This window comes from Lepidochelys kempii, chromosome 6 (genome assembly GCF_965140265.1).
Source record: "Lepidochelys kempii isolate rLepKem1 chromosome 6, rLepKem1.hap2, whole genome shotgun sequence".
In the NCBI taxonomy this organism is placed as follows: domain Eukaryota; kingdom Metazoa; phylum Chordata; order Testudines; family Cheloniidae; genus Lepidochelys; species Lepidochelys kempii.
This window is the reverse complement of record NC_133261.1, coordinates 124,206,993-124,495,350: the sequence shown is the minus strand read 5'-3', so window position 1 is coordinate 124,495,350 and position 288,358 is coordinate 124,206,993. Positions and strand designations below refer to the sequence as shown.

Here is a 288,358-nt window from a genome sequence, read left to right as displayed (position 1 = left end):
GCTCATGCTGTGGAGACTCATGCACTAAGCTCCAGAGGTCCCTGGTTCGATCCTGCCCGACAACGACCGGGGTCTGTTGGCCTTACATCTACATGTAAGGACAGATGATCAGTCTCAAAGCAACCAAAATCAAACCCAAACTTTACTGGAATTTGAAACTATTTTGGATATTTTTATCCCTCCCTGTGTGTACATCCCAAGTACTTCTTGCTTTTGAAAGAGATCCCCAAAACTGCAGGAAAGCTTGTTCTCACTATTTCTGTGCAAACCCAGCAAACCCTGGAAATCCCATGAATAAGCCAGCTGGATCTCAGGAGAGTTAGCTTATGTACTTACATGGCCCTCATTACCATAACATTTGAGCACCTCACAATTAGAACTGGCTGGAAATTCTCCACTGGAACATTTTTCAGGCAGAGAATGCCAATTTGCAACATTTTGCTGAGCTGGTTTGACTTTTGGCAAGGCTGTGATGGACTGTAGGAAGGGCTCAAATGGAACCCTGTCTGCCAGGCAGGTTTCCTGCTGGCTTGCATGTCCAGCCCCTCCTCAGCAGCCCATCATGTGGGCTCATAGGGAGCCAAGTGCCTGCGGGAATCTTGGATCTGAAGCTCTTGGATCTTGCTCTTCTGCAAGGCTCCTAAAGCTTCCGGGTGTAACATCCCAGGTCTTAAATCTAAGCCTGGGAGTTCCCAGGCAGCTGCTGCATCCTGGCCTCCACCCAACAGCTGCGGAAACTTGGTGGGGCGAGAAGCTAGTAGACTACAGCCTCAGACAAGGCACCACCCACAGGAGCCCTGATTGGAGGATTTCCCAGCTCCACCGATTGGTCCAGCCACTCTCTTTAAGACAGAAGGAGGCACAGGAAGTTCCCTGTGCAACTTGGTGATTTCCTGTTATGGCGGCACTGGGCCCTGCTTGTGCCTGCCTCCTGCACCCAACTTTGTTCCTGGTTCCTGTTCCACTCCTGCCTCACCCCTGTCTTTGCTCTTGTTTCCACCGTGCCCCTGCTATGTGCCTGATCCTTTGTCTCTCCTCCGGTCCCTGCCCTTACGCCTCCCCCAGCCATCAGTTACCAGTCCTGGCTCTGCCTCTGGCCTCTAACACTGTCTTGATCCTGGGCTCTGGCATTTGGTATCTGACTCTCAGCTTTGATTCCTGGCTCTGATGCTGACTTAATCTCTGGCTTTGGAAACTGGCAGTTAGCGCTGGTACTGACCCGCAGCGTCATTCCCCAACCTGGATGCCTGCTCTACCTGCTAGACCTGACTCCTGCTCTGACCACTGGGCCAGATGGCCTACATCCTGGTCCATAACACCAGGCTCCCAGCTACCCAGCAGCCCACCAGGCAGAGTGATGAGGGGCCTAGATGCTTTGAGAGCCCAGGCTTTTGGTTCCTTGGCAGTCTGGGACCCTAGAGATGCCAGGCCCCACAGCTGTGGGGCAGCCAAATGGAGTCTGGGCTCCACTGTCTCGCAGATAGCTATGAAATTTTTGGTTTTCATTTCAAATTAAAACCAAACCAAATTTTGAAATCTCTAAATCCCCCACAAAATGGGATTATCTCTCTCAGTACCGCTCTACTCAAATCCTTAACATATTTATGCTTGCAACACCCCCGTTAGGCAGGGAAACATTCGACCTATTTTAGAAATGGAGACTTGAGGCCCAGAGAGGCTGAATGACTTGCCCAGGGGTCACACGGAGGCAGGGGGCTCCTGTGATGGAGTAGGGAATTGAACTCTGGCCTCCAAAGTCCTAGGCTAGTGCTATTGGACCAGCCTTCCTGCTCCAATCCATTTGTCAGCAAGGTGGTTTTAGTTAATTAGGATGAGCAGCGGCACTCTGGGAGTGGGTCAGAATTCCTGATGACCCTGTTGAGGTTTCTCCATCACTAATGAACAGCACCAGCGAGAACCGCGTTTCTGACTTTTTAACAGGGCTAGAGCACAGTTTTGGATGCAGCCCTGAGCCCAGGTTGGTCTTTAAGCTGCCCCAAACCAGCAGTAGCCCTGGGACACGCTGTACCTTACACACCCTGGTGGTGGTGCATGTGGCATGCCTGTGTCGGCAGCTGTTCACAGCCTCCCCAGTGCCAGCCTAGCTGTGCTGGCTGGTGTGTTGTGGGTGTGGAGCTAAGGCTCAGCCCAGTTACTGTTCACCTGGTTCTGTGAGGGGGTGAGCAGGAGCCCATGTACTCCTGCATGCCAGGGGCAAAGGCCCAGGTAGACAGGGGTCTGTGTGTGGCAGGGGATGGGTTTACTCCCCTGCATAGGCAGATAGTTCTAGCCACAAGCTTTTGGGCAGAGACCGTGGCTTGTGGCATGTGTGTACAGTACCCATAGGCGCCGACTGCGTGGATGCTTCAGGGCTGGAGCACCCGTGGGGAAAAATTAGTGGGTGCTCTGCACCCACCGGCAGCCAAGCTCCCCCAGTCTCTTCTCCGCCTACTCCCTTGAGCGCACCACGTTCCTGCTCCTCCCCCTTCCTCCCAGCACTTCTGCCTGCTGCCAAACAGCTGTTTGGTGGTACTCTGGGAGGGAGGGGGAGGAACGGGGACACAGAGTGCTCAAAGGAGGAGGCAGGGAAGAGGCGGGGTGGGGCGGGGACTTGGGGAAGGGGTGGAATGGGGGCGGTGTGGAGGCAGAGCAGGGGTCAGAAGAGGGGAGGTGGGGACTTGGGGGGAAGGGGTGGAGTGGGGGTGGGACGGGGGCAGAGAGAGGTTGAGCACCCACCGGCGGGAGCAGAAGTCGGCGCCTGTGACAGTACCTGGCACAACAGGGCTCTAATCCCTGACTGCTACCTATTGCCGCAACACGGATCACTAGTAGTAACAGCTCACAGCCAATGTCTAACCAATGCTGACGTTCACTAGTTTTCCTTAAAAGGATGGTGTGAGTTTCAGGATACAATGTCCTTTCCTTGTTCTTCCACGGTGTCTTGTGCTCCTGTCTGTAATTTTTGTTTTCATCCTGTACAATATAAATAGCAAAAGTTCATCAATATTGTCCAGCAGCCAGGTGCATTGCTGTTGGATCCGAGGCCACGTCCACCTAGCTAGGACATCCTGTAGTAATTTACAGTCTTTACAGCTTAATGAAACAGATTTCCAAGGGCCTCAGTCTCTGGTCATGTCATCTCTGGAATGTAATGTCGTAACATTTTAAAAGGCTCTAAACTCCTCAGTATTTATTCAGCAGAGCACAAGAGAACTGAATCTAGGTGGGTACATTTTATACCACAACTCAAACCTCATATGGGGAAACAATCTTCTTATTTTGGCTACTGAGGACTGCATGAATTCCTTAAGAAATGTGGAGAATATAGAAGAGTTTAAATAAGCCGCTGTTTTGTTTGTATTAGCTGAAGAATGGGTATGACCTGGTTGGCCCATGCCTGGGCTAGATGGAGATTTGAAATGCACAAAATTACTAGTCTCGCTATCTCTAATGTGAAATTACTCCAGGGTCACAACCAAAAGTTGCGTCTTCTACACGTAGGCCATGTGCACGTTCAAATTCACTTCAAATTAAGGAGAAGAGATTTGGTCTAGGCCCGTAGTCAGCAAAAACATTTAGGACCTTCTTAGTCTCACTGGAATTTCAGCACGTGCTTGAAGTCAAGCATGTGCTTTGCTAAATCAGAGCCTTAATGCACTGTGCTGTCGCTATGTGACTCTCCCCTGGCGCTAAAAGGGAGGTTAGACATTAAAAGCCCAGTGCATCAGTGTGAGGACATGTTCCCCTTGCACATATGACTCTGAGGAAGGGCTGTAAAGCAGCACCCTGCTGAGCTCTGGGGACTACAGTTTACTTGGGTCTTTTCTTTGGTGCCCTCTGCGGAAAAAACAAAGTGGAGACTTTATTCCAGCTCCCCCTGCATCTCTCTGGTCTTTGCTAGTAACAGGCCAAATTCCAAAGGCTTATCAAAAGGATCAAAACCTCTGGAGAACTTACTGTGTGCCATACAACTCCTTGTTCCTCAGTAGCCCTCTTGACCCTCCCGCCCAGCCCACAGACTGGGACTTAGGCCTTGCGTCCTTCCACCCAAGATATTATTAGAGATGAGGGAAATTCCAGTGACCTACTACCCAACTCCAGTGTCTTCAAAAATGAGTTAGAGGCAGTCCTTGTCCCGAAGAGCTTAAAATCCAAATAGATAAGAGAAGACAAAGGGTGGGAGAGAGAAAATACACATAGGATGGATGAGAAACTGAGGCACACAGAGAGCTTGGGGCTCTGCAGAGAATTGAACTGAGGTCTTCTGAGTTCCAGTGTAGGGCATTAACTACCAGATCCTCCTCATTCTCAAATCTGGGTCTGCTTCCCCACAACCCAGGCTGTGGGTAGCTGGAACTTCTCTGAAAACAGCATTTCTTGTGATATTTTTGGCATATCCAGATCTGGTCTTGGCTAAAAAACAGGGGGGCAAGGGGGAAGGGGAAAAAAAATCAGATCTGCCAAAATGCTGAATGTGAGTCCAGTTCTATGAATGGGGGAAGGCTCGAGAGTGCTTGTATTTTACCCAAACCCTGTCACATATCCTTGCTCTCCTGAGTTGCTCTGGCTGAATCACACTAGGCAAAATTTCCACTGTCATGGCCAGAGAAGCTGTTTTAAAAGGAAACATTGTACTTTCAGCTCGGAGCTGTTTTAGCTAAGCACAGCTCCCTTAACCACAAACTAGGGCTGTATTTTTGTCCTGCAGACCATTTGAGGAATATCTTGGGTTGGTTTGACCTTTTTTTGCTGGAAGTGAGGGAACATGGTAAAAATAGAGAAAAGTTTCAGGTTCTTGCCTTTTCAACTTTAGAGTGAACATTAATGTAAGGCTTAGGAAGTACAGAAAATGTCTTGTTCACGCAGGAGTCTAGCCTATATGTCTTTTCTGAGCTATATACAAGGCCATGGGTGAGTGGGTATAATTTACTGTAGTGGATTTCTGTTTGCTGGTTGCTCTTTGGATCTTTACATATTTAGCTACGTAGATCCAGATGTTCTTGAATGATGTTGTTTAACTGTATTCCTTTTTTCAACATATACATCAGCCTTGCAAAATTGTCAAAAGCATTTGGTTTAGCAGCCCAGGCAAACGCACTGTCAACCTGCGTGTGTGTTTCCCTCTTTCTCTCATATGTGAGATTTTCCCTCTTTCGCTCATATGTCAGGGCACAATACCTCCTCCCCTGCTTTGCAATCACACACACACATACTTTCTTCCCTCTGTCCCTCACCCCATGTGGAATCTCACACAGTTAAAAAATAACTTAATTCCAAACTTAAATAGCAATCACAAACTAACACAGTCACTTACTCAAACATCCAAAGAGCGATGTCTAGGTTGGAGGCAGGGTAGATGACTTGAACCCCTTGTCAGATGAAAAGATTATTTTGCTTCTTATTGGACCCTCTATTGGCAGCTGCAAGAATTTAAACATCATGAGTCCAGCCTCAAAAACTCATGAGATTGGCTTAAAAATTCTGAGAAAAACACTAGATATCATGAGACTTGTGAAGATGTCGCTAAATAAAAGAATTTCACTCAAACCGGAGGCTTGCGATGGACATCTGTCAGTTACCAACACCTCTGAACCCAAAGGGGTCTTCTGATCACACGGTCACTTCTTAATCTTGAAACTGCTTCTTCTGCAGTGGTTTGTTGGGCTGTGAAGGCAGATCCACTTGGCGCCTGTGCGTGCTATTCCTGGTTTCCTTTGCTCTCAGGGTATGTCCAAGAAACCTTCAACAGGACCTGAAGTTAGGAATGGTAAGTGAGTGACGAGCTGTACCTGTGGGTTAATGTTAACAAGAGACATCACAGCCATGTGAAGGAGGACGCTGCCTCTCTGGAGGACATCTGACGCACACCATTCAGCCGCTGCAGGTATGTCTGTGCCACAGTCATGGAGTGTGGTGCCGTGGAGCGGCAGTAACACAAGCTAAGCTGCCTGATTAATGACCCATGATCCGATTCCTAGGCCAGCTTGGATAGCCCACATGGCAGAGGTGTTGTTGCTCCAGTACTTGACCTAGCCAGATTAACGCTAGCTCAGGTACGTCCACACAAGCTGCAATCAGGCCCCGTGATTGTGGCCTTGACATCCCACAGGGGCTGAACATGGGTGTGTCAGCTATCTCCCAGACGTCCTCCAGAGAGCCAGTGGCCTGCTTCCCGTGGCTTAGATGTCTCCTGTTAACAAGAACCCACATTTGCTGCTCTTCACTCACTTTCCATTCCTAACTTACAATGCAGATCCTGTTGAAGGTTCCTTGCTGCTTGGCTTGTATCTCCAGCAGGTTTAACCAGCTTACATTTGCTGTCTCAGTCTGAGTTATTAATTTAAATTAGACGCCGCAGAGCTCCAATTATCTACTCCTCTGGGGCCTACCTTCATGTTTTCACCCGGTTTGACAGAATGCCTATTGCAAAAGCTTTGCGCTCTCCTTTTTAACTCTTTCCTTGCCTGTCACCAATTTGCCACCGATAATAATAAACCCAAGCATGTGGAGATTTAATGGGTTTAAAAAAACCAAACAAATTGTCACAGATGAGAATAGCAGATCTGCACTCATCCCCCACAGCAGAGGGGTCTGATTTTCCCTGGCCTATAGCTGGGCTACTTTCTAAACTGTGGTGTGCAGCGGTGCTGTGCAGATTGGGGGTGAGACGGATGCTCTATTTCTGCTTCTATTTGTAGCCTTATTTGGGCTTGTTACCTTGTGGGTCCAGTTTTTCTCTCCTTAATGAATGGGTCCTTGCTCGAAGGTAATGGGAGTTTTGCCTGAATAAGGACTGCAGGATTCAGGCCTGTAGCCCCGCTCCTGCAAAGATTTACACATGAGCAGTGTCCATGTAGGTATAGTCTAGCATGTGTCTGAGGACGGCGGTCTAAATGTCCTGAGTTAGGTACCCAGAAGCCTAGACTCAAAATGTATTGGGCCAACTTATGGCTTCTCCAGCATGGGTGGGCAAGGGGCAGAGATCTCCTTTCCCCTCCCCAAAGTCCTGAGTCGGGGGTTACCATCATGCAGCTGGCTACATTCTCTGCATAGTCTTAGCACTGCTGGAAGCCTGCCCTGCTCCAGAAGGGTGGCTCTGAGAGGCGTGGGGCCATGGCCTTGCACAGGGCTTGGTTTATGGGGAACACGTGCTGCGGGACAACTGCTGCTGGTTGGTGTGCTGCACGCAGCACCCTGGGACGCATCCTGCTTGGTGCAGGGCTCTGACCATCATAATTCCTCTCCGCGCCACATGGCACCTCCTCCCATCTCCGCTGCAGCTCAGTCTAGAGACAATTCGAGCCATCATTGTTATGGGCTGCCTGCTGTTACTTACAGCAAATTTCCTCCCAGAACTTGCAGTTCAGCCTGCTTGCCATTATTCTGCATGTCCTTTTAGCAGACCTGTTCACACCTCTTCATACCAGTCCTTAAAAATCTCTCAGGATTGCTATCATGTATCTAAGCATAGCCTATTTCAAGGTTTATTTTGTGAGAATAGTAAATTTGCTGTACCCAAAAAAAGAAAAAGAAAAAGGTATTTGCAGGCCCTTTGCCCAGTAGCAAATGCATCAGCCTGTATTAGAGGGCGGCGAGTGTTTTCAAAAGTGATGGATGAGAAATGGGCCTCAAACTTAGAACTTTTTAGATGACCTTCCCCCTCTCAAACCCTATTGGTTTTGAGAAAATGGATCTCTACCTGCAGCATCCCTGGCTGTAGCTTTAGCTTTATGCAACTCAGCTGAAGTTGTGCAAAACCAGAATGCCACCTCCTTAGCCAGTCTGTAGTTAAGATGCAGCTGTGTATCATAAAGTAAGGTGTGGCATTGTGCCATCTTGTGGAGACCACAGGTATCTAACAGGAAGTGCAGAGGCCAGAGGAAGTAGGCTAGAGAAGGACAGTGAGGCACAATTACTGGGAGATGTCTGATTAAGATACCTAGGCCAGGCCTGCCTTACAGACCTATAGCGGTATAACTCTGTTGCTCGGGGGTATGAAAAATGCACACCCTGAGCAATGCAGTTATACCGACCTTAACCCCCCTGTGTAGACAGCGCTCTGTTGATGGGAGAGCTTCTCCCACCAACATAGCTAGTACCTCTCGTGGAGACTGATGAGCTGTACTGCCGAGGGAAGCTCTCCCGTCAGCGTAGGAGTGTCTTCACAGTGGTGTTACAGCGAGGCAGCTGACCTGCCCCACACTGGTTCCACCCGTGTTGCTGATTTGAAGCATTTCCCTGAAAGCTGAGACTTCCCATTTCCTTGAGAATGCTGCATCAGGCGTATTACACACACAGGCCACCTCCTTGCCAATCTGCCCCCACTAGCTCAAAACCAGCTTTGTACTTCTTTAAACAAGGACCACCATTGTATGAAATCAATAGGGATCCAGAATCATTGAGTTACTTCATTTTCCAACTCGCAGGCTGACCACCTCTGAGCCAGCTGGGGTTGAAGTGTGACATTCTGAGAAGGGGTGGGGAGCAGCCACACAAAGATCTGGAAGTTGTAGACAGGGGCGCACATTTGGTATTGTTTAGAGACGAACAATGCAAACCACACATGCAAAATAATCAGTGAGAAGGAAAGGGGGATACTAGAGTCTTTGCTTGGGAAGTTACTTAGAGCTAATAGAGCTCTAAGTAACTAATAAGAACGAATAGAGAGCGTGTGTGGGAATTTCTCTCTCTTCCCTTCTAACCATGGAGCACCTCCCAGAAGTATGCTCTTCCTGAGCTGTTTGGGTGTCCAGGGGTACATTATCTGTGAACCGGTCTTCACCCATTAAACTCTTGTGGGTGCTTTTTATTTTTCACTAGAGTGCATGGGCATGAATAGCTTTCTTGAGTTTGCAGAGCCTTCCTTTGTCATTCATTAGCAGCCACCATTCCTGGATGGGCCCCTGTTTCAGGAAACCAAAATTCATTGTGCACCTCAGCATTGATTTTCCTCCTTCTTCTTTCTCTGCATTGCTGAGATGCCCTAGCCAACAAGCAGCACTGCAGTTAGCAATTTAAGTCCCCTCACAGACCCCTAGCACTACCCTGCTAATGCCCTCAGCTCTGTTTGGGAGGGACCTCATCTCCTGGCTGAGTGAGATCTTATCTACTGCAGACCAGGTCTACACTCAAAAGTTACATCGACCCAGCTACGTCCACACCCCAAGTGATGTAGTTAAGCTGCCCTAAACCCCGCTGTAGACAGTGCCAGGTTGGTGGAAGAATTCTTCTATTGACTTGGCTACCACCTCTTGGGGAGATGAATTAACTACAGTGAGGGAAGAACCCTCCTGTAGCACCAGTCAGTGTCTATATTGAAGCACTACAGGGGTGCCGCTATAGCGTTCAAGTGTAGACAAGCCCTTAGTCTCCTATTAGGTCTGACACGTTCCTCAACCCTTTAAACTGCACCAAGCCACCCCAGTTTTTAAATGGAGACTAACAACAAAACTGTCTTGTAGAGCGGGACAGGCGAAATTGTGGGCGATGTAAGTCTATGTGCTAGAAAGCACTTCTCTTCAAGTGTTAGTTGAAGGCATGTTTCACTTGCACAGAAATAAAATCGGGTGTCCGGTGTTTGCGCATAGCTCCTGCTGCCTGTAAAGTGTCATGACTGAGGAGATAGTCACTGGACACTCCTAGGAAAAAGGGTAGGATAATCTCTGGGCCAGATGCGTAGCTGGTGTAGATCAGAGTGTCTCCATGAAAGTCAATGGAGTTAACACAGGCATAGGCCAGGGAATCCAGCCTTCTGCGTATTAGGTTCTGTCTATACAATAGTAAATTAAACATTGTGATGTATATGGGGGGGGGTACAGCTAGTTATTACTGTGTGTACTAGAAGCGTTGGAACAAGGATGGCTTGTTGGTTGTCACACAAGACTGGGGCTCAAGAGATCATGGTCATATTCCTGGATCTGAAGGGTACTTCCTGTGTTATCTTGAGCAAATTGCTTAATCTCATTGTGCTTGAGTTTCCTGGCTTGCAAGAGGGGGATAATACTCAACTAGGGGATAATACTCAACTAGGGGCCTCGTGAGGCTTAATTAACTATTGTTTGTGAATCACCTTGAAGGTATCAGATGTAAGGGACTATGCAGTATCAACAGTGCAAAATATTCCTGTGATACACTATATTCTCCTACACATTATAGGCAGAGTGCATAGTAATGCATATAATTAAGGTGGCAAAAGTGTTTCCATTCTAAGGAGCCACGTGTAACTTTGTCAAATTTTTAAATGGAATCCCTTGCACTGAATACCTATCACACATGGAGAATAACAAAACTACACACTCATGCTGTACAAATTGCTGGGAATACAGTGTGGGGTACTGGATAGGGCACTAGACCGGGGGGCCTGGGTTCTACTCACAGCTCTGATACTGACCTGCTGAGTGATCCTTGGGCATGTGACTCCACATCTCTGTGCTGCTGGTCTCCCTCCTACCCTTTGTGCGTCTTGCCTGTTTAGGGTTGCCAGCTCTCCAGGGCGGGGACTGTCTCTCACCATGTGTCCGCACAGTGCCTAGCACAATGGGGTCCTGATTGCAACTGGGGCCTCTAGATACTATCACAAAACAAAAAAATAGTAACTCCGATCATAATTTCTTTAGGCTGAGGCCAGGGCTACACTATGTACTTCTGCTGGCCTAGCTCTGTCGGTCAGGGGTGTGAAGAGGCAGGAGCCATCACGGACGCAGCGGTGCTGGTGTTATAATGGCACAGCTACACTTGCACTGGTATGGCTTGTTCTGCTGGGGGTAGTTTTACTATAGGGGTACAAAGCCCAGCTTTGGCTGGTATGCTGCCTCCACACTAGGAGCACTTTGCCGGCATAATATACGGTATTCCAACACCCGGAAAGGACTCCTAGTGCAGACATAACCCCAGTCTACACTAGAAGAGATTTTTCTGGCATAGCTATACCAGTATAACTGGACTGGCAAAGCCTCCTAGTGTGGACTCAGCTTAGGCTGGCAAAAGAGGGCTTTTGCCAGACTCGCTTATGTCAGTTCCCCAAACAAAATAAACTATTCTGGGAAGGATGCATTACAGCACCTACTCCTGGACTTTTGCCAATGCAAAAATCACGACCCCCCCGCCACCCTAACCCTCAGGACTGGTGAAAGTTGCTAATGCAGAACTGGCCTGGGGGGCTGATCCAATGCCCGTAGGGAGGTTTCAGGCTCTGCTGTTTGGCCCTTTGCTGTCCTCACACATTCCCTTCATTTCGATTTCGTGGGTGAGGAGAGCAGTCCGACCCTTCCAGCTGAACACCTAATGCACGGGAGCACCAGGAGCTAATGCTCTCCCCAGTGAGCATCAACGTGGCTCTCTCCCATACACAGATCCAGTGATGAGCTGCCAAAATCTTAACAACTGGTTCCCTATAAAAAGTTCTGATTTAAGGGATGTGCCTCAGTATGTATTTTTTGTACCTTTCTCCATAAGAAGCGGCAAGGCATTGAGTCATTGGGAGTCACACTTAACAAGAAAAAAAATAAAAAAAATTCTACGTTTATTACAATAGAAGCAAAGTATTGCTTTATTAAATGCATATCAACATAACAAACAAGGCAAGTGCAACCCCTGTTAATAAAATAATAAACTAGACCAGGGGTGTGGGCAAACTTTTTGGCCTGAGGGCCACATGCAAAATTGTATCGGGGACCGGGTAGGGAAGGCTGTGCCTCCCAAAACAGCCTGTCCCCACCCGCTATTTGACCCCCACCCATTTCCTGCCCCCGACTGCCCCCCTCAGAACCCACAACCCATCAACCCCCCCCGCTCCTTGTCCCCTGACCACCCTCTCCCGAGACCCCCCACCCTAACTGCCCCCCAGGACCCCACCCCCTACCCAACTTGTCCTGCTCCCTGTCCCCTGACTGCCCCAACCCCATCCATCACCTCCCCGACAGACCCCCAGAACTCCCACACCTACCCAACCCCCACCCCCCATTCCCCATCCCCTCACCGCCCCCCCCAGAACCTCCGCCCCCTCCAACCGCTCCCTGCCCCTTATCCAACCCCTCCTCCCAGCCCCCTTACCATGCGGCTCAGGGCAGCGTGGCTGGATGCCGCGCAGCCCGCTGGAGCTCGCAGCCCCACGCCCTTATCATGAAAGCGGCAGGAGCTGCCGAGCTGCCCAGGAGCGGTCCAGAGGCGGCGCGGCACGCTGAGGCTCTGGGAGAGGGGGGAAGATGGGCGAGGGGCCAGGGGAGCCTCCCCAGCCGGGAGCTCAGGGAGCCGTAACCATTTTTAACAACCGGTTCTAAAACGGCTTTAAAATTTAACAACCGGTTTGCGCGAACCGGCTCCAGCTCACCACTGCACCGATCCATGCTTAAAGAACCATACGCAGGGTCTTTGAGAGGGACGCTTTCAGTTTTGGGAGAGGCTTGCTAATAGAAGATTAGTGGGACAGCTTTTCTGTATCCCACTTCAGGGGCTGCTGGCTCTCCTACCCCAAACATGTATGTACTAAGGAGCCCCACCTTCCGCCTTGTCACAGCCCAGGTCTTTGACTCAGCCTAAGTCTGCTTCACTGTCATTAATGCCTCTTTGCTGTTAGGTTCAGGTTTTGTGCATCCTTAAAATCAGGTTTCAGAGTAACAGCCGTGTTAGTCTGTGTTCGCAAAAAGAAAAGGAGGACTTGTGGCACCTTAGAGACTAACCGATTTATTTGAGCATAAACTTTCGGGAGCTACAGCTCACTTCATCGGATGCATACTATGGAAAGTGTAGAAGATCTTTTTATACACACAAAGCATGAAAAAATACCTCCCCTCACCCCACTCTTCTGCTGGTAATAGCTGCTGTTACTCTGAAACCTATCTAAAGTGATCACTCTCCTTACAATGTGTATGATAATCAAGTTGGGCCATTTCTAGCACAAATCCAGGGTCCATCATTTAAAAACCTGTTAGCTAGTTACAAGCTAGAAATGATGCATGTGATCCCAATGGTAATCTAAAATGCTCCCCTCTGTTCAGTCCACGTACATCATTTCCGGGCTCCAGGACGATTTGCACAGCGTTCTAGGTATCCAGGAAATCGAGCCCATAATTGCACCACAGTAGCACAATGGCCTAAGAAGGGGGCGGAAATCAAGCTGCTGTATGGGACTTGCCCCTTGGGCATAATTATATTTGTACATTTCAGCCACTGCACATAAAGCGGAGAGAGAAAAACCCACCAGCATTTGGCTATAAAATACGCATGTACAGAAGTGAGACTCGCATATGGCCGTGGAATAATAAACCCAGGAAGAGGAATTGGAAGATGCCCGTATTCTGAATCTCAGCACTATGCTTTTCCCCCAGATAATGATCTCCGGTTGCCCTCGTCACGGCAAATATGTAAGAAATGCAGATGATTCAGTCTGGGTTTGCTCACGCAAGCCTTTCCTCAGCTGGACAGGAAAAAGAAGGGAGGGAAATGAGGATGCCTTTTGGAAATGCATTAATGACCTGGGACGTGCTACTCGGCTTTTATGGCCTTTCCTTTAAATTAAGAAATCACAGCGTTGACGATTGCAGCCAGGCCAGAGACGTTTCCGATCAAAGATCCCTTTTACCTTCCAAGAGCATAATGGGGATCTCTACTGAGTACGCCATATACACACAATAGCACCACTCAAGAGAAAGACTTGGGTATTGGGTTAGCAAAAATCGTTATAGTAAGATGGATGTGTGTGTGTGTGTGAGAGAGAGAGAGAGATGGTTATAGAACTGGGCTGGGACCCAGGAGAGGGGTCCAATTCCTGGCTTTGCCACAAGCACCCTGTGGGACCTGGGACAGGTTGCTTAATTGTTCTGTGCCTCAGTTTCCCACCTGTCAACTGGAGCTAATAATACTACCTTTGTCTGTCGCGTCTACTGTAAGGGCAGGTGCTGTCTCTTGCAATGTGCCTGAACAGCACCTAGCACAATGGGGCCCTGACCTCGGCTGGGGGCCTCTCTGGTGCTCCTGTTATTCAAATAACAACAATACATAGATTGTGCATTATTACAGCTGCTGGTAGGGCAGGTTTTTGTACTCCATGTAGGAAAAGCTGTGTCCTTAATGATCCTGCCGCTGAGGGTTATTTGTAGGGTGTAGGGGGGAAAGGAGCAGTACGTGTGTGTGTGTGTGTGATCGAGAGAGAGAGAGAGATCTCATGGTCAGAACAAAGACTGGGTCAGTAGGATCCACTCCTGGATCCTGGTCTCTCTAAGCCGTCACGCACTGTGTGACCTGGGACATCTTTGTGCCTGGCTCAACCCAGCTACAGAAGCATGGGGACTGGGAAGCTGAGACCGACTGCTGCACCCGCGCTGCAATAGATCATCAGCCGGCTCTGGATCTGGCCACTCTGCTCTCCCCCTGGCAAGGTGTTTTGGAGGGAGCTACGGGGGTCAGGCATCGGAAAACCTGCCTCTCTGTGCCTAAAGGCTGCTTTTTCCTACAGCCACCCATTGTCTGCTTGACCAAAGAGGCCACTGGTTCCTGTGTGCAAATCCATTAGTCAATTATGGGTAGGGAAGGAGGTGAGAGGCCTGGCAGTGAGTAGAAAACAGGCCCATTGGTGACTGCGACTGCATTTTTGGGCTCTGTCTCTGAATTGTTTCTTTCCAAACAGATTTTACCTCCTTCCTGCTCTTCCACCCCTTTCCCCACCCAGTCTGTCATGCATGGTCCTTCCTCCAGCCGGTCTTGCTCCAGAATTCTTCTAGCCGCCTCTCCGCAGCTGACTGTGTGGGGGCAACATCCTGATCGACTCTCCTCTGGCTTTTCTTTCATCAAAGGCTCACAGAGGCAGAGGCCCCGCCTGCACTTGCAGTCCGACACCACCAGAGCCCCTGCACTGACTCAGCGCTGTTAAATGTGCACTTGAGTGGACTCGGAGTCATTTTTCCCTCAGAGGATTTTTTTGCCATCAGGACTTCAATGCAGGGTCCTGCCGTATGCTGCTGTTACCAGCCGACTCGCTCTGTCTCTTCTAGGATATTCAGGCAGTGCCTCTCTCTCCTTGCTTTGCGCCCCCGGAAGCTTAGCGCTCCACAAAGAATACTGCACCTTAAACCGTGATAATGGGACAGGAGTTGGAAGGAAAATGAATCAGATTAAAATTTCAGGATATTACCTTGTATTACACCAGGTCTCGGGCAGCTTTCAGAACCTCCCCTTGCTTGACCCAGGCAGTACCAGCAATTCCCATCTGAGTTTTGGGGAAAGATCTACTCTTAATTCCTTGAAGCCAAATTGGGCCTGACAGAGCTCATGTTGTTCAATTCTTAGCTCCTGAAGGGCTGTCTCAGTACTCGTTTAGAGCCTCGGGTCTGCCCCTCTCTGGAATCTCCTGATCCCTGTATCCTGAACATGGGCCCTGAACACCGGACGCTTTATACGCTGTATGCAAAAAAAGGGTTAATCAGCTGCTGAGTCACTGGCTGCTGATCTTACTCAGATCATGTTCTTTTTTTTTTCACCATCAAACTGCAGAGAGAATATTCCCTACTCCAGCAGTGCTTAACTTACACAATGCTTTGAAAGAGGTAAAGACCTAAAACCCAACCATTTTAGGTGACTGTGACCGTGGATTGTGCTTGTATAGTAAATATTAGAAGCTAAACCCATTACAAGAGGTCACCTTTCCCTGATACCAGACAAAATTACATTCCAGCGGAGAGGTGCTTGTTATAGCCATAATCCCAGATCTTTCACAGCAGCGCTGTTGTCCTGCATGATTTCGCCCTGGTTAATCTTTGTGACTTCCAGTTCGTTTGCTGACTTTCTCAATGTCATCCTTGCATAGTTCCTTCCTGTTCTGGTTGCTCACTCTTATCCACTTCTGCAGAAACTCTAGCTGGCAGACCTGCTTCCTTCATCCCCAGATTGTTTTTTTCAAACAGCAACCTAAATGGGGTGTTTGCAGAGCCAGAGAAGTGACTATGTAAAAGTGGCACCTTCTCTGAGTCACATCCCTTTACTTCACTTACAAAACTAAGGCCTAGTCAACACGTAAAAGTTAGGTCAACATAGCTAAGGTGGCCAACCTAATCCCCAGTGGAGACACACATAGCCATTGACATAGCTACTGCTGTTCGGGGATGAATGCCTTTCATCACTATAGGAAGCATTTACATGACAGTGCTATAGAATCATAGAATATCAGGGTTGGAGGGGACCTCAGGAGGTCATCTAGTCCAACCCCCTGCTGAAAGCAGGACCAATCCCCAATTTTTGCCCCAAATGGCCCCCTCAAGGATTGAACTCACAACCCTGGGTTTAGCAGGCCAATGCTCAAACCACTCTGTGCTGCAGTAGCACATGAAGTGTAGACATGGGTGACGTGTTTACGAACTGCAGCTGCTATCCCGGAAGGCCCCCTGATGCCATGGTGATGGGCGATCTTGTAGAAACCTAGATGGGGGATTTCCAAGGGCTTTGCCAACTTTGCTTCACAATACTCCCATGAAGCAGGTGAGGGACACAATGTTTAAAGTTCAGCGAACCCACTACTGTAATGCAGCTAGCTCTGGGTGGGAGGTGGTAGCTGATTGACAGTACACAGCAATGCTACACACCGATTTAGGACATATGAAACGGTAGGGAGGCAGGCAGAATGTCACCCGACCTGAAATTTGGCCAGGACACGCAAATTAGGACCTCAGCTCTTACAGCAGGGGTGGGCAAACTTTTTGGCCCGAGGGCCACATCTGGGTATAGAAATTTTATGACGGGCCATGAATGCTCACGCAATTGAGGTTGGGGTGCGGAAGGGGGGTGAAGGCTCTGGCTCCTGGTGCAGGCTCTGGGGTGGGGCTGGCGATGAGGGGGTTTGGGGCATAGGAGGGTGCTCTGGGCTGGAACCAAGGGGGTCAGAGGGAGGGAGGGGGATTAGGGCTGGGGCAGGTGGTTGGGGCACGGGGGGTGGTAGTTCAGGAGCGCAGGCTCCGGGCGGCGCTTACCTCAAGCAGCTCCCGGGAGCAGCGGCATGTTCCACCCCCGGCTCCTACGCGGAGATGTAGCCAGGCAGCTCTGCGGTGCACTGCCCCGTCCGCAGGCGCCGCCCCTGCTGCTCCCATTGGCTGCGGTTCCCAGCCAATGGGAGCTGCGGTGGCGGTGCTTGCGGCAGGGGCAGCGTGTGGAGCAAAGCGCACTGGCTGCCCCTACGCGTAGGAGCCGGAGGGGTCACGTGTCGCTGCTTCCGGGAGCCACACAGAGCGGCCCCCCCCGACCCTGCTCCCTGGCTGGAGCAGGGCAAGCTCCAAACCCCGCTCCCCAGCGGGAGCTCAAGGGCCGGATTAAAACGGCTGGCGGGCCGGATGAGGCTCACGGGCTGTAGTTTGCCCACCCCTGTCTTACAGTCTTGACGACCACAAGTAGGTCAGGACTTTCAGTTTATATCAGATCCAAGGGACAGCGTCCTGCCCGCTAGCCCTAGGGCAAAGGGCTGGACTCAAGGTAGAGAGCCATATACGCAGTTGTGAATGCCACTTCTTCCTGTCGCTACGCATGGTAAAGGTCACCCACATGAGCGGCAGGTAGCATAGGCAGGGGAAGGCTGCCTCAAACAGCCTGGCATGGCCCAGCCCACGCTCCACCCCCCAGGAGCTGTTCCCTTCTGTGGCCGAGAGGCTGGGGCAGTCCGGGCCGCGGTGCGCACAAGACCCTGGGGCCGGGGCCACGCCACGCTGCCCGTCTGCCCAGCTCTGGGACCGCGCTGCCTGCCCAGTGCTCTGGGGCTGGGGGTGCTCTGGCTGCGCTGCCTGCCCACCCGGTGCTCTGGGGCTGGGGCTGGAGGTGCACAGGGGGCGGGGCGGCGGCCACAGTGTGTGTGTGTGTGTGTGTGTACTAGGCTCCAGTGGGGGAGGAGGGGCCTCAGGCAGAGGGGGAGGACCGGGGGCTAGTCTCCCCCAAGGGCACGTTCACCCGCAGCCCATGGTCACCCACCTAGCTTGGTCTGTGGGATCTGAGAGGGTGACCAGACAAGGTGACTACGACGGTGATGTTTGTGAAAGCAGAATGAATGTGGCCTTTGCAGACACAAGGTCATGTTTGCAAGGCTGGCAGTTAGGGATCTAATCTTTTCAGCTGAGGAGAAACTGAGGATCTGGTCTGAAATCACTGGAGGAGACTAACTCTGGAACCAGCTGATGTCAGCCTTTCTTGTTTCACCATGGCCCTTTTCAGGTGTCCTGTTAATGTGCTTCTTGTTTCTGAAAGATATTCGCCAATGTAAGTAGTGTAAACTTGTGATTAAAAGCTTGGGGTAGCAGCTGTATTCAGAGCCATTTGCATGGGGTAGTTTTTAAAACATGACGCTGGCACTTAGGAGGCCTGGGTTTTATCTACAGCTCTGCCATAGACTCTGAATGTGACCGTTTTAACCTTTCCGTGCCTCGGTTTCCCCACCTATAAAAGGGAGGAGAATATCTTTAATGGCCTTTGGAAGCACGTCCATCTCTTTGGTTGAAAAATGCTGGGGACTGCACGTACCAAACATGGCTAGTCTGTTTTTCTTTAATTCCTGCAGCCTTTAAAGTGACACACGATTACTTCTTGTAACTTCCTCCTTTTTCGGAGCATGACAGAGATGGGAGGCCAAAAGCGTAACTAGGCAACCAAAACAAACATTACCTGGGACTCATGTGGAAACATTAAGTTGCAGGGCTGTTTAAATGGGTGGGTGGATGAATCAGAACTTGGTCAATACAGAGGCGGTTGTTTCTGTTCAGATCCCCGAGGAGCTGGTACTGGGGAAGCTATAATTACAGCACAGCTATCCTGGAACGCACCTCCAAAAACTGCAGAGCTGATATACATTGATCGAGCTGCTGTCAGTGCTGAGCAGGCTGGACTTAGAGGTGAAATTTGTTCTCTTCTTGTGCAGTATTATGAAGATCTTACTCAGCCTTTGTGTGGGGTGAGCACTTAACCCCCCCCCCCCCACTCAGCGCAATGTTGCAATAGGGGCTGAGATCAACAACCCTTGGGGCTGAGAGCGACATGTTGTTCTGGGGGAATGGCAAAGATGGATGGAGACTCTCATGACAACCATGACTTGTACTCCAAATTGGCCATAACCCCAGAGAGCAGCCTTCATCCACATCCCAGCCAAGAGCAAGTGGCAGGCAAGAATGTTCCCATCCTGTTCAAAAGCCCGGGACTGCCCCTTGCTGAGAAAAGACCAGTGCCCAAACCCCAGCAGGGTCTCTCCTGTCCACAGTTGTCTGTATCAGCTAAATGTGCTTTTGCCAGGAGGTTCCTTGCACAAGCTGACAAGCCTCTGTGTCCAGTAGAATCTGCAAAAGGTATCTTTGGGAGAAGCTGGTGGCATTTCTCCTGGATTGGCTGCATAATAAAGAGAAGCTTTGCCCTAATTTGCTTGGTAAAGGACATAAAAGTGCAGATTCTCCTCTCATCTGTAGTGGTGAATGGAGAAATGGCTCAACTGATTCCACTCACTCTGCTTAGTCAATGGACCAGACATAATGTCCTACTCTTCTGGATGTTCTAAAAGGTCTTAGAACTCTGTCCACATATCTATTCAAGGGACACCATCATAGGACCCAACCACATCAGCCACACCATCCAGGGCTCGTTCACCTGCACGTCTACCAATGTGATATATGCCATCATGCCCCTCTGCCATGTACATTGGCCAAACCAGACAGTCTCTACACAAAAGAATAAATGGACAGAAATCTGACATCAGGAATTATAACATTAAAAAACCAGTAGGAGAACAGTTCAGTCTTACTGGACACTCAGTAACAGACTTAAAAGTGGCCATTCTTCAACAAAAAAACCTCAAAAACAGACTCCAACGAGAAACTGCAGAACTGGAATTAATTTGCAAACTGGACACCATCAAATTAGGCCTGAATAAAGACTGGGAGTGGATGGGTCACTACAAAAACTAATTTTCCCCTGCTGATACTCACACCTTCTTGTCAACTGTTTGAAATGGGCCACCTTGTTTACACTGGCCTCATTAGCACTACAAAAGTGATTTCCACCCCTTCTTGTTGACTGTTGAGAGTAGCCCACTTCCACCTTAATTGAATTGGCTTGTTAGCACTGACCCCCCCAACTTGGTAAGGCAACTCCCATCTTTTCATATGTTGTGTATTTATACCTCTCTACTGTATGTTCCACTCCACGCATCTGATGAAGTGGGTTTTAGCCCATGAAAGGTTATGCCCAAATAAATGTGTTAGTCTCTAAGGTGCCACAAGGACTCCTTGTTGGTTTTTTTTAGAATGTACAGGCTCTCTTTAGAATCGCATGCTGAGCTCGCTGGCCCTGTTAGCCTTGAAGTCCGTCTTGTGGGCATTCTGGAGGCGTCCAGGGATTTCAAGTCTGCTCTATCTCCGGTTTTTGCATTATGTCCCTACAAAAGTTTAAATTACATGCAGCCAACTCTAACTACAGTCTAATTCAAGGATTTACTGTACTTGGTAACACTTAAGCACAGTTATTCTGAGCCGCAACAACCTGATAATCAAGCAAAAAGATACTAAAAAAACCAGGGGCAAACAGTGGGTTGTTTTTCACTCTGAAATAAAGCTGATCATTCCTGATCTCCTCCTTGTGTGCAGAGAAAGAGCTAAGGTACGGTCCCCCCCTCCCATTTGCTGCAAAGTTTGGCCTTCATGAAATAACATGTTCACACACGAATGTTTTCTGTGGTAGGAAAAACTAGCTGGCTCCAGCCAGCAGCTGTTCCCAAGGAGAGGCATACAGTGTGCTAATCACAGTGATGCATTTGTAGCTATGAACACAGTGGGAGCTTAACAGCAGTGCACGAGGTGTTTGATTTTTCAAAGATGTTGTAGGACTGGATACACCAAGCAGCCATTCTGTTTTGCTTTGGCAGGCTTGATAAAGCAGAAAAAGTGAGTCCCGTAGTCTCCAAGTTACTCATTAGTCTTCCAAAGTGTGACATTTCAGACAGCTCTCAAAGGCTTTGTCCCAGTTAGATCTATTTCAAGCTGGGGAGGTGATATGTTTTTTCCAGACACAGAGAGCAAAACATATACTTTCAGTCTGGGGCAACTTATTTTAGGGGAAGGAAAAGGACAAAGAAAGAAAGAACAAATATAACTCTCCAGGAGACAGCCAAGTATGTCTGAGTCTGAAAGATCGTCCGTCTTGAAAATGTATCAGGAGTCAACCCTCCAGCAGACAGACAAGAAATGTGGCAAGGGAGCAGTGGACAGAGTTATACCATGGCTTTCTAGACTGGAGAGCAGGTATAACTATGGAGGTAGCAGGATGCAGGGGATAGGGCACTGGGCTGGAAGTCAGGAGACCTGGTTCCTTCTCTGCCACGGAACTGCTGCGTGACCTTGAGCAGGTCACTTCACCTCCATGTACTCCACTGCCCCAGGTTTTCTATCTTGGGCTGCGACTGTCTTACTATGGGTTTGTACAGCATCTTAGAGGTTTTTAAGGTCAGGCTTGACAAAGCCCTGGCTGGGATGATTTAGTTGGGGATTGGTCCTGCTTTGAGCAGGGGGGTGGGACTAGATGACCTCCGGAGGTCCCTTCCAAACCTGATATTCTATGATTCTATGATTCATCTAGTGCAATGGGGCTTTGATCTTGTCCCATAAAAGAAACAAGCCTAATAAGGGTTTCCAGGGGCATAATTCAATAGGAGCAGAAGTGTTACTACAATTACCAGAAAACCTGTGGCCCTGGAGGAACTTAGTGAAACCATCAACATAACTGCACTGTAGAGGTACCCAGAACGTGGCTATTGCTGTCAAATACGTTTGGTGGTATTTTGAACCAAGACATCCTGACTTTGCATCGCAGCCTGGCAATCCAGTGCCATGAGTCAGTGACTCAGTGGAAAATGTTTTCAAAGTGGCAACCCTAAGAGACTATTAGTTTAGAGGTATCAGCCTCCTTTCTTGCAGGGGTGGCCTCTGAAATCCCCAGCCCCTCTCTGCCAGCAGAAGCCATTTTTCCTCCTGTTAGGAAAGTTCCTAGGGTTCCTCTCTGCTCTACGTGCTGGAATGGGAAGGTGCCTTGCCTGTTCACAAGAAGAAATTTCCTGGGAAAGCCAGTACTTGTGTAACCCACACACCTGGGTGTGGTGTTCTGTCCCATCTAGTGGCACCAAGACCACTTAGAGAGAAAGATAAAATGCTCTACAGCCTTAGCTAATAGCCAGCTGTCTTTTAGCTCATGCGGTAGAGGCTCATGCACTAAGCTCCAGAGGTCCTTGGTTCGATCCCGCCCTCCGGGGGTCTGTCGGCTTTACACTTGGACTCATGGTTACTGTGTCTAATGAGCTGTAGCATTATCCTATTACAAGGAATAACTGAGAGTTTCCCTTTATGCATTTTCATCAAAATACTACTACTTAGGATCTTACTAATGCATGGCTTTGGAAAAGACTTTTAAAAAAGCAAGAAGATGAATATCGGGCAATTAAATGAAAGCTGAGAGGGGGCTGAACCATGGACCCCTCAAACTATAGGGGAGTTAGGTTCCACATCCAAATATGAATTTACTTATGTATGGGTCCAAGCTAGAATTCTGGAACTAAATCCCCTCCAGTCTGGGAAAAGATTAGCTCTGTTTTTACCAGGGTGTTGTGTCCCAGAGCCATTATATGCTGTGTCTGAATGAGAATGCTGGCTCCCAACACCACCTAACTTGAAGACAGTTTGGATCCAAACTTTGCCAAAGGAAAGGGAATGAGCGGGAAAGGAAGGACGCTCCAATGATTAGGGCACTAGCCTAGGATATGAAGCCCTGGGCTCCGGAGCCTGCTCTCTTAAGAGGGGCCACATAAGGAGCTTAGATCGATAGAAATGTTCTCAGCCCTCCTAACACCCCCTGAGATTGGGAAAGAAAGGAGCTTCCAGTGTCATGGGGAGTGACTCTGTGTCATCAGTTACCCTAGTGCAAACTGGGTGCAAAAGGCTACCAAATCTGTTTGTACTGGTGTAAATGACTGTGTGCAAGGTGCAGGGCAATGGAAAATCAGGCCCACAGACTCATCCACGTTTCCCTCCAGAGATGCGCTAATGCGTAAAAGGAGCAGCTGAGCCGGGCTGGCTGGGTACATGCTGCTGTTTGGGACTGAATTGCTTTCTGCTGCTCTGTGCTGTGAATGGAGCATTCACAGAAGCGATTTCAGTGCCAGCCAGTAGAACAGCAGAGTCGCTCAGGAGCGCACTGTATATTGGGACTAAAGGGATCTGTTCTTTCCTTGATGAGAGTCTGTAAGGGCTCCCCTAATGGAAGCTGCATGCATGTGCCGAGGGGAGACTACAACCCTAAATTATGACTCCAGCTGTTCGTACCCAGGTTACGAGGCAGCAACATCAGAACCGTAACACCCAGAGATCTTAGCCCTTCCAGCTTGTGTCCGAGCCCTGATCATCTCATACCTTGGCTACTGTAAAGTCCTCCTCTCTGGCCTGAGGGCTCCACCGTCAAGGGCATTCCTGCTGTCATTCTGATCACCTCATCCCCCTCCACTGGTTCCCCTTCAACCACTGCATCAAGCACAAGACTTGCGACTTCATAGTCTGGGAGCATGTATGGTTCTCTGGGCAAGTTAATGATAGGAGGGTAAGGGAGGTGCCATTTGATTCTTAAAAATCAACAGAATCATAATTTTGATGGTTTCGCCCTCTGTGCTGTGGCGGGGTGATGCGCTGCCCACCCCTCCCAGCTCCAGGTGCTCCAATTGATGGGACTTTTGATAATACAATGTCGTCGTAAATAGGTCAAGTTGGGTATCCTTCAAAAGCCTTTCTCGCACAAACACAACGGTACCAAACATGACAAGCCTAGAACATCTATGTTTTTTTAATTGTTTGCTAACACAAGCCTGCCGAACATGCAGCCCTCGCAGAGTTAAATGGTGACCCTTGACCTCCAGGACTGTGTTATCAGTTAATGTTCAGAACATGAAACTGGCTTAACTTTTTTAATGCTACAGGTTATTATAAACAGAAGGAGCTCTTCAAGTTGATTTGCCATTGTGATGCTGGCAGACCACGTGCCAGCTCATACAAAGGCCCCAGGCCTCACTGTACACTGACAAAAGCATAGCTGGAAACCGGTCTCACGCACCTGTGGGTTAGTATAGTTAAAATAGATGTTAGCATTATAGGCATGGGTTTAGTGTTTATCCCGTGCTATAAGGTTATACTTAAGTGTTTGCTCTATAACTGTAAAATGTTTGTTCGAAACTGTAACTCACCAAACAGGAAAAAAAAAATCTTCACCTAATGCAAAATGCTGGATTCCTAGAGAAGGTGTGATCTCCTGCCAGTAAGGAAGGACTATTGCATCCAAATGGGCCACTGGGAACAAAGCCTGTCTATTGCTCCTCACACTCACCCATGAGGAGGTGATGTACAGAAGCGCTCATTCTATGTGCTTGGACTCAAGGAAAAGGGGGGATAAAAATCCCTGACCAGAGGGAATTAGGGTCTCTTTATCCTGTCTGGACTCTGAGGGGCAAAGATTCCTAAGCATAAGCAAAAGATCCCCATGCTGCTTGGCATAGGACAGCCCTAAATGTCATATAGAGCTGCTTATTACAGAAGCTTATATTACCATCTTAAATCGAAGACTGTAACTCATCTGTGTGTGTATGTTTCCTGTTTTAACCTTGTAAATAACACCCTTGTTTCTTTTCTTAGTTAATAAAGCTTTAGTTAGTTTATTACAGGATTGGCTACAGGCTTTGTCTTTGGTTTGAGATCTGAGGTACAACTGACCTGGGGTAAGTGACTGGTCCTTTGTGACTGGGAGTAACCTGAATACTGGTGTGAGTTTTGGTGTACAATGACCAATTCTATCACATAGTCCAGCTTGCCTGGGTGGCAAAATAGACAGGAATGCCCCAGGGGACTGTCTGTGACTCCATGGTGAGACTGGTATAATGCTTTAGGAGTTCGCACTTGTTACTGGGTTGGTGAAATCTAATGATAGAACATACCGCCAGTCTGGGGCTTCTGCTCTGCTTTTTGACAGTCTGCCTAAAGGGTGGCACTCTGGTTGTGAGCCACTCCAGACAGCGTGACAGCCATCACTGGCCAAAAAGAAACAGTTCAGTGGTATTGATTATCAGCTTTGTTTATTATGCCAAAAGAGTTGTAATTAGGCATCGGTTAACGCATCAGCATCCAGACAGAAATTACTGGAATCCATCCATAGGCACATAGTTGCACAACATACATTACCTAACATAATTAATCATAATCCCACAGTAATTTATTACCAAAGCCTTGTTTTTACTTTGGTCTCTATCACTTTTAGGCATCAATGTGGAGACAAAGAGTACTGACTAGTAGCTGAACCTTTGGAGAACACCACCTTGGAGAACCTGGTTCAACAGGACATTCGGTGGCACCTTACAGGCTATAAGTGCACGCCCATAAACTGAATTTGGCAAAGTTGGAGAGGAAGCACATCAAGCACCAGGAAGAAGTTGAAGGGACAAGTGCCAGCTTTGGTGAGACTCTCCTTATATGAGGTTCCATGGTACGTGTTTTGAGAGGAACACCTGCTTCTTCTGCCTGAAGCCCAAAGGCACTCATCAAGCATAGATTCAACCCAAGCCAGGTGAGAAACTCTAGGAAACAGTCACTCTTAGCAAGACAGTTGCATGGAAAGTAAAGTTAAGTGGGCGCGTGGACCCAAAAGACACCCACACATATGATATGGTATATCGCATTGGGTGCTACACCAAGGACATATGTAATGTGTTGAATTAAACGGTAAAAGCCACAGAAACAAAGACCGATTTTACTACTGCAAACTGAAATTCAGCTGGAATTCATAAATTGCCTTGCAGACAGAGATGACCTATACCTACTGAGAGTGGGCAGGGGGGACGGGACAATTGAAAGGTTTGGCCACCCCTGGAACAGTTCCAGTCACGATGTCCCCTCTTTACCCTCAGTCTCCCCTTCCTGCAACTCCTGGCTGCTGCTCCTGCCTCTCCCTGAGGTGTGCAGCTTGTTGGCTCTGGCAGCTGCCATGCAGGGAGGGGGCCTGGCCGCACCATTTGACCGATTGAGGTTGGGAAACCCTGGCAGAAATCTGTGGGGGGAGGGGACATCACCCCAGGTGCCCCCCCCCACACTGCTTATGCTTGCAGAGGCTCTAACGTATGGGAAAATAGTGGTGATAGCCAATGCAGAGGCTAAGTACAGAGAAATTGAACACGATTGAAGAGAAACAAATGTCTAGCCGAAAGGCTCTTAACGCACTTATTGAAGACGAGCTGTGGGATATGGATGTCGTTTTTAGCAAGCCTATCCACAGAAATGAATCACAGCCCATATCCTTAAAAGCGGCAAAAGCGATGGTGCTCTCAAAAGTGGAAGAAAGTGCCGATTTCAACAGTAATGTGGAGACCTCGGCAGCTGCTGTATTTTAACAGCAAAACATTTTGTCCTGCAGTACGGGGGAGTGTTGGGGATCCATTTCTGGTGCTAGGCCTGAACAAACAGTACTGTGTGACCTGCATTTCTTCTTTAAGTGGTGTATCAGTGGTCGCAGTGACTTCAGCACCCAGTATGTCAGACAGCAAGCAAGTGGAGCACAAGGCTGTCATTTTATCACAAAGCCTCAGGTACGAGTTGCTTAAGCAAAAGGCAGGTTTCCAACACATACACGACACCTGTGTGGCATGAGCATAATCTACTGCTACAAGTGGCTGTTGGTTTAACAATTCATTCTAAAACCCCTTAGGAAATTCCTCTTGCAGCTTACGCACAACACTGACTTCTCCAATCACTCCGACAAAGTACTCTTCCTGGAGACTGCAATTGGAAACGAAGTTCTTTGCTGCACGGAACTGAAAGAAGGGTCGTACATTCCCCCCAGACCTCAAGAGTAGATTTATGTTTTGTGCTGCTGATAATGTAGACTTCCTTCATGACAGATCAGATGGCAAAGGCACCCTTCAAACTACTTGTTATGGTCTTCTAGCCAGAGCGTATTTATGGGGACAAGTCCCAGCCTCAAGTGCTGTCTGAACAAGCAAAGAACCATTTCTTGAAGGAGCCTCCTGACTTCCTGACTCACTTACTTTCCTGCCACAGTCCAAAAATTTTTAAGCCACAAAGTCCAATTTTCAGTGAAGTGGAAGTTAAATCAACTATGCTAGAGCTTTCTTCATTCACTACTCTTGACTTCACTTGGTTATTGTGCAAAAGTGGGATGAACTTCAGAGGTGAAAAAATCATTGAGTACAGCTTTAGCTGAAGAGATTGAAGATGTACCCTCAAATGATCTGGACATCCAGGATATACTGTACCGCACCAGGGGCATTCTAACATGGTCAGTCTTTAACTTGGCAGTACATGTGGTGGCAGAGTGAATGACCCGTGAATTCATCCTTCCAATCAGACCTGCTAGCCCTACTCAGACCACTAAAACCCTGCCAGGTTTCCACACCCTTTCAAGATGTGACAGTAGTGGAAAGTTGGGTGGAAAGATCAAATTATGATTCATTTGATTCATCCTCCGGAGAGTCTCTCCTTACTCTGAAGATGCTTGGAACAGCTCAGCCGGTCCTCGATGAAGTCATAAATGCCCTGGAGATGTTTATATGACAAGGTTACCATTTGAAAAACAACATTACGACACTTGTGGGGCTCTGTTGGTGGATGTTTTCCAAGAAGCAGGCAAGTGGAGGAAAAATTGCCAGAGACAAGGGGTGCATTTATCCCTGTTATCAAGAGGGCAAACGATCAACCAATGGAATGGCTCCGGGATGACCGAGCGCATCTAAAACAACCTTTTTCTTTCAGGCATGGATGGGTCTTGGAGGATAGAGACCAGTTATGTGTCAAATACCATGCGCTCCCGAATCAATCCTTCCTCTAATCAAACGCTTGGGTGCAAAGACCAGACGCTCATCACCTTGCAAATGTTTGGCCAGCAGCCTCCCTTGTATGGAGATGTCTGAGCAGGGCGCAGACAAGGATCGATGTGACAACGAGCCTAGCAGTGGGGCCTTAGCCAGAGATGACGCTGATGATGGCTTTGATGAACAAATGTTTTCAAACTTACATGTCCAGCAAAACTTTCCTAGGATTATCAAAGATCAGTGTCTTTACCAGTCGGAGAACACTTCAATCTCTCTGGTCACTCGATTTCTGACCTAAACGTGGCTATTCTTCAACAAAAAAACTTCAAAAACAGACTCCAACGTGAGACTGCTGAATTGGAATTAATTTGCAAACTGGATACAATTAACTTAGGCTTGAATAGAGACTGGGAGTGGTTGAGTCATTACTCAAAGTAAAACTATTTCCCCTGGTTTATTCCCCCGCCAACTGTTCCTCAGACGTTCTTGTTAACTGCTGGAAATGGCCCACCTTGATTATCACTACAAAAGGTTTTCTTCCCCCCCCCCACCCACTCTCCTACTGGTAATAGCTCATCTTAAGTGATCACTCTCCTTACAGTGTGCATGATAAACACCCATTTTTTCATATTCTGTGTGTATATAAATCTCCTCACTGTATTTTCCACTGAATGCATCCGATGAAGTGAGCTGTAGCTCATGAAAGCTTATGCTCAAATAAGTTGATTAGTTTCTAAGGTGCCACAAGTACTCCTTTTCTTTTTGCGAATACAGACTAACACGGCTGTTACTCTGAAACCTGTCATTATGCAAGGCACTGCATTTAGCCGTATGGAGTGGAAATCTATCAACTTCTTGAAAAAACTCGTACAGATACAGACAGACATCATCTTCCTTTCCAAATGCAAACAGATGGACATCATACCAAAAGGACTGAAGGTAAAAAATCCATTACAATCTACATACCACACAGACTATGCTGACAGCTTGTGCCACACGCTCTCAAAGAAACTGCGGAATCACCTGATCAACATCCTCTACAGCAAACAGGGAAAGATTAAGAATGAGCTCTCAAAACTGGATCCTCTCATAAAAAACCAGCCTTCCACACAAACCTCCTTGTGGCTGGACTTTACTAAAACTAGACAAGCCATTTACAACACACACTTTGCTTCTTTACAAAAGAAAAAGGACACTAAACTATCTAAACTACTACATGCCACAAGGGGCCACAGCAATGGTTCCCTTAACCCACCAGCAATATTGTTAATCTATCCAACTATACTCTTAGCCCAGCAGAAGAATCTATCCTATCTTGGGGCCTCTCCTTCTGCCCCTCTACCCCCACGAACTCGATACAGTTCTGTGGTGACCTAGAATCCTATTTTCGATGTCTCCGACGCAAGGAATATTTCCCACACACCTCTGAACAACATACTAATCCACAGAGACCTTCCTACCAACACTACAAAAAGAAGGATTCTGGGTGGACTCCTCCTGAAGGTTTAAACAACAGACTGGACTTCTACATAGAGTGCTTCCGCCGACGTGCACGGGCTGAAATTGTGGAAAAGCAGCATCACTTTCCCCATAACCCCAGCCGTGTAGAAACAATGCCATCCACAGCCTCAGAAACAACTCTGACATCATAATCAAAAAGGCTGACAAAGGAGGTGCCGTTGTGTCACGGAGTGTGGGGGAGTCCAGGTCCTGCACCCCTCTTCCTGGGATTCACTGAGACTCTCAGCCAGCCAGTAAAACAGAAGGTTTATTGGACAACAGGAACACAGTCCAAAACAGAGCTTGTGGGCACACCCAGGACCCCTCAGTCAAGTTCTTCTGGGGGAGCAGGGAGCTTAGACCCCAGCCCTGGGGTTCCCTGTGTTCCTCCACCCAGCCCCAAACTGAAAACTAAACCCCCGCAGCAGCCTCTCTCCTGCAGCCTGTCTTCACATTCCTGGGCAGAGGTGTTACCTCCCCTCCCCCTCCTGGCTCAAGTGACAGGCTCTCTGGTCTCCCATCCCCAGGGCACATTCCCAGGTCAACACTCCCCCCTCCCTGCTGCGTCACATCATCACACGTTGTCATCATGAATAGGTCGGAATATGAACAAGAGGCTGCTCGGCAGCTCTCCAACACCACTTTCTACAAGCCATTACCCTCTGATCCCACTGAGGGTTACCAAAAGAAACTACAGCATTTGCTCAAGAAACTCCCTGAAAAAGCACAAGAACAAATCCGCACAGACACACCCCTGGAACCCTGACCTGGGGTATTCTATCTGCTACCCATGATCCATAAACCTGGAAATCCTGGACACCCCATCATCTCAGGCATTGGCACCCTGACAGCAGGATTGTCTGGCTATGTAGGCTCCCTCCTCAGGTCCTACGCTACCAGCACTCCCAGCTGCCTTCGAGACACCACTGACTTCCTGAGGAAACTACAATCCATCAGTGATCTTCCTGAAAACACCATCCTGACCACTATGGATGTAGAAGCCCTCTACACCAACATTCCACACAAAGATGGACTACAAGCCGTCAAGAACACTATCCCCGATAATGTCACGGCTAACCTGGTGGCTGAACTTTGTGACTTTGTCCTTATCCATAACTATTTTACATTTGGGGACAATGTATACCTTCAGATCAGCAGCACTCCTATGGGTACCCGCATGGCCCCACAGTATGCCAACATTTTTATGGCTGACTTAGAACAACACTTCCTCAGCTCTCGTCCCCTAATGCCCCTACTCTACTTGCGCTACATTGATGACATCTTCATCATCTGGACCCATGGAAAAGAAGCCCTTGAGAATTCCACCATGATTTCAACAATTTCCATCCCACCATCAACCTCAGCCTGTACCAGTCCACACAAGAGATCCACTTCCTGGACACTACGGTGCTAATAAACGATGGTCACATAAACACCACCCTATATCGGAAACCTACTGACCGCTATTCCTACCTACATGCCTCCAGCTTTCATCCAGACCACACCACACGATCCATTGTCTACAGCCAAGCTCTACGATACAACCGCATTTGCTCCAACCCCTCAGACAGAGACAAACACCTACAAGATCTCTATCAAGCATTCTTACAACTACAATACCCACCTGCTGAAGTGAAGAAACAGATTAATAGAGCCAGAAGAGTACCCAGAAGTCACCTACTACAGGACAGGCCCAATGAAGAAAATAACAGAACGCCACTAGCCGTCACCTTCAGCCCCCAACTAAACCCTCTCCAACGCATCATCAAGGATCTACAACCTATCCTGAAGGACGACCCATCGCTCCCACAAATCTTGGGAGACAGGCCAGTCCTTGCCTACAGACAGCCCCCCAACCTGAAGCAAATACTCACTAGCAACCACACACCACACAACAGAACCACTAACCCAGGAACCTATCCTTGCAACAAAGCCCGTTGCCAACTATGTCCACATATCTATTCAGGCGACACCATCATAGGGCCTAATCACATCAGCCACACTATCAGAGGCTCGTTCACCTGCACATCTACCAATGTGATATATGCCATCATGTGCCAGCAATGCCCCTCTGCCATGTACATTGGTCAAACTGGACAGTCTCTACGTAAAAGAATAAATGGACACAAATCAGATGTCAAGAATTTTAACATTCATAAACCAGTCGGAGAACACTTCAGTCTCTCTGGTCACTCGATTTCTGACCTAAAACTGGCAATTCTTCATCAAAAAAACTTCAAAAACAGACTCCAATAAGAGACTGCTGAATTGGAATTAATTTGCAAATTGGACACAATTAACTTAGGCTTGAATAGAGACTGGGAGTAGTTGAGTCATTACACAAAGTAAAACTATTTCCCCTGGTTTATTCCCCCCCAAAAAAAACTGTTCCTCAGACGTTCTTGTTAACTGCTGGAAATGGCCCACCTTGATTATCACTACAAAAGGTTTTCTTCCCCCCCCACCCCCACTCTCCTACTGGTAATAGCTCATCTTAAGTGATCACTCTCCTTACAGTGTGCATGATAAACACCCATTTTTTCATATTCTGTGTGTATATAAATCTCCTCACTGTATTTTCCACTGAATGCATCCGATGAAGTGAGCTATAGCTCATGAAAGCTTATGCTCAAATAAATTGATTAGTCTCTGAGGTGCCACAAGTACTCCTTTTCTTTTTGCGAATACAGACTAACACGGCTGCTACTCTGAAACCTTTCTTTTTTATGTAAGCAATGCATCCCCATGTGAAAGTATCGTTTAAAATAACTGATTTTTAAACATTTTCTTGATGCTATAGCTACATAATTGTTCTAGGTTTGGTACCATTGTGCCCAACTCGACCCATTTCCACCAGCCGGAGGACTTGGAGCTGGGAGACAGGGGCAGGGGAGAATGAGTCCTCCCTGCCACCCTGTAGAGGGTGACCCCACTGAAATGATGATTCTGTAGATTTTTATGAGTGAAATGACGCCACCCTTACCTTTCAATCTTTAGCTTGCCTGAGGATCTGCACATGCTCCCAGACTCTAAAGCATGTTTCCTAACCCTTTAATCATTCTCACAGCTCTTCTTTGACAGTGAATGGCCTGGGGCAGGGGTTGTCTTGGGTTTACTTGTTTGGACAGTTCCCGGCACGATGGGCAAGATTTTCAGAGACGCTCAGAGCCAGATTTTCAAGGGCTCAGCAGCTCCCATTGTGACACTTGCAGGCAGGATTTTCCCAAGACCTCAGAACTCAAAATTCTGAGCTCTTTTGAAAATAGAGCCGTTTATTTAGGTATATTGGAGCTCAGCTGGGGGATTGTTATCATTTGTTTATAGTAGGGCCTACGAGGTGTGAGGCACTTCCCAGACATTCTAGAACTCACCTACACACCCTGTCCCTTTAGTCGACGCTGCCAGTGAAAAGCGGCACTTATGAAATCCTTCCAAAGTGTCGTATCCCTTCAGAAATGGTGGCCTGGCTAGCGTGGGAGCTATCTGCATCACAGGAGGGGCAGCCGGCTCTGGAGAGCCGCTACATCTTCCCTGCCCACACCACTCGTGTAGGCATGCGGGAGGGCTGGAGGACTGGTGGCAGAGCTTTGTCTCCGCTCTTCCGTCCAACACGCTGCTCAGAGTAGCCAGACTCAAGCTGCCTTACTTACTCTTGTGCAATTGCATCTTCAAACAGCGCTGTCTATTAACCCTGGGCTACTCTACTGAAGGTTAGTGGGCGTGGGTAGGTGTTAAGGGGAGTATATGTTGGCTGGCAGAATTTTTATTGCTGGCATAATGCTGTGATTAGGGAGGAACCTCGCTTGACTCCCAGCTTGAGTTTCCATGGGTGGCAACAAGAGAAAAGCCATGATTTGTAAACTGAGCACATTGTATCTGGAATTAGCCATTATGACAACGAGGCACAATTAAACATAGAGCCCCACAGAGCCATTTCCACAGGGTCATTTTCACGAGACAATCTTCACTTAAAAGTCACTGGACTTCAAAGACTCTGTGCTGCCCCTCTAAGGAGATGTGATAAATTAGAACGGCCTGAGGGCTGCTCTAGCTTATGGCAGCTTCTCCATGCCTGCCTGTGGAGCAGATCAATACAGGTTTAGTTAACAACAACAAACAGAGTGTAATGCTCTGGCCACTCCTCTCCCACCGCCTCCTGCACCCAGCAGCCTCTAGGCTGCCACACCTTGCAGCCCCTGGCATAGGACCATGGCAGGGGCATGTTGGAGGCAGAAGAGGCTGTGGCTAGAGCACTGTACTCTGTCTGTTATTGCAATAACCCTGCATTACACCTCTCCAGCTCACCTTCCCACTGGCTTAGCACACTGCAGCTCAAGGAAGACTCAGGTTAATTGCTGACCCAGTTAGCTCCTACTAAAACTTGCATATTTATAGCCAAAACTTAAGGGGCTATCCCACAGGGGGTGCTGTAGCCCAGCGGGTCATTGGATGAGTTATTTGGGACACATAGAATCAGGTAGAATCTTTCCCAATTTTTATTTATGACTGAGGGTGAAAACTATAACATGTGTGAAAACTATAACAGATGCAGCCTTCCCTTACATAGACTCATAGACTTTAAGGCCAGAAGGGACCATCATGATCATCTAATCTGACCTCCTGCACCTTGCAGGCCACAGAACCTCACCCACCTACTCATAGAACAGATCCCTAACCTCTAGCTGAATTACTGAAGTCCTCAAATCATGGTTTAAAGACTTCAAGTTGCAGAGAATCCACTGTTTACACTAGTTTAAACCTTCAAGTGCCCTGTGCCCCAGGGTGCAGAGGAAAGCAACCCCTCCCCATCCCAGGGTCTCTGCCAATCTGACCCAGGGGCAAATTCCTTTCTGACCCCAAATATGGTGATCAGCTAGACCCTGAGCATGTGGGCAGTATCCAGTGGGAATTTTGCCTGGGTGAGGGCTTCAGGGTTATAGCCACGTGCCATACTTTCGGGCCTATCTGGTGCATGCTGACATAACGCCATTTGGAAGTTAAGCCACCACTGATATCCTTGCTTATTCTAACTCCCTAGTGATGTGCTCAACTTCTGGCATCAACTTGTTTGTGTTTCTGCAGAGGGTGATACCCAGGCCCCCCTCATTTTCCTCTTTCCTCAGCCTCTTGCACTGGGCCAGCCCATCTTGCTGGTTGACCACTGGAAGCTGTGCCCCCACGGAACCAGCCCACCCTGCTCCTGGGTCATGACTTGCATGGAGGATCATGTTCAGTGCTCCCTCAGCCCAGCACTAAGTGGCCTGCCTGTACAACCCACTGGTGAGTATATGTTACAGGTCCCCTTCTGTGCCGATCCACAGGGGGTATAGCCTCCAGTGACTGAGCTTTAGCTCAAGCTGCAGCCGCTTGGCCTTTTCCCGCCAGAGGTCCCCGATGCAGTCCCTGGGGTGTCATCCAAGATGGCAGCCATCACCGCCTGCACTGGGCTAACAGACTCTAGCAGCCTGAATAGAAAGGGCCTGGAATTCTGATCAAAGCATGACGGTGCATCCCACTCGCACACCCGGTGCTAATGAACTGTGTGTCAGGGACCCGCCCGGCTGGCCTGCTCCCTGCCTAGCTGCGCTGCTAGGCAACCAACGAGCCCAGCTGCTCTGCCTTGGAATTGACTGTGTGGCCACAGCCCCTGGTGGGCTGCTGGTTCAGCACTTGGCTTCTGTCCCTCCAGTACTGACCCTCGGCTCGTTTCCTGGACTCTGCCCACCCTGGACCCAGCTCTGACTGGTAAGTCGAACTCTCACTTCCACCATGGCCCGGTCAGCTACACTGTAGCAATATGTGTCAACCTCGCTTGTTTTCCCAAATATTTTACAAGGCCCCCAACACACCCATTTTAGCCTGTAATTATTGTTTATATGACAGTAGCACCTAAAAGCCCCCAACCCAGCCCCATTGTGCTAGGCACTTACAAAGGCATAGTAAGAGACAGTCCCCGCCCGAGAGAGTTTATAAGCTAAATAGACACAACAAAGGATGGTAGGAGGCACTAACCTCATTTGACAGATGGGAGAGCTGAAGCATGGCGGAAATAAATACCTGTCCCAAGGATGTAGGGGGACTCTGTGGCAGAGCTGGGAGCCAAACCTGGGTGAGAGTGGGGTGAAAAACTGAATTTTCAAAAAACTGAAAATTGTAGAGTCTTTTCACAGAAAATGTTTTTGGCAAAAATTCAAAATATTTCAGCCTAAACCAAAATATTTGGATTATGAAATCCCACCACAGTGCCTCATGGGGGTTGTAGTTCAAATGCCTCATGCTCCCATTCTCCTCTAGAGACCAGGAGAGGCTCCATCTCCCATGATGCAGTGCTGCATCTCCTCTTGGGTAGGGGAGGTGGTGCATCATGGCTGTCACATGACTACAGTGCATCATGGGAGATGAAGTCTGGCTGGGGAGCCTGGCCCATAGAGGGAAATGGGAGCATGAGGCAGCTAAAATACAACTCCCATAGGGCACTGCAGTGGCATTTCCAAACTTAAATATTTTTGGTTTTGGCCACAAGCAGTAATTTTTTTCTGGCTTTTAGGTATTCATCTTTTCAACAGAAAATCAACATTTTCCCACAGAAAACAAACACTTTTTTGCAGAAAAGTCTAGTTAGTCAAAACTCCAATTTTCCATTGCAAAAGCTATTTTAACCGAAACATTTTGAGGAGCATTACCGCAGACCTCCTGAATCCCAGTCCAGTGTCTTAGTCACGAGACCACTCCTCCTGTTAACACAGTCACAACCCTGCCAGGTAGCATCCTTATGGTTCTGGAACAACGCCTTCCGTGCAACTGTCTCAGAAAAGATATGGCCAATTAACGCGGATGGAGAAAAAACACACACACAACCTTGCTTTCCAATCATTTTAAAGATTTAGTGTCTCTGAATGTATAAAATTTAGGCAGAGGTATAAAAATCAATAAAACTTGGACTTGGCTAAGAGGAGAAGGCAGGTTCTACTTATTACATTTGCAATAACAGGGTCCATTAGATTCCACTTTGCTGTGTGAAAACACTGGCAGCTGAACTATGTTCAGCTGGCCTGGATAATAAACCCACCTTGCACTAAGTAGTGGGTGACACAGACAGTGGCCATCACATAGCAAGAGGGAAATGTGGCTTTTCAGAAGACTTGACGGTGGATGCTCTCGTTCGAGGAGAGACAGATGAAGAAGTGTCAGCTGACCTCCCTTTTCCAATAGGTTCCTCTTCTAAGCCTAAGAAATTTTTTCAACACTGCAACCAATTTCCCTGCTGATCTTTATAGCTGCTGGTTTGAAATGTTTGGCAGCTTGCTCTGGCAAGGATTTGATCTCAGAAAAGAACTGGCTGAACTTTTAACCCCTGCTTGCCCGTCAGCATTAGGAACTCCCTGTGACTGGTCTCCTGATCTCCGTTTCAGTGTGACTCAAGAAGCCCACCGCATGTGTCTGTGATGCACTCCATGCTGCAGTATCTACATACGATCTGCTCCGTGCGTTAACATTCTCCCTGCGTCCTAACATTCATGGCAGGGCAGAATTGTCAATTGCACCATGAGGTGCAGCAGTTTGAGGAATATTCTTCCCAGATGCACTCTACGAAGGGAAGGAGCTGCTGGAGAGCGTCACAAATTAGATAAAATTACTCCCAAAGGGCCTTCACCAGTAGAATGGAGATGAGGCATAGAAGCAGCAGGGGGTTACATATCAGGGTTTGGCACGTGGACGGATCAGTTTCGCAGGGAGCTAAATTCTGGATGAAAATGCCTCTCTGAATTTGTGGCTTGGTAGCACCCACCTGGCAAAAATCTCAGTGGGCCTTATCCTCCACTGGTGTAAATTGGCTCCACTGAAATCAGTGTGAGGGGTGAGATCTAGTGGTTTGGGCCAGTGTGAGTGGAGGGTGCATAACAGAAGCCCATCACTGGAGTTCCTGGCTTGGGGAAGCGGGATTTTTTTTTTTTTTTTAACTTTCAATCTGGTTCATACACTAGGCTTCTGTAACTTAAGACTTCATTCTTAAGGATTTCATTCTTGGTCTCTGGGAGGAAATGTTTTCCCTGAAGTTCCCGCGGGGGGTGGGGGGGGGTTATACAGGATATTTGGCCCCTTTGTCAGCAACAGGGACTGGATCTTGCACTGTTCCCTTTGGTGTTCCCTGGTTTTCTCCCCCAGACTTCAGCACTGTTTCTCCTCAACCTTCTACTTACCTTCCTCTTGGGGCAAAGGTCTCTGGTGACTTTCAGTGTCAACTTTGTGTACATACCTATTCTTGTGCATGTTCTTAGCACTTTCTCTTCTTGTCAACATGCTTGTGAACAAACCTTCGCTCTAATAAATTTGAAGGTGGTTGAAAATACTGTCAAGTAAATTTGGGGCATTTATTCAAACAAATGTTTTTGATAAAACTTACTTTGCAATACTCCCTGAGCTCTGGTGCTGTTTGCTCGCTGTCTACTTCACTGTCAAAATCTGCTTGGTGACGCTGCAGATACTGTAAATAATTTGTACAGCACTTTGGGAGGAAGAGCCAATCTGAAATGTCTGACAATTGTATAGGAAATACTGGTAATACTATTATGTGGGCACTGTGCAACTCAGTGTGGTTTAAAAACATTAATTAACCTTCATAATGCCCTGGTGAGAGAGGGTAGGTATTATTATCATCCCCATTTGAACTATGAATAAACTGAGGACCACAAAATTTGCGCAAGGTAACACAGTGAATTAATATCAGAGCAGGAAGTGGGAGCCAAGAGTCCTGACTCCCAGTCTCCAGATGTAACCATTAGGCTACGTGCCTTCCATTCCAGATTATAACTAGTGCTTACCTATAGTAGATCGCCAAGCATTTTACAAAGGAGGGGAGTAGCCCTGCCATTTTGCAGATGGGAAAACTGAGGCACAGAACAGGGATGTCACCCAGCAGGCCAGGGCTCCTGAGTCCCAGTCCAGTGCTCTACCCACTATTCCTGAATGGGTGCCCAGTTCACCTCCAGCTGAAGTCAGTGGGAATCTTTCCACTGAGAACAATGGACTTTGGATTGGGTCCTAGATCTCCAAATAACCTGATGGCTGGAGTGCTGCAGGGAGGAATGCTGGGCACTGTTCTGTCAGCTGGCCCGAGAAGCACTCAATCCCAGGAGTCTGTGTTCTACACAGGCGTGTGGGGTTTGTACGGGGGTGATTCAGCTTCAGGTTTCTCACCAGTCAAGTGCTGGGAACTCATGATGCAGAATGCGACTAACACTTTGCTGCAAATTAGCACCTGCAGTTAATTTATGCTGGACTCGCTCAGAAAACAGACGTTTTTTGTTTTCCTAACCGTTCCTTTGTCAGGGCTCTCTCTTGAAGGAATCACCCTCACTGGCAGCTCTCTCTGTGTCGTCTGAGGGTGTAATGCTTCTAGGCAGCAGAGTAACGAGCAACATGACTGTTAGTCATTAAAGACACCTAAAAGGTGCCGCATTTTCTTTCTCCAGGTTTGAAATTGACATAAGGGAGAAAGTAAACTTCAAAAAGGGCCACCTATAGGAAGGCACAAAATCAGCTCTCTCTGCAGGTGCGTTTCATAAAGAGGTCGTTTCTGTGGGAGACAGCATGGCCTCATGGATAATGCGCTGGCCTGGGAGTCAGGAGAGCTGGCTTCTAATCCTGTCTCTGCCTGCTGTGTGCCCCGGGCAGTGGCGGATTGTCCAGGGGTCACCAGTCTGGTGGCTGCGGGCCTGGCAAAAATGGGCTCCCCCCTGCCCCGAGCCCCTCTCCCTCCTCGACAACTGTGAGTGCTGGAGGGCAGAGCAGGCGAGGTGGGCTGAGGAGAAGAGAAGGGGAGAGGAAGGGGGAGGGGACAGGGAAGAGAAGGGGATACAGGAATGGGTGGAGGGAAGCAGGAGCTCGGCATGTGGCATCCCCTGGGCAGCAGCAGCCCCGGCAGTCCCAGTACCACTGTAGGCAGGGAGAGAGAGCCAGTGAACCCAGGGGACTGGCTTCAGTGTCCACGTATAGCACACTGAACTACGCCTATGGCCCTGGGACTGAGGAGCTCTAGCTCCCTGCTGCGGCCTGGGGCCATGGCCGGGGAAGTGTGGACAGAGCTTCTCTGGTCTTGGAGCCACCGTGGGAGGCAGAATGGGGCTGACCATGTGTGGAACAGGGGAGGGTGGCAGGGGGAAGGGGCAGAATCGGGTGGGGCTGTGGGCTGGGTCACAGGTCGAAGGGGTGGGGAGGGGCGCCCCACTTGCTCTGGCCCAGGGCCCCATGAAACCTTAATCCACCTCTGGTCGTGGGCTGAGTCACTTTCCCTCTCTGTGTCTCAGTTTCCCCATCAGAAAAGGCCTGATAACATGTTTGTACAGCCCCTGGCACAATGTGGTCCCGGTCTATGACAAGGGCTCCTAGGCGCTATGGTGATGCAAAGAATAATGTAAGATGCATTGCAGGTGTCGTGAGGGACACATCATGGGGATACATAGCCAGCAGAAATCTGTAGGAAATAGAAATATACAAACCTAGATTCTTGGGAGGGCAGTGTCAGACAATCACTCCTTTGTGCAGCACCTCCCCTCTAAGGATCTCAGAGGGCTTTCACAATATTAACCCATTAAGCCTTGCAATGCCCCTGGGAGGTAGATGCCGATTGAATGTCCTTTCATTTCCATCCTCTCCATTCTCTCTATTCTGAGCAACAGATGCAAGCAGCACAGGGACAGGCATCTATAAACAGGCACGCTGGTATTTTAAGTGCTGTGTGAGGCAGACTGCGGCAAATAATAATCATGCTGGGCTGAGTTTTCTGTTGGTCCTGTTGCATCCTGTATCTGTTCTGAGATAAAAAGCCCACTATATAGCAACTCATTAGGTCTTGTGCAGCATCACTGGTTAATAGTGTAATTAGTTACAGTGGCAAAGGGAGATTTTGCAGACCCAGGAGAAGGGATGTTAATCTCTTGGTATTTCAGGGGACAACAAAGGTAGAACACTGCTTGTTAGAAAGAACAGCAGAAATATTGCAGTCTATTAAGTGCCTAAAAACTAAACACTGACCAGAGGGCGGTTGTGGCTATTGCTAGAAATATAGGAAAGCACAGATTTTAATTTCAGAAAATGCCTTGTAGCCTCAAGATAGTAAAACACCCATTGGAACAAAGAAAATACCCTCCTGTTTGTGGGCAGTTCAGGAGACTGGGGGATTACCTGCAAAATGTTGACTCCAAGCTTACAGTGCCTGACTCTGATCCATGGTGTCAGAGAAAGAGACTTTTTAGTGAGGAGGGGCAAGGTGAACTATTTCTGATCAATACAAATATGGCTGTTGTTTACTGGATGTGTGGACAGCACCTATCAGAATGGGGGCCTGATCTGGCTGAGACCTCGAGGTGCTACCACAATATCCATGTTAGAGAATATCATTTGCATTTGTCTTCTTCAAAGTATTTTACAAACATTAATCCTTGCAACAGCCCAGAGATCATTATACCCTTTTTACAAATGGCAAAACTGAGATACCAAGATTAGGGGACTGATCCAAAGCCCATCAAGGACAATGGAATCCTTTCCATTGGCTTCTGTGGATTTGGATCAGGTCCTGAGAGACTTGGCAAAGGGCAACAGGGAATCAGTACTAGAGCTGTGATTAGGACTCAAGACGTCTTGGCTCCTGTGCTCAGCCTGTGAGAGTCCACCTAGAACAAGTCCAAAGCATCCTCTGAAAGTTGGACACAACTCAAAGGCCTTCCTGGTTTGGGGCAGTAGTTAAAGCTGAAGGAACCAAAGCACCAGAAGAAAAGCTCTCTCTCCTTGCAATAGACCTTGCTGGATTCATGAGGAGCCAGGAATCTCATGAGAACATCTGTGTCTCTCACATTGCCAGCCTAATTTCCAGACCAAAGAGGTTCAAGGAAAGTTTAGCTATGCTTTGGGAAAACATTTGAACTTCAGAATGTTTGTGTGAACCGATTCTCTGAGGCTCACACTTTAGTGTTTCACAGCCAATAAGAGACCCAGTCCAGTACAGATATTGTGGTGACATGGCCGAATTGTATTGGCTTCACAAGAAAATGAAGCAATGCTGTGCATTACTGTGGTGACCCAGCAGGAGACCAGTGACAGGAAAGGAATTACCTTGCATTGACGTGGTGCATCCTAGACTGCTAGCCACTCTCCTGCATGTTAAGAAAGTCTATTCTATTACGTCTAGGCATATACACCCTGCTTATCACCGCCCCCAGTATCTGAGCACCTCATATTCCTTCTTAAATGTTTTAGATCTCGATACACAACCATGTATATGATTGTCTTAAAAAAATTTAGAAGAGTGGCAGATGGGCTTTAAAGGGAACGGTGAATTATATCATTGTTATAGCATTATAAAAATAACAGAAAGTATGCTGATCTTCTGGCTAGAGGGGCAGAAATTGGAACAAGGATGATCTTATGGTGCAAACAATGGGTTGGGACTCAATAGATCTGGGTTCAATTCTCAGCTCTGAAATGGGCTCCCTATGGGACCTTGGCCAAGCCACTTTGTGCCTCAGTTCCCCATCTTCTGCTTGTGTGTTCTCTTTCCCCTCACCCTTTGTATGGCTGCTGTACTCAGATGGTGAGCTCTTCAAGATAGGCACTGTTTTTCATTGAGTACATGTACAGCACCTGGCATAATAGCAACTGGGGCTTCCAAGTGCGACCCTAATACAGATTAATAATAATGAACTTCTTACAATATGTTTCAGAGTAGCAGCCGTGTTAGTCTGTATTCGCAAAAAGAACAGGAGGACTTGTGGCACCTTAGAGACTAACCAATTTATTTGCGCATAAGCTTTCGTGAGCTACAGCTCACTTCATCGGATGCATTACAATATGATACTCTCCTGCAATGTTACTGAGGGCATTTACAACATTCCACAGGAGATCATCATCTGAGCGGGTGTGAAAATATAGTGGTGGAGTGATCTCACTGCATGAATTCCTGTTTCTGCCTGAGTTCTTCTCTTGTTTGGGATCTCAGAGGTGAATGACGCTAGCTGCTACCCACACAAGATCTCTACAGCAGCAGTTTAACATGAGCATAAAGCAGCACTATCTTGCTGTGGATCAACCCTTAGAGAGCTGGTAAGGTGCTCAGGAGCTTTTGCTTAGCTCTGGACCAGGTTTTACCCGCAGCGCTGTGTGTAGGGGGTGGGTGGCTTAGAGAAGATCATGGAGATGAGAGCTGGACTGGCCAGCATGATGGTGAATCAACCAGACTTCGATAAATTTAATTGAACTAGGCCTGTCAGAATGTTTAAATACTTGCTGTGTTCAGAAGGTTCAGATGGTGTGAGCTATTAGTCCATCAGAACATCAGGTAGTCAGAGGACACGTAAGAAAGGTATGCACTCTCTTCTTGTATCTCCAATCATCCAGAACCATCACTACAAATCTATGGGAGCAGGACTGGGTACTTAAAGTCAGCCTCTGGGTGGGGTTTTCAAGAGCTCTCTGCATTGGCCTACCTCTGCTCCCAGGGAAGCCAAGGGCAGATTCATCATTAACTTCTGAGGGAGCCAAGGCAGGCCAGCATGGAGTGCTTTTGAACACCCCCACCCCCAGAGTTTTCCCATTGAACGAATCACCAATGAGCTGCAAGCAAAGGGCACAACATAAGTTGGCTCTCAAAAATGAACAGGGAAGCTGAGCACAAATATTTAGTTATTTACTTGCCTAGCCGTGGTGCTATTCTTCTTCCAGGCGGCAAGGAGAAACACCCCCATATTCCACAGCAGTTAACATCCTTCTTTTATGATTTGTGGGGCCACAACCAAGACCAGCTCCCCAAGTGGCTGAAGGGACCGTGACAAGAGAGAGAGCCATTGGACAGTGAGTTGCCTCCTTTGCCTTTTCTGCTGCGAGGAGGCTTGAGGGTGAGTTCCCAAGACAGCACTAGATTGTGAGGCCCAAAAAGTGCAGAGCTGCAAGCACTCAGTGGCATTGCTTGTGTCTGAAGCCAGCCTGTGTGGTGGATATTGGGATTATTAGCCATTAAAACACAAAATAGAGTGAAAGCCAGGCTGGATCCAGCCTTGTGATCTGAATGCACAGTGTTGGTATGTGTTACAATAGCACAACCATAACACGTGCATGCCCAACCAGGAAACGGGCAGCTCACTAGAGGAGAAGGGAGAGAAACACTTAATGCTAGACATAAATAGATAAATAGCCTCTCTGTCTGGTTGCATTTCCTCCATTTCCACCTAAAAATGGTGTGTTGTGTCTCAGCAGCATTTCCTGACACCAACCAGCTTCTGGTAGCTATCGAAACTTGAAACAAAGCTACTGTAACAAATATATTCTTGTCACGTGTTTACTTCTCCAGTGGTGTGCGGCTTCCCTCCTGCACGCACCCATGCCAGCCCAAGCAACCAAGGATAAGACCGGCAGAACCCCCCAACCAGACCTTCTCCATGGTTCTAATTTGTAGATAATTTTCAGCAAGTAACTTTATGTCTGAACCACAAACTGGGAAAAACAGTAGCAGAACAGTCTATACCAGCAGGGTGATCTCAATCCTGCCCATTGCTCAGGAGTGTGGGAGACGATTTTGTTCTGAATGTTGCTATCCTTGTAAATTCCTAATTGGAACAATATCTGTGGTTAGATACTGTGGCAATGGGTTTTTCACTAGCACCCAAGATAAATAGATGAATACTCAGCAGCAGGGAAGCTATTGCTGAGCCCAGGGAGAGGTAGAGCCAGAGGAAGACAGAGAATGCCAATAGTAGATTTGTCAGTGGAATCCTGTGGCTTAGCCCTCAATGCAAGGGAATAGACAAACCTATTATCAGGTGGTAACTAGTTGGCAACTGGTACTCAGTGATTATCAGTGGTTCACAATCAAGCTGGAAGAGCATACTGAGTGGGGTTCTGCAAGGATCTGCCCTGGGTCTGGTTCTGTTCAATATCTTCATAAATGATTTAGATAATGGCATGGAGAGTACACTTATACATTTTGCGGACTATACCAAGCTGGGAGGGGCCGCAAATGCTTTTAATTCAAATGATCTGGACAAACTGGAGAAATGGTCTGAAGTAAATAGGATGAAATTCAATAAGGAGAAATGCAAAGTACTCCACTTAGGAAGGAACAATCAGTTGCACACATACAAAATGGGAAATGACTGCCTAGGAAGGAGTACTGCGGAAAGGGATCTGGGGGTCATAGTGGATCACAAGCTAAATATGAGTCAATATGTAACACTGTTGCAAAAAAGCTAACATCATTCTGGGGTGTATTAGTGGGAGTGTTGTAAGCAAGACACGAGAAGTAATTTTTCTACTTTACTCAGCACTGAGAAGGCCTCAGCTGGAGTAATGTGTCCAGTTCTGGGCACCAGACTTTGGGAAAGAGTTGGACAAATTAGAGAAATTCCAGAGAAGAGTGACAAAAATGATTAAAGGTTTAGAAAACATGACCTATGAGGGAAGATTGAAAAAACTGGGTTTGTTTAGTCTGGAGAAGAGAAGACTGAGAGGGGACATGATAACAGTTTTCAAGTATGTAAAGGTTGTTACAAGGAGGTTGAAGAAAAATTGTTCTCCTTAACCTCTGAGGACAGGACAAGAAGCAATGGGCTTAATTTGCAGCAAGGGTGGTTTAGGTTGGACTTTAGGAAAAACTTCCTAACTGTCAGGGTGGTTAAGCACTGGAACAAATTGCCGAGGGAGGTTGTGGAATCTCCATAATTGGGGATTTTTAAGAGCAGGTTGGACAAACACCTGTCAGGGATGGTCTAGAAATACTTAGTCCTGCCTTGAGTGCAGGGGACTGGACTAGATGGCCTATCAAAGTCCCTTCCAGTCCTACATTCCTCTGCTTCTGTGTGGTCCAGGACGCAAGGGATCCACTCTCTGAATCATCATGGCTGAAGCCCTGTCTCCCTTACCATGCAGGTTTTACAACGGTCAGTTAGCATCAACACATTGCTCCAGCAAATAACCTCAACCCTGATGTGGAAGGATCATCTCTGGTGATGAGTGGGTGATTGCCGCTTCAAGTTCACTGTATCCTTCGTTTCTTTGCTGAGACTATCAACAAGGATACCGACTGTGGCAGTGGTTTTTGTGATGTGCAATCAAACAGACCATCAGCTCGCTTATTGTAGCCACTGAACTTGTAATATTTGGTTAGCAACGTACCTGTCAACCCTCTGGGACCCAGCGGCAGGACAAAGATGCAAACAGAGGGTACACAAGAGAATTATCAGCATGTGTCATGTATACTATTGTGGAAGGAACATTCTTGTGTGTGCTCAAAGATATATTTGGTTCTAAAATAAGGGGCAGCTGATAAATTTGTTCACTCCAGAATTTGAGCTGGTTGAGGTAGAGATGAAAGGCAAAACATCCAATAACCAATCCCATGAGCTATCCATGTTTCCTCTTTCAAACACTCATCCTGGATCTTAACATCCTGTTTTGCTCTGCGCATTCTGTGAGAATTAGCATGTTAGTGAGATAATCCGTCCCTTATTGCTCAGTGAGGAGACATGACAAATCAGTTCTGGCTTATGCTCCTTATGAATCTGTCTTTGAGGCTGCATTGGAGGATTTAGATATTGCTTTCTTTGAGTAAGATACAGCCGTATCAGTTTGAACCACAAAAGGTTACAGCTCCCTCCAGAACCCAGTTAGACTCTTGGCAAGCATTAGAGGGATGTGAGGATGACAGACGGCTAAAAGATGCCAATTAATTGTAAGTAAACAATATGTTTTGTTTGATTTCAAGGGGGAGGGGAAAGGCAATAGAAGAAGACAAAACACCAAGCATACAGATTAGTCTTCTCTTGATCTCCTCTGTAGATACATGATAAATTGTAGTGTCACTTTCACAGCGCTCTAGTTAAGAGTCACTTTTGGCTGCATTGTTTCACTCTGTCATTTTGAAGCAGCTTCAGGCAGAAATTTGGCGTGCCTGGGTTTAGTGCAACAATATATTTTTAAAGGGGAGGAAAAGCGGATGCTCGATGGCTCAGTAAAGAATAACATGCCACTACCATTATTAAGTTCATGAAGTCCACAAAGGACCTTGCTATGACAACCATTTAACCTGGAAAATGCTCAGATATACACTGATAGACCCCAGAACAAAACCCTAAGATATTAGATACTGGGCCAGATCCTCAGCTGCTATAAACAGGCATAGATCTACTGAGGCCAATGGAGTTATACCAGTTGACACCATCTGAGGATCCAGATCGCTAAACCTAATACCTATGTGCCACTTCAGACCTAAATTATGCAGCCAGGCTCTCCAGTTTCTGAAGCACAACTGCACTAATGTCTGCAGTGCACAGAGAATTATGTGGCAATATTAATTTTATTATAAAAAGGTACCACACAGTGAAAATACACGGTCTGTTTGTCCTGTAACAAAGCAGACCACTCCTGCATTGCTTCTGCTGAGCTGCTCCTGGGGGTCATGGAGTTAGGAACTGTGCACTGCGGGGGAAGAATCCCTAAATCACATCAGAGTGGAGTTCTGGATTATTGCTGGGTGACATTTTTCATACACAACTTTTTTCAGTGAAAAATGCTGATTCCATTTCACTGAAACATTCTGTGAATTTGTGTCCATTTCACCAAATTGTTTCGGTCAGAAAAAAAAAATCCTGAAAAAATCGAAACATTTCATTTTGACATTTTTGAAACAAAATTTTTGATTTTTTGGTTCAAAAAATTCTGTGTGAATCATATTTTTCTTTAATTTCATGTAAAAAAATCAGAAATGTTAAAAAATGCTGACAATTTAAATGAAACATTTCAATTGACCCCAAAATGTGAGTTTTTTGGTGTGTGTGTGTGTGGGTACTTTTTGATTCACCAAAAAATTTGAAAATTGTTGGTTAAACTTGAAACAATTTTTTCCCTGTTTTTTTTTTCTTCCCAGAATTGCCAGTGAACTGAGGAACCCACTAGTCACCCAGCTGCACTCTGGATGTTCATAGAATCATAGAACTGGAAAGGACCTCGAGAGGTCATCTAGTCTAGTCCCCTGCACTCAAAGTAGGACTAAGTATTATCTGTTAGCTTCGTCCTCCTACAAGCGTCTCCTATTCTCCACAACTCAGGGCAAGGCTGAGTGGAAAGTTGGCCCAGTGGCTAGGGTGCTAACCTACAATTTATTAGACCCAGGTTCTATTCCCTAGTCTGTCACATGCTCCCTATGTGATCTTGGGCAAGTCACTGAAGGCAGTGTTTCTCCATGCCCAGACAGGTGCCAGTCCCTGTGATCTCCTGGACCTAGCTGAGGAAGGCAGCAAGCCAGAATGGGAAAGGTTGAGAAATGCTGACTTAGGGTACGCATCTGCACTGCAGCGGGGCGGTGTGACTCCCCGGGCTGGTAGATGTATACCCACTAGCTCTTCCCAAGCTAGCACCTAGCAATAACTGTGTGGGTGCGAGGACACAGTGATGGCTTGGGCTAGCAGCCAGAACGCAATCCCCACCCCTTCCCCAGGCACGCACCTGGCCACCTCCAGGGCTCTTTTTAGGGGCTAGTATTTGTATGTCTACCTGAGCTGAGAGTGACACCTCCCAGCTGCTGTGTAGCCCTACCCTTACTTGCTTGGTGCCTTGGTCAGCCATCTGCCCAGTGGGGATAACAGCCCTTCTCTGACTCACAGGCATGTTGTGAGGATACAATTTCATGACACTGCGGTTCTGGGGCCACGTAAGTACAGACTGTATCTAGGTGTTTGGCAGGTGGAGAACTGAGCCCAGACAGACGATCTGACTCCCTCAGGTCACACAGCCTCTGTGCCCCAGCTGGGAACTGAACCCACATCTCCTGAGTCCCAATCCAATGCCTGCACCACAAGGAGACCCCTCCTCTCTCTGGGGTGGGGTTTCCTCTGCCCAAGGGGGCGCTCCATGAAGGACTGTGCTGGGTAAGGCAGGTCTTTAGGGAGCTCCGGGGGCGTGTGCTCGCTGCAGCACCCAGAACAGCCTGCTCATCTCCAGTCCATTCCTGGCCAGCTCCGTGGGTCAGTGTGGAGGGGGCATAGAGCAGGGCTGGGACTGCGCCTCCTCCCTGCCTCTCCCCACCCTCTTGGTCATGATCTGTGCTCAGGGTGGGGGCCACACAGAGAGAGCAGTTCCTGCACTCCCCCACGCTCAGTGCACAGGTCAGGGGAGGCTCCTTGCTCCCTTCCCGCCCCCGCGGCATGCAGGAGCCAGTCACAATCTGCACCACGACCATTCAGAATATTCCAGCACAAACACAGGAAAAATCATGGGTTTCCTAGTCCCCCAAGGCCTGGGCTGTGCGCTGGGGCGTTCGGGATCCTCTCCCCCACGCTGCGAAGTGCAGCATCTCCGTGACAGATAGAGAAGTGGGGCAAGGGCGGGGGACACTATAGGACAGCAGGGATTTGAGCTGAATTCAATCACTCAGCACTTTGTTTATTTGACGCATGTAGCTGCACCTGCTGGTAGTGCCCTCAGGGCCTGGAAATAAAGGCTGGGATGATTACCCTGCATCCACCGCATGGCGGCTTCGCCTGCATGTGTCTGAGCAGCTTGAGATTTAATCTGGCTCGTCTGGAGGGTCCCTGTGCCCTGGACCAGGGACACGAGGCGTATCTTCCGGGGGACGGGCCACTGGTGCTGGCTTGACTTTGAACATACTGAAGCTTTTCAGTGAAATGTCAGAGGTTAATTGTGTTAAACATTTGGAACTCGGCAACGAACGGTAGTAATGGAGCAAACATAAGGGACTAGCGTATGTTATAAAATATTCTGTAGTGATGCTGGTCTAGGAAGATTTACACAGCAAGCCAAGCATATGGCATGCTTTCTCACTGTAATCATCTCTCAGGACCTGTGCTGCCACCTAATTACACAGCCGCATTTTGTCTTTTCTATTTGACGTCTTGTCATGTTTCCCACAGAGACGTCATTGTAGATCTGGCCAAGCAGCAAGGAAATCATTGCATGTTTCCTGTACAACGGGAACATGGGAGGACCAAGGCACTTGGGGGCGGACGGTATTGAGCACCTCCAGCGTAATGTCGAGGGACAGGTAAGAGCCTACAGGGGCAGATAGGACTTTCCTACAGAAACATCGTGTGGATTCTGAATTCATGCTGGTTGAAGCGCCCAGAAGAGAGCCTATGTAGGGCGTAAGTCCTGTGAACTCTACCACAGAGCCTGTGTAGCTGGTGTGGGCGGTGAGGCGATGCCTGGGGAAGAAATGCTGCATGCCAGAGGGTGGGGGAATGCTCCCTGGTTTGCTGGCAGGTAGTGACCCACTCTGGGACTGAGCTTCATGCTGCACAGGGGCTGCACATCTCTGTGGCAGCTCTACTAAAATCTGTCCTGACTCGTGTGGTGGAACCAAACCAGTCCTTCTGGTGTGCCAGCCAGCAGGCAGTCTGTGACTTAGGAGTGCATAGGGTCCAATGCAGGTGCCCTGCACCGGGGCAAGCTTCAGCCTGACGGTCACTTCTTCGTCCTCCCCATTGGAAAACCGGATCAGCTGCCACCTTCCCGCCCCCCCTTTCACCGAGCCGAGCTGCTGCAGTAATTGTGCATCCCCTCCCCCTCCTGTGAGAAACGTGTCAGCTCCCAAGGAGCGGGGGAGGGCTCTGCCTGCCACCTTTGCCGAGCAAACAGGCTCTCTGTCCCATAGCACATGCTGTGCTTCTGACTGGCTGCCCTTCCCCCAGAGGTGGGAAAAGGAGGAAGGGCAGCCAATTGATGGGCGTTGCCTATAAACTAAGGGCTTTCCCTGTAGAATCATCTGAAGACCCATTGCGTTGGCTGGTCAGGGGCACTGTTATCCTGGTTTTACTACTATGGAATGAGATCTGGTGACTTGCTCACGGTAACACAGGGAGTCTGTAGCAGAGCACTGACCCCAGGTACCCATCCAGTACCGTATGAAGAGCCTGATTAATCCCTGAGTCCTTTCTCCTCAGACTGCAGGTCTGTTCCCTATGTGGCATGCTCTCATAGGGCACCGGGGGACTAGAACCCAGGTCTGTAGAGCCAGCTGACATCCCACATCACCACCAGGAGGCCATACAAAGCCACTCTTAAGGAGCACTGAGGAGATTAGGTGCCACAGGAAGACCCACCTGAAGGGTCTAGAGCTACAGCACCCTGCAGCCTTCTGATTGGCCCATGCTCACTGTGTAACTCTGGATGGTGGCTCGGGAAGTTATCTTGGCAGCCAGGCAGACTTCTGGCTTGCTGCGACTCCAGACCTCACCTTGCTTTCTGATCTCGGGATCTGACCCCAGCCTGCCCCTTGCCTCCTGATTCCAGCCTGTAACTAGCTCTGGTCTCCAACCTTGGCCTGACTGACCCTGACTCTTGCATATTGATCCCGGCTCTAGCAATTATGCTGATCCCTGCTTGCTGACTACTGCCTCGTGGCTGCCCTTGACTCGTAGATGCCTGTGCGGCTGTGACTGCTAGGCCAGACCACCCACACCCTGGTCCCTTTCCATTCTAGAGCTAGCACCAGGCTAGTCTTACACATGTAAGAAGTTTTGTACAGCATTCTTGCTGTTGGATTGCTATTATAAAATGGCCATTGGGGGGTGGGGAGGAAATGGTGACGGAATGAAAGAAACAAGATCCAAATACTCTGTTGATTGCAAACATTTCTGGTGATGGTGAGAGATTGTCTCCTAGGAAATGATCTGTGACAGATCAGAGTCTTCTTTTTGTGGATGCTATGGACCGAAAGGTAGAAAAGGATTCATTTCTCAAGGCACCTGTCCTAGAATGTTGTTATGTAACCGTGGCAATGAAGTTAAAGTATAGTTACTAATGTAATCATGTCAGAACTTGACTTTCAGTGGAGCTTAGACTGATAAGTGCCTGAGTCACTCTGAAAATAGGACCTAGGCTCCTAAGTCACCTGAGCAGTTTTGAATTTTTTTCCTTAGGTGTTCTTGCCAGTTTATCTTTCAAGTGGATAGAGTACTAGACTCTAAATTGGGAGAGCAGTGTTCTATCCTTGGCTTGGCCACTGGGTGCCTTCGGCAAATCACTGCCCCTCTCTGTGCCTCAGTTTCCCCATCTGTAAAATGGGGATAATGATACTGACCGCCTTTGTAAAGTGCTTTGAGGTCTCCTGATAAGAAGTTCTATATGAAAGCTGGGTATTCTTATTATGTATTAATAATAATTACAATTTAACCAAAGCAGCCTTTCCAGGGCCGTCCTCACCCATATGCAAAGTACTGGCATGCTGCTCCAGCCTCTTCCCCGTGCCAGCCCCCCCCCCCACTTCCCTGAGGACTGTAGCAGGGTCGGGCTTGTAGTCACCGGCGGCGGGAAGTGCAGTGACCCGGCCTCAGACGCACTGCCGGTGAGTGCTGGGGGGGGTGGTTCTCCCCTGCCCCCCGAGCCAGCAGAGGCCTGGGGCCCCACACACCCCGTGGCGGGCGGGGGGGGGCTGCGTAGGGCCCCAGAATAGCTAGGGACGGCCCTGAGCCTTTGACATTTTTGGACTGCTGTAATGAATTACAAATATCTTTTAATGTAGCATATTTTCACGGAGGTTGTTCAGCAACATACACAACACATGAAACAAAAAAGTCACAAGTGATGCACTCAAGTGCTGATTTGCCTTATATTTCCAAAAAAACCCATATATTCTTTGTTGCTATGAGACTCAGAAGTTTTTCCTAGATCCAGTCATTTTGTTCTCATGTCATGGATACAGATCTGAAAGAACAATACGCTGCTAATGGTATCCGCTTTAAATCCTGCTTCAAGAAAACTTTTGCCTCCCACACTTTTTAAACAAATAGATTTGTTTTCCTTTTGTTCCTTTTAACGTCTTAGGTAGATTTGTCCAATGGTTAAATCACTGTCCTCCGTAAAAATGGGTGTCTTTATTTCCATAAAGAAAGAATTCTTTACCCGGCAGCCACTCCTCGAAAGTCAGAGCCAACAGTATTACACAGCTGGACTATTTGGGTAAATGTAGTTTTATATCAAATTTACCAAACGAATATAAGATAAAAGCAAAGGTCACTCCACAACCCTGAGATTATAAATATGTCTGAGTTAGGGCCCTTCCTTGTATTTGGCTCCAGTTAAATTATTTCATTAGCCCCCACCCCGCTTCTTAATTGGTCACTTATGTTTAAAGAGTAAGCCAGAGTATCTCATGTGCTGCATAATAGCTAAACGTGCTCTCCAATAAACAGCAAACACCAGCTGATATGCTTAAAGAGATGGATCTATGCTCCGGTCTCAACTCCGAGCCTGGGAAAACCATTAACTTAATGACGGCGTTTTTAATTTGACACACTGTGTTTAATGTGAAACGTATGTGAGTTTCAGAGAATTTGTTTGCTTAGGTGCAGGGAATGGCTGTAATCCCAGTGGGTTTTCAGGAGTGCGGCTGCTGTTGTTTCTTGGTGGGTGTCTAAGAGAGTAGGCAGGAGAATGCTGAGAATTCAGCCAAATTAAGTCCTGAAAAACAGCTCTTCAATTAGATTAGAACAAGCTTCGTTTATCCCTGTGTGCATTAGATTCGGGCTGTTGTTAACTAAGGGGTGCAAGCATGCATCAAGTTGCCCTCCTGTCCTGGCGCTTCTCCAGGTAACATGTTGATTGCCTGCTTCTCTGAGGTAAACCACAACATGACCCTCCCGCAGCTCCCTGGCTTGGCTACCAGGGAGTTTCAATGTCATTCGTTCAGACAATGTAGGTGGCTCATACCCTGGATCACATAACTAGCATTCCACAGCCATGTGGCTTTGGGGTTGATTCGGATTGTTGAGCTAATGCTCTTTCTTTCTTGTTAATTTCCCTAATACTCTGCTGATCTCCTTAGGTCAATGCAAAGGGAACAGCTGCGTGGAGGTGTGCAGATGGTCAGTCACCTATGGGGTTCCTACTCCTGATGGCCAATCTGGGCTTCTTCCCAGCCTACAATGCAGAATGCTTGTTACAAGCTGATGTCCATTGAGCCGTGTATCCTTTTTTTTTTTTTTTTGGTAATTCAACTGTACTGGGATCCTAATGACTACAGCATGTCTGGGTGGCAAGGAGAGAGCTAGGAGCAGGGACAAGTGGGGAATAGACTTTGTGTGGCTCACAATGAGAGGCAATGGTAAAGGTCACAGTTAGTGATGGTCCCTGTATCCGAGTGTAACACCGACAGACCCCAGTCATCCGCAAGCAGGATCAAACCTGGGACCTCTGGAGCTAAATGCATGAGCTTCTCTACTGCATGAGCTAAAAGACACATGGCCCTTAGCTAAGGCTGTAGCAGACTCATTAATCTCTAAGTGGTCTCGATGCCACTAGAGGGGACAGAACACCACACCAAGGAGGTGTGTGGGTTACACAAACACCCTGTGCTTTGTGAGCATTTGCAGACAGAACCTGAATCCAGATTTTGAAAATGGACCCTGAATAGGCTGAGGCAAATTCCCTGGACCCTAAAACCCTTGAAATTTGGGGCTCAAAATCGAGCCCCTTGCCACTAGAATCTGCTGTGGCCCAGCATGCTGATTCTGCCAGCGTACAAGGGAGATCCCCTGTGCAGCACAGGGCCCACAGAACAGCCCTACACTGCTTCCTGACCACTTGCTGTCCCTTACTAGAGTCACACTGGAAATGAGGTTGGGAGGGACATCTCAGGGAAAGAAGGAGTTGAGGGTGGAACACATTGTGCTCTGGCTATTCTGGGACTCTGGAATGGTCCATAGGAAGCCATTGCAACAAAAGCAATCCCTGAGGCTGCTCTAAGTTACACTGAGGATATCTGTGGTCCCTGGTTGGCTCCAGAATATGGGGACTGCACAGCCACTTCTGTACCCTTTCCACCACAAGTCCTGCTCAGAGCCCAGACCTAAGAACATTTTTTTTATAACTTGAGCCTAGTTATAGTATGCATCACTGGAACATGTAATACTAGGGGCAGTATGGTCCAACGGATAGGGCAGGCGCAGAATTCATTCACCCAGAGTTGTACTCCTGGCTTTGAAGCTGACTTGCTTGACCTTGGGTAAATCTATCTCCCTGTGCCTCTGTTTAACCCATCTGTAAAATGGGCTTATGATTCATAGATTCATAGACATTTAGGTCAGAAGGGACCATTATAATCATCTAGTCTGACCTCCTGCACAACGCAACACATGACCTTCACTGGCATTCCATTCACAACTGACTCCATGAAACATTGCCAACATTGCCAACCCCAAGTGTTCAAACAGCATTGTTGGGACCAAAAATATAATGAGTAGCCTAACAATAATTATGATGGTTTTTTTCTCCAAGCTCTGTAACCAAGAGGGCTAGAAATGTTTTTTAATGAAAACTGAGATTTTCCCATAATCACCTGACTCCAGGAGTTGGGGCTTTTAAGAAAAACACCAAGTGTTATGACAAAATTGCAAGCTGGCAACACAATGTGTGATCTTGTGCATGTCACTTAACTCAGTGTCTCTCAGTCTTTCCAGACTACCATACCACTTTCAGGAGTCTGTTTTGTCTTGCGTACCCCCAAGTTTCACCTCACTTAGAAACTACTTCCTTACAAAGTCAGACATAAAAATACAAAAGTGTCACAGCACACTAGTACTGAAAAATTGCTTCCTTTCTCATTTTTAGAATATAATTATAAAATAAATCAATGGGAATATATTTTACTTACATTTCAGTGTATAGTAGATAGAGCAATATAAACAAATGACTGTATGAATTTTTAGTTTGTACTGACTTTGTTAGTGCTTTTTATGTAGCCTGTTGTAAAACTAGGCAAATATCTAGATGAGTTGATGTGCCCCTTGGAAGACCTCTGCGAACCCTGATGGGTACATGAACCCCTGACTTAACCATTCTCTATCTTAGCGTCTCCACCTGTAAACTGGAGAAAATGCCATTTGCCCACCTCTGTGTAATGCACTTGGAGATCTATGCCCCATAAAGGCTAAGTATTTTTATTAACTGTTATTCTATACGTATTTTTGGAGAACGCACCTCACATATGTATGACTTAAGTTCTTTCAGGCCTTTTTGCTTAACTTAAAGTTAAGCACATGTTTAAGTGCTTTCCTGAATCTGGGTCTTAAAGAGGAATATTTCAGACATGAGATTCTATTCTGTTTTTGCTCCTATTCTGTACAACAGGCAAAGGTTTTATGTTTTCTCTATCATCATCTGTGTTTAATACCAATGTGTGTATATTGTTTTGCTATAACGTTTTGTACAGTAGGCCAGTTTAGTCTGGGGATTTTGTCGTTCGGCTTTGCCCCAAATAGGAAAGTAATGTACTTATAAAATCAAGTCTTTGTAGATGTTTTGTAAAACTGGTTTGTGCCCTAGTGCTGAGGAGTTCCTTGAAATCCCGTCTTTCTTCTATTAGTGGGTAGAGGTTTTTTTAAATAAGAATAATGCTTAATTGTTTCATCTGACATGAATGAGAAATGAGAAACAGCAGCCAATGCTGAAATAAAGTCTCTTTTTAGGAGCTGAAAAGAAGATAGAAGTTAAAATATGCAAGTATGTTGTAGAGCAAGAAAACTGTGAGCTCTATCAGAATTAACTAGTGAGAGCTGTTCTTCGTCTCCACCATACAGCAGAGGGGATAGACTCCCAGAGCTCCTATCGAAAGGGTATTTTATTTTGGCTAAGACTTGCACAAACTCGAACAATCACTCCAATACAGTGTTTCTCACAGAGTAGATTACTGCTCCCTGAGGGGGCACAAAGGACTAGCCAGGGGCACAAACAGACCTCTCAATTGTTCTCTAGTCTCAGCTTTCATTTAAAAAAAAATAAAATAAGTATCTAGTTCTTTTGTTGAGAAAAAAACCTTCACAGCCTGAGGCCTGGCCCACACTTGGAAGGCTAGGCTGGTATTGCTCCACTGGTGTACTATCCCAGCAAAGCGCTCTAAGTGGGGACGCAGCTCTTTCTGGCAAAAGCCCTCCATAGTGGCATACTCCAGGATCATACTGGGAAAAGCTGTTGCCAGCATAGCTATGGTGGTCACAAGTGACATCTTGGCACACCCCTGACTCACGCAGCCATGCAAGAAAACATTTGTAGTGTAGCCTTGACCTGAGTTTGAAGAGAGCCTGAAACAATAGCTCTGAAGTTTGAAATTTCCCATTCCCTTCAGCTCAGATTCCAGTAATATTGCTTTAAAGGTCAGCATTGTTCACCATTTCACTGCTCACCAAAGTGGGTAAGAAAGGAGAGGAGGACTCACAGCTTGGAGATCCCCACCTGGGCGGGTGGGGCAAGGAAGATGTCTGAATTCAGATGTATTTGGGCCTTTAACAACATGTTGCAGGGTTGCAGAGCAGTGATTGGTTTTATTTTTCTGAAGGCAGAGGGGGCTCAGCTTTCCAGCGTTTGGGAAATGTTCTTCTAACTGAAATCAACATTTGCTTAATGGGAGTTGAGTGTCTATAAGTAAATTGAGGGGGGGTGTGCCTCTTTAGGACTAGACTGTGTCGTAGAGGCATGGCCCAGAGTTGGGGAGACTTGAGGGGAAGAGGATTGAAGAGATGCAGTCCCTCCCAAGCTCCCTGGTTTGCTGGGGAAGTGAGTGGGCTACACCACTAACCGCATTGACTTCAGTGGGTGTTGGATTGGGCCTTCTCCCTTTTAAGAAGGGCTGTAGGCACTAAAGCCATCACTAAGGGCCTTATTCTTGCATAGAAGTTCAGGGGCTTGGAGAGGAGAGTGCAGGGAGCCCACCTTTCCCTTGTGTGCCCTGAGCAAAGACCAAGGATCTTTAATGTAGCTAGAGTTTACTCAGGATAGTCCTTAAGGCCTGATCCTCTGCGTGGCAAGGAGAGGGCCCTTAGTGTGGTCCAGAAAAGGAGGAAAGCCCAATCCTGCCAGTGGGGATTGGGCCCAAAGTGATGGAAAAAAACATGCAGCTCTCAAGGGAGAAAAGCTAACTTTTATTTTGCCCTTATGAGGGCTGACCCAAGCAACCTGGCTGTTGATACGTCCGCTGGGTTAAATGAGCATGATGATCACTTTACTAAAGCGGAGATATTCCTGTGCTGCCTCTTAAAGAAAGCAATTACTGCATCTACGGTCAGTATATTAGCTGACATCATTTAATTAAAGCCTAATTTACCTGTGAATTAAACTATTTAAAATTGCTGTGCCGTGTTTTATTTCATTCACTTACTACGAATCACCGTCCATTTCGTCCGCTGGCAAGGTGGCTGCGAGGCAGAAGAACCACGGCTCTGTAATGTTCAGGGCCCAGTGAGTTAGACCCAAGGCCCACGACCCTTACACTGCTCCACCTTACAAAATGTCTGGGGTTGGGGGCGGATGTGGGGGCTGGAAGGACAGTTAAGTCTTTCTACTCAAAGCAGCTTGTATGGTGAGCTAGTGAGTTTTCTCAAACTGGGGACCAGATTTTTCAAAAGAGCTGGGCCCTCACAATTAGGAACAGATTTATTTTTTTTTAAACTCCCTAAAGAAGTAGCTGACCCAAAAGACTGGGTGCCAAGCTAAGGCCTTGTCTACACTACAGAGTTTTGTCAACAAAAGACATGTTGACACTCAAAAAGCAATAAAATAAAAATCGGTATTGCACGTTCACACTCACTTCCTCTGTCGGTAATTGGGGCACTATCATCGACTGTTTGAGCAATGCTCTGTGGGTACCTATTCCACAGTGCAGCTTGACGCCTTCTGCTGCTAGGTCTTGTGGGAGGGCAGAGCCGATCGTGGCGCATCTTGGGACTGGGCTCAATGTCCCATGTTGCATTGTTTTCCGTCCCAGCATTCCATGGGCTTGTGGCTTTCTTTCGTGGCATTTTTCAATGGCTCTTGTTTGCTGTGAACCCCAGCATCTTTGTGGGAAGGGATGGATCCCGCACTGCACTCAGATGCTCTGATAACTGTCATTAACGAATCACGAATGGCAGTGCAGTTAATCATGAAGTTCCTAACTGAACAGGTTTCAGAGTAGCAGCCGATGAAGTGAGCTGTAGCTCACGAAAGCTTATGCTCAAATAAATTTGTTAGTCTCCATGGTGCCACAAGTACTCCTTTTCTTTTTGCTAACTGAACAAGACTCCCAGCTGCCTGAGATTGTGTGTGATATGGATAGGAGCAACTTTAGATTTCTTTTGGCATTCACAGAACAGCTGCACATGGTGGACCGTCACTTTTGGGCTTGAGAAACAAGCGTTGAATGGTGGGATAGTATTGTCATGTAGGTCTGGGATGACGAGCTGTGGCTACAGAACCGCCTTCCTGGAACTTTGTGCGGAGCTTGTCCCAGCCCTGTGGCACAAGTACACCAGAATGAGATCTGTCCTATCGGTAGAGAAGCGTGTGGCAATCACAATGTGGAAGCTGGCGACTCCAGACTGCTACCGGTCAGTCGCGAATCAGCTCTGAGTCAGGAAGTTGACTCTTGGGGCTGCGTTAATGCAAGCGTGCAGGACAATTAATCACATCCTGCCACCATGCAGGGCCATCCTTAATATTTATGGGGCCCTATGCAGTATTATTAAACTGGTGCCCCTATGCCCAACGGCTGCCCAGGCTCGCATGTGTATTTTAGATAAGGGCGGTCTTTTGAAGGATTTATTTAGAAAACTATATGTCTGAAGATCCAAGCATTTAAGGTTAAAGATGAATACTCAGACTGTGTATCTAAAATCTATACAAGGATTTTTTAGCGATGTGATTTTATAAGATTCAGCAACACACTGATGAAATATTTTTAAAGTAAATGTTAAACTAAGGTCCTGTAGACTAACATGTTCTGAGTAAATATTACAGTAATGCACAACTGTTTTTGTCATTAAATTCAGAAACTGACAGTATATACCTGGAGGTTGGCAAATGCCTGTTAAATGGCTTCATCACCACTTGAATGGCTCTTTAACAGTTTCAGTGTTGTGCTAACAGGTCTGGCATTTTGGAAGGCTTTTTCTCTTTTAAGTACTAGATTCCCTTCGGAGGAAGACTCACCAGGCCCCAGCAGCCAGCGGTGGTGGGAGCCTACGGGAAGGGTCAGAACAGGGATGGGAAGAGGCGGGCGGGTGGACACTAAGACCCAGGGATGCCTCAAATTTTCAGGTGCCCTATGCAGCCGCATATGCTGCATATGCCTAAGGACGGCCCTGGGACAGTTATTCTGGGAAATGTGAGTGAAATAGAGGACGGCTTTGCAGAAATGGGTTTCCCTAACTGGAGGGGCGATAGTTGGCACAGATATTCCAATTTTGGCACCAGACCACCTTGCGATGGAGTACATCAATAGGAAGGGGTACTTCTCCAGGGTGTTGCAGGTGCTTGTGGATCACCGTGGGAGTTTCACTGACATCAACATAGGGTGGTCCGGGAAGGTGCATGATGCAGGCATCTTCAGGAACACTGGCCTGTATAGAAAGCTCCAAGCAGGGACTTTCTTTCCAGACCAGAAGCTTACAGTGAGGGATGTTGAAATGCACATAGTGATCCTGGGAGACCTGGCATACTCCTTACAGCCATGGCTCATGAAACCTTACACAGGAAACCTGGATAGATGTAAGGAGCAGTTCAACAACAGGCTGAGTAGGTACCGGATGACCGTGGAATGTGCCTTTGGCAGATTAAAGACACGCTGGTGTTGCCTTTATGGCAGGTTAGGCCTCAGTGAGCATAATATTCCCATGGTCATAAGCCATGTGTTGTATGTTGCATAATATTTGTGAGGCTAAGGGTGAAAGATGTGCTCAGGGGTGGAGTGCTGAGGCAGACCACCTGGCTGCTGATTTTGAGCAGCCAGATCCCAGAGCTATCAGAGGAGCCCGGGGTGGGAGGTGAGGGGCAGTTTAAATCGGGGAGGCTTTGCGGTAACACTATGAAAATGAAAACCAGTAACAGACAGTATATCTCTGTGATTGGCGCTGCAATGTTACATTACATCTAGTTTTCCTAGGACGCAATGGTGACATTTAGGGTCTTAAATTCCAGAAAGCAAATGATTCAACTGCCTGTGTATGTCTTGGTAGTGCCTGCTATCTCAATTTGTAGGACACAAATGAAGATGAGTTATCATTCAAAAACTTTGCTTTTATTTCACAAAAAACAACACACACACACCCAAACACGCTTGGTGGAAAGGGAGGTACCAGGGAAGTGCAGACTTTCAGAGCTGTGTGGAGGTCCAGCTATCATTGTGAAAATTGTCCGAGAGGGTGGAGTGAAGGGGAAACTGAGAAGTCCCAGAAGGTGGAAAGGACTGTGCAGGTGGAGTTGGGGTTGGGGGGCATGGGAAAGAGTTCTGAATATGCTGCCGGGGAGGGCGGGCAGGCATCTGCTCAGTCCGCAGCATTATTAAGGACTTCAGCATCTGCGTTTGCTCCTCTATGACTTTAATCATCTGCACAGTAGCATCCTTAACGAAGTCCTGATTTTCTTTTCTGACCTGCCTTTTGGCTTCCCTCCACTCCCTGCGTTCCCTTTTCTCTGCATTGGAGCACTGCAGCACCTCCCAGAACATGTCTTCTTTGCTCCATTTTGGGCGCTTTCTTATCTGGCGCAGATGCTCTGCCAGCGTGCATGGGGTGTCCCTCAAACCACATCTGCAGAAGCACAAGAAACAATGCACAGAAGCAGAATTGTTAAGTTCATGCGCATCATTTAAACTTTTCCGTAAAATACACCTCTGGTAACATTACAGTCACTTTCTCACTGACCCGTGGCAAGCGCACAAACACCCAAAGCATGGTGAGCGTTTGGCGAACACCCAAAGCATGGTGAGTGTTGGCTGTGGGGGGGAAGCAGGGTGGGGAGAACGCTCTACATGGAGCACTCTGGAAGGGGTGCGGTGCAGCGGACTAGGGAAAAAAATTCTAAATTCTCCCACACTTTTCCAAAGGTGGGGGAGGTCATTGTAGCAGATACCTCCCTCCTGAGGGGAAGCAGGGAAGCCAGGGCACATCTACTACATACGGTCCCTATGCTGCTTGCCACTTTGGTTCCTGCACAAGTGGTTGCTGAATAGCATGGAAAAGTTTCCTACAATGGGGGAAGGAACAAAGCAGCTCTGCCAAGGAACCTTCAGCAGAGGATTGTCAAATACCTCCTGGAAAATTTCCTAGAGATCTCTCTGGAGGATTCCCGTGAAATCTTAGCATGCATTAGCACCCTGTTCCGCCATATTATTAGCTGCACAGGGAAATGTACAGCTCACAGAAACACAGCCAGGCATGTACATTTCTATACCCTGAACCCACCTCTCCTCTACACAAACCACAGCCACTTACCAGGCATCTCCTCTACTGCTTCTTGCTCGCCGGAGAGGAACTGCTGAGACTGGCTAGACACCTCTGGAGTAGAGAACAGTTCCTGGCTGCCTGCCCCAACAGGCAACCCAGCCAGGAGCTCCACATTGTCGTCTAAGTCCACCTCTTCATCAATGACGTCATCCTTCAGGTTAGGTCCTCTTTCCGTCACCTCCGAAGTATCCACGGGGCTCTTGGCAATGGAGGTGGGGTCACCACTGAGGATAGTGTCCAGATCCTTATAGAACCAGCTGGTCTTAGGTTCGCCTCCCTCGCTTTATGGTACGCCAGCGTCAGCTCCTTTATCTTCGCTCTGCACTGCAGTGTGTCCTGATCATAGCCCTTTTCACACAAGCCTCCAGAAATCTGCCCATAGGTATCCCAATTCCTACGGCTCAAGCGCAGCTGGGACTGCAGTCTCCTCTTCCCATATACTGATCAGATCCAACAGCTCTGCAGTGGTCCAAGTGGGAGAGCTTTTGGTGTGATAACCCGCCATGGTCACCTGGGAAGATGCGATGAGACTTCTGCATGCCGAGCAAAAACAGGAAATGGAATTTAAAAAATTCCTGGAGCTATAAAGGGGGAAGGGCAGATGGTTGTTTGCCTGGCTGCAGGGCAGTGGAGTTCAAACTGCTGACCAGAGGGTCAGGATGGGCATTGTGGGACACCTCCTGGAGGCCAATTAAAATGATAAAATTGAGCGCAATTTCTACACTGGCACTTTGTCGACAAAACTTTTGCACAAAAGCCCCCTATGTCTCTTGTTGAGGTGGTTTTATTTTGTCACCAAAACAGGGCATTTTTGCCACCAAAAGTCACATCGTAGTAGGAAAACAGCCACTGTTTTGTCGACAAAAGCTGCCTTTTGTCAACAAAACTCTGTAGTGTAGACAAGGCCTCAGTATCACAATGGGAGCTGCTGCGTGCTGAGGACTCTTGAAAATCTGGCTTTCATTTAAATGCCTAAATGGGAGGCGAGTTCTTTGGAAAATCTGGTCCCAAGTGTGGGTGCTGAGCCTTTGAAAATTGGCCCCGTATTAATATAGGATCAACAGGCACCAAAAGTATATAACTTAGAGGAGTTAGGACGGTTAAAAGAATCCCATGTCCATGAACCAAACCAAACTACACAGATTTCAGAAACAAAATGAAACATAAAGGAACATGGGATGAAATCTTGGCCCCACTGAAGTCCCTGGCTACATTACCATGGACTTCAGTGACCCGTAGTGTCTGCTGAGGTAATTCAAGTGTTAAACTGAACAGCTAGTTGCAGCAAAAGATAAAATACAGCAGAAAACTGCCCCGCTAATAAAGTTACATTTTGCACAGTACGTTTATGTTCAAAATAATTCCCTGTATTTTGAGCAACAGAAGCTAAACTACTCAGGTAATTGTGGTTAGCGATGCCAGCTTGGAATAAATGTGGGCAGAAAGAACAGTCACTGCTAGCTAAGGGTGGATAATTTACTGACTGTGCAGCTAAACAGTCTCAAGAAATATGCCTGATTTATGTGTGCGTGTGTGTGTGTGACCAATGGACCAGGAAAAGGCTTTAAACAAATAAAATAAAATATTCATGGCTTTGGTCAGACACTCTCTGGGTGTATGTTGGGGTTCTTCATCTCCTATTTAGTTTGTCACGTTAGAAAACAATTGCAGGGTGGAATGTGAGAAGGTAGGTCATGATGGATATGTCTACACTGCAATGTAAGCCCAGGGTTTGTAGAACTCGAGTTAGCAGACCCTGAGTTTGTTACCAAGGGCATGAGCATCTATACTCATTTGTAACCCCAGGTTAGGAATTGTTGAACCCTGGGTTCCACTCTGGGTCTCTAGCATCTACACTGCATTATGGGGGCCTGAATCCAGCCACCCACATCCCAGACTTCCTAGCACCCTCCCAAAATGTGGCCTCTCTAGCCCTTTGTTCATGGTTCAGTGTGGGAAAACTTGACTGTCCATCAAACTCGACTGACGAGAGGACAAAGAAAATTGGCCCATGGGGTTGAGGGATACTTTTAGCAGACTCCCAGAGCACGAGGCCACTGAGGCTGTGTCTACACTGCAAAACCATAGGGCTTGAACCTTGGGTCCTGGCTTGACTCAATCTCAGACCCTGCATCCCTGTGAGATCCAGGTACCCTGGGTCTGAGCCCTGGGTTAGTGTAATTTGTGTATAGATAGAAGTGAGGTTAGGCTTGAGCCTGAGATTGAACCCTGGGCTTACATTATAGTGTAGACATACCCTATGTTGACTGACATGATGCAAAATCCTCAGGAATTTTAAGCAAGTCCTTATTTTTAAAAAGATAATTTTGTAAATTGCTTTTTAAAAAAAAACATTTCTAGCCTGATCTTCTGTTTGAACCTGGGGGGCTGGAAGAGAAGAAGCTAAATAGTTGGATGCTGTTATCAGGTTATGTTACCTTCAAGAAGCAGCTAGTTATTCATCACCTGCCATTTGGATAAGTGCCCTAAGCTTGAGTTCTGATCTTGGCATGCTTCAATGCAGTAGGGTAGGAATCTGTTCAAAGGCTTTCTCTATAAGTTTTTGGCTACAAGCAGAGTTTGATGATGTGTCCTAATGATACAAAGCTGGTGAACACCGTCCTGTTTACAGCGCGTTGAACTTGTAGGAAACAGAACAAACGATTTCAGGGCTTTTGAAATATGAGTCTGTTTAAGTGAACGTTAAACAGACTGAGCTGTTGACAGAATAACATTTTTGTGCCTCAAACCAAAAGATACACAGCAGCCCAGTAAAGCCCCTTAAATTTATGAAAGCTATTAAAAATAAACTCCCCCTGATGCAAAATGCAATAGGCCCTGAACAGATCTGTTCAAAGAGAGCAGACTGGGCCATACCCTCAGCTGGTGTAAATGGGCAGAGCACTGTTGGAGCTATTTCACCTGAGGATCTGGCCCTCAGTTTCAAACCAAATTATCTCTCAGTAAACAGCAGAGGCCTATTGAAAAGATAGAGTTTTGGAGCAACAAAGTTCTCCTGTGGTATTGGCATCTCCTGGCCCCTTGGAATTGGGAAGGAAGCAGGTGGGAGGAGGGAAATGCAAGGAAGAGGTCTCCCTACTTTGGCAAAAGATATTATCCTCCCGCTTTTTTACATATGTTTTCCTGCAATACCGATAAGCTGTTGCTGCTCATTTTCCAGCATTTTGAAACATTCAGGCTTCACAGCACAAGGGGGAGAAAAGTGTTGGCCTTTGTAGTGAGCTGACAGTCTTCTCTTCGTGCAACATAATAGTGTAGGCCCCAGATCAGGAAGGCACTAGATCCTATGTTTAATTTTAAGCACACTCTTAAGTCCCATTGGCTTAAGTGCTGTGCTGAACAGAGATAGACGTAAGCATATGCTTAAGGTTAGGGATGCTTTTAAATGCTTTGCTGAATTGGGACCCTAGTTTGTCCATTTCCCCTTGGCCAGATCCTTCAAACTATTTATCTGAGACATTTCATTCATGGCCAATACAGGCAATATTACTATAAACATAGAATCATAGAACTGGAAAGGACCTCCAGAGGCCATTTAGTCCAGTCCCCTGCATTCTAAGGCAGGACTAAGTATCATCTAGACCATCCCTGACAGGTGTTTGTCCAACCTGTTCTTAAAAATCCCCAATAATGGAGATTCCACAACCTCCCTAGGCCATTTATTCCAGTGCTTAACCACCCTGACAATTAGGAAGTTTTTCCTAATGTCCATCCTAAACCACCCTTGCTGCAATTTAAGCCCATTGCTTCTTGTCCTATCCTCAGAGGTTAACAAGAACAATTTTTCTCCCTCCTACTTGTAACAACGTTTTATGTACTTGAAAAGTGTTATCATGTCCCCTCTCAGTCTTCTCTTCTCCAGACTAAACAAACCCAGTTTTTTCAATCTTCCCTCATGGGTCAGATTTTCTAGACCTTTAATCATTTTTGTTGCTCTTCTCTGGACTCTCTCCAATTTGTCCACATCGTTCCTGAAATGTGGCACCCAGAACTGGACACAATAGGCCTAATTGAGGCCTAATCAGCATGGAGTAGAGTGGAAGAATTACTTCTCATGTCTTGCTCACAATACTCTTGCTAATACATCCCAGAATGATGCTTGCTTTTTTTGCAACAGCATTAAACTGTTGACTCCTACTTAGCTTGTGATCCACTATGACCCCCCAGGCCCCTTTCCACAGTACTCCTTCCTAGGCAGTCATTTCCCATTTTGTATGTGTGCAACTGATTGTTTCTTCCTAGGTGGAGTACTTTGCATTTCTCCTTATTGAATTTCATCCTATTTACTTCAGACCATTTCTCCAGTTTGTCCAGATCATTTTGAATTTTAATCCTATCCTCCACAGCCCTTGCAACTCCTCCTAACTTGGTATTGTCTGCAAGCTTTATAAGTGTACTCTCTATGCCATTATCTAAATCACTGACATAGTTTCTTATACCCAAAAGCTTCCATTCCCATTGGTATCAATGGGAAGGCCATGGACAGATTTAGGACATTTTAATAGTAATAATAATAAAATAGCACATTTCTTCCCCAGCACTCAAAGTACTGTCCAAAGGTGGGCTAGCACTATTATCCCCATTTTAGTGAAGGACAAACTGAGGCACAGAAAGGTGAAGTGGCTAGTCCAAGGTCAAACAGCTAGTTAGAGCTGGCAACAGAACCCAGCTGGATGTCTTCTCCACTGCACCATGCTGTCTCTCATGGTGGCATAGCAGCTCTGAAAGATGTGAGTGGAGGGGAGGACAGTAAGCTGCTAGGTGGCTTTAGGCCTTGTCTGCAATTGAAAGTTAATTCGGATTATGGTAGGGTGTGAATTCCTGAGTAACTCCATGTGTAGATACACTTATTCTCAAATAAGAGGCCTTGTTCCTCTTTAGTTTAATCCACTTTGTGGATTAAGTGGATTAAGCTAAACTGGAACAAAGGCACTTTATTCCAATATAAGATTGAACACACGTAGCTATTCAGTAATAACTCCAGGTGTAGACAGCTGTCATATATCCTGATGTATAGATCCTGAGAGTTGGACAGCAGACTTTAATGTCAGAAACGTTGTGGTTCTGCTCAAGGAATAAGTAAACCCCTGTGGGTTTTCTTGCAAAGTTAATTCTACTTTCTTTCTAGGTTAGCCAGCATTGTTCCCTTGTATGTAGTATTACAGTTTATTATTCATCATGACAGAACAAAAGGAAGGGGTAACAGAGACACATGATGCAAAATCCTGTCAGCTGTTCAGTGTGATGCAGAATGAGGACAGGAGACTGATCTCAGACCTACATTGTAAATCTTTCTTATCCAACAGAGATCTCTACTACTTTACTTCTTTTACTGTATTATGAACGTATTGTAGTAAAGTGTTTTTGACAGGTGCCAAAAGATCATAATAGATAAAAAACCAAGCTGCCGCCCCTCCCCACATACTCTGTTAATAGAGCTGGTGAAAAAAATACAGTTTGATTTCCATGGACAAAATGGCAAATGAATGATCTCATTCAAAAAATGTTGCTGAAAATGTGGATGGAACACGTTCTAAACTGGGAAATTTTCCTTTCATTCTGAAATTTTTGTTTCGGTTTCCAAACCAGAATCAAAATTTCAAATCAAAAGGACATGAAATAAACATGGAGGAGTTCATCAAAATGTCATTGTCTGTATGGAACATTTAAATGTTGATGAAACTGCATTTTTGGGTGAAAAAAAATTACAGGAAAATGGGCACCAGATGTAGCCGTTAGAGATTGCCCAATTCACATCAATATGCTTTAGTCAAACACAAGTGAATGGGCTCAACACAGGGGTCAAAGAGGTGAAATGTTATGGCCTGTGCTTTCCAGGAGGTCAGACTAGATGATTAATGGTCCCTTCTGGCCTTAATCAGGGAGGGAAAATATCCTTTAAAACAGATGTGATGCTTAAATATAATTATATTCTGTTGCGTACAGTGCGATGCACAAGAAAACAGAGACATTTCACATTTTGGCTGTTTGTCACCCACTTTGATGGCTTATGTCGCATATTGACAGATTTGAAAGTTTACAGATAAGATTGTAATGTTACTATGTTTCTGAGTCTTCCTTCTTGTCTCAAATGCTTTCTCTCGCTCAGTTTCTAGCCTGGCTGCAAATCTGATAAAAATACATATGCACCCGTCATTTGGAATATTATAAATATTGTCTAGTCAGTTTTATTTCCTTGTGGAATTTCCTAATAACACGGACTGCTCTCGGCTTCTTTAATTTATCTCTGCCTTTTTATTCCTTGTATGATCCTGATCAAGATTTGTTGTAGTGATCAGTTCTGCTCCAACCACCCTGCTTTCCGACTACTTCCTTGCAAGATTCCATTTTTGTAGCCACAGGAATGTCATATACTTTGTCCCGTGCATCTGTATTCCAAATTGATATGTATACAATAATTGCTGTATGATACTATTTACTTGTTGTAATCAACAAAGCTGGACTTATTTTATTGAAGCAGGTCCCTGAACATTCAAATTCCTAATTCAGAAAAGACTTCCCAGAAATGTACAATTTTTTTTATTGAGGAAAATAATGTAACATGTCCATGTTGGGCTCTCAGTCACAATGTATTAGTATTGTATGGATGCTAATGGAATGCAGCCTACTACCCAATGCATTGTGGATTATGGTACGATAAACTCCTTGTACGCAAGAAAGCTTCACAAAGCCGAAACAGGCTTTAGCAGCCCGTGAGTGCTAGTTACTAATGTAAAGAAACATTTTATTATAGCTAGTTGTTATGCACATTCTTATCTTTCAAAGCTCCGGAGTCTGCATGGCTAAACACCCACAGAGACAGAATTACTCACTATCTCCTGAGGAGAGAGACATAATTATTTCAAAGTTGCTGCTTCCCACCCATTAACTCAGGGGGGCCTGATCCTGCAGACAGCTTCCTCACACAAGCTGTCCCATGTGGATTGCAGGGCAACTATTTGGACATGTAACTCTTTGAAAAATCACGTCCGGGGGTTTTTAGCTTTCCATTTCAACTTATGGGTGGATTTTCGCCTATGGCTATTATATTGTCATAGCAACATCAAAATAAGAATTGTAAATAATAAAGTCTGAGATATCTGTGATCCTTCCCCTTTGGAGGCTCAGTTCTGCAGCCTTTACTCAGGGCCTGCTCCTGTTCCTATTGGCGTGTTCCCACTGAGTCTAGTGGGAGAAGCTCTCCCCTGCCCCCGCCCTCCCCGCCGCCTTTCTGAGAGGATTCTCTAGTGTCCAGGGTCTGGGCAAGAGCTGTAGTAGGTTTCCTTGCTGAGAAAGAGCTGGGGAAGGAACCCAGGAGGAGGCCATACAAAAGGTGTCTGAAATGACCTAGGAGACAGGCCAATGAGCCAGGATAGATAGTTGTCCAGATGGGAGGATGCAGCAGCACTTGAGGCTGGAGTGGATGGTCCCTTCGCTGTGTAGGGCCCCAAGACTGAAGCCTGTGGTAGAGTGAGGGGAGCACGACACTTCAGCTGTGCCCCAATGAACCATTGTGAGCCCTGGTGCCAAAGGGGAGGAGGTGGAGGCCACACAGACCCAGCGAGAGAGGTGTGCCTGGGGGAAGGCAAAGGGCGATTCGTGGATGCCTCGCAGGAAGCGGTGAAGGTTGGTTTTTCACTTATCCCAGAAAAGGATGGTTTAGCCAGTGGGCCAAGCTACCTAAGAATGCAGGAGTGAAATCAGGAAGGCCAAATCACACCTGGAGTTGCAGTTAGCAAGAGATGTTCAGAGTAACAAGAAGAGTTTCTTCAGGTATGTTAGCAACAAGAAGAAAGTCAAGGAAAATGTGGGCCCCTTACTGAATGAGGGAGGCAATCTAGTGACAGAGGATGTGGAAAAAGCTAATGTTCTCAATGGTTTTTTTGCCTCTGTCTTCATGAACAAGGTCAGCTCCCAGACTGCTGCGCTGGGCAGCACAGCATGGGGAGGAGGTGACCAGCCCTCTCTGAAGAAAGAAGTGGTTCGGGACTATTTAGAAAAGCTGGACGAGCACAAGTCCATGGGGCCGGATGCGCTGCATCCGAGAGTGCTAAAGGAGTTGGCGGATGTGATTGCAGAGCCATTGGCCATTATCTTTGAAAACTCATGGTGATCGGGGGAGGTCCCAGATGACTGGTAAAAGGCTAACGTAGTGCCCATCTTTAAAAAAGGGAAGAAGGAGGATCCTGGGAACTACAGGCCAGTCAGCCTCACCTCAGTCCCTGGAAAAATCATGGAGCAGGTCCTCAAGGAATCAATTCTGAAGCACTTAGAGGAGAGGAAAGTGATCAGGAACAGTCAGCATGGATTCACTAAGAGCAAGTCATGCCTGACTAATCTAATTGCCTTCTATGATGAGATAACTGGCTCTGTGGATGAGGGGAAAGCAGTGGATGTGTTGTTCCTTGACTTTAGCAAAGCTTTTGACACGGTCTCCCACAGTATTCTTGCCAGCAAGTTAAAGAAGTATGGGCTGGATGAATGGATGATAAGGTGGATAGAAAGCTGGCTAGATTGTTGGGCTCAGCGGGTAGTGATCAATGGCTCCATGTCTAACTGGCAGCCGGTATCAAGTGGAGTGCCCCAAGGGTCAATCCTCGGGCTGGTTTTGTTCAATATCTTCATTAATGATCTGGAGGATGGTGTGGATTGCACCTTCAGCAAGTTGCAGATGACACTAAGCTGGGAGGAGAGGTAGATACGCTGGAGGGTAGGGATAGGGTACAGAGAGACCTAGACAACTTAGAGGACTGGACCAAAAGAAATCTGATTTGGTTCAACAAGGACAAGTGCAGAGTCCTGCACTTAGGACGGAAGAATCCCATGCAGTGCTACAGACTAGGGACCGAATGGCTAGGCAGCAGTTTGGCAGAAAAGGACCTAGGGGTTACAGTGGACAAGAAGCTGGATATGAGTCAACAGTGTGCCCTTGTTGCCAAGAAGGCCAATGGCATTTTGGGATGTATAAGTAGGGGCATTGCCAGCAGATCGAGGGACGTGATCATTCCCCTCTATTCAACAGTGGTGAGGCCTCATCTGGAGTACTGTGTCCAGTTTTGGGCCCCACACTACAAGAAGGATGTGGAAAAATTGGAGAGAGTCCAGCGGAGGGCAACAAAAATGATTAGGGGACTGGAACACACGACTTATGAGAAGAGGCTGAGGGAACTGGGATTGTTTAGCCTGCAGAAGAGAAGAATGAGGCAGGATTTGATAGCTGCTTTCAACTACCTGAAAGGGGGTTCCAAAGAGGATGGATCTAGACTGTTCTCAGTGGTAGCAGATGACAGAACGAGGAGTAATGGTCTCAAGTTGCAGTGGGGGAGATTTAGGTTGGCTATCAGGAAAAACTTTTTTGCTATGAGGGTGGTGAAGCACTGGAATGTGTTACCTAGGGAGGTAGTGGACTCTCTTTTCTTTGAGGTTTTTAAGGTCAGGCTTGACAAAGCCCTGGCTGGGATGATTTAGTTGGGGATTGGTCCTGCTTTGAGCAGGGGGTTGGACTAGATGACCTCCTGAGGTCCCTTCCAACCCTGATATTCTATGATTCTCTGATGAATGAGGGGGAGCTGAGGCATAGCACATCCAGACAACAAGAGGGAGCTTGCAGATCAGTGGGAAACTGAGGCAGTGATCACATGTGTGACGTCAGAGAGGTAAGTTCCTCTTAGCCTGCCCCTGGGGATGTTTCTTCCAGAGTGTTTGTGCTATGGCAAAAGTTCCATTTATCCAGGATCGAATGACTCACATCCATGCCCCCTCTAGGGCACCCTGGGAACATGATGTGGAAATCTTCTCACCCCATAAACCTGCTGGCTATCTACAGTGCCAAGAAGATTTTCCCTGCTGTTGTGGGGGAAGGGGGTCCTGTTAACACTCCTTCATCCTGGGGTACTCCAGGCTGCTGAAACGATTTGAGAATAACAATTACTAATGGTGCTCTGCTCAGAAAAACACATGCATTCATGCAAGCAAGGGAAGCTCTCTGAATGACAGGAGATGGTGACCCCCACAGGTCTCTTCTACCTAAAGGAAGGAAAAGTTTTTATAATAAGATTTTGGACCAGTGCACAATGCTGAATCTCTTTATTCCTAAGAAGCAGGCGTCTAGCACCAGGGGCACTCAGTGCCTATTGCTGCTCAGTGAGGCCTACCAGTTGCCATGACAATAAGGGCCATGATCGAGCCGTCTAGTCCAAAAGCGTATCTTCTCTCTCATCTCCTTCCAATTGCCTGGCCCGAGGACAGAGAAGTGCTACACAGTCAGCTCCTCAAAGATAGCCGTAACGGGTCCAGGGGACCTGACTTTGCCACAGGTGGGCCCAATCCAACTCGCATGACAGTCAATGAAATGATTCCCATTGACTTCAGCCTCCACTGACCACGTGTACCAGAGTTTGTGGGTTTGGGGGGCGGTTCTCAACCTAGTGATGTCTGGTCTATTCAAAGAACTGCTCCCATGGTTTGCCTGTGTTGACTGGACAGCCTGTCTGAAGCCTTGCTCTCTACTTATCCTCCCTTACCCTCACCTTGAATACGCCATGTCCTAGTTGGGTTTTTTCCAAAAAGCCTGATACCAACACAGTCACCATATTTCGTGGCACTCTCTTTCCTACTATGCTGCATGGCTGGCGTCAAGTCCAGGAATTGGACTGGGAAACTGAAAGACCTTGGAGAAAACCAGTTCATTGGAAGGAATCAGACCAACCAGGCTGCTTCTCTCCTGAATGTTTCATGCAGCCTTTGGCATGCCTGGTGGTGCAGGCTGTCTTTAATTGCCACCTGGCTTCCTCCATTCGTGCCACTTGTGAGTTGTCGAGCCTCCATTTCTTACAGCAGGTGTAAACAGGAGGCAATGAGGCGCCTCTCTGCACTGGAGCTGTTGGTGGGGTGGACGGAGAGGGTGCAGTACAGATGCGGCCCTCGTTAGCCTGTTTATCAAATCCCAGTGCTGTGTATGCAGAGAAAACCCGTGAGAGTGACTGCACTGTGTTCTGGCCCCATTCTCAGCCTCACTAGGCATGCATACAACACCCCCCTGCTACACCTGTAGGAAAGTGTCGGAAAGCACCACTAGGAACCCTCATGGTCTCCTTTGTAAATTTGCCCCTAGTGACTTCAGTAGGTGTTTTGACTGAATAAAAATGACAGGTCCTTGTGGTCACTCCAATTAAGTCACCTTCCCTATGGTGATCGTCCTAACTGGCAGAGTTTAGAGAAATGCAACCCGCCATTTACTGATAAGAAGAAAGATATGCTGGCTATGTATTTTTATAGTGGCACCAGATTTTTTCATAGTATGCAAATGGACTTTTTCTATAACATTTGGCATCAACGAGGGGGTCTTGACCAAGCTGCATTATCCTTGAGAACCTCTTCGATTCCTTGGTGCAGTTTAACTGTTGGCTGAAACAGTGTATTTCTGGTATATGAGTGTGTGAGTGTGCGGCCTGCCATAAGGTTATGCTCTATGCGTGACCGTTTTTTTTTCCCAGTCTGGTAACTACTATCCCTTATTTTCAGGGCATAATGGCCCCATTCTCTCCCTCTTTAGAATATCATTTTAATTGGACTGAAACAGAGGCCTTTATTATCAAAAGAAATAGCTCGCAACCAAGGCAGTACTAATTATTTCACTACAGAATCTAGAATAATTTAATCACTGTGTTCAGATTATAAAGCCAGTATTATTAATAGAAAGGGACACTCATGGCCTGTTTAGCCTCTAAAACTTCTGCACCTTATGAGAAGGTCCTAATGGGGAGCAAGCTATTTTTCAAATTTAATGTTGTCCAGGCATGTTGCCTGGGGGGTTGCTTGGTTTTTAAGGTATGTTTGAGGCTAAACAGGTAATAGAGGTAGATAAAAGAAACTGCTGTTTCATGCTATATGTAATTGTGTTGTAATTAGACAGTGGAGCTCATTGTCACTAGAAGTCATTGAGGCCACAACCTCAGTAAGATTCAAAATGGCACTGGACATTAATATAGATTGCAATATCCAGAGTTATAATAGTGATAATAAAAATTCTGGAAGGGACATTATACCTCATGCTTCAAGGCCTAAGCCTAGTTATTCTCTTACTATTTAGAGACCTATGCGGGGGCAGATTATACTACATCTGCTACTGTGGGGTTCTTTCATCTTCTTCTGAAGGAGCTGGTGCTGGTCACTGTCAGCGACAAGAGACTGGAGTAGATGGACCTCAGATCTGATCCAATCTGGCAACTCCTATGATGCTGTTTCCATTCTCTCCTCCCACCTCCATCTTAAATGCTCTCTATCATGATTTAGGGCTACCTGAACCTCTGACCCCTTCTCTTGGCTGCTTCTGAGTGCAGCCCTCTTCTGGGTTTAGGCCCTGAGTCTTTACCTGTCTTGGGTGGAATTTTGTGATTCTCCCACTCTCAGATCCGGTGCTGGGATACAGCCCCATGTGTACCAACTGTGATTGTCAGCAGGTCCGACTGGACTTGGTACCTGTTCTTCTTACCTTCAGGAACTGTGATCAATGAATGAATACAGCTAGTGAAAACAGCCTCTCCAAAACAAAGTATTGCTTAATCTCAACAGTAGGTGCAAAGAATTGCCAGAGAAATGGAGTTTTAACTCAATAGAAGGTCTCTTACCTAAAACATAGGTACGTCTTGTTTATCCTATTCACCCCCATGGGGTTCCCCACAGTTCCTGCCCCTGGCTGTCCTTCCTGTGCTTCAGGGCTCAGCTTTTATCGACTCCTAAGTTCTTCATTTCTGTGTATCACTTGAACCTGGTCAAACTGATTTATTCAGGACATGTGGGGATGAGGAGGGCAGAGGTAACATATCACACCACACAATCCATTGTCTACAGCCAAGTGCTGAGGTACAACCACATTTGCTCCAACCCCTCAAACAGCGAACAACACCTACAACATCTTCACCAAGCATTCTCAAAACTATGATACCCACATGAAGAAATAAGGAAACAGATCAACAGAGCCAGACGTGTACGCAGAAGTCTTCTGCTGTAAGACAAGCCCAAGAAAGAAACCAACAGAACTCCACTGGCCATCACATACAGTCCTCAGCTAAAACCTCTCCAATGCATCATCAGTGATCTACAATCCATCCTGGGCACTTTCACAGGCCTTGGGATGCAGGCCAGTCCTCGCCCACAGACAACCCACCAACCTGAAGCATATTCTCACCAGCAACTACACACCGCACCATAGTAACTCTAACTCAGGAACTAATCCATGCAACAAACCTCGATGCCAACTCTGCCCACATATCTACACCTGCGACACCATTACAGGACCTAACCAGATCAGCCACACCATCACTGGTTCATTCACCTGCACATCCACCAATGTAATATATGCCATCATGTTCCAGCAATGCCCCTCTGCTATGTACATCGGCCAAACTGGACAGCCCCTAAGTAAAAGGATAAATGGACACAAATCAGATATTAGGAATGGCAATATACAAAAACCTGTAGGAGAACACTTCAATCTCGCTGGACACACAATAGCAGATTTAAAGGTAGCCATCCTGCAGCAAATAAACTTCAGGACCAGACTTCAAAGAGAAACTGCAGAGCTTCAGTTCATTTGCAAATTTGACACCATCAGCTCAGGATTAAACAAAGACTATGAATGGCTGGCCAACTACAAGAGCAGTTTCTTCTCCCTTGGTGTTCACACCTCAACTGCTAGAAGAGGGCCTCATCCTCCCTGATTGAACTAACCTTGTTATCCCTAGCCTGATTCTTGCTTACATATTTATACCTGCCTCTGGAAATTTCCACTACATGCATCCGACGAAGTGGGTATTCACCCACGAAAGCTCATGCTCCAATACGTCTGTTAGTTTATAAGGTGCCACAGGACTCTTTGCCACTTTTACAGATCCAGACTAACATGGCTACCCCTTTGAAGCATATCACAGTTAATAGTCCTGGGGGTGTTTGCTAATGAACTCTTACATGGGCTATTATGCATTGTTGTTGTAACCATGTTGGTCCCAGGATATTAGAGAGAGAAGGTGGGTGAGGTAGTATCTTTTATTGGACCAACTTCTGCTTGTGAGAGAGACCAGCTTTCAAAATGCACAGAGCTCTTCTTCAGATCTCTGTATCAGCTATTGTCCATCTTCCTTGGCAGTTTTCTCGCTATTGAATTAACCCCTTGAAATCATATAGTAAGTAATACAGTAGCAAACAGATAAACATAGAATCATAGAAGATTAGGGTTGGAAGAGACCTCAGGAGGTCATCTAGTCCAAACCCTTGCTCAAAAGAGGACCAACTCCAACTAAAACATCCCAGCCAGGGCTTTGTCAAGTCCGACCTTAAAAACCTGTAAGGATGAAGATTCCACCACCTCCCTAAGTAACCCATTCCAGTGCTTCGCCACCCTCCTAGTGAAATAGTTTTTCCTAATATCCAACCTAAACCTCCCCCACTGCAACTTGAGAAAATTGCTTCTTGTTCTATCATCTGCTACCACTGAGAACAGCCTAGCTCCATCCTCTTTGGAACCCCACTTCAGGTAGTTGAAGGCTGCTGTCAAGTCCCCCCTCATTCTTCTCTTCCGCAGACTAAACATCCCCAGTTCCCTCAGCCTCTCCTCGTAAGTCATGTGCCCCAGCCCCCTAATCATTTTTGTTTCCCTCCACTGGACTCCGTCCAATTTGTCCACATCCTTTCTGTAGTGGGGGCCCCAAAACTGGACGCAATACTCCATATGCGGCCTCACCAGTACTGAATAGAGGGGAATAATCACTTCCCTCGATCTGCTGGCAATGCTCCTACTAATGCAGCCCAATATGCCATGGGCCTTCTTGGCAACAAGGGCACACTTTTGACTCATATCCAGCTTCTCATCCACTGTAATCCCCAGGTCCTTTTCTGCAGAACTTCTGCTTAGCCAGTTGGTCCCCGTCCTGTAGCGGTGCATGGGATTCTTCTGTCCTAAGTGCAGGACTCTGCATTTGTCCTTGTTGAACCTCATCAGATTTCTTTTGGCCCAGTCCTCCAATTTGCCTAGGTCATACTGGATCCTATTCCTACCCTCCAGCATATCTACCTCTCCCCCCAACTTAGTGTCATCCGCAAACTTGCTGAGGGTGCAATCCATCCCATCATCCAGATCATTAATGAAGATGTTGAATAAAAGCAGCCCCAGGACCGACCCCTGGGGCACTGTGCTTGATACCGGCTGCCAACTAGACATTGAGCCATTGATCACTACCCTTTGAGTCTGACGATATAGCCAGCTTTCTATCTACCTTCTCCTTCTTCCCTTTTTTAAAGATGGGCACTATATTTGCCTTTTTCCAATTGTCCAGGACCTCCCCCAATCGCCACGAATTTTCAAAGATAATGGCCAATGGCTCTGCAATCACATCAGCCAACTCCCTCAGCACCCTCGGGTGCATTAGATCTGGATCCATGGACTTGTGCATGTCCAGCTTTTCTACATAGTCTTTAACTTGTACTTTCACCACTGAGCACTGCTCACCTCCTCCCCATACTGTGCCCAGTGCAGCAGTCTGGGAGCTGACCTTGTCTGTGAAGACCGAGGCAAAAAAAGCATGGAGTACTTCAGCTTTTTCCACATCATCTGTCACTAGGTTGCCTCCCCCATTCAGTAAGGGTCCCACACTTTCCCTGACCTTCTTCTTGTTGCTAACATACCTGTAGAAACCATTCTTGTTACCCTTCACTTCCCTGGCTAGCTGCACCTCCAATTGTGCTTTGGCCTTCCTGATCACACCCCTGCACGCTGTAGCATTATTTTTGTACTCCTCCCTAGTCATCTGTTCACGTTTCCACTTCTTGTCAGCTTCCTTTTTGTGTTTAAGCTCACTGATGATTTCTCTGTTAAGCCAAGGTGGTCGCCTGCCATATTTGCTATTCTTTCTGCACATCAGGATGGTTTGTTCCCGCGCCCTCAATAAGGCTTCTTTAAAATACAGCTAGCTCTCCTGGACTCTTTGCCCCCTCATATTAGCCTCTCAGGGAATCCTGCCCAAAGTCTGCTTTTCTGAAGTCCAGGATCCGTATTCTGCTGTTCTCCTTTCTTCCTTTTGTCAGGATCCTAAACTCAACCATCTCATGGTCACTGCTGCCCAGGTTGTTACTCACTTCTACTTCCCCTAACAATTCTTCCCTGTTTGTGAGCAGCAGGTCAAGAGGAGCACGGCCCCTAGTTGGTTCCTCCAGTACTTGCACCAGGAAGTTGTCCCCAACACTCTCCAAAAATTTCCTAGATTGTCCGTGCTCTGCTGTATTGCTCTCCCAGCAGATGTTAGGGTGATTGAAGTCCCCCATGAGAACCAGGGCCTGTGATCTGGAAACTTCTGTTAGTTGTCTGAAGAAAGCCTTGTCTACCTCATCCTCCTGGTCTGGAGGTCTACAGCAGATGCCCATCACGACATCACCCATGTTGCTCTTGCCTCTAAACATAACCCAAAGACTCTCAACAGGCTTTTCTCCAGTTTCATACTGGAGCTCTGACATATAACATTCAAATTCATAGAAATATTTCAGGCATCTTCCACCACCTTCATACTCTCCCATTTGCAGTTCCTTTTCTCCTGACTGGTTTCTTTCTTTCTTTCTTTCTTTCTTTCTTTCTTTCTTTCTTTCTTTCTTTCTTTCTTTCTTTCTTTCTTTCTTTCTTTCTTTCTTTCTTCTTCAAAAAACCTTCTTTCCCTTTTCTTCCCAGAGGCAAAATCTTTCCCCTTCCTTTGTCCCTTCACTATTCCCCCCATCCCTCCACCCATTCACTTTTGTCTGCCCCTCTCTCCCTTCCTCAGTCTTTTCTCCCCTTTCACAGCCCTGTTTGGCTGTCACTCCTGCTTCTCCCTCCCTTGATCCATCATTTCTTCCCCTTTATCTCTCCCCTTTACTCCTGTCCCATCACCCTGCTTTTCTCCCCGGCTCCTCTGGAGTTAATGGTGCTCCCAAGGAGATGAAGCTTTGTCCCTGAAACAATTAATAATAATGAGAAAAGGAGCTCTGTGGAAATAATTCTAACTGTGGCAGTGGGTAGCCTAGGTTATGTTGAAAGGTGATTTCCGTTCTCACAGAAAAGAGCAACTTAACTAACAAACAAACTGTAGAACTTTATTCTTTCCATTACCTGACATTTGAGACAAGGACAGACAGAAAACAGCAAGCAATGTCCTTTAATTAATGACATAAGAGTGTCTGTGTCCCTGGCCATCTGCCTAGTAACATAGCAGTTGACAGACAGGGTCAGATCTGCGAAAGAGGAAGGTGCAAGAACCCACGGCATAGGCAGATGTGGGATAATTTGCCCCCATGATGGTCTCATCCTTCTCCTTGCTGGTTAGAGGTTGGCTCAAGCCGTGGAGCATGAGGTTTAATATCCCATCCAGGATTTTTGTTACCATGAACTATTCCAACTCTGGACATTATTATTATCCATATAAATCATCAGCAGCAGCATGGCCCATCACAGATAGGAGTTTGAAGAGGCTTTGTAGAATAGACAAGGTGCAGAGCCCTGGTCTCTCCACCCCGTGAAACTCCCAGTAAACACCAAGGGGAGAGCACATTTCACTGGGAGCACATGGCAGTGGAGGAACTGCCTTAAAAATATTATGGCCGGCAGATCTGATGAAAGAAAACGTCACCTTTGACGTGGGGTGACTGAAGTGTTCCCAGTTCATGGGCTAGAGGCATTTTAATAATCAGTTTGAAAGTAACTATTACAAAGCCTCTTTTTACCGCATTCTTGCCATTTTCTTTACAGTAGTTTTGCTTTTCCTTTCACTCCATAGGTGCTGGAACTAGGGTGCTGGGGGTCTGGATGTATCCCTGGCTTGAAGTGGATTCCAGTATATGCTGCATTTACAGTTTTGTTCACTGGCTTTTAGCACCCCCAGTATAAAACTTGTTCCAGCACCCCTGTTTCATTCTTCACTGTATGTAGGTGATGATTATACCGTTTTGGTTGTCTGCATTAATGGTGTTTGTTTATGCCACTATAGGTCCCTAACACCCAAGGACTAACAAGGCTTTTCTTCCTTCAGAGGAAACATTTTCTATTATCAGTCTTTCCTGCATATTTTTCTATAGCTAGAAAGACAAAGCAGGGACTGCTTGGTTTCCTTTTCCTATGGATCCCAGGTCCTTCTCTCAGCCCACACACTCCTTTGCTTGTTAATAGCCACTATATTGTTTAGGGGGAGTTTCATGTGGTTGGGGTTCATTTTTTGTTGCTTATTTGTCATTGTCGTAATTGGCAGGAAACTAACTTTTGCATTGGAAGAAGGAACGCAGCGATAATAAACTGACCTAATTGTATTTCCTCCCCCATAAAAGTGGAGGACGTGCTTTGTAGCCTTTATCAGTGCTTTGTACTTTGCTCAGGCTGGGCTAGGCATTGTTTCTTTTCTGATTGCCTTGCATTGTGTGCCTGGAGAAGGATTGTTTCCTCAGCTTTTTTTCCCCCTGGAAGCCATTTATTTTTTGATGTATGTAAGAATCTAATAAAGGGTTGGGGGGAAATAAAAGTGAAACAGGTTCCTTTGATTGGGGATTGGCTGCCTATTGTGGCCTATTGCTGTCCCCTTTAAGGACACTGGGCTGCTGGGGCCAGTCGGCCTTGTTCCAAGGCGTGGTCCCTTTAAGAACAGGTAGTTCTGGGAAGGATCACTAGGCCGTGATGGGAATGGAGTCCAGGTGCTTGAATCATGTGACTGACTGCTGAGGTTATAAAGGAGTGAGCTGAGCTCAGTCTAGGGATTGACACATGACTGTGAGAGATCACAGGCCTCCAGCCCAGGATGTGGGTTCCCAGGCAGTGTGCAGACCATGGCACACACCTAGCAGCTCACGCCAACCCCTGGAGAAGGGGGTTAGCGAAGCAATAGCTCACAAAGAGCCTCGCCCATAAAGCCCCTGATTGGGGGAGGTGTCCAACCCCACGGATTGGCTGGGATGTGCTATGTAAACCAGGAAGAGGCACAGGAAAGTTGTCTGACCAACTAGGTGAATCCCTGGCTGGTTGCGACTATGGACCCTGCCTACTTGCCTGATTCCTGCCTTCCAATCTATTTCTGCCTTTGTCACCTCAGACCCCTGTCTTCTCCCGGTTCCTGCTTTTCTGGCTTGATCCAGGTTCCTATTCCTATGCACTACTCTCCACACTGACTCCAGCTTTGACTCTGGAGGCCAGCTCTGACCCTGGTTCCAGGCTCCAGACTCTAACCATTAGGCCTGACCACCCATGCCCCGGTCCCTACAGCAGCCTGATGCTATCAATGTTTCCATCAATGATGGAAGTAAATATAAAATCCTGACTGATAAAACTTCTGAAGTACACACAGATTGGCATTGTGGTAAAGAATGATGAGGACAGGGTGGTCATACGGAGTGATCTGGGTCACTTCGTAAGCTGGGCCCATTCAAGCAAAACTTGTTTTTAATACAGCTAAGTACAAAGTTAGACATCTAGCTATAAGGAACGTTCTATAGGTACAGAATGGAGATCCTGGCGAGCGGTGACAGAAAAGGATTTAGGGGTCATGGTGAACAAGCTGCTCAACATGAGGTCCCAGAGAAGTGCAGTGCCAAAAAGGGCTAATACAATCCTTGGCGTGTAAATGGGCAGGAATGAGTGGGAGGTGATTTTCTCTCTGTATAGGTGAGATTAATACTGGAATGCTCTGCACAGTTCTGATGTCGGCATTTTTAAAAGAATGTCTGAAAATTGGAGAGGGTACAGAAAAGAGCCACAGAAATGACTGAAGGGCTGGGGGAAATGCCTTGACAGTGAGAGACTTCCAGAGCGCATTGTGTTAAGTTTATCAAAAAGATGACTGAGCAGTGACTAGATTACAGTGTTTATCTATGCTCATGGGGAGAAAATATTGGGTACTAAAGGGCTCTTCAATCGAGTGGAGAAAGGCATAAAAGGAACCAGCGGCTGGAGGCTGGAGCCAGACAAACTCAAATCAGAAATGAGGCACAGATGTTTAACTGACGAAACCCTGGAACAAGCTATCAAGGGAAGTGTTAGGATATAGATATACAGGCCTGTCTGTAAACGCCTGTACTCTAAGAATTTAGGTGTATTCTTATCACTTCGCTAGTCATAGAGGTATAAAAGAAAGAATCAAAATCACTGTCTGCCGGTGTAAGGTCCTTCTCTTACTGTGACAGTCTGAGGCCCTGTGCTTAGGCTAAGGCCTTTGGCTAAGCAACAGAGGCAGCCATAAGCTGGGAAGCGACCAGTCACATCCTCACATTCCAAACTAGTCACATTGAAATCAGGTGCTATTGGGCTTTTAGGAATACAATCCTGTCCTGATAGTGCCTATAAGTGAAGTGCCTAGAAAATATAAAAGAAAACTTAGTTTGATAGCATCCTGTCTGGCAAGAACTCACTTATCAATAGCTGGGATGTGAAATCCTCACTTCTGTATTGTTTTGTCATTATAGTTCCCACTTTGCTATTGTTTATTTGCATGGTCTCTGTCTGGTTCTGTGATTGTTTCTGTCTGCTGTATAATTAATTTTGCTGGGTGTAAACTAATTAAGGTGGTGGGATATAATTGGTTACATAATCACGTTACAATATGTTAGGATTGGTTAGTTAAATTTCAGTAAAATGATTGGTTAAGGTATAGCTAAGCAGAACTCAAGTTTTACTATATAGTCTGCAGTCAATCAGGAAGTGAGTGGGTGAGGGGGGGAAATGGGAACAGGGAATGGGGGTGGGGAAATTGGAATCATGTTTTGCTAAGGGGGAAAATGGGAACAGGGAATGGGGGTGGGGAAATTGGAATCATGTTTTGCTAAGGCGGGGGAATGGGAACAGGGACACAGGTAAGGCTCTGTGGTGTCAGAGCTGGGAAGGGGGATACTAAGGAAGGAAACTGGAATCATGCTTGCTGGAAGTTCACCCCAATAAACATCGAATTGTTTGCACCTTTGGACTTCGGATATTGTTGCTCTCTGTTCATGCGAGAAGGACCAGGGAAGTAAGCGGGTGAAGGAATAAGCCCCCTAACAGGAAGTGGTAGATTCTTCCATGTCTGGACAAATCAAAAGCTGCTAAGTGGAACTTTTTTAGCCCTAAAACCTTGGTGGCCACAGGCTGAGGCCCAGTCCAAAGCATAAACAAGCCTAACATATCTCCAGGAAAATGTCTTCAAGCCTTTGGAAGAGATCAATGCGAACATCACTTAACTTGAAACAACAGTGGGGAGTGGAGGAGCAAATGATTGCACAGAGACCAGCACAGAAAGCCAGGTGGAAAGATCAGACCACGTTATGAAATCTGTGAGAGGTCAGGAGCAAAGGGGATGAGATAAAGGGAGGAAAAGACCTGAGATGTTAACACTGCTTGAGAGCACTTGGGTTAGCCTCTCCCTGGCCAAAAAGAACATAAAGGAATAAGGCAGGTTCTGATCTTATTGCCTTTCTTGATGCTTGGAAACCTCATCCTCTAGGACTAGAAAGCAGAGCAGAACATTGCACATCATATGCTGGAGAAATCCTACAAAGAATATGGAAGGGGGAGAGAGAATCATCTTTAAACTAGTCAGTGTGAGGGGCAGACAAATAGGTGTAGGTCTGCTCCTGTTCCCAGTGAAGGAAGCAGGAAAGCATCATAAGGCCCTGGGTATAGGAAGTGGTGCAAAACAGCCTCAGCAAGGAAGATTATGGACAATGAAACGTGACTCATTGGATTTTCCAGGGGAGGTCCTATCACATAAGTAGATAAGCATGAATTTATCCCACTGAAGAAAACCTTTAAGGGGTAAGACACAAACTGTGGGTGCAAGACCAGTAACCCTGGGGCTGTACATAACAAAGATGCAGGGAAAGAGGACAGCTGAGGTCTCAAAGTGCTTTTCAAAAGTGGGGAAGCATCATTATCACAATGTTACAAACGGGGAAAGAGAGAGGAAATGACTTACACACAAGGTCACCTGCAAAGCCAGGATCAGAACCCAGAATTTCGGACACCTATGCTAGTAGCCTAAGGCACTGGCCCACACTGCCTAATAGCCTTGGGTTTAGCTACAATTACTGGAGCCTTCAAGATGTGTCCGTCTCTTCATGAGTCGTGTATGGTCTTATTACTACACTTGCCTTCCTTTCCCATTCTTCAGTTTAGGCTTGTCTGTTTATGACTCTCTCTTCATTGTGCCTTTTTCACTGTGTGCTCTGTGGGGCACAGACCCTTGTTTCAGTATGGGGCCTTTGCACACTGCGGTGCTGAAAAATAATTTGAACATCATAATGGTCCCTTCTTTGTATCTGTTTGTACCATACCAAGAACAACAATCCAGATTGGGACTTTTGGCTGCTACTGGAACATAAATATTCAAACTGAAAATAAGATCCAAATTCTTATCAGTGAGGGTACTTAACCACTGGAATTGATTACCAGGGCAGGTGGTGGTCTTCATCACTTGGAGACTTTCAGTCCAGACAGGGTGTCTTTCTGAAAGGCATGCTCTAATAGTTCAACTACACGTTGTTGGGCTGGAGGCAGGAGTCACTGGCTGAAATTCTCTGGCTGTCAGGAATCAGGGTCTGCAGCAAAGCCAGTTTCCTAGCAACCTCACAAGCACAGCTGGCCTGTAGTAGGCTGCCTGATTGCTGTGTCACCTGATTTGGTTGGACGAGTCAGCAGACCAGCTCTTAAGCCCACCAGCAGCAGCTGCTGCTTCAGGGGCTGCTCAGATCATTCTGCTAGGGCTGCAACAGGTCCTGTACTTACGTGTTCCCAGCCTTGTTCCCATTCTGCTGCAGCCCTGCTCCTGCCCTGTCTCACTCCAGGTAAGCGGGTCCGGACCCTCAGTTCTGATGTCTGACCTCTGGCTCTGACTCCTGACTTCAGCTGTGACCCTTGGCTCTGGCTCTTGGCTCTGACTGCTGACTCCTGGATTAAGCACTAGGCATGACCGCCCACATCATGGTCGCCGACACCAGCCTGTGTTATGCAGGAGGTCAGACTAGATGATCATATTGGTCCTTTCGGGCCTTAAAAATCTATGAAACATAAAAAAAAAAGATCAGACTGATGTAATGTTTCCTGATTGCTTTATGTCCCTTTGATTGTTTTCTCATTATTTATATTGCGTGCCAGCTAAAACACAGGCTAACAATTCCTGAAATCCAGTAACACCAGTAGAGTCACATTGATGTAGGTGATAGGAGAGTCTCATGCTGGCTATTTAATATGACAAATTTGCCCAGACACAGACATACTCATGTTGTAATAAGACGTCAACTTTCCAGATGCTTAGATACCACAGTGATGGGCATACTATCAACACCTGGAGAGAGATTGTATTTTATGGGTACGGTTTGTGCCAATGTAAATGTCAAACTGTAGTAAACAAACCTTTATGGAAGCGGATCATCATCTCTGGTTCTGTAATCAGGCTATTTGCCCTCTCACTTGACCTCAATGCCTCTCTCTTTACTGTGTATGTGTGAAGCTGCACACAAAAACCGGTTGGAACAGGCGAAAGTCTCTCTTCAGACGTTGAAACCCATGTCATTGCAGACCATCTTCCTGCAGCCTCAAAGCCGCTGCTTTTGGAGAACGGTCTTTCAACCACTGGTTTGTGTGCTCTTGTTTCGCTAATGGTTGGTATTTGTCAGTGCTTTTCCACAATGGGTACATGGGATATTATTAACAGTGAAGTGAGTGCTGAGTGGTTTTTGTGTGTGGTGAGCAGTCTGTGCTCTCTCGATGAGAGACTATAATGTTAGAGTAGGACTGCTGCTTGGCTAGAGATTTCTAGATAATATGTAGTATTCTGTAGAGATAATTACCAGCAATGGAGTGAGTATTTCTTCCTGCCGTGTTTGTATCAAATGCTTAGGGTAGCTGTGTGTAGCTAAACACTTAGTCTTTGAAGTCATGATTCTTGTGTGCACTGTGCAGGGACTTAAGGTGGCATCATCATTGCCTTCCTATTAATGGGATCACATGACCTTTGGGTTTTTTCCATGCCTGTCTGATGCCATTTGCAAAAATCAAATAGGATCAGCCCCTGAACTAAAACCCTCCCAGTGCATGAGAACGTCACACCTTTTCCTTTCATCCAACTAAATCCCTGCCCTTCAAGGGAAAGCACGTGAGTTTTGCAATATGCTCCTAACAAATTTAGGATTTGTCAGACCAATGGTGGAGGGAAGTGAGTTCCAGAGCAGAAAGCCCTTCGCTGAAAACTCCCTGTAACAGCCCCATCCAGCTGGAGCCATTAAAATCTCATTTGAAGTTTTGTGAGGTGTGAGAAGTGGGAATACAGATATGGTGCTGCTGGCATTTTCAGGGGTGATTATCCACATGGGACTCTGCTAAACAGAGCAGGGATTGTGGCTATTTGGATTTGTACAATGCCTGTCGCAATGGACCACTCAATCTGGCTGGGCGGGCTCTGGGTACTGCAGTGATGATAGATTAATAATAATGGTGATGCTGTCACCTCATGCAGCTTGATTGGGTCTCAGGAGCACAGCCACCTGGGATGGCATATAGGGCATTCCAAACGAGTTCTCAGCTGGGACACCAAGGTAGGCGGGATCATCATGGGCCCCGACTTGCCCAGCTGTGACCCCGAAACCTATCCTAAAGCCTTTGGAGGTCTCAGTATGGTCGTGAGAGCGAAATATTGAATCTTGCATAGGATGTGTAAACTGTGGACCTTTGTCATAATCAGCATCCAGATAATGAGACAAAAGGGATGGCTGAACTGACACCCCTCACCTTTGGTAGGAGAGACGGGCATACCTAGGAGCTAATCAGTATCCCTTGTGTGGTGGATGTTGGTGTTATTGCTGGTATAAAGAAAGAAGTGGGATCTCCCTGAACATATGCTGGAGGATTCTCTGCACCTTGAAGTCTTTAAACCATGATTTGAGGACTTCAATAGCTCAGATGTAGGTGAGAGGTTTATTGCAGGAGTGTGTGGGTGAGATTCTGTGGCCTGCATTATGCAGGAGGTCAGACTAATGATCATAATGGTCCCTTCTGACCTTAATGTCTATGATTCTGTATGATATTTGGCAACATGGAGTTGGGCTGGGTATTATTTTACTATTTTCAAATGTTTGAGTGTTTCTTACGAATAAGGAGACTCCAGGGGATGACTCACAAAGTCCTCTACGCAGGTGATAGACAGCACCCTGGGTCCTGCCTGCCAATGTGGAGCCAACAGTAAGCTGTGGGCGCTCGGCACGCTCAGAGGTGTTCAGTCGGGTCAGCAGCGTGTGAGATTGACCAGATTTGAAGCCATTGCTGACCAGTGTGCATGTAGCCATGTGCGACTTTGGGGCAGAGTCCAAACTTGAAATGAATTGTAGAAAGTCCCCTAAGGGTTTTCAAGGACCCTAAGTGTCAATCTTTGCCCTGCCTGAGGGTTTGCATGAAGTCACACATATGAAACAGTGCTGTTTTCTCTGGCTAAGTTACCGTGTTACTTAAAAACAATGAAGAGTCCTCGTGGCATAAGTTTTCGTGGGCTAAAAGCCACTTCATCAGATGCATGGAGTGAAAAATACAGTAAGCAGAATATATATTATAGCACATGAAAAGATGAGCGTTGCCTTACCAGGTGCGAGGTCAGTGCTAACGAGGCCAATTCAATTAAGGTGAAAGCTTATGCCCAGATAAATTTGTTAGTCTCTAAGGTGCCAAGTCTCTAAGGTGCCAAGTCTCAAGGTGCTAAGGTGTTAGTCTCTAAGGATTACGTACATGTTGGAACATGATGTACTTCAGCTAGCAATGTATGTGCTGTCTAGGGTGCTGCAGGCCAGCTGAATGCAATGGTGCAATGAGCGGCAAGCCAGAGCCTGTCTATCGTTATTCCCCCATTGTAGAAATGTGTGCTTAAAAATGATCTGCAACATTTGTCACCTTTAGAAGCTGGTTATAGCATCTAATACCCAGAGAACAGAATTTGTTAATAAGAATTTGGCCCAGGCCAGTCTTATTCCTATTCAGAAATGAAAATGAAAAGTATCTCGTCTTCCCAAACCCTGCTCTTGGTGTTAATACCTTCCAATTTGTTGGATTTAAGTTTCAAAGCCTGAGCGCAATGTTCCCTCTCATTTTTGAGAGGCCGTGTGTGCAAAAAATTTCTTCTGTGCAAATTATTGTGCTTCTGTGCAAATTATTGTGCGCACAGTGTTTCGCCGGGTGCACAGGGTTTAGGATCTGTGTGCGCGCACACATCTTAGAGGGAACAGTGCCTGAGAGACTAACAATGTATGTTAATCCATTACCACTTTATGTTGTGTTGCTGTCAGATCTCGCAAGCTTGGCTGGGGCACTCGTTGGATGGGAGAGTTTGGCAGAAACTGGTGGTTTCTGGTGGTTCAGTAGGTGGCACCCAGTCCCCAGGATTAGTACTGGACACATATCACAGCATGATGGAAAGGGGCATGGTCCTGCTGGAGCAGCCACTGTTGTCCTGGCCAGTACTGAGTATTTAAGATCCCATGGCCCTTCTTTTAAGACCCAACTTTACCTCCCATGACCTTTCTAGAAGGGAACGTGATAAACCTACCCTAGCTAATCCCTTTGTGCCATTGTTCCCCATCTCTCTTCCACCCTTTGTGTCTCTTCTCAAGTTAGTTTATGAGCTTGTCAGGGCAGAGACTGTCTCTTACTGTGTGTTTGTACAGTGCCTAGCGCAATACGGCCCCAATCCAAGTAAGATTCTCTAGCAAGAGCTTCTGCAGCAGGACCAAAATTGCTTTCCTCACAATACATGTGGAAGGGTTGGCCACACTGCAGTTGTCACACGCACACTGGAGGGTGAGCAGGGACAGTTCGAACATCACAAGACAGACCACGCACATAATTTAACCTTTGTTTTTAAACCATGATGGTTGGGGAGGCCGACTCATGGTTTTTGAACTCCCGGAAGTGGCTGGGAACCAGAATTGAATTCAGATCTCTGGCAGTGAAAGTCCAGAAGCGATTGTGCCATCTGGGTCCTGGGTTCATCCCTGCGTGCAACGAGCAACGAAGTGTGAACTGGCCAGGTGAAGAGCAGCATGCACTATGAATGTAAACTCGTTAAAGGGGCTTATTCACCACATGGATGAACCGTTCATGGCAGCTCTAATTTTTCATTAATACTCCACTAGCCTCATTTGTGTCCCACATCTACCTCCCCAGATCCTGTCCCCTGCCCCCTCCAGGTGACTATCATGTTCCTAACTCCCCCTTGCAATTGCAATTCATTGTCATGACCCCTGACCTCATCAAACAGAAATAAATTGCCAAAGTATGGGGATGAGGCATGCTCACATGCAAAGCTGAATCTACACGATCATTGAGAGGAAGGTTGGACATTTGTACCTGATGTACGATAAACAATATTTTCATCTAAGGACCTCAAAGTGCTTCACAAACATTATTTAGCATCACAGTAGTCCCCAGAGACCCATTGTGCTAGGGGCTGTATGCATTTACAATGAGAGACAATTCCTGTCCTGAAGAGCTTGCAATCGAAATCAATGAGTCAAAGAATGGGAGAAAGGAAGTATTATCCCCATCTTACTGCTATGGAACAGAAGCACAGCGAGATTACCTGATCTTACACCCCGAGCTCATCAGAAGTGTGGCCATTGATTTCTACTGGTGCAGGAGCTGGCCTAAGTGACTTGCCCAGTGACACACAGGAAGTTTGTGGCAGGGCCAGGAATTTGAACCTAGATGTCCTGAGTTCCAGTCCAGTGCCTTAATCACAAGATCATCCTTCTTCTCATGCCTTACAATAGAGATTCAATAGCAGTTACGGGAAATCTTACCTCTCCATTTTGGGATGAGCAGCCTATAGCAGGAATAACTATGAGTCTCCACAGAAAAAGGGCATTTTCCCCCCACGGCGCAACAATACATTCTGTTACTCCAGGTCTAGGTTAGTATTACAACCACTGTACATTTATTGATCGATAAACTAAGGAGCAGAGAGGCTAAGTGACTTTCCCAGAGTAACACTGTGATTCACTGGGGAGAGCCAGGAGTAAAACTCAGGAGTCCTGGCTCCCATTCCTATGCCCTATCTCAATAGGGATACTTCCTCTTCTTTAAATGACTGTATTTTACAGAGCTGTCAATAGCCAAATTGCAGGAGAGTGAGTTTGTGTGTGTGGGGGAGGGGGTGAGAAAACCTGGATTTGTGCTGGAAATGGCCCAACTTGATTGTCATACACATTGTAAGGAGAGTGATCACTTTAGATAAGCTATTACCAGCAGGAGAGTGGGGTGGGAGGAGATATTTTTTCATGCTTTGTGTGTATATAATAAGATCTTCTACACTTTCCACAGTATGCATCCGATGAAGTGAGCTGTAGCTCACGAAAGCTTATTCTCAAATAAATTGGTTAGTCTCTAAGGTGCCGCAAGTCCTCCTTTTCTTTTTGTGAATACAGACTAACATGGCTGTTACTCTGAAACCTGTTCTCCCATTGTTATGCAAAACCTGGAAGCTCAGACTTTTAAAGAGCATTTTTGGTAGGAAACAATGTTAGCATTTTCACTGCCAGGACAGGTAGCTTATACAAAATAGCACAACCCTGCACTGTTGCGGAGGGGGGTGGGGGTGGGGGGTGGGACTGCTTGAGCTCATCTGTAGCATCTATCAGACTAAAGCCAACCCCCACCCCTGTGTCATTATCTTAAATGTTTCTTGTCAGTACATTTTGTTCCTCATTTCTCTTGGTGTATACTGAAGTGGGAGATTTTTATAATGACTCACAATGTTCTACTGAGTGGCTTGAAGCAGCAACCTGGGAATCTGCTAAGTGGTCATGCAGCCCAGAATGTTTTGTACACTATTAGAATTGCAGCATCATAATTGAAGGACACGCTTCAAATAAGTGACAGAGGTGTGGGGGGAAGGGGTGCGGGGGGGTTTCCAGTGGAGAGAAAGCACAGTGGGGAAGGAGGAGAGTTGGAGTTAAATATCAAAAGTCACAACAAGCTGATTTGAGCAACTAGTATCAAACAATGAAAGCCGATGCAGTTCCTTTAAAATGCTAGATGTTCTGGTATCACCAAGGGAACTTTCTGTCTGATTAAAAATAATTACTGCTGGCATTAAATCTGTTTGGAATTACTCCACACAATTCACCTCCTATTTCACACTGCTACCATATGCCTAGCTTGATGAGTGGAAAAAGGCTCTTTCATTCTGATAAATGGTGCTTTGTAAATATTTAGAGATGAATGTTCTGGATCACTGTGTGATTTCTTTTTCTTCCCCCCCCCACCCCACCACCTTCTGATGGAGCCTTAGTTTGAGGCAGAGACCATGAGGGACCAGATTAATCCCTAGGATAACTCAGTTGATTTCAGTTGGGTCACACAATTGGATGACTTTGACCCAAGATGACGTCCTGGGCGTATAACTTCTACTGCAGCGTAAGTGGTGGGTGGAAACTATGTGCCCTAAGAGTCTTGCTCAGCTGAAACTGAGAGCACTATGTAAAATGTTTCCTGAATCCCAAATAATGCCACACACCGAGTCAGGTATTTTTATCTTGGACTAATGCTGTAGAATCTTTCTGCTGCTTTGGGGCTCTAGTCATATGGATTTTCAGATGGCTTCAATCTTGGAGATAACAGGGAGTATGACAGATATTGTGGAACTTGCCTAAAGACCTATTTCTGTCTTATTAAAGGAATTCTTTATAAACACAATCCCGGTTCTATGCAGTACATATTCAGGATTCCCCTTTCTGGGCTATTAAGGCTACTGCATGCCAATAGGATCTTTGTTTCTCAAGAGTTCACCTGTTCTCACAGCTTTCTTCCCCACCTGACACCATAATCCTGTGTGTTGGGGCACCTTAAATGTCTCCACTGTGATTGTTCAAACTCCTCTTAGCTGACGTAATCCTACCTGGGGGATTTTCACCCAACCCGCCAACGGTAGATGACTCAAAGCTCCTCGTCTTTACAGTTTTATTATTTCTGTTGCAGTAATCCTGTAGGCCCTGAAACATGGCACTTGATGCTGTACAGAGATATAAAGGAAAAAATTCCTGTCTCAATACATTGATAATCTTAGTTTAAGGCATCATGACAGGTGGGCGCAACAAGCGGAAGTGAGAGAGGGTGGGGAAGCAACAATCTTAATGTGTTTCTGGATAGATGAGCTATGTGCCCCAATTTCTTTCTTCCCAACCCTCCCCTCTTCCTTTTTCTTTATCACCTATTTTACCAGCCTCCGAGTCCTCTAAAATCTCAACTTTGGTATCTCCTTTGACTCCTTTGTCCTTCTCCCTTCTGGACCACGCTGTCACTAAATCCTGCCAATTCCTCCTCCTCCAACATCTCCAAAATCCCACTTCTTGACTGCTATCTTTCATCTGGGCTTCTGCAACCTTTTGCTCTCTGGACCTCTAGGGTCCCTGCCTCCTCCCACACCTCCCTCCTTCAGTTTATCCTATAGTTTGAACAAGAAAAAAATGGTGGCACTCCTCTAAGCTCCACCCACAGATCAAGCTCTGCCCACTGTGTTGCCAAACTGTGGCACCATTCACAGCGGATTGTGTCACTGTTCAAATTACAATCACATGAGCTTTGCCGGGCTCCTCAGTAAGGTTCGGATACACCCTACGGCAGGGTGGGAGTAGGAATAGGGCCATGATTAGGACAGCAGGTCCCAGATTCATGTGATAATGTCACAACCTCAGCTTTCATTTAAAAAAAATGTTTCTGACCCTCACAGTTGCAAAGAAAACCTTGAACGTGTGAACTTCCTTCCTCTCACACTTTGTCTGCCTCATCTATTTAGATTGCAAGTTTTCAGGGGCAGGGACTTTCTCTTACTATGTGTTTGTACAGCTCCTAGCGTGATGGGGCCTGATTTTGGTTGCAGTCACTGCATTGACAACTTTGTGTGCAGCTTTTATGGCAGTTTCAGCATTACACAGCATGAAAGGAAAAAATACTTAGCTATAGGGCAAAGAGTATTGTGCATGAAAGAGTCAGTGGGGTCTAGTGGCTTTCAAAAGTGGCTCCGTTTATTTATTTCACTGGCTGATGGTCCTGACAATATAGTGGGGGAAGTGGTTTTTAATGATTGATTGAATGGAGATCTCTATAAATGTCATCGCTGATCATATGATCAGGGCTGCTCTGGTTTGATAGCAGCTTGGTGGCACTGTGGGTTATCCTCACTCCAGTGGGCAAAATGGGAGTGTTTGCAGTGCCCATGCACTCTTCCAATCTGGTTTTTTCAAGCCGTTTATGAACACAACCCACTGCTACATGGCATAGTCTTACATTTTGTAAGATAAAGAGCCTCATGTGTGTGCCAAATCATGTAGTAGAAACCAGACAAAAAGCTGCTCAATTTTTCTAATAAATGTTTTTAAAGTTAGAAATGAATTCCGTGCAGCTGAAAGGTGCCCGATGAACTTTCCTGGAGAAGGAAAGCCTCTATTTATCCAAAGCACAGGGAGTGGGAGTACCAGATTCCCTATCCTATCCAGCAACATTCTTCTCCCTGGAGCTGGAGGAATCACCTCTACAGATGAGAAAGTGAGTATCCATGTTCACTGCTTTCTTGGCCCCTCTCCTGAGAATGCCACAAGAGTGTCAGTGAGTGTTAAATAGTGGTGTGATGGGTTGATAGCCTTATTCATGTTGCATAGTATCTTACTCCATGAACATTCTTCTTGACATCAATGTGACTATTTGCAAAAGTGAGTGAAGGTCTCAACAATGGTGTGCTGTGTCTTTTGCTCTTCACAAATCAAAAATAATATGAAGAAACCACAGGGGCACAGCTGGGTCCCAAATAACCATGTTGGCTAAATATAAAAAATATACAGAAACATGGTTTCTGGTGGCTTCTAAAATATAGAACAGAGTGAGTGCCACTAGAGGGTTCAAAAACTATTTAAAGGGATATTACCCTATCTCCAATCATATAATGTGAATTGGGCATAAACCACATAGGCCTCTGAGCATCCCTCCACTGGTAATGGCTCTAGGTAGTTCTTGACCTGGTGTGTTCTTGAACGAGCAACCTAGAGGTGAAAGGCACCAGAGATGACTAGTGAGATGACATTGAGCAATCTATACTCTCCCCTCCCCACACAAGACACTTTGAAACGAATGGTTTCAGAGTAGCAGCCGTGTTAGTCTGTATTCGCAAAAAGAAAAGGAGGACTAAGTGAGCTGTAGCTCACCAAAGCTTATGCTCAGATAAATTTGTTAGTCTCTAAGGTGCCACAAGTCCTCCTTTTCTTTTTGAAATGAATGGAATTCTTAGTCTCTGATAGAATGTCCTGTTACTAGACTTCCTTCCGACACAGGATATGCATCAGAAAGTTTGAGGTGACAATAATAAAGGGCCAAAGGCCAGAGTCCTCTTCAGTGAGGTACTGCAGTCAGTCCAGCTTATTTTTCTCTTTCTCTTTGTTCCAGGCAAATTAAAAAAACGGAAGGAGCCCTTGCCCGTCTCATACTCGTGCATACTTTCTGAGAAAACGCCAATTCAATGTATTTGTTTTGCATTTGATTAAAAAGCAAAAGCAAACAGTGGGTATTAGTGGATCCATTAGTTTATTATGAGGTTACATTTTTAGAATTCCCCAATTGATTTTCTGAGTGAGCCAATAAAGTGAGCAAACCCTGCATTATTTACAACTGAGTTTAAATGTAATGTCTGAATCAACAGAGCTTGTTTGCTTTCTAAAATTCAAACAAGGACAACACTAAGCTAATTTCTGGGAAACTGGGATTCTTACACCATATGAGGATTTCCCCCAGCTCTCTCAAAAGGATGTAATGGCTTGAGGGAAGACTTTAAGGATTTGGCATAATCCTTCCTTGGAAAACCTTTATCTCTGCATATCTGTACGTTTGTATTAATACATGCAAGGTGGAAGAAACCAGGCAAGAGTTTCAAAACTAGATAACAGACCAAAAAGGCATGGAGGTGGGTTTTTTTTTTTTAAACAATCAGCTAAGTCATCAACTCCATGTAGTTAATTATACATGCTTGCAGCTCCCTAATTAAAGTAATTATTTACCTTAGAAAGTGGGGAGTCATGGCTTTTCAGTCACTCTTCAATTAGCAGAGCTTTTGTTGCTGCTGCTTTTCACTATATTCTGGAGTTCAAAGAGAAGGTGGATAAACTGATCTACTCATTAAAGGTGAAGTCCCTGGGGGCTGCAGAAAACCCATTACTATGGTTCTGCCGCACAGGGAGCGAGGATGTAATGCTGCCTTAGCTTGCTCAACAAGCCTTTTTATTCTGGGTTTTTATGCCCCTTAACTTGGTACTGCACTTGGGCATTGTGGTGACTGGCAGTTTCTAAAAAGCCAGAGAGGAAGGAAATATGGTGGGTTTCTTTTGCAAGCCATGGGGCGGGTTTACAGCAGCCCGCAGAAGGGGGAGGATGTATTGTTGGGCAGGAGTGTGACTAGTGGTTTGCAAATTGCATTGATCTCCTGGTCCACAAAGACCATATTCTTGCCCATACATTCTGGTAAGAAAGGAGGCAACATGGCTGTGGGCCCTTCAGTGCAGATCTGTTCCTCATCTGGCTGAGGGCATGCCCAGTTTACCCAGGCTGTGTGCTCTTCTCAAGAATGAATTTCTAACCTAGCTTCGGGTTCAGGAAAAACCTCAAACTCACTAGTGCATAAAGAGTCATATTGTGCCCTCAGATACCTTGATCGACTCCGCTGAGTTCCTTTGGGTTCAGACTGGTGTAATAAAGAGTAGAATTTAGCACTGGGAATATATATATATATTTCCTTTTTGGTATCCGTGCAAAGCAAAAAAATTCCAAGACTTTTAGGAATAGTTTTTCAAAGGCACAAAGGATACCTATGCACCCAACTCCCATTGAGTTTTAATTGAATGTTTCTTTGAAACAGCCCACTGTGCCCTTGAAAACCTTCCCTTCAAATCATTGTCTTCCAACTGGGTCAAAAGTGTAGCTTAACTTCCCCCAAAAATGTAGGGTGAAATTATTGATTGATAAAGGTAACTGGATTGACCTAATATTTAGTACTACACAACATTCTGATTTAAAAACCAAGCACTATACAAAACCAGCGTAGTCCATGATCAAAAACTGGCTCACTGATGGATCTCAGAAAGTTATTGTTAATGGGGGATCATCATCCATTGATGGTATTTCTAGTTGGGTCGTGGGAGGATCTGTTCATGGTCCAGTGTCATTCATTATCTTTATCAATGATCTGGAAAAAATATAAAATAGTGGCTACTGTTAGAGTTTGCAGATAATACCAAAATTGACTGAATGACAAATAGGTCAGTTGTCTGGATTGCTTGGTAAGATGGGCTCACTGGAACAGCATGTGTTTCAGTGCAGCCAAAGCAAGGTCACAAACCTAAGAACAAAGAATGTGCAGGTCACACTTACAGGATGGAGGACTGAATCCTGGGAAGAAGTGATTCTGATAACAGCTTAAGGGTCCTGGTGAATCATCAGCTGAACATGATCTCCCAGTGCAATTCAGTGGCAAGGAGGGCTAATGCGATCCCTGGATATATAAACAGAGAAATATCAAGGAGGAGTGAGGCATATTCGGCATTAGAGAGACCAATGCTGGAATATTGTACCTAGGTCTGTTGTCCATATTTCAAAAAGAATGTTGACAAATTACAAAGAGTTCAGAGAGGAGGTACCGGAATGATTTGAGTTCTGGATAATCTGCCTTACAGCGAGAGATTTAAGAAGCTCAATCTTTTTGGTTTATTGACAAGAAGGTGAAGAGATAACATGATCATAGACCTATATGAGTGTGACAGGGTGTACCTACCCTGCACTGGACCCTCAGGGGTTAACTGTGCATTGCTGGCTGAGGAGGCCATGCCCCTCTGCCTCTGCTGGGCATGCTGAGCCTGGAAGCAAGGTATAAAAGGAAGCAGCCCAGCTCAGTCTGGGCAGGCTGCTGAAGGGGAAGGACACAAATTGCAGGCTCTCTCCTAGGAGCCACTACAGGCCTTGACCACAGAGTCAAGCCCCACCAAGCCCCACAGGGACTCCAGGCTGCCTGTGGAATGCAGAGAGGGGACTGAGCTGCCAGGAGCTGCACCAGCCGAGGACCCTGGGGAACCTGAGACCACCATTGTGGAAAACAGTGTAGGAAGCATCCCAGGGGACTTAGACATTGCCCCGGTTCAAGAACCGGGGAACAAGTCAGAGTGTTTTGGGAGGATCCCCACTGACTCAGTGGCGAGCACCCTTGCCCTGCCAGGGCCCTTGGCTGGGACTCGGAGGAGCAGGGAGGGCCCAAGTCCCCCTTCCCTGAGTGCCATACACCTCTAGGTGATGCTCCACATCCCAGTGGGCCAATATACCCCATGGAGGTGGGCAGCTTTGCTGACTCTGACCATTGGGCCCCGCAGTCCCATGAGGAAGGGTGAGTTTATTGACTCCAACTACTAGGCCTTATTACCATGCTTTATAGTCAGGGTCACCAGCTTAGGGCCTAACCAGCTGCTGTACAGTCTTTCCCTTTCTTTTGACCCTATGTGACCTGACACCCTGTGATGGGGTGCACCTACCCCATGACAATGAGGATAAGATTTCTGATAGCAGAGGGCTCCTTAATCTAGCCGATAGACTTTAAGGTCAGAAGAGAGCATCATGATCATCTAGTCTGACCTCCTGCATAGTGCAGGCCACAGAATCTCATCCCCCCACTCCTGTAATAGACCCATAACCTCTGGCTGAGTTACTGAAGTCCTCAAATCATAGTTTAAAGACTTCAAGTTACAGAGTATCCACCATTTACACGATTTAAAGCTGCAAGTGATCCATGCCGCAGAGTGCAGAGGAAAGCAAAAACAAAAAAACCCAGCCTCTCTGCCATTCTGAATTGGGGGGGAAATTCTTTCCTGATCCCACATATGGTGAGCAATTAGATCCTGAGCATGTGGGCAAGACCCACCAGCCAGACACCTGGGAAAGAATTCTCTGTAGTAACTCAGAGCCCTCTCCGGTTAACATCCCATCACCAGCCATTGGAGATATTTGCTGTTAGCAGTCACAGATCAGCTACATGCCATTGTAGGCAGTCCCATCATACAATCCCCTCCATAAACTTATTAAGCTCAGTGTGACTTATCTGGTTAAAATATGACCATTTAGATCATCGTTGCAACCACTGTTGTATATTTGCAGCAAATATTGTACAAAGGTAGTTGGGTGCGGTGCCTATGAAAAGGTTATGATTATGCTATCTGTATGCATGTATCATTTTCGTATGTGAAGTTATAAGTATTGGCTCTATACCTGGATTTCAAGTGGTTGCTCCTGGGGTAACGCCCACAAGGTAATACCTGGCACATCTCGGAAGGACTATTCAAATTAAGTGGCTCATCAAGAAACACTTGGTTGACAATGGACCATGGGAGACGCCCATTTACACTGAGTGGACTGTCATGTAGAGGTGCTGTCTGGAGTGTAGGTAATAGCTTCCTGCAATGACTGAGGGAAATTGGGCATGAACATGTGACTTGCCCATGTGACTCCAAACTCCATCTTGTTGCTGTGATTTTCCAGAGTAAGAACAAGGGGATGCCCTCCACATGGCAAAGCCTATAAAAGGCCCTGGAAACACCTCCATTTTGTCTTCAGTCCTGCTTCTTACCTCTGGAGGAACCTTGCTACAATCTGAAGCTCTGAACAAAGGACTGAATGACCCATCCAAACTGTGGATGTACTCCAGGGACTTGACTTGAGCCAGCAGTTTATTCCATCACTGCTACAAGTCTGAACCAAGAACTTGCCATGCTGTATGTAATTGATTCCTTTAACCAATTTTAACTTTCTTTCTGTCTTTCCTTCAATAAACCTTTAGATTTCAGATACTAAGGGATTGGCATCAGCGTGATTTTTGGGTAAGATCTAAGTTATATACTGACCTGGGTGTGTGGCTGGTCCTTTGGTATCAGAATAACCTATTATTTGATGAGACTGGTTGTAAAGAACCACTCATCTCTGAATCCAGTGTTTTCAGTGATATAAGAACTGGAATGCCTGAGGAAACTGCCTTTTGTTTTCTTGTAAGCCAGTGTGGTGAAACAGGAATTTTACTTTTGTGGCTGGTTTGGTATATCTTATAAAAGAATAACCACCAGTATTGGGTTGTGTTTTCTCTATTTCTCAGCAGTTTGCCCTGAATTCGGCATCCTCAGTTGTGACCCATTAAGATACGGTTACACTCAGTCCTGAAGGCAGTTAGGTCTTTTGCCCACACTGCTCCCCTTGGAAGGCTGTTCCAGAACTTCACTCCTCTGATGGTTAGAAACCCTTGTCTAATTTCAAGCCTAAATTTGTTGATGGTTAGTTTATATCCATTTGTTCTTGTGTGCACATTGGCGCTTAACTGAAATAATTCCTCTCCCTCCCCAGTATTTATCCCTCTCATGTATTTATAGAGAGCAGTCATATTTTCCCCCACAGCCTTCTTTTGGTTAGGCTAAACAAGCCAAGCTCTTTGAGTCTCCTCTCATAAAGTAGGCACATCAAAATCCAATGGCTGGAAACTGAAGATAGACAAATCAGCCTAGAAATAAGGTGCACATTAAGTGAGAATAATTAACCATTGGAACAACTTACCTAGCGATGTGGTGGATTCTCTATCATTTGAAGTCTTTATTTAAAGATTAAATGTCTTTCTAAAAGATACTCTAGCTCAGCCACAAGCTATGGGCTTGATGCAGGAATTACTGGTTGAGGCTCTATAGCCTCTGTGATATGGGAAGTCAGACTAATTGAGCATAATGGTCCAGTCTGGTTTTAACATTCATGAAAACATCCCCTGTATAGAAGGCAATCAAGAGGCTGATGCATCATTTAAGTCCCACTTAAGCCCTGAGAAAGCCCTGAAGTGTTTATCATTAGTTTATAATTACCTTCATGAGGGATTTAAGAGATGCATAAGCCTTGTGCTAGACCCCTGTGCAGGGGGCATTTCACCGGTAATGCTGAGGCTTTGTCTGTCATCTGCAGCATTATGCTTAGCTGATGCACAGGTTCCCCAAGCAGTCCCCAATGAGATGGTGCCAGCTGTGACATTTTTGGGGTGGGTGACTGAGGCCCAGAGAGAGACTGAATTCCTTGCTTGGTGTTTGCTTTAGTCACCACCCTCGCGTGATGTCAGTTGAATTGCATTATTTCTCTTATTGACGGTCAGCTTTGTGCTGGTGCCAATGGATGAAGGTGGGGCTTGTGCTTTTGCCAGTGAATTGTACCGATGGACATCATTAGAGACTTAGGGTATGTCGTCACTGAAAACAAACAAAACTCCTGCAAGCAGCGAGTCTCAGAGCCCAGGTCAACTGAGTCAGGCTCACAGGGCTTGCGCTGAGGGGCTAAAAAACAGCAGAGCAGACAGTCAGGCTTGAGCCTGAACTCCGAGACCTTCCCTCTTGGCTGGGTCTCCAGCCTGAGACTGAACATTTACACTGCTGTTAAACCCCACAGTGCAAGCCTGAGGAAGGTGATCCAGGCTCCGAGACTTGCTGCAGCAGGTCTTTTCCCCTGTGTAGACGTACCCTTAAGCACTCTGTATAGCTACATGGGTTGCAGCAGTCACTCAACCCAGCCACTTCCCCCGAGTCACTCTACCCTTAAAGTGCCTTAACTCTGCCCTTAACAACTCTCTGCTGAGGCAAAGGTAGTTCAGTCTCCACAGTCCACCCTGGCTTTGTCTCTCCTGCCAGCAGGGAGATCAGTTCCTCGTGGATGCGTTGCTTGTTTTGTGGGGGGGACACCTGTCCATTAGGGACTGCACTGAGACACACCTGCTACTTTTCGGGGAATTCTGCGCCACTGAGCAATGCAGAATTTTACAGAAATTAATGTTGTGTCCCTACCAAGAAGAGGCTCCGATTTTTGTGTGCACATGGCAGTGTTGCTGATTTAGCAGAAACAAAGTACTTTCTTGGGGATTATTTCCCCTCAATGCTTTTTTTAAAAAATGGATTGAAAAGAGACTTCAGGTTCCTGGTATGTTGTAGGGACCAAAGAGACTGCAGCTTGTATCACAGCCAATCAGATCACACAAGAAGCAAAGGCAAGAAATCACTCCTCAGCCCTGCCACTTGATTTAGACAACAACACTTTCAAAGTTTTCACCAAAGAGACTATTACAAAAGTAAGTCAAAGCCCTGATTTAAACCATCTTGTTTAAATATTTTTGCGCTCCTTGTGGTTAGTCTCCAGGCTCTTACTATGTGATTACGTTTGCAGGAAAAAAATGATGCTGTCAGAAGCAAAAAGAAAGGCCTGATTCATTGACGAGGGCAAGTCCTCCCTGCCAACAGGACGCTAGTGTTCCTGCAAAATATTTGCAGGTTTGAAAATGTCCTATAGTAAATACAAACAAGTAAGTGTTGTCACTAAGCAGGGGAAATATTGTAGTGAGGCACCAAAAAGACTATTTGCAGGATGTAATTTGTATAAATGTGGTTTTCGTAAAATTCTCTGTATGGGGTGGCTGTGAACAGATGATTGGATTCCTAGATCACAATACAAAGAAGTTCTGTTCTATGCCCTATCTTAAGGGGGAAAAAATAAATGGCTTTTTTTACTTTAAAGCAATATGGTGATGTGGCAGCAATTGGATCCTTGTTTTACTTCACCTTCCGTCTGAGCAGCCAGCCATATAATCTATGCAGTTACAGCTGTATGAAAATAATGTTGATCTAATTGTGGCCTTGATATAATAAACAAACTTTGCTTTCAGTTCTTTCCTGAATCATGTGCTTCATACCTTTCCCTTTACAGAAGGCTCTTAGGAGAATTTGTTGATTCTTCCTCTGTGTTGCTTCTTCCTTTCCATCTTTGGGGTATAAACCAATCTCTAACTAGAGGAGCTTTAGGAATAACTCATCCACTCAGTTTCCTCCAATTGCCTGCTGCAGGGTTTCTTCTTTTAAAGGATTGTTGAGACTGGTTCTTCTAGTCTGAACCAGTATGGTAGTTCCTCTTTTTCTTGTAGCGATGAACCCAGCCCCTAACCTCAGATCCAAGGACCTCTGAGCTTTGGAGAAGTTCACATCTGGTTTTAGAGCTGAGTTTCATGGCTAGATCCATCTTTATAAGGGCATTATTTATTATTATTCATTTGTGTTGCCATAGTGCCTAGAGTCCCCAGCCAGGCCCCATTTTGTGCTAGGTGTAACCCACACACCTTGTGGGTGTGGTGTTCTGTCCCATCTAGTGGCACCAAGACCACGTTAAGAGAGAGATAAAATGAGTCTACTCTACAGCCTTAGGGGTAGAGACCATCCTGCCTGCTGACGACCAGGGTCCGTCAGTATTACATAGGCACTGTACAAACAGAGACCAAAATGATAGTCCCTGCTTAGGAACCAAAGTTCCATATCTAAACTTGGAGTTCAGCTCCTGTTACAAATACTGTGCTTTGGGTCTATTTATAGTCTTTTGTGATGAACGTCATTTGTTCTAGCATGGGCACTGGTCTGTACAGATGTAGAAGGGGCCTTTTAGCTAAATACCATTTAACTGTGAAATCTCTTGCAGTCGGTAGAATCATTTTTGTTCAGTCTGACATCCTCTGCATTCATAAACCTATCGTGTACCCGACCTAATTGGTTACTTTGTTCCTGATTGAAAACCCATTTACGTTGGAGTCTTTCCACTGGCTTCTATGGACTTTGGAACAAGCCTTTAATCCATATATTTTGCAGGAGGTAATGTTAATGAAGAATTCTGCCAGGAGAACCACGGCTGATGTCAACATATCCTATTTAAAAACAAAGATGTCTGAAATAGCTCAGGGACTGCGGGCAATGGATATTTTTAACAATAACACTGACGCGAGCGGATGCTCTCCTCTCTTTACCCAAATGTCTTTGTAAGGGCATCTAGTCTCCATCAAGCAAATTGCGTGCATCTTGCATATGTCGGTGAAAGGTGGATTACTACAAAAAGTTCCCATTGAAGCTGTGGTTGTGAGATCAGCTGTGCTAGATCCAGCATCCCTTATTCATGTTAAATATGTTACCCTTCGAGTAGTCCCCATTTCTTCAATGGGACTACTTCCAGAGTGAGGTGTTACTCAGTGTGAATACGAGTTGCAGAATCTGGCTCTTAGTAACTCCCTTTCCCCCCTTCATTTATTATTTGTACTACAGTACTACCTATAAGTCCCATCTAAGAACAGGGCGCCATTTTGCCAGGCTCTGTACAAACACACAGTGAGAGACCGTCCTTGCCCGCAAGACCTTACAGTCTAAATAGACAAGACAGACAAATGGTGTGAGGCTAAAAAGAGACACAGAGGTGAAGTGATTTGTCACACAGTACATCAATGGCCGAGAAAGGAAATAGAACCCAGGTCTCCTGATTCCTAGCCTCCTGCCCTATCTACTAGATCACGCTACCATTGCAGTTTTTCCCCTCCGAGGCTAGTGATTCAGCCATAACGACCTTTAATAGTTTGTCAGCTTGTGTCACAACTTCACATTTAAACACCCGGTTTTATATCCAGAGACCAAGAGGAGATAAATTATTAATATAGGAGATTTTGAGGGTTCAGGTGGGAAATGGAATGAAACCCAAAAAAATCCATTTAACAACATCTGCATTCCTATAGAAGGTGGCCTGTGTTATGCAAATCCCTGTAAGGTGTTTATTCATTCCGCCTCGCTGAGCTCAGAATGAGTTCGCTGTTCGTATTTTAACGAGTTTGAAATGAATGCTGACTAGCTGCATAGAATTTTTACAGAATAGCTGCCTGCCTCTCACCTGAGTCTGACTGCAAGGTGCCTGCCTCATTTTAGGCACTGGCTCAGCTCTGTTCCGTGTAAGCCTGCTGCTGTTTCACTGCTTGTTAACATCGTTTAGGGGCACGAGAGGTCCTGAGTCGTGAAGCTGAGGTGAGAGGGAAACTCTGTGGCTTGGAAAGACGGAAATCCCACATTCTGCCAGGAATCCCCCCCTCTGCTGTTTCTGCTCTATCCCTCCTGTAGAGTGGTGTTGTAGGTCAGCCGTACATGACTGGGCAAGGGAGTAAGCCTCCGCTGTGTAGCCTCCCTGGACGGCAAGTCTGGGCACAGAGGGCACAGCAGGTTCTGCAAGGTTGCCACTGTGAGGCAAATCCTCAGCCAAAGCAGGGCTGCTCGCTCAGCTGCCTCTCCAGTGGATCTGGACCTCAACATCGGGCCCCTGCTCCGTGAGCCTCCCCAGCTGCCTCCTCCACATCAGCTGAGTCAGCTGCGTGACCTGCAGCCAGCCTGCTGCCGAACTGTGCCTAGGAAATAGCTGTGCATGCTCCATACCCTTCACTTCCTCACCCCTGTGTCCTGCCCCAACACCAAGCAGCAGGACCTCTTACCACTCGTGGAGGGTGATAAGCCCCAGTGGGCCAGCCTGTATTCCACCCTGGTCCCCTGGGGATATTAGTTGGCAGCTCCTTCATGGAGCCGTGAGCATAGGCATGTACCTGGCACAGTTCATCCCCCTCCCCAACACTCGCCCCTTCTGTGGCCTAAGGGAGACCATGGCACACATCTACCTCAAGTGTGCCAGGTTGAAACCTTTCTTCTGGCTCCTCCAGAACTTTCTCCACAGGTTCTGGCAGCACTTCTCCCCACAACCACCTGATCTACACACACCCCATCCATGGCTCTACAAAGTCGCGAGACCTCCTCATCAACCTCCTCCTCGCACTGGCCAAGGTAGCCATCCTCTATACCAGGAGGAGGATGCAGGACGGGCAGGTGCTCTGCAACTGTGTGGCCTATTTCTGCTCCTCCCTGAAGTCACATCTCTCGGCAGAGGTCCTCTGGACCACATCCACTGATTCCCTGGATGCCTTTGAGGAGCCATGGGCCCTGTCCGGGGTTCTCTGCTCAGTGTCCCTCCCTGCTGTTGACCCTCGCTCCTGTCCCTGTTTTCTCATTTGTTGTCTCCTGAAACTTTCTTGAGACCTGAATCCAGTAGTTCTGCCCCTTAGTCTGCGGGGGAGGGGCCTTTAGATGTGGGTGGGCTTGTGCCCACCCATCCCCCAGAGACTCAGTAGGTGCCCCTCCCATGGAGTGGAGGCAAGTCACCATTCAGGCATGTAGCAACAACTCAGCTGCACTGACTTACCCTTCCAACAGGCCTGCTGTGACTCAGCCCTTGGGCATGCAGCAGCATCCTATACTTGAGCTGAGTCTGGGTCAGAACCCTGGGCTCGAATATTTCCCTAATCCTACCACAGCTGCAGCTCAGTCTGTGCAACAGCCCTACCCAGCTGAGAACCCTCCTGCTGCCTTGCAGCGCATCAGACTCTCGAGACTCCCAGCCTGCTCTCAATCCTGTTCCCACGTCTGCCACAGCCTTGCCCGAGCCATGCTCCAGTTTTGGCCTTGCCCTGCTCTATCTTGCTCTGGCCCTGTTACTGGCCCGCTCCAGCCTGGCCTCTGCTTCCTGACCTCCCACTCTGACTACCCAACTTTGATCTTTGGCCTCTATCCAGACCCTGCCAATGGTACTGATGTGGCTTGCCCCTGGTTTCTGACCACCCGGCTTCGATCCCTGGCTTGCCCCAAGGCTGCGGCTACGGTGCTGATTCTGGCTTGTTTACGGACTCTGGTCTCAGTGCTGATCCCGGCCTGTCCCCAGACCTCGAGTCCAGCACCACTCTTGGCCCAGTCCCAACACTATGTCCGGCTTGGACCTCTGCTCCAGCCACTAGGCCTGACTACCGAGAGGCAGCTTTTGGCAGCCACTCCCTTCTCGCATCTTCCAATTGGGCACAGTGTTGGTTCCAACCCCTTTACTCTCCATCCAGCAGAGATGGGAGAGAAGATGTAAGTGGCATGTTGTAATGGCCTAGACTACACTATTTCCGCTGGAACAAGGGGGTGGGCTGAGGGAGGAAATGTTGACTCAACCTTAGAAAACACTGGCTTTGGATTAGTCTCTGGGAGAAATTCTGGGTCCGACCCGATTTGGTCATCCTACTGAAAAAGCCTCCCACGGCAGGTCTCGGACACTGACCTTGTTCCAATCACTTTTCACGCGTCTCTCTCTTCACAGTCCAGCTGCACCCACATCACCCTCCGCATTGCCACAAGTTATCCCACAGAGAAGACTGGCTTCCCTCCCACACAAGTTCCAGCTTATAAATGAACCTCCAGGGGTGAATTTTCAGCTCTCAACCTACACTTGGGCATGAGCACAGGACTGCACTTTGCAAACACCTGCTAAAATTCTAGCACCCGTGCGGGCCCTTCAGATCGTGGCACATCTGCATAAGCACAAGCGTTAGCTGTTTTCATGCATTTGCGAACCGGCAGATAGGAATTGCCAGACTGGACCAGGCGGGTGGTCCATCTAATTCACTATCCTGTCTTCGGGTGTCTCAAGATGCCTTAAGAGCATGCCCTTGAGCTGGAACTTTGGCTGCAGCAGCAATTCCACCCCCCCCTCCCCCCGCAAACTGGACATATGGTTATTGCCCAGGAGATTTCATTCATGTAGTCTGCACCAAAATGCACTCTCGCACATCCAAGATATGTCTCTAGAGCTATGTAGATCATAAGCTTTTTGGAGCAGGTACCATCCTTTTGTTCTGTATAGCACCTAGCACAATGGGGTCTTGGTCTATCACTGGGGTTCTTTGGTGCTATGGTAAGACAAAGCAAGACCATGCTGAATCAGTAGATGGATATTAGAATTCTCTAAGGAAACACACAAATTCCTTCCTCCAGAACAGGCAGAGTAAATTTATACCAGGCATTGCTCTTCTTAGACGTGCATGTAAAATCTCTCCATAACTGATGTTCCAATAATTGTATGCAGGCTAGGGGAGGCTGATGAATCGTGAAGAAAACTAATGTATGGGCTGATGATATTTCCCCCCTCCCCCCGCCTCCTTCAAATTACAATGTGCTAAATTGTCATTATAGAATTATGAGTGTCAAATAAATAGGAACCTTAGATGCAGTTAGCTCTTTAAACTTATTGTGGGGACTCAATTCTGGGCAATTCGATGTTTCTCTTTGCCATCCAAAGACAACAGCAATATGCTAAGTCATGTGGCAGGGTTAGATTGAGGGCTGGATGTATGGTCAAACCGCCGCGCATTCTTGTCCTTGTAGCTCAGGATGAAGGGAGGAGTTGTGCAGCGTAGTCACTGGAGAGAAGTGTGTAGTGTAGACGCAGTGGTTAGCAGAGCTTAACACCATGGAGTGTCCACTTTAATCACACGCTCTGATCCTTGGGGCTGAAATGACACTGTGCTTTGACTCTCTAGGTTAATGCTCTTCTTTCCATTGACAATTATTTAGACACAAAGTGCTGCTTTATATCCTTATTTTTTTATTCATCTATGTTCCCAACAGTCGCAGTGCTCCTAAGATCTGTGCAAACCGTCCACTGTGGTCTGCTGTCCAGCCCAGGTTGGGATCGAGTACCTAGGACTGAAATGTGAAAGAGAACCCTGAGGATGGCTTTAAAGAGGGTGGTGTTATAAACGGATTGAATAGGGTGTGTGACGAGAGCGGTAGAGTGGCAGCTGCCCAAGCAGGGAATTCTGACACAAGCCCTGCTCCTACAGGAACATAAGCATGTGGGCAGCTTTACTCATGTGAATAATCCCATTGCAAATCAATGGAACTGCTCATTGCAGTAAAAGACACATGTGCTAAAGGGACTATATGTACTGGTGTTTAGGGCACCGGACTGGGACTCAGGAGAGTGGATTCTATTCCTGGCTTGGCTAATGACCTGTTGTGTGACCGTGGGCAAGTCACTTGACGTCTCTAGACCTCTGTTTCCCTTCCCAACCTTTGTCTCTCATCTATTTAGATTGTAAGCTCTTGAGGGGCAGGGATTGTCTGTGCAGCACCACGCACCTGCCTTTATTTTGGGCCAAATTCTGCTCGTCTCCCTCATATTGAATAATGCCGAACTTCTCTGTTAACCCTGTTGGTTTCAATGGGACCACTCACCCTGGTGGCAGGATACGGCCCTCAAAACAAGTCATGAGTCATTTGGGTTTACGCTGAGCAAGAAGTCTTCTCACTGCCCCTCCCAGAGATCTTAAAGCGGCAGCTGTCTGCCACTTCAAGATGTAACAGGCTCTCTGGAGCCTACAGCATAGAGCTCACTGTGGTATGAAATCCCCCTGTGTGCTGGCCAAACAGGGATAGCGGGACTGCCAGTGTAGTCACTTGTACCCCAATAAAGATTCGGTTTAGTTCCAGCTGGCTCAGAGGTTTGGGGCCAGTTCTCATTTCTTCTGCCTTTGCCAGACCCTAGATACTAGACTCCTAGATTTCAAGGCCAGAAGGGACCGTTAGATCATTTCATCTGGTCGCCTGTGTAACACAGGCCAGAGAATATCCCCATGTGGTTCCTGCATCCAGACTGTAATTTCTGGTTAAGCTAGACCATTAGGAATCTCGGTCTGAAGACGTCAAGCAATGGTGAATTCACCACATCCCCCGGGAAAGTTGTTCCAACGGCTAATTGCCCTCGCTGTATAAAACAGGAGCCTTATTTCTCGTCTGAATCTGTCTAACTTCAGCATCCAGCCACGAACTCTGGTGGTGCTTTGTCTCGCATACTATGACTAGTGCCTTTGCAGAGCAGCCCAGTGGTATTTGGCCAGCCAAACGTTGCCTGAATGCCTGGCAGTACTTGTCTGTCTCAGCTGCATCTAACAGCAGCAGCGCTGAGCTAAGAACGCATTAGTTCTGCTCCAAGCAGCTCTCTGGTTGGTACAGAGGAACCGGGGAGCAGATTAGGAATGTGGGGCAAGGGGTTAAAACACTGAGTCACCACAACCAGAAAAAAATCTTAAGGTGATGGGGAAGGGCCTGGGCTGGCCTAACCCTATTCAGGAGAGGACTAAGGGTCAGAGGAAAGCAGCTGGTACTTGGACTGGGGTAGAATTCCCGTGCAGAATGCTGCCTGCCTTCCTGATTCTCACTTGATTACAGGAGTCTCTTTCCTTTTCTATTTTTTTTTTTAAAAGTACGTTTTTACCCATGGCTGCTGGGCAGTGTGAAAACATGAACCCTTCAGGCTCAGAAACCAGAAGGTAAATAAAAGGACTTTCTTACCATTTAAAAGTCAATGTCATGCTTTTGGAGAGCATGACTTTCACTTTTGGAACACTTTGGGAACACTTTCTTTCATTCAGTACTGGATTCAGAGGACTTATCTGCAAGTTAGGATCCTGAAATCCAAATGTCATCGTATGAATGAAAGAAAGAAATCTGCCTCTTGCCCCTCCAGGCTGGCTATTAATGATTTTATCTTAACTTCTTTCTTCCTCATTTTACACAGCAGTTAAAAAGGAGATCACTGAATGTAACCTCAGGTGCATGCTCTGTGGCTTGTGGGTTCAAAAAAGAATTAGATAAGTTCACAGAGGATATGTCCATCAGTGGCTATTAGCCAAGATGTTCAGGGATGCAATTCCATGCTCTGGGTGTCTTAAACCTCTGACTGCCAGAATCTGGGACTGAATGACAGGGAATGGACCACTCTATAAACTGCCATGTTCTGTTCATTCCCTCTGAAACATCTGGCACTGGCCACAAGGCAGGATATTGGGTTAGATGGACCATTGAGCTGCCCCAGTGTGGTCATTCTATGTTCTATGTAATGAATTAACGTATTTAAAGCATTTGAAATTCATGGAAGACATTCATAAATGCAAAGTATTATTCTTTCATTGCTAACATACAACTTTCACAGTACATGTTCCACATCCAATTTGTTCTTTATCTATATGCACCATCTATTTCCTGCACAATGGTTACTTGGCTACTTTTACCTTGAGGCTGGGTTACAAGGCCTGTAGTTGCATGTATTTTCCTGGAGTTTCCTGCCATAAACTCTTCCTCTCATCTTCCATTCTCCCACCTGGTTCTCTCTCTTCCTCTGTGTCTCTCACCTTGCTCTTGCAAAAAGTGTTCTACATCCCTGGGGGTATTAGTTTATATAGCCCTCTCCATGAATGGCACCAAAGCACTGTTAACCAAGTGCATGGGTCTGTGCTTATTAACATAAGGGGTGAGGGATAGATAGCTCAGTGGTTTGAGCATTGGCCTGCTAAACCCAGAGTTGAGAGTTCAATCCTTGAGGGGGCCATTTGGGATCTGAGGCAAAAATTGGGGATTGGTCCTGCTTTGAGCAGGGGGTTGGACCAGATAACCTCCTGAGGTCCCGTCTAACCCTGATGTTCTATGAACATACCAGCTTGGGAGCTCCACGGTTTCTGGATGCTCCTAAGTGGCTTTGCCAGCAAGACAAGCATCACATCGCCTGGATTCCTAACAGAGTTGTATTTAAAGCATTTTTCCCCACCCAGGGAAAAAATCTGTTGAACATGTCATTTAATTCTTTGCTGATCCGTGGTCCTTGTGAAACGTGTTACTCAGTTGAGTCAGGGAAAAGAAAGAAATATTGCAAGTTGCATGTTTGTTCCCATCACTCTGGGATTGAGGTCACTGAGAACATCATTACATCAGTACTCTGCTGGGGCACCTAGCCAGTGAGACATGAAGTTCTGTTACACTTCTGGTGTGCACATGTGAAATAGGTCTTTCAGGGAGAGATCCTTCTACTGTCTCACTGGAATATTTTGTTTATGCGGTAGGAGGAATCTCATTAACACTAACTTGAGAGGAACCCAGCCCTGCCAGCTAGAAGACAAATGTATCCGTGTGGTTGTCATTTGTCAACTAAAGCAAGAGTGACCTTTGCTATCCATTAGGGTGGAACGAAAAGCTTTGGGTTTTAACTGTGTTAAAATGCGCCTGGCTGTTTTTTTAGATCTCACGTCCGTGCATTGCTGGGATTAATCAAATTGTGCATTTGGTAGCGCTTAAAGAATATTGTTCTATAAGTCAATCTCTGGATGTTTTTCGAAACAGCAGGCCAAAGTCTGACATTGAAGCCTGCTGCAAGATCGACACCCCCCCCCCCGTGCTAGAAGGTTTAGGAGATTGAAGGGCTTCTGAGCTAAGCACCTTCCTAAAGTTTTTAGATTGTGTTTAATTAGGTTCAAGTTATCCTAGCCAGAGTTTTAAAAATATATAGGGCCAAATACTCAGCACAGCTCTATGGAAGTCAATGGATCTACACGGATCTGCACCAACTACGGATTCCAGCTTAGTAGATTTAGGTGGGTCCTCAGTGTCGTCAGACATCAGTCCTCTCTTCCTCGCTTTTGACTGATTGTTTGTTCAAAAGAACATAAGGACGGCCATACTGGGTCAGACCAATGGTCCATCTAGCCCAGTATCCTGTTTTCTGACAGTGGCCAATGCCAGGCGCTTCAGAGGGAATGAACAGACCAGGCAATCAAGTGATCCATCCCCTGTCATCCACTCCCAGCTTCTGGCAGTCAGAGGCTAGGAAAACTCAGAGCATGGGGTTGTCTCCCTGCCCATCCTGGCTAATAGCTATGATAGACCTATCCTCCATTAGTTACAGGCACGAAAGGCCACCAAATGAAGACATATCTCATTTTGAAGGAGTCGTTCCTTGTCCTAGACTCTGTGCAAAGACTGCTCCTGGGTAGTGCCTGTAGTGATGGTAACAACCCCAGATGGTATGTGGAAAACCTGGCCAGCTACGGTGGAGCGTTAAGGGGTGTAGCAGCTGGCATGTTGTACATGGTCTCCTAGGACTCTGCTAGGGCAGTGTGACTGTACCCTCCCCCCACCCCCCTAATCAGACCTCAGCCTGAATGTTCAGAAGGGTGTGGTAACCACAACCGGGTGCTTGGCATGTTGGGTGTTGAGCACATTTAAAAATCTGGCTCTTTTGGTAGGTGCCCAAATGGGAGCGGAGCTCTTTTGACAGTCTGGGTCTGGTTGCAGGTGCCGAACAGAAGAAAATCTGACCCTGAAACTGACTCCATAGGCAGAGTGGAACTCTTGCCTAGGGAAAATGATTGAATTCAAATGCAGGAGGAACAAAACAAAACTCTAAATCAGAAGTTTCTGACCTCTGCAGGAAACGGTCAGCTTCCTTCAACACAATCGACTGTGCTTTTCTTGCAATCTTGTCCTCCTGTAGCTTCCGTGACTCTTTCCTTTCCTGTTTCTCCTCCCACCTCTCTAATTGCTCCTTCAGCGTGTCCTTCAGAGGATCTTCTTCCTCCTCTTCTCTCCAACTTTCTGTGCGAGTTACGCAGGGCTGTGTCCTTGATTCCTCTCTCTCCCCCTCCCCATCCCCCCTTATATCTGGGTAATCTCATCAGCAAACACAAATTAAACTACCATCTCCATGTGGATGACTCACCAGATCTCTCTCTCTCTCCTCCTGACCTGTCTCTTTCCATTCAAACTAAAAATCTCAGCCTGTCTGACATCTCCAGTCTAGCTGTCAGCTCAAGTTAAATATGACTAAAACAGAGCTCCTAATCTCTCCCTCCAAGATCTTCCCTACACCTCTCCCTCCTGCCCCTCCCAAAGATTGAGAAAGGAATGCCACCATCATCCCACTGCTCACTTGGGCCCCTAACCTGGGCGTCATCTTTGACGCAGACCACTCTCAGTCCTCACATCCAGGCAATCTCTAAATCATGCCAATTCCTACGGCAGAACATCTCAGATACGGCCTTTCCTATCCATCCAACTGTTAAAACGCTGATCCAGGCTCTCGTCATCTCGATTACTGCTACCTCGTTTGGTCTGGCCTTGAAAAAAGCCATCTCCATTCAGGCTGCTGCTGCTGCGATTGTTTCTTTAGGCCGGCACTTTGACCACATCACCCCTCTCTTTGAATCCCTCCACTGGCTCCCCCCTCTAACGCAAGCATAAGCTACTTGACAACCTTTTCAAGGCCTGTCGCCGCCCTGCTTACCTCTTTCTCATGACAGAAATGCCTTTGGCTGGCCCAGGATGCCAACCTCCTCCACGTGCTCGTTACATTTTCAAACAAGCTCCTTCGTGCTTTGTCCCATGCTGCCCCTCACTCCGCTGCAAGATTAACTCCTCCGTCAAATCCCTCCTCAAAACTCTTGTGTTGCCTACACAAAACCATGACCCTAGTTCGGCCACTCGTGTGCTGAGACCACTGCCAATCAGCAGACCCATATTGTTTCCTTGTAACCTCCCCCATCCCCAATATAGGTCTGTTGTCTCTTGTCCTGTTCTTAGATTGTAAGCTCTTTGGGGGGCAGGCTCCGTCTGTTTGCTCTGTTTTGTACAGCATCTGGCACTATGGGGTTCTGGTCCATGACTGGGCTCCTCGGTGCTACAGTAACACACAGTCTCTAAGATGTCAGCTAGAAGAGCCAGTAACCACCTAAAAATAACAAGGAGTCCTCATGGCACCTTAGAGACTCACAAATTTATTTGGGCATAAGCTTTCGTGGGTTAGAACCCACTTCATCAGATGCATGGAGTGAAAATACAGGAGCCGGTATAAATACATGAAAGGATGGGGGTTGCTTTACAAAGTATGAGGTCAGTCTAATGAGATAAATCAATTAACAACAGGATACCAAGGGAGGAGAAATAACTTTTGAAGTGGTAAGAGAGTGGCCTATTACAGACAGTTGACAAGAAGGTGTGAGTAACAGTAGGGAGAAATTAGTACTGGGGAAATTAAGTTTAGGTTTTGTAATGACCCAACCACTCCCAGTCTCTCTTCAGGCCTAATCTGATGGTATCCAGTTTGCAAATTAATTCCAGTTCTGCAGCTTCACATTGGAGTCTGTTTTTGAAGGTTTTTTTTGTTGAAAAATGGCCACTTTGAAGTCTGTATTGAGTGACCAGAGACACTGAAGTGTTCTCCTACTGGTTTTTGAATGTTATGATTCCTGATGTCAGATTTGTGTCCACTTATTCTTTTGCATAGAGACTGTCTGGTTTGGCCCATGTACATGGCAGAGGGGCATTGCTGTCACATATCACATTGGTTGAAGTGCAGGTGAATGAGCCCTTGATGGTGTGGCTGATATGGTTAGGTCCTATGATGGTGTCCCTTGAATAGATATGTGAACAGAGTTGGCACCGGGGTTTGTAGCAGGGTTCGGTTCCTGGGTTGGTGTTTTTGTTGTGTGGTGTGCAGTTGCTGGTGACTATTTGCTTCAGGTTGGGGGGCTGTCTGTAAGCGAGGACTGGCCTGTCTCCCAAGGTCTGAGAGAGTGAAGGGTCGTCCTTCAGGATACGTTGTAGATGCTTGATGATGTTCTGGAGAGGTTTTAGTTGCGGGCTGTGGGTGACGGCTAGTGGCCTTCTGTTACTTTCTTTGTTGGGCCTGTCCTGTAGTAAATGACCTAGTGCATCCTACTCAACTGTGCCTGCTCTAATAAAGAACCAGCTTTGGGGCTGATTCTGTGATCCCAGGATGAGGCTTCAGACCTTTGCTACTGGTTAAAGTGAGCACATCTGAATGGGAGATATACTCGGTTAGTGCATGGAGACTCTGCATGAAACCTTATCATTAAGTTAAGCAGGGGAAGCATAGGGTACCATTTCCCCAGCCCAGCGATACCAATACTGGGGACACATACCACTGAGCTGGGTGCCACTGACTTGCTCTTATTTCTATGCAGAAGTTGCAGATTTTAATAAAAATTTTTAAACACGTATAAAAGTCACTGTTATTGTGGTGTAAGGGTAGCTCATTTTCATTTGATCTTAAACCTGTTCCCAATTCATAGAATATCAGGGTTGGAAGGGACCTCAAGAGGTCATCTAGTCCAACCCTCTACTCAAAGCAGGACCAATCCCCAATTTTTGCCACAGATCCCTAAATGGCCCCCTCAAGGATTGAACTCACAACCCTGGGTTTAGCAGGCCAATGCTCAAACCACTGAGCTATCTCTTCCCCAATTGATTCAAGCTAAACCACAACAAACCTGATTTAAAACAGAAATAAGAATCTCACACAGCCTTGAGCACCAGTTTAATTAAACTGTTTTTTAAAAAAGTCACAGAAAGGGCTTGTCCTCACACAAACTGAAACAGAAATAACTATATATCAGCTGTAATTCACACTTGTGATTATTTCAGTGCAAGTCTGTGTGTGGACACTCTTATGGCAGATTAAGAGTGTCTAATTTGGATTTAATTTAACGGGGTAAATAATCAAATTAAATCCAAATCAGACACTCTTAATCTGCCATAAGAGTGTCCATTCATAGACCTGCACTCTATTACAACCAATATATAGCGGCAAAGAGTCCTGTGGCACCTTATAGACTAACAGACCTATTGGAGCATGAGATTTTGTGGGTGAATACCCACTTCGTCAGATGCATGTAGTGGAAATTTCCAGAGGCAGGTATAAATATGCAAGCAAGAATCAGGCTAGGGATAACGAGGTTAGTTCAATCAGGTAGGATGAGGCCCTCTTCTAGCAGTTGAGGTGTGAACACCGAGGGAGGAGAAATTGCTTTTGGAGTTGACGAGCCAGTCACAGTCTTTGTTTAATCTTGAGCTGAGGGGGTCAAATTTGCAAATGAACTGAAGCTCAGCAGTTTCTCTTTGAAGTCTGGTCCTGATGTTTTTTTGCTGCAGGATGGCTACCTTTAAATCTGCTATTGTGTGTCCAGGGAGGTTGAAGTGTTCTCCTACAGGTTTTTGTATATTGCTGTTCCTAATATCTGATTTGTGTCCATTTATCCTGTTACATAGGGACTGTCCAGTTTGGCCAATGTACATAGCAGAGGGGCATTGCTGGCGCATAACGGCATAGATTACATTGGTGGACGTGCAGGTGAATGAACTGGTGATGGTGTGGCTGATCTGGTTAGGTCCTGTGATGGTGTCGTTGGTATGGGCAGAGCTGGCATCGAGGTTTGTTGCATGGATTGGTTCCTGAGTTAGAGTTATTATGGTGCGGTGTGTAGTTGCTGGTGAGAAAATGCTTCAGGTTGGTGGGTTGGGGCGAGGACTGGCCTGCATTCCAAGGCCTGTGAAAGTGCGGGATCGTTGTCTAGGATGGGTTGTAGATCACTGATGATGCATTGGAGAGGTTTTAGCTGAGGACTGTATGTGATGGTCAGTGGAGTTCTGTTGGTTTCTTTCTTGGGCTTGTCTTGCAACAGGAGGCTTCTGGGTACACGTCTAGCTCTGTTGATCTGTTTCCTTATTTCCTCGTGTGGGTATCATAGTTTTGAGGATGCCTGGTGAAGCATTGGTGCCACAGGACTCTTTGCGCTTTTACAGATCCAGACTAACATGGTTACCCCTCTGATACTTGCAACCAATATATAGTTATATCAACTTCAGTATGCAGGCCAGCCCTAATGTAAACCAGTGCAACGTTATCAGGTAGACCAGCCCTGCAGCACGCATCTGTTACCACAGCTATACTGCAGAGCCACAGAAAAGTAATGATCTTTAGAGCGGCAGACTTGCAAATAAGTGTCTTTTGTTGGTCTAACATCGACACCTAGACTTTAAGGTCAAAAGGGACTATCATGATCATCTAGTCTGACCTGCACATTGCAGGCCACAGAACCTCACCCACACACTCCTGTCATAGACCCATAACCTCTGGCTGAGTTACTGAAGTCCTCAAATCATGATCTAAAGACTTCAGGTTACAGAGAATCCACCATTTACAACAGTTTAAATCTGCAAGTGACCCATGCCCCATGCTGCAGAAGACAAAAAGACAAAAAGGGTCTCTGCCAATCTGATGCAGGGAGAATTCCTTCCTGACCCCAAATATGGTGATCAGTTAGACCCAAAGCATGTGGGCAAGACCCACCAGCCAGACACCTGGGAAAGATACTCCTTATAAAGATAGGAGCCTTCTGCAAAATTCAGCTCCCGCTTTGGAATTTAAATAGCCCCAAAGGCCAAATGCACCTTGCAAATGCTCACCCTTACCTTTGGGGCAACTCTCGTTCCCGGACACAGCATTGCAGAGGACTTTGCCTTTCACGCTCCCTCTGGCAGCTGCTTCCTCGGCCTCAAAGACAAACCCCAGCTGATCCGTTCTCTGGGCTTTCTCTAGACTGTCTGTGGATCAGCTCTTTGGCCAAGTCACACATGGTTCAGTCCCCTTCTGGGATTGAGACTTAAACCCAAAAGTCCTTTGTCCCTCCTGGGCTTACCTCCAAACAATAAGTCCTTTACCCCTCCTCAGCTTGACTCCAATTCTTCCCCCTTTATCAGGGTGCTGGCCAGTCAGGTTTTTCCCTGCAGGGAGTCTAAGAACTCTCTACCCCAACTTTCCACCCCACCCCCCATAGACTCGTACCTCATTCCCTGGGTTTCACAACCCCTAACTCAAGGCTCCTCCCCACTGTAGGATCACCACAGGACTTAACCCTAGTCCTGTGGCTCTAACCCTAGGCCTAGCCCCAGCCAGTCCCAAACTGTCAAACCTTCCACCAGGCTCTCCCAGGAGGAGAGAACTCTCCCTAGCTCCTGTTTCCTCCTCCACTGAGCTTGCTCTTGCTCTCTCTCAGAACCATATACCACCTAGCCCTGCCTCCTCTGGCCTGAAGGCAATCAGTTAATCAACTCCCAGGTGCAGAGCATCCCTGTTTAGGTTTCCTCTCTTGCCCCACTGATGGGGATTAAGCCCCAGTGCACACCTAGGTCTGGAGTTTTGCTCAGGCCTGTATCTAATAGCTTTAGAAATTGTCACAAACAGGGTGGGAAGCTTGAATTGAGGAACAAGTGATAACAAATGTTGACTGCAGAAAAACAAAGTTTCCGTTTTTTGCAAATGGAACGAGCAGGGGGTAAAGAAGGGAACAGAAATACATAAAAACACATGCTCTATATGCAAAAATATCTCTCTGCAGAATCTTTTTTACTAAACTTCCCCCGGTGAGTTATCAACAACTTTTTACATATTTGTGCAATACAGTAGCTGCAAGGCAGGAATACATGCTCCAGTAACAGGTAATTCTCTTTCCCTGGTAACATTGACGGTAGGATTTCAATGCAACATGCCAGCAAACCAGCAAAGATTTCACACTGCAGGTATGGGAGGAAGCACAGTGAGTCATTCTTCATCCAGCCCAAGTCAAATGAAATGTAAGATGCACATGTAGGAAGAGATTTTCAAAGGCACAAAGAACTTTTGGTGGGATTTGGGTACCCATCTGCCTAGGGTCTTTAAAGATCTTCTCCATACTATACACTTAGAACAAACAATGGTCACAGCCAATAGGCGAGTGTAGCATTTCAGTTCTTAGTAGAGAAGAGCCTTAGATGCAAGATTTTGGGGTCTGCAGAGCGGGGAGAGGTTATTTGGATCCTAGAAATTGACTTAGCCCGTTGCAAAATTTGCACTTAATTTGTCTCCAGCATCTGAGTTAGCAGAAAATCATTAATCAAGTGATCTTCTGTCATAAATATAAAGGGAAGGGTAAACCCCTTTGAAATCCCTCCTGGCCAGGGGAAAGCTCCTCTCACCTGTAAAGGGTTAAGAAGCTAAAGGTAACCTCGCTGGCACCTGACCAAAATGACCAATGAGGAGACAAGATACTTTCAAAAGCTGGGAGGAGGGAGAGAAACAAAGGGTCTGTGTCTGTCTGTATGCTGGTTTCTGCCAGGGATAGACCAGGAATAGAGCCTTAGAACTTTTAGTAAGTAATCTAGCTAGGTATGTGTTAGATTATGATTTCTTTAAATGGCTGAGAAAAGAATTGTGCTGAATAGAATAACTATTTCTGTCTGTGTATCTTTTTTGTAACTTAAGGTTTTGCCTAGAGGGGTTCTCTATGTTTTTGAATCTAATTACCCTGTAAGATATCTACCATCCTGATTTTACAGGGGCGATTTCTTTATTTCTATTTACTTCTATTTTTTATTAAAAGTCTTCTTGTAAAACACTGAATGCTTTTTCATTGTTCTCAGATCCAAGGGTTTGGGTCTGTGGTCACCTATGCAAATTGGTGAGGCTTTTTATCCAACATTTCCCAGGAAAGGGGGGGTGCAAGTGTTGGGAGGATTGTTCATTGTTCTTAAGATCCAAGGGTCTGGGTCTGTAATCACCTAGGCAAATTGGTGAGGCTTTTTACCAAACCTTGTCCAGGAAGTGGGGTGCAAGGTTTTGGGAAGTATTTTGGGGGGAAGAACGCGTCCAAACAGCTCTTCCCCAGTAACCAGTATTAGTTTGGTGGTGGTAGCGGCCAGTCCAAGGATAACGGGTGTAATATTTTGTACCTTGGGGAAGTTTTGACCTAAGCTGGTAAAGATAAGCTTAGGAGGTTTTTCATGCAGGTCCCCACATCTGTACCCTAGAGTTCAGAGTGGGGGAGGAACCTTGACATCTTCTCAAGTTTTCACCATTTGGGGCTGAAATGTCTCAGAAACACCTCTTAAGAGTTTGGTGCGGTTGAGAATTTGACGCCAAAATCAAGGCTAACCGTCATCCTAAACCAGGGCTGAGCCCTGTCTCCGCAGTCCACTGCTAACATTCACTGTTTTCTCATTTGCTTCAAAACAGGACCAGGGGCACATTGCTAAATGGATTGAAAGGTTTAGTGTCACTCTAGCTAACAGCACAGGCTTTGGTGCCCTGCACAGAGCGGCTGTTCGAAACCTTTTACAAGCATAGCAATAGATAATCTCTGCCCCTTCCACGGCACCAGCGAATTGAGTGGGATAGTTTTTCGTCCTTCAGTAGTGGAAGCCACACCTCTGCCACAAAATGGGCTGGCACATCAGTTATGCAGCACCAGCAAAACGTGCCCTTCTAGACCTCTCTGCACTAATACAGGGAAGCAGCACAGTCCAGCAGACAGGCCACTGGGTTGGAACTTGGGAGACCTGGGTTAATCTATCCTTGGCACTGGGCCTGACTCAGCACAGGACCTGAGGGAAGAGAATCAAAGGTGGCTGTAGGACATCCTGCAACATGGGGACAAGCCAGGGGTGGCTTCCCTCCTCCAGCACAATTTAGAGCAGTCTCAAGGTGCATTCCAGTGGCTGCAATGGGGCTCCAGACATTCTGCCAAGCCAGGAGCCACTCCCACCTGGGTATTCACCCATTCCAGAGGGCAGGAACAGCACGGAGCAGGCAGAAGGGATGCCAATTTATGGCCTTGGACAGGGGTGGCCAACCTGAGCCTGAGAAGGAGCCAGAATTTACCAATGCACATTGCCAAAGACCCACAGTAATACATCAGCAGCCCCCCATCAGCTCCCCAACCCCGCTCCCAGTGCCTCACACCCACCGGCAGCCCTGCCGATCAGCACCTCCCCCTCCCTCCCCGCACCTCCCGATCAGCTGTTTTGTGGCATGCAGGAGGCTGGGGGGGTGGTGGAGTGAGGACACTGCAGGCTGATGGGAGGGGGCAGGAAGGGGTGGAGTGGGGGCAGGGCCTGTGGCAGAGCCGGGGTTGAGCCGTGAGCACCCCCCGGCACATTGGAAAGCTGGCGCCTGTCGCTCCAGCCCCAGAGTCGGTGCCTAGACAAGGAGCCGCATTTTAACTTCTGAAGAACCGCACGGGGCTCCAGAGCCACAGGTTGGCCACCCCAGCCTAGGATCTCTGCTTCTTTAGAGCCATCCCCAATTTGTGCCCCTCTTCAATCCCCCTGCATAGGAAGAGCACATTTCCATTAGAGAGACAGGCCGTACCCATGATTATAAACTGAACTCTTACTCTTACTGGGAAGTGGTGTTTTAGTAGGGAACACTAGCATTGTGTCGTTATACAGGAATGTGTCTGCAGAGGTTCTGTTTATTAGGAGGCTCTCTTGTGAAAAAAAAAACATTTTTTTTACATGGAAAGTTTTTACAAGCTTGAATTTGGAAGCTTTCCCAGTTTTGGGGAAATAAAAATTCTAAATCTGTCCATGGAGCATTCCCAGAGGAATCTCAAGAACGTGGAAGCATTCTCCCATGAGTTAGTTTTGGAGTCTTTCTTATTGCTGCATTTAAAAAACTCCCCAAATGATACTCGTTCTGCGCCTACCCATGTGTTTGAAACAAAGGAAAAGCCTGATCCTAAAATCAATAGGAGACTTTTTTTTTTGATGGAACATGGAACTCAGGATTTGGCTCCATAAGCAGAAGAACAAATAGCAGGAAATATCAAACCTACAGTCTTCATAGCTGGCGGAGCACAAAATTAATGCCAGCAACACAGCCCTTGTTCCATGTGCCACGGTTTTGTACACAAGCCTGTGCATTCACATGTCTCACTTTTATAGCTGCTTTGTAGTGCAGCCCATTTGTTAGAATATGTAACCTGTTTCCTAGCTCTAATGTGATTGCAGCAAGCAAAGGTGTTTCCAATAAAATCAGAGAAAAGGACACGTCTGGCCAAACTCCTCTATATTAAACCTTATGCAGTATGTTAGCCCAAGAGGGGTCATGTTATCTACTTTACTCCTTAATCCCTTAGGGAGGTGATTAACCGAAGTTTTACTTAGCAGAAGGCTGTGGAAAATATTTTCTCCTTTGTCCATTAATTTCATAAAATCCAATAGAATAGTTGGGGTTTTCTGAGACCTGAAAAAGTATGTTGTATTTTAATTAGGGCTATCAAAATTAATCATGATTCATCACACGATTAAAAAATTAATTGTGATTAATCGCACTGTTAAAACAATAATAGAATACCATTTATTTCAATATTTTTGGATGTTTTTCTACATTTTCAAATATATTGATTTCAATTACAACACAGAATACAAAGTCTATGGTGCTCACTTTATATTTATTTTTGTTTACAAGTATTTGCACTGTAAAAAACCAAAATAAATATTTTTTTCAATTCACCTAATAAAAGTACTGCAGTGCAATCTCTTTATCATGAAAGTTGAACTTACTAATGTAGAATTGTGTAAAAAATAAATAAATAACTGCATTCAAAAATAAACCAATGTAAAATTTTAGAGCCTGCAAGTCCACTCAGTCCTACTTCTTGTTCAGCCAATCACTCAGACAAACAAGTTTGTTTACATTTGCAGGAGATAATGCTGCCCGCTTCTTGTTTACAATGCCACCTGAAAGTGAGAACAGGCGTTTTCATGGCACTGTTGTAGCCAGCATCGCAAGATATTTACGTGCCAGATGCACTAAAGATTCATATGTCCCTTCATGCTTCAACCACCATTCCAAAGGACATGCGTCCATGCTGATAACTGGTTCTGCTGAAAAACAGTCCAAAGCAGTGCAGACCGACGCATGTTCATTTTCATTATCTGAGTCAGATGCCACCAGCAGAAGGTTGATTTTCTTTTTTGGTGGTTCGGGTTCTGTAGTTTCTGCATCTGAGTGTTGCTCTTTTAAGACTTCTGAAAGCATGCTCCACACCCAGTCCCTCTCAGATTTTGGAAGGCACTTCAGATTCTTAAACTTTGGATTGGATGCTGTAGCTGTCTTTAGAAATCTCTCATTGGTCCATTCAGTCACAAGTTTAATTAATGCATTATTTTTTTAACAAGCGTCATCAGTATTGAAGCATGTTCTCTGGAATGGTGGCTGAATCATGAAGGGGCATATGAATGTTTAGCACATCTGGCATGGAAATACCTTGCAATGCCAGCTACAAAAGTGCCATGCAAATGCCTGTTCTCACTTTCTGGTGACATTGTAAATAAGATGAAGGCAGCATTATCTCTTGTAAATGTAAACAAACTTGTTTGAGCAATTGGCTGACCAAGAAGTAGGACTGAGTGGATTGTAGGCTCTGAAGTTTTACATTGTTTTGTTTTTGAATTAAGTTATGTAACAAAAAAAAATCTACATTTGTAAGTTGCAGTTTCACGATAAAGAGATTGCACTACAGTACTTATATGAGGTGAATTGAAAAATACTATTTTTTGTTTAACATTTTTACAGTGCAAATATTTGTCCTTAAAAATAATATGCACTTTGATTTAATTTACATCACAGAATACAATATATATGAAAATGTAGAAAAACATCCAAAATATTTAATAAATTTCAATTGGTATTCTATTGTTTAAAAGTGTGATTAAAACTGTGATTAATAGTGATTAATTTGTTTGAGTTAATTGCATGAATTAACTGTGATTAATCGACAGCCCTAGCTGGAATTTTTCTTCTATAGAATAATGCAGCATGAAACAATCTTTAGTACACTATATTTCATACAAGCTGCACCCCTGAAAACTTAAAGGAGTTAAAGAGAGTTAAGTAACAGTGGCAGAGAGTGGACTTACGTCCAGGAAAAGGAGGAAGGATTTGCTGTCCGCTGAAATCTGGGAAAAGATGGGAAGTCAATGAGGCAGAGAGACAAAGGAAGGCTCTGGTAGCCGCAGGTGCTGCAGAGGACAGGGCTTGGCACCAACACGAAGGGGTAGAGGAAACCTGGACTCATTGAGCATGGTGGCAAGCACAAAGAGATGAGAGAATTTCTGCAGGATTCAGAATGCTCAGGTCTGCCTCTGTTTGGGGAGAGAGGGACGAGAGGCAGTATTATGAAAACTTCGCTTTGCCCACAGAGTGTCTTCTCTGCGGTTCTTTTCCTTTCGCTTTCACGGTACGTGCTGCTGGTTACTGCTGTGGGGAGGGTAGTCCTGAACCATTTTCTAATGTGATTTGACTGGCCATGGGTCAAACTGTGCTAGAACAGTTTTCAGAAACAGTTTTCAAACACTGCTCCAGAGCGTATGCCAATGGGGTGTAGGACAGGGTGTATACACCCCGCACTGATGAGGAAGGTGCCAGAGATATCCTGTGTGCAGGGCGAGCTCGGCTCTGCTCCTCCAGCTCTTTCAATCATGTATGGTAGAGAGGATCCCCCTGAGCAGGGAACTGCTGGAGTGACTCCTGAAGCCACATGGGGAACTCCCATCCAGGAGATCTTGACCCACACCCTACGGGGAGTGCCGGGAACCCTCAGGGTAAGCCAGACAGAGTGAGCCCAATTCAGCAGCCCAGCCAGATTTCCTTGAAAACTGCTATACAGATGGCCCTTAAGTAAGCAGTTCCTGTTAGCCGCTTTCCCTCTGAGCTGGCTCCAGGAAGAAGTTATTCTTGGGTGCGCTGGGACATTTAACTTTCCTTTTGATCCTCCATCAGAAGAGACTTAAGAAAGTCTGGAAAAGGCAGAGTCCCCCTTGAAAGAAATAAGAAATTGAGGTGTGTGTATATGCCACCCAGTGGAAATAACTGGGTGTGGCCAGGGACTCCCACCATCTGGGAGAAAAACTGATGAGGATTCTTTTACAGGATGCTTAAAAAGCTAAAAAGATTCAAAGTTAATGCACGATTGAAAAAGGCCAGGATCCACTGGCCCTTTTGCCACTGCTGTGTGCAGTAGTGATCCAAAGCCTGCTGAAGTCAGTGGTGAAATGCCTACTGGTTTCAATTGGAGCCGGATTGGGCCCTCGTGCATGTGTCTGATTGCATAGCAAACAAGACAGAGATGCACTGATTTACAGCACAGGGGCTGGCTCTGCAAAGAGAATCTCTTGAAACTTCCTTTGGAACAACAACTTACATTCCACAGAATAGAATGAAATCTGCAGGACAACTCGCAGTCCATCCAAGAGGAAGATTCATATTGCTCTGGTTGGCGCTCCCCCATCTCCAGAGGATTAGGAGAGCTGGTGAACTCTGTGGGAAAACTCGATACTTGTTGCAATCTTAGCAGTGGCTGTTCTCCAGGGCTCAGTGCTGAAATATCACCTCAGAACAATTGAGGGAAGAAGACTCAGTCTATCCTCTAATAGCAAATTAAACACAACTTTGTGGGTTTGGTGGTTTGCTGCCAAGTGCCAAGACTGTGCTCTATATTAATAGTTCATGACAGGATTACTCTCCAGTTTTTTTGGCAGGCAGGAGTTCTCTGGCCTTAATTCTGCTTGTGGCAAATTAAAAACATAGCCACTGACTGGTCCATATTTACTAGTAGAATTTGCATAAGCGATTGCTCCTGCGTGTCGTTAAAACCCTAGATTTTCTGAGATGAATAGGATGGGCTGATGCTGCATAAATATGGTAATTTAGAACCACTCATTTTGGGCTGGGACCCACTCCTTCCCCTTTAAACAGTTTAACTGTGGAGGATGAACAGCCAACCTGACAGGTTTTCACATGAGATTATGCTCTCCCATGAATATGAATTCCCTTGTGAGACTGATGGGCACTGATTCTCATAATGGAAGCTTTGCTCTGAGGAGATTTGTTTAAGCTGTCAGGTTGTTAAACGGATGGTTCCTTAAAATTTGTTTATACCTATGCTGAGCCCGGCATTTAAATGCGTGAGTGAAAAGGCTGAAAATAGCAAAGCAAAAGAGAAGGGATTTGAAGTGCTAAAGTTAGGAAAGATTTCCCGCACACTGGCTAGCAGGCAGGGATTGTGGGTCAGAAAAATAACCAAAGACAATTTGTAGAAGAGATGCAATAGGATAATTTCACCCTCATGTTTCTTGTAGAAAAATCACATCTGTTTAAACACCTCAGCTAGCGTTAGTCAAGTTATGGGTTTCCCCACTGCTAATAGCACTGGGGAATAGGTCAGGGAGGGCTCTGACTGCAGGGAAAGGTTGCATCTAGTCATCTTCCTCTTTACTGCTCTCATAGGTGACTGCAGCTGATGCTAAAGATGACTGACTAGCCCAAAAGTGTCTTGACGAAGGAGAGAGGTGAGATAGAAAATATGTTCTCACTTCACTACCCTAGTCCCAAGCACACTTGTGCCTGAAGGTTGGTTTGTCTGTTTTTTAACTTTCCACTTTATTTCCATTCCTATGCCGAAATAGGCCATTCACAGTGAATCTAATATTTAATTCCCCCACTTTTAGAAACTTTTTTTATCTACATCAGTTATACGAAATGCCTAAATTAGCATAAAGCCCAAGATTTTCAGAAGTGACTAGTGAGTTTTGCATACCTTATTTTGTGCCCTGCTTGAGTTACTCTAAGGGGCCTACTTTTCACAAAGTGCTGAGCACCCAGCCTCTGAAAATCAGGCCCTTTTAAAGGCCTCTGCAGTCAGGCAACCAAAATCATTAAACACTTTTGAAACTCTTGGCCAATTCTAACGATACATAGCAGATTCCAACCAGGGATCTCAGTGGTTGGGTGGAATTGATCTAATGACGGTCCCCAAATTACAAAGCTACAATAAGATTCTTCAATAGCCAGAATTCCACCATTTACCATCTTCATATAAATGAAAAAAACAGTTTAAAGTCTGAAAGGGCTTGATTTTCAGCTATGCTGAATGCCTGCAGCTCAAACTGAGTTCCACAGAAGTTCTGGACATTCACCATTTCTGAAAATTGGGGTCTTTGGAGTGGAATTTTCGTAAGCTCTCAGTGATGGTCTAATTCTGTTCTTGTTAAGTCAAAACCCCCACTGATTTCAATGGGAGCAGAGAGGCCAACACTGAATGATTTTGAAAATCCCACCCTTGATTTTTAAAATAAAAGAATGGAAGGAAAAAAATCAGAAGTGGGAAGGAAAAGGGGGACGCTATGTGAAAGGCTGGATGGACACATACCCCAGGCCTATCTTGAATGTGGCTTGTGTGTGGCTTGCTGTGCTCACTTCACAATTCTCGCAGGATAGACTATTGTCTGATTGGTTAAATTCACAGCAGCCAGTGTTTTGGGGGTAACAAAGAGAAAAGTGTGCAAACACCAAAATCATCTGAAAAAATGTGAATGGAGCGGACTTGTCATTTGGAGTCCAGTACAGCTGTCGCATTGTGCTTCCCACCCACTTGCTGACCATGTTCCTTCGAACAGTAGAGCATTTGAAAACAGGAGGGGAAAAGAAAAAGCTTTGTCTGAGTGGCCTTGACAGTGCCAGTCATGCCCTGTGGGCAAAAAGGAGGGGACGGGGTGGGGGAGAACTGTGGCTGAAATGAAACCCTTAAGCACCAAGTTCCTATTGATCCATTCATCAGTAGGAGCAGCAGGAGACACAGGGGGAATGCACTGACAGCTGCTGCAAAGAGTGGACTTGAATTTTGCCAGGGGGAAGGATTTATCTGAAGTCCTCTGCTGCAAACTGTGCAGAGAAACCTGGAGTTAAAATAGGAATAAATAACCAAAAAAACCAACAACAACGCTTGAATCTGCTTTAAAGTTTTCATGCAGTGTGAAACAAAGATATAAGAACCTGTTCCCAGTCTCCTTATCTTACCAGAAGCGCTGCTGAGACTCAGGAAAGAATGTTATACAGCTATATTTCTGGTGGGGCGGAGCAAGGCAAAAACACACACAAATATTTAAATATAGCTCCGTTTTTAGTCCATGCCTTTTGCAGAATTGGAGACTGTTTCTGTGTGGTGAAAATTACGCATGGCTGATGTCTTGATTTTGTTTGGTACAGTCTCCACATGTTTACTCCCCCTTCCGCCCCACCAATTATTGAGTGGGTGCATATTTCAAATTTGAAGATTTATAAGCAGCACTTGCTTGGCGGAGGTCCCAGGTGGTTGTGGTGGAGCAGGTCATCAAGGTTTTGGCTGGCTGCAGATGGAATAAGAAAGCAGTTGAACTGCAGTGCATTGCTAATTAGTCGCAAGTTTGATTGGTTTGAATGAGGAAGCTTGCAGAGGCTTTGTCCCCATCTGTTTCAAAAATAATGCTAACCAGATATAAAATAACTCATTTCTTACACAGGACCGTCACATCCTGTACTTCCTAGTAAAGGTTTCAGCACATCCTTATCACTAACTATATTGTGTGCCTGGGAATAAGTGTTTAAAAGAATACATGAAAAAACAGTTGTCCTTCTGTATTTTTCTCTTGGTAACAATTGTAAGCAGGGAATGTGAGAGACGAAGGCTAACTATTGCGTGTCACTCTGACTCTGAAAATTTTTTGTACTTAGCACGTAACACACAATTAACTGAAAATAATTTTAGCCTATAATAAAATTTGCAGGTGAATGTAACTTCAGCTAGATGCATGGGCTTTCTCTCATCTATTCTGCTTTTGAGGAGTCTTCACTATTAATCATTACTTAGGATCCTACCCTGCACCATGGAAGTCTACGGGAGTTTTGTCTCTGACTTTAATTGGCACGGGCTCAGTTCCTTATGGTCCAAATGTGGATTTATAAGGTTGTTTAGCTTTCATGGAAAATTACCAGAAGCTCTGGTTTGACATCAGGGTCTGAGCTGGGGTTGTTCTTAATGCTAAAAAGCAGCTGGCTATTTTCATTAACAAATTATTTTCCTTCCTTTCCATAACCCGAGAAAGGGGCTTTCTATTTTTCAGTTAGATGTGTGCTATATATGGTCATTAAGCCTTCCCTTTGAAATGAACCCATGATTTCCTTTAAGCACGGAGAAAGAAAAGGAGTACTTGTGGCACCTTAGAGACTAACCAATTTACTTGAGCATGAGCTTTCGTGAGCTACAGCTCACTTCATTGGATGCATACTGTGGAAAGTTGTCAAGGTTCCTCCCCCACTCTGAACTCTAGGGTACAGATGTGGGGACCTGCATGAAAACCTCCTAAGCTTATCTTTACCAGCTTAGGTCAAAACTTCCCCAAGGTACAAAATATTACACCTTGGACAGGCCGCTACCACCACCAAACTAATACTGGTTACTGGGGAAGAGCTGTTTGGACGCGTCCTTCCCCCCAAAATACTTCCCAAAACCTTGCACCCCACTTCCTGGACAAGGTTTGGTAAAAAGCCTCACCAATTTGTCTAGGTGACTACAGACCCAGACCCTTGGATCTTAAGAACAATGAACAATCCTCCCAACACTTGCACCCCCCATGTCCTGGGAAATGTTGGATAAAAAGCCTCACCAATTTGCATAGGTGACCACAAACCCAAACCCTTGGATCTGAGAACAATGAAAAAGCATTCAGTGTTTTACAAGAAGACTTTTAATAAAAAATAGAAGTAAATAGAAATAAAGAAATCCCCCCTGTAAAATCAGGATGGTATATATCTTACAGGGTAATTAGATTCAAAAACATAGAGAACCCCTCTAGGCAAAACCTTAAGTTACAAAAAAGATACACAGACAGAAATAGTTATTCTATTCAGCACAATTCTTTTCTCAGCCATTTAAAGAAATCATAATCTAACACATACCTAGCTAGATTACTTACTAAAAGTTCTAAGACTCCATTCCTGTTCTGTCCCCGGCCAAGACGACTACAGACAGACACAGACCCTTTGTTACTCTCCCTCCTCCCAGCTTTTGAAAGTATCTTGTCTCCTCATTGGTCATTTTGGTCAGGTGCCAGCGAGGTTACCTTTAGCTTCTTAACCCTTTACAGGTGAGAGGAGCTTTCCCCTGGCCAGGAGGGATTTCAAAGGGGTTTACCCTTCCCTTTATATTTATGACACGCCCCCCAAATCTCAGCTAGGGTGAAACACTGGCTGGGATTTCTTCCTGGAGCTCTAGGAAAACAGAGTTAATAAGACACATGCATCTCTAAATATACTACCAAGTACATAAAGACTAACAATATTTTCCACATCTCAAGGACTATTTTAACCAGTTGATTCTGGGAAACTTTCACGGGAGAGTGCATCAGCCACTTTGTTAGAAGCTCCTGAGATGTGTTGGATGTCGAAATCAAAATCTTGGAGAGCTAAACTCCACCGAAGAAGTTTTTTGTTAGTTTCTTTGACGGTGTGAAGCCACTTTAGTGCAGCATGGTCGGTTTGCAGGTGGAAACGCCGTCCCCAAACATATGGGCGTAGCTTTTCCAGAGCGTAGACAATGGCATAACATTCTTTTTCAGTGACTGACCAGTTGCTTTCCCTCTCAGACAGTTTTTTGCTGAGAAACACTACAGGGTGGAATTCTTGATCAGGTCCTTTCTGCATTAAAACTGCTCCCACACCACGCTCGGACGCATCTGTGGTTACTAGGAACGGTTTGTCAAAGTCTGGGGCCCTTAGTACAGGGTCAGACATGAGTGTCGCTTTAAGCTTGTTAAAGGCCTTCTGACACTTTCCGGTCCACTGAACAGCATTTGGCTGTTTCTTTTTGGTTAGGTCTGTCAGTGGGGCAGCGATTTGGCTGTAGTGCGGTACAAATCGTCTGTAATAACCGGCCAAGCCTAAGAAGGATTGAACCTGTTTCTTTGACTTTGGGACAGGCCACTTTTGGATAGCATCCACTTTGGCCTGTAGGGGGCTGATAGTTCCTTGACCCACCTGGTGTCCAAGGTAAGTCACTCTGTTTAGGCCTATTTGACACTTCTTAGCCTTAACAGTTAGTCCTGCCTCCCTTATGCGCTCAAGGACTTTTTGTAGATGTTCCAGGTGGTCTGCCCAGGAATCCGAAAATATGGCCACATCGTCAAGGTAGGCGACTGCATATTCTCCTAATCCCGCTAGGAGACCATCTACAAGTCTTTGGAAAGTGTCGGGTGCATTTCGCAGCCCGAAAGGGAGTACATTAAATTCATACAGCCCGAGATGTGTGATGAAGGCTGACCTTTCCTTGGCAGATTCATCTAGCGGTACCTGCCAGTACCCCTTGGTTAAGTCCAAGGTAGAGATGAACTGGGCCCTTCCCAGTTTCTCTAATAGTTCATCTGTGCGTGGCATGGGATAGTTGTCTGGGCGAGTTACAGCATTTAGCTTACGGTAGTCCACGCAAAAACGTATTTCCCCATCTGGTTTGGGAACTAGAACCACTGGAGATGTCCATGCACTTTCAGAGGGGCGGATTACACCCATCTGTAACATATCCTGGATCTCCCGTTCTATAGCAGTTTTAGCTTGAGGAGACACCCGGTAAGGTTGGACCCTAATTGGGTGAGCATTACCTGTGTCAATGGAGTGGTATGCCCGTTCAGTCAGTCCTGGGGTGGCTGAGAACGTTGGCGCGTAGCTAGTGCACAGCTCCTGGATCTGCTGTCGCTGCATACGCCCAAGGGTCATGGAGAGGTTCACCTCTTCCACACCACCAGCACATTTCCCTTCGTAATAGACACCTTCAGGCCACTCAGCGTCGTCTCCTCCCTGGGCTGTAAACTGACAAACCTTTAATTCTCTGGAATAAAAGGGCTTTAGAGAATTAATATGATACACCTTAGGCTTTCGGTTGGAGGTGGGGAATGCTATGAGATAATTAACAGCTCCCAGGCGCTCCTGGACCACGAATGGCCCTTCCCACGATGCTTCCATTTTATGGGCCTGGAGCGCCTTTAAGACCATGACCTGGTCTCCTACTTTGAAGGAACGCTCTCTGGCATGTTTATCATACCAGGCTTTTTGCTCTTTTTGAGCATCCTGTAAGTTTTCTCTAGCAAGGGCTAAAGAGGTTCGGAGGGTGTTTTGTAGGTTGGTTACAAAGTCCAGAATGTTAGTTCCTGGAGAAGGTGTAAATCCCTCCCATTGCTGCTTCACCAACTGCAATGGCCCCTTAACCTCACGGCCATATACAAGTTCAAATGGGGAAAACCCTAAACTGGGATGTGGTACAGCTCTGTAGGCAAAGAGCAACTGCTGCAATACTAGGTCCCAATCATTGGAGTGCTCATTTACGAATTTACGTATCATGGCCCCCAAAGTTCCATTAAACTTCTCCACCATGCCATTTGTTTGATGATGGTAAGGAGTGGCAACCAAGTGATTTACCCCATGAGCTTCCCAAAGGTTTTTCATAGTTCCTGCCAGGAAATTAGTCCCTGCATCTGTGAGGATGTCGGAGGGCCAACCTACCCTGGCAAAAATGTCTGCTAGTGCCTGGCACACACTTTTAGCCCTGGTGTTGCTTAGAGCTACTGCTTCCGGCCATCGGGTGGCAAAATCCATGAAAGTCAGTATGTACTGCTTTCCTCTGGGTGTCTTTTTCGGAAAAGGACCCAGAATATCCACAGCTACTCGCTGAAATGGAACTTCAATGATGGGGAGTGGCTGGAGAGGAGCTTTGACCTGGTCTTGGGGTTTTCCCACTCTTTGGCACACCTCACAAGACTGGACATAGGTAGAAACATCCTTGCCCATTCCCTCCCAGTGGAATGACCCCCCCAAACGGTCTTTGGTCCTGTTCACCCCAGCATGGCCACTAGGGTGATCATGGGCTAAGCTCAAGAGCTTGGCCCGGTATTTAGTTGGAACTACCAACTGTCTCTGAGGATGCCAGTCTTCCTGGTGTCCCCCAGAAAGAGTTTCCTTGTATAAAAGTCCTCTTTCTACAACAACCCTGGATCGATTAGAAGAGCTGAGAGGCGGTGGGTTGCTCCGTGCCGCCGTCCACGCTCTCTGGAGGCTTTCATCTGCTTCCTGTTCGGTCTGGAACTGTTCCCTTGATGCTGGAGACATCAGTTCCTCATTGGATTGGGGACATAGGCTTGGTCCCTCTGGAAGCGATATAGGGGATGGAGCTGTTTCTGTTGACTGTGAACCGCTCTCCGCTGGTGCACTATGTTGGGATTCAGGCTCCGGCTGAGCCTCTTGTGTAGGGTTATCGGCTGCTGCCAGTTCAGGTTCGGTGGGGCCCTCTGGTGTTGAGGTTGCAAGTACTGGATTCAGTGCTGGCACGGGGTCTGGTGTTGGTTGTTTGGCTGGTTCCGGTTCTGGGACTGGTTCCGTCTGGGTCTCTGGGACTGGATCCACTACTGCTGTTGCAGACATTGGCCTGGGGTCCAGGTCCATCACCTCTGACTAGGTCCTGATAGAAGTTTCCGGAACAGAGCTAGGCCTCACGTCTTGTTTAGCCTGGCTGCGGGTGACCATTCCCACCCTCTTGGCCTGCTTCACATGATTGGCCAAGTCTTCCCCCAACAGCATGGGGATGGGATAATCATCATAGACTGCAAAAGTCCACATTCCTGACCAGCCCTTGTACTGGACAGGCAACTTGGCTGTAGGCAAATTGAAAGAGTTGGACTTGAAGGGTTGAATCGTCACTTGGATCTCTGGGTTGATTAAATTGGGGTCCACTAAGGAAGCATGGATAGCTGACACTTGTGCTCCGGTGTCCCTCCACGCGGTGACCTTCTTCCCGCCCACACTCACAGTTTCCCTCCGCTCCAAGGGTATCTGGGAGGTATCTGGGCCTGTGGACCTCTGGTGTGATTCCGGTGCAATGAACTGTAATCTGTTGGGGTTCTTGGGGCAGTTGGCCTTTACATGCCCCAGCTCGTTACATTTAAAACATCGTCCAGCTGACGGGTCACCGGGGCGAGGTGGGTTGCTGGAGAACGGGGTGGTGGGACGATAAGGGGTCTGGAGGGTTCTTTGGGAGGTAGGTGGGGCTTTGGGCGGCCCCCGGTAATAGGGTGTGGTCTGGGGTGGTCCCTTCTGGTCTCCGCTCCAACTGCGACCAGTTTTCTTCTTCTCTGCCACCTCCACCCATCTGGCTCCAATCTCTCCTGCCTCGAGTACAGTTTTGGGTTTCCCATCTAGGATGTATCTTTCTATTTCCTCAGGAACACCCTCTAAGAATTGTTCCATTTGCATTAGGAAGGGCAAATTTACTGGAGATTCAACACTTGCTCCTGATATCCAGGCATCCCAATGTTTCACAATGTGGTAGGCATGTCGGGTAAATGACATGTCTGGTTTCCACCTTAGGGCTCGGAACCTCCGACGAGACTGCTCGGGTGTTATCCCCATTCTGACTCTCGCCTTGGATTTAAACAGTTCATACTTGTTCATATGTTCTTTAGGCATTTCAGCTGCCACCTCAGCTAAGGGTCCACTGAGCTGCGGCCTCAGCTCTACCATGTATTGGTCAGTAGAGATGTTGTACCCAAGGCAGGCCCTTTCGAAGTTTTCTAAGAAGGCCTCAGTATCATCACCTGCCTTGTAGGTGGGGAACTTTCTGGGATGGGAAGTGGTACCTGGAGAAGGATTGCTAGGGTTTGTTGGTATATTCTGCTGGGCCTTTATCCTCTCCATCTCCTCCACATGCTTCCTTGCCTCCATTTCCCTCTTGTGGGCAGCCTCCTGTACCTCCTTCTCCAGCCGCATGAGTTCTATCTGTCTTTCATGTTTCCTTTGTTTTTCCTCAGCCTGAAATTTGGCTAATTCCAGCTGTAGTCGAGCCGAGGATTTGGCCATTCTAACCTCTCTGTTTTTAACTAACTTTACACCCGAGGTTTAGAAATAAACAAACAAAACTTGGCTGTAAAATTTTGCTGTGCTGGAATAGAATACCTATTCTCTGATAGTGATTGTCAGCCTACAGAAAAAGACAATTCCCTTGTCTCTGCTCTGGGCCCAAATTAAAGCAAAAAACCTCCAACTACTTGGAAACCTGCTTACCCAGCCCAAAGAAAGAAAAAAAAAAATTTCTTTTCAAACCTGTGCTCCTTGTAAAACAAAAAAAAATCAAAATCCTAAAAAAAACCCTGCCACTTTTGTCTCCAGGCAAATGGGTAGAGCACACACACCCTATTTACTTTTAGGAAGAAAAGAAAAAAAAAACCTCTGGGTTGGAAGACTGTGAATTTCCCTGCAGGAGTTAAGTACCCTGCCTCCAGGCAAAGAAAACCTGCAATTCACAAGATAATCCCCTTTTGTCTCTGCTTGGCCACAAAGCAGAGAGAAACCAAGCTGCTTTCAGTTTCAAAGCTGCTTCTGGACTTCCTAAAAATTCCTTTTTAAAATCTGTATTTCTAGTTCAAAAAATCTCAACTGGATCTCAAAATGATTTCAGGTTAATCCCACCACTGTGCCACCATGTCACGGTTCCTCCCCCACTCTGAACTCTAGGGTACAGATGTGGGGACCTGCATGAAAACCTCCTAAGCTTATCTTTACCAGCTTAGGTCAAAACTTCCCCAAGGTACAAAATATTACACCTTGGACAGGCCGCTACCACCACCAAACTAATACTGGTTACTGGGGAAGAGCTGTTTGGACGCGTCCTTCCCCCCAAAATACTTCCCAAAACCTTGCACCCCACTTCCTGGACAAGGTTTGGTAAAAAGCCTCACCAATTTGTCTAGGTGACTACAGACCCAGACCCTTGGATCTTAAGAACAATGAACAATCCTCCCAACACTTGCACCCCCCATGTCCTGGGAAATGTTGGATAAAAAGCCTCACCAATTTGCATAGGTGACCACAAACCCAAACCCTTGGATCTGAGAACAATGAAAAAGCATTCAGTGTTTTACAAGAAGACTTTTAATAAAAAATAGAAGTAAATAGAAATAAAGAAATCCCCCCTGTAAAATCAGGATGGTATATATCTTACAGGGTAATTAGATTCAAAAACATAGAGAACCCCTCTAGGCAAAACCTTAAGTTACAAAAAAGATACACAGACAGAAATAGTTATTCTATTCAGCACAATTCTTTTCTCAGCCATTTAAAGAAATCATAATCTAACACATACCTAGCTAGATTACTTACTAAAAGTTCTAAGACTCCATTCCTGTTCTGTCCCCGGCCAAGACGACTACAGACAGACACAGACCCTTTGTTACTCTCCCTCCTCCCAGCTTTTGAAAGTATCTTGTCTCCTCATTGGTCATTTTGGTCAGGTGCCAGCGAGGTTACCTTTAGCTTCTTAACCCTTTACAGGTGAGAGGAGCTTTCCCCTGGCCAGGAGGGATTTCAAAGGGGTTTACCCTTCCCTTTATATTTATGACAAAAGTGTAGAAGATCTTTTTATACACGCAAAGCATGAAAAAATACCTCCCCCCACCCCACACTCCTGCTGGTAATAGCTTATCTAAAGTGATCACTCTCCTTACAATGTGTATGATAGGCAAGTTGGGCCATTTCCAGCACAAATCCAGGTTTTCTTCCCCCCCTCCCCCAAACCCACTCTCCTGCTGGTAATAGCTTATCTAAAGTGACCACTCTCCTTACAATGTGTATGATAATCAAGGTGGGCCATTTCCAGCACAAATCCAGGGTTTAACAAGAACGTCTTGGGGGGAGGCGGGGGGTAGGAAAAAACAAGGGGAAATAGGTTACCTTGCATAATGACTTAGCCACTCCCAGTCTCTATTCAAGCCTAAGTTAATTGTATCCAATTTGCAAATGAATCCAACATACCTCTGAACAACATACTAATCCACAGAGACCTCCCTACCAACACTACAAAAAGAAGGATTCTAGGTGGACTCCTCCTGAAGGTCGAAACAGCAGACTGGACTTCTACATAGAGTGCTTCCGCAGATGTGCACGGGCTGAAATTGTGGAAAAGCAGCATCACTTGCCCCATAACCTCAGCTGTGTGGAACACAATGCCATCCACAGCCTCAGAAACAACTCTGACATCATAATCAAAAAGGCTGACAAAGGAGGTGCTGTTGTCATCATGAACAGGTCGGAATATGAACAAGAGGCTGCTCGGCAGCTCTCCAACACCACTTTTTACAAGCCTTTATCCTCTGATCCCACTGAGAGTTACCAAAAGAAACTACAGCATTTGCTCAAGAAACTCCCTGAAAAAGCACAAGATCAAATCCACACAGACACACCCCTGGAAGCCCGACCTGGGATATTCTATCTACTACCCAAGATCCATAAACCTGGAAATCCTGGGCGCCCCATCATCTCCGGCATTGGCACCCTGACAGCAGGATTGTCTGGCTATGTAGACTTCCTCCTCAGGACCTACGCTACCAGCACTCCCAGCTGCCTTCGAGACACCACTGACTTCCTAAGGAAACTACAATCCATCGGTGGTCTTCCTGATAACACCATCCTGGCCACTATGGATGTAGAAGCCCTCTACACCAACATTCCACACAAAGATGGACTACAAGCCGTCAAGAACACTATCCCCGATAATGTCACGGCTAACCTGGTGGCTGAACTTTGTGACTTTGTCCTTACCCATAACTATTTTACATTTGGGGACAATGTATACCTTCAGATCAGCGGCACTGCTATGGGTACCCGCATGGCCCCACAGTATGCCAACATTTTTATGGCTGACTTAGAACAACGCTTCCTCAGCTCTCGTCCCCTAATGCCCCTACTCTACTTGCGCTACATTGATGACATCTTCATCATCTGGACCCATGGAAAAGAAGCCCTTGAGGAATTCCACCATGATTTCAACAATTTCCATCCCACCATCAACCTCAGCCTGGTCCAGTCCACACAAGAGATCCACTTCCTGGACACTACAGTGCTAATAAACGATGGTCACATAAACACCACCCTATATTGGAAACCTACTGACTGCTATTCCTACCTACATGCCTCCAGGTTTCACCCTGACCACACCACATGATCCATCATCTACAGCCAAGCTCTACGATACAACCACATTTGCTCCAACCGCTCAGACAGAGACAAACACCTACAAGATCTCTATCAAGCATTCTTACAACTACAATACCCACCTGCGGAAGTGAAGAAACAGATTGATAGAGCCATAAGAGTTCCCAGAAGTCACCTATGACAGGACAGGCCTAACAAAGAAAATAACAGAACGCCACCAGCCATCACCTTCAGCCCCCAACTAAAACCCCTCCAACGCATTATTAAGAATCTACAACCTATCCTGAAGGATGACCCAACACTCTCACAAATCTTGGGAGACAGGCCAGTCCTTGCCTACAGACAGCCCCCCAACCTGAAGCAAATACTCACCAGCAACCACATACCACACAACAGAACCACTAACCCAGGAACTTATCCTTACAACAAAGCCCGTTGCCAACTGTGCCCACATATCTATTCAGGGGACACCATCACAGGGCCTAATAACATCAGCCACACTATCAGAGGCTCGTTCACCTGCACATCCACCAATGTGATATATGCCATCATGTGCCAGCAATGCCCCTCTGCCATGTACATTAGTCAAACTGGACAGTCTCTACGTAAAAGAATAAATGGACACAAATCAGATGTCAAGAATTATAACATTCATAAACCAGTCGGAGAACACTTCAATCTCTATGGTCACGCGATTACAGACATGAAAGTTGCGATATTACAACAAAAAAACTTCAAATCCAGACTCCAGCGAGAAACTGTTGAATTGGAATTCATTTGCAAATTGGATACAATTAGCTTAGGCTTGAATAGAGACTGGGAGTGGCTAAGTCATTATGCAAGGTAACCTATTTCCCCTTGTTTTTTCCTACCCCCACTCCCAGACGTTCTTGTTAAACCCTGGATTTGTGCTGGAAATGGCCCACCTTGATTATCATACACATTGTAAGGAGAGTGGTCACTTTAGATAAGCTATTACCAGCAGGAGAGTGGGGTGGGGGGAGGTATTTTTTCATGCTTTGCGTGTATAAAAAGATCTTCTACACTTTCCACAGTATGCATCCAATGAAGTGAGCTGTAGCTCACGAAAGCTCATGCTCAAATAAATCGGTTAGTCTCTAAGGTGCCACAAGTCCTCCTTTTCTTTTTGCGAATACAGACTAACATGGCTGTTACTCTGAAACCTGTCTTTAAGCATGGAAGGCTTTTCATCCATCTCATCTCTCCTCATGGTAGTAACAGAGTTCACAGAGTAACACGTTCTCCGATATAAAACTTTGCCTCCTAATCTTTTCACAGCGTCTACTATTTTCATATAGAACCCTCATTAAGTTAATGTAACTAGTAATTCTCAAAAATGAATTTTATGCAAATTTTTCTTCTGTCCGAAAGGTAAGTGTTTCCCTTACTCTTGCAGTAGAACTCCATTGGTTTGCTAATTAGGGGTGTGATCCAATGAGGTACTGAGCACCTGCACCTCCTAATTATTTCAGTGGAAGCTGAGAGCATGCTGCATGTCACAGAGTCAACCCGAATTGAATTAAATCATTATCTTATTGCTATGAAATACAGGTTTGGCCATACATCTGCTTAGACAGTGAAATAATGAAAACTCAGCCGGAGTCAAGATTTGATATGAGCGCTCCTTTCTGTTTACCAGGCTAATGATTTAATAATTGACCAAACAGACTATGTATGGGGAAACTGACCATACATAATTCTAAAAGCTCGCAGCCCTGAAGGAAACTAAGATAAGTAGTGACAAGACAACGGGGTCACTGGTTTGGGAATTGCAGCCCCAGTGGAGTAAATGTTTTGTTGCTTGGTACTCCCCTGCCCATTTGTCTGTACCCATCTGGCATCTCTTGTCACACACGAAGTCACTGTCCCAAAGAGCGGACAGGCTTTTTTATTCTGTGTTTGTGCAACGCATGGCACAAGGGGGTTCTGGTCCCTGATCGGGGCTGCTAGGTGCTACGGTAATACAAATAACTAACACGAATGTAACTTGACGCAAAACTGACACAAGACCTGACTGTTAAAAGTGTCTTTTGAAGGCCGAATGCAGTTTGCAAAGTATTCAAATAAGACCCAGTGCTGCTTTGTCCTCTCTTCCCTAATGAGTAGGTGAGGACAAAGTGATCAACTGCTAGCTTTTATAGCTGATGAATGCAAACTCTTAAGTAATTTCTATTCATCCTTCAAGGAAGTTACTGGTTGAAGCAAATAAAATGGTGGCAGCTGTTTTATATGTGTGCTGTGATTATTATACCGCACTATATATTCACACATAAAGATATATAATGAATCAATTGACCATTTCTCTTTCTTCTTAGGGTGTTAGACCATGGACGGCATTTGAATTACTCAATAGTCTTTCCATTTTAAATCAGTTTGAGGGCCTGATTCATGCAACCACCTAAGTATGTGATTAAAGTTAAGCACATGCTTAAGTCCTTTCCTGAAACATAGCCCTGTTGATCTTCCTCAATTTAAAATAACTTCTTATCGTGATTTAAAATTAAATGCACTTCATCTTAGGGTGTGGGAGTTTTTATTTGGGAACATTGATTTTTAACACTTTTCTGAAGATGTCTGGTATCTCCATCCCTTCCTTCCAATCTGCAATGTTGGCATAAACAGCTGCTTGTTATAAACCTAGAAGCAAACTCTCCATCGTCCCAGGAATACTGACAGCAAAGGACCACTGCCAAGATGATTTGTAATTTTCAGTAACAAGGAACACTCTTCAACAGATTCCTTTCCCTACTTTGAAAAGTCACTCACAATCCTGAAGTTGAGACCATGAGATATTTAAAGTTCTTAACAATAATTGAATGCAGCTGTGAGACCATTACTACATTATTTCAACGGTGGAGTTGCATAGAAACACCAGAGACGTGTTGCTTGCTCCAGTTACAAGGAGGAATTTCTATAGCTGTGGAAAATAATTGTACTGTGGTTTGATGCTGGAACCCACGTAGGCCATTTAGACGTGGAGTACATAACAACACAGCTTTGCCACAGAAAAGAAGATTAAAAATGTCAGAAGCAGAATTTCCTTAGAAATTTCCATGGGGAAATCGGCACTTTTAGAGAAAAGGCCCATCAGCCCCAGAAACGACTTGTGGCTGTCACACACACCTCACCTCTCCCTCCCTCTCTGCTTCCTAGCCTGAGAGAGAGGAAATGGAATTTCAAGATTAAGAGACTATTATTCCTGCTCACCCTTTTCACAGCTCCAGCTCAGCAGCAGAGACAGCATCACATAAGTCATTGTCAAAACAACAAACACATTTAAAAAGAAAAAAAAAACGGATCAGTCCAATTCTGAGCACACATGCCCCTGAGGTTAGCTCATAGTCTTCTACCACAGGTATGAAAGTGGATGCCTTTATGTCCTCTTCTCGGCTAATCTAGCTCAGAACCCTGCAAATATGTCCCTCTTCTGCTGCTAATGCTTCAAACCCAAAGACAGCCCCATGTTTCCCTTTGGACTCTTTCCAGGGCTGTAATTTAACACGGCTATGTAGGCTGTTATATATTATTTATTAATTGTATTACAATAGTATCTAGAAGCCCCGACCAAAATCTCTGGGTGCTAGGCACTATACAAACACACAGAGACCTTCCCAAACAGTTTCCAATCCTAGCAGATAAGACAGACAAAGGGAGGGAGCGTAAACAGAGGCATAAGTAATGGAGTGATTTCTCCAAGGTCACACAATAGTTCAGCAGCCAAGCCAGGTCTCCTGACTCCCAGTCCAGTGCCCCATGCAAACACATGTAATCAGAGTCAACAAAGCAGTTGTCTTGGCTGTTGATAAGAGTGCTTGGCTGGAGAATGCTTGAAAAGTCTGTCAGTACTATCCCCTTACACCACAGGCCCCCCCACAGGTAGGCATGCTGTTCCAGTGCGCTTGGAAGAGTCTGTCTTTCCAAACTGTTTTACCGGCATCCTCAAACAAAGCTTCCAAACCATGGGGAAGAAAAGCTACAGGTGCTGGGATGAAGGTGCCTGAAATGGGGTGGGGAGGAGCAGGGCCCTCTGTCAGCCAGCAGATCTGGCAGGGCATGGACAGAGTATGCTGTATTGTCTTCAACAGCCGTGCAGTACAGGGATGCTGGAACAATTTGCATAGTGGGAATGCCATTGAATCAAACTGTAAACTGCGTATATGATGGAAACCACATCAAACCAAGGGGTGCTGCGGCACCCCCAGCACCCTAGTTCCAGCACCTGTATGCTGCCTGGGGGCGCATGGGGGGATTCTAGCTCAAATCCACCAGAATTCCTCCTTGGATCTCTGGCTGCTCCACAACCCCTCTGCCCTCTTAGGAACAATTTTGACAAGATCTGCAGTTTTGTGGGAGCCAAAGCATTTTGTGGAGATGTACAGGGTGCCACGAAGTTTTCATCGGGAAGAATTGTTTGATCCCGAAGCTTTCTGGTCACTTCTGAAGAGCTGGAAACATGAATCGAAAGCTTTGGGTTTTCTATGTGAAACCGGCCATTTCGACACAATTATGTTTTGCAAAAACATTTGAACATTTGTTGCAATGCAGAACGAAAACAAAATTGCAACACCTTGAAAGTGGCTATGAAATGGAATTGTTGTTGTCTGATCAGCTCCCTGCACCCCTAATTCCCAATGTGCCTGAGTACTCTTCTCATGGTGGCATCTAGCCCATAAAATGAAGCTGTGAGAGGCAGGAGGGCCACTTGCCTGACTTACAGCACCCATATTTGACCCCAGCAGATACAAGATGGCAAAAGGCTTCCTTCTTTCCACTAACCAGCTCTCTAGGGGCCACAACTGTGGAGACCTCACAGGTACCTAAACTCTCTGAACCTTTATCAGAAATATCATAAGGGAAGTATATTTCTCCTTGCTCTTCTACCCATCCTCTCATCCTAGATCCGTGCTCCTGTATGATTACATATTTTAAAAGGGGCTGTAGGGGGAGAACGCAAAATGCTCGTACACATTTGCGTGCCAAAAGAACTCTTAGTTGGAAAGGTTTCAGAGTAGCAGCGTGTTAGTCTGTATCTGCAAAAAGCAAAGGAGGACTTGTGGCACCTTACAGACTAACAAGTTTATTTGAGCATAAGCTTTCGTGAGCTACAGCTCACTTTGAAGTGAGCTGTAGCTCACAAAAGCTTATGCTCAAATAAATTTGTTAGTCTCTAAGGTGCCACAAGTCCTCCTTTTCTTAGTTGGAAAGACAGTCCTGTTCCTAGTGAAATGCAGGGGAATTTTGTTATTGTCTTAGTGGGAGTAGGACTGGGTTGAATTGTTTTGGAGCAGTTCTTGAGAGTTAAGCTAATTTTGTTTAGATTAGATAAAAGAGGAGGAGTTAATGCAAACTCCTGTTCACACTGGAGGTAAAGACAGGAAATGTAGGAAGGCTTGAAGAGGATGTAGCTAGTATGTTGGAATTTTTCACATTGGTGTTTGATTTGTATTTTGTTTTCTCTGACAGTGACTTAGTGCCCAGCCTTCCTTGCTGTTTGTGTCAAGCGATAAAGAAGATAAATATATCTGTAATAATTCAGCTCTCTGTCTTTAATAAAATCTTGGCGTTTCCTCAAAGCCTCTAAGAAATTCTGTAGCATTTCAAAATTGGCTGAATTTCCATTTTACCTTATCATCAGAAGCAACAGAAGAATATCATTGCCAGGGAAATTAATAGTCATGTACAATTTCAGTGAAGGAAAACCAGATCTTTCAGTAAGAGAACCAGAATTTAATTAACTACTATTTCAATGGAGTTTAAGCCATTCTGAGGCTTGATGCTGGAATGAGCTATTTGCAAGCCCATGTGAAGCTCATTGTGGAATCAAGGCCATAACTATCAGTGGACAGTTTCGGTGACTTTTCTTCATATTCTGAGTATGTTCACAGTGGTGTAGGAGCCAAATATTGTGTACATGAGACTTTCCAACTCCATTGCATTGATTTCTATCTAGCCTTGGTTGATTTTGTGCTTTTGTTAGGTATCAAACAAAGAGAAAATAAAATTAAGCTGAATCTAAAATTAAGCAAACACCATACTGTAACAGACTAAGGTACTGTGTACTTATGCAGCAGGACATAAAAGTCTTTAGAAATAACTGTAAAAAGTATTGGCTTATTTTTCTGCCTCAGTTTCCATTCTTGTGTGAGTGCAGCTAATTGCCTATGATATTAGCTCTGAACTCATTTTGCGCACACACAACCTGTGTTTGTTCATGCACATCATATAGCTGCTCACCCAAAACTATAGGTGCATGACCTTTGTAGGTGAAAAAGGAGTGAGTAAAATAAAATAAAATGGAAGCCATCATGAGGCTGGCTGAAAAATCTGACTCACTGGGCTGAATTCTCAAGTATGGCCAAGCTCTGATTGGTGCAGGACCCAAGGTGGGGATGGGACAAGTATGACCTTATACCACCTTTATGCTCCTCAGATCCTGCAGCTGACTGGGCCACCCAACACTCGTCAGAGCAGCATCAGAGTTGGTCTAACGTCCACTGGCTGGTAGTGGCTCCTTAAGGGCTTATTACAGCAGCCGGGGATTGCAGGAGTGCTGCAGTGCTTTAGCTATGCCCTCTTCAGGCACTCTCTACATGGTGGGAACCTCAGTGGGTTGTTTAAGGCAGCTTGGCATTCCTTTTGCACCACTGGAGATATGCAAAAGAGTCATAGCAGGAGCCATGATCTGGTGTAGTAAGGTTCACTTATTTATATTAATGACCTACTGTGCTATAACCCCTCTAGTTTTGAGTAATGTGGCTACTCTTTAACCATGATTTTCAAAGTTCCCCACCATCCAACCTTAAGTTCCCTCCCCAGGATTTCACCATTGTCTTTGGAGAGGCCTCCTGCAGACTATAGAATAGTTGCTATGCTCCTTTCCCAGAAAGGCAGAAGAAATGGACAGCATCCATTCCTATTGCCTGCAGTGGGACTCATTCATAATCTGATCACTGGCTTTTATGGAAGACATTTTTTTAAAAAAAGGAAAGTTTGAAGGTATTAAAAAAACACCCCCAAACCCAACTCTCTAAAGAGAAAAAACTCAGAAGCTCAGGATCGTTGTAACGTCTGCACACATCAAATGGAGCATAAATGTCTGCAAAGTGGAAACATGGACTTTTAAACAGTTTTTCTTTAAACTGCCCTTTAATTTTTTTTAAGCATAAAACAAGAGCTGCTTGAAGAACAAAAGCATGGGATGCTTTTTAAGCCTTTAGAAGATGAAACCAAGCATAAGTGGCTGGAAATGTGGACTTTAAAGTTGCCGATAACTAAAATCCTGAATAGTGTTTCCTTCATCCCACCACCAAACACAACAATAAAAAGACTTTTTGGGAAAAATCTCATAGCTGCCAGTGCTAACATTTAGAAAATTAAAGGCAATGAACATTGGCTTATTCATTAATTTATCCACCCAATGAGTGTCCAGCCAATTGTGTGCTACTGAGTAATGTCCTGTGCAGTGCAGTGAATATGGTGCAGTGAATATGGTCAGTGTGACCATGTCTCCCTGCCGTAATATCATCATTACTGCTGCCCTTAATGTGTACACTTCTTGGGAAGCGGGGGAAGGGGGTAGTAAAGAGGGAAGCTTTAAAAGAAAGTTGTTACTACTTGTGAAACTGAATGAAAATGTTGAATTTGCTTCTGTTCATGGATGGCCCCCTAATGTAATGGATTTGTCCTTGACAATTTTGGAGGATTCCCTTGTTGGTCTTGAATGCTTCTAGCTGGGAGCTCCCACCTTTAAACAGCTCCAGGCCCTGCTTGCAGGGGTGGGAGGGACTGAGATTCAGAATCTGAATGTAGTGGCTCAGACCCCTCTCTGTTAGAAAACAGGAATAAATAAAAAATGGACAGAACTAGTTATACCCCCTAGTGCTAATGCTGGCTGTCTAGTTTCAGAAGAGGGAAGGAGTACTTGTGGCACCTTAGAGACTAACCAATTTATTTGAGCATAAGCTTTCGTGAGCTACAGCTCACTTCATCAGAAGAGGGGAGCTCTTCTGTTCTCCAGCACTTGCATATAACATGCAGCTAGTGATCTAGCTGGGTTGCTGTGCTGGTCGCCTGAATTCCCCACTCTGGGTTGTGATGATGGTAAATCGGAATCCCTGCTTTGAAAGAATAATCTAAAACCTTTTGCTCTGGTTGGCTCTGCCAGCAATCAGAATTCCTGCTCCAGATCACTTTTGCACCTGAAATGTAGAGTTCCCTGTTCTGTGTAGTTACGCTTGCAATATAGATCCCCTTCTCTGGATAGTTGCACCATCAATCTACAACCCGTGACATGGATGGGCTGTTGCTCACATGGAATCCTGCCCAGATTGGTTGTGCTGGCCATCTGGAAGCAGTGCTCTGGCTGGTCTAGAAGCCACCACTCTGACTGGACAGGAAGGTGTCAGTGATCTGTAACCCACTGCTCGTTGCGATGTAGTTGCTGGGGACCTAGAACCTCAGCTCTGGTGTGGGATGGAGGGGACGCTGACCTCAAACTCCTGCCGCGGGTGTGCGGGTGGAAAGGGAATGCAGATGGAGAACAGCTGTTCCGGTGTGGGTGAAGAGGGCGCTGGTCGGGAACACCCGCTGGGGTGCGTTGTGACCTGAATGCGGAGCGAGAACCCCTGCTCTGACAGGCTGGGACTTGGGAGCGATGCCAGCCTAGAGCCCGTGCTCTGGCACGGCTGGGGGGGGGGCATAATGACCCCGCTCACCCTGGCGTGGAGCACAGCGCCTGCCAGTCTCAAACCCATGCCCTGGTGTGGGGCGATGGGGGGGGCTGTTGATCTAGAACACAACTCCAGCGCCAGGTGGACCGACTGCCGAGCTAGAACCCGCCCCCGATCTAGAGCCCCGCCAACCTGCCCCTCTCCCTGGCTGGCGAGGCTCTAGAACCTCGCTGGTACGCGGGGCCGATCCAGAACCCCATGCTCCGGAGGCCGGTGCTCGAGCCCCGTTCGTCCCCTCTGCGAGCGGCAGTGGTTCGCGGCGGGCAGGCGGGGGAACGTCGGCTAAAGCCAGCGGCCCCTTTAAGAGCTGCCCCGTCTGCTTACTCTATGTTTACATAACAGAGCGGGCTGTACCACTGCGGTCCCCGGAGGGGGGGAGGGAAAGCCGAGACGGGCGGCTAAAGGGTGACTCCCTCCCCCCGCCCGCGGGCAGCGCGTGGGTTGGGGGGGGGGAGGCGACGGGGAGCTGGGCCAGCCACAACGCTGCACCTCCCCCCCCCGCCGCCTGATGCGAGTTGGTACCTCCCCCCTCCCCGTCGGCATTAGTGGCTGTTGTCGGGCGCTCGCGGGCTCAGTGCGGGGCGCAGCGCGGAGCCGGCTCCGGTCTCCCCCCTTCGCCTCCCGATGGGATTGTAGCGGCGGCGGCGGCGGCAGCAGCGGCGGCCCCATGTTTTCCCCCAGCCAGGAGGAGCACTGCGCCCCCAACAAGGAGCCCGTCAAGTACGGGGAGCTGGTGGTGCTGGGGTGAGTGAGGGGGGGGGGCGGCCCCCGAGGGGGCGGCCGGGGGGGGCATCCGAGGGGGCGGGGCAGTGAGTGGGATCCTGAGGGGAGAAGGGCGGGGGCGGGATCCTGAGGGGCAGCTCGGTGGGCGAGCTGAGGGGGGAACCGCGGGGGGGAGCGGGTTCCTGAACGCGCGCGCGGCTGGGGGGGGGGGGAAGAGAGAGTCGAGGCGGGGGGGGGGTCAAACGCCTCAGGGAGGGAATCTGTGGGTGGGGGGGGGGAATGAGGATCAGGTCCCCGTGAGGACGCTGAGGGGGATCGCGATGCTGAGGGGGGAGGGGCTGAGGGGGAGACGCCGGGGGGGGGGGATTCCCTCTTCGCCCCCCGCCCTCCGGGGGATGGCGCAGGGATCTTTGTCTCCTGTTGGGCTGTGAAGGTGAAACTCTAGGGGGCAGGAAGCTTCCCCCACCCCGTGCCCCAGCTCTGGGCTGCTCGTGGAGGGTCTGGGGCGGGGGGGGGGGGGCATCCCTCTTCCCCTGGCGGCGGCGGGAGCTGGCTGTGCGGGTGAGGGGAACGCTTCCCGGCTCGCCTGGGGGACGATCTCTGCGGGCAGGGCAGGGCTGGCTCTGGTGTTGCCCTGGTGTTGCTGCTGGGCTGGTGCATTGCCTCTTCCTGCTCCAGATCCGAGGCACAACTTCCATTGGAGTGAGTGTGTGTGTGTGTGTGTGTAAGTGATCCGTGCCCCCGCGTAACTAAAGCGCATGCAGTTCCCCGGGAGCTGGCAGCCTCTCAGTCTGTCGGTCTGTCTCCCATTAGCCTAATGCGGATTTGTGGGACGGATTTACACTTCCAGCTTGGCTCAGGCAAGGGCCTGCTATGGATGGTTAGGGATCATGACTGAGCTGGTTCCATGGACCCTTTTTCTCAGGGGAGCTGGCCACGGTGGTGCTGAGCTGTGGGGCCTGCACTGCTGGGAAGGTAGCAGCATGTTTGTGTCCCCATGGCACTGGAGCTGCTGTAGATGGCACCCGAGCAAAGCTAGCTCTCCCTCAGCAAACACGCAAAGTTCCTAAGCATGCAGCATGACGAGTGCAAAGATATACACCTCCCCACCCCCACACCAAAGTTCCTAAACACTGATTATGGAGTGTGCGAAAAGAGATCTTGCTTACCTTTCTCTGTGCAATCTGCAGTTTGTAGGTGGAGATTGCATGCAATCATTACACTTCAACAATTAAAAGCTTCCCTTCATCTGCTTAGATTTTCTAGTGGCATCTTTGTTCATATGATAGACGTTGTCCCTCTCTTCCAGATTGCAGGGGAGATGATGAAATTAGGGGAGGAGGAAGAGGCATTTACTTACATTCAAATTCGTAGTGGAAATGTTTATTTTTTCAGCTTGATATGGATCTTAAAGTAATCGGCTTGGTATTAATGTTCCTGCCCTGCTGTTAGAGCTTGAAGCTTTTCTGTTGAACATCATAGAAGCTACTGATGAACATAAGGCATGTAAGCCTTATTCACTGAGTGCCCCAGAGAACCCTGTAAGATGCATAAGTTTACAGTTATAAAAATTAAATGCATGTTCAGCAAAGGGGGAACATTTTTAGCAAATAAATACATAGTTTTAAAACTGACCATGAGGCAGAGTTCCTGAACAATTACTGTATTAATAATTTGCCTCCCACACTACAAATATGTTAAATGCTTACTAGAATGAAGTAGAAAGCCTTAATCATTTTTAGACTCTCTTATGAAAAGCAATTAATTGGATTTTAAAATCCAACAGAAAGGAAAAGCCTTTTAATCTTGCTCTTGTAAGTGTCTATGCCCTATGGGGTGGTTTTTAAAGTGACACGAAATGTGTGTGTGGCGACAAGAATAATATAGCAAGACATAGTTACTATGGAGTGGAGTTCAGAAGTGAGCTGTAGCTCAAGAAAGCTTATGCTCAAATAAACTGGTTAGTCTCTAAGGTGCCACAAGTCCTCCTTTTCTTACTGCTGTAAATGCAATTACAAATCTTTGAAAAGTGTAAATTGTAGAAAAGCTGTTTATTGCAGCAGTTTCAGTTGGAAAACTCCTTGTCTAGCTGTTAAGAGCAGGAAAAGGTGTACTGGTGGTGTGGTGAGAATGGAGGATAACTTTAGCTGTGAAACAGTTTGTCTCTCTCACTGTAGAACCATAGTGCCCTGTTAAATCTTTAATTAAATTATATTGTATACATTGATGATGTGCTACAGATGCTTTTGTGTTCAGCTGGAAACACATTCCCCTTTCTGCTGCTTTGCTATATTTAGCAGTATTTGGGGAGTGCATAAGTGTAAAACATTTGGCTCTGAACTTAATTTGGTAGATTCTGTTCTGCTTTTTAAATAATAGAATGTGATGATCTTATTGATTGATATAAGCAAATGTCTCCTCCTTTAGTGCCATGCATTTATATTTAATATGAAACTTATAGTAATGAGATTTTCAGTAAACATAAAATTGGTTTGAATAGGTTAGGACACATCCTGTTTTCTGCTTTCCAAATGTTCTGAGGTGTTTCTATACAAACTGAACATTCTTATGCCCTTTTTACAAGATACTAACATCTATGCACTACATTGATTCTAATGTAACAAGGGCCTGTCCACACAACAGAGTTTACTCAGGTGTGTAACTCTTCTAATTTGGTAGTGCCTTAGCTGTGTCTTGGCATGTATAGATTTGCCTTTGTTGACTACTTCAAACCATATTAAAACACATCAACGTTATTTAGTAGACTAATGGTGTGGGGATGGGACAAAGCTAGGAAACAAAATTACTCCATTGTGTACATCTTCCATTTTGTCAGAGTTTAAGGCACTAAATTATGAATATATAATATGCTGCATACCCATCTCACCCCACCTCAAATTGAGAACACTTGCTCACTATAAGTAGTGCCATAAATAGCATAAAGCTGTATTTTCTTTTTTTCCAATCTCAGTGCTGAATCACTGTTGGGAACTCTCAGAACAGTTTGAACATCTGTTCAGCATTCTGAAAAAGTAGGCAGAATAACCTTTGAATTTTCCTATTCCCTTTGTATGAAATGGAAGAATTCCAGGTAACAAGGTTTTGATTGAGATAATCTCATTTTTGGAGGATTAGGTTTAACACCTCCAAATGACAAAAAAGTGAAGTATCAGAAGTGTAACTCTCCTTGTGGCAATTGCTTAATTAAGAGTAATAAAATGACCTGTTTAACAGGTAGAATCTTAAATATTCTTTTGGTTTTAATGGTTACAATGCTATTTAAACAGCTTAAATAGAAAAAATTGATGTTATGCATATTGGGTCAGACCTATGGGCCATCTAGCCCAGTATCCTGTATCTGACAGTGGTCAGTGCCAGATGCTTCAGAGGGAATGAAAAAAAACAGGGCAATTTCATGTGATCCATCAGTTGTTATCCTGTTGCGGTTTCAGAGGTTTAGGGACATCCAGAACATGGAGTTGCACGTCCCTGACCATCTTGGCTAGTAGACATTGATGGACCTATCTTCCATTAACTTATCTAATACTTTTTTGAACTCAGTTATATTTTTGGCCTTTACCGCATCACCTGGCAATGAGTTCCGCAGGCTGGTTAACTTTCTTTATTCATGAGTGCTCTAAGACTGGTTTAAATTAGGTGACCATAAACTGATATTGTGTAGTGAAGCTAACTTGGTCTGCAAACCATTGCATATAATCCTTATATTAAGAAAATAAATTTCCTCTACCCCCACCTCTGCTCACCTTACATCAAACTAACAATCAAAGACAAATATTCCACTGGGAAAACTATACGTAATGCCAAAAGTTGAACGTTATCGGAGACTGTACCTAGCGATAGCTGTGTTTCCTTGTCAGCCTGTTAATGTGATCACGGGGTAAGCCTTTGGGGGGAGGGATAGCTGAGTGGTTTGAGCGTTGGCCTGCTAAACCCAGGGTTGTGAGTTCAGTCCTTGAGGGGGCCATTTAGGGATCTGGGCCAAAAATTGGGGATCGGTCCTGCTTTGAGCAGAGGTTTGGACTAGATGATCTCCTGAGGTCCCTTCCAACCCTGATATTCTATGATTCTAAGTCACTTGGATCAAGTCACCCCTTAACCTTCTCTTTGGTAAACTAAATAGATTGAGATCCTGGAGTCTATCACTATAAGGCATGTTTTGTAATCCTTTAATCATTCTCATCGCTCTTCTCTGAATCCTCTCCAATTTATTAACATCCTGTTGAATTGTGGATGCCAGTGCCAGATACAAGTAATATAATCTTCCATCTCCTACTTGATATTCTCCTGTTTATATATCCAAGGTTCACATTAGCCCCTTTGTCTACAGCATCGCACTGGGAGCTCATGTTCAACTGGTTATTCACCATGATCCCCATATCTTTTTTTCAGAGTCACGTTTTTCAGGATAGAGCCCCCCATCCTGTAAGTAGGGCCAGTGTTTTTTGTTCATAGACCTAAGTTAACTATTTATTTTATTTATTTATTTATAAAAAATTCGTTACAGCTGTTGTTTCAGGCATTGGCCTACACTTCTTTCGTGTCTTAATAGTGCTTTCCATCAGTAGTTCTCAAAGCACTTTATAGAGAAGCTAAGTATCATTATCCCCATTTTACAGTTGTGGAAACTGAGGCAGAGAGAAGACGTGACTTGTTCAAGATTACCCCGTAGGTGACTGGTAAAACCAGGAATAGGCAGGAGGTTTAAAACAAACAAAAGGAAGTACTTCTTCACACAATGCACAGTCAACCTATGGAACTCGTTACCAGGGGCTTTTGTGAAGGCCAAAACTATAGCAGGGTTCAAAAAAGAGCTAGGTAAGTTCATGGAGAATAGGTCCATGAATGGCTATTAGCCAGGATAGTCAGGTCTGCAGCCCCATGCTCTAGGTAGGGATGTAAAGATTGTTTAAAAAGTTTATGGTTTAAATGATTAAAAATATTTCATTTAAATGGTAAACTGATTAAAGGGCCGGTCCCCCGGCGGTGCGGCTGGGGTGGTGCTGCTCCAATGGCTGGGGTCTCTCCGGGTGGTGCAGGGCCGGCTGGGGCCTTCTGGGTGGCATGGGGGTTAACAGTTAAGGTGGGTTAACCGGTAAGCCTAATGCTTACCGGTTAACCTTTTACATCCCTATCTCTAGGTCAGTGGTTCTCAACCATGTACCTGAGGCTACACAGAGATCTTCCGGGGACTACTCAACTCATTTAGATCAGTGTTTATCAACCTGGGGATTGTGGAATGGGTTTAGAGGGGCTGCAAGTGCAGGGCAGCGCTAGGGGGTAGGAAGCAGGGCAATTGTCCAGGGCCCCATGCCATAGGGGGCCTCGCGAAGCTAAGTTACATGTTTCAGCCCTGGGTGGCAGGGCTTGGGCTTCAGATAACTATCGCAATGGAATGTAAGTACAATATTCCAGTTGATTTATTTTATAATTATATGGCAAAAATGAGAAAGAAAGCAATTTTTGAGTAATAGTGTGCTGTGACACTTTTGTGTGTTTATGTCTGATTTTGTAAGCAAGTATTTTTAAGTAAGGTGAAACTTGGGGAATACAAGACAAATCCGGCTTCTGAACGGGGTACCGTAGTTTGGAAAGATTGAGAAACGCTGCTCTAGGTGCCCCTAGTCTCTGATTTCCAGAAGCTAGGAATGGATGACAAGGTATGGATCACTCGATTGCCTATTCTGTTCATTCCCTCCAAAGCACCTGGCATTGGCTACTGTCGGAAGACAGGATACTAGGTTAGATGGACCATTGGTTTGACCAAGTATGGCTGGCCTTATGTTCTTATGTCATTTTCAGGAATAGAACCCAGGTCTCCTGAGTTTCAGTCAACATGCTATCCACTAGACTACACAGCCTCCAAACTCTTCTTTACAACCAGGAGGGCTGGGTACTTAATAAAAAATGGTTTTGAGCATATTTCTGTGGCAAGCGGTGGATTCTGCAGCAAATGTTGTGACCACGGACTGCGTGGGACCTTGTTATTAGTTAAAACTTCAGCCTCATTGTGTGTTGTGCGATGCTTTTTTGCTTCATCGCTTGACTCTTTTTCTATACACTTTTTACCTCTGTAGAACAGAATATATGGCATAGATGCCTTTCCTGAAACTTAATATTCGAGCAGCTCAGGTTCTGCTATCAGGTCTCATTTAATAGATCACCCTAGGTTTCCACATAAGAACCGTTCTCTGGCAAATGTCATGGTGGTCAATGGGTTCAACGTGTTTTACTTATTGCTTACTGTATTGGTGAAGAGAAGAGTGTACATAGTCGGTTTGTTCAAAAGTCACAGCTGGAAGGAGTCAGTTCTGCAGAAGCTGCTTTTTCTTTTCTTTGTTACTAGCAGTAGGGTCATTGAGATCTTTGTGGGTGGGCACTTCATGGAAATAGTTTATTATGTGGAGGCATGTTCCATAAACTATACAGGTTAAGAAGACATGGTCCTTGTCCTCTCAAAAGCTTTCAGTGGAATTACACTCAGATACCATAATGGTGGGCATGATACCTAAATAGAACTCTAGACATGATGCATCAAAGTGTGTTGTAAAACAGTAGGAAGTGGCTAAAGGAAGGATGACGGTTGCAGCAATAAGACTACATGGTTACTTAGCAAAAGCTAGTATGCAGCATGATAGAGCAAAAGTTTATTTTTTTAAACTTAATATAAACAAAATATAGTTTTAACTTGGTTCTTGTAGGTGTCATAGGAATAGGACAGAATTTTGCTGTATACCTTGTTTTTTGGCTCTCTTAGAACCTTGGTCTGTGCCTAACAGCTGACCTTATTAATTGCATTGCCACATCAGTATAAAATCCCAGCTAGTGACATAAAATAACATCAATCACTTCAGACTGATTTACTTCTTACAAGAATATATGTGGATTTTAACTTCCAGCAAAATGTCAAACACCTTGCATGTTTAATACTTGCTAGAAAATGAAGTTGGATGCACTCCAAAAGTAAACTCTAATTCTGCACCTCCTCCCCGTCCAGGGCAAGCCCATCACACATAGGGAAGCAGAATAAATTCTGTATTTGGAAAGAAAAAGGAAGACATAATCTGCATTCACTCAGAAGAAAACAAGTCTGACAAACTTATTTTCTGGGTTCCTGGCCTTCCTATTTACCGCACTCTAGGTAAAGAGCCAAAGTGCTTATCTTTTTGTCGGTAAGATCAGTGGTGCACAGCCTTCTGCATTCAACTGGACTTCATAAATGTATGGATACTGTAGGAATCCACTGGGCTCCACTGAAAAGTGATGAGAACAGGCATACTGTCGGAATCCTAGCGTCCATTAAGTCTTGAAGCAAAGCACAAAACTTTTGACGTCCCAGTGATCCTTTGCTCCCAATTCCTATGAGCATAGGGAGTGTTATGGAAGTGATACTTAGCTAAGATGGTGGGGAAGGTGCATTTTGATATCTTCCCACTGGCAGGCTTGTGCAGAGTTCATTACTCTGGAAAGGCCCGGCTTCCCGTTTCTTGTCTGGAGACTGCCATGTGGTAGGCCTACTGGAGAGAGGCAGAGGCTTCTCTTGGAGGTCTTGTCTTGTAGGAAATCTTGATTGGTTGGGAGAAGGGAGGCAAATCTCTCTTGTGTTGTAGAGAAAGCTCAAGTTTGTTGACATGGTCATCCCTACAGTGGCCTGTTAGAAGAAGGCTGCAACAGGGATTCGGAAAGCCTTAATGTGGGGATCAGAGTGGTCTTACGGTATGTACATGTGGTCAAACACTTGCTCCCTCCTTCAACCCTCAAACAAAACTAGATCAAAAGCATTGTGCCCTTAATTAGTAGCAAACCTCCCCAAATAGTAGACTAGTATACAATGACTGATATTTGTCAGATGGGTGAGAGGCAAGCAAATCAATCTCTCATCTGTGCTGACCTCTTCAGAATAAACACCCTTCCCCTGGAGCCTTAATGGCAGTTGAGGACCAGTTTTTGGCTGTGGTGTCTTAAGATATTCTAAAAAGACTTATTTAAATATGTCTTGACAAAATGACACATTCTCTATAGCTATGTCTCCGCTAGGATTTTAACAGGTTTTAAACTAATTTTTTTTCCTGGTGTAGACAAGGCAAGTTGGAGGTTTAAACATTAGCTGATAGACCTAACAACCCTTAGGATTTACCTTTACCAGCTAATGAGTTAAACCTATAGTTTACTTTGTCTACATTAGGGTTTTAACACTTTTAGTTAACACGTCAGCTAATGCATACGAAAACTATGTAGACAGCACTTTGAAGTTAAGGCTTGGGCTCTGAAGCCCTCCTCCTGGCTTCAGAGCCCAAGCTTGAGCCTTAGCTGTAACTTCAAAGGACTGGCTACACAGCTATATTAGGTCACTAGTGTGAGCCCAGCTAACCCAAGTCTGTTGACCCAGGCCATGTTTTTGGTTGTTTCTTGATAATCTGGATGGGGTGGGGGAATCTGGGGCTCTGCTATTTGTCATGGAAGCACACTTGCAACTTTTACTAAATGATCCACAATTGTTAGACTATGATGGGAGATATTCATCATTCAGCTAAAAGAAATTTTTTAAAAGTGCCCAGTGCAGACTCAATATCAACTTTTTTGAAATACATTTCACTGTCAAAATGGATGTTGAAGTACCTCAGCACACTGAGGGATTTATGTCAATAAAATGGCTGTTTGAGGTAAGTTGGCTCTTGGTTAGGCATGAACTAATCATGTCACACTTTTGTAAATAGAAAAGGAGTACTTGTGGCACCTTAGAGAACCAATTTATGTTGCTCACGAAAGCTTATGCTCAAATAAATTGGTTAGTCTCTAAGGTGCCACAAGTCCTCCTTTTCTTTTTGCGGATACAGACTAACACGGCTGCTACTCTGAAACTTTTGTAAATGTGACTGTTTCTTGGTAGCAATGGCTACGTTTTTTTTTTTTCCTGGGGGAAAGCAGTGAGGAAATGCTCCTTTTTATTTGTACTGATAGAAGTGGTTTATTGCTGACTTCCGTTTTCACAGTCCTGACTGTTGTGGCACTTGGGCACATCACATGTCTTGACTGACTTTAGATAACGATTAATATGCTTTATGAAGAGTGAACTGGTCACATGTATTCATTTGGCATGGGAAAGGTTCTGATACATTACACTGCTGATGGCTAACGCATGGCCTGAGGGCAACATGTGCTCCTATAAGTACTTGGCATTGCAGTAGGAATGGTCTTCTGTTATGTGCAGCATTCTATACAACAGTTATACCTCAGCTGTAGCAGTCATCTATCTGTACAACTGGCTGCTTCGGTGTCCTCATATTACCTTGAGACAAGTATGAAGCTGCAATATGGTGCACCGCCTCCTCAAAGATAATGTGGGAGAGGCAAATGAACAGGCAAGTAAGAAGTTAAGTAGTGACTGATGTACAATATGTGTTAGAGGGAAGAAGGCCAAGAAATAGTGTGGTCTGGTACCTCAGTGCTGTGATTTCAACTGTTTAATCACTGTTGTATTTAAACCACTCTTGCAAAATTCTAGTTGCTAAAGGCAGGAAATTTTTTGCCATCATATCCATCCTCTTTCCCCCACCCCCTATGAAACAAAGAATCAAGTAGAACCCTGTCCCTTAGTTGATAAACTTCATGACAATTTTACAAGACTGTTGTTCATATTAAAATGGCAGTGATGTGTGTTTAGAAGGCTTGAAATTTAACTTCCAGTCTGATAGGCTTATACTCCAGTTTATTTCAAAATCTAGTAAGTTGGTACATTCTGTCATGAAATAAGTTATTCTTTCAACTGGGCATACTTTCAGTGCTGGCTAATGGGCAGGTAGATTTAACAGATGAATTGCTTCCCTTTAGGGCATATAAATGTCACCACAGATGACAGAGGTACTGACTGTGAAGACCATTAGTTACTGTAAGAAACTAAACAAACTGAAGTGCATTAATAAAGGTTGAAATCTCTTGTTATATATTATAAATAAACTAGAGACCAAATGTGCAGATTCTTTACTATATGTTCTGTTTAGTTTGGGCACAGAGGTTAATGGGCTGAAACTTTCATTTAAGCACAGCTGCATTCTTTCACATAGAGCAGCTTGACTTTATTTTGACTCACTAACTTAAGCATTGACTCATTGAAATAATAGATATACAGTAATTAATCTCCTGTCTCAATGGGAATTCTCCTTTCATAGATGAGATTGTATTATTGAAAAGGATGTTAGCAACTGAAAAACTCTTTCCTCTTTGCATGTCTTATACCACGAATCCTTCACTTTGGAGTCGATGGATATTTTTATGTTTAAACCTCATGGGCAGATTGGACAATGAGGTACTGTTGTGCCTCAAACCACATTGTCCTCCTTTCCAGTTTGTTCTACCTCCAACAGAAAGTAGCTGCAACTTTCAGGGTACTATAAAAAAGGTGCGCTCCTACTCTTCTTGAGAAGACTGAATGTGAGGGAATCTTTCAGACAGGATTTGGGAATCCTTGTGGCAATTACGTCTTCATTCCCCTGCTAGTTCTCACATCTGAAACTTGCTGTTCTGAATAGGAAGGTAGAATGGTTTCTCTGGTCACTATGAAGTGAGAGCTCTGTCTCTAGCTTCTGTCCTCCTTTCTCTTAACGTGTCTGTGTGTGTGGGTAGTATAAGGCAGTTGGTTCTCAGTTTCTGGGAATATTCCCAGGTTAGTCTTTGCTTTGTTTTTTTCATCCTGCTTTTAAGAAGAATGTACAGATTTTATCCTTAATCCTGTCTGGGTTAATGAGAACAGTAAATGTGAATCTTGAAAGGGGCTCTTAACCATCACTAACAAACCAGTTATTTTGGAACTGTGACCTTGCATTTAGAGAACTAAAAATTTAAGGAAAAAAAGTTACAGGTTTTTGATCTTCAGCATCCTCTGATACTGGCTGTGGATGCAATGTCCTCTTCTCACAGGCAAATCTACAGTCTGTTTTCACAGTCTTGTTGGACAACTTAAGTTCTATGCCCTTGGCCTGATTCACTTTTTTAGGGGAACTAAGACATACAACTCCCATTGATGTCAGCCAGCCCTAATTGCCACTGAAATTCTGAAATCTTCCTCACTTGGCCTACATAATAGTTAATGCTCCTATGATCTAAGGAGGGCTAAACACCCCTTTCTTAGAAGCACTTGAAAGATGTGATACAGTCCTTTCCCTTACTCTCAGGGGCTGAATATGCTATCTTTGCAGCATTTTCATCCCTTATTGGTTATGGGAGAAAAAGGGACTTCTGATTTTGCTTCCGGCATCACCTCTAATATGCTAGCACAAAATTCTGCAATTAGACTGCTGACCCAGCCCTGCCTTATCTCCCTCTACAGTTGCATAATCAAACCTCCAGCTGCTTAGGCACTCAAGCATGTATCTACTCTTCTACCAGTTTTGTGAACTGGCTGCACATAGGACCCAGTGTAATGTTTTAAATGTCTTTCCATGTAAGGATCTCAAGGCACATACCAGGAAAATCACAAAAGGTCAAACACCACTCCTCCATAAGAAAACACAGGCTGTAAACCATTTCAGGGGTGTAATCAGGTTTCTGACTCCATAAAGTAGGAGGGCAAAGCCTGAGTAACTTATATGCATCAGAACTCTCCTCCATAGAATTAAAATTGTGTAATGGGTCTCTGTCAGTGTATTGCTATTTAGAATATAAAACTTCTTTTAGGGCAGGAGGACAATTACACATGGCCTTACTGTACTAGAAATTATTTAAAGCCATCATAGTCGGAAGTGATTGGTTTGCTTTAACAGAGTGTTATTTTTACAATCTGGTCCCTGTATGTATTCAGGGAGTCCTGGCAAAAATAAGCTTTCACTACTACTGTTGGCATTGCAGAGTGAACACAGGCAGGGAGAAGGAAGCTGGATTGTAGTGTTAGCCAAATTCCATTTGCAGAATCTTTATTCAGCCCCAGGCCAGAAAGAACATAGTCTAGCTTCCAAGTTTCAAGCAGAGTTTGCAGGGTTGGCAATTGTGCGCAAAAAAAAAAAAGGCAGTCTCAGTTACTTGTAAACTGAGCATGTCTGATATGAAAGTAGCTGAGCCAGTGAACATGGCACCCAGTGATGGAATACTATATGCGCAGAACTGTATTTTATGAAACTCAATTTGGGTTCAGTTAGTAGTAAAAAAAAAAATAAAATAAAATAATGTAGTTGTTACCAACTAATAATCATTTGGAGGATACTTGCATATAATCCTGTGTTGTGTTAACTCTTAGACTTTAAACATAATGTATTGGTGGTAATAGCCATTCATCCATTGGAAAGCCTGAGCTCAATCATAGGGTTAGAAGGGACCACAAGGATCATTTAGTCTACACCCCTGCCAACATGCTGGATTTGTTGTGTCTAAACCATCCAAGACACATGGTTATTCAGCCTCCTTTTGAAAACCTCCAGTGAAGAAGCTTCCAAAACCTCCTGAGGCAGTCTGTTCCATTGACCTACTGTTCTTACAGTTAGAAAGGTTTTTTTGAGATTTAATCTAAATCTGCTATGCTGCAGTATAGTTTGAACCCATTGCCTCTTGTCTTCTATGGCAAAAGAGAACAACTTTTTTCCATTTTTTTTTTTATGGCAGCCTTTCATAGACCGCTATCATATCCTCCCCCTTAATCTCTTTTCCAAATGAAACATACCCAGGTCCTTAAGCCTTTGCTCATATGTCTTGCATTCCATCCCTTTGATCATCCTTGACGCTCCCCTCTGGATATTTTCTAGTTTCTCTACATCCTTTCTATACGTTGGTGACCAGAATTGGACACAGTAGTCCAGCTGAGGCTTAACCAGTGCCGAGTAGAGCAGTACTCTTACCTTCCATGACTTGCATGCTATGCCTTTGTTAATGCAACCTGAAATTACATTTGTCTTTTTTTTTTTTTTTTTTTTTTTGCAACAGCCTCACATTTGCTGACTCATCTTGAGGTTGTGATCCACCGCAACTCCCAGAGCCTTCTCAGCAGTGCTGTTGCCAATCCAGTCCCTCTCCCCACCCCATTCTGTATTTGTGCATTTGGGTTTTCTTTCTGAAGTGGAGCACCTTTCATTTGTCTTTGTTGAATTTCATTTTGTTGTCTATAGCCTAGTTCTCCAATATATCAAGATCCCTCCAAATTTTAGCTCTAGCCTCAAAAGTATTGGCAACCCCCCCATCTTTGTCTCATCTGCATACTTGATCAGTATGTTCTCTATACCTATATCCAGGTTATTAATAAAGATATTAAACCACACCTGACCCAGAACAGATCCCTATGGAACCCCACTTGAGTCCTCCCTCCAATCTGACATCATTCCATTCATAGTTACTCTTTGTTTGCCATTGTTTAACCAATTATGTATCCACTTAATGGTACTTCTGTCAAGCCTGCATGTCTCCAGCTGGCTTATCAGGATGTCATGTGGGACTGTGTCAAAAGCCTTGCTGAGGTCCAGGTATATTAGGTCCGTTGCATTCCCCCATCCACCAAATCAGTTATCCTGTCCAAGAAGCAAATTAAGCTCGTTTGGCATGATTTGTTCATGGTAAATCCATGCTGGCTGCTAGTGAGTACCCCTTCATCCTCCAGGTATTCACAAATTGAATGTTTTATACATTGCTCTAGTAGCTTTCCAGGAATTGAAGTCAGGCTGACTGGTCTGTATTTTCATGGCCCCTCCTCCCCCCTCCCCCCTTTTTAAAGATGTCACTACATTAGCCCTTCTGTCATTCATGAGTTTGTAAATATTCTTGCCAGTGGCATCGAGATTTTTTTCAGGTAATTCCTGCAGTACCCTCGGGTGAATAGTATCTGGCTCCACTGATTTGAATATATTCAAATTAGTCAGAAGATCTCTAACATGTTCTTTACTTATCCTGATTTGTACACCCTCCCCTTTATTGTCTATGGTAACTTTGCTAGTCGTCAGGTCACATGGTTTTTGTGAGAAGACAAGCAAAGTAGGCACTGAGCAGCTCTGCTTTCCTATTGTCTTCCATTATTAGCTCATCTTCTCCATCGAGCAGTGGACCCGCAGTGTCTTTGATCTTTTTTGTTTGTCTGACATATTAAGTCATTCTTTGCCTTGGCTTTTGTGATTTTTGTCCCTACAGACTTGTGCTATTCCCATGTATACTCTCTGGCTGCATGCCCCTCCTTCTACATTGGCCTCCTGTGGCTCTTCTTTTCTTTCCTCTGCATCGGCATAGCTTGGTGTTGAGCCTCTAGTATTACATCTTTTAGGAACTGCCAGCCCCCTTCAACTCCTTTTCTTCCTAGTTGGTCTTTCCATGAGACCTTGCCTACTATTTTTCTGAGTTGTTGAAATCCAAGTTTCTGAGGTCCAGTGTCCTTGTTTTGCCTTTCTCATGTCTTCCTTTCCATAAGATTTTCAATTCTATGTATTAATAAAGTGATCGTTGTCTGACATCCCTTTCTGTCTCCCTCTACGCATGTCATAACTCCTAACACGCTGTGCTAAACAAAACCCGTCTAAATGATTATAAGCATGTTTTATGTAGATTTTTTTTAAACACAGTCTCCCCCCCCATTAAATGTTTGTTACTGCACCACTTCAGTGTCATACTAGATTTAATGCCCTTTCTGTTCATCATTTCCCTTCTTGCCTATGAGTTTTTATGCAGTGTTCTGTTCTTGCGGCCCTTTTTTCACGGAACCTTACTAAAATACGGTGGTAGAACCTGCAAATAAAGGAAGGAGCAACTGTCTCCCTGGTCACAGCTGTTGGACATAAGTATACTGTGTGGCATAACATGTTTTGCTTGAATAGTGTAAAACTGAAATTGTCCTTTATCTTTGGTTTCCTCCTTTAATTTGCTCCAGCAATCCATCTGGATACTAAGTATGGTAAAAGTTCAGTTTGAATCATAATAACTGCAGGAGTAGCTTATTTCTCCACCCTGGACCCCTCTCCACACCCTAGCCAATTAATACAAAAGAGGCAATTAGCGAGTTCTACCATTTTGCTATCTCTTGTGGTGGGGCACTTAAAATGAAGCTGTTACTTAAGCCAACACATCTTTTTTTTTTTTTTGTAGAAATTTATATTGCCTTTCTGATTTATTTTTCTTGAAATATAATCATGTTTTAGGTCTGGAAAAGGCTTGTGGAGGTCTCAGTGAAATTGCCTCTGGAGGTCTCTACTTTAAGATTCATATAACCTGCTTGGGGGTTGTAGAACCATTTGAAGAGTATGTATTGGGAGGAGTGTGTGTTGATTAAGAATCCGACTTTCTATTCTGGCTATATGAGAGAGCAGATGTTGGGGGTGAACAATGTAGGTAGACTTCAGTTCTGCCGTTTGAATATGGCTCTTCTGTTAATCCTTCTAAAAGTATGGAGGTTCAGGAATAAGTCAGGGTGTAGCATCGAATCATAAACAGGTCATGTTTTTATTTCTTAGAATAAAAAGATTTGGTCCCTATTCAAATTTGGCTGCCATTTTGGACCTACTGTCTTCCTGAGGATTCTGCTTTCGTTATCCCCCAGGTATGAATTGCTACTTGAAGGGGCTATGTATATTTTTAATATTTAATCAGTCTGTTCCCCTTTGCTGATCTAACTAGGCTTTAATGAGCCTCTCAGATTGAGAACTTCTACTGTTCTTCATTCTCTCAAACTAGCTTTGACGAGTAATCTTTGCCAAGAGAGTGGCAAGCATGGGGCAAATCCGCCCTGTACTTTGCTTTGTAAAGATAAGGTTGTGCTGTGTCTCCATTTTGTTCTTGATCAAAGTGGTGTCAGACTTCCACCCAAAGAAAACAATATAATCTCCTTTTCCCTCTTCCTCACCTCCGGTTTCCTTGGGGAAGTTAGGCTGTATGGTCTTAATGCTTCAAGGTCCTTTTGACATCATCTGGTGTGGCAAATTGCTGGCACTATTATGATGGGTCTCGTGCTTTGTCTTCTTGGGTGGGGGTTCAGGGCACCATTTTTTTGCCCCTGAACGGGGGGTATCAACTGCCCCACTAGTGTCTAGAGGAGGGGACTGGAGAGGGAGGGACCCGGGCCCGCCCTCTACTCTGGGTCCCAGCCCAGGGGCCCTAGGGATAGCGGTAAACCACTAGAACTAGCGGTTCCTTCCCCTGGGCTACTTCCCTCTCCTGCCCTTCAGCTTGTGGGGCTTCCTGCCCTCCCTCTGCACAAACCAGGTGTCCCTTTACCTAGGGTCTTGGTCGTCTTAGCCCACCGCAGCACTTCTCCAAACTCTCCTCTGCTTCCCTCCAAACTGCTCTCTGCTCCAACACCAATCCACTCTGCTTCAGCTCCTCCCTTGGTCTGATTGAAGCAGGGGGGTTTTATCATGTGACTGGCTTCAAGTGCTTTAATGGGCTTCAGGTGCTTTAATTTATAGAAAACTTTCTTCCCTCTACAGGAAATAAGGCCCCCTTCTAACATGCTCCTGCTGCCCTCTAGCCATGCTGTATCACATACTCCGCTCCTCCCCCCCCCATCCGCCCCCTTGCTCAACACCATGGGGTTGGGCTACTTGGGATGAGATAGGCCATCAGCGTTGCCGTGTTGGCTTCCGGTCGTATGCTGTACCAGGAAATGGAAGGGTTGCAGGGATAGGAACCACCTAGTCGCTCTTGCGTTCTTCTCCTTGTTTCTGTGCATCTACTGGAGTGGGTGTTGTCTGTCACGAGGGTAAACCGCTGCCCCAGTAGGTAGTAGCGGAGAGTCTCCATAGCCCATTTTACCTCCAGACATTCCTTTTCAACGACGGCGTACTTTTGTTCCCTGGGGAGGAGTTTCCTGCTGAGGTACAAGATCGGGTGTTCCTCCTCCCCTGCCATCTGTGAAAGGACGGCTCCTAGCCCTACCTCCGAGGCATCTGTTTGTAGGATGAATTCCTTTTTGAAGTCTGGGGTTATGAGTACTGGATGGCAGCAAAGGGCTGTCCTTAAATCTGCAAATGCTCCTTCTGCCGCATCAGACCACTTTACTATCTTGGGGCCCCGAGCCTTTATCAAATCCATCAATGGCCCAGCTCTTGTGGCGAAATGAGGGATGAATCTCTGATAGTATCCTACTATCCCTAGAAATGCTCTGACCTGCTTTTTGTGGACTAGTCGAGGCCAACCTTGTATTGCCTTCACTTTATTCACCAAACCTCTCCCTACTACATACCCAAGGTATCTGACGTCAGCTAGTCCTATCATGCACTTGAGAGGGTTGGCAGTGAGGTCAGCTTTAGCAGGGCGTCTTGCACCGCTTCTATTTTTCCTAGGTGCGTTTCCCAGTCAGGGCTATGGATGACTGTCATCTAGATAGGTGGCAGCATACTTGGCATGGGGTCACAGCAATTTGTCCATAAGTCCTTGGAATGTTGCAGGGGCCCCATGGAGTCTGAAAGGGAGGACAGTGTATTGGAACATGCCATCGGATGTAGAGAAGGCAGTGTTTTCCTTGGCATTCTTGGCCAGGGGAATTTGCCTAAATCCTTTGGTCAGGTCCAGGGCGGTTAGGTTATCGGGCTTTGCCCAATGATCAACTAGCTCGTCAATGTGTGGTATCAGAGAGGCATCGAATTGGGATACTTCATTCAACTTCCGGAAGTCGTTGCAAAACCTCAGGGTGTCGTCAGGCTTGGGAACTAGGACGATAGAGCTGGACCACTGGCTTTGGGATTCTTCAATAACCTCGAGTTCCAGCATCATCTTCACTTCTGTCCTAATTTCTTCCCTTTTTAGCTTCTGGTATCCGGTACGGTTTTATTGTCACTCTTACTCCGGGCCTGGTGACAGTATGATGTTGGACCAGTGTTGTACGGCCCAGCTGAGTACAGAACGTGTCCTGGTTCCGTTGGATCAGATCAATGACCTCTGTTCGTTGTTTTGGAGTTAACTCAGGAGATATCTTCACCTGCTCCTGTGGGTCGTCTCTCTGGGGTGGAGCACCCTGAATGACCAGGCACGTCTCTCGGTCACGCCAGGGCTTCAGTAAGTTGATGTGGTAGATTTGCTCTGGCCTTCGGCGGTCTGGTTGTCTGACTTATAGTCCACCTCCCCAATGGCTTCCACTATCTCATATGGTCCATGCCAACTTTCTGCTGTCGGCAATAGCACCATCACCTGTTCCCCTGGCTGCAATCTCCGTACTTTCACCTGACGGTTGTAATATGTCCACTGGGCTTCTTGTGCTTTTTTCCAAATGTTCTCGTACTACAGGGGTTACTCGAGTTATTCGCTCTCTCATCTGTCACGTGCTCAATGACACTCTCTTTCCTGAGTTGGATTGTTCTTCCCAATCTTCCTTGGCAATATCTAATATTCCGTGTGGGTGGCGTCCATATAGTAGTTCAAAGGGAGAGAAACCAGTGGACACCTGGGGGACTTCCCATATAGCAAACATTAGATATGGTAGAAGGGTATCCCAGTCTTTTCCGTCCTGAGCTGCCACCTTCCAGATCATACTTTTAAGGGTACAGTTAAACCGCTCGACCAGTCCATCTGTTTATGGATGGTAGACTGAGGTCCGTATGGCCTGGATGCAGAGTAGGGTACATAAGTCTTTCTTTAATTTTGAGATGAAAGGGGTTCCTTGGTCTGTCAGGATCTCCTTAGGGATGCTACTTTCTTGATTAATATATTGGTGGTTTTTAAATACAGAACCTGTTTTCATACTCGTATTCTACACACTTAACTATTTAACTAATAACAATTTTAAAATGCCATTTTTTGTGCATTTTTAATTGAATTCCAATTTCCATACAAATGCAGCTTAATACAATCATGAGTAAAAAAAAAAAAAATCTCAAACAAATGAATCACCACTTCCTAAGGTAAAAAAATTAAGAATCTGAATAAATATATGTAAAATTATACAATTTCTTAAATAATTGTGCATAGATTGTACTTCCTAGTTAGCAAAAAGTAACAAAATTAGTGTAAAGACCATACTTAGTTACAGATCCACATGTTTTAATGGTTACCAACCAATGAGGGTCAACTTCTCTTTAGGAAAATGAAAACAAAAGCAAAATTAGATTAAAATTTATTTAAATCAAGGTTTCCTGGTTGCTGATTTAAAACTTACTTATATAACTTCTATTTAAATCCATCTACTCTGCCTCCCTTGTAAATTTTGTGTATCAGTAGAGCGCAAAGGTCCAAACTGTGATTGGAACCCTGTACTAGATACCAACACGGGTAGTAAGAGATTGCAGTCTACATAGAGACTACAAAGAGTGGAAAGGGAAACGAGAGTGGTCAGTTTGGATGAGCTATTACCAGCAGGAGAGTGAGTTTGTGTGTGTGTGTGTGTGTGTTTTGGGGGTGTGTGTGTGTGTGTGTGAGAACCTGGATTTGTGCTGGAAATGGCCCACCTTGATTTTCATACACATTGTAAGGAGAGTGATCACTTTAGATAAGCTATTACCAGCAGGAGAGTGGGGTGGGAGGAGGTATTGTTTCATGGTCTCTGTGTATATAATATCTTCTGCAGTTTCCACAGCATGCATCCGATGAAGTGAGCTGTAGCTCACAAAAGCTTATGCTCAAATAAATTGGTTAGTCTCTAAGGTGCCACAAGTACTCCTTTTCTTTTTGCAGATACAGAGAATTGAAGTGGCTTTCCAAAGGTTATGTGGCTCAGTGGCCCAGTCAGGATTAGAATTCAGTTTTGCTGATTTACTGTCCAGTGCCCTAGTAGCCACTATATCAGCTACCTCCACAAAGTAGTTCCAGGTCTCTGCCTCTTCTCCTGCTCTGTTTTCCCAAATAACATCAGAGTGAAAGTGTCCGGAGTCTGACTTTGCTGGTCTGTTGCTTGGAAAAGCTGTGGGCCAGGAGTAGAAGTGCTAGAGCTGTTTGTGTGCAGAATCACAAAGATGGACTATAGCTGTTTGCATTTAGAAGATAAGTGCCACCATAAGGATTAGAAAAATAACACTCTTCACTGAAAGTTTTAAATGGTCAAAGTTGACTGCTTAAATACTGTTTGTCAGGGAAAGCATCTTGCTCGCTGGTGAATAGGCGAGTACTTAATTTAAGTAACCTGGACTGAACTTTGAGTTAAATGTATTGTCTAGTTGTGTTATGACCTAACTTCACATCAGTCCTATCCACTTCTTGCCCTTCTCCACACTTTCCATCTGTCGTCCTTCCTCCTTTACCCATCAGGTTAGGACTCAGATGTTTCTTAATCTTACATCCCAAAGCACTCAGCCATTCCATTTCCCATTTGGGCAAAGTGGAATCACAGCTATGCTGGGTACTCTGTATAGTCAGACTTACATAAGTGGATGTTAATGCTTCTAATCTAAGTGTTGTGTTTTTTTAAGTTAGAAGCATAATTTAAAATATTACAAGATTTTGGAACCCCCTTTTTTAGTGTAGCAGCGTATTGCATACATTTGTTTTGTTTTGAAAGTCAATCATTAACTAAAGAGACAAGGTGGGTGGGGTAATATCTTTTATTGGACCAACTTCTGTTGGTGCGGGAGTCCAGCTTTCGAGCCACAGAAGAGCTCTGTGTGACTCAGAAGCTGGTTTCTCTTACCAACAGAAGTTGGTTCAATAAAAGATACTACTGCACCCACCTTGTCTTTCTAATATCGTGGGACCAACTGGGCTACAACTACGCTGCATACAGTCATTAATTAAAAGCATGCAGGTTCAAAATCTGTTGTCTTGGGCAAACTAATCTTCTCCTGTCCTCTCTATGCGTGTATTTATTGTACTTTCATTTTTAGAGGGATTTTGCTTATCTGCTATGTTTTGAATTATCAGTAATGGCAAAAGTTACATATCTTTATTTTTTTCCTAAACTATATCAGTACTTAGTTGTCCAAATGCTGGATCAAACAATTATAGTTGTATTTAAATAGGTACTTGGTGTCTAATGGTCAGATGAATAGCCTTTCTCCTATAGCAAGGGGTGTGTGTGTGTGTCTCAGTGAGAGAGAGATGTGTATATATATATGGATGGATCCTCTACACACCACTCCAGCACAGGGAATGGCCGGCCAGCCAGCTGTCCCAGGTAGAACAAAGGCCTTGCCTTAATACACCCATCACCATCCACTAACATTGCTGGCTGCTGCGTGCATTGCGGTGAATGTCTTAGTTGGTGGTTGATGGAAAACACTGAATAAAACTAGCATCATATTACCCTTAGATTTTTTGTTTCTTTTTTGTGGGAGAAGAGAAATTGGGTGTCACACATTGCTTGAACAGAATGCTTCATTGCATTGTCACAGATCCCACATTTGCAATTGAAAAGAGATGAACTACAAGAAACTACAAAGGTTTCATGGCTTTAGTGTATTCTACAAACGAGCATTTATCTTTAATCAGTGGGTGTAATAGACACTGATTCCTACTGAAGGTAATCTCTCATATTCCTCCCATCCTATGGCCATGGATGGTCTCTAAGAAATGCATATGATGGAGTTCTGTTCTTGTCTCCTCTAGCTGTAGCGATATACGGGCTTGGTGACCTTGCATTGTGTGTTTTCATATATATGGTTTGGAACAGCCAGGTCACATGACTATGCTTCCATTGGAGAAGATCCTATTGCTGTAGCTCTCTGCATAAAGCAGCACCCTTTTTGCATTTTCTAGACTGAGCATTAGTGTTAAGAAATTTGATTTCTCATAGAATTGCAGTCTTTTGTATAAAATATTTTCCATGAGAATCCTATGCAAGAGTATCTCTTAATTACCGCCTCTTGAAGTAAATATTTTTATATTCCCCTTTGTATGGGCAATTGTGCATCTTCATTGCTCTTGAAATATTATAGTATGGTAGGTCCAGATGAAATGGTTCCAGAATTGATATTTTATCTTAATTGTGCAAAAGATTCAGCAAAGTTTTGTTCTTTGGTTTCACAAGAGCAAAAGTGACAAATTAGCATCCAGAAGATTGAAGTCTTGAGCAGGTAAGCCGTGGCAATGCAATTGTTAGGCAAACCTAAAAAGCTCAGGGAGCGAAAGATGTATATATTGCTCTAAAAAAGTACACCATATTATATCAGCAAAGTTAATTGTATCCCTTAGAGGTGAACTTCAAAATTTCACTCCTGTACTTTTCATTTTCTAACGGTAAAAGTAATGCCTAATACTTATAACTGAATTTTTTTTTAGTTTTTGTGCAGTTGACAGCACTTTGAATAGTCAGTTTACAATCAAAATGGTAACAAGAAAAGGAGTACTTGTGGCACCTTGGAGACTAACAAATTTATTTGAGCATAAGCTTTCGTGAGCTACAGCTCACTTCATCGGATGTGAGCTGTAGCTCACGAAAGCTTATGCTCAAATAAATTTGTTAGTCTCCAGGGTGCCACAAGTACTCCTTTTTTTTTTGCGGATACAGACTAACACGGCTGCTACTCTAAAATGGTAACAGTTTCCCTGCGTATATAGACTTCCAGCAATGAAGGAGAAAAAACATCCACAAAACTAACATTGGGGTGGAGGGAAATAATAAAAAGTGGTAGGGTGACTTGGTGGGGCCAGTGTAGGATCTGAAAATATTTTTAAACTTAAACTGATTCTTCTTTAATCTTTTAGATTACAAGTTGACTGCCTCCTTTAATTCTTTTCAAATTTGGTCTTCATAAACGTGTATTTTTAAGAGAATTCAAAAATGACTTGAGTCAGTGTTATCCTATGGCAGTGTGTAGTCTTGCAGTAGGGATCGTCAGCTGTATTATCCCTAATTTTTTGGCATAACTGTGTTCAGAAAATATAGGTTCAATGTTTTGTCCAATGAACAGCATAAATAACTGCATATAGTTGGGGATTGACTCGGTCATTCTTCCCTTGCTGGTTTTTGTTTTCTCTGGTGTCTTTTTCCTAGTCTGTCTTTCAGCTCAATTCTGCTGACAATAAAGTTGATGAACATGTGGAGAGGGAGTGGGAAAGAAAGGGGATTACATACAGTTCAAGCTGGTCTGGTATACAGCGAGCTGCTCAGATTTCCAGAGTAAGAGAAGCACAATTGCAGAGACAGCTGGGTGGATATGGATTTATTGGATAAGCGGCAGAGTCCTTAATTATCTAACTCTATCTGTTCTACATCTCAGAAACCCTAAATGGTAAGGCATTTACATACCTGATCTTCCATTGTTATGAGCGGGGGAAATACTATTGAAGGGGCCATTCCAATTTTATTGGTCTGTGCTCATAACAGTTGATAGTATTTTCATAAATGTAGCCTAGAAACTGAGAATTAGCTTAGTGTAATCAACATTTTGTCATAAATCTCTCAAAATTGTTAAATGTGATTCTTAAAGTGAGGACCTTGGATCTGCTGAAACAGCAGTGGAGCAAAGATTAGCTATTACAAGGTATTTAGAGAACACGGGGACCCCACAACCACACACGGATATACTTTAAGAAACTGATCTAAAGATGTGCTGGAGTGAACCTTTCCTCTGAGCGTTCTTTCCCTTGCAGCATATTCTTTGGGGTCTTATCCACCTATTCCTCTTCTCTTGCCAGCATAAGTCATCTAACGTGATGGGTTCACCTTTGCTGAAGGGGCTGATGAGCCTTGGTTCTTGATCTCTAATCGTTCCTCTTCTCCTCTCTTGATTTCAAGAAGTGGGGTGAGGGGAACAGTCCACCTCTATCTATTATCTCAGAGACCTGAAGAGGTCTAAGGAGAAGGATGAGTGTTTCCCACCCACAATTCAAGAGCAAGCTGGGGTGTTATTCCTCCTTGGCTGACTCACTTGGGGCTTGTCTACATTACCCACAGGATCGATGGGCAGCGATCGATCCAGTGGGGATGGATTATCGTGTTTTGTCTAGACGCGATAAATTGACCGCTGAGCGCTCTTCTGTCAACTCCGGTACTCCACCGGAGCGAGAGGCGCAAGCGGAGTCGACAGGGGGGCGTCAGCTGTTGACTCTCCATAGTGAAGACACCATGGTGAGTAGATCTAAGTATGTAGCTGAAGTTGCGTAACTTAGATTGACACTGTCCCCTCCCCCCCCATTGTAGACCAAGCTTTGTAGACATCAGATCTCAAATTCTGTATCTGTCCGAAGAGGACAAAATGAAATGAGCTCAAAGGGAGAAATAAGTCTGAGTCTGCTTCTTTTTCTAGGCATTGGTAATGTTGTTATTTCATGAAGTTATTTAAGGCCAAATTTACTACTTGAGTGTTTCTCTGGATTTATATTAGCATAACTATTTGAAATGGGCAGTGTCACAGTTGGGTTAATTCTACTCTGTCATCAACATTATGATTAAAAGTAGTTGTATATGGGAATGAACAAATGTTACTCTTTAATATCAAAGAAACTTCTGTTCCAGTTCTCCAGTAACTCATTCTGTTTCTATATAAATTCACCTTTTAAAAGATAAACCTCAGATAACTCAGGATTAGTATGTTGGTTTATGTTGAGCTATTTGCACACAATAGCCTCTTATTGGACTATGCTGTAGACAGCCACCGTTAAATCTCCAGGACTACTTCAACTATAGGAGGAGGAAGGAAAAGATTAGGGGAAGACAGGTTCATAAACTGTAGAGAACTGACTTTCAAGGAAGGAGAAGAGTTGTGAGTTTTCAAGCAAGGTGACGACTTTGTGCTAACACTGCATAATAATCTCCAAATACTAAAGTAGGCTGCACAGTAAGGTTCAGACTCAACAGCTTGTGCAGTAGTTGGTGAACAGCAGACTTTTCAGGGTTTAAAGTACTGAGCTTTTAACATTTTTGTAAAGGCTCTTTGCTTAAAGGATCAATAATTTAACTTTTAGGATTGGCAGAGCAATGTATAATGTAGAATGGCTTTCATTTTTATCACATGCTTATCTTGTTCCTGGGTTTGCTTTTGTGCTCAAGAAGCAGAAATGGAGTTGGGGGAGAGGATGTCTTCTGTACCTGGGTTTCTTTTATGCCAAAACAATGAATGTCTTAATTTGTGTGACCTTGGACAGTTGACTTGATCTCTCGGTCTCTAGGTATCCCCGTATATAAAACGGGGATACTCAATTACCTGAGTCCCATCTCAACAATCCTGTAAATGTAAAATAGTCTTCTGTAAAGCACCAAAATAAGTTCTTACTCATGAATTCTTCTTTCAGTGATGGTCCCTAAGTGTGTTCCAAATGTGGGAATGCATGCGTGACATGCACCAGGGCCATACGATTTTTGTAGCAGTGTCCGTTGATCCGCACATGCGTTGTACATAGCTTCATGTTCCAGGCAAGATTATATGAGGCTGTGCAGGTCAGTGCCCCTTCAGTTCCAACACATGGTTGTAGTTGGAATTCCTGTTCTTCTGTGATTGTGGTTTGGACTGGGAGAGAATTCTTGTCTGTTGTATATAGTTTTTCTTGTTTTCTTGTATAGTTAGCATTAGGTAGCATAGTTAGTCTTCAGTTGCCCCAATCGCTGCCCATTTTCCCCCCGCCCTGCTTGCCCAGGGACTATGCCTTGCATTTCGAGGTTCAAAAACTGTGCTTCATGCCCTCGCTCATTTTTCATGAGCGAACACCAACCCTGCCATTACAGCTTTAGGGAAACACATCTCACTGCGAGATCTGTAGATCCTTCCCACCGTGGACCTGAGAGGCTTGTCTGCTTTGCCTCCGTAAGTTCCCCATGGAGGTGGCTCTTCAGCCGTGTGCACGGTGCAATCTGAGACTGGTGGACTGAGCAGTGCAGTGCCCTTCACTGGCAGTGAGTGCTCCACCTAGCATGTCCCGTTCAGCTGGTGCAGGACAAACCCAAGCATTAGAGCTGCAAACTTGCTCCGATGCTCATGAGCATGTCCTCCTCATGGACTACCTCCAAGCACAGCATTCCCTCCTTGAGCCGTGCCAGGTTGCGCGAGAAGTTGTGTGTGGACCATGCTGCACCACAGCCTAAGCTTCCCCATTCTGAGGACAATGCAAAGAAGAGAGATGCACTGGCTGCCCACACAGACCAGTCTCCAGGGCACATGCCACCCATGCAACCAGCGTCTCTGTGCCTGCCGGTCCTATTGGCACTGTGGACACCGCTGTGCTCCTCCAGCAATCCTACAGTCTTCCCCCAGGCTCCTGAACATTTTTAATCTTTTCTTCCAACAACACACCTGGATTTCCCTTGCCCGCCTTCTCCGTGGCTCGCAGTGATGGGAACCCCCCACTCCAGCAGATGAACCGCTTCTCCTGCATGGGCCCTACCCAGCCCTAAGTCACAGTGTTACCCGTGCACTCTAGGACACCCCACCTTTACCTTTCCATGGGCTCAAGGTGTACCCTGGTTAATTTAGGCACCCTAGCCCAGTCTCTAGGGCTCAGGGCATAATTTTCTGCAGGTTTGGGGGTCCTTTTACCAGTGAAAGAGCCTTACACAGTAATATCCTTAACCTCTATTAACAGTCACCAAAACAGAATATATACGCTATGCATCGAACCACTCCCAGTGAGGCAGACAAACTTTTCTTGTTGGCCAGTCAGGATCAGATCGTCCAGAGCTCCAGCTTCCTGCATGGTGCGGTTTGCAGGGTGTTGAGATCTGGCAACTCTGTGTCCTGGAGTTAGGTTCCAAAGAACTTCTTCCTTTTGGACCCCAGTTTTTATAGTCAAAGTTGAGTCCTGCTTAGCTCTATCTTAACCAATCATTTTAAACTAAAATACTACAAAACAGTATTTTTCACCAATCCTCGCCCATTTCGAAATGATTCTTTAATCAATTATATCCCACCACCTTAGTTGATTTAAATCTTGCAAAATTAGGCATGCAACAGAGAGAAACAATGAAAGAATCATAGATAAACAATAGAGAAGTAGGGACCCTTACCACCAACCTTACCTGCCTTTTCAGGCCTCATACCCCTCTGCCCAGGCTCCTGCAGCAGAACTGTCGGGCTCAGAGGCAGAAGCAGAACTGGAGACTGTACTGCAGGTCCCTATAGCCGCTTCCTCCTCTCCAGATGAAACCCTGATTTCCCTCCCCTATCCTCTTGCCTCCTGATGATCACAAGTAATACGAGGATCTGCTGCAGAGAGTTGCTCTGACCTGTGCATACGTATGGAGGAGGTACAGGACCAACGCTAATTGTTGGGTATTCTCAAACCCCGAAGGCCAACACGTGTCATGCTGCCTGTTAACGATGGTATCCTGCGGTCTGCGTGGGCAGTCTGACACACACCAGCTTCCTGTGCCCCAACGCCCAAACCATCATAATACAGGTACTTTGTCCCCTCTGAGGGGGGGGAACTTCCTCTTTTCTCACCTTCCCCCAAGTTCTTTGGTGGTGCACCTGTCGACTGAACAGGCACAACAGCGCGCGCACACACACACAGACCTATCCCTCTGCACCTTGCAGCCAAACTCCTCAACCTTCTGGGCTGGAGGATCTACTCCTCAGCAGCATTGCATTTTGGTATTGCCAACTACCAGGCTCTGCTAGCAAATTATGACTTCAGTAACTATGCCAACCTTACAGCGTTCCTGGATGACCCACCACAGGACAAAAAGCAATGTTTCCAAGCCCATGTGGAGGAAGGCCACCTGGCAGCCAAGATGAGTCTCCAAGCCACCGTATTGATGCAGTGGATAAGTCTTTCTGATCCCTTGCCACGGGCATAGTTGTATGCTGAGAATTGTGGCTGCAATCCTCTGGCTTCCCACAAGGGGTTCAGACCACTGTCCATGGCCACCTCTTCGATAAAGACCAGCTCCTATTGGCACAGATGGATGAGTCCCTGAAGGACGCAAGGGTGACACTTTGATCTCTTGGGGTATATGCCCTGATGCCCAATTGTAAACAGCAGCGGCAGTCCTTCCGTTCCTGGTTGTATGCACCATATCAGGCCCCCTATCAACGCTAACCTGAACTCTTAGAGAAAATGTCCCCGTTCCCAGAGCTACCGACTTGTAGCCCCCTGCCATGGCCAACTCCTCCACCTTGATCCATCAGCAACCCAAGACCCAGTTTTGACATGCAAGTCGAGAACTGTGAGCCTCCCCCCGGTCACCTTTGGGCCATCTTGCCCTATTCGCTCACAAGATTACCATGGATCATTGCGTATTGGATATCGTATGCATGGTTACTCTATATAGAATTTCTCATTCTCTCCCCTCCCCCCCCCCACATGCACTGGGAGCCCCTTTGGGCACTCACTGGGGGATTTTTTTCCATCATATCCTCCTGTGATGAGAGGCATATGTGCTTTTCTCGAAGGGTGTCATAGAACCAGTGCCCTGCCATTTCATCAATGGGGTTTTGTTCCATACTTTCTCATCCGCAGAAAGGGTGAGGGGCACCACCCTATACTCAGTCTTCACCTCCTCAACGCCTTCATCAGAAAATCCAGATTCCGTATGGTGATGAGTTAATCTATCATTCCCTCCCTCCTTTAGGGAATCTGGTTTTCAGCTGTCGACATGAAAGATATTTGTACTTTCACATTTACATTCACCCGGCCCACTGCAGATTTCTCTGCTTTTGTGTGGGCAGCAGCCAGTGCTAATTCAAAGTTCTCCCCTTTGGCATCGCAGTGGCCCCAAGGGTCTTCAAAAAAGTCTTTGATTGTGGCAGCATAAATGTGGTGTCTAGGTTACTCTATGTACCGTTACCTGGATGACTGGCTTCTGGTCACTCCCTCACACACTGAGCTTATGTTTGCCATTCACACTCTCCTCGCAGTTTTCAGCGTCTTATCAGAGATGAGAAATCGGTGCTTGTACAGATGCAGATCAACTTCATAGGAGTGCACCTCAATTCTGTGGCGGAAAATACCTTCCAGTGGACTGCTTTGCAACCTTGACAGCTCTAGTGATGGACATCCACTGCACTCGATGCACCACTGAGCATCATAGCCTATTCCTCCTTGGGCACATGGTGGCCTACGCTTAGGTGTTGCTGCATGCCCACTTACACATGTGCTACCTCCAGGTGTGGCTCCTGTCAGTCTTCAGACCCCACAGCGATCACCTAGATGCCAAATTGCTCATCCTGAGGTAGGTTCTGGCCTCCCTCACCTGGTGGATTGACTCTTGCAAGGTGTGGATTGACACCCCCTTCGCTGCCCCTATCCTGACCGCCACTCTGACCTACAGAAACCTCCCTTGCTGGTTGGGGTGCTCACCTTAACTAGCACACTGCCCAAGGAGTTTGAGCACCATACAAGGCTTGCACGCACATCAGTGTCTTGGAGCTTCGAGTGGTTCGCTTTGCCCGCCATGTGTTCCTGCTGCTCATGTGCACACGTCATGTTCAGCTGCTCCGCAACAATATAGCAGTAGTGATGTTTATCAACAGGCAGGGAGGCACCAAGTCCCTGTCACTCTGTTTAGAGTCCATCCACCTCTGGAACTGGTGCATCTGTCATGTTACACTACAAACGGCATACCTCCTGGGGACACACAACTCCCTAACTGGAGCACTCAGCAGGACCAGGTACATCATTAAGTAACGGGAGCTCAACGACCCCTCTCTCTGCTCCATCTTCCAAATGTGGGACACCCCTTGCTGCGACCTTTTCACTGCACAGGACAACTGCAAGTTATCTTTCTACTGTTCCCAGGGAGTCATGGGACACGAGTCCCAAGGTAATGCTCTCCTTCTTCCCTGGCGGGGTGACTTCTGCTATGCCTTCCCCCTCATTCCCCAAGACCTTTGGAAGATCTTCTGGGACTGGGCCATGGTCATACTGATAGCCGCATTCTGGAATCATCAGTTTTGGTTTGCGGACATCATCAGACTCTCCATCTGCCCCACAGACCTCCTTCGCATGTTTTCGGGCCTCTTCACCCAGGACTGAGGCAGGCCACCATCCCAGTCCAAGCCTTCTTCACCTCATGGCCAGGTTTTTGGATGGGGCTCATGTGTAGACAACACTTGTTGGATACTGGTGTGGCAAATCCTTACGCACAGCAAGAGTCAGTGAACTGGTGGCCATGACTCACATCACCCCCACACACGGTCTTTAATAAAGACAAGATTTCCTTACACCTGCATCCCAAATTCCTCCCGAAGGTGGTCTCTGAGTTGCACTTCAACCAGTCGATTCACCTCCCAGTCTTCCGTCCTAAGCTGCACACCTCTCCTGTGGACAGGACCCTTTACTCACTCGCCGTCATTGCATTCTACCTCAACAGAACCTGTGTCTTTTATGCCTCACCATGGTTGGCTGTTGCCGTTATGGACAGATCCAAGGGCCATTCCCTCTCCTCCCAACACACCTTGAAGTGGGGCTCTGGATGCATCTGAGCATGCTATGTGCTGTCTAATGCCCCTGCCGCCTGGCAGGATTATGGTGCACTCAACGTGGGCACAGGCAGCAACATCTGCCTCTTTGGTGGACATCTCCTGGCATAAAATCTGCCGACCAGTGATGGAGTGTTCCGTACATTCTTTCGCTGCCCATTATGCCATCACCCGGGGGTGTCAGAAGATGCTGCCCTGGGTTGTGCAGTCTCTTGCATCCTCGCTTCCACCTCCATGCTGATAACTGCTTCCTACTCACCCACGTTTGGAATACATATAGGGGCCACCACTAGAATAAGATGATGATGATGATGAAGTTACTTACCTGTAACTGGAGATTCTTCGAGATGTGTGGTTCCTGTTTGTATTCTAGTACCCACCCTCCGTCCCCTCTGCTGTGGACAGCACTTTGCAGCAGTAAGAGGGTCACTGAAAGGACGTTGACTCGCATAGCCTCATATAACCTTGCCTGGAACACGAGGCTACGTACTACCCACATACATATATATCTCCATACGTACGTAAATATATATTTACATGTACACACCCTGACCCCCCCCTCCCATTTGAGCAATATCTTCTATTAGCCAATATCTACCTCCCCGATTGGATACATATCCATCATCATTAAAGATGAGCCACAGTGGGAAAAGGGGAAAAAAAATTTAAAAAAAAAAAAAAAAAAGAGGAGTCCTTGTGGCACCTTAGAGACGCCCAGATTTATTTGGGCATAAGCTTTCGTGGGTTAGAACCCACTTCATCAGATTTATGAAGTAAAAGATACAGGAGCAGGTATAAATACATGAAAGGATGGGGGTTGCTTTACCAAGTGTTAGGTCAGTTTAACGAGATAAATCAATTAACAGCAGGATACCAAGGGAGGAGAAATAACTTTTGACGTGGTAAGAGAGTGGCCCATTACAGATAGTTGACAAGAAGGTGTGAGTAACAGTAGGGAGAAATTAGTATTGGGGAAATTAAGTTTAGGTTTTGTAATGACCCAGCCACTCCCAGTCTCTCTTCAGGCCTAATCTGATGGTATCCAGTTTGCAAATTAATTCCAGTTCTGCAGCTTCACATTGGAGTCTGTTTTTGAAGGTTTTTTTGTTGAAGAATGGCCACTTTGAAGTCTGTATTGAGTGACCAGAGACATTGAAGTGTTCTCCTACTGGTTTTTGAATGTTATGATTCCTGATGTCAGATTTGTGTCCACTTATTCTTTTGCATAGAGACTGTCCGGTTTGGCCCATGTACATGGCAGAGGGGCATTGCTGGCACATGATGGCATATATCACATTGGTAGATGTGCAGATGAATGAGCCCCGGATGGTGTGGCTGATGTGGTTAGGTCCTATGATGGTGTCCCTTGAATAGATATGTGGACAGAGTTGGCACTGGGGTTTGTAGCAGGGTTTGGTCCCTGGGTTGGTTCTTGTTGTGTGGTGTGCAGTTGCTGGTGAGTATTTGCTTCAGGTTGAGGGCTGTCTATAAGCAAGGACTGGCCTGTTTCCCAAGGTCTGTGAGTGAAGGGTAGTCCTTCAGGATAGGTTGTTGATCCTTGATGTTCTGGAGAGGTTTTAGTTGGAGGCTATAGGTGACAGCTGTGGCGTTCTGTTACTTTCTTTGGGCCTATCTTGTAGTAGGTGACTTCTCAGTACCCTTCTGGCTCTGTCAGTCTGTTTCTTCACTTCACCAGGTGGGTATTGCAGTTTTAAGAACACTTGGTAGAGATTCTGTAGGTGTTTGTCTCTGTCTGAGGGATCGGAGGAAATGCGGTTGTATCTTAGAGTTTGGCTGGAGACAGTGGATCATGTGATGTAGCTGGAGGCATGTAGGTAAGTATAGTGGTCAGTAGGTTTCCAGTATAGGGTGGTGGTTATGTGACCCTCGCTTTTTAGCACTGTAGTGTTTAGGAAGTGGACCTCTTGTGTGGACTAGTCCAGGCTGTGGTTGATGGTAGGGTGGAAATCGTTGAAATCTAGGTGGAATTCCTCAAGGGCCTCCTTCCCGTGGGTCCAGATGATGAAGATGTCATCATTGTAGTGCAAGTAAAGTAGAGGCATAAGGGGGGACGAGAGCTGAGGAAGCGTTGTTCTAAGTCACCCATAAAAATGTTGGCATATTGAGGGGCCATGCAGGTACCATAACAGTCCCACTGACTTGAAGGTATAAATTGTCCCTAAATCTGAAATAGTTGGGTGAGGACAAAGTCACAAAGTTCAGCCACCATTTTTGCCGTGTTGGTATCGGGGATGTTATTCCTGATGGCTTGTAGTCCATCTTTGTGTGGAATGTTGGTGTAGAGGGCTTCTGCATCCATAGTGGCTAGGATGGTGTTTTCTGGAAGATCATCAAAGGATTGTAGTTTCCTCAGGAAGTCAGTGGTGTCTCGAAGATAGCTGGGAGTGTTGGTGGCGTAGGGCCTGAGGAGAGAGTCTACATAGCCAGATAATCCTGCTGTCAGGGTGCCAATGCCTTGAGATGATGGGGTGTCCAGGATTTCCAGGTTTATGGATTTTGGGTAGCAGGTAGAATCCCCCTGGTCGGGGCTCTGGGGATGTGTCAGTGTAGATTTGTTCCTGCGCTGCTTTAGGGATTTTCTTGAGCAGATGGTGTAGTTTCTTTTGGTAATCCTTAGTGGGGTCAGAGGGAAATGGCCTGTAGAATGTTGTGTCAGAGAGTTGTCTAGCAGCCTTTTGTTCATATTCCGACCTATTCATGATGACTAGAGCACCTCCTTTGTCAGTTTTTTTGATTATGATGTCAGAGTTGTTTCAGAGGCTGTGGATGGTCTTGTGTTCTGCACGGCTGAGGTTATGGGGCAAGTGATGCTGCTTTTCCACAATTTCAGCTTGTGCACGTTGACGGAAGCACGATGGAAAACAGATTACACTTTTATTTTTCTTTTTGTATGTTTGAGAGAACAAAACTCTTTCAGGCCTTTAAGTCCTCTGCTTGTTTTTACACTCCGAACACTGGGTCTTTGTCTGTGGAGTTTTTTTTAGTTTGCTTTGGATTTAAGAATCTATATTTATCAACTGCTTTTAAAAACATAGGCACAATGTGTGCTATACACAATATAATTGACTTTATAGGAGAGCTTTCTGAGTAACGGGGTTGAATTGACTTTGACATCAGAGACAGTGAAACATGGACAGCCAATTGCACAAACACCTATTTACTCCAGTGTCGGAGGGAATCTCACCTGAATATGGAAGAGCTGGTTGAAATGACACTTTAGAGAGATGGAGGTCATGTTTACAGATTGAGGAGAATATTAGACAGGCAGCGATGGTGCAGTCTCCACCAGTCAAGGACATGTTACCCACAAAACAAGTCAGCCTTCAGATGGGAGTTCTGGACTCCTCCTGATGCTGAACTGTCAAAGCAGCATCTGTACAAAGATGTGCTTGATCATTGTACACCTATTTCCACCCTTACTGATGACCTGGCCGCAATGCATGCCTCTATATCCTGATTGGATTATGAAGAATACAGCAGTGTCCCTTCTCTGCAACATGGATAACTGTGGATAACAAACATATTTCACTTGCTCTGTTGGCTTCTATTACAATCCTGCCAAGTTTAAGGACTTGGTCTTACACAGGATGCTTGTAGATCACTGCCCTTGACACTTCTGCTACCTTAGCGCAATGAAACTATTTCCTCATAGCGAAGTTCACTTGTGCAGGGGATGTCTTCCTTATGGACTGGCTCAAGGCTATGGAACCTACTCATGCAGGTACTAAGAACTACTGCACAGAATTGTAGGACTGGAAGGGATCTTGAGAGGTCATCTAATATAGTCACCTGCACTCAGGGATGGACTAGATAATACTTAGTCCTTCCCTGACAGGTGTTTATATATCTCTGCTCAGTCTGCTTTGGATGCAAAGTGCACTGTTTTTACCTGTCCTTGCCATATAACACACACAATAATGGCTTACACTTACAAACAAAAAGTAGTCCTCTCTGTTTTTTCGGGGATGGAGATTGGGGAGGGGGGGAGAGCCCCACTTGAAAAATTCTGCTTACTGTGAACCTATGGAAAGCCCATTGGTGTCAATGGAAAGACTTCCATTGATTTCAATGGCCTTTGAATCAGGACTTACGTGTGCAAAGCACTCAGGTACTGTGACAGTAAGTGCAGTAAAAAACCTCATTTGCCTGAAAACAAAGGGAAAGAGGAATCATGGGAGGAAACTGAATAAATCCTCCAGGGGAAGATGTGACTTGTACACAAGTAAACATTACTGTATATCTCTGAAATTCTGTGTGGCTACATGCATTAAATACCTTGAATTCATATCCTACACTCTCTTTAGTAGCCAATAGTCAACTGAGACACAAAGTGGGTGAACTAATCTTTTATTGGACCAACTTCTGTTGGTGAGAGAGACAAGCTTTTGGTCCAATAAAAGATATTCCTTCACCCACCTTGTCTCTGTAATATCCTGGGGCCAGTACAGCTATACTGGAACTAAATACTTCTATACTGGAACTAAACTAAATTAGATTTTTTTCACTACAGCATAATAATTCCCCATATTAGAAAAGATGTAACTGTTATTGAAACTGCAGTGAAGCTACTAGAAGAATAGCAGCAAAGGTGACAAATTTTACGTAGGGAGTTCAGTGTAGTCAGCAGTGCCTCCCATGACTTCTTAGGCCAATCAAGGATTTAGATAAACCCGGAGGTTTCATAGATTCCAAGGCCAGAAGGTACCATTGTGATCATCTAGTCTGACTTCCTATATGGCATAGACCAGGTAACTTCCCCAAAATTCCTTTTTATCTAGAACATATCTTTAATAAATAAATAAATAAAATCCAATCTTGATTTAAAAATTGCCAGTGATGGAGAATGCACCACAACTTTTGGTAATTTGTTCCAGTGGCTATGTCTATTTCCAGTCTGAATTTGTCTCACCGTTGGATCATGTTATACCTTTCTGTGCTAGACTGAAGAATTCATTATCAAGTATTTATTCCCCAGGTAGGTATGCATAGACTTCAATCAAGTCACCCCTTAATCTTCTTTTTGTTAAACTAAATAGCTTGAGCTCCTTATCTATCCCTGTAAGCTACGTTTTCTAATACTTTTATCATTCTCATGGCTCTTCTCTGAACCTCGTCCAATTTATCAACATCCTTCTTGAATTGTGAACACTAGAAGTGGACACAGTATGCCTGCAGTGGTTGCACCAGTGCTAGATAGAAGTAAAATAACCTCTCTGCTCCTACTTGAGATTCCCCTGTTTATGCATCCAAGGATTGCATTAGTCCTTTTGGCCACAGCTTTGCTCTGGAAACTCACGTTCTGCTGATTATCCGCCATGAAATGAACGGCAGAGTCTGCCTGTGTCTAATTTTCATTTTATACAGCTGCTCATCACCATAGTACTATATCTAGAGCATCTTCCCCTCCTTGGCAGTAGCAAAGTCCACAGTGGATTCATGGGGTTTCTGGCCTCTTTTTTTTTTTTTTTTTTTTTTAAGGTAGGGTTTTTGGCCTGCTAAACCCAGGGTTTTAAGTTCTATTCTTGAGGGGGCCATTCTGTTTCTCCTTGATGCAAAGCCACCCCCTTCGTTGATTTTAATTCCCTGTAAGCCATGTTGTCAGTTGCCCCTCCCTCTGTCAGAGCAATGGCAGACAATCGTTTTGCGCCTTTTTTCAGCCCAGATCCACAGCGCTGGGAACGTGGAGCCTGCTCAGATCACCACGGCAATTAAGAGCACTATAAACACCGCGCAAATTACCCAGCAAGATATGTAGAACCATAACCTCCAAGAAAAGCTAAACCAGGTGAGGAGGAGGGGACTGCAGCATGGTGACAAGAGTGATGAGGACATGGACATAGACTTCTCACAAAGTATGGGCCCCTTCAATGTGCACATCATGGTGTCAATTGGGCAGGTTCATGGTGTGGAATGCTGATTCTGGGCCCGGGAAACAAGCACAGACTGGTGGGACTGCATCGTGTTGCAGGTCTGGGACGATTCTCGGTGGTTGCAAAATTTTTGCATGCGTAAGGGCACTTTCATGGAACTTTGACTTGCTTTCCCGTGCCCTGAAGCGCAAGAATACCAAGATGAGAATAGCCCTCACAGTTGAGAAGCGAGTGGCGATAGCCCTGTGGAAGCTTGCAATGCCAGACAGCTACCGGTTAGTCAGGAATCAATTTGGAGTGGGCAAATCTACTGTTGGGGCTGCTGTGATGCAAGTAGCCAGCGCAGTCACTGAGCTGCTGATGTCAAGGGTAGTGACTCTGGGAAATGTGCAGGTCATAGTGGATGGCTTTGCTGCAATGGGATTCCCTAACTGTGGTGGGGATATAGACTGAACCCATATCCCTATCTTGGCACTGGAGCACCAAGGCAGCGAGTACATAAACCGCAAGGGGTACTTTTCAATGGTGCTGCAAGCACTGGTGGATCACAAGGGATGTTTCACCAACATCAACGTGGGGTGGCCGGGAAAGGTACATGACGCTCTCATCTTCAGGAACTCTGGTCTGTTTCAACCGCTGCAGCAAGGGACTTACTTTTCAAACCAGAAAATGGAGATGTTGAAATGCCTATGGTTATCCTTGGGGACCCTGCTACCCCTTAATGCCATTGCGTATGAAGCCATACACAGTCAGCCTGGACAACTAAAGGCCGAGCAAGTGCAGAATGGTGGTAGAACGTGCATCGGACGTTTAAAAGTGTGCTGGCGCAGTTTACTGAGTCATTTAGACCTCCGCAAAACCAATATTCCCATTGATATTACTGCTTGCTGTGCACTCCACAATATCTGTGAGAGTAAGGGGAAGATGTTTACAGTGAGGTGGGAGGTTGAGGCAAAAGGCCTGGCTGCTGATTACATGCAGCCAGACACCAGGGTGGTTAGAAGAGTACAGGAGGGAGCGGTGTACATCGGAGAAGGTTTGAAAACCAGTTTCAGGAATGGCCAGGCTACGGTGTGAAAGTTCTTTGTTTCTCCTTGGTGCACCCCCCCCCTACCCCCCTGTTCACTCTACTTTCCTGTAAGCTAAGCACCTTCCCCTCCCCCCTTCGATCTCTGCTTGCAGAGACAATAAAGTCATTGTTGCTTCACATTCATGCATTCTTTATTTGTTCATCACACAAATATGGGGATAACCGCCAAGGTAGCCTAGGAGGGAAGGACAAGGCCACACAGCACTTTAAAACTTATTGAATGCCAGCCTTCTGTTGCTTGGGCAGTCCTCTGGGGTGGAGTGGCTGGGTGGCTGGAGGCTCCCCCCCCCCACCACCACGTTCTTGGGCGTCCGGGTGAGGAGGCTGTGGAACTTGGGGAGAGGGTGGTTGGTTACACAGGGGCTATAGCGGCAGTCTGTGCTCCTGCTACCTTTCCTGCAGCTCAGCCATCCGCTGGAGCATATGAGTTGATCCTCCAGCAGCCTGAGCATTGATTCCTGCCTTCTTTCAGCAAGCTAACGCCACCTACCATCTTCAGCCCGCTACCTCTCCTCGAGGTCATATTGTGTTTTCCTGCACTCTGAGATTGTCTGTCTCCATGTATTTTGCTGTGCTCTGTCAGTGTGGGAGGACAGCATGAGGTCAGAGAACATTTCATCGTAGTGTGGTTTTTGTTGCCTTCTAATCTTCGCTAGCCTCTGGGAAGGAGAAATATATGCAGTTGGTGGAGGAAAAAAAAAAAGGGAGAGTGGTAGTTAAAAAGACACATTTTATAGAACAATGGGTACACTCTTTCACGGTAAACCTTGCTGTTAACATTACATAGCACATGTGCTTTCATTACAAGGTCGCATTTTGCCTCTTATTGAGGGTATGCCAGTTTGGTGTGAGAGATCACTCATGCAGGGCTGGGCAACAGAATTCGGCTTGTAGGCATCCATGGTAAGCCACAGTCTTTTGGCTTCTTTAACGTTCATATGGGAAATGAGGGCGCTGCTGTTTGAAACCATTCCCATGTTATGAAGTAGCCATTGGGTTGGCCATTAAAAATGGGTTGGCAGTTTAAAAGGAGGTGCTGCGGTTTCCAGGTTCATGTGCAGCAGAAACCCAACTAAGGCCCCACACCCAATTCTCTGGGATGATGGCTTAACCCCTCCCCCCACTGCGTGGCTAACAGCAGGGAAGATTTCTGTTCAGCCACAGGCCAACAGCCCAGCAGGAATGGGCACCTCTGAATGTCTGCTTACTAAAGCCACCCTGTTTGAACCAGGTGACCATGAATATCTCTCTCCTGAGGGTAACAGAGAGATAAAGAATGGATGTTGTTTGAATGCCAGCAAACACCGGGACCATACGCAATGCTCTTTTTCTGCAATGATTCCCGACTACGTGCTACTGTCCTGGTATGGTAAAGTGTCCTACCGTGGAGGAAGGAATAATGCTGCCCTCCCCAAAAACCTTTTGCAAAGGCTTTGGGAGTACATCCAGGAGAGCTTTATGGAGACGTACCTGGAGGATTTCCGCTCCATCTCCAGACACGTTAACAGACTTTTCCAGTAGCTGTACTGGCCGCGAATGCCAGGGCAAATTAATCATTAAACACGCTTGCTTTTAAACCATGTATAATATTTACAAAGGTACACTCACCAAAGGTCCCTTCTCCGCCTTCAGGGTCCGGGAGCCCGCTTTGGGTGGGTTCGGGGGGTATTGGGTCCAGGTCCGGGTCCAGGTCCAGGATGATAAACAAATCCTGGCAGTTGAGGAAACAGGTTTCTCTGCTTCCTTGTTGTGAGCTATCTACAACCTTCTCTTTATCAACTGGCTCTGTGGATGAGGGGAAAGCAGTGGACGTGTTCCTTGACTTTAGCAAAACTTTTGACATGGTCTCTCACTGTATTCTTGCCAGTAAGTTGAAGAAGTATGGGCTGGAGGAATGGACGATAAGGTGGATAGAAAGCTGGCTAGATTATCTGGCTCAGCGGGTAGTGATCAATGGCTCCCATGTCTAGTTGGCAGCCAGTATCAAGTGGAGTGCCCCAAGGGTCGGTCCTCGGGCCAGTTTTGTTCAATATCTTCATTAATGATCTGGAGGATGGTGTGGATTGCAGTGTCAGCAAGTTTGCAGATGACACTAAACTGGGAGGAGAGGTAGATACACTGGAGGGTAGGGATAGGATACAGAGGGCCCTAGACAAATTAGAGGTCTGGGCCAAAAGAAATCTGATGAGGTTCAACAAGGAAAGTGCAGAGTCCTGCACTTAGAATGGAAGAATCCCATGCACCACTACAGACTAGGGACCGAATGGCTAGGCAGCAGTTTTGCAGAAAAGGACCAAGGGGTTACAGTGGATGAGAAGCTGGATATGAGTGAACAGTCTGCCCTTGTTACCAAGAAGGCCAATGGCATTTTGGGGTGCATAAGTAGGGATATTGCCAGCAGATCGAGGGATGTGATCGTTCCCCTCTATTTGACATTGGTGAGGCCTCATCTGGAGTACTGTGTCCAGTTTTGGGCCCACACTACAAGGAGGATGTGGAAAAATTGGAAAGCATTCAGCAGAGAGCAACAAAAATGATTAGGGGTCTGGAACACATGACTTATGAGGAGAGGCTGAAGGAACTGGGATTGTTTAGTCTGCGGAAGAGAAGAATGAGGGGGGATTTGATAGCTGCTTTCAGCTACCTGAAAGGGGGTTCCAAAGAGGATGGTTCTAGACTGTTCTCAGTGGTAGCAGATGACAGAACAAGGAGTAATGGTCTCAAGTTGCAGTGGGGGAGGTTTAGGTTGGATATTAGGAAAAACTTCTTCACTGGGAGGGTGGTGAAACACTGGAATGTGTTACCTAGAGAGGTGGTGGAACCTCTTTCCTTAAAAGTTTTTCAGGTCAGGCTTGACAAAGCCCTGGCTGGGATGATTTAATTGGGGATTGGCCCTGCTTTGAGCAGGGGGTTGGACTAGATGACCTCCTGAGGTCCCTTCCAACCCTGACGTTCTATGATCATCATCTTCCTTGCCCCCAAAACCCATTTCTGTGTTGCCTCCCACTCCTTGGACGGAGTCAAAGGACAGGGTTGGGGTAGGGGTGGTTGCACCCCCTAGAATGGCATGCAGCTCATCATAGAAGCGGCATGTCTGGGGCTCTGAACTGGAGCGGCCGTTTGCCTCTCTATTTTTTTGGTAGGCTTGCCTGAGCGCCTTAATTTTCACGCGGCACTGCTGCTGGTCCCTGTTATAGCCTCTGTCCTTCATGCCATTCGAGATGTTTTTCAAATATTTTGGCATTTCATCTTTCTGAATGGAGTTCTGCCAGGACAGATTCGTCTCCCCATACAGCGATCAGATCCTGCACCTCCCGTTCAGTCCATGCTGGAGCTCTTCGGTGATTCGGGGACTGCATGGTCTCCTGTGATGATGGGCTCTGCATGGTGACCTGTGCAGATGAGCTTGCCATGCTGGCCAAACAGGAAATGAGATTCAGAAGTTCGCAGGCCTTTTCCTGTATACCTGGCCAGTGCATCTGAGTTGAGAGTGCTGTCCGGAGTGGTCACAACTGAGGACTCTGGGATAGCTCCCGGAGGCCAATATCATCGAATTGCATCCACAGCACCCCAAATTCGACCCGGCAAGGCCGATTTCAATGCTAATCCCCTCGTCAGGGGTGGAGTAAAGAAATCAATTTTAAGAGCCCTTTAAGTCGGTGGGGGGAAAGGGCTTCATCATGTGGACAGGTGCATGGTTTAAATCGAGATAACGCTGTTAAATTCGACCTAAACGCATAGTGTAGACCTAGTCATGGACTAGGACCCTATTGTGCTATGCAGTACAAACACAGAACTAAGATTGACCCTGCCCCAAAGAATTCAGTCAAGGTAACACAGGCCTGTCTCTTTCCTAGGAAGAAGGATGCTACAGTGCATATATGTACTGGACTTTTTCCTCTTTACCCATATTACAGTTGGTTGCTCTTGACAGTTCAAAGTACAGCTTGAACTTCTGAATGATCAGAAAATGCTTGCTTCACTTGCCAGTATCATCAGAATAACTACTTGAAAAGTGGAGCAAAGATTTCATTCTCTAGTGTCAAGTAACCTGCAAGTTGCTGTGAAAGAGTTCTGGGTCTCAAAAATCCTCATGGGATTTTACTTTAAGTTCAGGGGCTACTCTGTACATCCTGGGAATGTCACAATTTTAAGGTGTCAAATTTCCTTTTAAAAATAGATTTAAGCTGTACTTTTGCTTCTTACTATAGTACGGATTCCAATATCTAAACTGTATTGTTAAATCTATTCACCTAAAATTGGGTTATTTCTGATTATGCACTATATGTGTCTTATGTCTTTAAAAACTAACTTTGTATTTGTGGATAATCTAAGCACTATATCCAGATGTACAGACACTCTTTTCTCAACCTATGCATTACATAATTTTTTTAACATTAGCTTTAATAACAAATTTAAATCTGTACTCTGCTGTAATATCTCTTAAATGGATTCTTTCATTAGTGACCAGCATTGTACATTGCAAAAAGCACGTGCAATATCATGGGACAAACTTGCTCTTTAGGATGAAAGGGAGCTATGTGCTCTGTTCAGGCTTGCAAGGCAGTTGTTTGAGGTGTTAATAGAACTAGCCTTTTAAAAACAAACCAACCTCTCCTCCCCCCATCCCTAAAAACTATCTATGCTAGTGGCTTTTGTGCAGCCCTCTACAGTTTGCCATAAAGCACTGAATGGTATTCCACCAGGCAGAGCTCTTAGTTGGAGGAGCATTCAGATAGCTTTCTAGAATAGATTGGCTGTCTGTCACTACAGGGGCAGGATTATTGAGGTTTTTTTTTGTTTTTTTTCTTTTAAGATTATTTCCAAATTGTTCTGTGGCAAGACTTCTGTTGGTGACCCAGGCGACTTCTGAAACTGGTATTTTTAGTAGTTTTCATGGCTACAAATGGCTGAAGATTAGGCAGGATTCAAATCTATCAGTTCAAGTGGGCTTTTCTGGGGAGTTAAGGTGGTATCCTTATTGACAATATACATTCATTTGGATGCCATCCTGCTAATAGAATACAGAAGTACTGAACGAACCTTTCTTCCACTGCTTGACAACGCGCTCAAATTAGACTAATTTGTTTTCGTACATTTAAAAAAACCAAGCAAAATATTCTTCTATCTGCTACTTACTTCAAAATATCAATGAAATAAGACACGGTCAATAAATGTATGATGCAGTAAAATCTATTTCAGAGGGAGGGATAGGTAAAAAATGCAGTGCTGAAACAACTTGAGGTTAAATTTTCTGAAACAGTAAGCATTGGCTTCCCTATCTACAAAGGTAAATATCACTGAATATAATCCAAAATGGGGGAAAAAATCCTCAGTCTTGTATAATGAAGTAAAATATTTCCTTGTCGGTATTTTAAAATGTAAACTGGAAGTTCCAGTATTTATTAATATAATCACCAAATAAGGTACTTCTTGTGGGAGTCTTTTGTTAATCCATACCCAAAAAAGCAAATAGAGGTGCTCTAGTAAGAGGGCCTCCCAATCAACCAGAACTTGAAGGGCCTCTTTCAACCACACCTGTACAAAGCAATGAAGTTGACCGTCATGCTGCATAATAGATCTTAAGCAAGTCTCTAACTCTAAATGCTAATTATTGTGTCCAGACTGTATAGCACAATAATATATGAAATTGAAATGGAATAAGTTGTCATGTTGAAGAGGATCGCCACTGACTCTAAAGTCTGTCTTTTGCCTCTGACTTTACTTTGAAAGCTATGTCAAGTACTTCCTCACTGTAGAGATTTCATATGATTCATTGAGGTGGGGAGAAAACTAACTACTTGGTCTATAATCTGTCAATAGTCCTTTCGAAATTAAACTGGGTGAGGCATTTTGATTTAAGTTTGCTGAGTGACAGAGGCTTGTACTAAGAAATGTCTCGGTACATGGTGACATTTGTGTCACTAGATTGATGCAAATGATGGAAAGCAAAACTGCTGCTGTTTCTCAATGGAAAACCTAATTGCCTGTTGGCCTACCTTTCTAAAATGCCTTTTGAGGCCCTAAATTGCTTAGTCATGTATTACTGTAGTAGTAATGATATGTAACACTGCCATGGCGCTCTGCATTTTCAAAATCTTATACAAGTATTGACTATCACAATGCCCTTGTGAGGGATAACTACAGCAGTATATTTCCTATTTCATAGAGTGGAAAGGAGATATAAGTGATACACCCAAGTGCACACAGTTAGAGCAAGGAGCTCCAAAGGCTTTCAGGTTGTTTCTAGGTACAATTCAAGGTCTCTGAAGCCTTCATGTATTTGGTCCTGAACATCTGTGGCCTTGTCTACATTTTCTCCTGAAGCTCGTTGCCACTTGTGTTTACAATGGTGTGAGTGCTGGCAGGCTGCCAGCACAGTTCTTACCCCCATAGGGTTATATGGTACTGTTTAAAAAGCCAGTGCCAGGTCTAAATCCGCTTTCCCACCATTATTACCACCAAGAAACTTTTAAGGGGAAAAATAGTGTAGGTGCACCCCAAGGCCATCTTTTCTGCATGCTTTATCCTGACACTTTAGGACATCTAGGACAGCATTTTTCAACATTTAGGTTGCGACCAGGTAGTGGGGTCGCGGCATGCAAGGCATGTGAAAAGTCCTGTCAGCGGTGCTGCGCAGCTAAGGCAGGCTAGTGTCTACCTGTTCTGACACCGCACTGTGCTCCGGAAGTGGCCAGCAGTGGGTCCGGCTTCTGGGGGGGGGGGGAGGGCACGGTGCTCCGGCCAATTGGAGCTGGGGGCGTGCAGTGCCTGTGGGCGGGAGCCATGCAGAGCTACTTGTGCGCCTCCGCCTAGGAGCTGGACCTGCTGCTGGCCACTTTGGGCGCAGCGCGGTCCGCAGTGCCAGGACAGGCGGGAAGCTTGTCTCTGCACCTCGGCTGCGCTGCTGACCGGGAGCCGCTGGAGCTATATCTGTGCCCCAATCCCCTGCCCGAGCCCAGAGCCCCCTTCAAACCCAGAGCCCCCTCCTGCGCCCCAACCCCTTCATCCCCAGCCCTCACCCTAACTCTCTGCCCCAGCCCTGAGTCTCTCCCACACCCCAAACTCCTCATCTCCAGCTCCATTGGGTTGTGGGCCTCAACAATTTTCTTCAACTGAGTCCCCAGGAAAAAAGTTTGAAAACCACTGATTTAGGATACTCCAGGCAACGTCCCCTGAGACATGCACATGAGCCAGGGTGTTCTCATTAAAGGTCCTTTAACTCTGGAATTTGCTTCTTCTAAGTTCCAAAGACTAGGTTTGCTGCAAATCACATCTGCTGCAGTCTTTTGCTGGAGTTGAGAGGATTTAGACTTTATAGGTTGGCTTTTCATGGAGTTTAATGGTATGTTTGTATCTTTCACGTTTAAGTGTTAATGTGTATAGAGATATGATGTACACATTATATGTAAACTGTTACTTGTGGTGAGGAGTGAGGGAGATTCCATGACATTAAGCATAGATATAACATTCATGCACACTTAATAACTGTATTTGATGTACTAGATTGCCAGTCCTGGAGGCAAAATAAAAGCAGCTGCACTAAAATTTGAAGCATAACATAAATATTTGTCCCTATTCCTGGTGCAACTTTCTGCCTTTAGGCGCTAAATGGAAACATTTTTCTAACCCTTTGGCTTCACTATAAATGTCAAAGCTTAAATAATAGATTTTCTTCTACTTGTATACCTCCGTATATTTATAAGACTCTACCACACATACTTTGTAAGCTGCTGTTGCATTTTGGGAAGGGAATCGTTATAAAATGTTGCTGTCTTATGACAGTGAACGATCTGTATAGATATACCTTATATCTTGCCACTAATTTAATTTTTGTATATTAAAAAAAGACATGATTTGGATCTTTATGAAAACATGCCATCTGTGATCAGGAGAATCCAAGTGAATTACAAGAGCAAAAGAAGTGTCTCTGCAGCTTCGTGGATGGAAAATACTAGCTAAAAATCTCCATTAAAACCTCTGTCATTCAGAGATAGGAGTTATTTAACTAATGCAGAAAAGTCATGCAAGATAGGAAGTTCAGACAAAATAACCTTTTCCAGCATAACCTTGTAGTATACTTAAAATACTGAGACTGTTCTTACGTGGAAACTGCAGTGTTGCATATCTTTCTCAGTTATCAAGTAGCCCTACTAAGATCTGGTACTAAATATTCAGGTGTTTACACAGCAAAACTTTAATTTAAAAATACAAGAGAACGTAAAATGACGCTAATTATTCTGTGTGTGATCTCTTAAGGAGTTACTTCTACACATGTAGCTATTTCCTGTTTGAAAACTTGAGTAGAAAGAGTATTGTCTTGAGGCAAGCTAAAACCCGCCAGCATATTTCACAGGTATTGCTGTCTTGTGTAGATGACTGTGTGTGTGTGTCATATATATATATATATATAATATAAAAAATGCTAAAAACATTCAGATTGCAAAAGTGAGCACTCAAGTTAGGAAATCGGTTATTTGGCCACCTTGTACATATGCATTATGGTGTAGTTTAATTACCTGATCATACTATATTTTTCTACAGGACCGTTTTCTCATTTAATGGGCAGGAACTGATTTATGGAGAGGCATCTCTGTTAATTGCACTGAGGAAAGAGAAACCTGGGGGGCATATTTATAAAGCTGATCCTAGTCTGTTCAGAGAGCTCACAAGTATATTGCATTGTGCACAAGGACTGTAGTAAGAATCTTCCTCACCAAAGGATTTGGGAAAGCTAGGCATTTTGAGGCTTGTGCACCCCCAAAGAATCCATTCCTTGGAGGAAGCTGTATTCTCGCTGACGCTGGATCACCTTCCTCTAAATAACTAGTACTTTGGGGCTGCTCTCTGTAGAGAGAGAGGAAGGAGGTAGAGAATATTAATACATATCATATTCATGAGGAAGGCTCATTAATGATTTCATTCAAGTGTCTCATTTCACAGACAAGGAGGTGAGGTTTTAAATTTCCAAAATAATAAATCAAACCTCATTAGACCTCTGGTAGATTTTTAAGATCCTAAGTGATTTAGGAGCATAAATCCCATTCTTTCAATGGGATGTGCCTCTAAGGACTTAAGAACTTCTAGAAACCATTTCCCTTTCCCCCAGTGGTTTCTGGAGAAGGGAATGGAGAAACAAAGGTTTCAAAAACTTCCAGTACTCTAAAATGTGCAGAAAAGTTATAATTGCATTCAAAGTACAGAAATTTTGGGAGTCATAAGGCTAGACTGGTGTTCCAATATTGAGTGCAGAAATGTTTCCATACCTTGTAAAGCCAGCATTCTCAAAGGGCTAGTTTACACTGGCAACACTAAAGCAGCGCTCTAAAAAAACCCCACTTTCACGAGGGGCGTAGCTTCCAGTGCTTTTTCACACTCCTGAGCGAGAAAGTTGCAGCGCTGTAAATTGCCAGCGTAAATAAGCCCAAAGTTGCTGCACTCAACTGTCAGCCTTTCATAGCATATAACAGGATCTCTTAAGATAAGTGAAAGTGTTAAGTTCAGATTCACCAACTTGTTCACACTCTTTAGAAAACTAAAGCTGTACTTATTGGCTCTATCTAGTAAGTAAACTTTCTTGCTCCAGGGTGTGCTGCCTCCTGCTTTGTACTCTTTATGGCACGTGTTCTGATAGTTTCATTTCCAACTCTGCTTCCCTTCACTGCTGCATGCCAAAGAGTCTGGAATAAACATGAACTTCTTGTCTGTTCTTAGGTACAATGGCTCCCTCCCTAATGGTGACAGAGGACGTAGGAAAAGCAGGTTTGCCCTCTATAAGCGACCTAAGGCTAATGGAGTCAAACCCAGCACTGTTCATGTGATATCAACGCCCCAAGCATCCAAGGTATGTGGCAGTTGGAGAGAGAGTCTCTGCTTCCTGATAATCTTGGCTGAAGATAAAACTTACTTTTTTGGGTGGTATGCTTGTTTTCTTTTTTTGCCTTGCTGCCATCATTTTGGTTTTGTTAGTGTTTAGACTTGAAATGAACTAGCCTGATTAAAAGTCCTGCAGTGGCTTCTAGTGATACTCTTAGTTGTAATTTAAATGTGAACACTAATTTTGAGCTGAGTAGTTGTTTTCACAAAAGATTAATTCATATCTGACCCTGTTGCTTCCGTACAAAAGGTGTACTTTATCATCCGTGATAAATCTTCATTTTTGCTATATAAAGCACAGAATAAGAGGCTGTAATTACCTGTGATGCACACAAATATTTCCCTTATTTTAGTAACCTGTAATAATATAATTAACACTAGGATGTAAAAAAACAGTTTGATACCTCTTCAGAAAGAGAGTCGCCATTTTATTATTCAGAAATTATTGTTCTTTCTGGGCCTCTAATCTCTCTTGGTGTGTTAATGGCTCTGCATATGAGTGCATGTGCATCCAGTGATGTGGGATTTTTTTCTTCAAGTCCATCATTATGGTTATGGGAGTGAAGCACGGGTAGCATAAGCTTCCTGGTGAAACAAAATTGACTCTCCTTGGTGGAAAGTTTTGTACTAGTTAGGGAGATATAATTTCTTGTATAATGTGGGTAAGATTTATTTTTTAAAGAGCCTCTTTTCTTGCACTATTTCAAATGATGGTTGAGAAATCCTAAAAAATGGGCAAATACATCCCACAGTGAACTGTGACTAGTTTTTGTTCTTTGTAGTGAATGGCAGATTATATACATTTTATTCTAAGTGACGAATCTTGTTGTCTAGACTAGAATCAAAGACAAAGCTGTGCTCCATGAATTTTGAACTTGGACGTGTTTAATTCAGGAAATTTCAATATTGTAGACATTCAGCTGCTTATTACCCTTTGTTCAGAGGTCATCCATGGCTATTCTGTGATTGGTTTTGAATGTGTAATTTCTGTTTAAGCACTTTGGAAGAAAATATGGAAGCTTCCCCAGCTTTCTTGAATAAATTGAGGCTAAATGATAAAGTCAAGCAGTGAAGAAATATACAAGAGCATACACAAAATACAAAGTCTCCAGCCTGAAAAGAAAGTGGGTCGGTGTATTGGTGGCTATAAATAGAATTCCAAGGTGTGAACAAGAAGCCTATCTTGAAAAGACAACAGACTTAAATAGAGAGATGAAGGATGGTCAGAACTCTTGCTAATCAAAGGTTCTGTGGCCACACAAAATAAAATTTGTGGCAAAGGTGAAGATGACTGGTGCAAATATAGTTATTTTTGCTAGATGTAAGGAAAATGCAGTTATTCAGTTTAAGGGAGTTAATAAAATTCTTAACATCAAAATAATAAGGCACCGAAGGGGACTTAAAAGCTACCCCTGACTTAAAGATTGGAGGGGTAGAACAGGAATCCATGTATGATGAGGAAATGTGAAGAGACCATAGGTAGACCAAATTCCAGAGAACAGGACAAAACTTGCCATTGTGGTTAATGTGTACTACAAACACACCTGAAGAAATGATTAAGACAAGTGGGGGGAACTTAATGGGGACAGGTAAACCTGAATAGTGAACAGTCAGTCTTGCAGGGCTGAAGTGGACTTGCCTTAAGAAAAACAATCAGTGCTGAAAAGGCTTCTAGCGTGTGGAAGAACACAGAGATTGAAGATGAGCTGTCCAGTTACCTAAAATATATTCAGTATGTTTAAAAAGTTTTAAGTATTCATATTTGGTTTAGTCAGTAGATGAACAGAATTGAGATTTAAGAAGAAAAAATGGAGTGCCTTCTTGGTTTTTAAGCCTTTAGCATGTACTTGGGTCACAACCTATGTTTCACAACTGAGTATGAGAAATAAAGAGAAATGAAAGCTAAGATTCTCTGTCATGGTTCAAGATGGACTGTATCTTTGACATGCCTCTCCTCCTGCCCTATTGGAGCCCTTTTACAAGTAACACCTTGTACAGGTCCATCACCTGCACTTCTGAGTGAAATCCCATGATTCAACCCACTTTTGGATTGGATCTCCAGGTTACAGTACCCCTGTTTACCAACTGTCACTATGCCTCCGTGGGTCACAACCGACCATACCAAATTCAGGACAAGCCGCTGGGAAAAAGGGCAAACACACACCAAAACTGGTGATTATTCTTCCATGAGAGATACCAAACCAGCAACAAAAGTAAACTTCTGTCTCACCACGCTGGCTGACAAGAAGTCAGAAATTCAGCCCCCTTAGGTATTCCAGTCCTGGATTCAACAGCCAGACACTAGACTTAAAATTGGTTTTAAATAGCCACTCATCATTATCAAACGAAAGGGTTCTTCTGATCCCAAAAGACCAGCCACATACCCAGGTCAATATACAACTCAGATCTTACCCAATAATCATGCTATTGCCAGTCCTTTAGTATCTAATATTTAAAGGTTTATTTATAAAAAGAAAGAAAGGTGAGAGTTAAAATTGGCTAAAGGAATCAAATCCATACAATAATTGCAAAGTTCTTGGATCAGTGATGGAATAAACTGCTGGCTTGTTAAGTCTCTGGTTGCTTCCAAATCGTTAGAAGGTCTTCAGTCCTTTGCTTAGAATGCTCCCATTAGTATAAGTTCATAGTCCAGAGGTGGCTCTTGCTATAGTATCTCTCTGCCTGGATACTATCCCCACTGAAAAGTGATCGCCCAAACGGGTTTGATCTTGGCTTTTGTCTGGCACCCACTGACATACTGGGCAAACCCTGTTTTAAAATATTAGGGGTTTTCTCTGGTTCTGTAGGCTGCTGACACTGAAGTTCCACACCAAAGTGAGTGTGACTTGTGCAATTGCTGCAAGATTCTTGCTGTGTTGCAAGCAAGAGTGTATAGAGGCATGCTTGACGTTAGTCACTGGGTAGATCAGTGCAACAAATAGCCATTGAACCTGATCACCACCCAAGGAGCAAGTTTAAATTTTGTCCTCAGAATGTCTGCTGTGGACACTGCTCCTACTCTATGCCTGCTTTCTCCTTTGAATAGCAGTTCCTTTTGAAAGTTTTGTAAATTTTGTAGTCCTTTGGTCAGAGGATTTCCAAGATACAATCCCCACAAAGTATGCTCCTTTTTAATGTTTTCAGATTCTTAAAACTTTTGGCGCAAAGCTAGGACAAAACTAAGGCTGTGACCCTCATAAAACTTATAGTGGGACTGTCCCTGAGCTCAGCTATTCAGCTTTACCAAGGACCACTTCAGAAATATTTCAAATTATTATACTATAACATCTCTAGTACCTTTTTCTTTTAACAGACAGTTCACATATCTACAAGCTGTTTCCTCAGGAAGTCCTTTGATACAAACGGAAAAATGTACTCGTGTTGACTTAATGGAACAAATCCTGCCCCTAATGCCATCTGCCCAAGTCCCCCCTGGGACAGTCCAATGTATCCAATGCAGTTTTGTGTCTGGAATATGAAGCTGGTATGTTGATGTGGGGCTACTGTGGAAGGGAAGACATTCATTTTCATCCAACTGAGAACATCTTTATTACAATGAATGGGCCATTTCATACCTCTGTGAGCCTCATACTGCAGAAATGTGGGCAGAACCCCTTCCCCATGTACTAACCCCGGATTTGGGGTAGGAGACTCAAGCACCACTGTTTCCTCTCCCTTTTCATGTCCAGCTGGTGCATGTCCTCGTAGCCATGCCACCATTCCCAGTCCCCAGGGCCCTTCCAAGTTTAACAAGGACATAAAAGCTCTAGGAGGAGGTTGGAGCTCAGAGAGGTAAACCCCTCAGTCTCTCTACCACAATTTCCTTAAGCAGGGGAGATGCTCTGTCAGCTCTATATTAATGAAACTGAGTTTGCCTTGCTTGATCTCATACCCTTCCAGAAGGTAGAGGGTGGCTAAACTTACATAACTGTTTACCCCCCAACTTCAACTCTGTCCCCTGGAATTAGGCACAGGGACCAAAACACATGCTCAGATTGGATAGTCCTCTGAACTGTGAAGGGGCTGTAGTGGATACAGGTTTGAGGGGGTGTATATGTACAGGAGAATCTCAGAGTTCTGAACACCTCAGGAATGGAAGGTTGTTTGTAGCTCTGAAATGTTCGTAACTCTGAACAAAACATTATGGTTCTTTCAAAAGCTTGCAACTGAACATTGACTTAATACAACTTTGAAACTTTACTTTGCAGAAGAAAACCACTGCTTTTAACCATCTTAATTTAAATGAAACAAGCACAGAAACAGTTTCCTTACCACGTCAAACCTTTTTTTAAACTTTCCCTTTATTTTTTAGTAGTTTATGTTTAACACTGTTCTGTGCTGTTTGCTTTTTTGTTGTTGTCTCTGCTGCTGCCTGATTGCGTACTTCCCACTTCCAAATGAGAGGTGTGTGGTTGACCGGTCGGTTTGTAACTCTCATGTTCTACTGTATATACGCATTACCTTAATTCTTTTTCTTGGCTCTGAGGTTTAAGTTCATCCATTCTCTGGAAGGGCATGAGGCAGTGCTACTCAACCTTAACTCTGTTAACAAAGCGTTGTGTTTTGTTTTTTTGGGGTCAGTGATTGGTGAAAGGGGTGGAGGAAGGGGCTAGATTAATGCTCCTTGACTTGAGGGCTAATGGTGGAGAGTAGAACGTAGCAGGTGGCTTTTTTTCCCCCCGTCAAGGCTCTGTACCTGGCTTTTTTGCATGTTTTTTGAGCAACTTCCTATCCAGAGTACCTATTCTCTTGCAGGGGTGTACAACACATAGAACAAGATGCTTACTGAGCAGGCAGGACAGCAGCATGTCCCTTCTAAAGACAAAGGGATCTGGAAGAAAGGAGGTGTAGGATCTGGGGAAGAGAAGTGGAGAAACAAGGGGCATGTAAAGAGGCAGAGGAAGCAAGGAGAGAGCCATGAAAGGCAGTATGGAGATAAGATTGCAGTTTGTGTCCAATTCTGAAGTACGTAGAAAAAGAGGGAAAAAGTAGTGGGGAGAATGAATAAATGGGTAAGATGCAGCTACAGACTCGAGGAATATAGGTCACACCTATGCCTTTTGCTTCCACCTTATGGTTTGGGGTGAAGGGGAGAAGGCTTCATCTTGAATAGACTGAGTAATGCCCTCAGGACTTGCCTAATCCAGAGGCTAAGAACTGCTGCTGTTCTTCAGATGCAGACCTCACAAGTCATGACTTCACCTCCACGCTACGCTGCAAGTAGCTCGCAATCCGGTTACTTCCTCAGTGGAACAGGCTGATGTGAATACATAGTACCTGTATGGAAGTGTCTATATTGAGTGCATTAATACTGAAATGTTTGGGGCCTGATGTCTTCAGGCTATTGATGACAGGCAGCAGGATTTTCTAAGTTTGAGTGCCCCTAGTTTTAGAATCTGTTCCACTTGTATATCTGTCAGATACTATGCAAGCATGATGCATTTATTTTGTTTAGCTTTTGTAGTAACAGATCCATATTTGTGTTACTCTGTATTTATAGCAACTTACTGACTTTCATAGTAGTTGTGTTTCAGAAATTAATAAAGTGAAATGTAACATTTCTGATTTTACAGTATGTGTTTCACATACTATCTATCCAAGTATACTAACTATCCAAGTATACACCATTACACATCTTCCAGCTGCGTTTGGATTGATTACAATTTTTCCTTTATAGTGGCTATATAGCACAGAATTGAAGAGGCATATTGAACTGTGACACATCCTATTAATAGGATAATTTAAGTTAACACAGGAGTTTTAGTGTGCAAAAACTCTTAACTGTGTTTTCTTTTAACAAAACCACTTCTGAGTTCAGACTGGCTAGTGAAGTCACTCTTCAAAAATTTAGGGCCCTTGTATCTCTTTGTGCATACTGGTAAATTCTGGTCCACACTACTTAGATGATGAGCGAAAACATGTCTGTGTGTGTGTCTCCAGCAATTTCACAAAGTTTTCATGGTAATCTTAAAACCCAGACTTCAAATACAGTATCTTTAGACAGGTTTCAGAGTAACAGCCGTGTTAGTCTGTATTCGCAAAAAGAAAAGGAGGACTTGCGGCACCTTAGAGACTAACCACTTTATTTGAGCATAAGCTTTCGTGAGCTACAGCTCACTTCATCGGATGAAGTGAGCTGTAGCTCACGAAAGCTTATGCTCATATAAAGTGGTTAGTCTCTAAGGTGCCGCAAGTCCTCCTTTTCTTTTTAGTATCTTTTGAACATCTGGGTTCACATTAACCACAATAGTTAGCCACCTGCCAAGCTCCCTCTTCTGTAAGGCATCTAGTTAGCTAATAGAACAGCTCTCATCCATCTTACATTTTATATGCACTGCAATAGGTGTACGATATACCAATTATTGCTTTTTACAGAGACAATAAAAGGTAAGTATGAGTTGGTAATTAAAACCTTTTACTGTTCTGAGTACTTGGATTCAGGTAGATACATCAGGTTGAACCTATTCCTTTGCTACTTCCTTCGAACCCTTATAAAAGAGCTTTTGTGTATTTATATTGCTGTGTGAGGCAGGGTCTATGGATGTGTGCTAGAGACCAGTGATGCAATGGATTGCAGCTGGTGATCCTTCTGATGTGAAAAGGATTTTTTTTTAAACCCTTTTGATGACAGGCTTTTCTGGAATCTAAGAAACCTGAGACTAAATCAGGTACCCTAACAATAGCTTCTGTGTGTCCCATTGTGAGCGGTTCCAGAAACTCAGAGCGAATAAAGAACAGAGAAACCCTTTTTGTTCCTGATAACTTATAATTTGACACTAAAATTTTTGTTCTGCTCGAGCTCTTCAGCATAGCTATTTGCATTTTTCATTTGTGGGAGACTAATGGAAATTTTCACTGCACAGAATATTAATGAGCAGCCGCCATCTTCCTCTTCATTTCCTGGATATGAAATTTGTATTCCTGCTTTGTTTGCGCACCCATATGGACGTTATGAACATCTCCTTTCATTTGAGGGGAAGACGCATTTTACTCTTGCTCTTTCTGCTAGTAACTTAAATTGAACCTCTTTTTGCTGAAACACTCATTTCTGGCCATTCTACCTACAGGAGAGGTTGTTCATTTCACTAATATCAGAACTAAAGGTAACAGTTAGGCCTAATGGCTCCAAGTGCCTGGGCTCTGCATAGACTGACTCATAGTCTCGTAAGCCCCAGTTTGGTAAAGCACTTAAATATGTGCGTAAGTCAAACACAAAGTTAAACGCATGTGTTGCTGAATCAGGGCCTGAGGCTGAGGAGCCACTGGGCAATTTGCTACTACACCTTGGCATTTTACAGAGCTCAGGGCATGTTTGAGAGAGGCTTTTCTTACAGGGACTTATCGTTCTTCCCACACCATCAGGTGCGTAAAGCACAAGTCAAATGGCATCAGTCATTTCTGTGCTAGGGTCACTTTTCCAGGTCTTTTCTATTCAGATGTAGTAATGCTCTTCCAAACACTATTGTACTACAGAGTGGATTGAGGAGCTGGCAGTATTGCATGATAACACGCAAGAAAAGTTTTAAATTATGCCGACTCTTTGGTGGTGGTTTCCCGCTCTTCTGAAGAGCCCTGTGCGGATACAAAATGTATATCCGCGGATATAAATTGGTATCCACGGAGCTGTAGGGCTCTACTGGGAACCACCGCGGCAAAAGCAGCAGCCCAGTGGGCCACTGCCCCCAGGAGCCAGCACTGTGTATCAGCAGTTCCTCTGGTGTGGCTCTGCTGACCCCAGCACTGCCCAGCAGGGGTTGCGGGGTGGTTCAGGCATGCTGGAGGCACCGCTGGCGTAGGGCACTGGCTCCTGGGGGTGGCAGCCTGCCGGGCTGCTGCTTTCACTGCTGCGGTTCCTGGTAGAGCCCTGCAGCGCCACGGATACCTGCATCCATGGTTATAAGTTTTGTATCCGTCTAGGACTCTACTCTTTAGCACAGAAATCAGCTGCTTGTGATTTTGGTGCTCCTTAAAAATGCTGGATCGACAACTACTGAGCCCACACTTCTCTGGCCTGTTGTGTGGCTTGTGAAAAAGCTGTGCATGCTTTCTTTACATTGCTCTAATAGTGAAAGTCAAGCATGGTTTATGGGGACTGTTTCTGTTTTCAGGGGGAGGTGGTGGGGGAGGGTGATCTTGGCAGTCTTCGCAGGGAGGCCCAGGAGAAAGCAAAGGTGACAATTCTGGTGTATGGGCACCTTCCTACTATAAACGGGGCTGAAACCACCAAAGTGAATTCAGGCCATTATTGTCTTTGGCTGGATTTGAACTAGTGATCTACAGGCTCTTATTTGAATATCAGTACTAAAATTAGTTTATAAATTTAAACCTACATACAGTGAGTTTATGTATTGACTATATGCATACACATCTTCACTGTAGATCAAAAACTTGGTTCTGTCTGGAACAGTCAAAAATTACTTACACAGAAATGTTCCAGAAGTGTTTGTAGTTGAAATACTTTACTTTGGCATTCAATGGCTATTCAAAAGCATTGCCTGAGAGTGGTGGGACTGTGAAGTGGAGCTCTGCGATTTGTTGTCTAGGTCAGTGGTTCTCAAAGCCGGTCTGCCGCTTATTCAGGGAAAGCCCCTGGTGGGCTGGACAGGTTTGTTTACCTGCCGCGTCTGCAGGTTCGGCCGATCTCGACTCCCACTGGCCGCGGTTCGCTGCTCCAGACCAATGGGGGCTGCGGGAAGGGCGGCCAGCATGTCCCTTGGCCTGCATCGCTTCCTGCAGCCCCAATTGGCCTGGAGCGGTGAACCGTGGCCAGTGGGAGCTGTGATTGGCCGAACCTGCGGATGTGACAGGTAAACAAACTGGTCTGGCCCGCCAGGGGCTTTCCCTGAACAAGTGGTGGACCAGCTTTAAGAACCCACTGGTCTAGGTGACACTATTTGCACCCTCCCCCAAATCTATCTTGCTCAATAGATTTTGTGTAAATAACTTCTTAAACAAAAATACATCTTAAGTAATACTTAGATTCTAACTGTAAAGGGGCATGTTTTGTGTACGCAAAGTATTTTCACGTGTTTAATCTTAGGGATCCACGTGGTTCATCATGTGACAATGAGCTGTTTACCACAGTTTAGCAATAGTTTTACCTGTATGTAGTACAGAACTCCCACACCTGCTGCTTTGGCAGGCTTACAATAACACATTTGGCTCTCAAGTTCTCATGGTCACAACTGTCCAGTTTGAGTCTTCAGTCATTACGATTGTTCTCACACCTGTTACTACTGGTGCTGCTTGTAACCTTTATTCCCTACTCTGAATGAAAGAAGGTAAATTGGGATTTGGACCTGGAGTGCCCTTTACTGCAGAAGCGTCCAGGATTTTAATTCCTGTGGTAGCTGATCTTCTCTACCCCTCCACAGAATCTTCTGAGGAGGAGTGGGGAGTCTGTCAAGTTTGCATATGAGGGATGAAAACACGTGGCCAGCAGCTATATTATGTCCACTCCCAAACACTCAAAAACCATGAGTCAGGCCCCAAAATTACAGGATCTTATTAAATTAATTTGGTGGTCATTTTTATTTGCTTTCTGGTTTTCAACAGTTTACAGATCACATTTTCAAGGTTTTTTTTCCTGCAACCATGAGGGCTAGAAACGTTAAATGCAAGCTGAGCTTCTGACATATTTGCCTGTCTCAAAGAGCTGAGACTTCTATAATTTAGTGTTTTTTCTCTAAGATTTAAGATAAAATCAAAGGATTGGCAGTATTAGTGCTAATCTCCTGGGCCATTCTTGAAGTGTGCATGTGAGTTCTGTGTTGGAGCCGGGCAGTTACTGCACAACCAAATCACTTGCAAAGTAGGCTAATTTAGGCCAAAAGTATACTGTGAATTAATGGGAAGGAGCTACTCCTAACAGCAAGTATGGCTCCCCCATTCTTTACAGACCAAATTTTGTGTTTTGACACTGCACTAGCCAATAGGTGAGTGTTCTGTCAAAGTTGGGCATTAATGTTCTCTTTGTAGAAAAAAGCATGATCATTTCCCCTCTATTTGGCATTGGTGAGGCCTCGTCTGGAGTACGGTGTCCAGTTTTGGGCCCCATGCTACAAGAAGGCTGTGGAAAAATTAGAGTCCAGCAGAGGGCAATAAAAATGATTAGGGGGCTGGAGCACATGACTTATGAGGAGAGGCTGAGGGAACTGGGATTATTTAGTCTGCAGAAGAGAACAATGAGTGGGGATTTGATAGCTGCTTTCAACTACCTGAAAGGAGGTTCCAGAGAGGATGGATCTAGACCTTTCTCAGTGGTACCAGATGATAGATCAAGGAGTAATGGTCTCAAGTTGCAGTGGGGGAAGTTTAGGTTGGATATTAGGAAAAACTTTTTCACTAAGAGGGTGGTGAAGCACTGGAATGCGTTACCTAGGGAGGTGGTGGAATCTCCTTCCTTATTGGTTTTTAAGGTCAGGCTTGACAAAGCCCTGGCTGGGATGATTTAGTTGGGGATTGGTCCTGCTTTGCGCAGGGGGTTAGACTAGATGACTTCCTGAGGTACCTTCCAACCCTGATATTCTATGAAAAGGCAAATTAGTCCGAACATTTTTTTTTTTTTTTTTTTAAATTTTGGGGGAAGAAAAGAGAAATAGTAAATACCTTCTTACAGGTATGTGATCTGGTTTTCTAGGCACTTCAGTTTCATTTTTACTGGCTTGTGGTGGGTGGAGAAGAGAACATTCTCCCTGTCTTCCAGACTACTTTTTTCAAGCTGTGTGCAAAGGGTCTTTCTGATTGCTCATTCAATAACCTGCAGTCAGTCTCTCTGCCTCTTGCCATCACAACAGCAGCATGTACCGTTACTGACTAGGTTCCTGCAGTCCTAATCAAGTTTCATGCTGCTACCAGAAAAGTACAAAGTTCAGATGCATAGATATAATTGTTGTTTTTGTGAGACTCTTTCCGTTCAATGACTAGGGAAACTGCACAAATGTGGGATTCCCCGTGTTGACTTGCACAGTGCAAACCATTGTGTCTGTGTAGATCAAGAGAAGAGATAGTTAGCAGGCAGTTTCCTTTACGTATGTGGTGTGAGAACAAAATGGAAAATATTGTTTATAGGGGTAGAAAGGCAAAACTAAAGTTCCTTTAAAAAGAATAGGAGGACTTGTGGCACCTTAGAGACTAACCAATTTATTAGAGCATAAGCTTTCGTGAGCTACACGAAAGCTTATGCTCTAATAAATTGGTTAGTCTCTAAGGTGCCACAAGTCCTCCTTTTCTTTTTGCGAATACAGACTAACACGGCTGTTACTCTGAAACCTTTAAAAAGAATGTCATTCCAAATGTTCTTTTAGATCCAGGCTGTTTGGCCAGAATTGTGCCCCATCAGCACTTTCATAGTCTTATGAAGCTACCCATGCAGGCTTTAATTAAGCAGGAGTTAATGATAGACATCCCCCACAGTCACATGCATACTCTTTGGGAATTGGATGTAAAGCTTATGGAATAACTGATCTTTCAAATAGGGAGCCAGGTTGTGATCTCTTATGTTTGTCATTATACCTATGGTTCATCCTAACCATCTGTTTGTCCCTTTATATAGCTGAATCCATAAAGGATGGACCTTCATAAAGTATGAACATTTATCTACGCTAGTTGAATTTTGAAGTTCTCCCTGTCGTGTAATCTCTTCGGCTACCCTCCTTTCTAGGATTAGCTAGAAGTCCTCTGGCTCATTTTGAGAGACATATAAAGGTAGAGAGCATTTCAGGGAAGGGAGCGTACCAAAGCTCAAGTGGAGGATTATGAGGAGATGTCTTGGGATCCCCTCTCCAATCAGTTCTTTCAGATGGGGATAGTTTCTCTTAACTGAATCTCTTTGGATCATTGAGACAGAGGTAAAAGTTTTTTAGTTAGTTCCTACTTGATTACTTAAGTTGCTGTTCTATCCTGGATGTGGTTTTTGGGTGTGGCTTTAACAGTGGCAAACTGAACTGTCTCAACTTCTGCATATTGTAAAACTCTCTGTATGTTGTATCAAGTTTTAAGTTGACATTTTGAATGCCTCTATTAGCAACTTGTGCCGTGCATGCACACAGGGCTAAAGTTGAATTATGGAAAGGAGTGGGGCTTAATCATTTGAAGGTCACACACAAAAACATTCTTGTTTTTAAAATGTATCCCACCTATATTGCAGCTTACTTTTTCTCCTAGTTCTGTCTGTTTAGTATCGTTTTCTCCCCGCTTTTACAGGACTCTCTAACTTTAGTCTACTGACATATATTAAATCTCCATTTGATGTCTGTTAATTAGATATTTTGTAAGGTGTAATTGTGACTTGAGCAAGGATTGATGCCTTATATGGAAAAAATACTTATTTTTATCTTTAGCCTAAACTTCTTTTGCCAACATTCTTCATCCAGCATATACAGACAGGATTAAAATTGAAGGTATTGTGCAGTTAGCCCCTTTCCCTCATTTAGGAGCAGGCTGACTAGTTCTTTTCAGTGGGGGAAACATTTTTTTTAAACATGCTACCAAAACAAACCATTACATTTCACCCAATTTTCTCTGTGGGGAGAAAGGAAGAGAGAGTAAAACACATAAGAAACGTCACTCCCATCATTTAATGTGTACTGGAAGGTGATTACAGTGATGAGGGTAGTATATAAGAAACAATAACAGAATAATGAGTTTTGTGTATTTAAGAAGTGTAGGGGTGGCCACTAACACAAGTTGGTGGGGTAGGGGATGGATGGGAAGCTTAAGCTTCTGTATGCAGAAACGCATTGTGATCTGCTGTATAGCTCATTACACTTTTAGAATGTTTCTTTGCCACCAAAGTTCTAAACTTCAGTCATCTAACTGGAGAAGTGTGTGTTGGTTTGGTTATTTTTTTGCTGATGAGAAACTATTAAAAAAACACCTGTGTGCCACATGATGTTCCTCCTTTAGATTTCAAACTGGCATCATAACAGGTTTTGTACCTTTCCTTGTCAGGCTCTGAAACAATTTCAAAACACTACCTAATCCTCCCTTTCAAAAAATCACATAAATGTAGGGCCGGAAGGGACCTTAAGAGGTCATCTAATCCCCACCTCCCCTGCCCCATGCTGAGGTAGGGCAAAGTATATCTAGATCATCTCTGAAAAGTTTGTCTAACCTCTTATTAAAAATCTCCAGTGAGGAGGATTCCACAACCTCCCTCGGAAGCCTAGTCCAGAGTTTAACTAGCCTTAAAGTTAGAAAGATTTTCCTAATATCTAATCTAAATCTCCCTTGCTGCAGATTTAACCCATTACTTCTTGTCCTTCTATCACTGGGCATGGAAAACAATTGATTGCTGTCCTCTATAACAGCCCTTGTTATCCGGTTTCCTCTCAGTCATCTTTTCTCAAGATTAAACATACTTAGTTTTTATTCTTTCCTCATAGGTCAGGTTTTCCAAATCTTTTACCATTTTTAAGGCTGTCATCTGGATTCCCTCCAGTTTGACCATATCTGCCTTAACGCATGGCGCCAAGAACTGGCCACAGTACTCTAGCTGAGGCTTCACCAGCACTGAGTAGAGTAGGATAGTTATCTCCCCTGTCTTACGTATGACATTCCTGTTAATACTCCCCAGAATATAGCCTTTTTAGCACTGTATCACATTATTGACTCACTATAGTCCCCAGACCTTTAGCAGTACTACTGCCTACCCATTATTCCCCATTTTGTAGTTTTGTATTTGATTTTTTCCTTCCTAAGCGTAGTACTTTGTATTTGTCTTTATTAAATTTCATCTTGTTCAATTCTGACCAATTCTCCAATTTGTCAAGGTCGCTTTGAATTCTAATCCTGTTCTCCAAAATGCTTGCAACCCCTTCCAGCTATGTGGCACCTGCAATTTTATATGCATAATATTCACTCTGTTATCCAAGTCACTAATGAAAATATTGAATAGTACTGGACTGCGGGCAGACCCCTCTGGGACCCTGCTAGATATACTTGTGATGCTCCCCAGGTACCAGGGGCTATGAGTCACCTCACCACTACCTCCTTAGCATAAGGAACCCTTGTCAGTGCCTGCTGGGGGTCAGCTCCCTAAAACTACTGGTCTGTGGCTGTAGAGGCACTGCCTTCCAGGCCTCCGCAAGCCTTGCTCTCTTGTATTGGTTAGCAAAAGGCACACATCAGCCCCCGAGTCCTTGGAGCATTGCCCTGCAGCATCCAGCCCATTACCCACTGAACACTCGCAGAATTACCGGGCCTGCTGCTCCTAAAGGAGCAGCACGCGCCAGCATGGAAGTTTCAACTTCGCATCACCACTTTGCTCAATGCCACAGCACTTAGATATATTTATTGTGAAACAAAAGAATAAGTTCGTTATTAAGGAACAGAAATTCAAATGATTAGTGAATAAGAATATCGGAAACAAATGATTAGATACAAAATAAAATCACAACCGCTTTCTAGAACCTAAACTTAATTAATAAGTTATCCTCTGCCTAAAGAAACTTCTCACCCAAAATTCTCTCCACCATTTTCAGCCAAGCCTGGCTGAGACCCCTCTTTCAAGAAGAAAACTGGCTGTTGGTTTGCTACTTAAGGGAAGGATGAGCGGGTGTCCTCTTTGTCCCCCAAATATACGAGAGCAAACCTTTGTACACCTTCAGATAGTTCCCCTCCTCCCCAGCTGTTAGCTGCTGCTTGTTACTTTTTCTCTCTGAAGTTTTCACAATTCTCCATTAGCATAGAGGACTTACCTTTAATGGTTGATTTTTTTTTTTTTTTTTTTGGTTTTGTTTTCTGAAAAAAAGATGAGTTATGACGTCCTTTGAAGGACTCCTGCTATTTTACGTTCGTTGTGGGTTTGTACTTCAGTGATTAGAGAGATCATTATGGAAGTCAGCAGCAGCAGCAACAACACCGCTCACTCTGGTATTTCTAGCATTCCACTTACCCTGCTAGGCGGAAAGATTTCTACAGGAAGGGACACAAATCACAGAGAAGAAGGCCTTCTGGTTCCAATTTCAGCCAGCCAGCCCATCCTCCAACAGCTTTGGGCAAGCAGCCAATTTGACTCTGCTGTCGAAAGCAACGTTCCAATAATTAATTTCCCGACAATAATCCCTTCCATTGGGGACAGGCACTCTCACTTCTACAGTTCTTGGGAGTCAATAACCATGGACAAATGGGTCCTAAGCACTGTAGGATCGGGTTATATTGTCCATTCCCCCTTCCCACACCTGCCCCAGTCCCTTCTCAGGGACCACCCTCGCGAGTCACTGCTCTTAGAGCAGGTGCAGACTGCATGCTTCTGGAGCCATAGAGGAGGTTTCCCCTTCAACATCGGGGAAAGGGATTCTACTCATGGTACTTCCTGATCCCCAAGTCCAAGGGAGGTTGAGACCTAATCTCCATCCCCACAGTCTCAAATGTGTAAAATACATGAGATTCTGCATGGTAACCCGACCTATGATTCTTCCTGCTTTGGATCACGGCGACTGGTTTGCTACTCTTGATCTTCAGAATGCCTGTTTCCAGTGGTGGTCTTCCCAAGACACAGAAAGTTTGAAATTGTAGTGGCAGCTCAACATTGTCAACACAGTGCTCCCCTTTGGCCCCATGCATATTTACTAAGTGCCATGACTGTAGCAGCAGCATATAGTTCAGGAAAAAAAGGAAATTCATGTCATTCCGTATGTAGATGATTGGTTAGTGAATAGCAAGTCCAAAGACAAGGTCTGTCATGTCCAGTTCACACCGTCTCTCTGATTGACTGGATCTGATATTGAACAAAGGAAAATAAACATTGATCTCAGCAGAAAGTTAGAGTTCATTGGGGCCCAACTAGATTTTACAAGTTTTGATGGCTTTTCTGCCAAACAAGCAGTTTCAGACAATTCATCGCCTATGTCTGTCCTTCCAGTATCACCCGTCAGCTGTGTTCCATGTGTGCCTGAAGTTGCCAGGTCATATGGTTTCATGCACTTAAGTAGTCCAGCATGCAAGATTGCACCTTCATCCTCTTCAAAGCTGTTTGAAGTTGGTAAGTCTTCTGAATTGTTAGTCATTGGTTAGCCTACTACAAGTGCCATCGGCCATTCTAGGGTTCCTAGAGTGGTAGACGGATCAGATCAATGTACGTTAAGGTGTTCCCTTGTTGGTCCTCCACCAACCAGGGCTATAGTTACCAATGCCTCCACTATAGGTTGGGGAGCACAGCTAGGGACATCGAAAGTTCCGTATTTGTGGATAGAACACAAGCTTCCCTTCACATCAATGTCCTGGAGCTTTGAACTGCTTAAAATGCATGCTGGGCTTGTTGGCCTCATACTTACCGAAGAATACCAGAGCAATGTATTTTGTGAACAAGCAGGAAGGAGAGTGCTCCAGGAAGCAATAAAGGTTTTTGTTTTTTTTAACTTGCATCAAGGAAGATATCATTCCCACAACTGCGCATTTAGTAGGTGCTCTGAATCGGTTGGCTGATCACCTCAGCAGGAATTTCTCCCAGAATCATGAGTGGCCTACGAAAAGCAGTGTTCTAAGCTCCATCTCCAGAGACTGGGGTATTCTGCTGATCAGCCTGTTTGCAAGAAAGGACTCCTGAGTTGGGTGTCATCCAGGCTCTTTAACTGATGCCTTCTGTTTTAATCTGGGGATCAGTGCTGATGTACGCCTTCCTCCAATACCTCGTTTGTCAGGTTATTCTTGTGATTAAGTTGGATTGTGCCAAACTGATACTTTTTCTTGTGCCTTCAGTAACAACAAATCAGGCAGTAATCATTCTGTAAAACCAGGTAACTTATTGCAGTTAGTCCTAAAAGTACTGAAGTGCTTTGCACTGTACAAGTGATTAGAATCACCTGACTTTGCTTCTCCCCCTCCCTCAAATTATAGTATCATTTTATAAGTTAACATCACAGACCTCCAGAGTTACATATTAATGCTGTATACCATTTGAAAGTGAAAAATCCAGCTACTTTTAGGTATAGTAGCTCTTGAGATAGCAGTAGTAAAATCTGGTTGGAATTGTAATAAGGATGGAACAGTGGTTTTCAAACTTCTTTGTGATGACCCAGTTGAAGAAAATTGTTGATGCCTGCGACCCAACGGAGCTAGGGATGAAGGGTTTGCGGTGTGGGAGGGGCTCAGGGCTGGGACAGGAGGTTGGGGTGTTGGAGGGGGTCTGGGCTGAAGGTACAGGTTCTGGGGTGGGGCCGGGGATGAGGGTTTTGGGGTGCAGGAAGGGGCTCTGGGTTTGGGGGGGCTCAGGGCTGGATTGGGGCTCAGGCTTACATCAGGCGGTTCCCAGTCAGCGGAGCAGAGGGGGTGCTAAGGGAGGCTTCCTGCCTGTCCTGGCACTGCGGACCACACTGCGCCCTGGAAGTGGCCAGGTCTGGCTCCTAGGCGGAGGTGCGCAAGCAGCTCTTGCCCACAGGCACTGCCCCCCCGCATTCCCGGCCAATAGGAGTGCGGAGCTGGTGCTTGGGGTGGGGGCTGCGTGTGGAGCTCCGTGGCGCTCCCCCCACCCACCCCTGCCTAGGAGATGGACCTCCTGCTTGCCCCTTCCGGGGTGCAGCATGGTGTCAGAATAGGTAGGGACTAACCTGCCTTAGCCGAGCAGCACCGCCGACAGGACTTCTAATGGCCTGGTCCGTGGTGGTGACCAGAGCTGCCGCGACCCAGTACTGGGTCGTGACCTGCAGTTTGGTATAGAAGGCAGAGAGGCAATACAGTAATTAGAATCCTGTGCTTTGGAGGGCTCATATGTTGCAACATGACAACCATTTATTAGGGTGAGATGGCTACACTGTTTAAAATGTAGAGACTCAACATGTTCCTAGTTTTAGGTTGATTAAAAATCTACTGAATGAAATACATGGATTTAAATTCTAAGAATTGGAACAAAACCATGAACGTGAGAGTGAAGATGAAGAAAATCCACTAGTTATATGTAGAAAGGAAATGCCTAAGAACTTTGAGGAATCCTAAATGTAGTGACCTTGGTGGTAAAAGCTATAAAGGGAGATGGTCAACTTGAAGTTCTTATATTTTTTTAATTGGCGGTTTTACAAATTGAATGTCCAGTAGAGCGCTCTAAGTATTATTGTCTGGATTTTGTTGAAACATTTTCTGGGAGAAGTGGAGGGGCAAGGATTTTTCTGCTCACCTGTTGATAGCTATAGGGATGTTTTCTGCAAGGGAGAAACTGCCTATACAGGTCAACAGTAAAAATGACTACATTTGATAGCATTTTGAATAGAAAGTAAACAAATTGAAGTAATATTTTTCTGATGGTTTATACAAATAGACCTTTGTCGTATCTAGAAAGTGGTGACACAGAACAGCAGCTGCAGTAGTTGCAATGTGTATCTTGTCTAAGTTGGGAATATTAAAATGGTGCTTTGGAGCTCCCATCCTGCAATGAGAGCTGTGGTGGACCCCTGGACAATGCTTTACAACCCCCAGAAATGTACTGGAGCTCCAATGGTACAATGAGATCTGTACAAGTGGACAGGCTTAACAATCTGCCTGCATGGATCTTGTTGCAGGATCAGGCCTTAGAACTGTAGCATCAACTAAAAAAAATGAAGCATGAAGGTTTTAAGGCAGGGGGGGGACCAATTAGGCAAATTCATGTCGGTGGTACTCATGTTAACCGTGGGTAGCTGAGTAAATGTTTATGAATACTTCATTAAAAGGATACCTTTTAAGTCACAGTTATGGCCCCCATGACTTTAATTTGTGTTACAATTAACACCTAAAGTTACTGTAAGAAAGATCAGAGAAAATAGCTGTGTATGGTCAGTTTCCATAGGCGGTGGGTATAATAGGCCCCTGGCACCGACCCGCCACCAGACCCCTAGGCCACGGTGGCCCAACCTGTGTTCCGTCTATTCCTGTCCCTGCTCTTCCTCTTCCCCGAGGTGCCTGCTGCTACCTGGTTGAGTCCCTCCTCTTCTCCACTCCACCCTCCCGCTCTAGAGGTCTCCGCTGCCTGCCTCATCCCTCCTCTCCACCACTCCCCTGCGAGGCCCCCCTGCTCGCCATGTCCTCCTCTCCTCCACCCTCTCTCCCTCACGAGGCATTCGCCACATCCCTGCGGGAGAGGGTGTGGAGCAGAGGAGAGGAGTGGAGAGCGAGCAGCAGGGGCCTCGTTGGGAAGGGGGAGTGGAGGAGAGGAAGGACGTGGTGAGTGGTGGGGGACCTCACGGGGAAGGAGGGTGGAGGAGAGGAGAGACATGGAGAGCGTGGGTGGTGGGGGCCACGTGGGGGGAGGAGGAATGAGGCAAGTTGGGGTGGAGAGTGGGCAGGGCCATGGGTAGAAAGCCTCCCTCAGGGGAAGCTTCATCTGCTGCCCATGTCACTTTCCCTATATTTTCCCTTACTGAATACTCAAGTGGTAAGTCCCTCCCCCTCCTTTTGTTTGTGAGCCTTCTGCATAGCAAGAGGAGATGGCACGGAAATTGGCAAAGGGGTTGAGGGGGCAAGATTTTTAATAATTGACTAGATTTCATGGGTGGGGGGGTGGTGTGTGTGCGTGTCCCCTGTGGTATAAATTAAGAACTCTTTTAAAAGTCTCTGCTGCAGTCTGCTTATTACAGTCCAAGGTATGTTTGTCAGTACTATAGAAATTCTGCCCCTCCCTGCCTTGTTCCTCAGGCTACCGTATTGTTTGGTTTTGTTTAAAAAGATATTTTCAAGCTCTTTCCTCCTTTGCATGCCTGAACCCACCTAGAGATCTTCTAGCACTGGAGGTCAGAGTTATAAGGAAGTATCGTGGTGGTCCAGATGGGAGATGGACAGGCACAAAGGTGACCCAACCTCAGGCATGGATATTTTCCCCTATTTTGTTCCAAATGAAAAACTTTGGCCTCGGAGGGCTAGATTTTTTTGAACACTCAGTACTTTACAAACTCTTGGAGGTATTCTGAAGGAACATTTTGTTCTCAGGAGCTTTATCATAAAAAAACAACTGTAATGTTTCTTGAGTAGTTATAAATGAAAAACTGCAAGTTAGAGAAATTCTAACAATTGTGTGCTCTGGTGTTATCAGGAAGTCCAATTATAATAATTGGTGACTGTGATCTTGTTTAAAACTTCTTTGGCTCTCAAGTTTTAGTACCTTATCACTTTGTATTGAGATGAATCCCCTGTTGTACTTGGTACCATACATACATAGACAGTCCTTGCCTAAAAGAGGTTCATGTCTGTCTAGATAAGACTGTCAAATGGCGAGCAAAAGGAAGAAGTCCTATCTTGATTGTCACAGAGGGATTCAGTGAATTGTCTCAGGTTATTCAGACTATACCTACACTACAAAGTTAAGTCGACTTTGTGTAAATTGACATCAGGCCTCCAATGTAAGCAAGTCGATCTTGTGTCTCCACACTCATTGTGTTGGTGGAGTACATCCTCACTAGCAGGGCTTGCATCAACGCACGGAGCACTGCACTGCGGGTAGCTATCCCACAGCGCACGTAGCAGAATGGAATTTTGGGTTGGGCTTGCAATGCCTTATGGGACAAAAAACATTGGCGTGGGTGGTTATGGGAACATGGCGTTAACCTCCCACGATGCACTTACCTCCCTCCCTCCCTCAAATCAATGGCAAACAAACCAAGCCTTTTTCGCAAGCTTGGGTTACCCACGTGGACGCCATAGCATGAAAAGCATGGACCCCACTTAGCTGTACGCTGTTGTTGTGAGCATTACAAACACCTTGTGCCTTATCTTGCAGTATTTACACAGCTGATACAGGAGCCGCTGCGCGGAACAATGTGATTCCACGCAAACAGCCCTGCTGGAAGACACAGTGCAGGGAAATCCGCAGATGCTGGCGACAGTCACGCATCACCTTTATACGGTTGAGCGCCATTTCTGGGCCCAGGAAACAAGCACTGACTGGTGGGACTGCATCATTATGCAGCTATGGGATGATGAGCAGTGGCTGCAGAACTTTTGAATCCATAAGGCCACTTTCCAGGAACTGTGTGAAGAGCTTTCCTTGGCCCTGAAGTGCAGTAATACTAAAATGAGAGCAGCTCTGACAGTGGAGAAATGAGTGGCAATAGCTCTGTGGAAGCTTGCAATACCAGACTGCTACCAGTCAGTGGGGCATCAATTTGGAATGAGTAAATCTACTGTGGGATCTGTTGTGATCCAAGTTTGCAGGGCCATTAGCAGACTTCTGCTAAGAAGGGTAGTGACTCTGGGCAATGTGCAGGGCATAGTGGATGGTTTTGCCACGATGGGATTCCCTAACTGTGGTGGGGCGAAAGATGGAATGCATATCCCTATTGTAGCACCAGACCACCTTGCCAAAGAGTACATAAATTGAAAGGGATACTTCTCTATAGCTTTGCAAGCTCTGGTGGATCACAAGGCTGTTTCACCGACATCAACATGGGATGGTTGGGAAAGGTGCATGACACACGCATCTTTAGGAACACAGGTCTGTTCAGAAAGCTGCAAGCATGGACTTCCTTTTCAGACAGTAAAATAACCATTGGTGATGTTGAAATGCCAATTGTGATTCTGGGAGACCCAGCCTACCCCTTACTCTCATGAGTCATGGAGCCATAAACCGACAGACTGGACAGCAGTAAAGGCTGGTTCAACCATAGGCTGAGCAAGTGCAGAATGGTGGTGGAATGTGCCTTTGGATGTTTAAAAGGTTGCTGGTGGTGTTTGCTTACTAGGGTAGACCTCAGTTAAAGTAATATCTTCATTGTTATTGCTGCCTGCTGCGTGCTCCATAATATCTGTGAAACAAAGGGAGAAAAGTTTCCGCCGTGGTGGGAGGTTGAGGCAGATTGCCTGGCAGCCAATTTTGAACAGCCAGACACCAGGCAATAAAAGCACATTGAAGGGGTCTGCATCTCCGTGAGGCTTTGAAAACCAGTTTCACCAATGATCCTGAGTAATGTGACACTTATCTTTGTTGTTCCTTAACAAACTGTCTCCTCTATTGTATTTTCTCCTCTGTAAACTCCACCACCACCAACCACCGTGTTGAATGAATAAAGAGCCTTTTCTCCTCATTCCATTAAGTTTTATGTTGTAAGTTTTACAGAAACACACAGAGACAGCAAAGAAAAGTAAGATAACACCGTGGGGGGAGAAACCAGGAAAGCTTGCTTACAGATGCACCACAATAACAATCAAAGATGTGGGAATGGGCACTTTCTGGTCCTTGCACTGAACACCATGGGAAGGTACAAGGGATACTGAACCTCTCCCCTCCCCCCGCCTCATAGGGAGCAGGATGTAGAACTGGGCGATGATAGCAGCAGGTTCAGCATAAGCTGCAGAGGGACTCTAGCATCCAGCTGCTTTTCTTGAACCTCAGACGCCTCAACATGTCAGATTGCTCTTTCATAATTTGCAGCATCTTTTTCTGCATGGCATGCTCTCCTGTCCTCCCTGTCCATGTCCAGGTTCTCAGACGGTATAATCCTCCATGCTCTGAGTTCCATCTTGTCGCTCTGAGGCGCGCATAAACTCATTGAACATATCCTCCCAAGTTGTCTTTTTCCGCCTTCTAATCTGGGAAAGTCTCTGTCCCAGTGTGGAGGATGCGCTGACTGACAAGTTTTCAGCTACAAGGAATGCAAAGCACTAGGATAACATTGACCATGCATACACTGTTTCTGGTGCAAGGTTAATTTTTTAAAATAAAAAAACCCACCTCTCAATATACTTCACTGCAAACCACAACGTAATCACAACCGTTGGCAATTGCAAGAGTCAGTTTGCTGCTTCAGCCATGGTGAGTAAGGCCAAGAGGCATGAGATCTTGTGCTGATGCTTTTGTGAAGACATTCTTGGGATCATAGGTTGGAACTTGAGAAAAGCCCCTTTTCCCTTAGCAACCTGGATGGTGCTTGAGGAGAGGCACCAGTGTAAAGCCCCCCAAATAGTTCGTTTTTTACAAAAGTGGCACTGGGTTGTCGGGGGAAGGGAGATAAATAAGCAGCCACCCCCTTGTTTTTCAATGCTGGTTGCAACACACAGTGATCCCTTCTAACCAAAACCACAGCACATTTGGGAAAGCATGGTTGTGTGATTCAGATTTCATCAAACGGGAGGTGCATTACTTGCTGAATTGTTTGCAGTTTAAGGATTAGCATTGAAAACTCCCTGTTTCCCCTAGGTGACCCTATGTGATATCACTGTCCTGAGGGTAACAGAGGCAGCAAGGGAACAGATGCTGCAAGCATCTGGGTACAAACCTGGTTCTTATGCTGCAATACTATGTGCTGCAATGATGCCAACAGCATTAATACTGGAGTGGCATGGTAAAGTGTCCTACCGTGGTGGATGAAATAAGGCAGCCCTTCCCAGAAACCTTCTGCCAAGGTTTGCAGAGTACCTCCATGAAAGTGTTCTAGAGATCTTCATGGAGGATTTCCAGGCCATCCCCATGCACGTAAACAGTCTTTTTCGGAGAGCACCTTCTGCGTAGCTGGAGATGGCCATTGATACCCACTACACCTAGTTTTTGTTCAGATTAAACAAAAAAATAATAGTATGTAATCCTTACAGTTTGATTGGAAATGTGTACTCCCCGGAGGTACCTTCCCCAGCATCACGCTCCGCCACCAACTAGTTCTGTCGAGGAATGGGCTCTAGGGTTAAAAACAGTTCTTGGATGTCGGGGAGAATGGATTCTCTGCTTTCCTGCCTCACATTTTCCTCCTCCTCAACAATGTCCTCTTCGTTGTTGCTCGAGGTTGCCCAGGGCTCCTGGGCGCTATCCACGGAGCATTTTGGGGTAGTGGTGGGATCACCATCAAGAATCTCATGCAGCTCCTCATAAAAGCAGCATGTCTGTGGGGCAGAAGCGGAATGACTGTTCCTGTCCCTTGTCTTCTGGTATGCTTGCTGAAGCTCCTTTATTTTCATGCGGCACTGCTACGTGTCCCTGGTTTAGCCCTTCTCCCTCATGCTCCATGCGATCTTGGCATAGATGTCAGGTTTATTCTGCTGGATCGGAGCTCTGCCTGCACAGAATCTTCTCTCCACACAGCAGTAAGATCCTTATTCTGGGTACTCCATGGCGACTCAAGGCAGCAAATGCACTCCAGCATGATCGGCTGTACTGGTGAGCTCTCTACACTGATCAAACAGGAAACGAAAATTCAAAAGTTCCTGGGGCTTTAACAGGGGAGCAGCTGTTTCCTGTGTACCTGGTTGATGTGCTGTGGAGTTGAAAGTAGTCTCCAGAGCGGTCACAGCAGAGCAGTGTAGGACACCTCCTGCAGGCGAATTAATTCAAATTACACAACGCAGTGTCTACACTGTCCCCATGTCGACCCATGGATGTCGAATCAAGCACCACGCCTCTTGTGGAGGTGGAGTACAGAAGTCGACTTCACAGGCCACTTAGTTCGGTGGAAGGGACTTGGTAGCGTAGACACTCACATTATTAGATTGACTTAACGCGGCTTATGTCGACCTAAATTTGTCGTGTAAACCAGGCCCTCAGGTAGTCTGTGGCAGAGCTGAGAATTGATCCCATATACCCCAAACCCTACTCCAGTGCTTTAACCATAATACCATCCTTCCAGATGCATACTGTATCTCAGCAAGTGCTTGTTTGACTTGCATATCAAGTGATGGAAATGAATGTCTTCAGATTAACAAAAATGTTAAGTAAAGTATATTTTTGTAGCTACCCTGGTAATTCTCTTGAGTTTTGGGCAAAATGGGATCTAAAAACAGTTATTGGTGGCACTTGGAGAGAGAATTTTAATGCACAGATCAAAAAGTGTGCTTGTGGAGCTTGGCTACAGAGTCATTTGTAGTATAAATAGTGCACTAGCAGCAGCTAGCCAGTCTGACCTGAGCAAAAATATACCAATAAATGTCTAAACTGGCATAGAAAATTTGCTGAAGGAAACAGACAAGAATTTCCCCATTGCTATCTAGTAGTACAGTTCCTTTGATAAAAAACATTTTATATCTGATTGCCTTTGTTCCTGTTCACTGTAGCTCTTGATTCACATTTCTTTGCAAATTTAGAGAAGGCTGCCCTCTCAAATTTATTATAAAAAAGAGAGATGGAATACATTGCTAATCCCTAGTATATCTATCTCTCTCTTTGAAGATTTTCCATTTATACCTGTTTCCTGCTGTTTTGCCTGTTATCAGTCTCATTCCAGTTTTCCTCTCATTTCATGGTTCTGCACCCTAGACGTTAACCTTTGATGTGGAACTTTTCAAAATGCTTTGTAAAATCTAAGATTGCATAACAGTGGCTGCTGTAACTGGCATTGATGTCATCTGAGGATTCCATCATTTTAAGTGAGGATTTCCCCTTCCTGAAATCACTTTGCCTGTTCTGAATCAAGATGTGCTTAACAAGTTATAAAATCAGTGTCTCTGGTTTTCTCTTACTGCATGGCTCTTGAATTGAGAATTTGTTGTGGAATTCTGTGTTAAGTGCCCATAGACTCTATGGTAGTTGAGTACTAGTAGAAATTAAATATAAAAATGGCATAAATTAATATAAAAATTTGTACCAAATCAGCATGAATGTGGCTACGATTTTAGATCTGTGATTTTCTACTTTTGCATCCAGGTGCATGTGAATATAACATGTAACATTAGAATGTAACAAATTGTGCACCTCCTCCTTTGCTATTTAGACTAATGCTGAAAGCAAAAGTGTACAAAGATTTCCCCCAGGCAAAAAGGTTGGACTGCTTTTTAAGCGCTCTTAAAGAACACATAGTATTAGAATATAACACATGCACCTTTTTATCTCCACAAAAATAGCTGCACTGTGCCTGTTCTGGGACACCTCATGGCAATGTTTTACTTCTGCAAGCAGAGGTCACTCTCTCCAAGCCACTTTGTGAGGAAGCGATAGCCCTCTTTGAACTAGTGGCTGGTTAATAGACTGTATCTGAGAAACAGTGTTGATGGCAAGGGAATTTGAGTTGCGGACCATAAGATGAGCATGAATGATCTCTGAAGCAGTCAGAAGTGGACTGCTCCTCAGAAGATGGTGCTGATCTTCTCTAGGTCTCTGCCTTAAGCAGCAGTGCAAAATGTCCTCAGTTGAGCTTCCCTGTCCTAGAGCGCAAATGCAGTAACAGATGTGTTCTTGTTGGACTGGTGCAGAGATCTCTCTGCATTTCCCGGAATTCCATTATTTCTGCTGGCAATCAGGAAGATCACATGGGACATGGTCCCTGAGATGACTCCAAATTGGGGCCAGTCAGTATGGACAGATGGCTCTCCTGAATCTCTCAAGGGTGTCTCCATGTAAGCTACCAGTGTTTCCAGATCTCCTGTCTCAGGAACACACTTGTTCCGCTTCACAACTTTTAATTACCTCATCTCTCATGACACTAATGTCTGACTTTTGGCAAGCTTGTGAAGTATTTTGCTGAAGTCCAAGAAAGTTTCCACACTGAAATGCCAGAAATATGAAGAAAAAATTTGCTATAGGCAGTAGATGACAAACTCTGTTCTACCCCCATTTAATATATTTTGGGCTATTTTTATTATATCTAAAGTGTCTCTGCCTCTTGCCTAGTTCATGAGTCAAGATGCTTCTCTCTAGAGGCAACTGTTATACTGATAAGGGCAAAAGCTTCAGTTGTGCCAATGTCACAAGATTCCTCAAAGGGCTGGATAGTGTCTTTCTAACTGTGTTAACATGGGGTCTCTGCTTAGTGCTAACAAAGTTAATGAATGAAGTTCTGGGGAGCACACCGCCTTCTACCTGTTGCTAACACCATTCATAATCTTTGCAATATCTTCAAGAAAAGGTGAGTTGGAGACCTCATTCCTGTGGAATGAGGTGATAGGAGAATCAGCAGTTAAAGTTGTCCTGCACTGTTATCCAAATTTTCTACGAAGAGCAGTGTCTGAGTTTTACTTGGGCAAGACTGTTAATCTCCAGGTCTTCTTTCTGAAACCTTCACAGTATAGGCTGTGATGCCTTCTTGGTGTGGCCAGAACTGAGACACACCATAATACCCCTTTGCCTTAGGGGAGAGAGATTTCCTGCTACTAAATTGTGTCTCAGCTCCATGACAGGCCAGTCTGTTAGCCAGCCCAACAAACTCTTCAAAACTTTGCCATTCCTAACTTTGCCTTGCAGGGTAACTCTTGGTGTACTTCAGTTCCCGAGCTCTCCAGTAGCATCTCCTTGGAGCATGCAGCCCATGTCACTGTATGCCCACAGTAATACCAAGTCTGTCTCTAAAGAGACCGAATACACACCAACATGTTGGTTCAGTTGAGGATGCACACCTCACTTTAATATAACAGCCCTGGGATTAATTTATAATAAAACAAGAAGAATTTCATTAGTAAAGAACTGAGATTAAAGTAATACCAAGCAGAGATAATAGGAACAGAAAATAGTTACAAATAAAACAAATATAATCACACTTTCTAGTAAAACTGAACAGGTTACAATCCTTGTCTACAGCAGTTTTTTCACCCACAGCCACTTAGTGTCATTAACCCCACATGGTTGAGGATCCACTGTTAATGGAATGCAAAGAGCACAGACCTCTTTGTTATCCATTACTAAGGGAACAAGATGCCCTTTTGGTTCTTATATTTCCCAAAGTTCATTGTCTTTGCCTCAAGAGTCAGGATGACCTACTGGAGTTCAGACTGTGGGGTGTCCATAGTGCTGACACTATGCTTTCTATCATCCTCTTGATAACTGGTGTTTACCTCAGATGCAAATGAACTGCCCATTGATTCTTACATTAGAGATGCAGGTGAATAGACATTCCTTTGTCTAGGACAAACTTGTTTATCATATCTCCTCCCCCCCCAACATATTTCCAGCGGACATACATAAGTCTTTACACAATAATGACTGGTGTCACCAGCTTTCATTTGATACTTCACATCGCACGCTTTACAGATAAATACAGTGACAACAATGTGGTAGTGGTCGTGAATGTGTCAAGCCTGGTAAGAGTTGCAGTATAGTGGGCTTCCATCAGTTGTCATTGAAGGGCTCTTAGGTCATATTAGTGTGCAACAGTTCTCCAAAAACAGCCATATTTTTTTTAGTTTAATATAGCCACCCTACACGCCCATATAGTATATCATTAGAATGCTTGTCGTATGTATGTTTAGATGAGGTATAATGTAGTGCTGTAAGCCTGTAGGCGAGGTGAAACAGTGGTATCCAAAGTGAGTGTCACTTTTTGCTTCGTTAAGAACAACATAAAATATAATGTAAGAATGGCCATACTGGGTCAGACCAAAGGTCCATCTAGCCCAGTATCCTGTCTTCCAACAGTGGCCAATGCCAAGTGCTTCAGAGGGAATGAACGGAATAGGTAATCATCAAGTGATCCAAGTTGTCACCCATTCCCAGCTTCTGGCAAACAAAGGCGAGGGACACCTTCCCTGCCCATTCTGGTTAATAGCCATTGATGGACTGATCCTCCATGAATTTATCTAGTTCTTTTTTTAACCCTGTTTGGTCTTTGTCTTCACAACATCCTCTGGCAAAGAGTTCCACATGTTGACTGTGCATTGTGTGAAGAAATACTGCCTTTTGTTAGTTTTAAACCTGCTTCCTGTTCATTTTATTTGACCCCTAGTTTTTGTGTTATGAGAAGGGATAAATAACACTTCCTTATTCCCCAGTCATGATTATATACACCTTTTATAGTTCTAGAAACACATTATTTTTCTGCTTTTTTTCCTTAATGCTTTAAAGTCCTCAAATAGCTAATTTATTTGCTTGAAATTTGGTCAAATTGAATGGTGTGTTGCTAACTGCTATACTATTAACTTATTGTGTTTCTGAATGTTTGGCTTTATTAATAGGGTAAGCAAAACATGAATCTGCTGCCAGCATCACAAATGGATTTTCTTGGTCTTCTGTCCTTGGCTTCAAAATATTAGTATAATTTACAGTTGGATTCAATTACTCACAGATTGTTTCTGTGCAGTAGCCTTTCTTTGTAATATAGATAATGAGATCAAATGAGAAAAACAGATTGTCGAATGTTTTTGCAGTATTGAGAGGGATCTGACTTGTTTCATGTTGCATGTCTTTAAGAAAAGGCTGCTTTGAAGGGATGTAAAGGTGTACGTAAAATGTACAGGCTTAACTAGAACATACTTCTAAAAATAGAAATGGGAACTTTACATGAACACAATTCTGTATGCTGCTAATTGTTTAGCTAAACCAAATTCAGCAATTGATTGACTTTTTTTTCAAAAATTTTATAGCAGTGCCTAGAGACCTCAACCAGGCGCTGTACAAATACATAGTAAGAGACCGTTTCTGCCCTGTTGACAATCTAGATAGACAAAGGTGGGAGAGGATACAACCACCACAGGGTGAACTGAATTTCTCAGTGTCATAGAGTAGGTCAGTGGTAGGGTTGGGAATAGAACCCAAGTCTTCTGAATCAGTCTGGCCCCCGACTGTATTTGTGCCTCTAAAATTATAGTCTGCCCAGCTGACTATGCTGATTCCACTCTCCAGACACGCTCTGGCCTGGAGTAGACAGGAGATATTGGATCTCCCAGGCCTGTGGAGAGAAGAGGCTATGCAGGCACAGCTATGAACCAGCTGTAGAAATGTGGACATCTGTAAGCCGATTGCATGCGGAATGCAAGAGAAGGCGTGTGACTGGAATCTGTAGCAGTGCTGCATGAAAGCAAAGGAACAGTGTCGGGTATATCAGAAGGCTAGGGAGGTCAACAGTCAATCTGGTGCTGAGCTGCAGACCTACTGCTTTTAAAACGAGCTTCACGCAATACTTGGCAGAGACGAGACAACCCCCTTTCCCCCCCCACATTCCACTGTTGATACCTCTGAGGAGCCAGAGTCACAGGCCCATGAACAGCGAGAACAAGGAAAAGGAGGATGGAGGACATGCAACTGAGGTGTCCATCTATGTCACGAGCTAGGACCTGTTTGAGACTCCATCATAGTCCAGTCAGTCCTGGCAGTCGATCATGGATGAGCCTGAAGCAGGGGAAGGAACTAAGGGTAAGTATGTAAATGTATTTCCCTTTACAGTGGTGTACTAATAGCACCCCCAATTTAAGAGGGCACAGCTATTGACTTTTCATAAATTTACTTGAAGTAGAAGAGGTAGTTGCATAACAGAGAGGTAGATTTATTATTTTATTTATTCTACCCCTGTAGAGTTGGGGAGGGGGTGTGTGAGAGAGAGAGAGAGGCATGTGAAGCAAGTTGTTTATGTATGCGGGATGTCACTTGAATCCTTCTGAATGATCTTGATTAAACATTCACAGAGATACTCCGCAGTCCTCTCCAGAAGGTTCCTAGGGATGGCAAGAGCCTTATTCCTTCCTCTGTGATACGACACTTTCCCACGCCCGTCAGTGGTGACTTCAGCAGGAGCCATTGCAGTAAAAGGGTAGAGGCATACAGACCTAGATGGCTTTAGGATGGCAGCAGCTGCTGTGCTCTCCATGCCTTTGTCATTCTCAAGAGTGAAATATCTGTTAAAATCACCACTACCTGTGGAAAACAGTGCGAGTATTCAGTGCCACCGCCCTATGCTCATAATTTCATGTTGCCAAGGAATTCCCTCTTCATTTCCCTGGTGCTGTGAGAGGAACCGTGCACCAGCACTGTGAAGCAGAAGTGTCAGTAAGCCCTCCCACCTCCCAAGCGCCAGGTTGCCACCCCAGGCCACCCTTGGCTGCTGGCAGGCCGGAGCTACAGGCCACCGGCTGGAGCTGAGCACCCCTGGTGGTTTAAGGGTAGGGGGGGAGGGAGAGTGGGCAGGGCCATGGCTTGGCTCAGGGGAGGCTTAGCCTGCTTTGGCTTTCAATACCCATCGCCTATGTCTGAATCTTAACTTTTCCTTTCTATGTGACTATACTGATAATGTTAGGTTTCAGAGTAGCAGCCGTGTTAGTCTGTATTTGCAAAAAGAAGAGGAGGACTTGTGGCACCGTAAAGACTAACAAATTTATTTGAGCATAAGCTTTCGTGAGCTTATGCTCAAATAAATTTGTTAGTCTGTAAGGTGCCACAAGTACTCCTTTTCTTTATACTGATAATGATACCATTATATATTTTATCTGTAACTGCTGCCATTACAGCCTTGAGAGTTCCCCCTTCATAGATTTGAGCCAAATAAGGAAGATCCTCATGTTTAGCAAGATCCTGCAAGCAAGTGCTGTGTCACACCATGAGCAGAGGGCCTGGAGGGTGAATATTACAAACTATACGGAGAAGTTTGAATTGTATGAAAGCACAGACAGGCTCAGGAGTCCCAGCAGAAAAAGGAGAGGGAGATGCACCAGAACATAATGGCTTTTGGCAGCAAACACAGATGCTGCAGACTCTTGAGGTTCAACAGTCAAAAGCTCACCTCCCTTTGCAGTTAATGGAAAATGCCATTATAACATCTCCCTCCACCTCCCTTCCCCCCTCCCCCAACTATTCCACCTGGCATCTGGGACTGCATCCCTACCCCTACCAGTCCACCCGGGAGGACATTAAGGACAGCCATAGTGTCAAGTACACTGATATGTGAGAGCCACAGTTGCTGTATGTGTAGCTAAAATAGACATGAATGTTCTTTCCCTTTCATACGCTCTCTGCCATAAATTTATTAAGTTTTTGATGTATTTGCTTTTGACATGCATGGAATTTTTTCTGCAAAGATTTTGTTACTCAGTAAATTTCTGTTTTGGAAAATAATTCATATTTAATAATTCCCAGCATTTGCTGCAGAATACCTAGTAATGCTGAACGTACCCACTCAATTCTTGTTGTACAGTGACACAACTAAATAGGATCAGTGGGGAAAAAAAGTGTAATAATCAAATGTACAAGAAGCACCACAAAACTAATGGGTTCATTGACAGTGCTATATTCATAGATATACACCAAGCACCACACAATTCCTAACAGGTCCCAAGACAGCAGGGTCAGGTAGAGTACAGTACACAATGCATTTACTGTGGCTCACTGTTAAACTACTGTTTCAGAGCCTCCCTGAGCTGCATAGGTCCATGCTGAGCTCCTCTAATAGCCCTTGTGTCTGGCTGCTCAAACTCAGCAGACAGATGCTCCTCTTCAACCTCCACCCTGGTGACAACTTTTCCCTGTTTGCTTCACAGATATTATGCAGGATACATCAGGCAGCTATAACCTTTGGGTTTGGGTTGTGGTTTTTTTTGACTGAAATCCAATCTTGTGAGTAAGCAATGCCAGCATACCTTCAGTCTGCTCATATGCGCTCGTGCACATTCATGCACTGGTATAAGGGCCCCAGCCAGCTCTGCACCCTCTCAGTTCCTTCTTGCTGCCTGTGACTGTCACTGGAACAGCTCCTCTTGCTTTGGCATACTCCTATTCAGGGATCTTAGTTCTTTTCCCTTGTTTCTGTATACCCAGTACTTTATTTTTCTTAACTTGGGCTGTTGTAGATTAGTTGTATGTAGTTGGTTGGCACTTCTTGCTCTGTTATAGGAGTTTCGTCTGCTCCCAGTGCCAGGAGATTCTTCGGTCCTGGGTTTCAAGCCCTGTGCCTCCTGCAGCAAGCCTACGGCTGTGAGTGACCCGCACTCCAGTTGTCTAAAGTGCCTGGGACAGACTCAGATCAGGGACTGCTGCCCGATCTGTTGGGACTTCAAGCCCCATATGAAGGACAGGGAGGTCAGGTTCAAGTCCCTCCTGATAGAGGCAGCACGCCGTCCCTCATTGGAGCCAAGCTTGTCTAACTCAGCACCCAGTACCTCCATGTTGGTGCAGAGGGCTCCTTCCACTGTGAGAGTCTCTCAGCACTGTTCTCCTTTACTGGTATTGGGGAAAAAACCTATAAGAAGCAGCTGGCTGAGACAGGACATTAAAAAGAGCCAAGCATGGGATGCGCAGTGGAGTACGACCTGATTTTGACTACTCCTTTGCCTCTGCTCCAAGTGCAGCATCCTTGAATCCACCTCATATGCAGGCTCCATAGAGTCCAGTCCTGGACCATCCCATATCACTTCAAATATATGGAGACACTTACATTGGCGGGCGCCAAATTTAAGTGAAGACACTCTCATTGCTAGGTTGATAAAAGGCAGCTTATGTCAACCTCACTGTGCAGTGTAGACCAGACTTGTGTTATGAATTCTTGCAGTTTGATTAAGTTTGCCGTGCACTGTAATTGGCAGAGCTATAGGCCCAGTTAACTTCGGTTTCTACATTAGCAGAAGCTAATGTAGAACCTAATGCAGAACGACTGGCAGCGGAAAGTTGTCTTTTTTTATTAGGGATATTTGGATCAATGAGTGTGTGGACCACTCTGGATATAACAGCAATGATTCAGGTATGAAAAGGATGAGTTAAAATTTTTGAGACAACGATGACACTTTATTTCACAAAACAAAAATCTATTTTAAACTACAGATTTTGCTTTTTTGGTGCTTCTCAATCCATTTTCAAATATCTGTGACAGGATCACCACTTTAAAGTATTGCCAATATTTACACAAATGACAATCTCCGTTTGGCTTTTAGTTTTAATCCTAGATGGCTTCACTTTGAATTTTTTTAAATGATGTGCAGTTCAAGTTGCACATGGGTTGTAGAGTTAAAGACCTCTTTAAAAGAAAACTGTCTTCAACATTGTTTTGGGGAACATGTTGGCTTTTTAACCATTTTTAGACACTTCTGATAAAATTGTAATTCACGACTTTGAAACTCTTTCTAATGCCTATCTGTGAACCAGTAAAATGAAGAAAATTGGCAGTTTATACACACTCTGGGTGTATATGTACCTTACCAACAAAATATAAATTACATATAGGAGGTGATTGCTGACTTTAAATTTTTGAACTATTCTATATATTTTTCCAGGTTGTGGGGCTTTGACTTTTCTTCCATTAAGGAGAAAAGTGTAGGATGCATGCTGTGCCTTATAGCTATTATTTCTCAAAACTATCATTTTATTTGTCACGTTTCTCCTAATACTAGCTTCCAGCCAGATAGTCAGTCATCTGTGCATCAAATGGCAGAATACCCTACTGCTGATCCACACTGCCACCAATAAAATTAATCTGTTTCTAGAGCTGGACAGAATTTAAATTATTATTCATGTTGGTTGCGTGTTTCGTTTGCACTGGAACTACGCACTGACCCTAGAGGATCAGTTAGGCTGGAATAGTGAATGTCTACGCTACAGTTAAACGCCATTGGTTGGCCCATGTCAGTTGAGTTGGGCTCAGGCTCCAGGGCAGTTTAATTGCAGTGTAGATGTTCGGGCTTGGGTTGGAGCCTGGGCTCTGGAACCTTCCCCCTTCCCAGGGTTCCAGAACCTGGGCTTCGGTTTGAGCCTGAACATCTGTTTTGCAGTTAAACAGCCCTGGAGCCTGAGCCTGAGTCAGCTGACAGGAGCCAGCCATCTGTATTTAATTGCAGTGTAGACATACACTTAGAGCTGCTTTTATTCTTAGTCTGAGTCTTTAGAAGATAAAAATAAGAAGCCACTCTATGAACATTCACTGGAAAGCATAATGTGTATATAAAAGGAAATCTCTTGCATTGAATTGCAAAACTGTACTCTTCAACACCAGTTATAGCTGGCCCCAGTCCTGCAGTGCATTGCATGTGAGCCTGCCACTGCGCCCTCACAGCCCCACTGAAGTCAGTGTTGCTCCTTCCAGATGTATCTCCGTTTTCCCACACAGTAAAGTATGGTATCAGGTAGTCTGTGACTAATTTGCCATCATAAGATATTGCATAGGACAAATAGAAAATAGTACAAGTAATGTGCTTTAGTAATATCGATGCTGTTCTGGATACCTTTGTGCTATCCTAGTATAACCATTAATAGTCACTGTGATTATATAGCTGTACTAGACATTTCTTAATTTCCCGCTTGTGCTCCTGCTGGTGCTGCTCTATCGGTGGTAGCAACAATGGGGATTTGTCACAGGGTGGCTGGCCCCTTTTAAATTAGGGGGGCCCACCATCCTGATGTTCACAGTCTGGCCAATTAGGACAGCACTTGGGACTATAAAAGATCAAACAGAAGGGGGGAGAGGCAGGAGGTTCTTGTGGAGAGGTTGAAGGCAGGAGACCAGCAGAGGGGCTAGCTTGCTGACCTTCCTGTGCTGGAGATTTGGAGGCTAGCGGGCTAGGGGAACAGTGGCGGAGCCTGCCTGCTGGCCTGTACAAGATGTAAGATTAATGTAACGGGAAGTGACGGATGATCCCCTGGTGAAAATAAGTCCCTGGCAGAGATGGGTGCTGGTGGTTCTGCTGGGAAGAGCAGGGTTGCACTTTGGCTGGAAGGACTGGGGTGGCTGTCTGGGCAAAAGGACAGGAGAGGACTGAAGAGCTTGGGTGTGGTGGAAGATGTGGAGTGTGATATCTACAGTGTCAGTGGACTAAATGTGGGATTTTAAAGACTGTATGCTCTAGGTGTGATAAATGGCCTATGTTTTGAACTTTTGTTACAGATTATTTGCACTATGTTTTTGTAATAAACTGGCTTCAAGGAGGAAGGAGTGGGGGTATTGAGGTAAGAGAGCCTGTCGTAGAATCTTTAGGAGCATGAGTGGGGAAGTGGTGTGGGAACCTTGGCATAAAAGCTCCCAGCCACAAAGGAGGGCTTGGGGATGGGGGTGAATAGTGTACAGGAGCATTAATGTGGGCTGTCTGCTGGCATGTTAACCACAGTGTAGTCTAACGTTGCTCTTAACAGGTCTGGATGGCAAGGTGATTAAAACGATAGTTGCCTGGCTGCACTAATGCTTCACTGCTCCAACCATTGTTATCAACTATGAGAATTAAAAAAAAAAAAAAGCAAATCAGGCTTGTAATGTAGAGACAAGGCTCATCTAGCTAGAGATCTGTCAAGGGATTGCAGTGCTGCCATTACTGTTGTGGGCAGGGGAGAGAAGAGGAGTTCTTATCAGCTATACCACAGAACCTCTTAAGATCGATGTTCCCAACTCCTCATCTTGGGGCTTTTAAAACATGTTACTTAATACACTGCACTCCTTTTATAAGAATCACATCCGTCCCAGATATTTGATTCATATAAGTGGTTAATTCTTACAAGCGGAATTGCAGAGAATGGATGAAATCGACCGTTATGTTTTAAACAGCTGGCTTTTTTATTCAATTGACAAATGTCTCTTTTACCGTAACTAAATTTTGTAGTCTTTAAAGATATTCAACATGGAACAAAACCATACCGATATTCTAACTGAGCAACACGCTATTATTATTATTATTTATTATTTTTATTATTATTGTTACCCAATCATTTAGCTGATACTTTTATTGAAGGCAATTAATAATACTGTACAGTATGTTGCAATTTTACACAAAGTGAAAGTATATTCTGTTCATGGGATTACTCTTGTGTGCTCTTTTTAAGCAGGTGTCTTTGCATTTTTAGACTTCCTAATCTGCAACTACTCTTGAAGGTAACTAGGAATTCTTTTCATACTTCAAAGCGTTTTAACAAGTAATTTTTGTGTGTGTAGAATTCTATCCTTCTCAGGCCACACATAATGCTTTAGAACTTTGTTTTTCATATCAAGGCCATTTTCTTTTCTTTGTTTGAGGCCAGTTGTCAAGTCGGTATTACAGGTTTGTTGTGATTAGCCAAAAGCCTTTATTGAAGGTACGTACGTATGTATCTACCATACAAGAACCCACATCATACCATGAGTTCCCAATGCAATGCTGTGGCAAAAAGTGCTGATGGAATCCTTGGTTATATACACAGAATAAGAGTGGAAAGGTGGTGATTTTTTTTTAATCTTTGTGCATGGCATTGGTGGGAAAAAATACTGGAATATGACACATTCTTGTGTCAATATTTTGAAAAAGATGTCAAAAAATTGGAGGGGGTGCAGAAAAGGGCCACAAAAAATGACTTGAGGGCTAGAGAAAATGCCTTGCAGTGAGAGACTGAAAGAGTTTAATCTGTTGAATTTATCAGAAAGAAGACTGAGAAGTAAGTTGATTAGTATCTGTATTTTCTTCCTATGACGTAGTTACACACAATAAAGAGCTCTTCAGTTCAGCAGCAAAAGACATAACAAGAACTGATAGCTGAAAGCTGAAGCCAGACAAATTCAAATTAGGAATTAGGCAAAAAATTTTAACAGTGAAGGTGATTTAACCATTGAAACAAATTGCCAAGGGGAAGAGGTGGATTCTCAGTCTCCGTCTCCAAATCTAGACTGGATGCCTTTAAGGTATGCTTTAGTCAGAGACCCAAGTATTGAGCTCAATACAGGGGTAACTGGGTGTAATTTAATGGCCTGAGATATACAGCAGGTCAGACTAGATCAGCGTTTTTCAAAGTTCGAGTCATGACTCAGTACTGGGTCGCGGCATGTAAGGCATGTTGAAAGCCCCGTCGGCGGTGCTGCCCAGCTAAGGCAGGCTAGTGCCTACCTGTTCCGACACCGTGCTGCGTCCCAGAAGCAGCCAGCAACGGGTCTGGCTTCTAGGCAGGGGGGCCATGGGGCTCTGCGCGCTGCCCAAGCACTGGCTCTGCACGCCGATTGGCCGGTTACCGGCCAAGGGGAACTGGGGGGAGGGTGTCTGTGGACGAGAGCCGCATGGAGCCGCTTGCATGCCTCTGCCTAGCAGCCGGACCTGCTGCTGGCCACTTCAGGCACAGCGTGGTCCACAGTGCCAGGACAGACGGGAAGCCTGCTTCTGCACTCCGGCTACACCACTGACCAGGAGCCACCGGAGGTAACCCAGCACCACAATCCCCTGCCCCAGCCCTGAGCCCCCCCAAACCCAGAGCCCCCACCTGCACCCCCACTCATTCTCAGCCCCATCCCTCAGCCCTCACCCCCACACCGCAACCCTCTGCCCCAGCCCTGAGCCCCTCCCACACCCCAAACCCCTCATCCCCAGCTCCATTGGGTCGCAGGCAGCAACAATTTTCTTCAGTTGGGTCCCCAGGAAAAATGTCTGAAAACCACTGGACTAGATGATCCAATAGTCCCTTCCGGCCTTAAACTCTAATACACTAATTCAGTTCTCAGACTTAACAAATATCTTTACCTTTCTTAATTCTACTTTTGGCGAAATAAAGTTGGGTAACTTGTTACTGCTGAGAAGTTGCTGGAGTGGAGGGGTCAGCAGGGGGAGCCTTATTAGTATGCTAATTCAATACCGTCTTGAGGCAAGCCTTGATTTTCACCATTACAGTGTCTAGCGCATACATGTGAGACTTGAGATTGGGAAGAAATGAAACTAGAGCACTAGTACAGAATGAAAAATGGATATTCTTGGAGGAATATTAAAGGTGAGTTATGTGTGCTATACATACCAGATTTCAGAGTAGCAGCCGTGTTAGTCTGTATTCGCAAAAAGAAAAGGAGGACTTGTGGCACCTTAGAGACTAAGGTGCCACAAGTACTCCTTTTCTTTATACATACCAGAAAAACTGCAAGCTGATATCTATGGAGAAAGTAATCCAACATGCACATGTTCCAAGTATAAATGAGAAATCTGGGACACAGTAGTACCAAAAGACAGACCTAAGCAAGACAGGACAGTAGATTCGATATTTGCTATGCAGTTTGACCATTCTGGGTTGCGTTTGTAGAGGTATCATGTTCAGAGCAAGAAAGTAAAAAATATATCTGTTTATGGGTTTGAAATGACTGCAACTGGACTATAAGAGTACAGGACACCACAATTGTTTCTGGCCCTTTGAATTCTCTTCTGTCTTTTTGACAGTGAGGAGATTGGCAAAATTAATTTAAATGCTCCCCCTTAGCAAAGCAAAATTAACAAAGTCCTGAGCTATTCCCCACCAAAAGACCAAGACAGATGCAGTTTAAAATTTCATAGGCAGACAAAATAAAAGTTGGAAAGTTACTGTATGTAAAATTATGGCTAATACCCTAATGTAAATGTGGTTATACCAGGTGGCGTCACTTTAAATTCCTGTGTTATCTGTACTAGCAGACCTAATCTAGCAATTACTGTGGGACATCTTGAGTGAAAAAAGTTTAAACCAATTGTCTTACACGGAAGCAAAGCAATCAAGATGAAACCTTTGTTTATAAAAGCTGTTGTAAATTATCTACTTGTAGAGAGAACTTTTGAAATACCTTAAAAATGGTATCTGATTAGGTTAGGGTTGCCAGGTGCCCAGTTTTCAACTGGAAAGTCCAGTCAAAAAGGCAGCCTGGCAGTGTCTGGTCAGCATTGCTGACTGGATGCCAAAAGTCAGTTTACTCTGAGTGGAGGGGGAGTATCAGGCTGTCAACCCATGCCAACCATGGGCATACTTTGGGGGAGCATTGCCGCCCCACTGCCTCCACCACAATTGATTTCTGTGAGTGCTGAGCTGGGCTTGCTCTGCTCAATCTGTCCAGGGGGAGGGGGGGCTCTGTCCTTCCCATGCTGCACCAGCTCGCTTGGCCCCTCTTTCCAGCTGAAGGTGGCTGCTTTGGGACTCTGCCTCCTGGGTCATAGTGCCCATCTCTGTCATTTTCTGTGTGTGCTGCGTCCTGTTCTGTATGGGGCGGTGTGACGTTCTTGACATAAGCTGGGACCGTATAGATCCTTGTTGCAACCAAAGTCCTGTAGTGGCACCAAATCTTGTATAAAGGGGGTCAAATGAGGTGTCTAAGACAAGGTTATGGTTTGCTGGTTATGATTATGCTGTCTATATGTGTATCATTTTTATAGTTAAAGTTATGAACGTTGGCTCTATACTGTCTGTATTTCAAACCTGTGCTATGCTTCTGGGGAACACTCCAGACAAGTTGGTGTCAGCTCTGCCTAGCCTGCTTGATGGCCCGTTAAGGACCATCAGCTATACAATTGACCCACTGAGAGAAGGCAGGCTCACCTTATGACTCAGCAAGGTGTGCAGGGACATGCCTATGGAGAGACCTCTGAGGTTTTTCCAGGCCATGTGATGGACAGCTTGTCTTTGGGACAAAGAAAGAAAGAAAGACCACATGGCAAGAGAATATGAAAAGCTGCTGCAGCTTCTCCATCTTGTTTTCAGTCCTGCTTCTTACCTCTGGAGCAACTTTGCTACACTGAAGCTGTGAACGAAGGACTGATGACTCATCCCAGCTGTGGAGGTACTCCACAGACTTGATTTGAACCTGCAGTTTATTCCATCACTGCTGCAAGCCTGAACCAAGAACTTTGCCATTACTGTATGGAATTGATTCCATTTAACCAGTTCTAGCTCTCATCTATATTTCTTTCCTTGTATGAATAAACCTTTAGATTTTAGATTCTAAAGAACTGGCAACAGCGTGATTTGTGGGTAAGATCTGATTTGTATATTGACCTGGGTCTGGGGCTTGATCCTTGGGGATTGAGAGAACCTTTTTTCTTTTACTGGAGTATTGGTTTTCATAACCATTTGTCCCCATAACGAATGGCACTGGTGGAGATACTGGGAAACTGGAGTGTCTGAGGGAATTGCTTGTGTGACTTGTAGTTAGCCAGTGGGGTGAGACCAAAGTCTGCTCTGTTTGGCTGGTTTGGTTTGCCTTAGGGTATGTCTACACTACGGAATAAGGTCGAATTTATAGAAGTTGGTTTTTTAGAAATCGGTTTTATATATTCGAGTGTGTGTGTCCCCACAGAAAATGCTCTAAGTGCATTAACTCGGCGGAGCGCTTCCACAGTACCGAGGCTAGAGTCGACTTCCGGAGCGTTGCACTGTGGATAGCTATCCCACAGTTCCCGCAGTCTCCGCTGCCCATTGGAATTCTGGGTTGAGATCCCAATGGCTGATGGGGCTTAAACATTGTCGCGGGTGGTTCTGGGTACATATCGTCAGGCCCCCCTTCCCTCCCTCCCTCTGTGAAAGCAAGGGCAGGCAATCGTTTCGCGCCTTTTTTCCTGAGTTACCTGTGCGGACGCCATACCAAGGCAAGCATGGAGGCCGCTCAGCTCACTTTGGCAATTAGGAGCACATTAAACACCACACGCATTATCCAGCAGTATACGCAGCACCAGAACCTGGCAAAGCGATACCGGGCGAGGAGGGGATGTCAGCGCGGTCACGTGAGTGATCAGGACATGGACACAGATTTCTCTGAAAGCATGGGCCCTGCCAATGCATGGATCATGGTGCTAATAGGGCAGGTTCATGCTGTGGAACGCCGATTCTGGGCTCGGGAAACAAGCACAGACTGGTGGGACCGCATAGTGTTGCAGGTCTGGAATGATTCCCAGTGGCTGCGAAACTTTCGCATGCGTAAGGGCACTTTCATGGAACTTTGTGACTTGCTTTCCCCTGCCCTGAGGCGCATGAATACCAAGATGAGAGCAGCCCTCACAGTTGAGAAGCGAGTGGCGATAGCCCTGTGGAAGCTTGCAATACCAGACAGCTACCGGTCAGTTGGGAATCAATTTGGAGTGGGCAAATCTACTGTTGGGGCTGCTGTGATGCAAGTAGCCCACGCAATCAAAGATCTGCTTATATCAAGGGTAGTGACCCTGGGAAATGTGCAGGTCATAGTGGATGGCTTTGCTGCAATGGGATTCCCTAACTGTGGTGGGGCCATAGACGGAACCCATATCCCTATCTTGGCACCGGTGCACCAAGCCACCGAGTACATAAACCGCAAGGGGTACTTTTCAATAGTGCTGCAAGCTCTGGTGGATCACAAGGCACGTTTCATCAACATCAGCGTGGGATGGCCGGGAAAGATACATGACGCTCGCATCTTCAGGAACTCTGGTCTGTTTCAAAAGCTGCAGGAAGTGACTTTATTCCCAGACCAGAAAATAACTGTTGGGGATGTTGAAATGCCTATATATATCCTTGGGGACCCAGCCTACCCCTTAATGCCATGGCTCATGAAGCCGTACACAGGCAGCCTGGACAGTAGTCAGGAGCTGTTCAACTACAGGCTGAGCAAGTGCAGAATGGTGGTAGAATGTGCATTTGGACGTTTAAAGGCGCGCTGGTGCAGTTTACTGACTCGTTTAGACCTCAGCAAAACCAGTATTCCCACTGTTATTACTGCTTGCTGTGTGCTCCACAATTTCTGTGAGAGTAAGGGGGAGACGTTTATGGCGGGGTGGGAGGTTGAGGCAAATCGCCTGGCTGCTGGTTACGCGCAGCCAGACACGAGGGCGGTTAGAAGAGCACAGGAGGGCGCGGTACACATCAGAGAAGCTTTGAAAACCAGTTTCATGACTGGCCAGGCTACGGTGTGAAAGTTCTGTTTGTTTCTCCTTGATGAAACCCCCCGCCCCTTGGTTCACTCTACTTCCCTGTAAGCTAACCACCCTCCCCTCCTCCCTTCGATCACCGCTTGCAGAGGCAATAAAGTCATTGTTGCTTCACGTTCATGCATTCTTTATTCATTCATCACACAAATAGGGGGGTGACTACCAAGGTATCCCAGGAGGGGTGGTGGTGGAGGGAAGGAAAATGCCACACAGCACTTTAAAAGTTTACAACTTTAAAATTTATTGAATACCAGCCTTCTTTTTTTGGGCAATCCTCTGTGGCGGAGTGGCTGGTTGGCCGGTGGCCCCCGCACCGCGTTCTTGGGCGTCTGGGTGTGGAGGCTATGGAACTTGGGGAGGAGGGCGGTTGGTTACACAGGGGCTGTAGTGACAGTCTGTGCTCCAGGTGCCTTTGCTGCAGCTCAACCATACACTGGAGCATACTGGTTTGTCCTCCAGCAGCCTCAGCATTGAATCCTGCCTCCTCTCATCACGCTGCTGCCACATTTGAGCTTCAGCCCTGTCTTCAGCCCGCCACTTACTCTCTTCAGCCCGCCACCTCTCCTTCCGGTCATTTTTGTGCTTTCCTGCACTCTGACATTATTTGCCTCCACGCATTCGTCTGTGCTCTGTCAGTGTGGGAGGACAGCATGAGCTCGGAGAACATTTCATCGCAAGTGCGTTTTTTTTTCTTTCTAAGCTTCACTAGCCTCTGGGAAGGAGAAGATCCTGTGATCATTGAAACACATGCAGCTGGTGGAGGAAAAAAAAGGGACAGCAGTATTTAAAAAGACACATTTTATAAAACAGTGGCTACACTCTTTTTCAGGGTAAACCTTGCTGTTAACATTACATACATAGCACGTGCTTTCGTTACAAGGTCGCATTTTGCCTCCCCCCACCGCTTGGCTACCCCCTCAACCTTCCCCCCCTCCCTGTGGCTAACAGCGGGGAACATTTCTGTTTAGCCACAGTCAAAGAGCCCAGCAGGAATGGGCTCCTCTGAGTGTCCCCTGAAGAAAAGCACTCTATTTCAACCAGGTGACCATGAATTATATCTCACTCTCCTGAGGATAACACAGAGAGATAAAGAACGGATGTTGTTTGAACGCCAGCAAACATACACTGCAATGCTTTGTTGTACAATGATTCCCGAGTACGTGTTACTGGCCTGGAGTGGTAAAGTGTCCTACCATGAAGGACGCAATAAGGCTGCCCTCCCCAGAAACCTTTTGCAAAGGCTTTGGGAGTACATCCAGGAGAGCTGTGAATGCCAGGGCAAAGTAATCCTTTCACATGCTTGCTTTTAAACCATGTATAGTATTTTAAAAGGTACACTCACCGGAGGTCCCTTCTCCATCTGCTGGGTCCAGGAGGCAGCCTTGGGTGGGTTCGGGGGGTACTGGCTCGAGGTCCAGGGTGAGAAACAGTTCCTGGCTGTCGGGAAAACCGGTTTCTCCGCTTGCTTGCTGTGAACTATCTACAACCTCATCACCATCATCATCATCTTCTCCTTCGTCCCCAAAACCTGCTTCCGTATTGCCTCCATCTCCATTGAAGGAGTCAAACAACACGGCTGGGGTAGTGGTGGCTGAACCCCCTAAAATGGCATGCAGCTCATCATACAAGCGGCATGTTTGGGGCTCTGACCCGGAGCGGTCGTTTGCCTCTCTGGTTTTCTGGTAGGCTTGCGTCAGCTCCTTCAGTTTCACGCGGCACTGCTTCGGGTCCCTGTTATGGCCTCTGTCCTTCATGCCCTGGGAGATTTTGACAAAGGTTTTGGCATTTCGAAAACTGGAACGGAGTTCTGATAGCACGGATTCCTCTCCCCATACAGCGATTGGATCCCGTACCTCCCGTTGGGTCCATGCTGGAGCTCTTTTGCGATTCTGGGACTCCATCATGGTCACCTCTGCTGATGAGCTCTGCATGGTCACCTGCAGCTTGCCATGCTGGCCAAAGAGGAAATGAGATTCAAAAGTTCACGGTTCTTTTCCTGTCTACCTGGCCAGTGCATCTGAGTTGAGAGTGCTGTCCAGAGCGGTCACAGTGGAGCACTCTGGGATAGCTCCCGGAGGCCAATACCGTCGAATTGTGTCCACAGTACCCCAAATTCGAGCCAGCAAGGCCGATTTAAGCGCTAATCCACTTGTCAGGGGTGGAGTAAGGAAATCAATTTTAAGAGCCCTTTAAGTCGAAATAAAGGGCTTCATCGTGTGGACGGGTGCAGGTTTACATTGATTTAATGCTGCTAAATTCGACCTAAAGTCCTAGTGTAGACCAGGGCTTAGAGGTGGAAAAACCCCAGCCTTAGGCTGTAACTGCCCTGCTTTAAGCAATTTATCCTGAATTGGCACTCTCAGTTGGGTCCTGCCAGAACCAGCATTGTTACAGTGGGGGAAGAGGCAGTGGGGAACGAAGGGGGATGGGATAGGGGCAGGGGGCAGTGTGGAGAGGAAAGGGGATAGGGTGGGGAGAGGAAGCAGATGGAGGATGGGGCAGGGGAAGAGAAGGGAATAGGGTAGGGTTGCCACCCATCCAGTTTTACCCAAACAGTCTGGTTTTTGGCTTCTGTGTCCGTGTGTCATTTAGGGTTGTCAGGTGTTTGGGGATTTTGGGATCTGGCAACCCTAAATGGCACCTGAACCAAAAGTCCAGTTACTGTGGGGTGGAAGCTGGTGTCTGGTCACTAACCCATGCCAGCCCTTGCTCAACCGGGGCCGCCCTCTGCCTGCAGGCAGGCTCCTTGAGACGATACAACAAGTGACACAGAGAGTGAGAGGAGCAAGCAATTGGGACAGGGCCTTGGGGGGGAAAGAGATGGAGAAGGGGGTGGGGCTTAGGGGAAGAGGCAGAGCAGTGGCAGGGCTGTTGGGGGAAGAGACAGGGAAAGGGTGGGCCTCGGGGGTCCGGTTACCAGTATTTAGAAAGGTGACAACCCTAAATTAAATTTTAGAGTAAATTAATGAAATCAGAAGTTAAACAATATTGAACAGGCTAAGTAACCTGAGGTCAATGAATTGTATATATTCTGTGCATCATCCTTTCTTTTTTAGCTGCTCCATCTGGTTTAATCAGTCATCCCTAAGCGTTGCCTGCTGAGGGCATTGATTGGGGCTCCTATGCACTACTATTTATAATATAAATAATAAATAACAATAACCTGTATCACTCCTGAGACATAGGTAAGTAGTAAATTCATTGTACAGTTAAACTGGCATAAACAACTAAGCGCTTGTCTATATGGAGAGCTAGTGTGTGGCAAGTCACAGTGCGAATATTAGCGTTTGAAGTGGAAGTACTTCAAGGTGCGCTACCTGATTTTTAGTGCATGGTAGCAGGATCCACATGGCCACCTAGTGCATGGCAGGATAGTGCTCTATAGACTTGCACCATGACTTGCTGCATGCTAACTCATTCTGTAGACAAGCTCTAAGCAACTTGCCCAGTGTGTGTCAGTAAATCAGTAGCAGAGCTTCCAATAGTGCATCCCCTGAGTTAGGGTCTTGGCTTTAATTTGAGGTGGGGTGGGTGGGAAGCTTGTGGCTCAGCTTTGCTACATGGAAACTCCCATCTTTTGCTTACATTAAGATCTGTTGATGCAGCAGTAGAGGTGCTTGCAACGGTGTAAGTGCTAATTACACTTTAGGCTGCATGACATGGTGCTGAAAATACTTGCGCTCAGTATACATTAGTCCCTATACTGCTGCTCATGCCTGTGATGGAAAACTGGTACAAATATTTGTACTTCGTTTGCTCCGATGAAGTGGAATCGTCCATTTTGAATCCATGAAATTGAATTAAGGAGGTGGGGACATCAGGGGTAGACCATCCGTTTTTTTGTTTTGGTTTCTTTTTAACTTAAAATCCCTTTTTAATGTGCAAATAAAATCTGACACTTCTATTCTTTCCATCCTATAGTTTTAAATTACTAAAGTGAATGGTTAGTAGTTCTGTTATTTGTATTGCATTAGCACAAGTCATGGACCAGGACCAACTGTGCTATTCACGGTGTGAACACAGGACAAAAGACAGTTCCTTCCCCCAAAGTTTACAATCTAGTTTTTTAATAGTTAGTAAAACTTCCGTTTTTACAGACGTTTTTCCTACTGGGACATTTGTTGCTTGAAATATTTTTCAATGTTGAAAGACGAATCCAGTGCATAATTGATGAGCAAATAACCTGTGCTCTAGTTGCCCAGCATCACCATCTAATAAATATTTAACTTGCACAAGTTAAGAAAGCTGAAATGCTTTGATCAGACTATACTCCACCATTGCAGTTTGACATTGATGGGCCTTTGGTGCTCTTGAATTCCACCCTTAAGTGCCTAAATATGGATTTCTGAGTGTTTACTGTAGGCAGCTGTTTTTGAAAATTTTAGTCTATGCATTAAAAAGTTCACAATAATTCTGGAGTTTATACTTTCTGTACATTAGCTGTTAACAGTGAAGCAATTTTTGTTCTGCAATTGCAAAGATTTTGTTTGGCAACAAAGTTTTATATTTTTAATGTCAGACTTGTGCACATGCTTAACTTTAAGCACACGAGTACTTGACTTCAGTGGGGCTATTTGTGTGAATAAGGTTAAGTACCTGTTAGAGTATTTGCAGGATCAGGATCTTGATATTCAATACTTTGTGGGGAGTAGTTAGTTATAGCAATTTTGAAAAAGTCAAAAGATCCGCTAGAGGCATTTTAAAAAAGTAGTTTAAAATTTATAACAAATTAAGGTGTAAAGTTGCAATAGTACAAATTTTTAAATTACAAAGCCTCAACCTGATTTAGATTTGATGCCTTAGAAATATCAAGTGACTTAAATCATATTTAATTCAATGATTTAAATCGCTTCAACCTGGGGAGCAAACTCTGTAGACTCTACTGGCCAGTGCCTGCCTAAGGGACTTGCACATGGAAGCAGCAGTTCTGATTAAACGTATTCTATTGTTCAAATTACATCTTGCCGAGTCTCTTTTTTTTAAACATTCTTCCTCCTACAAAGATCAAGATTGCCTTTACTTCATAATTATATATAATAGGTCCCCTGTGCTTGTAAATGATCTTATTTAGAACAGTTTGTTTGTATTCTGCAAAAGCACACTCTGTACTCGGCGTGTTAATATTCTTCTTTGTTAACTGCTGATGTTTGGCGCAACATTAAAGCGAAAACCTAATGGATACATGGTTTTAGGAGAAACTAGAAGACATCCAAAAATAGTCACTAAACCATTTTGCATTGGGATTATTTTTGTCTTGTGCTGTAAGGTTTTTTGTAACTGGGCTTCCAAGTTTAGGAGTTTATTTTACTGTGCTAGAATATAGAAGAACTTGAGCTCTATGTTAAAAGGAGATTTTGAAGAAAATATCAGAATACTTTCCTGCAGCAGGTTCCCCTTTGTGCTTTCTGCTGACCCAAGAAAGGGCTAAACTGACTAGCTTATGGTAATAAATTGACTAGCTTATTGCTATTTGTATTTTATTTCATATATTTATGTGAAATGTATAACTTTGATAGTAGTTTGTTAATCTCTGTTACTTTGAGTGGAAGGTGCTTGGAAATCCCACTTTAGATGATGTCTAAAGATGAACTGATTTTTTTTTAACTATATTCAGAGCTCTAACTGTATAGGAGAGAGAAGCAGTATGGTGGCTTTTGGATATGCTTCATCTAGTGTCGTGTGGTAGAAAGTGAAAACCTAGAATTTTAGTTTACAGCAAATCTGCGTGGTTTGAATATTACATTTTTTTTAAAGCTAGAGGTTTTTAAGAAACTGGATTTTTAAGGAAATATTTTTTTTTGCTCCAAATGTTAACATACGACTTTTGAATAAGACTGTTCACTTTAATTTTATGTGCGTTAAATTCCTAGACTTAATGTTATTGAGTCTTGTACTAGTAGCATAGTATTCAATATCTTATGAAGCTATATGCGTGTGGTTGTAGCCATGTCGGTCCCAGGATATTAGAGTGACGAGGTGGGTGAGGTAATATCTTGTATTAGACCAACTTCTGTTGGTGAGAGAGGCAAGCTTTCAAAAGACGAATCTGGGAGCTTAAATTTAATTACTCTGCTAGACACCAAAAATCATAGACTGAGCAGAGACACTGGATTTATGGCTTATTCCAACAATCTATAGCGAACAAATACCCTCTTTTTGTCCTAATATTGCAGAGGTGTTAGTGGGCCACTCTACCTTGAATATGTGCTAGCTACTTTTAAACAATCTGTTCCGTCTTGTATCTAGCAGGGATGCTAGGAGTTCCTTTCCCAGTCTGAAGAAGGGGGTGTGTGTGTGTGTGTGTGTGTGTGTGTGTGTGTGTGTGTGTCCTGAAAGCTTGTCCCTTTCACCAACAGAAGTTGGTCCAATAAAAGATATCACCTCGCCCACCTTTTGTCTCTCTCATTATGAAGCTAGCAGTTAACAACTTAGCCAAAAAACAAAAAATTGAGGTGAGGACCTTGGGCCATATACCTTTCTACATTCTTCAGCTACTTTTAATTCTACCTTTTGATGTGGGTGTTTGTATTGTTAAAAAAAAAAAACAACTCTCTAGAAAGCAAGGACAAGTGCAATTCTCCCTCCCTCCACCCCCAAAAAACCATTACCAGTTTCCAACCATTCATCCACTATACTGTAGCAATAATTATTCACACCAATTCCTTTCTACTATGCTCGCTGTCATTGAAACAGTGCTACCACACTAAACACAGTGAAAAATTACACTGTAATACGCAACCTTATCTTCAATCAGGTTTGAAAGCTTATGCTCAAATAAATTGGTTAGTCTCTAAGGTGCCACTAGTACTCCTTTTCTTTTTATGAGTTCATGTGAAAATGTATGTGTGCACATCCTGGATACTTGTGTGATTGGTCAAAGTTAAATGTGTAGCAGAAGTTCTTTGATAAGATATGAAAATTTTGAGTAATCACTTGGTTGGTGTGTGTGTGTGCTCTGTTTTCTGTATAGAGATACTGAGATTGTGAGCCTGATTCTCTAACATTGGTTTTAGACCATTTTTCCAATGACTTTTTAAAATTGGTTAAATGCCTCTAGGGGTATGATTTGGGGTGACTCTTTCAGAAAGGTCAGAAGGTACTATCCTGTTATGGAGCAAGGAGATACTTAGAAGTATAGTAGCTGACTGGCAGTGTGATACTGTCTTACAAGGCATAGTTGGAAACAAATGCTGATACTGGAAACTATGTGTTTGGAATTCACTTTGAAGTCATTGTGGTCTTTTGTATAAAGAGTTTGCTCCAGAATCTACCCCAAGTTAATTTGTTCCCTCCCTAAGTGATCTAGTAGTGATCTCCTTGCTTGTATGTAAAGTCTTCTTGACTGGGTATAGAAGATCCATCCAACTTTGGATGTTTGTGTTTGGAAATTTGTGTTTCAGGGGAAAAGTCACAGCAATACAGGGCCAAGGAGGAGGGCAGATAAAATATGGATGGGGATGCCCTTCTTCCCCAAAGAAAAATAGCACAGTAGCGGTTTCTTTCTTATTGTCTCATTATCTCTGCCCCTTAAAACTAATAGACAACCTTTTTGCTTCTTTCTGTAAGAAAACTGAAAAGCCCCACACAAGTCTTGCTTAGCTATATTGATGCATGTTACATCATCTCTGACCTTTTTCACCACAAATTTAATTCAACAACTGTTGTAGCAGTCTGGTCTGTTTTGAGAGAGTTCTCTTTTAACTCAGTGTGTAATATGAATAGGCTTGGCAGAATTTGATCTTTATTTTTCCCCTCTAATTTTGACTGATAGTATTGATGTTTGTTAATAAGCATTTTGAAATCTTTTTGATTTGTTTTAAATGTTCACAATTGTTGGGACAGACAATGTCTTTAATGACAGATATTGACATTCAAAAAGTTAAAGCTTTATAACCATTAAAATATAAATTGTCAACTTCACATGTCAAAATATACAAATTAAATATCCTTAAAACAAACTCAAATCAAAAGTTCTCAAGCAGTGTTTTTTATCTTGCCTATTTGTAGATTTCAGTTGTCAATTTGTGTATGTATGGTGAAATCAACATTTATGGACTTTGAGGAATAAGAATTAATCCTTGCAAGTCTAAATATAAACTAAGAAATACTGTCAAATTTGGCAGTTATTTAATGACAGGACCAGTTTCAATAGAATTTAAGTTTCATTGAATGAATCTGTTGAAACTGACTTTGTTTTATGAAGAGAATTTTCTTCAGTAGTAGGTAGCAACATAAAATTCCTTATTCCTAAGATAAAAGCCTTAACAATCTAATTGAGTTGCTGGGAGTGTGTGAGGGAAAAGTTCCTTCACTCTTGGTATGTAACAGTTCTGTTTTATTAAACTATTTCTGTAAACAATCAGTATTGTTGGCAAGGGTAGGTTCATATCTATTTTTATTTCTCATGAGAGATTTTTGGGCAGCTGCTCAACACTTTTCAGTGTTAAGGTAACTATCCAGAGAGTCTTTGGCTGTCTTAATATAAAATCACTCTGTCAGATTCAATATATAGTGTCTGGAAGCTGCAGAAAGATCTGAAACGTCTCATCTCATTAGTATACTAAGACTGCATGCCAGTAGTGGTGGCTTTATCAGTGCTCCTAGATGCTGCTGATTCACTGGAACACACATTGCTCATGTACAGTTTGTACAAAATCTCCAATGTACTTTATCAGTAAAAGTCACTTGAGGAACTTACATTGTCACTTCAGTTTTCTTCCCTTTTTTAAGGATTCTGACTGGTGACTTCATGTAAGTGTGTGCCTGATACACTCTGAGAGGAGAACATCCATGTTTCTCAAGGACAGTCGTGCCCTCAGGATGCATTCACTGCTTTGTTCTTGATGTATACTATGCATTAATAGCTCTCTGTCTTCTCTACAGGTAGCTGGAAAAACTTTCTGATGGTTAGTGTACCCTGCTTATACTGCAGTTATTGTAGTGACTCTTGTAGTGGCGCAAAGTTTTGGGCCATATCTCAAAGTACAGCTTCGAAGCCATGGTATTGAGTTTCTAGGTGTGTATCCTTCAAGGAGAAGATCCTGCCCCTCCTGGATGAGTAACAGGATTATTCTAAGAATAACACTGTCCCTTCAGGAGACCACGGATAAGGCAGAATTTGTCCAGCAAACCTTTACCATGTAATGTTAGGGAATCGCTCTGTAAAATATGACAGGTTTCAGAGTAGCAGCTGTGTTAGTCTGTATTCGCAAAAAGAAAAGGAGGACTTGTGGCACCTTAGAGACTAACCAATTTATTTGAGCATAAGCTGAGGTGAGCTGTAGCTCACGAAGGTGCCACAAGTACTCCTTTTCTGTAAAATATAACTCCCAGAAATAACTTCTAAAAAATAAGTTTCTTTATGGAAAACTGCTTTGTTGCCTCTTAAATTCTATGGCTATCTGTGGCCATCTCACTTATTTCGAGAAAAGGGAGAAAACAAATGTTCATTTAGGAGATGCTCTTTAGGACAAATAGTTACTTAGTTACGAGGCACCCGTATAGGAACGGCTAGGCCGAAGGCTCCAGCAGCGGCATTGGGAGCGGTGCATTGTGGGCAGCTATCGCAGCATGCAAGTGACTGCAACGTGCTTTTCAAATGGGGTGGGGTGGGGTGGAACGTTGGTTGTGTGTATGTATGGGGGGAGAGTGTGGGTTTTTGGGGGGGCCGAGAGCATGTCAGCATGCTGTCTTGTAAGTTCAGATAGCAGCAGACCCCCTTCTCCCCCCCTCCCCCCAGCATTCCACACTAATGGCTTTCTTTGTCTCGGAGCAGATAAGCAGCCGGCTGTCAGAAATGGAGCTTTCAAAGGGCATATCCGCATTCCTGCAGTGATTCAAAAACAATGACAAGAGTGGCCACTTGACTTAAGGGGATTATGGGAAGTTTCCGGAGGCTGATCAGAGTGCAGTAATGCAGCATCTCGTTCACACTGGTGCTGCAGCACTCCAGCGGGGGCGCAGCAAACGTTACTCCACTCGCCAAGGTGGAGTACCAGCAGCGCTGTAGCTGCAGAGTCAGAGCGCTCTACGTGCCTTGACAATGTGGACAGGTAGTGAGCTAGTGTGCCTGGGGCTCCTTTATTGCACTGTAGCTTGCAAGTGTAGCCAAGCCCTTAGTTACTGAGCAAACACTTAAACATTACCTTATAACGTGGGATACAGATATTATAAGTAAGATTAATGCATACAGCCACTTACAAGCATTTCATAAAGTTTAAACACTAGACACATTTTTACAAATCTAATATCTCTCAACAATGCTAACACACAGTGAAACAGATTGGTTTCCAGCTATGCATTTGTCAGTGTTCAGTGAGGTCTAAGGGGCTTGGCATGAGCTGGCAATTGGTCTGCCAGCATCACAGGAGAGAGAAGGTCATTTGGTAGGAGATGGAAGGAGAGGAAAAAATGGTTTGGTAGTGAGAAAAGGGGGAAGAGACTAATGCCCTTAAAATTTTCTCTCTATATTTGAAACACTTGGGAGGAGAGACAGATCTTCTGACACAGTTAAACCCTAGTGTGTTAGGCTGGTGGTCATTTGTTTTTATTAAATGATTTTGTAAACTTCAGCAATGACCTGCAGTTCTTAAACCCACATCTCCTCCTATCTCTTGTACACTCAGTTTGTAACGATTTCTCTCCTCCCTCTAGGGGCATTCTTACTAGTTCTATTGTGGATCATATGCTCTTCTTTGGTGTGATATCTTATAATTCATTCTGCTGGTGAATCACTGAAGAGAGCTGTGTATTTAGAGAAAAGTCAGTCTGAGTTCTTCTGGGAACCGTGCGGAGCCAGCGCAGGCAGGGAGCCTGCCTTAGCCCTGCTGTGCCGCCGACTGGACTTTTAGAGGCCCGGTCAGCAGTGCTGACCAGAGTCGCAAGGGTCCCTTTTTAACCAGATGGTCTGGTCGAAAACTGGGTGCCTAGCAACCCTAATTCTAGCGAATACCAACTGCTTCCACGTTCCATAGGTTTCACTGAAGGATTGTTTTTCAGTCACCAGACTTAGGTGGTTTGTAGGGCTATAAATCCATTTGCCTGCAAACTCAGTCACAGTAGCTATGTCAGGTATGACATTTAAAGGAACTGAGAATCCATTACTTAATCACGACAATACATTGCCAGGCTCCAGATGTGGTGAGCTTGCCCCATTGAATCGTATGGGGTTTATCACTGTTCTTCTTAAGTGAATTCTGTTACATGAGAAATCACCTGATGATGACTCCAAAGGAATATTTAGTTCAGCAGCTTTGTGTAGTAACCTATAACAGTAGTATCTGTAAATGCAATATGAATACCCTTCTTTAAGGAAATACAACATTGCCAGAATTACATTCATACAAAACTAGTTCAAAGTCCCTTTTAGCCACATTTGTCCCATGTATAGTTTGTACCATGTTGTACCATGTTGACAGGGAGTCAAATTTAGCCCTGGTGCAAGTTACACCCGGACTGTACATGGCCCAGAAACAGCAAAAAATCTTCCTTTTACAGTGTTTCAAATTTAGGGATTTATTGAATCATTTTAACTATTAGGCTGATTATCATTTGGTTTTAGAAAATGACCATGAGCTACATTGAAATCTCTTCAGTAAATGTTGGAGTTAACAAATTTGTGCACAGGGTTTTTTTGCCCATTTAATTTTAATACAGATTTGCCTAGTTCTGCAAATATTTCTTGTGAGGAAAATGTTCAATAAATGCAACTGTTTTAAAAACCTGGTTTTTGTTCATATTCATGTTAGCGGCATCTCCTTTCCTTTCCTTTTTTTCTGTGTGGATTTGCTAACCCTTTGTCTGAGGGCAATCTCATGAATGTTTCAAGATATTCATTTAGCTGTTGGTGGGAAAATTTTGACAGCTGAGAGGTTAAAGGCTCAGGAGGTGTTAGTGTGGATACCCAGATAACATGTGCACAGTAGGCTGAAATTCCTTAAGCTTAAAGACCTCGTTGTAATGCTAATGTAAACACTCACTCCTTCTGTTTATAAGGGAAGCAATAACATGAAAAGAACTGGTATGTGGCTGAATAGGAAGCAGATGGAGAGACTTTTTTTAAACAGCTGTGACTCAGATTCTGGTTGATACGGGCACTTTTCCCCTCCCTCTCTATGCATACAAAGCCCATGAAGTTTCCATGACAATGTTCTCTTGCCAAAGGTTACAGCTATTAAGTATAATTTTTTTGTCTGCTATCATAAGTCAGTATACATTTCCAGCTTTATTGTAGTCTAGTACTATAGAAGCAATAATTCTGGGTAATTGAGGTTTAGTTTTTACATTACTATGGAATAAAAAACCTGCAAACCATCACTCTTTAGGTACAAATAGTATGATTATATTAATTGAAAGGAATTTTATTTTAAACCATGTCATAATTGGTAGATTTCAGAGTAGCAGCCGTGTTAGTCTGTATTTGCAAAAAGAGAAATTCCTAGTTTTAAATAGGAACATAAGAACGGCCATACTGGGTCAGACCAAACGTCCATCGAGCCCAGTATCCTGTCCTCTGACAGTGGCCAATGGCAGGTGCCCCAAAGGGAATGAACAGACAGGTTATCATCAAGTGATCCATGTCCTGTCACCCAATCCCAGCTTCTGGCAAACAGAGGCGAGGGACACCATTCCTGCTCATCCTGGCTAATAGCCATTGATAGACCTATCCTCCACGAATCTATCTAGCTCCCTTTTGAACCCCGTTATAGTATTGGCCTTCACAACACGCTCTCGCAAGGAGTTCCAGAGGTTGACAGTGTGTTGCATGAAAAAAATACTTCGGTATAAAATGGTCAGGAGATTCTGTTCTGACTTGGACAAAATTTCATTGCTATAATTTGCTTTTCCAGTACCAAAATCTACACTAGCTTTGACTTGTGGATTCATGGCCATTGGGAATATGTTAATTTTACCTTTTTCACCATCCCTTGTTCACTAGCTAAAATCTCCTTTCCCTATTTCTCTTTAACTCTATGCAAAGGAAGGATTCACGCTTACCAATTTCATCCTTCAAGTAGGTGTGGTTCATAGAAAAAAGGGTCTGAAAGAAATAACACTTAAGTCATGTGCCCCTCTTTGAAAGTCATATCAAACTTCAATCGATATTGCTCCCCCATGCACTAATACGGAGAGTAATATACATTTTAAAATAATACTCTAACCCAAAACAGAATTTTTGTACAACTTTTTTTCACCTGTATTAAAAATGGAAATACTGATGCAACCATACCAGTGGTTGTGCTACCCATGTTAGGGGCAAGGGTAGAGTCCATCGTGTCGGGGGGGTTATTTAGTCAGGGGGTACTCAGTTAACGCCCTCTTAATAAGGAGCTGATTTTAATAAAGTATTCTAAAATCCACATGCATGCATAGTGAGAGTCTCAAATATTAGTATGTCACAGGAGGAGTAGGGGTAGGGGAATCCTACTTGGGTGTAAACTTGGGGTCATTTGGTCAAGGAATTCCTCAGATACAGTACAAGCAGCTCATAGTCAAATTGCTTTAAAAAACATGGATAGCAAGATGGTCTTGAAAATGGATATCCCATAATAGGGGCTAAGACTCTAGGAGAAGAGAACCTATAGGGGTGACTGGATCCGTTCATATCTCTTCAGTTCTCCCATGATCCAGAAGGTTTTGCAGAACCCCTTCCCTCTAATCCTCAAAGTGGAATACAGCGTCTGGGGCTCTGCTCCACTCCCCCTTGCTGCATCTATTTGGTAGATGTGCTCCTCAGAGCCTGTTAGTTTCCACCTTCTTTCCTCCACTTGCCTCCTGGAGCAGTACGGGAGTCCCGGAAGGGCCAGAAAGAGGGCAGAGTTGGTAGTTGAGTAGCAGTGGTGTGTCCCTTTAGCCTCCGTACCCAGAGGTACGTGCCAGTTGTACCTCCTGCACTATCACCATTTCATCAAAAAGAGGAAATTCACTACCTCAGAACTCTGTATTGAAGTTAAGGTTGACCGGCACTGCCTTGTACCTCTCCAGAAGGTATACATCAGCCCCACCCCACAACCTGGATTCTTCCTTCTGAGTGATGTCCCATCTTGCCCTGACAGACAACACAGCACTCTGTCCTTCCAGACGATATGGAGCACTGCAGGATGGAGCACACGGTATAGTGTAGGAAAAGCCTGTCAAACTGTGTCCTCACTAAAGCAAAGGTTGTATTTAGAGCAGGCTTTGTGAACACCGCATGATATTAGAGTAGCAGCCGTGTTAGTCTGTATTTGCAAAAGAAAAGGAGGACTTGTGGCACCTTAGAGACTAACCAATTTGAGCATAAGCTTTCGTGAGCTACAGCTCACTTCATTGGATGCATGCAGCCGATGAAGTGAGCTGCAGCTCACGAAAGCTCATGCTCAAATAAATTTGTTAGTCTCTAAGGTGCCACACGTACTGCATGGTATGTTTACACTGTAGCTGAGAGCAAGCCTCGCAGCCTGGATAGATAAATTTTTGCAGGCGTGGCTCCCTCTAGCATGCTAAAAATAGATATGTAGATGTTGTGACTTCAGAGACCAACCTGTAATGTCTACACAGCTATTTTTAGTTCACCTGTGTGAGCCCTGCTAACACACGTCTGTTTGCTCAGGTTGGGAAGATTGCTTCCAACTGCAGTGGAGACATACCCTAAGGGCTACACCGAGACTTTGCTCAACCACTTCCCAAACCAAAGTTGCCTGATGTTAGCACCCCATGTCCTAAGGATTCCCTCTGGAACATCACGTGCCCTTGACTCTGACCTGTAGTGCACTAACTGCTTCAGATCTCCATGGCAAACAGGCTTTTGTGTTCTTCTTGCACAACCAATGCATCTCCCCACAGAAATGAGCCGTCCATGATCTCTGGCATCTGCGAAGGGGGGCAGATGCACCTTTCTTCATGTTTCAGCATGCACTGTGGCAACCTGCTGCAAGTAATCCCTGCACCAGTCAATATAGCTGTCCTTAACACAATGTAGGGCAGTTGGAGTGCATGCAGACAAATGAGAGAATACAGTTGTGGGACACACCACAGAACATAAAATGGCACATTACTTCATTACTCCTGATGTCTGCTTATTATAGGGCAGCCCTGGCAGAAACAAACTTATCCTACATCCCCCCTCTCCCCTCCAAAGTAACTCTTGCCAGCTCCAAGGGGCAGAATTAAGGTTGCAGGGCTCATGTGCACCTTTAAGTCTCGCTATTTCCTGGTTTTCAGAGGTTTAGCTATAGGTGTGGTTGATGTTCTAGGAAGTATTGAGGCGCTACATTAATGAAGTTTTTGGGTAGTGAATTAAATCAGATGCCAACTTTTGCAAATCTATCACAGATTTTGTGATATTTAGTGCGTTTTCTCAAAACGCCAACTCCTGGAGCAGTACAATGATGTCACAATCTCCACTGTGTTTATTTTTTTTAAATGAAATAAACTGTCCTTCATGGTTGTGGTGGAAAGCTTAAAAGCACAAACCGCAAAGGCCCTTAGTGCAAGTTGTTAGGTAGGTTCTGTACCTTTCTGTGCTTGTACAGTGCCCGATGCACTGGGTGCTACTGGAAACAAACAGTTTTACTTTAGTGGCCAATTGCTTTCTAAGGCAAGTAGTAAAAATACATATGAAAATTTCTGTGAACTGGAGCAACTGCCTGGGCTGTATTCACTGTGGAAAGTATGTCTTGTACACTTGGAACAATTTCTGAGCATTTTGAAAAGGAGTTATACAATACCAGGAAATACACTGCTAAATTCAGTTTTTCAATGGAAGGGGGAGAAAAACCCTGCTGATATAACAGATTGAAAAGGTGCATCCATTGCTAGATACATTACTTCAGATGTGATTTTCATTTCTCAAATCTGAAGAAAATGACAGCCTTTGGCAATATTAATTAATTTTTCTAAAGCCGAGGTTATGAGTTAGTCTAAAAGTAATTTCAGGTAAACCAGCTTCTAAAGTAGCTAGTATATGGGTCTAAAATAAGGTGTCTACAGCTCAGGTCACCTAGTAAATGCTAATAGGAACCAAATGAGAGTTCGGGAATTAAAGCCGTAATGCATTAGTGAGCGTGTGGTATAGGATTCATTGGAATATGGTGACATTTATGAAGGGCCTAATATTACAGCTCATACATCAAAAGGATTTGTTTTTCAGATTGCGTTAGACTGCTTTGTGACTAGTGAGGGCTGGATTCTAATCTAATGGCTGGAGGAATGGAGATAAAAATAACTTATAGGCATGTCCTGGCCTAGTTTTTTTCGGAGAAAGTATTGGTCAGGGTCAGTCTAATAACGATTAGACATGCTAAAGGAGCCAAAATTCTGATTAGATTTATGCAATCTATGCCACATAATTAGTACCTGTAAAGGTCCATAGTATGTTACAGAAGTAAAAAACATACTTTACGTTGACAGCAGTAGAATGGTATGCTGGAAAAAAAAAAATCAGACTAGTTTAGCGGTCTAGGCTAAAAGTTCACTTGATTTGCTCTTTCAGTTAGAGACAGCACTATATAAAGTGCCCATTAGCTCTGAGACCGATAGGACTTGTGTTTCCAGAGTTGGTCATTAATCTTTCCAACCCCTATTAATGTTTGTAATATATTTATATACTAAATTTGTCTTCACGTTTGTAAATGTGGTTATGTATATTAAACTTTGCTGCTTTCTGTGTTTAAAAGTTGTATGATTTATGTTACATACGTTGTTTTCACTATTTTATTTATACTGCAGTAGCACCCACAGACCATAGTCAGGGCTCAGGACCCTATTATGCTAAGTGTTGTATGTACAAAACGTAAAAGATTGTCTCTGCCCTAAACAGTTTACAGTCTAAGGCCCAATCCTGCAGTTTTTGATATGCTGGCAGACTGCTGACTTGTATAGAGCCCCAATGACTTCAGTGGCAAGATGGGACCTAAATAGATAACAGGTGACTACAACAAATGGTGAGACAGTTATGATCAATGTAAAGTTATAAATGCATGGAACTTCTGTAATTTATTTATACATTATAGCAGTTATAATTACGTGGGATAGATTGCATAAATCTATGGAGAAATTAGCTTATCAGTGATTACTGTGCATGTATAAATTCATAATTAAAAATGGTCCAGTTTTTGTCCATTCATAAAACAAAACATCATAGCCTGAAATCTTGTAACCTCTTTAATGTTGTAAGTTGTATTCCATGAAACTGAAATATGGCTAAACATGTTCACCTGGAACAATGGGATGCATTTCTTCTTCCTTACAATAGTGTGATTTAAAAAAAAAAAAAAATTAAGTCTGGAATGTTAGACTTTGCTGTTTCCGTGTTTTCTGTGGCTTTCTCAGACGTTTAATGGTACTCCAAAAAGCTTTTTGTGGCTCATTTAAGAAATCAACTCTATTGCTTTGGGATCAGTTAGAAAGTCTCAAAACAATTTTCAGGGACTTTATTTCACTATCTGAAGCAATAAAGAAAAGTATACCAAGCTGCTCAATTTAACTATCCATTTCCATATTGGATACTTGTCATTTTGTAAATCAAGAGAAATATGAATAAATCACCAGTGTGATAGATGATCTCTTTAAACATCGGTTGATCTAATTAATTATGGCATCATCTTTTAGAGTTGTGACCAGTGTTGAACTTGGGCATTTTTAACCGACTTAAATTTCCATTCTATTGGTACATGTACTCTGTGCTGCAGAAATTCTATTTATATAGATGCATCTGCGTGCTGAATAACTATTAATTCTGCAGACTATGCTGATCTCAATAACTTGAGCCAAACTGTTCAGTCTTTACAAACTAAAAAACTATATTTCATCTGGAATGAGTTAATGTTGGCTGGTTGTTTTGTTTTGGAAGATGTAATTTTTAGATTCTAATGGTCTTGTGTCACTGATCATAAGTTAGTTGGTGTTTCACTTGCGTTAGTACCCCCTTCTGAAAATTTGAGAAAAAATAATTTCTTAGTACTTTGTCCTTTGATATGAGGCTGAAAAGTGTTCTGAAAAAGTCAAGTATTATTTGCACTGGATATTCTTTAGAAATGAGTATGAACTTGTATGCAGTTAATGTATTATCCCGTTATCTGCCGGACTTGGTTTTTTCATATTTTTTTATAATGGTTACATTGTATATTCAATGTAATGCTATTCTGGTAAATTCAGAAAGCTTAAAAATCATTTTGTTTCAAATGAGTTACTACTTTAAACTTTATATGTATAAAAACAGTGAATCACTGATGCTATTTAAGCTTTAGATAACTCTTGCTAAAAATTGAATAAAATTAATTTTTTAATAAAAAATAAATCTAGTTTAAGTGTGGTGTCTTCTTTTCTTTTTTGTTTTTGTGCAAAGGAAGATGGGGTATATGGATGCCAGGATTCTGAGGGGTAGTAATTTTAGGCCCATGATGAAATTTCAAAAACAAACCTGGTAGACTGGGGATCTAAATTTCTCAAATATTAGTTACGCTTGTAGTCTTAAAATACATAGGGAGCAAACAGATACAGTTCTTGAATCCGAAAAGCCATTGTAAGAACTAAGGTGTTTTGTTTGTGTGTCGATTTACTCAGCTTTGTAATAGAATGTTGTAGTACACTGTTCTTTTTTCTGGATTATTGTCAGGTGTTTATTTAGTGAAATGAGTCTGATTATAATGTTTAACAGTAAACTTATGTGAAATGGAAATATCTTTTTGTTCTCTTATTCAACAGGCCATCAGCTGTAAAGGTCAGCACAGTATCTCTTATACGTTATCCAGAAACCAGACAGTTGTAGTGGAGTATACACATGATAAAGATACAGATATGTTTCAGGTAAGACTCTGCTTATTAAAATAGTATACTTGGTATACAGCCTCTGCAACCAATCCCACTTGTACTCTTTCTTAAGTGTTACCTTTGTGCTATAGAATTCTCATGGCCATATTTAGAGTTCCTCTTCCTATTGAACAGGCTATCTTTTTTAACCAGAGCCAGTAACATCCTTACCCCCTTCCACCACTGTTTGTTTTCAATACGGGTATCATAGCAGCTGTAAAAATGGCACATGCAATGTATTTGGGAGCATTAAGAAACACTAAGGCCCAGAATACAACTAGAGTTAGAGGGGTTGGAGTAGAAAGGGAGTAGTTGGGAGCAGGAGATGGGAGAAGGAAGGGAGAGGCAGGAGCAAAATGGGGTCAGAAGACGGTGGGGCAGGAATAGGAACATGGATGGGAGCCAGGGATGAGAACTATGCCTTCAAGGAGGCAGGGGTCCTATGGAAAAAATATGTGATCTTGTAATTAAAGATTGCATCATAATGCATATAAACAAAGACACTGAATTGAGGATGCACAGGAAGCCTTATTTCTGGCATTGTCTAACTTTTGAGTGCTTGACTTTGCAACAGTAACATTCTCTTAACGTAGGTTATTTTTTAATGTCATTATTAGGGCTGTTAACTCACATGAATATTGCGATTAATTTTTTTAATCATGATTTAAGCGCAGATTTCATCGCACTGTTAAACAAAAGAATTCCAATTGAAATGTATTAAATATTTTGGATGTGTTTCTACATTTTCAAATATATTGATTTCAGTTACAACACAGAATACAGAGTTTACACTGCTCACTTTGTATTATTTTTATTACAAATATTTGCCCTGTAAAAATGATAAAACAAAAGAAATAGTATTTTTCAGTTCACCTCATACAAGTACCATAGTGCAATCTCTTTATCATGAAAGTGCAACTTACAAATGTAGATAACTGCACTCAAAAACAAAACAATGTAAAACTTTAGAGCCTACAAGTCCACTCAGTCGTACTTCTCGTTCAACCAATTACTAAGAGAAACAAGTTTGTTTACATTTACGGGAGATAATGCTGCCCGCTTCTTATTTACAATGTCACCTGAAAGTGAGAACAGACGTTCTCATGGCACTTTAGTAGCCGGCATTGCCAGGTATTTACATGCCAGATCTGCTAAACATTCCTATACCCTTTCATGCTTTTGCCACCATTCCAGAGGACATGCTTCCATGCTGATGATGCTCTTTTTAAAAAAATATGTGTTAATTAAATTTGTGACTGAACTCCTTGGGGGAGAATTGTTTCTCCTGCTCTGTGTTTTACCCGCATTCTGCCATATATTTCATGTTATAGCCGTCTCGGATGATGACCCAGCACATGTTGTTCATTTTAAGAACACTTTCGCTGCAGATTTGACAAAATGCAAAGAAGGTACCAATGTGAGATTTCTAAAGATAGCTACAGCACTCAACCCAAGATTTGAGCATCTGAAGTGCCTTCCAAAATCTGATTGGGATGAGGTGTGGAGCATGCTTTCAGAAGTCTTAAAAGAGCAACACTACGATGCGGAAACTACAGAACCCGAACCACCAAAAAAGAAAATCAACCTTCTGCTGGTGGCATCTGACTCAGATGATGAAAATGAACATGCATCGATCCGCTCTGCTTTGGATCTTTATTGAGAGAACCCATCATCAGCATGGACTTGTCCTCTAGAATGGTGGTTGAAGCATGAAGGGACATATGAATCTTTAGTGCATCTGGCATGTAAATATCTTGCAATGCCAGCTACAAATGTGGATGCCTGCTGTCGCTTTCAAGTGACGTAAACAAGAAGCAGGCAGCATTATCTCCTGCAAATGTAAACAAACTTGTTTATCTGAGTGATTGGCTGAACAAGAAGTAGGAATGAGTGGACTTATAGGCTCTAAACTTTTACATTGTTTTATTTTTGAATGTAGTTATTTTTTGTACATAATTCTATATTTGTAAGTTCAACTTTCATGATAGAGATTGCACTACCATACTTGTATGAGGTGAACTGAAAATACTGTTTCTTCTGTTTTTTACAATGCAAATATTTATAATAAAAAATATATGTACAGTGAGCACTGTACACTTTGTATTCTGTGTTGTAATTGAAATCAACGTATTTGAAAATGTGGAAAACATCCAAAAATATTTATGTAAGTAGTATTCCATTATTAACAGTGTGATTAATTACTATTTTTAATTGCTTGACACAATTTCTGTACATAGTTAGGGTCACTAGGCTGAGGAAAAAACTTGCACAGTCTTTTCTTGTCAAGGCCACACACGTTCATCTTAACAGTAATTAAATCATCCTACTTTGAGTTATTAAATGCCTTTGTTCAGTCTGTAACACTGAAAAGCGTCCAGCACTTGGTTTTCTTTCGGTTGACAGAAGAGGAGAGGAAATGGCCTAACTATCCAAATGTAAATACCCTCTGCTCCAGTCATTTTCTATTCTTGCTCCATGCAAAGTTCTCCCAGGGGAATCTGTCAAACGAACCTGTTATCTTTTTTTGATGAGATTACAAGTTTGGTTGATAAATGTAATAGTGTTGACATAATATACTTAGTCTTCTGTAGAGCATCTGACTTGGTACCGCGCAACATTTTGATCAAAAAAATAGAGAGAGAAAAAATTAACCTGGAATTCATTAAATGGATTAAATGCTGGGTAACTGATCAGTCTCCTGTTAGGGGGCTTATTCCTTCACCCACTTACTTCCCTGGTCCTTCTCGCACGAACAGAGAGCAACAATACCCGAAGTCCAAAGGTGCAAACAATTCTATGTTTATTGGGGTGAACTTCCAGCAAGCATGATTCCAGTTTCCTTCCTTAGTGTTCCCCTTTCCAGCTCTGACACCACAGAGGCTTACCTGTGTCCCTGTTCCCATTTCCCCCTTTAGCTAAACATGATTCCAGATTCCCCACCCCCATTCCCTGTTCCCATTTCCCCCCACCCACCCACTCACTTCCTGATTGACTGCAGACTATATAGTAAAACTTGAGTTCTGCTTAGCTATACCTTAACCAATCATTTTCCTGAAATTTAACTAACCAATCCGAACATATTGTAACATGATTTAACCAATTATATCCCACCATCTTAATTAGTTTACACCCAGCAAAATTAATTATACAGCAGACAAACTATCACAGAACCAGGCAGAGATTGTACAGACAAACAATGGGGACTACAGTGATAGAACAAACAGAGAAATGAGGATTTCACATCCCAGCTATTGATAAGTGAGTTCTTGCCAGACAGGATGCTATCAAACTAAGTTTCCTTTTCCATTTTCTAGGCACTTCCCTTTCTCTGGAGGTGATAGGCACTATCAGGACAGGATTGTATTCTAACAGCCCAATAGCACCTTATTTCAGTGTGACTAGTTTGGAATGTGAGGAGATGACCAGTTGCTTCCCAGCTTATGGCTGCCTCTGCTGCTTAGCCAAAGGCCTTAGCCTAAGAACAGGGCCTCAGACTGTCACAGTAAGAGAAGGACCTTACACTGGCAGATGGTCATTTTGATTCTTTCTTTTATACCTCTATAACTAGCCAAGTGATAAGAATACACCTAAATTCTTAGAGTACAGGCCTTTACAGACAGGCCTGAATATCTATATCGTAACATCTCCAAATGAGGAATCATCACTGAATAGGTGTGTTTTTATCACCCTCCACGGGTGGTAAGAGGTGCTGCTACTTGGTGTCGGGGCAGGACACGGGGGTGAGGAAGTGAAGGGTATGGAGCACGAGCATGCACAGCTATTTCCTAGGCACAATTCAGAGACGGCTGACTCAGCTGGTGTGGATTGTGCAGCTAGGGAGGCTCGCGGGTCAGGGGCCCGATGTTGAGGTCCAGATCCATTGGAGAGGCAGCTGAGTGAGCAACCCTGCTTTGGCTGAGGATTTGCCTCACAGTGGCAACCTTGCGCAGAGCCTTCTGTCCCCTCTGTGACGAGTTCAGTCACAGAGATCCCCTTGGGACTATCAACTGATGTGCTGAGACTACCTCTGAGCCTGTTTTCTCTGCCAGTTTGGGCCTCCAGAACCCTGCCTTGCTGAGCCAGACACACGTGTCTGCTCCAACACAGACCCATGGTTGAACCATGCACCCCAAAGCTGCAGACTTAACTGAAAACAGCTTAAGTGCTCCTGTCTCCGGCACCCAGACACCCAACTCCCAATGGGATCCAAACCCCAAATAAATCTGTTTTACTCTGTATAAAGCTTATACAGGATAAACTCATAAATTATCTGCCCTCTGTAACACTGATAGAGAGAGATACATAGCTGTTTGCTCCCCCAGGTATTAATTACTTACTCTGGGTTAATTAATAACCCAAAAGTGATTTTATTAAGTATAAAAAGTAGGATTTAAGTGGTTCCAAGTAATAACAGACCGAACAAAGTAAGTTACCAAGCAAAATAAAACAAAACATGCAAGTATAAGCCTAATGTATTAAGAAACTGATTACGGATGAAATCTCACCCCCAGAGATGTTCCAGTAAGCTTCTTTCACAGACTGGACTCCCTCCTAGTCTGGGTCCAGCAATCACTCACATCCCTGTAGTTACTGTCCTTTGTTCCAGTTTCTTTCAAGCATCTCTTGGGGGTGGAGAGGCCATCTCTTGAGCCAGCTGAAGACAAAATGGAGAGGCTTCCAGGGCCTTTTATATTCTCTCTTGTGGGTGGCACAACATGCAACATGATGGCGTTTGTAGCACCTGGGCAAGTCGCATGTCCACGAATGATTAAGCTTTTTGCAGGCTGACGCCATTGTTCACATGTTAGTTTGAACGTTCCCAGGAAAGCTCAGATGTGGACTGGCGTCTCCCACAGTCCATTGTCAGTTAAGTGTTTCTTGATTGGGCACTTACTGAGAATAGTCCTTTCTCAAGAAGCTGACCAAATGCTTCACTGAGGCTACTTAGAATCAAACACATCGAGATACAAGTACGTAGCCAATATTCATAACTTCAAATACAAAAATGATACATACATACATACAGCATAATCAAACCCAGCAAATTACAACCTTTCCATAGACACCCCACTTGGCCGCCTCTGTACAAGACCTGGTGCAACCATAAGACCCTATGATCTATACGGTCACAGTTCATGTCAATAACGTCACATGTACTATAAAGGAATGATGATCCTCAATGTATTTATTGAGAATGAAGGCTTTATTTTTTAGAGTAGAGCAATACTTCCGATGTTCTGTTTAAAGTAGTAGGGTCAAATTCTCTTCCGTTGTCATTGAGTGAAATTCCATTAAAGTCAATGGATCTACACTTGTTTACATCATCAGAAAATTTGGCCCACCATCTTCAAAGAGTGATCTTAAGTAGTGTTCTTTGACAATAGACATGAGTGATCAATGAGTGGGTGACTACTTATAGCTTTTAATAACAAATCGTGGGCAGTGAGGCTGTCTGACAGATTATGATTGGAAAAGTTATGATTGACTTTCAGGAGTACTTCAGCATTACTGTACATCAGTGTTTGTAGCCCTAGCATGTTTGATGTATGTGTCCCAAACTACATCCTATAGCTCTCTAAATAAGAGCTCATAAAGTATTAAAACAAAATCGAAGCAACAATCTGCAAATTGATACTTGGTAGCATGACCTTCCAAAAGAAAGACACTGCGTGGGGGAACTAAATCTTTCAGAGAAATGGTAATGAAATCCAGAACCGTTCACCTCTAAATTGGTAGTTCAAATCTAGTGTAGGTTCAGAGTAATTGTCCTCTGACTCTAATGTCTAATGACTTAATGGTCAATTTACCTCCTAATGGATAAGTGCCCATGTGGCCAAAATCATTACAATTGATACTGATTAACGTTTTTTGGGTTCTTTTTGATAGTCTCAAAGGCAAAAGATTTGAATTGGCATGGAAACCGGATAGCTTTCTCTCGTGAAGGTAGTTTCTGCCACATCCATAGGGATAGTATACTGCTGTTTTAAATTATCATAGTCCTGTGTGAATTTAGTGTCTCTAGCAAGTGCTAAATTTACTTTTTTAAATGTTGAGAGATTTTTTAAATGGCTTTACTGCACTTAATATGTGGTATTATGTTACACAGAAGTAATTCTACATAAGTCTTTTTACAAAGAGAATGGAATATCAAAATATAAGTTTAGTACAAGTATATGTTTATCAATGAAAATTTATTAATCTCAGGATTATCTTTATCTTGTGTCACTTTTTTTAAAAAAAAACCTAAATATTTCCTCTCATTTCAGAAATGTCTAAGCCCAACGGGCACAAGAAATAAAAGCTTCAAGCCTATAGATCTTAATGCTAGTGTCTAAAACAGTTGAGATTCCCTGTTGCCAGGTCATTTGATATGGCTATGCAGAAAACCAAGAGTTATGTTATGCTTTCAAGGCCAATAGGACAATTCTTCTGTTGTTGTTTTTGTTGTAACCACCTTAAAAGTTCTAATAGCAATCCAGAGTTAGAAGTTTAAGAGCTGGAATAAATACAGTGGGGAGCATTTGTAGTAAGCACACAACTTAGACAGTAGTGTCTGATGTCCCTTTAAGAAGATCTATAAGTGTGTTACATTGTATAGCGTTTGACTGATCTCTGCATCACTGTGCAAAATCATAGACTAGAGTGTCATAATGACTACAATACTCATGCCATTGATAAGAAAAGGCACAATCTAAGAACTTCTGAGCCTTCAACATGTGCTAAAAGTTTGTTGGGAAATCTGTCAAAGGCTACCATCGAATCAGGACCAAGTTTAACCTTTATATGCAGATTACTGAGACTGAATTTCTTCATATTAAAGCAAAATAAAGCTAATTATCTTCAGCATGGCTGAGGTGACCCTCACATTGTTATGGTTTGAATTAAGGTGGAACAGATTCTGAAACGCAGAGCAGTTAAGGATTCCCTAACACGCCTTTACTATTAGAGGCAATCTGTACAACAGCTGGAAGCCAACTGTGTATTCTGACCAGTGTATAAGTAATGCTTTGATGTCAATAAAAAAACCATATTAACCTGCCACAGAATCAAATAACCACAAGGTAAACAGTGCTGTGTGTAACACTTTCTAAAGTCAGGCAGGAATTTGACTGAGCTGTTGCTACTGTGCAACCATGGTACCTTTTAACAGGAATTCCATAGGGAGATAAATACAAGTCCATTGGAAATAGGAAGGAGGTACAGTTAGTTAATGGAGCATTCTGTAATATTTTTAGTTTGATGTTTTTTTAAGCAACACAAACCGTGACACATCCAACTTTGTGTACCTAATTTTTACTGTATCTGTTTTGTGCATTCTATTAAAAATCTTACATTCTCTGAAAAGTTGAAGTGAATAGTTTTGGTTAGACTGATTAGTACTTTAATTATTTCTGTGTGTTTTTGCTTTAAAAAATTTACTAAATTCTAAAAGCAATCTGGAACGGGGGTAGGGAAAATCCTTGCTTGCTTTTATATTAATGTGTTAAAATGTCAGGTTCAGCATGTATTTGTTGGTTTGCTGCATAGTTAGATGTTCTAGAGCCGGGGTGGCCGACCTGGGCTCTGGAGCCACGTGCGGCTCTTCAGAGGTTAATATGCAGCTGCTTGTCTAGGCACCGACTCCGGGGCTGGTGCTACAGGCACCAACTTTCCAATGTGCCGGGGGGCGCTCACGGCTCAACCCCTGGCTCTGCCACAGGCCTGACCCCACCGCCTCCCCTAAGCCTGCAGGGCCTTCGCTCCTGCTCGCCACAACACAGCTGATCGAGAGGTGCGGGGCGGGGAGGAGCTGCTGATCGGCAGGGCTGCTGGTATGTGGGAGGTGCTGGGAGTGGGGTGGGGGAGCTGATGGGGGGCTGCTGACGTATGAAATCAGGAAGGCCAAATCGCACCTGGATCTGCAGCTAGCAAGAGATGTTAAGAGTAACAAGAAAGGTTTCTTCAGGTATGTTGGCAACAAGAAGAAAGCCAAGGAAAGTGTGGGCCCCTTACTGAATGAGGGAGGCAACCTAGTGACAGAGGATGTGGAAAAAGCTAATGTACTCAATGCTTTTTTTGCCTCTGTCTTCACGAACAAGGTCAGCTCCCAGACTGCTGCGCTGGGCAACACAGCATGGGGAGTAGGTGGCCAGCCCTCTGTGGAGAAAGAAGTGGTTAGGGACTATTTAGAAAAGCTGGATGTGCACAAGTCCATGAGGCTGGATGCATTGCATCCGAGAGTGCTAAAGTAGTTGGCGGCTGTGATTGCAGAGTCATTGGCCATTGTCTTTGAAAACTCATGGCGATCGGGAGAAGTCCTGGATGACTGGAAAAAGGCTAATGTAGTGCTCATCTTTAAAAAAGAGAAGAAGGAGGATCCTGGGAATTACAGGCCAGTCAGCCTCACCTCAGTCCCTGGAAAAATCATGGAGCAGGTCCTCAAGAAATCAATCCTGAAGCACTTAGAGGAGAGGAAAGTGATCAGGAACAGTCAGCATGGATTCACCAAGGGAAGGTCATGCCTGACTAATCTAATCGCCTTCTATGATGAGATTACTGGTTCTGTGGATGAAGGGAAAGCAGTGGATGTATTGTATCTTGACTTTATCAAAGCTTTTGACACGGTCTCCCACAGTATTCTTGTCAGCAAGTTAAAGTAGTATGGGCTGGATGAATGCACTATAAGGTGGGTAGAAAGTTGGCTAGATTGTCGGGCTCAATGGGTAGTGATCAATGGCTCCATGTCTAACTGGCAGCCGGTATCAAGTGTAGTGCCCCAAGGGTCAGTCCTGGGGCCGGTTTTGTTCAGTATCTTCATAAATGATCTGGAGGATGGTGTGGATTGCACTCTCAGCAAATTTGCGGATGATACTAAACTGGGAGGAGTGGTAGATACGCTGGAGGGCAGGGATAGGATACAGAGGGACCTAGACAAATTGGAGGATTGGGCCAAAAGAAATCTGATGAGGTTCAACAAGGATAAGTGCAGGGTCCTACACTTAGGACAGAAGAATCCAATGCACTGCTACAGACTAGGGACCGAATGGCTAGGCAGCAGTTCTGCAAAAAAGGACCTAGGGGTGACAGTGGATGAGAAGCTGGATATGAGTCAGCAGTGTGCCCTTGTTGCCAAGAAGGCCAATGGCATTTTGGGATGTATAAGTAGGGGCATAGCCAGCAGATCGAGGGACGTGATTGTTCCCCTATATTCGACATTGGTGAGGCCTCATCTGGAGTACTGTGTCCAGTTTTGGGCCCCACACTACAAGAAGGATGTGGATAAATTGGAGAGAGTCCAGCGAAGGGCAACAAAAATGATTAGGGGTCTGGAACACATGACTTCTGAGGAGAGGCTGAGGGAACTGGGATTGGTTAGTCTGCAGAAGAGAAGAATGAGGGGGGATTTGATAGCTGCTTTCAACTACCTGAGAGGGGGTTCCAAAGAGGATGGTTCTAGACTATTCTCAGTGGTAGAAGAGGACAGGACAAGGAGTAATGGTCTCAAGTTGCAGTGGGGGAAGTTTAGGTTGGATATTAGGAAAAACTTTTTCACTAAGAGGGTGGTGAAACACTGGAATGCGTTACCTAGGGAGGTGGTAGAATCTCCTTCCTTAGAAGTTTTTAAGGTCAGGCTTGACAAAGCCCTGGCTGGGATGATTTAATTGGGGATTGGTCCTGCTTTGAGCAGAGGGTTGGACTAGATGACCTCCTGAGGTCCCTTCCAACCCTGATATTCTATGATTCTATGATTACTGTGGCTCTTTGGCAATGTACACTGGTAAATTCTGGCTCCTTCTCAGGCTCAGGTTGGCCATCCCTGTTCTACAGTAAGCAGGATTTTTTACAAATGGGCTTGCTTTTTGTATCATTGCTACAGATTCATTTGATAAGGTGAATATTAAGTCTCATATATTTGGTTATTTCTTGGAGAGTTGTTTTTCTTTGTATAGACAGAGTGGATTTATAGGTGGGATGATTTAGAGATTGGCTCTGGTTTACCTGCAGAGATGTTTCTGCACATGATGGATCCATATGTGTGTTCCCATTGCTGGCCTTTGAAGTGCAAGTAAGCTACACAGATTGTAACCTCCTCACTAAACTTTTTAAGGATCTTCATTGAGAAGTTATTAGTTTACATATAAATGAGGATTCTTGGAATTAAACTACATTGGCATACAAAATATTTATCATTTCCTTTTGATTAGCAGCAGATCAAAAGACATCTGTTCAGAAGGACTTTAAATTACATTTTTTGTTTCTAACCTATAACTGCCTGATTTCTGTCCAGCATGATGTAACAACATTACTTGCATAGAGAAGTACTAGCACCAGCTCAGTGTTGTGTCTGCACCTTTGTTAGATAGTCGGATCCATTTGTCCATTTTATAATTTGCGATTCCAAATGGACAGTTCTTCCTTGTTTTAGAATTGTTTCATAGATGTGGGGGGAAAGGTTTAAATGCTTAGGACTTTTTATGAGAGAGTTTCCTTATCTCAGCGTCTTTATTTTTCTCAGAGTAAGTGCTTAATACAAAAAGTGTTGTTTAAAATGTCTTTTATAAATGCATGGGTGGCTCCAGAACATCTGGCCAAATGAGTATCCTGTCCTGAGAATCTTATATATAAGAATTACCAAATGCAATAATGTCTAAAATATGAATTAGACTCTCTGATTTTCTGTTAAGAATAGGTTTTAAAAACTGCTGTTTTGGTTTAAAAACATGCTTCAATTTCATGGCAATTTTAAAATGACAGTAGAAAGTTCTTTAACTTTTATTTCTCTGAATGTAGGAGCATAGTATTTATTTGCAGAGAAGGGGGTATGAAATACAGCAGTAACCAACATTTTCACACTTCTAACTAAAATACGCCCCCCCCCCTTAAATAAAATTAATATGCTCCAGATTTGCCGTTACATACGCAGCCACAGCAGTTTTATCAAATGAAAAGCTGTCTTGCTATGAAAATGGTGAATATTTGCCAAGGGCAAATATATGAAAATATGACAGTCCAGAGCAGGAATTTCACCTTCCAGACAGGTGGTTGGCAGAGTGTAGATAATTGATGTGATCAGAATTAACTTTGTCAAGATGAAAAGGAGGACTTGTGGCACCTTAGAGACTTACCAATTTATTTGAGCATGAGCTTTCGTGAGCTACAGCTCACTTCATCGGATGCATGCTGTGGAAACTGCAGAAGACATTATATACACAGAGACCATGAAACAATACCTCCTCCCACCCCACTCTCCTGCTGGTAATAGCTTATCTAAAGTGATCATCAAGTTGGGCCATTTCCAGCACAAATCCAGGTTTTCTCGCCCTCGGGCCCCCCCCCCCCCCCCACACACACACAAACTCACTCTCCTGCTGGCAATAGCCCATCCAAAGTGACCACTCTCTTTAAAATGTGTATGATAATCAAGGTGGGCCATTTCCAGCACAAATATAGGTTTTCTCACCCCCCCACCCCCCCCTTTTTTTTTTTCAAAAAAACACACACACAAAAACTCACTCTCCTGCTGGTAATAGCTTATCCAAAGCGACCACTCTCCCTACAATGTGCATGATAACCAAGGTGGGCCATTTCCAGCACAAATCCAGGTTTTCTCACCCTCCCACCCCCATACACACACAAACTCACTCTCCTGCTGGTAATAGCTGGTAATGTGCTGGAAATGGCCCACCTTGATTATCATACACATTTTAAAGAGAGGTTTCAGAGTAACAGCCGTGTTAGTCTGTATTCGCAAAAAGAAAAGGAGTACTTGTGGCACCTTAGAGACTAACCCATTTATTTGAGCATGAGCTTTTGTGAGCTACAGCTCACTTCATCAGATCCGATGAAGTGAGCTGTAGCTCACGAAAGCTCATGCTCAAATAAATGGGTTAGTCTCTAAGGTGCCACAAGGACTCCTTTTCATTTTAAAGAGAGTGGTCACTTTGGATGGGCTATTACCAGCAGGAGAGTGAGTTTGTGGGGGGGGTGGGGGGGAGAGGGTGAGAAAACCTGGATTTGTGCTGGAAATGGCCCAACTTGATGATCACTTTAGATGAGCTATTACCAGCAGGAGAGTGGGGTGGGAGGAGGTATTGTTTCATGGTCTCTGTGTATATAATGTCTTCTGCAGTTTCCACAGTATGCATCCGATGAAGTGAGCTGTAGCTCACGAAAGCTCATGCTCAAATAAATTGGTTAGTCTCTAAGGTGCCACAAGTACTCCTTTTCTTTTTGCGAATACAGACTAACATGGCTGTTACTCTGAAATTTGTCAAGATGGTAGCATTGATGTTTCTGTGAGGTATATTTAGAGAGCTGTATATCAAGTGCATTTTGAATTTTTGCAGGTTGGGAGATCAACGGAAAGCCCTATAGACTTTGTAGTAACAGATACAATTTCTGGCAGTCAAAACAATGATGAAACTCAGATCACACAAAGCACCATATCCAGGTTTGCATGCAGGATTGTCTGCGATAGGAATGCACCGTATACAGCAAGGATTTTTGCAGCAGGATTTGACTCTTCTAAAAACATATTTCTTGGAGTAAGTACTATTGATAGCTATGTTATGCACAAGCAAAAATAGCCTGTATGCCATGTGCTTTTTTTAAAAAAAATGAGTCATAAGAATTTGCTCATTACAAATTCTGTATATTGCCTTTGACTTTGGTGCCTAGGTTTATTAAAACCTCAGAAATTCTATTATTTGAAAATTTATGGGAACTTCAAATTTATTAGTGAAATTTATTGCCATTTTGTGAACTCTTCCCAGTGGCTTCTACCTATCTTTAATATCAGAGTCTAAAGTATGTGGCCTCTTTTTTGTTGTTGAAAAGACTGGCAACAGCTCTTCAGGGCACGACATGAGTTCTGACTAGGCATTCACCATTAATTAAACTTACAGTGGGATTGTTTTAGCTAGATGAGTACTAGCTTCCAAGGAAAGATATAACCGCCACCCAGTACAAGCCACAGTAAAGACTATATAAAAGCTGCAGTGGTTAACAGCATCTTCATGATTTCAGTGTTAGCCAATGTGTCTGTAAAGCCAACACAGGGATTGCACAAGCATCTCATGTGTGACATTTGGTTTATTGAGTTAGAAGTAACAATTTTCTGCAAAAGTTTAAATACTGGTTAAAAATGTGCAGCTAAATCTGTTGCTGCTTTGAAAATATCACCCACGAGCTTTGCATTCACCAACAGTGTTCTTTACCCTTATAAACACTAACTGTGCTGGTGAAATATACTGGAGTGCTGATCCTACTTGAGGCTTTGAAAGTAAAAGGCTGCCTTCTTTCCCATTGTTATGGTGTTACATCTAGGAAAAAGCAGCAAAATGGAAAAATCCTGATGGGCACATGGACGGATTAACAACCAATGGAGTTCTGGTCATGCATCCAAAAGGAGGGTTTACCGAGGAGTCTAAACCCGGAGTGTGGCGGGAAATTTCAGTTTGTGGTGATGTATATACTCTACGAGAAACCAGATCTGCTCAACAAAGGGGGAAGCTAGTAAGTTGAAAGTGCAAGTTATTCAAAACCAATGTACTACTAACATGGGCAAACCTCTTTTTCCTGGCACTGAGAACTGTGATATTAGAAGTGTGGGGTACAGGAAGTACAGTATTGTGTCTGAGCATTGTCACACCTAGCACTGGGGCAGGGGATCACACAGAGAACATACACAAACACCCCACTCAAAGATAGAAGAGCCGGGGAGGGTCCCTTGTGGGAGATCTGAGCAGGTTACTGAGTCAGTCCTGAGAAGTGAGCTCCACTGCTCCTCCTGCAGCTGCCTAAAGACCCCCAAGAGGCCTGGCTGCCCTTTGATCTGCCACTAGCAGGGAGAGGGAAAGAAAGCAGGGTCCCCGTACTACCACCAGGCCTATGTGGGGAAGAGCTTTGCACATCTCAACCTCTATATTCTGGTTTTTTTGCTACAATGCTCTCCTTCCCTGCTCCTCATCCATCTCTTCCTTCCTTTTTTCTAAGGAGGGGTGAGATGTAACTGTTCAGCCGTCAAGCTGTTAGACTCTGAGGATTGCGGGAAGTGTAGGTAATAATTTTCCAGCCCCCACTCATCCATTTTCAGCCTTGCATTTTTTCTTACTGGGCAACCCATTCTTCCTCTCCTCCCCACTCTGTGGCCACACTCCTCCTGTGCCTCCCAACTCTGGGGCTCAAGAGGGTCCTTTTCTGCACCCTTTCCCTCCCTTCCCTCCATCCCTGACTGTTGCTGATATCTGGGGGAGAGGACTGATGCTCCCTGTCTGGGTTGCTTAGGACTGCAGCTTTTAGAAGCAGGAGTCCTTCCCTTCTCAGTAGGCACCCAGGTATTTCCACCTCTTGACTTATTTAATTCTAGTTTTGGTTTGTAACTGATATAAAAAGAGAGAGCACCATATCCTGGGTTGTAGGTGCCTTTGCTATATTCAAAAATACAATGACTTGCTAACAGTGTACAATCCTAGTCAAACACCTTTAGTGCTGCCGAGGAAAAGCAGCTGTAGAATAAGTAAGTCTCTTCTGCCACAGCCAGAACAACTTGCCTTCTTATTGTAAATAAAATGACATGGCATACTGGTTAGTACAGCTGTGAGCAATGTTCTTTGAGTGGGTTCATAAAAATGAATCCACAAAGTTTGCAATGTGTTCAGTCCATGATACTAAGAAACCTTTCCCTTTTCTGTTTGTAAAGAATTTTCTGACTCTTCATTTGATGAGCTTCTGTTCTGATCACTGAACTTCGTACCTGTAGCACTTGCTGTAAATTACCTTTTATCAATAGATTATTATATCATTATCTAGGTTTTTTTATAGGGATGATTTACTGTTCTTAATCTACAAATTTGGGCTAAATTAATATATCAAGTGTGGTCGTTCCTCCTGCCAGCCACACTTATTGAAGTGCTCTGTTTAATATCCAGGATATTTATTTGATATGACAGTACTGGATGTTCCACCCCTTAGCAACGTGTAAAGCTGATGCTGGTTAATTATACACTTCTCACTCCTGAGAAGTCTGTTCTCAGTTCATGTCCCACACACATTTTAACGTGCATTCATCATTTCAGTGGTGGTACCAACAGCGCAAGTTGCCTATATGTTTGTGACATTAAAACAAATTAGAGAAAGCTGCACTGAAGCTGTTGTTTTGTTTAGTATAGTCTCTCAAAATGTTGCATAATCACCTGCTTTCATTCAGAAGAGAAAATGAGAATTTTTAGACAGTAAATCTTACGCTGTAGTTTGTACACAATGCCTGTTTATACACTGAGCCTGATTTTTCAGAAGAGCTGAGTCCCTTCAGCTTCCATCCGATGAAGTGAGCTGTAGCTCACTAAAGCTTATGCTCAAATAAATTTGTTAGTCTCTAAGGTGCTACAAGTACTCCTTTTCTTTTTGAGAATACAGACTAACACGGCTGCTACTCTGAAACCTGTCAATATGAGTAATAGGTGCTCATCACTTCTGAAAATTGCGGACTAAGATTTAGCTGTCAGTTACTTTTATGCTTTAGTATTAAACTTACAAAAGTATTTGTGAATTTGGCTAGCATGGTATCTGCAATATAACATGTCACTTGCCTGCCCAAACAAAGGAAGCAAAATGCAACAGAAAGCTCCAAAGGAGTGATACAGCTCACTATCTGGTACACATCTCAGAATGAAGGAGTGGGAACTCTCTAAATCCTGTCAAAACTGTCTGTAAGTAAAACAGACAACCATAGAGAAAATCCATGCTAGGAAGGGGAGAGAGACCCAGGGAAGATCCATACTAGAAGATCAGAGAGAAAGAGACATGGCAGGTAGGAGAGAGACCCCCACATCAAAAGGGTGAGGGGGAAGGGGAGAATAAATTCCAGAGAGGTTATTTGTAAACATTCTGAGAATTTTACTAGAGAATTATGGGAGTGAGTGGTATGTGTTGAGGAAGAGGAGTCATTCACAGAATTAGCTAAATTGTCTGTAAAAGATCCATCTCAAATTTATGTTTGTGTTCTACCTCTAGGTAGAAAATGAGACCAACATCCTACAAGATGGCTCTCTCATTGACCTGTGTGGAGCCACTCTTCTGTGGAGAACAGCAGATGGTCTGTTTCACACACCGACTCAGAAACACATTGAAGCTTTGCGACAGGAGATAAATGCCGCTAGGCCACAGTGTCCTGTTGGGCTGAATACTTTAGCGTTTCCCAGCATTAACCGTAAAGATGTGGTAGAAGAGAAACAGCCTTGGGCTTACCTTAGCTGTGGTCACGTTCATGGCTATCACAATTGGGGACATCGCAGTGACACAGAAGCCAATGAGCGCGAGTGTCCTATGTGCAGAACCGTTGGTCCCTATGTGCCTCTTTGGCTTGGTTGCGAGGCAGGGTTTTATGTGGATGCTGGTCCTCCAACTTATGCTTTCACCCCGTGTGGACATGTGTGCTCTGAGAAATCTGCAAAATACTGGTCTCAAATCCCACTGCCTCATGGTACTCATGCATTTCATGCTTCCTGCCCTTTTTGTGCAGCACAGCTGACTGGGGAACACAACTGCGTCAAACTAATTTTTCAGGGTCCAATTGATTGATGCCATTTTACAAATGACCACAATAACATTTTCTTTAACAATTTACTGTGAAGATTTTGCCACTAACTCTAGATTTTTCCTTTTTATAATACTGTTATTACTGGGGAGGTGCGGGGGAGGGGCCTGATGGGGGATGAAATGGGGATACATTGATACCTGGAACTTGACAGATATCAGTGGTATTGCATGCTCATCAGCAGCATATTCATGAAGTCTTCTTGATCAAATTGTAGTATGTTTGTGATAATCTTTCTATTAGCACCCTTGATCAGGGGGGGGAAAAAAGTCAATGATTTTTTTTAATCTTGGATTTTTTAATGGAAAATTTTTTCCTTCAAAACTTTGACAAGCCTTTAAAAACCTATTTTTTTCAAATCTAGAAGGAACATACAGAATGTAATTTCTTTAATTTGCAATATAATTAACTTGAATAGTTTCTCAAAGAGCTAATATGGAATGTGTGGGCAAACATAGGTGAATGTTAACTAGACACAACTGTCAATTTGGATCATAGGTGAAAGGTTAGCTGCATAAATTGTAGCATATAAATGCTGTTAAATCACCTGTCACGGTATAATGCAGTTGGCAAAAAAGGCATCAAGGATTACTTGAAACTGGAGAGTTCCTGTTTGCTTTGATTTCCTTTCAGTGAGGTGGATATCCAGTGTTCATGAAATACAGTATATGGTTGATTTTTTTTTAACCTGCATTTTGTGAAATTGAATTACTTTTACACATGTAAAGTTGTTTGTACCTTTTTAAAGAGAGAATTTCTGTATATTTGTAGTCCTGCCTTTGCTTTCTTTCTGCTTAATGTGGCTTGCCCTTGCTGCTCACCTTGCATGCCTGGAACTACTGGGTTAATTAAGATGTAGCAACCCTTTTAAGAATTGCATTAATGAAGGGATAGCACTGCAGCAATAGAAAATAGGTTTAGGTGCTGTTATACAGAATATATGCACATAAACCTAAATCCAGCAAGGCATTCTAAGCACATGCTTAGCTTCAAGCACATCATTAGCTCTTTTGACTTCAGTGGGACTTAAGTGCTTGACTGGATTGGGGCCATGCTGTCTTCTTTTGAAATCAAAAAGTGATTAAAAATAAGCTACTGGGTTTTTTTCAGCTCACTTATATGATACAAGCCAAAATGCTGTGAGGAGAGCATCCTTCCATAATTTAACTGTAGTTTTTGTTACACTTACTGCCATCTTTTCTTGCATTTTTGAGAAGTGCTGGAATCTATTTTTCTTTAAAATGTTTGCAAATCAAACAGAATTCAAATGTAATCATTAAATACACACAACAGAGTATATTGTTCATCTGCAGTAGATAAAATGAAATTCCTGAGTTTTAAGAGAACAAATAGGTGTTTACTAGCTAAATAAATCAGAATTTCATGAGAAATCTACCATCCCGCTCTGCCAGCTTCATTTGGTTGAGAATAATAATAATTCTTGATCCTTGCTTTCTGTAATCTAGGTATCTGAGGTATCAATCTATCCGGGTTGAAAGACTTTGGGAGAAAATCATTAAAAGGTGAAACTGATTATTCAAAACTCAGTTCTGTTAAAGTGATTACTATATCACTTGAAATTTGCTATATTTGTGCCCTTTGTATAAATATATAATTTATATGATTTTAATATATTGTGTATATACTTGAATTGGCCTGTTCATATTTTGGTTGTCAAATTGTTTTATAGTTAACCTTATAAACATTTAAAATGTCCCTTGCCTATGGTGGTGGGACATATTATTTCGTCTGCTGCTGTTTAATATAATTTTGCTGTGTAAAAAAGTTTGGCATTTTAATAATTTGAAAATAGCTTTACTTCTGTTTTTAAACTTTATTTTCGTTTTGCCGTAAAAGGTAGTGTTCATTCTGCAGCATTCCCTGTACAAATCCCAAATTGTACAGTTTGCTTGTCCCACTCACTGGTTGGAAAGGGGACAGATCTTGTTAGTCTAGAACTATACACTTCTTCCTAGTGCCTTTTCAGTGAGATCCTTTTGTGGTTCCATGTTCCAAGTCCTTCCACAAGGCAGCCTTGTGGTTACTGTTCCACCAAGAAGGACAACCCAACCAGACAGAAAAAGATGCTGTTAGCCTTTGTTTCTCTGCCAGGGTTTGTGGCATAAACATAAGGGTGTCCCTGTCTCTTCTATAGCTGTCTTCAGTATAAATTCCTCAGGTTCCATATGCATTCTGCAGCATTTGTTCTACTTAGCATATACCTCATCTGTGAGAGGCAGACTCCACCCTGTTCTGTTGAACTGTGTCTGTTAGCTAGAGAGCTTTTGTCATGAGAGAGGCCACGAAATCAAACTTTCGGGAAATGTACATTGTTGTCTCAAGGTCACAAGATTTAACGCTTGGCAGTAGGCATTAAAAGTGGTAGTCAGAGCCCTAGATTTTGAGACCTTTTGCACTCACAGGACTATAATATGCTTCACATCTCTGATATAGTAACTATTTTGGCAAACTGCAAGTGTAGTCTCCCCATGAGAGTTAATGGCCTGTAGTCATAAAAGCTCTAAGGCACCTCCATACCAAGCCTCTTTATGTTCCTCCTTCGCCATTATAATCTAGATGTGGGAGCTGATGTCCCCCCATCTTGCCCAATCACGGACACCTGTACAAAGTGGGTGTAAAATGCTACAGTTTTGCACACTCACCTTGCCATGGTGTAAATGACTACTTAGAATGCAAGACTGTGGAGTTTCAGGCCTGTGATTTTCAGTTGCAGAGGTATCACTTGAAAGACTATGTCCAAACTCTTTTATTCCCATCAGGCTTGGATTAGCACAAGAAATGCTGCAAGAGGGGAAATAATGTCTTACCAGTGAAACCAACTTCTAGAAGTTCATTTGTATGAATCCCAGTACTCTCCCACTGACCAGTAGTTAGAATCAGAGGGAGTCTTTTTCTCTCCCACACACCCTACTCCCCAATCCCCTTTCATTGCTCTGGAATGAAATTGGGGGGAAATCAGGTTTTGTGAATTAATGAAATTTGTTCGGTCTCTCTTATACATACATACAAAGGAATTTGCAGAAAGGTCATCTGTAGACAGAAAACAAACGTTCTTTTATTTCATGATTTAAATGACCATTCCATCAGACCTGTCAGTGCTTTTGCATATCCCTGAACAAAAGTCAGCAATAATGTATTCCATAAGTAATATTTTTACCAGTTACTCCATCAGTTTCATTTGAATGAGTCAAAGCTGTTTGAAGCACAACTCTACTCAAAGTATTTTTCTAGTCTTTTTTTTTAGTCTCTGCTTGTAAGTTCTTGTATGCTGCAGCTCTCACGTTCTCCTTTTTTCAGGCAGTTTTTTGGAAGGAGGGCTAAAGTCTACACTGAAGACTCAGTATTAAGTTGTCTGTTCTTGAATTGTGGTCCAAATTAAGCAAAATCTTTTAGTACAGTAATTCATATTAATCATGACTCAGTATTTAATTATGAAGTATGGTACCTTTGTGCCTCAGAGTAGCCTGGCATAGATGGTTAGAGAAGAAATGCTTTGGGACATGGGTGGAAAGAAGGAGAAAGCCATTAAGAAAAGACTGGCTCTATTAAGAGCAGCAAACCAATTCTGATGCAAAACAGGACATAAACATGTTTGTAGCCGTTTTGATTTTCATGTATCTCTTGGTTGATTTTCCAAACTTGTTTAATTTATTACATAGTCAAAAACTGAAGAGAATCCTTTTTATAAACAAGTTCAACAAAGGTTTAATTTCACTTCATTAAGAAAAAAACCTTGCCACTTCTGTTGCTGCTTTATGGGTTGGGGGAGGGATTTTTTGTACTCTTTATTCCTGACTCTGGAATTTGAGAATCCTGTTTTAGAATATGGCCAGAAAGCAGAGGGGGTGGGAGTGGGATGCTGCCTAATCTTCATACTTAAATAACTCACTATTTTTGAGAGACTACATAGTGTCTTTATAGAATTATTTTATATATTTACACACACAGACACAGCCAAAACATGACTACTGGTTTGAGCTTTGATAGCTCTCTGTTTGGGGCTGCTGCAGTGGCTAAGTTAATTCCTTGCCCACTATTTTTTAAAGGCTTAAGCGTACTATGGGAAATGGAACTTCCCTCAAAATAGAGCCCTAAAAGAGAAATCCATTTTTATCTCTGATGTCGATAAGCCTTGACATTAAATTCTAGTGCAGAAGAGCAACCAAAAAGAATTCTTCATCTGGCCATCATCATTGCCAATGGAAGGCACTGAAATGCATTCCAGCTTGGTAACAAAGCTGTCTCTGGTACAGAACTGCTTTGCTGTGTCTCTGACTTCTATTAAAGGCAAGAGCTGCAAATGGCATTTTAAAACAAGATTTGTGCCCCTTTTTGATTCTTTCTGATCATTACAAAAGATTGAGAGGATTTACTCCATATGACCAAGGTCAGGTCTTCCCCAGTTTTGTGAATGACTCAGATGCCAGGTGGGAGCTCTCACGCATTAATTGAAGTACAGAGGTGTTGAACCTAAAACACTTAAGGGAAAGAAAGTCGTTGTTAGCCACTTGAGTTAGAGACGTTAAAAAACCCAAATAGTTTGAAATATTCTGGCTAAAAATCTCTTCCTCTCTGATGCTCAGTTTACAGCTTCTTGTTGGTATTTTAATTCCGCTTGTTCTCCATTTATGTGTGTGTTTTGTGGAGGGGTGGTTTTTAAAAAAACAAACCCTTTCAGGATGCTTGATCTCGAAGAAGCAAAGAGGGGCATGGACTTCTCTCTTTTGGCGATTTATTTTTAATTCCAATTTATAATGGTTTGCATTGTAAGTAGTCCCCAAAGCTGGTGCTAGGAAAAGTGAAGGATAACCCTATTCATTCAGGATCAATTTCTGTCTTCCTTACACAAACAAAACTCCTACCCAGATTCTGTAGTCCTTATGCAAGCAAATTCGCATAAACTTCAGCATTAGTTTTGTTCTTGAAAAGACCACAGTATCTGGCCTTTTGTTCCTATAGATGCGGGCTGGGGTGTATACTTTTAGCGCTAGTTAGAGAAAGACATGCCATCTTTGTTTTTGCTAGCAGCAGAGCAAAAGTATAAATTGCTGGGACATCAAACAGAAGTTACTTTGAAGAAAGCAATAGCTCTCAAATCACTTTATTTTTAATGGGGCATATTTATACTTTCCAGATGGGCAGTTAACCTTCACCAAGTACCTTGTGTTCCTTTGCATCATGGGTAACTGATGGATAAAGATGTGCATTGTGTTCCACTTTCATCAGACACATTAATAAATAGGTATCCTTACACGGGCTCTTGTCTTGTAACACAGCTGTAGGAAGAGTCTCTCATTTGAACAGCAAGCCCAGTATCAAGGGGAAGTGGCTATGTTTACCTTATACAGTGTTACCAGTTGTTAAATTTTCAGGATATATTTGTAAAACCAATCTTTTATATGCCATGTGAAATGGATTCAAAAATTATTTCTTCACTGTTGTACCTGTGGAAGTACAAGCCATTTTACAGGAAAAACTTCAAAACTATTAAAATGTTATCTCAGTATTGACTTTGAGTCCTTTAATTATTTCTTCCTCCAGGTTGTCAGTGGAATGTAACTTTTCGTTGCAAAAAAAGTTACTAAAGTCAACATAAGAAATCAAAACACCCTGGCTGAGAACTTCTGTGCAGACAAGTTAATGGGGTGTATTCTGTGTGAATGCTCTAAAATTTGTTAATCTTCTTTTTTCCCCTTGTTTAAATTGAACTTTTCTTGTGCTTTCAATGCCAGCTGCCTTCTTGTGGTGTTAACATCATTGCTAAGTAAAAGCAATTTCCAGGAATAACATGCTTTGTGACTTTTAAAATTAATTCTCTTAATGGCAACTTTGATGTTTTGTTTGCATCTCTGTATTTGTCCCTTTTTTTGTATGCACAAACAGAATACATAAGCTTCATTTTTAAAAAAATGTCCTAAGAATGGTTGTCTGTGTGTGTTTTTTGTTTGTGTTTGAGGGGGAGTGAGGGTGTTAAAGACAATATTGGCACCAGCATGGAAAGGGGAAATAAGAAAACCTGCAGCTTTTTCTCAGCATGGCAGTATGATGTTTTCTACTAGGTTTTTTTAATGGAGAATTATTTTAAATAATTTTCCAGGGAGTCTGATCCTCTAGGAAAACCAGAAATTTAGATTATCTGTATATAAATGGCTCCATCTGTAAATTATGGCTAACACCAGTACACGTGGGAAAATAGCTTTCTCAGTCTTGTGCCTTTAAACTAGTCATGTGTAGGTAGCTGCTTCATTTGTACTTTCCTCTTTCAAATGCTTCCTTAAAAACCCACTCCTAGGCATTTTTCTTCTCCACAGCCAGGCCTGATCTGCCCTGTGACTTTTCTTCTTAAGCCCTGATCTTGCAGATATTTCTGCATGTGAGTAACCTTAAGTACATGCATAGTCACATACTTGTGTGCTTAAAGTTACTTATGTATATAAGAATAGGAAGGATTGTAGCCTTCAAAAAGTTTGGGGCTTCTTAGGCCAGGATTCAGGAAAGCACTTAGGCGCATGCTTAGCTCTAGTAGTTTTCAGGATAACACGTAGGTATATGTTCAAAGTTACACATGTGTGTAAGTCTGATTGACTTGAGTGGAATTTAAGCACAGGCCTAAAGTTAAGTACATGCTTAATTGCTGGTCCAAATAATGATACTTTCCTGAATTGGGACCTCTGATTATAAAGTGTCTTGAAAAATATAACTCTGCAACGTACATTAAACATTAGCAGCCCGAGCCTGATCAGTCAGTAGCTCAAACCAATATATTAGCACTGCTTGCCTTAAAACTGCAGGAGGAAGGAATCCACAAGAGGTGAAAAATAACTCTGCTGGGCCTGATTGATGGAGGAGTTGTGGTGTTGTCAGTCTGTTTACAATCCTGGTACTGGGTGAGGAGGAATTTTTTGTTGTTCTGTGCTGCGGAGGAGGAAGCAGGGAGAGGTGATGCTCGGAGCCAGGACTGAGGTGGGGAAGGAGAAAAGGAAAGCTCTAGGGCAAAATAAAACGAACAGAAAACATCTGCTACTGCAGGCCTCTGAAGAGTTGCATGTGAATTGGATACTTAATTGTCTTGCAGATCCTGCTGTGCATTTTTAGGACCACACTGACGGCCTCTGATGGAAGCATACTTCACCATGTGGGTAACTTTGGGGTGGGGGGGGGGTGAAAATTATATGGCTCTTAATTCAAATTCTGAGGCATCGTAAGGTTGTTTGATTTTATTTTTTTTTTAATAAAATCAAAGAGGTACTGGTGCAGAGGTGAATGCTTTATGCTCAAGTTTCATTTGATATAAAACAGCACCACAGCTGTTGTTTGCAGTAGAGAGGAGACTGATGTGCTTAGGTGCAGGAAGATGCATACACTGTGTTGCTTACTATTTCGAAAAGCCTTCCAGTCCAGACTTAACATTTTGAGAGGGGCTTTACAAAACATCACACTTCTTAAGAGAACACACTTTTTTTCCGAAATTGAATATTTTAAAAAAAACCTCCAATTAATCTCACACTTATACAAAGTTCCTTTCTGCCTAGAGAGCATATGTGAGAAATTTCAGATGGAAATGAGCTTGTTTGCAAATGCAATGTGAATTCACTCTTGGCTGCATAATGGAATGTGATTAACAATACTGATCTGAAGAACAGCTCTGTAGAGCTCAGCAGCTCGTTTCACCAACAGAAGTTGGTCCAGTAAAAGCTATTGCCCCATCCATCTTGCTACCTAACTCACTTAGAGGGACAGAGACGGTTGTGCTCAGTGCTTAGTACTGTCCTGCCCACATCTCACTGTGGGCAGTTATAGTCTTCCTGCTCCTTGCATCCCCCATCTTGATTTGCAAATAGTATTCTTCACTTCCGGTCGTAAACTCTCGTTCCTGCCATCGAGTTATACAGCTGTAGTATTTCACCTAGTAGGTGGCTGCATTTCAACAGTGATGAAATTATTTCTCTCTGCACATAGTTTCTACAGTGCGTTGAGAACAACGATTACTTGAAATCCCCTAAGGGTATCGCTGTGCTAATATAAGATGTTGGTTCCTCTCAAACTGAACTCCCATCATTGAACCCCTCTCTCCAGAGTTGAGTGGCGCTAAACCACAGCTCTCCCTGGTGCTCTGGTGGAAGGAAAGCTGATGCTCACGAAAGCTCATGCTCAAATAAATTGGTTAGTCTCTAAGATGCCACAAGTCCTCCTGTTCTTTTTGCGAATACAGACTAACACGGCTGCTACTCTGAAACCTGTTGCATTGCTTTTGTTGTTCTCAATCTCCACAGACCCGGTTCTCTCCTATTTATATGCACTTTGTGGCATTGTAATCTTGAAGAGTGCTGAAGTTCTTTAGGAGGAGAGACTATCCCCTGCATGCTAAGTATTTTAGAGCGATGTCATGAAGAGGTTTCCACGGTAGATAAGTGTGATGTGAGGCTCTAATCCTGCATTCCTCACCCGCCCCAGATACCCCGATGGCAAGGTTAGGTCCAAGATGGGGAAGCAGACAGCAGAAGTAAGCCTAGTAAACAGACCTACAGTGATGACACTGGCTGTGCCGGTGTGACAGCATTGTGGTACCCATGTGTGTCATTGGTCAAGCTGAGAATATGCATTTTGTACACAGGCGGGCAACCTGGACAACTCTTCAAGCATCCAAAAAAGGTGAGTCACGCTAGGGGTGTGCAATAGGTGTGTGTTCCCACCTCCTTACTTTGGGATGGTGCAAATTCTGGCTTCCCCAGGGTGCTATTTGACTAATGGGTGGCCTGGACACTAGTGCTAGGTGGGGTTGCTACTATGTACTGCTCAACGTTGAGGGAAGATAATCTATAGAAGCACGTTGCCCTTAGTTCATGGGGTGAAACTAACGGCAATTCTTTAGGGTAGCAGGAATGCAGCTGTTCAATGATGGTGCAGCAAACAGCTGGTGTCCCCCAGCCCTGCCCTCCAGCTGACCAACGATCACTTCATTTGGTGTGAAATTGCCCTCATGACAGTGGCTCTTTTCTAGTTGTCTTTGCTTCACAGCATGAAATCCTGCAGTGGCTGTAAATCTACAGCCCTTTAAAGGGAAGGGAGGAAACTTCAAAAGTGGAGGTGGGGTGAACAGATGTTTGGGGCAGGAGCGGCACCTTCCTCTGGGGAAAGCACTGGGTGCAGCCGCACTCAGTGTGATCTAGACAGCAGCCTTGGGCTGGATGGAACTCAGAGTGGGGTGGGGAAGTCACCTCTACAGTATGTTGCCATCTGTTTTTACCATTGTGTTTCATGTTATGAGTATAGCACTGGGATCCCTCACTGTGGGAGAAGTGCCCACTGACCAACCCAGATGATGTCCTCATACCTCTGACAGCACATGCATCTTCCTCTCTTGCCCCCCCCCCGCCATCCCCCTTTCCTCTGAAGCAAATGAGAGAGAATTTGCAATCTCCAGGCAAAAATTGCCCTCTAGAGACATGCAGCTGCCCCTGGAGTATATCTTGGCAGCTGCGTAAGAGCTAAGAGTAAACGCTGTGACGGATTGCGAGTCCGGGGGGAGATAGGTAAGATGCAATTATCCAATGGGAATTTCGCTAGGGCGCCAGGGCTCATAGTTCTTCTTGCAATGAGATGGGGCAGCACCCAACTTCGTTCTGAAGGCAAGTTGTTTAAAGTGCCCCTTGTATTAGCCTCTGTTCTTCTCGGGGGGTGCAGCGGGTCGACAGGAGCAGGCAGCTGGAAACCTGAGCACGTGGGCCGGCCATGGCTGTCCTTTCACCAGAGCACTTGGCACTGAAGGCCAAACCCAGCCCTCTGCTCCAGAGCTGTGAAGGTCCCTCGTGCCAATAAGAATGTCCGTACGAGGGGATGTGAAGAGCCTGTTGCAGAGTTTGGGCAAGGAGCGCAGCTCTGCTAACGGGGCTCCTTGTATAGCGACTCGCAAGCGGGATTGCTGGGGGAATTGCAGGCCCTAGGATGCCCTCGTGTGCTGCTCCCCCTTATGATCATCATCCCACCCGGGTGTGACATGAGCAGCAGAGAGATTACTTGGCTCCTGAGGTTTAAGGGCTGCCGAGCAGCAGCCTAGCCAGGTGTGTGCATGGTGGGGCAGTGGGAAGGGTTCATGCTCTGAGACTGGAGAAGGATTTGGGCCAAATTACAAAACTAAAGTTACAGATCCAGCTCAGCTGGATGGTCAAAGCTACAAATAACATCTGCCACCTCTGAGCTAGCTCTGTAGCTCATTTCCCCCCCTTCCTCTCCCTTATGCCCCCCTCCAACCACACCCCTCCACTAAGCAGAAAGGGAAAGGATCAAATGGTTACATTTTTTCTCATGAGGGAATCCAGAGGGTTGGGTGCTGGGCTGAGTTAATCGAAGGCAAACTGAAATCTGCTGGCGCTTTGTGAGCGATGAGTATTTAAATCTGCCAGGATCCCAACCTGCTTCTGAATCTCATCTCTCTTGACAAATACAGACCCGCGTTCTGCTCCTTGCTCCCCCACTGACTTGCTGTGTGATCGTGCGCAACTCACTCCTCTGTTCCCTCTTACCATTTGTCTGTCTTGTCTATTTGGGTTGTAAACTCTTCAGAGCAGGGACTGTCTCTTATGCTGCCTAGCACAATAGGACCTTGATCTCTGTTGGCGCTCGCAGCCCCCAGTACGTAAAAGAGTAATAGTAAGAACGTGATGTAGCTGGTGGCTTTTGTATTGAAATGATACAGCTGCCCTGTGATGTAAACGCAATATAAGCCGTAAAGCTAAACAAGAGAGAAGTCTGAAGGAAAGTGCCATAAGCATGAGAGAAAAGAGGATGTGAGTTTGAATGCTGCTGACCTAGACATAGACAAGTACTTCCCCTTTCAGTCTGTTTCCCCATCTGCGTAATGGGGATAATATTTACCTATGGCTGGCAGAAACTTTCTGTTTGATGGAAAATCAGATTTTCAACTAACACTTTCCATGTTTGGACAAAAAACTTATTTTTTCTCTTTTCATTGCAATGTTCCGAGTGGGTTCCCATTTTCCAGCTAGCTCTATATTAACACCTATAGCTCCCTGGATTGTTTGAGGTTTTGAGGTTTTGTAATCAACGACTACAACATGGTGCTTGGATCATATGCAGTGCGAAGGGTTAAACTCCAGTGCCCCCTCATTGTTCGGTAGTTTGTTTATTCCATATGCACGGTGATCTGGCTCTGATCGCTGCTTTGCTCTGTCAATTTTCACCAATGGCTAACAGGCCGTGCTGCAGGGTAGCGCTCCGTGTGGTGACTTGGGTTTGATTTCTCACTCCTCAGGCCAGCAGAGACTGAGAGCATTGTGGAAGGAGGCAATGCTTTGTGCTGTCCTTTGGCCAGGTTAGGAGGATCACTCCTGGTCTAGTTTTCCTTGGTTGAGGAAGCTCATTGTGGAGTGGATAGGGGTTGTGCTGTCCATTGAGAGGGAAGTGGAAGGAAGGGCATTAGGTGTTGGATTAGTAGCTGCTGGGGTTTTAAGTACATGGATCTGAAGGGATCCAGACAGCCAGGAGCCTCCAGAGGGCAAGGATTGCAAAATGTACAGGAATTGCCTTCTGTACTTGAAAAATGTTCTCCCACCCCCAGACAAGTGTAATCCAGATGTTCTAACTCTGCCTTCATTCTGACTGTGCCTTTCTGCATGATCCAGTCAGGATGGGGGGGAAGCAATCTCAGAGCAAGGTTGGAAACACCACATTCGCCAGGCAAGCTGGCAGACCCGCTTCCTTTAACCTCCAGGAGGGTCCAATCCTGCGTCCAGGGAAGCCAACGGCAAAACTCGCATCAACCAGGCAGGTGGAGCAGTGTGTGACCAAGTATTAGCTGAGGTAAAACAGCCGCTGCTGTTGGACTTCAGGATTCAGGAAGGGAACGGCTACACTACGAGGCTTTTCGCGACACACCTGTGCCCCTGCAGCCGTGCCGCTAAAGGCACTCCGTGTAGCTGCTGTCTGTCGGCAGGAGAGAGCTCCCCTGCCAACCAAAAAACTTCCACCCCCCACGAGCGGCAGCAGCTTTGTCGGCAGGTGAGTGCTCCTGCTGACAAAGCGCTGTTCACACGGGCGCTTTTCGTCGGTAACGGTTTTGTCATTCAGGGGTGTGTGTGTGTGTGTTTAACACCCTTGAATGACAAAAGTGTTGCCGACGAAGCACCAGTGTAGACAAACCCTATGGAAAGAAATGTCCCGTGAAGGGTTCTCTTCATTTAACAAATCCCTGTTTGCAATGGCTCTACCCCTCCCGGAGACCTTCATGATCTGAAGGTCTCTGGTGTGTCCACCTCTAGCTGCCAAGACACAGCCCCTTGATATTACAGGGTTTGGAGCTCTAGAAATACCCTGGATGGATGGATCTCTCTCTACCTGGGTTTTTATATTGTGCCCCTCACCATGGTATCTGAGTGAGAGGCATGGCTTTTATCTTCTTGTGTGCGCTTCAACTTTATTTTTTATTGCAAATATTGGCACTGTAAAAAAAAAAAAAATCAATGGGAGTTAGGCAATTTCCCAATGCAGCTTAGTTGAATTTAGTGGAACTTTAGCATGTGTTTCAGTGCTTTGACGCATACAGGCCTAAGACTGTCATAATTACTTAGTCCTCCATTGCATTTGTTTCCTGTTTATTTTGGTATCTTGCCACTAGCTTTACAGATTCATGAACTGACGAAAAGATGAAATCTTAAGGAGGCCACTTGTCATTGTGCTTAGGCAGGTCGCAGGGGGTAAAACGTCTGAGCTCTGCAGACAGGCCGTATTTGTGCTGCTTACGCACTCGTCGTACAGTGTAGAGCTGGTTGAAATTTTCGAGCCACCCTTTTTTTTTTTCCTGACAAAATACAGTTTCATGGAATTCAACATTTTTGTGGGGAAATGTCCAAATTTGATAAATTCCTATGGGAAAATTCAAAACGTTTTTCTTTTGAATCAACATTTCAACTTAGTGACATTTTTGTTTTGACATTTCCAAAGCCAAAATGTTTGGAAATTTTTTCATTCAATGAACGCTTTGGATATTTCAACATTTTTGTCCCAAGCGGGGAGAAAAATATCAGAATTTCTGTTTTCCAACCAACTGTAGAATTGTCAAAGGTTCAAGTAACGTGATTCCATGATAGGTCAGTTCAAGCTCTTTGAAACTGATGATGCTATGGAGATACTGCACTTGTCACCAGCAAATCACGCTGGGAATTTCTACTAAGGGCTCGTGTTATTGACAAAAGCTTAACGATGCCAAATGGAAACCAGCTAGGAACTAAATATAGATGATGTGTGTGCATTTGAATGCCTTTGTAAACTTAGAATATATAACATTCCAATTATTAAATGAAGAACACACGTCATGAAATAGTTCAAGGGACAGATTTTCAGCTGGTGCACATCAGTGCATCTTCATTGAATCCAGGGCAATTACGCCAGCTCTGTTTAGCTTTAAGAAACAACTCCTAGAAGTCTGACTGAGGAGAATGAGAAATTAGTGGTTTAGTTATTATTTGTACTGCGGTAGCACCTCCAAGAGCAGCAGTCATGGACCAGGACCCTTTTGCGCTAGGTGCTGTCAGAGCCGTCCCTAGGGTACGGCCAGTCAGGGCGACTGCCCCGGGCCCCACGCTTCCGAAGGAGGCGGGCAGGGAGGTGAGGTGGGAGGCGGGGTGGGGGGGTGAGGCTGAGACCCCCTACCAACCCCTCCCCCCAGTGCCTCCTGTATACTGGTGGGCCCCGCGGATCAGCGCCTCCCCCTCCCTCCCAGTGCCTACCACCAATCAGCTGTTTTGTCTGGAGGCGCTGGGGGGAGGGGGAAGAGCGAGGGCGCACTGTGCTTGGGGGAGGGGGGGGAACTGGGCGGGGAAGAGGTGGAGTGGGGGTGTGGCCTTTGGGGAAGGGGTGGGGCCGGGGGGAGTACCCCCGGCAGATAGAAACTTGGCGCCTATGTCCTAGGCCCCGCACCCCCCTAGGGACAGCCCTGGGTGTTGTACATACACACAACAAATAGGCCCTTTCCCTTCTATATTTCAGACTATGTACCTGCCTGATGACAATTTTATTGAAAGGCATGTGTGTCTAAGCAGTGGTTCACAAACTGGGGGTGGGCCCCCCTGGCGGATGCGGAATGTCTTTTCGGGGTGTGAGAAGCTTTAGGGGGGGAAAAACACTGCGCACATTTTACCCACAGCAATGAATAACTAGCAAAGCGGATTCCTCCTGACATGTCAGGTCCTACGATGGCGCTGTGCATTTGACTCTAAGTAGTGCTGTGAATTTTGGTGGATTGCTGGTAATCTTCCATACAAAGTCCTTGCCATCTATATGTTAATCCATTTGCTACAACACGGTGTGCACGTTTACTTGTAAGCATGGACCACAATTGCAGTTTTGCTTTTGCTTTTAGGACAGTGGATCACTGGTTCGTTCATGCAACAGGAAAAAAACCAACTCAAGTGAAAAGCAAAGAAGCCAAAACTGGTTCACATGAAGGACTGCCACCGCATATATCATATATGTGCTTGTGTGGCAGGTGGGAGGGGCGTAACCTACTACAGACGCAGCAGGGTGCGGGCGCGCAATGAGATACGTTTTAGAACCACTGCTCTAAAGCAAACAAATTGAGCTGAAAACGAAGAGAGTGGATTGATGCCATAGTCCTGGGCCAAGTGAGGCAGTACTGGTCAGTGTTTCTACTACCACACTTCTCTGGTCATCCCCAGTTCCTGCAGACTGTACAGTGGTTTAAACAACAGTTTTCAGCCCTTGTGTTTGCAAAGATATTCTTCCAAACACAATGTGACACTGGGGTGTTCTCAAGTCTTCAGACAGCTGCAGCTCTGGGAGGTGTGAATTGCCCCCATGAATCCCAGTGGAGGGTTGAGATTTAAATACCGGTCCTAGATTCTTGATACTAGTGACCTCTTGCTGTTTCAAGTTCCATATCAATTTTATTAATCGGATTACACAAGGCATATACGCTACAAAGAGGTCAAACAGAAATCGGCCAGAGATAATATAATTTTTTTCATAGTCATTTTAATTTCAGAAGCCCCATCAAAGAGCGACTGAAGCCACAGCAGTTGGCTGGAATCCTTCCCAGTATTTTTCAAGATGTTACAAAATGAATTTAAGAAACAAATGAATTTAACAAACAGACTAAATGGGGAGACTGCTTTTTAGAGCTGCTGAAAAGGTGGTTTCAGGGTTAGCACAAATTTGATAGTCAGGGAACACGTTCTGGCTGTATAGATGGACCTCAAGGCATGAAGACTGCATTGTGATCGTACCAGGTAAACTTTTCCAATGCGCCTAAGAGACTTCAGTGCCTAAATCCCGTTTTCAAAAATGCCTTAGGCCCAACAACTGCTGGTTGAGCGACAGCATATCTGAGAATTGAGCTGCTCAAACATTTGCCATCCAAACTATCTTCAGATAAAAAGTTTTTTGACAAAAACTAATTTTTTCACAAATTATTTTTTGTCTGCAGAAAGCAAAAGTTTCAGTTGAAAACTTTTTGCCTGGATACTGAAAAATTTTGGCCATAAAATCGTAGCATTTTGGGGGGAGGCAGGTTGTTTGTTTTTTGTTTTTGATGAAACATCAACATTTCTCATGGAAAACTTTTTGATTTTTTTCATCAGCAAAATTTTACTCGGGGGAAAAAACCCTTATTTTCTGCCCAGCTCTAGTCTATATGTTGAAACTACTGTAGTTGGGGAAAATACCTCAGCAATAGTCCCGTGAATACTCATTTGAACAAAAACCTGAATTCTTTCACTACGCTTGACTGATTCCAGTTCACTTCCATAGTCATGGAAGCCCATTTTTAAGCCCCTGTAAGGCCATGCCCTGACTGGGTCCTCAGGAGCTGCGAGGAAACATGGGACCTCTGCAGCTACATCTCTGAAACTCTACTGTCTGAGCTAAAATACCCTGCTCTGTTAGCTCAAAGGCTGCAGCAGACTGAACCTTTGTGTGACCCAGTTGCTACAGGGGATGCAGCATGCCCTGTGAGTTATTAGAGATGGTGATGGAATGTGAAGTCTGAACTTGAGGTTTCTCCTAGACTCCGAGAGTTTAAGGACAGAAGGGACCAGCAGATAATTTAGTGTCACCAGAAACCTGATTCGAAAAGTTATGGTTTTCTATTCCTGGGATGGAGACAATGCTGCATGAGCTGGGTGTACAGCCCAAACCCACCCACCTCACTCAGTGTTTTAGGTGTGAAAGGTTCACAAGGAATTGTGAGAGAACCATCTACAGTGCAGGGACTGCGTGAAGAAATTACCTGGTGAATGATTTCAGTTAAAGCCAAATCGGAACAGAGATGGAAATCCATCAGAAGGATGGTTTGCCACTGATTAGTTGCTCAGCTTCCCTCCCTGACTGTACAAACAGTGGTTTAGCTATCCGGGGTAAGGTTTCCAAGAGGGCTCACTGTTGACTTCAATAGGAGTAGGGTTAGGGCAGCACCGAGGGGTAATCAGGGTATGTCTACACTGTGATTAAAAACCCATAGCTGGCCTGTATGGGGCTCGGCCTAAGGGTCCCTTTAATTGCAGTCTAGCCGTTTGGGGTGGGCTTGGGCTGGAGCCCGGACTTTAGGACCCTGTCAGTTGGCAGGTTCCCAGAACTCAGGCTGCAGCCTGAATGTCTATGCTGCGAGCTTGAGTCAGCTGGCATGGGGCAGCCGTGGGTTTTTAATTGCAGTGTAGACATAGCCTCATTGGCCATTTGTCTATAAGAAGAGCCAGCTCCTAAGAAATGAGAGCTGAGTGCCAGTCCATCGCTAAGAGAGAGGAATCCGTGATTCCCTCAGCTGATTAAATCCCTAATTGACTGGTGAACTCTGGTGAACTCAGACAGGTTTAGATGGGGTAATTCATTTCCTTCCTGCTCTGCTGTTCCCATCTCTCGCTAGCGGGCCGCAGTTCCACAAAAGCTGGATATGCCAGTTGTCTGGTGCAGATCCAGCTCCTCTTCAGTTGTGTGCGCACAAATTCAATTCTTTATCTCAAATAAGGGGGAAATGGCGTGGCTGGCTGAGTCCCAGCATGAGAAGGCGAAGGAATGCCTGTCCCAAGTGAAGCAGGGAAAAGAGGATGTGACGCCATAAGCCATAGAACAAAACCAACGCAAAGCAAGCAGAAAGCAAGTGTGTATGTAGTGGCTTTGTGTGTTTGAGGGAGTGATGTTACCCCCTACACCTAGGGGCAGGCACAGGCAGGGGATACGGTCTGCCGCCCTGACCAGGAAAACCGAGAAGTCTGCTGCTTGCCAGGAGCTAGGATTCATGATGTGACAGAGAGACTGCCGAGAATCATCAAGCCCTCAGATCGCTACCCCTTCCTGCTTCTCCACGTGGGCACCAATGATACTGCCAAGAATGACCTTGAGCAGATCACTGCGGACTACGTAGCTCTGGGAAGAAGGAGTTTTAGGTGCAAGTGGTGTTCTCGTCCATCCTCCCCGTGGAAGGAAAAGGCCTGGGTAGAGACCGTCGAATCGTGGAAGTCAACGAATGGCTACGCAGGTGGTGTCGGAGAGAAGGCTTTGGATTCTTTGACCATGGGAAGGTGTTCCAAGAAGGAGGAGTGCTAGGCAGAGACGGGCTCCACTTAACGAAGAGAGGAAAGAGCATCTTCGCAAGCAGACTGGCTAACCTACTGAGGAGGGCTTTACACTAGGTTCACCGGGGGAAGGAGAC

The 288,358-nt window shown here is 44.7% G+C and overlaps 1 protein-coding gene and 1 long non-coding RNA gene across 4 annotated transcripts; both read left to right on the top strand.

Moving 5' to 3' along the window:
- The first annotated feature begins 45,887 nt into the window (after nucleotides 1-45,887).
- PELI2 (pellino E3 ubiquitin protein ligase family member 2) lies at nucleotides 45,888-276,825 on the top strand. 3 transcript variants are annotated; one of them, XM_073350041.1, is made up of 8 exons: nucleotides 45,888-46,067; nucleotides 47,262-47,377; nucleotides 49,264-49,394; nucleotides 193,005-193,134; nucleotides 253,977-254,078; nucleotides 266,408-266,605; nucleotides 267,387-267,575; nucleotides 270,075-276,823. In XM_073350041.1, the coding sequence occupies exons 3-8, from the start codon at nucleotides 49,381-49,383 to the stop codon at nucleotides 270,639-270,641; spliced, it is 1,200 nt and encodes a 399-aa protein (XP_073206142.1). In that variant the 5' UTR covers nucleotides 45,888-46,067; nucleotides 47,262-47,377; nucleotides 49,264-49,380; the 3' UTR covers nucleotides 270,642-276,823. The 3 variants fall into 3 exon arrangements, with proteins under 3 accessions (XP_073206142.1, XP_073206140.1, XP_073206139.1); XM_073350038.1 differs by lacking the exons at nucleotides 45,888-46,067; nucleotides 47,262-47,377; nucleotides 49,264-49,394 and adding an exon at nucleotides 145,885-146,142 and having other exon boundaries at nucleotides 270,075-276,821; XM_073350039.1 differs by lacking the exons at nucleotides 45,888-46,067; nucleotides 47,262-47,377; nucleotides 49,264-49,394; nucleotides 266,408-266,605 and adding an exon at nucleotides 145,872-146,142 and having other exon boundaries at nucleotides 270,075-276,825.
- LOC140913497 (uncharacterized) lies at nucleotides 227,466-231,427 on the top strand. The gene is made up of 2 exons (XR_012159606.1): nucleotides 227,466-229,525; nucleotides 231,279-231,427. It is a non-coding gene; the product is annotated as an uncharacterized lncRNA (long non-coding RNA).
- Nucleotides 276,826-288,358: the final 11,533 nt, after the last annotated feature.

Coding starts and splice junctions, on each gene's coding strand:
- PELI2 (XM_073350038.1), top strand. CDS start 145,907: ATGCGAGTTGGTACCTCCCCCCTCCCCGTCGGCATTAGTGGCTGTTGT. Junction 266,606..267,386: donor CTAAAAACATATTTCTTGGA/GTAAGTACTATT, acceptor TGTTACATCTAG/GAAAAAGCAGCAAAATGGAA. Junction 267,576..270,074: donor CTCAACAAAGGGGGAAGCTA/GTAAGTTGAAAG, acceptor TTCTACCTCTAG/GTAGAAAATGAGACCAACAT.